The 212,949-nt window shown below is 34.6% G+C and overlaps 1 protein-coding gene, 1 long non-coding RNA gene, 1 other non-coding gene and 2 pseudogenes across 4 annotated transcripts; 2 read left to right on the forward strand and 3 right to left on the reverse strand.

Moving 5' to 3' along the window:
- The first annotated feature begins 22,860 nt into the window (after positions 1-22,860).
- LOC143237953 (CD109 antigen-like) lies at positions 22,861-169,421 on the forward strand (annotated as a pseudogene). Its single transcript, XR_013020349.1, has 35 exons — positions 22,861-22,985; positions 97,000-97,125; positions 104,279-104,459; positions 105,089-105,257; positions 119,158-119,280; positions 119,819-119,892; positions 120,618-120,657; positions 125,795-125,879; positions 126,464-126,593; positions 127,093-127,317; positions 128,856-129,086; positions 133,852-133,965; positions 134,755-134,817; positions 140,658-140,845; positions 141,070-141,216; positions 142,997-143,137; positions 144,981-145,029; positions 146,261-146,371; positions 148,711-148,816; positions 149,964-150,078; positions 150,881-150,994; positions 152,550-152,639; positions 153,469-153,597; positions 155,730-155,898; positions 156,253-156,441; positions 157,406-157,484; positions 158,474-158,654; positions 159,372-159,464; positions 160,068-160,254; positions 161,454-161,683; positions 162,886-163,047; positions 164,746-164,939; positions 167,563-167,737; positions 168,339-168,444; positions 169,249-169,421. The product of XR_013020349.1 is annotated as a CD109 antigen-like (transcript).
- On the reverse strand, positions 102,791-102,863 carry TRNAT-UGU (transfer RNA threonine (anticodon UGU)). The gene has a single exon. It is a non-coding gene; the product is annotated as a tRNA-Thr (tRNA).
- Positions 169,262-172,995, reverse strand: LOC143237954 (uncharacterized). The gene is made up of 3 exons (XR_013020350.1): positions 172,866-172,995; positions 171,225-171,342; positions 169,262-169,449 (listed from the first exon to the last, which is right to left on the reverse strand). It is a non-coding gene; the product is annotated as an uncharacterized LOC143237954 (long non-coding RNA).
- A 3,915-nt stretch (positions 172,996-176,910) lies between these two features.
- On the forward strand, positions 176,911-180,160 carry LOC143236451 (testis-specific serine/threonine-protein kinase 4 pseudogene; annotated as a pseudogene).
- Positions 180,161-185,846: 5,686 nt separating this feature from the next.
- LOC143237886 (metallophosphoesterase 1-like) lies at positions 185,847-204,121 on the reverse strand. The gene is made up of 10 exons (XM_076477600.1): positions 204,012-204,121; positions 200,495-200,739; positions 198,647-198,819; positions 197,050-197,120; positions 195,149-195,290; positions 193,021-193,207; positions 190,900-190,968; positions 190,209-190,331; positions 188,258-188,398; positions 185,847-187,459 (listed from the first exon to the last, which is right to left on the reverse strand). The coding sequence occupies exons 2-10, from the start codon at positions 200,606-200,608 to the stop codon at positions 187,286-187,288; spliced, it is 1,194 nt and encodes a 397-aa protein (XP_076333715.1). The 5' UTR covers positions 200,609-200,739; positions 204,012-204,121; the 3' UTR covers positions 185,847-187,285.
- Between the last annotated feature and the right edge of the window lie 8,828 nt (positions 204,122-212,949).

Genomic DNA, 212,949 nt, shown 5'->3' on the forward strand with positions numbered 1-212,949 from the left:
AATGTCAAAATGTGATTATGATCGTCAGCTGCTTCCTTGCCCAGGAAACAATTTTCGTATCAGTTAAAATCGGAATTCTACGGTAAAGTTAGAACTGTTGCTGCTTACAGATGAGTCACGGAAAGTTCGTGGGGGTCACAGTCATTATTTGAACAGGGCGGCAAAATATGTCGCGCCGGACATGGCCATAGATGTATAGCCGAAAAGTTCTTGTATGTCGTGTAATGATCTGGTGTTTCGAACAGCAGGTCTCATTGGTGAAACTTGTGCTGACATCTTTAATTTATTTTATCTAACAATAATCGTCCCCGATGTCTATATTTCAAAAGTTCGACAATTTTGTTTTCAAAATTAGGGATTTTTGACGGATTTAAAAAAAGAACGTTAAAAGCAAGAGTATACTTCTTCACTTACGCCCGGAAATACGTGGGCGATTTTCTGTAAAATCATATTTTTGTAGTTTCACAAAATTGTAATGTATATATATGTGTGTATTACCTTGGAGATCACGAGCTGGCGATTGGTAATCTATATAAATATAACAGTACTGCCTGTTGTATATCCATGTAACTATTTATCTATATGAATATAACAGTATTGTCTGTTGTATGTCTATATAATTACTTCGCAGAGGGTGGATGGATCTTCGCCAAAACTGTTATGGAGGTTCATTACGTCCATAAGGGGTACATACAAATTTTTAGCTTTGTGTTCAGCGATTTTTTTTGGCGTTTTTGTACTTTTTACCACCACTTGGCCCTCTATTGACAGATCTTCATCCAATTTGACATTATTGTTTGTTGGATCTACAAAGAGATACATGCTTATTTGCGATTTTTTAAAATAAAAGTAGCTCATGAGTTGGCTAGCGCAGATAGTCCTCATATAGTTTTGCACGAAATTCAAAACAAATAAAGCGATTTAACATGATGTGTTTTGCAGTCTTTATGGGCGTTTTTTACAATTACATGTCAGGGAAGCAACATTTAGTGTTATAAAATAGTCGTTTATTAATTATAAATTTAGATAACTTCGGTCCAATGGATAGTATGAAATAAAATAAGTGTGGAAGAGATATTGAGTGAACGACAACGGGGTGAGGAGGAAGCTGTTCCAATACTTTATTTATTGGTGAACAATGATAAGTTTACGATCTTACAACGCTAAAATCCGGTGTTCGATTCGCCGCGGTGGCTTTATTTTAAAACCAAACAGCAAACTCCTATAGTTCTATAGACTTAATATAAGATACAAAAATTATTATGTAACTTGGAGTTACGTTTTATCACTTAACAATGCCTAATCTTTAAAGTAGTGAGTCAGTTGGACCAGAAAAATTTGACGGCAAAGCCATTTCACACACCTAGACGCGAATGTTTCCGCTTGTGTATATAATCCCTGTAGCAGCTGGATCACCAAAAGTATTGTGTGACGTATAAATAAACTTTAATATCCTAAAACACAATATCACTTCAATGTAATATGTTGACAAAAACCTTAATTCATTTTATAGCCGAAAGAAAGTACGATATTTTGTACTTTCAATCTGAGCGTCAGTTATCCTTCATAAAAGGCGTCCTCTAGTACTACTGTATGGGACTCAGACGTCATCCACCTCCCTTTGTCGTCTTAAGCAGCTAATTGGCGTCTATGACGTTATGGGTCACGCGCTCCCTTTAGCTTGGAGCAGCGCATTCTTTGATCTTCATTCACGGACGAACCCCCCATCCCCCCTGAATTGAGCCCCATTGGACATAGAACGGGCTGGTTAGCTACCAACCAATTAGCAATACCAGACGCCGACACTGCTACTACGAATCCAATGGGGGATTGACTGTCACTTTTCTAACTCGCCCACAACTGTTAATGTGGAGCGTATTCGATTGCACATTGTGAGCTTGTACCTTTGGATCTTACGGTACGGAGCTTAACACGCTAACCAGTAGGCCAACGCAAGATCTACTGGCGTGTATATATGCATTGTGTTTGATCACGTTTGTGTGATTCAAATATTGATAAACCTTCGTACATGCAGAAAGTCGCAGGCCATTGTTCTTAGACAAAAACATGTACACATACTAAAAGAATCACAACTCACCTCTTATCGCACGTCTCCTAGGAAAGCCACACCTGAACAGCAGATGGAGGTAAATATAACGGCTTGCGATTGTATTTTTACAAAAACTATAAGAAGTTGTGGATTTTGCTGCCCCCCGTCAGCTCAGTTGTAACACAATAGTGCGATACAGCACACCTGGTGTACCAAACCCTCCAAGATATCGTATTGTTTAAGAAAAGGACTAATTCCAAGTACTCTTAATTCGCCCACCTGCAGTGGTTGGTATATGCGTCGCTTAAGAAGTGGTTAGTATTTGCGTCTTTTAAGGGTTGATACTTGTGTCATTTGCAGACAGGTTGATATTCGTGTCACTGAAATAATATTAAGGCTCGGGATGGCCAGGTGGTTAGGGCGCTCGACCCGTAATCTGAGCGTCACGGGTTCGAATCGCTGTCATGCCACACATGCACGCAATAAAGTGAAACATTTCATTTTCCAGTCGTGTCAGTTTACTTTCAATTTCTATTTTTAAAAGAACTTGGAAGTTCTTAACTTGGTTTTTGAGGCCTGGTTATCTGTCGTTGTCGATCGCCTGAGGGTAACTAATTAGAAGTCAGTTACTGCCTAATTGCTAATAGTTTTATATTCTACATTTCGACGCTGAGCGGCCCAGCATGGTCAGGTGGTTAAGATACTCGACTCGTAATCTGAGGGTCGCGGATTCGAATCCTCCTTGGATCAAACATGCTCGCCCTTTCAGTTATAATATGTAATGGTCAATCCCATTATTATTTGGTAAAAGTGTAGCTCAAGAGTTGGCAGTGGGTGGTGGTGACCAGCTGCTTTCCCCCTAGTCTTACACTAGCTAAATTATGAACGGCTGGCATAGATTGCTCTCGTATTACTTTGCACGAAATTCAAAAACAAAGATACAAACTGATGTAATATTTCAAGAATCCGAAAATTAAAATTAAGTATTTCTTTCATTCTTGTGTAATGTTTTTTCACCCTACTGTCCACGACAAATATATGGCATGCTCGAGTAACAAACCAATTAATTAGCAACAAATCTCAACTCTTAGCGTAGCTATTGCCTTTTTTTTTTTTTTTCACCCGAGTGGTGTTTCTTTCATATGAATTGCTGTAGGCGATTAGCCACCTACGAAGAAGTTAATGCATGTAATACGAAGACGGCTTCTATCAAAGGCAGGTGTACGTAAAACAATTATTGAAGAAAACGCAACTTTGAAGTAAGGTGATTCCCACGAGACTGAAAACAAAGAAAGTAACTGTGGGAAAAAGGTCGGGCTTTTCGGACCATCATTTCACATTTTCGACTCTAATCTCGGACTTCACTTGTAATATTCTGGTATAGCTGTTTAACATCCCTAGCTATTACTTCAAACATAACTGAATTTTGTGAAGATGGTTTACGTACATCTTAATATAAATGCTGAGGTTTGAGCATGTTTTATTAAAATGATTTTGAAGCCTCACCACGTCCGGTCATGCTCTAGATGAAGCTTGATCATCCTAACAGTAGCCCTGCAGCGTAGTTTCCATTGTAAAAGTCCGGAGCATAAGACTGTCATGTCCAAGACACACTAATCATCCGTGGAGCTTTCCATAATCAATCTAGTGTAAGACAGGTGATAGTCTCTAAGTGTCCAAATCAATCGTATGGTTGCACAGAAATCCACAGCAGTTGCTTTCGGTGACTGATCGGAATATCTTCTTCTGAATTACCACAGGTACCGGTTTCATATATCAGCTGCTTGAATTATGCAACGATTGATCGAGAGATATGACGGGAAACCTAATCTTCGTGAACCTTGTTTCCGTAGAAAGCTGATAATTATGTGTGGTATGAAGGATCTAGAATATTGTTATGATAGTAATAAACGTCCTGATCTTTGTATTTCATTTTCCGATCCCTAACTTGTGGCTGAATCGGTAAACAGCATTAATAATAATGAATCTTTTAGGAAAACATTTACGACATGATGTGTAGCAGTTTTTCATGAGAAAGGAATGAGACTTGTAACACTTATCAAGATATGCATATAGTGAGTGGTATCTCACCACACACGGCTGGTTACCATTAATATACACTTTGGCCTTTCTTTCTTGATTATATTGTATACTGTTGCCTGATATACGATTGTTGCAGATCTGTTTCCTGACGATGCTGGTGTCCCAAGCTGAACAATATATCGTATTACTCTGGTTTGTATATTTTCTTCTGGTAGTTTTCTGCAGGATCTTATTGTCAAGACAGTATATTAAAAATAACATTCTTATATCACTGAGATATTATACGTTATGTTTATGACTTGTCTTTGAACAGGGTTATTTGTTAATCAGACTTTAAAACATTTAGATATCTAAATGTATAATCTTTGTTTGTTCGACTTAGAATTCCGTAGAAAGTTGTAACAGGACTCCTACGTAGAACTTACTAGTTTTAGTTTATACTCTTGACGGAAGGGAGGCAGTTAATAACAATACCTATCGCCAGTTAGAAGAACAAAATTTTATCCAGGAATATTCATTACGTTACACGTAGCGCTTAAATATCAGTTTGAGTATCGCGGGTTCGAATCTCACTCCTATCAAACATATTCGCCTCTACAGTTATGGTCAATCTTACTATTCGTTGGTAAAAGAGATGCCCAAAGGTTGGTGGTGTGACTAGCTGCCTTTCCTCTAGTCTTTCACTGCTAAATTAGGGACGGCTAACTCTTGTATTGCTTCGCACGAAATTTAAACAAAGGTTATGCCTTTATTTCTTTGTTTTAGGGCAAAACCACATCAAGCTATCTGCTGTGTTCACCGCGGGAATTTCAAAACAGCGTTTTTATCGTGTTGTAAGTTTATGACTGTCCTGCCGGGGAACACCTTCTTCTCTGAGAACAAAATCTCCAGTTGAAGATTTTTTTAGTAAAAATAATATTTGAAATTTCATTAAAAGCGTTTTTCACTTCATCTTTCTGCTGTGTCCTCCTCTAGTACAGCGGTAAGTCTACGGATTTACAACGCTACAATAAGGAGTTCGATTCCTCTCGGTGGATTCAGCAGATAGCCCGATATGGCTTTACTATAAAACACATACACACTTTTTTTTTGCTATAGACAGTAAACGATATATAGCGTAAATATATACTAAATGGAAGAAAGAAAATAGTCATCGGCACCTACCGCCCTTGGGATTCTCTTACCAACAGAATAATGGGGTTTATTCGTCATATATCCCCCAATGGGACAGCGGTAAGTCTACAGATTTACAACACTTAAAACGGTACTCGATTCCCTGCGGTGGACACATGAGATTACCAATGTGGTTTTTGCTGTAAAACACATTAAGAAAGGGAAAGGGGCGTAACGTCACGTTTTATGAAAACGATCAGCCGTCATTCCTACAGCGTAACCAAGTGCGTAGCATGTTTCCATGGCAACTGGACGTACAACATAAGCTCTAGGCCCACAGTCTGGGCACGAGGAGCTACAGGTGACCGTTGTTATTTGTTTTGACTCTATACAGTGGGCTGCGTCCCCTGAGATACGGGAAGTGGGAACTAATATTCGTGTTATTGTAATACTGTTTTACAGTATCATTATTACATGTTATTGAACTACCATCGTCTTGATATATATAATAGAAAAGTTTAGTTACATCATTACTGTTTCATTTACTCACTGCAATCAATTACAAGCACCCAGTGGCACAGCTACATGTCTGCTCGGACTGCTAAAAAAACCGGGTTTCGATACCCGTTCTGAGCAGAGCACAGATAGCTCATCGTGCTTAACTGGATACAAAAAATAACAATTACAACTCTCCTATGCGGAAATTTTTTCTCGACAGTTTCTGTATTTTGTTTCTTCGTGCTTTTATACATCATTCCAACGGGTCAACGGTAAGTTTACGAACTTACAACATGGGAATCAAACCTTGAACTGAGTAGCTTCATATAAACTTTATGTTTGTTATTCTTTGTTTTTATTACTTTGTTTTCTTTTGAATTTCTCCCAAAGCTACACGAGGGCTATCTGCGTTACCTGTCCCTAATTTAGCAGTGTAAAACTCGAGGAAGGCAGCTAGTCATCACCACTCACCGGCACCTCTTAGACTACCTTTTACCAACGAAGAGTGGGTTTGACTATCACATTATAACGCCTTAACGGCTGAAAGAGTGAACATGTTTGGTAGAACGGGGATTCGAACATGCGACCCTTAGAATGAGAGTTAACCGTCCTAACAACCTGGCCATACTAGGTCATTTATTGATTGTTTTGTTGTTAAGCCCAAAGCTAAGCAATGGATTTTCCGTAATGTGACCACAACGGATATCTAAAGCCGGATTTAAGCTTGTTTTACCTCGCATTTAGTGTGCAAATATACTATTGTTGATGTTGGTGAAGGGGGGACAAAAAGATTACTGTTTAAACCGTACGATATAAAAATAAAGCCCCCATCGGTACAGTGGTATGTTTGTGGATTTACAACGCTAAAAACCGGGTTTCGATACCCGTGATGTGCATAGCACAAATAGCACTTTGTGTAGCTTTGTGCTTAATTACAAACAACAACAGTAAAAATGAAAATAACGTAAATTGAGTAGGATTCCCTTTGGAGCTATTTTATATATTCTAATCTCTACGAACTTCAACAATCTTGGATGAATAAAAATACGTTTCTTACACAGCAGGCTTCCATATCAACGTCACTATAAATGATATTTCATAGCAGTAAGTTCCGAGAGGGGGCGAGAAAGCTCCAGGACTTCTGATGTCATAGATTACAAGAATGAAACGCTCGTGACTGGGGTCTTAATTCTTGTACACTGGTTTCACGTTACTTCAAAGTGGTCTTTTCTTTAGACTTTACAATTTCGTATAATGAAGTGCTCGTGAAACACTAAAATTTGAAGTGTCTTCGTAATTCGTGTTTGTAAGTCCTAATAACTGAAGACCAAAGCTGTTATGAAGCTATAACATAATGTTGCGTTCATAAAATGAATACTCGAACTTATCAAATGTCTTGATAGCGATCGTAAAATCAAATGTAATTGATTTTATACCCACACGTTTTAATGGAATATGAGGATAGATTATTACAATGTGATATTGGGTTATAATGCACAAAGAATTAAAAATGGTTGATAATTTACTGAAACAATAAACAACGAAGTATTTGTATACGTACATATATTGTTGTTACAATAAACAGTGAAGTATTTTTATACGAACATATATTGTTGTTACAATAAACAGTGAAGTATTTCTATACGTACATATACTGTTGTTACAATAAACAGTGAAGTATTTTTATACGAACATATATTGTTGTTACAATAAACAGTGAAGTATTTCTATACGTACATATACTGTTGTTACAATAAACAGTGAAGTATCTGTATACGTACATATATCGTTGTTACAGTAAACAGTGACAAATTTCTATACGTACAAATATTGTTGTTACATGAAACATTGAAGTATTTGTATATGGACATATACACTGCTGACCAAAATCTTAAGGCCAATGAACATAAAGAAAAAATATGTATTTTGCGTTGTTTGGCTCAACCACTTATTTGAGTCGAGCTTCCAAACATGAAAATAAGAAAAGGGAAAATAAAAATAAAAAACTTTTTTAGCATTTAATAGGAAAAATGTGAACAATATAAAATTAGCCTAAATACTAGCTGGTCAAAAGTTTAAGACCATACCAAAGAGAAGTCCTAAACAGGGTAGGAAATGCCCAACAAGAGGTCCCAGTAGTGAGTTGCACGGCCGTCATTGCGAATAACTGCAAACATTTGCTTTGACATGGTCGATATAAGCGTTTGCAGAAGGCTGGCTGGAATGTTATTTTAAGTGGTGAAGATGGCTTCAAGAAGATCATGCACTGTTTGGAATTGACGTCCATTTCTATAGACTATCCTTGCCATCCATCCCCAAACATTTTCAATGGGGTTCAGTTCGGGCAAACACGCTGGATGGTCCAAAAGAATCACGTTATTCGCCATTAAAAAGTATTTTGTCCTGCGGGCAATGTGGATTACAACGTTGTCCTGCTGAAAGATCCAGTCATTTCCACACAAGCGAGGACCTTCAGTCAATAAGGATGCTCTTTCCAACATGCCAATGTAGCCAGCTGCTGTTTGACTTCCTGTATAACCTGAAGTTCCATTGTTCCATGGAAGGAGAAAGCACCCCAGATTATGATGGAACCTCCTCCACTGTGTCGTATAGAAAATGTCTCTGGTGGGATATCCTTATCGTGTCAGTAACGTTGGAAGCCATCTGGACCATCCAGGTTAATTTTTTTCTCATCAGAGAACAAAACCTTCTTCCACTTTTCTACGTCCCATATTTGGTGCTTCTCAGCAAAGTTTAATCGAACTGTTTCGTGGTGTGGAAGGAGGCGTGGCCTTTGAAGACATTTACGGTTTTTAAAGCCTTTCTCTTGTAGATGTCGTCTTATTGTTCGTGAGCTGAGCTGCATTCTGCGTCCGTAAGGGCCTCAATCTGGTTCGACGATTGGCTGGTGTCTTGCCGGGCAACCCGTCGAATCCTCCTGCTCAACGCCGGCAAAATTTTCTTGGGCCGACCACTTGAAATTCTCGTTCCGTATCCCTGAGGGTCTTTTAAGAAATGTGCAACAGTAATTTTACTACACCCTATCTCACCAGCGACGGCACGTTGAGAGAGACCTTTCTTTTGCAGCTCGACAATTTTGCCACGTTCAAACTCTGTCAACATTTTAGCCTTTGCCATGTTTTTACCCAATGTAACACAGGAAATGTCAGTGGGAGATGTTGACAACGCTAATGCTTAAACACAAATGACTAAATTTCGTTACGTGTTCACCGATTAACGCTTCGTTTCAGTGTGGTCTTAAACTTTTGACCAGCTAGTATTTAGACTAATTTCATAGTGTTCACATTTTCCCTATTAAATGCTAAAAAAGTTTTTATTTTTATTTTCCCTTTTCTTATTTTCATCTATCGAAGCTCTACTAAAATAAGTGGTTGAGTCTAACAATACAAAATGCATCTTTTTTTTCTTTATGTTCATTGGCCTTAAGAGTTTGGCCAGCAGTGTATATTGCTGTTACAATAAACAATGAAGTATTTGTATACGTACACATATTGTTGGTGCAATAAACAGTGAAGTATTTGTATGCGTATGTATACTGTTGTAACAATACATGTTTTGCAATAATCTCATCCTTTGATAACATTTTCTGAGTAACACTACAAAAACCGCAAAACTTTGATAATTTGTGTCCGCTCTGCTGAGACAGTGTTGTGTTACACTCACATTTTTGACTACCATGCATGTGTTACTACAGGGACCCGATTTATCATGTTTTATGACCGCGGAAAAGCTTAAATGATTATGACCGACGCCTGCAATAATGATTAAAGTCATTTATTTCTATGAAATAAGGTTGATATTGGGTCAATATTTCTCAGCTAGCTTCTGTTATCTTCATGTTAAAGGTGACATAAAGTTGATATTGGGTTAATATTCAACCAGCACATCAAGTCTGTACCTAATATCCCGAAAAACTACTTGAAGAGACGTCTGCTCTAAATAGCCTTCACGGACCTTTATAATGACCACAATACTGTACACACTGAAAAATATTTTCTTGAAATCCATAATCTTGCGTTGTTGTAAAACATAACCAAACAAGAAGTTTAAACACGAAAAGGAACCTTTTAGTCCATCTAGAGTGTCCCATTAATTAAACCAAACTACACTAAACTTAATAAAAAAGAAAAACAGAGTTTGTTTGTTTGTTTTGAATTTCGCGCAAAGCTACACGAGGGCTATCTGCGCTAGCCGTCCCTAATTTAGCAGTATAAGACTAGAGGGAAGGCAGCTAGTCATCATCACCCACCGCCAACTCTTGGGCTATTCTTTTACCAACGAATAGTGTGGTTGACTGTCACATTATAACGCCCCCACAGCTAAAAGGGCGAGCATGTTTGGTGCGACAGGGATTCGAACCCTCGACCCTCAGATTACGAGTCGCACACCTTAACCACCTGGCCATGTCAGACCGAAAACAGAGAGAGACCTGTGGTATTGGTAAGAGATTATAAAGCAAGCTCAAAGTACTTTGAATAAAACGATATGCGAGACGTGTGGTATAGGGAAGCGATTCTAAAGCAAGCTCAAAGTACTTTGAATAAAACGATATGCGAGACGTGTGGTATAGGGAAGCGATTCTAAAGCAAGCTCAAAGTACTTTGAATGAAACGATATGCGAGACGTGTGGTATAGGAAAGCGATTCTAAAGCAAACTCAAAGTACTTTGAATGAAACGATATGCGAGACGTGTGGTATAGGGAAGCGATTCTAAAGCAAGCTCAAAGTACTTTGAATAAAACGATATGCGAGACGTATGGTATAGGGAAGCGATTCTAAAACAAGGTCAAATTACTTTGAATAAAACTTACAACTCTAAACATTGTTAAATTCAGTTCCCCTAAAACTCATAGTTTTTATAATATAATCGTTTTCATCTTTTTTGGGGGGAGAGGAGAAAGACGGATGGAAGTCTGTGCACATAAGAGAATATGCTCCGTGCAGACAAGACGTTCAATACATTATTTATGTTTATATTTGTGTGCGTGTTCCATGTCATTACATAGAAAAACAGTTTAAAATGTGAATCTATCTCATGCTCCAGTATTTTAATTAGTTATAAGAAAAAGGTTTGGATGAATTACGTTTCGGATGAAATACAGTTTGTTTTAAATGCTTAGTTGAAACTGCTTGATCTATCCATTCCTCCTTTCAAATAATGGATTTATCAAAACATACTTGATGACGAGAAACCCACTTGAAATAATTACAAGTAACATAATCTAATAAGCCAATGCCCAAGGATGAATACTCGTCTTGTTTAAGTGCGATTAGATTCCGACATTTCCTTTTTGTCAGAGTGTGTAACAATTTTAGCTGATTGATGCATTGAGTTGTCACACAACGATCTACTTTTCGTGTCGTAATAACGTTATCACGACTATTGTTTATTGTAAATAGTCATCGTTGCTTAACAGATTTTACTTAGACGACAGCATTAATCGCAGTGAAAACTTTCATGTTAATAAAGTAGAAATTTCGAAACCTAGCTCTTATTTTGCGTATCAGCGTTCCTATGTAACAGATTCTTTTAACAGGTCTTTCCATGCCATTATTAGAGGTCGGATCAAAAGGTTCTAATCCTATTTGCTAGACTTCCGGCGCCGCTCGGGCGGTTCTTTACCATCTGATTGGCTTAGCAGTATCTCTGTCCTTTCGTAGGAAGCAAAGAGTCATGAATCGATCGCTCCTACCGACAGACAGACACTATCTTGCACTTTTAACTTGACTGTTAAAGGAATAAATTAAGGAAAAGCAAAAACTCAGTAGGATGGAAAACAATCATAGGAGTTAATTGGTCGCCAGTTTGTGTAATAAGGCTTCATTCACTTTTCGATTGCAGATTTATCTCCTGAGTATAGGTCAAAGAATTACAGGAGAGTATATTGCAATCGATATCTGTCTTTGTATGCGGGACATCGATTTTTATGAAAATATTTGCACTAATTATACCGACCCTTATATAGTAATTTTAACATACCTGTCTTGCTTGGTTTTAACTCTTATTCAGTAATGTTAACAAACTTGACGACTCTGCTCGTTTTAAAATAAACAAAAAAAAAAGGTTTAAAATGTAAAATGGTCGTCTTTGGATTTATATGAAAACTACGTTATAAAAAGTACAGAATATTTGTTTAGTTTGTTAGCTAAAAACCGCAATAGAGGTACAGTTGTGCTGGCGGGGAATTTGTGTAAGAAATCTTGACTTTTAAAAAATAAAATCAGATTTCGTAATAAATTGTTATATTAACTTCACTTAGTGACTCAGCAGTAAACTTCAGAAATATATTATAATGGAAAAATTAGGCCTCGATATCTAGTGTGGGCAGAGTACAGATTGTCCATTGTGAAGTTCTGCGCTTAACAGCAAACAAACAAGCGCCTTTAACAGAGAGCCAGAAACAAATTATTTTTACAGTATTACATTGTTAGTTGTTCTATTGCTTATTATTGTTTAAGATATAGTATTTATTAACTACGTATATTTTCCGTAACAAATTTTCATTGTTTAGTAATTTTTACGCTATTATAAAAGTTCGACGAAGATAAGTGTGAGCTCCTCAAATTAAGCCTATTTTATCCATTTATGCACAAGACATTTGGTCTGAAACTGAAATAATCAAAATGATACACTCCATTAAATCTTGAAAACCCTTGAGGAACACGATGATGAATATACTGTTTAAAAGTGTAGTGTAATCTGAGGGTCGCGGGTTCTCATTTCCGTAGCGCCAAACATGCTCGCCCTTTCAGCCGTGGGGACGTTATAATGTTACGGTCAATCCTACTATTCGTTGGTAAAAAAGTAGCCCACGAGTTGGCGGTGGGTGGTGATGACTAGCTGCCTTCCCTCTAGTCTTACACTGCTAAATTAGGGACGGCTAGCACAGATAGCCCTCGAGTAGCTTTGTGCGAAATTCAAAAACAAACAAACAAAAATGTAGTAGGCATAATGATAATGTTTTATAATAAGCTTGAATGTAATTATTCTTTGGAGACCCATAAGGCATTCGCACAAGAACAATTGCAGTTGTATCAAATGGTTTATATAAATAATATTCTTAACACTACTGTGTTTGTTGTATCCTAGCCTGCTTGAAGAGTTCTGAATTGAGCAAAACGCGTCGTCGTCGGCAATGAATACTATTATTACATTATCTTCCGTAAGGGACTTGATAAAGAATATTTCATAGAAAAATCTAATAGCCTAATATTAACATTTTATAACAAGTATAATTATAATTCGAATAAAATAATTCAGCTCTAGATCTCATAACAGCTTAAACAGGTTTTTTCTTCTCTGTTTGTTTGCTTTGAATTTCGCACCAAGCTACTCGAGGGCTATCTGCGCTAGCCGTTCCTAATTTAGCAGTGTAAGACTAGAGGGAAGGCAGCTAGTCATCATCACCCACCGCCAACTCTTTTACCAACGAATAGCGGGTTTGACCGTAACATTATAACGCCCCTACGACTGAAAGGGCGAGCATGTTTGGTGCGACGGGGATTCGAATCCGCGATCCTCCGATTACAAGTTAAACGTCTTAACCTACCTGGCCATGCCGGGGTCGACATGTCTTTAATTATTCTTTCTCAACAATAGCTTATTACACTTTCACAAACAAAATCGTAACCAAAGTTAACGTACTATTTTTACGAGTAAGAACAGAAAAAAAACAATGTTTGATAAGAGTTAGAAAATGTCAAAATAAATATTCATTTTGTCGAAGTGTGAGGATGTCATACTTTTATATACTTTCTCACATGCACACAAACATATTTATACCTAGTAACTGCACGTTTGAGTGAGAAATCTGTTGACTTGACATACAAATTAATAAGTTTGTTTTTGAATTTCGCGCAAAGCTACATGAGAGCTATCTGCGCTAACCGTCCCTAATTTAGCAGTGTAAGACTAGAGTGAAGACAGCTAGTCATTACCACTCACCGCCAACTCTTGGGCTACTTTTTTACTAACGGATAGTGCGATTGATCGTGACTTTATAATGGCCCCACGGTTGAAAGGACTAGCATGCTTGGTGCGACGGGGTGTAGAGCGCTCTAACCACTTGGCCATGAGAATAATAAGAGAATGTTTTCTTTACGAAAGTAGAAATAAGAAACACTTGTAAAAGTGTAATTTAAATACAAAATATGTTTGTTAAAATAGAAAACAAAGAGACATTTATGATAAAATATAAAAATGAAGGGAAAATATGAAATAAAAACAGTAAAATAAAAATTTACTGAAAAAATGATAACTTGTTTTATTGTTTGTGTTTTCTTCGTGTTAACTAACCAGAATTTGGATAATTAATATACACGTGGTTTTTATATCATGCTAGTTGTTTTTGTTGTCAGAAAGTCAATCGTTGGCATCAGTGATGTGGTAACACAATGCATAACAAAAGTAGTGTATTCATTCATCTTGAACTGGTCATCAGGTGACGTCACTGAACGAGATGTCAATAAAATAAAAAAGTCACAGCCAAGAATAGATTTCTGAGACCGAGAATAAAATGATTTATGGGAAAACATAGCTCCATATCAGTAACACTCAATCTTGGACGTCGAACAAAGTCGGGTTTTGTTGCTTTAAATGAAAAAAAAAAAAGTATTTCTTCAAGAGATCTTCGTATGAACAAACGAAAAAACAAAACAAAAATACTGAAGTGGTGAACGAAAAGAATTAATATTATATCCCCCTTCTCGGTCCCTCATTCCGATTTTTTTAAAACTTTAAAATTGTACAAAACTGGAGAAAATTCAGTAAATCGTCGAATATTAAGAGTCAAGCTCGACACAGCCTACAGACGACATTGTGGATGAATTGCGTATAAACCTAAATGTAAAATTTGGTGACAACTGTGAAACTTAGAACTGGAATCAAAGTTTTCATTCGGTTCGGTTTCCAGGTCGTCGTCTTTGTGGGATATGTTGTTTATTAGGCTTACTTACGATCAACCTAGAGCATTGCCAACGATCATGAGTAGTTGAGACGTTCGCAGTTATATGACATCACTTTTTCTCAAACTGAATGAAACCTTATGTGCACGGGGAATAAATTAAACAGCCAATCAGAGACCTCATAATGACAATTATGTGCACATGGAGTAGACTAAACAGTCGATCAGAGACCTCCTTATGACATCTTATGTACACATGGAGTAGACGAAACAGTCGACCTCCTTATGACATCTTATGTGCACAGGGAATAAACTAAACAGCCAATCAAAGACCTCTTACACAGTCCACGAATAAAAAGCCAGTCAGCATCACCCGCCGCTATGAAGGTTTTGTTTGTCTTTGTTACGAATAACGAAACTGACTGTTACTTTTGTAATGCATCCAGAGCTGGAGGTGCATAGGGAACTCAGTGGCATTGTAGCGTGAACTTTAGACCTTCTCATACGCTTCTAATTACGTCAATCATGTAGCCACGCCCAGTTTGAGCAGTTTATCAGGATCAATCCATTCTTTCACTTATGGTAAAAAAAGTAAAAGGTATTTATTTCCAAGGATATAATATAGTTAACAGTTAGTGATAATATTTTTGTCATATTTACATGATTTTTTGTATAATAATGGTCCAGAGTGATTTCAAGTACACCTTTCTCGATAATATTTTAAGTAAATTGAATTTCAAAATTAAAATTGGACGAAACACACAAGTGAGATCAGACTAAATATTTCTCATACTCTAAGTTGCATGATCTTATGCAGGTTTCAGTTTCTGTTATCTAAGTTATTCATTGAACAATTTGTTCTTCCTCCATGGATAATAATGGAAGTTATTCATTACCATCGTTCCTCCTCCATGGATAATAATGGAAGTTATTCATTACCATCGTTCTTCCTCCATGGATAATAATGGAAGTTATTAATTACCATCGTTCCTCCTCCATGGATAATAATGGAAGTTATTAATTACCATCGTTCCTCCTCCATGGATAATAATGGAAGTTATTCATTACCATCGTTCTTCCTCCATGGATAATAATGGAAGTTATTTATTACCATCGTTCCTCCTCCATGGATAATAATGGAAGTTATTAATTACCATCGTTCCTCCTCCATGGATAATAATGGAAGTTATTCATTACCATCGTTCTTCCTCCATGGATAATAATGGAAGTTATTTATTACCATCGTTCCTCCTCCATGGATAATAATGGAAGTTATTAATTACCATCGTTCCTCCTCCATGGATAATAATGGAAGTTATTCATTACCATCGTTCTTCCTCCATGGATAATAATGGAAGTTATTTATTACCATCGTTCTTCCTCCGTAGATAATGTGTGTGTGTGTGTGTTTTCTTATAGCAAAGCCACATTGGGCTATCTACTGAGCCCACCGAGAGGAATCGAACCCCTGATTTTAGCGTTGTAAATCCGGAGACATACCGGTGTACTAGCGGGGGGCTCCGTAGATAATAATGGAAGTTACTCATTACCATCGTTCTTCCTCCGTGGATAGTAATGGAAGTTATTCATTACCATCGTTCTTCCTCCATGGATAATAATGGAAGTACCATTAAATTACTTAATCGTCAACAGATTTTTGGAACTTCAAACCTGAATGACACTGCTTAGAATTCTAGTGTACCTATCACTAATCCTGAATTATTAATCAAAGAGAAGACAGACAGTTAACAGCAACAGAATGGCTTTGATCGACTCTTTACACCAAGTAGCAAGAGTGACTCATTTTTATAACGTACCCGCAGTTGAAAGAATGGAGGGTCTTCGGATTTATATTACGTTTTAGATCCTCGTAGCCCGAGATGTTAACCACTTGGCTACCCCTCATTCGCCTGTAAATTATACACCGATAAGTGCTCAATCCAGAACTGCAAGTCGTATGTTTAATGGTTAATTGCGCCTGTTAATGAAATTTGTTTGTTTAGCCTGACAATTTATAAGCCATTTTCATTGCTTGTTTGGGGCCGAAATCCTCAGAATCGTGAATATTCAGGCAGATTGAATTCAGTTTGAGTTATGTTGTACTAGCAAAACTTTCTAAAAGTGTTCTATGTTGGAGTTAAAAGTTTTGGGAAAATGAGAAATAAAGCTAATATGATTAACTTTTGTTCAGAGCATAGTTTAGTACTACAAATTAACCTAGTAATGAATACAGCTAATTTCATAAACCGATCATAGACATACTGATTAAAATTCAATGATTCATCAGTTGAATACGCTCGTTGTTATCGACATCTTCGGCCGTAATCCTAACAATATCTCCCAAGATTCGATCAGCTTAAGAGATTTGGGTTAGCTTTAAATGCACATACGCAGTTCATAACTTAATATATTCCTTATAATAAAATATTACAAGAAAAACAAATAGATAAAATGAACATATTATATATATATATATATACATATATATATCATACATATATATTAAACAATTCAACCACGTCAGTTTGTTTGTTTGTTTTTGAATTTTGCGCAAAGCTACTCAAGGGCTATCTGCTCTAATCCTCTAATTTAGCAGTGTAAGACTAGCGGCAAGGCAGTTAATCATTACCACCCACCGCCAACTCTTGGGCTGTTCTTTCACCGACGAATAGTGGGGTTGGCTATCACATTATAACCTCCCCACGGCTGAAAGGGCGAACGTGTTTGGTGTGACGAGGATTTGAATCCGCGACCCTCAGGTTACAAGTCGAACACCTTAACCCACCATGCTGGGCCCAACCACGCCAGAAAATTAAGTTAACATTAAATAAAACGTATAAAATAACTTTCTTACACATAACACAAATTAATTATTTAATTCACACACTGTCATCAATGTTATCTCTAATATAGCGGCTCAGTTATTTTCAATCCGCGGATCGATTCCTTTCGGTGGACAGCTAGGCCATTGTACTAAAACTAAACATCAACAAACAACAAAAGTTATTTTATTATATTAAATACGAGCCATTTCTGGTATAGATAAAAATCTCGAATGAGAAAATATTCCGTTACAAATATGAATTATGAAAAAGAATGAAAACGATACTTCATCAAAACAACAATAAAAAAAAAACAATCCCGGGACCTAATAATAATAAACAATGATCATTCTTCGAAATAATAAAGAACGATCCCTGAACCTAACAATAAACAATAGCTTTTCATCAAAATAATAAAAAGCGATCCTTCAGCTCAATAATAACCTTTCATCAAAACGATTCCTGAACCTAACAACAAACAATAGCTTTTCATCAAAACAATAAAAAGCGATCCTTCAGCTCAATAATAACCTTTCATCAAAACGATCCCTGAACCTAACAATAAACAGTGACTCTTCAATCCCAAATAATAAACGACAATCTTCCAATCTCAGACGATGAAAAAAAAATGCTTCTACCAGACAACAAATGACCTTCAACCGGTCTGTAAACAATAACCTCTCAACCCCTTCTACCTGGTTGGGCAGGTGGTAAAGATGCTCGACCCGCAAACTGCAGGTCGCGAGTTCGAATCCCCGTCACAGAACATGCTCGCCATTTCAGCCATGGAGACGTCATTATGTCACAATCAATCTCAATATTCGTTGGGAAAAGAGTAGCCTAAAAGATGTCGGTGGGTGATGTTGATTAGCTGACTTTCTTCTAGTCTGTCGTGGCTAAATTAGAAACTGTTAACACAGGCAAACCTGGCATAGCTTTGTGCGAAACTCAAATCAAATCCACTACTTGGAACAATAAACTTTATAATCTCTCATTCTTATGTATTTCTTATCATGTATTTTTCCATTAATGTCAAAAAATAGCTTATTGTAGTTATACATTAAATCCACAATCACGCAATGAGACGTTTCTTCAATCTTAGTATACAGTATATTAACAAAGGTATCTCGGTTTAAAAAAATAATGCTACAAGTGGGAGTGTGGGCCTGCCCATTTCATTATTCTGAGCCGTAGCACATAAAACGTTTGTCTGTTTCAAATATTACCTTTCTTTCCCGGCGTCGGCTTTACGAATTTTGCTACTGATATCCACGTTCTATTGAGCTCTCATTCATGACGATATAATTAAACTAGGGTAAAAATTGATGATTCAATTCATAATTTGTGACACCAGATGGACCATCAATTCTATTTAGAATATATTTACGTCACTATATTAACTCTTTTTCTCTGTATGTCTCATATTCATTCTCTATTTTTAAAGTTGATTCGTCTTTCAAAAAAAAAATACAAATAATGTCAGGTGCAAAGGTCATGTCTACGTGTCATCTTGGTATTGGAAAACAACACATTCATGGAACAACTATATTAATGACCATTTCTCCTGTCTGACGGGCCTGACATGGCCAGGTGGGTTAAGGCGTTCGACTCGTAATCTGAGGGTATCGGATTTGAATCTCTGTTCCACCAAACATACTCGCCCCTTCAGCTGTGGGGAACTTATAACGTGACAGTCAATCCCACTATTCGTTGGTAAAAGAGTAGCCCAAGAGTTGGCGGTGGGTGGTGATGACTAGTTGCCTTCCCCCTAGACTTACACTGCTAAATTAGGGACGGCTAGCACAGATAGCTCTCGAGTAGCTTTGTGCGAAATTCAAAAACAAAACAAACAGATCAATGACTGGGGTTTATTTATGTGCGTCATAAGTTGTAGCAATAAAAGACAGGACAAATCAATGGAAGTTTCTTTCTTTAGTGAAAGTAAACGAAAATCTATTGTTCTTTACTTTTTTACAAATTAAATATAGAAAATCGCTTGGTTATGTTTTTGACTCTGAATTTTTTTTTTTTTTTTACAATTGATAATAATAGTAATCATAAATGAAGCGTTTCATTATATTTTAAGACTTGAATTTTCAGTTACGTGTTACGAAAGCGACCTCTTATTTTGAACTGAGAAATAGTACGCCAAATATCTTTGTTTCTCGTTTTCATCAGATCGTCAAAGAATGATGTAATGTATTTTTAGAACTGTACGTGTCTGTAAAGTATTCTTTTAAAACAATAGGTAGAAAATAATAAAAGTACTTTAAACTCAAAATAAAATTATAGTTGTAAAGGTCACGTTAATATGAATAAAGTAAATGTTATAGATTCGTATATTTACGGGCCCGGCATGGCCAGGTGGTTAAGGAACTTGACTCGTAATTTTAGGATCGCAGGTCCGAATCCCTCTTGCACCAAACATGCTCGCCCTTTCAGTCGTGGGGGGAGTTATAATGTGACAGTCAATCCCACTATTCGTTGGTAAAAGAGTAGCCCAAGAGTTGGCGGTGGGTGGTAATGATTAACTGCCTTGCCGCTAGTCTTACACTGCTAAATTAGAGGACTAGAGCAGATAGCCCTCGTGTAGCTTTGCGCAAAATTAAAAAAAACAAACAAACATATAATCATAATGTTAGGGCTAATAACGAAAAAATCGTGTTTCGATATCCACGATGAGCAAAGGACAAATAGTTCGTTGTGTAGCTTTGCGCTTAACAACAACAAAACAAAGCATGTGAGTACACACGTTAAAACTTTGCTTTTGTTGTCACCGGATATAAAATCAAAAGAGAATCTGTGACATAGAGACGGCCTGGCATGGCCTAGCGCGTTAAGGCGTGCGCTTCGTAATCTGAGGGTCGCGGGTTCGCGCCCGAGTCGCGCCAAACATGCTCGCCCTCCCAGCCGTGGGGGCGTTATAATGTGACGGTCAATCCCACCATTCGTTGGTAAAAGAGTAGCCCAAGAGTTGGCGGTGGGTGGTGATGACTAGCTGCCTTCCCTCTAGTCTTACACTGCTAAATTAGGGACGGCTAGCACAGATAGCCCTCGAGTAGCTTTGTGCGAAATTCCAAAACAAACAGACATAGAGACCTAGTGGTTTCCTTTGAATGGGCGTGCCCTCTGCTGTGAACTACAGTTAAATTATTTTACTGTATTGGTGATTCAAACGGAGTTACAACATAATTAAAGCATGTAACTATTACCATTGCACACTCACACGTAAAACACAAGCAGCATTAATTAGTATGGTCACATGTTCTAATAGGAAACAATATTAAGCCTTTTAGTTCAGGCGTTTGTGTCATAATTAATTGACTCAACCACATGTGGAAAGAAAGGCGCTTCCAGCTTTATGTATTACTTCTCAAACCATTAGATGGCGCTTGATAAAGTTTAAATTACTGTTATATATATAAAGGAAGACAACCGTAGCTTTGTGTCTTACGTCTAACTTCAGCAGGTGGCGTAAGGTCACGCGAATTTGCTGTTGCATTAGTGGAAAGAAAGGCACCTATAAAATTATTAGCTCCGTCGTCGCTAGGTGGCGTAAAGTGTATTCTCAATTAACGGATCCTTTCCCACTGACAAGAACCATGTGTAGCATAGCTCTGAAACAATAATCACATTTTTCGCGAATCTTTTTACATTTTAGAAAATACTTTACTTTCCAAGTGCTTTCTTAGTGTAGATAAGAATAAGACGCGTGTGCGTATATAACTGTTTTTTATTTTACATTAATATATTTTTTTAGCATTATTACTACCAGTTCTGTCACTGCACCTGGCAATAACGACTGGCAAGCAGGGTGTAAGTTTGTTACTTTTGAAAACAAGTGGTATTATTGTCTAAAATAAAATAAAAGGTATTAATTAAGCGAGCCACAATGGTTACAAATAAGCACATGAACGAATAGAAATATTCTATGGATGTTAAAAAAAAACTTAATTTCTAAGTTATGAATTAAGCGAGACAAGATGATTAGAAATAAGCACATGAAAAAGCTTTTTGCTCCTATGAAGGATTTTTGTAACTATTTTAGAGTCATTTCGTTTACTTGTTCACATAGTGGGCTAAACGTTTATGTCAGAGACCTCTATACTTTAGATCTATCCTTCTCTGATATTTAACTGCAAACACAAGAACAACAACCAGTGGTGGTCACGCGCTAACTGAAACGGCCACTTTTAACCAAATACCCTGCATGGCCAGGTGGTTAAGGCACTCGACTCGAAATCTGAGGGTCGTGGGGTTCGAATTCCCGTCGCACCAAATATGCTCTCCCTTTCAGCTATGTGGGAGCATCATAATGTTACAGTCAATCCCATTATTCGTTGGCAAAAGAGTAGTCCAAGAGTTAACGGTGGGTGGTGATGACTAGCTACCTTCCATGTAGTCTTACACTGTTAAATTAGGGACAGCTAGTGCAGGTAGGCTTCATGAAGCTTTGCGCGAAATTCGAAATAACCAAACCAAATTGAGGGTTTGACTGTTACTCCTATAATGCATTCGTAGCTGCAAGTGCGAAGCGTATTTGGTAACACTAACTTCGATTCCCCGTCACCGAACATGCTCTTCCTTCCTGTCGTGACGCATTATATAGTGACGGTGCATCCTCGTATTCGTTGATAAAAAAGTAGCCCAACATTTGGCGGTGGGTGGTATTGACCAGCTGCCTTCCCTCTAGTCTATCTTTGCTAAACCAGTACAGATAGCCCTCGAGTAGTTTTGCGCGAGATTCAAAGTAAACGTTTTATTTAATCTCTGAGTGTTTATTTATTGGTTTTAAAAATGACTCATGTTTAACACAAACAAATGCTGATTTTGATAAACATAAAACAATGTTGACCATTATACTGTTATTTATTCACATGCTTTCTTCATGATTGTCCGTAAACTTAAAGTAAGAGCAGTTGAAAATGTCCTTATTACAAATTCAAGGTGAGATTTATTTACTTATTTATTAATACCTTTTTTTTTAAGTGGGTGGACAAATAAAAGAACACGAGGGAAATAATTGTGTTAGAAATCAGTTTTAGAAGAGAGCGTTAGGGTAAGAAAGTAACAAAGAAAGATTAAAAGCGTGACAAGCGTTAGGGAGTGCGCACACAGTTGTCAAAGCGATATCAAAAAATAATGTGAGGACACGTGCAGCGCGTGGCGGAAGTTTAAGAGTGAAACTGAAGAATACAACGGCCAGTTTGGGGTGTAGGCTGAACGCGGTGAGGACACCGTAACAGCGCTCGGAACACCCAGCCAGCCCGGGGTATACACGGCAACTCCCTGTGCATCTGTCAGTCAACGCCGAGCAATAAAACGCTACACATCAACCAGAACTTGCCTCTTTCGAACGTCCCGAAATCACCTTCTTCTTAGGTGATGTTTTTTCGTCTGTTTATTGTAGCATATGATAAATAAATAGCACTTGTTTACAGTGTTTAATATAAACATAACGACAAAATTAAAAACTAATTACAAGGATCATCTACTGAAGATTTCCGAGAAATAACTCAAACAGAGCTGGTGTTGGTAAGTGTTTTATTTTTAGTGTATAAAAACAGTACACATAGTGTGAGTTTAATTACACCTTTTCAGTCGGAAAGTCTCACGCATGGTTGGTACACACCAATCTCTTCAGATGTGGGACCTGAATTATGTCTTCAAGGTTTAATGTCACAAAGACCCTAACATTTCATTAAGATTTCGATTAATTCTCTTTAAACAATCTAGCTTACTTTGGGTCACACATTATTCAGACTCATTTATTTCAACTTCTATCAAGTGTTTTTCTCTTTTCTTTTTTTCTCGGGGTGACAAAGGTACAATAATATGACAGTAAGAGAAATGTTAAGTGGATACTGATTCACAGATCATAAGATTGGAGGTTAAGTTGCTTTCTTTACTGTTTTTGTGATAAGTAAGTTTAGTATAAGCTCACGCAGTTGGTCTTTGGACAATCTTGTAAATTAGAACTTTCTTAACGACGTCTGAACAAGAAACTATAACAGAAGATTACTTAATAGTCAAGGTAGAGTAGAGTGTAGTAGAGGGTTTTTAACGGCTTCTTAACAAAAAACTTTAATAGAAGATTACTTAATAGTCAAGGTAGAGTGGAGTGTAGTAGAGGGTTTTTAACGGCTTCTTAACAAAAAACTTTAATAGAAGATTACTTAATAGTCAAGGTAGAGTAGAGTGTAGTAGAGGGTTTTTAACGGCTTCTTAACAAAAAACTTTAATAGAAGATTACTTAATAGTCAAGGTAGAGTAGAGTGTAGTTGAGGGTTTTTAACGGCTTCTTAACAAAAAACTTTAATAGAAGATTACTTAATAGTCAAGGTAGAGTAGAGTGTAGTAGAGGGTTTTCAACGTCTGAACAAGAAACTTTAGTGGATTACTTAATAGTGAAGGTAGAGTAGAGTGTAGTAGAGTGTTTTTAACGGCGTCTGAGCAAAAAACTTTAGTAGAAGATTACTTAATAGTGAAGGTAGAGTAGAGTGTAGTAGAGGGTTTTTAACGTCTGAACAATAAACTTTCGTAGAAAATTACTTAATAGTTAAGATAGAGTGCAGTCGAGGCTTTTTAACGGCTTCTCAACAAAAAACTTTAATAGAAGATTACTTTATAGTCAAGATAGAGTAGAGTGTAGTAGAGGGTTTTTAACGTCTGAACAAGAAACGTTAGTAGATAATTACTTAATAGTCAAAGTAGAGTGTAGTCGAGGCTTTTTAACGGCATCTGAAGAAGAAACTTTAGTAGAAGATTACTTAATGGTCAAGGTAGAGTGTAGTCGAGGCTTTTTAACGGCGTCTGAACAAGAAACTTTAGTAGAAGATTACTTTATAGTCAAGGTAGAGTGTAGTCGAGGCTTTTTAACGGCGTCTGAGCAAAAAACTTTAGTAGAAGATTACTTAATAATCAAGGTAGAGTGTAGTCGAGGCTTTTTAACGGCGTCTGAACAAGAAACTTTAGTAGAAGATTACTTAATAGTCAAGGTAGAGTGTAGTCGAGGCTTTTTAACGGCGTCTGAACAAGAAACTTTAGTAGAAGATTACTTAATAATCAAGGTAGAGTGTAGTCGAGGCTTTTTAACGGCGTCTGAACAATAAACTTTAGTAGAAGATTACTTAATAGTCAAGGTAGAGTGTAGTCGAGGCTTTTTAACGGCATCTGAAGAAGAAACTTTAGTAGAAGATTACTTAATAATCAAGGTAGAGTGTAGTCGAGGCTTTTTAACGTCTGAACAATAAACTTTAGTAGAAGATTACTTAATAGTCAAGGTAGAGTGTAGTCGAGGCTTTTTAACGGCGTCTGAACAAGAAACTTTAGTAGAAGATTACTTAATAATCAAGGTAGAGTGTAGTCGAGGCTTTTTAACGGCGTCTGAACAAGAAACTTTAGTAGAAGATTACTTAATAGTCAAGGTAGAGTGTAGTCGAGGCTTTTTAACGGCGTCTGAGCAAAAAACTTTAGTAGAAGATTACTTAATAGTCAAGGTAGAGTAGAGTGTAGTAGAGGGTTTTTAACGTCTGAACAATAAACTTTCGTAGAAAATTACTTAATAGTCAAGGTAGAGTGTAGTCGAGGCTTTTTAACGGCATCTGAAGAAGAAACTTTCGTAAAAAATTACTAAATAGTTAAGATAGAGTGCAGTCGAGGCTTTTTAACGGCTTCTCAACAAAAAACATTAATAGAAGATTACTTTATAGTTAAGATAGAGTAGAGTGTAGTTGAGGGTTTTTAACGTCTGAACAAGAAACTTTAGTAGATTACTTAATAGTCAAGGTAGAGTAGAGTGTAGTAGAGGATTTTTAATGGCTTCTTAACAAAAAATTTTAATAGAAGATTACTTAATAGTCAAGGTAGAGTAGAGTGTAGTAGAGGGTTTTTAACGTCTGAATAAGAAACTTTAGTAGAAAATTACTCAATAGTCAAGGTAGAGGAGAATGTAGTAGATGTTTTTAAATGTTTGTAAACAAAAAACTTAGTGAAACTGACTTAATAATCATGAGTAACACAGAGTTTAGTAATACATTTTTAACGATTTTTTATCTGAAGTTAACTTATGGATCACTATATTCTCTTGCAGAAGAATAATTAGAGACTTATTTCAAAGCCGTATGATAGGACGCTTATTCGACTTGATAATGGCAGGATATCGAGGTTAAATAAGTATTATTTGAACAGATACTGAAGGAAGGACAAGTAATAATTAACAGCCATAGAATGAGAGGAATTATTAAAAGTAGACATAGCAGTGAAGTAGACTTAGCAGTGCTTAATTAGCATTTGTTGTAGGTGAGTACATTTAAGTAGAAATTGATTTGTGTGCCGAATTTTCCTTCTAAGTGTTTTTTGTTTGTTTGTTTAGGATTAAGTACAAGCTACATAATGGGCTATCTGCACTATGCCCACCAAATTTATCGAAACCCTATTTATAGCGGTGTGAGTCCGCAGACATACCGCTGTGCCACTGAGGGGCTCTTCCTAACTGAGAAAAAACGTGTATCTGTTTGTTTTTAGTCGCCCTATTCAAAATAAAACAAATATGTTAAATAGAAATAATTGTGGCCATTACGGTAAGTTTAACTAAGGGTTTCAGATGGGGTTATTCAAATGTCTGTGAAATATATTATCAACTTAACTCTCTGTTAAGAAAGTGCAGTTGATGTTAGTGAGTTAATGTAAATAATAGGTGGAGTGGGTCAGTGGGTTTGCGTGCCTGTTGTTTGCCACCTGTCTCCAGAGGCAGTGCCCCATTCTTTGGGGCCATTTTGTGCGCCATAATTATATTATCTGATCAAACAAACGTAGCCCAGAGAAGTGGATGTTGCGCTGTTGATTGGCTGGTTTCCTTCTAGTCTGTTAGATCAAACTTACGGGCACGCAGAATTCTGAACAAACAGGTGATGTTACTTTTTCTTACGGTTTCTGGTTAGGACTACCAGATAACCCTTTCGTCATAAGATGTATTAGGCTTAGCATGGCTTAGTAGTTACGAGGTTTGACTCACATTTGTAGGTTGCGGGCTCGAATCCCATCATCGAACATGTTTGCAATGAGAGCGTTATAATATGACAGAATAGCTCAAGAGTTGGCGGTGAGTGGTATCAACTAGCTGTATTCCTTCTAGTATATCAGTACTAATTTAGTGGCTGTGACTAATGAAGATAGTTTTGTGCGAAACTCAACAAAAGACTAAGACGTTTATGTTTTCTATCACTGTCACCAGGTTTTGTACTAAATCTACCTAGATCTTGTTTTGAAGCTAATCAGTTTATTCAATTTATTGATATTTGAAGAGACGTTGGTACAAATGTCTAAAATGAATGTAGTGTCAAAACTCACAAAATTACGTTATGTACAGAGGATATTAGCTTTTCAAAACCAAATGTCCAACTATTTTATAACCTCTTATCAAAATCTTTTACATAAGTAATTTATAGAAAGCTTTTATCTATGAATGGGTAAATTTGTCTGTGTTGTAAAACATACACCGTATTCTAGAACGAATAACAAAATATCATTGTCGGATGTAGATTTGACATTTTTGGTTTGTTTGTTTCTTTTGAATTTCGCGCAAAGCTACACAAGGGCTATCTGCGCTAGTCGTCCCTAATTTAGCAGTGTAAAACTAGAAGGAAGGCATATAGTCATCATCACCCACCGCTAACTCTTGGGTTACTCTTTTACCAACGAATAGTGGGAGTTGACCGTAAAATTATAACGCTCCCACGGCTGAAAGGGCGAGCATGTTTGGTGCAACGAGGATTCATAAAATAGTTAGGGAGGAGAGAGGGTCCAGAACCCTTTAAACTCCCAGGACCTCCTGCCGTGCTACAGGGGGTTTGATCCCTTTTTCTATAATGCGTTTTGTGTGTGAACAAGATATTAGTTCACAAAACATTCTGAAATTTCAATAGTTTATATAAAGCTACTGAAGTGTTCAAAATCGTAACTATTTTACGGGCCATGAGATTACTAAATTACAAATACATGATGTCTTTATAACAGGAAAACTAAGGTTAGGTGATTAGAGCATTTAACTCGCAATTCGTAGGTCATGGGTTCCAGTCTCGTCACCAAACACGCTCGCCCTTTCATTTATGGGGCGTTATATCTAATATGATGGTCAATCCCACTTCGTAGCTAAAGAGTTGGAGGTGAGTGATGTTGACTAGCAGTCTCTCCTTTAGTCTATCACCTCTGAACAGGGAAGGGTAATGCATACAGTTTTTGAGTAAAATTGGACAAAGAAACGTTATTCCACGAGCTAATAGTTTCATTGTGGACCATACTCAACCTCACGGCCCTGACTACGTCTTATTGACCGACAGAACAATTTCTATTGTAACGAGCTTCTTGGAAGGACAGTGAAGTCGGTCTTAGACCACGTCTCGATAGACTTTCTACAGACCCTAATATTTACAAGACCTGACTAAAGCTACTCGTGTCACCTTAACCACACTTCGTTAATAATAAGCCTCGATTTCAGTTATATATCGCCATTATACTAATAATAGTTACTGGATCGAGATGATAAAGATGATAAAGGTCATGAATTAACTGATGAGATAAGGTGTAGACAAAGGCCTTAAGAGTCAAAAGACGGGTAAATTTTTAAAGCGTATTAGTTATGGCAAAGGCTTGCGAAAAATATATCTGACTAAAAACAAACATCTGTTAATTAGGCCTCAATGCTCACTAATTAAGATATCTGAAGAACTTGAGAACCTTTCATTGATAAGGCTCTAGTTTTGTTGTAAAGGCACCATATATGAACTTGGTTCAGGTGCATAAACGTTGCCTCACATTTAAGATTTTGAAATGCAAATGACTAGAGCTAAAGGGGGAACACTGAATTGATTTAGACACACCTATGGGTTCTGTACTTTTTAACCCACGTACAGAGACACCAAATGCCCTAATTAGCTCATGTTCACAGTATCAAGCAATGGATTTGATTGATGTATCAAAATCCGTTATAGTTTTATGGTAGCCGTCGCTTTGATTTACACTAGTTAACCTTCTGTTACCAGAGCTGATAAATATTTCACGATGTCTTAATTAGTTCCATATGAATATCAGAACAGAACGTGGAGACAGAGGGAAGAGAGAAAGAAACGTTTCAAGGAAAATTGTTGTAACTTTTATCAGTGTTAAAAAATAAATTACAGAATGGAATTTCATTGACAAGTAATATATATATTGTTGCACAGCAACAATATTTTAAAACCATAATATTTGTTTGTCGTAACAATACTTAAACACCACAACAATATTAGAAAACCATATTTGTTTGTCGTAACAATACTTGAACACCACAAAAATATTAGAAAATCATATTTGTTTGTCATAACAATACTTAAACACCACGACAATATTAGAAAACCATATTTGTTTGTCGTACCAATACTTAAACATCACAACAATATTAGAAAACCATATTTGTTTGTCATAACAATACTTAAACACCACGACAATATTAAAAAACCATATCTGTTTGTTGTAACAATACTTAAACACCACAATAATATTAGAAAACCATATTTGTTTGTCATAACAATACTTAAACACCACGACAATATTAAAAAACCATATCTGTTTGTCGTAACAATACTTGAACACCACAATAATATTAGAAAACCATATTTGCTTGTCGTAACAATACTTGAAAACCATCACAATACTTGTCTGCTGTAACAATACTTGAAAACCATCACAATACTTGTCTGCTGTAACAATACTTGAAAACCATCACAATACTTGTCTGCTGTAACAATACTTGAAAATCATCACAATACTTGTCTGCTGTAACAATACTTGAAAATCATCACAATACTTGTCTGCTGTAACAATACTTGTAGACACTCTTCAATCTTTAATTTGATCGCGGATTTTATGTGGCTAATTAACTGCTATTATAACTTGAGTCTTACCTTCCTTTTTACGTGTCTATTTATATACTGAGTTATTGTTTGTTTTCATCATAAAGTATTTCTATTGACTACGCATGTCAACTGCAGTACAAGTTGCCACGTATGGTTACTTGTAGTTGTTTTATCATAGTTTAAAAGCTACCCACTGTGAAAGTTAAGCACGCTTTCATAACACTGCATGCATTCGTGGTCTGTTTAGTTTAATAGTAACAAGTCGTTTCGTATCGAGTGGACTGCATACCTTTCCCTAATTTATACTCTTTTGTTGGCTTACAAGCAAGGAGTTGCCTTAAAATGGTGCTATAAGAGATTTCAACAATCATGCATGATACATATAATTGTAGTATACACACACACACACACACACACTAAAGGGATTCTACACTGTATCGTAGTGTAACAAGTTGTTGGAATGAAAATTAATGTACCATACAATAAAACAACTTGTTCAAAATAACCAACTACAAAGTGCCGAAGTCTTCTTTGTAGTAAAACCTCTATGACGTATATCCCCACTCAGTATCACAGTATGTATTGCTCAAATAATTGATTCCCTGTAGAGAAGCCATGTGAAATTAAAACTTCTTAGTTGAGCGTTTACAATACGGTGAGCCTATGCAGGCGTAACCGGCTAGGCACGTTTACGTCTTCATCTATTCCTTATTAATTAAACGTTGAATAAAAACATACACGTTATACATAACGAAACCTACTGGTCCCCGAGGACACGAGCTGAATGTGTTGAATAGGGTTTGGCAGCTGTTCTAGATATCACACCCTGTTCTAGTGTATAGCCGATTTTGGGCAACTCTGACTAAAGATATCTACAGATTTCTGAAGAACAACCGCTTCTTGATGAAACCGATAACAAAGATAGATGGCAGTTTAACACCCAGCAGTCGCAATAACCTCCAAATATGTTAATTAAAGCACAACGCTAAAATCGGCAAGGCGTAAAAAATAAGATAGAGACAATTTTCTTGAGAGAATAAACGTTATTTTTTTAAAAACCGTAATTTTTTTAACAAAGACATGTTGATATTTTTACGTACACCTGGTTGAAATAATTAAACAGTGTTTAGTTTGACTGTAACAACGAACACGTCTTTATACGTTAATCGTTTATTTACAAAACACGAAATCTTTGGTTTGGTTTGTTTTGAATTTTGTGCAAAGCTACACGAGGGCTATTCTGCACTAGCCTCCCTAATTTAGCAGTGTAAGACTAGAAGGTAGCTAGTAATCACCACCCACCGCCAACTCTTAGGCTGCTCTTTTGCTAACGAATAGTGGGATTTATCACATCATTATGACGCCGCCACAGCTGAAAGGACGAGCATGTTTAGTGCGACGGGGAACTCAGATTACGAGTCGAGCGCCATAACCAACTGGTCATGCCGGGCCGAACAAAAGAGAACAAGTACATTTCTATTAAGAAGAAATGAATCTTCTAACGGTATTTTCTATCTGGATGCTACAATGTAAAAATAAACCTAAATAATTAAAATAACCACATGAAAAGACGGATTTCATCAAAGAATTACCGCTTAGGTTGATTCTACCGACGAATGGCTATAAGATATACTGAAATTGAAATAATTTGTTATATTCATGATACATCAGAATTATATTACTTTCAACCACTCTGTATATCTCATTTCTTCTGACGTTTAATAACAAAACACTGCTTTAACGATGAACAAATATCGTCTTTTATCATATTATCGATAACCTCACCCAGGTGTATTATATCAATCTTTTCACCTGTGACTAGTTTAATTTATAGCACGTACTTTGATACTAAGAACTATCTTGAATATCTTGTAGAACTATTCGATATTCGTTTTAGAATTATCTCATAGCATTACGTTTGTTTATTCCAACAGTTTTTTCTCATTTAGGTCATTGTCATAGGACAATACTTGAAAACCATCACAATACTTGTCTACTGTAAAAATATTTGAACATAACAACAGTAATTATCTACTGTATTAATATTTGAACATCACAACAGTATTTGTATACTGTAATAATATTTTAACATTACAATAATACTTGTCTTCTGTAATAATATTTGAACACCGCAACAATATTTAAAAATCATCACAATACTGGTCTAGTGTAATAATACTTAAACACCACAACAATACTTGAAAACCATCACAATACTTGTCTACTGTAATAATATTTGAACACCACAACAAAACTTAACTACTGTAATAGTATTCGAACACCACAACAGTACTTGTCTACTATAATAATATTAGAACACCACAATAATACTTGTCTACTGTAATGATATTTTAACATCACAACAATACTTGTCTACTTTAATAATACTTTAACATTACAACCGTACTTGCCTACTGTAACAATACTTGAACACCACAACAATATTTAAAAATCATAACAATACTTGTCTACTGTAATAATATTTGAATACCACAACACTACTTAACTACTGTAATAGTATTCGAACACCACAACAATACATGTCTACTATAATAATATTAGAACACCACAATAATACTTGCCTACTGTAATGATATTTGAACACCACAACAATACTTATGTACTGTAATAATATTTGAACATCACAGCAATACTTGTCTACTTTAACAATACTTTAACATTACAACCGTACTTGCCTACTGTAATAACACTTGAACACCACAACAATATTTGAAAATCATAACAGTACTTGTCTACTGTAATAATATATGAATACCACAACACTACTTAACTACTGTAATAGTATTCGAACACCACAACAATACTTGTCTACTATAATAATATTAGAACACCACAATAATACTTGCCTACTCTAATAATACTTGAACACCACAACAATATTTGAAAATCATCACGATAATTGTAGAGTTGTAACAATACTTGAACACCACAACATTATTTGAAAATCATCACAATACTTGTCTACTGTAATAATATTTGAATACCACAACACTACTTATCTACTGTAATAATATTAGAACACCACAACAATACTTGTCTACTGTAATAATATTTGAATACCACAACACTACTTATCTATTGTAATAATATTCGAACACCACAACAATACTTGACTACTGTAATAATATTCAAACACCACAATAATACTTGTCTACTGTAATAATATTCGAACACCACAACAATACTTCTCTACTGTAATAATACTTGAACACCACAACAATATTTAAAAATCATAACAATACTTGTCTACTGTAATAATATTTGAATACCACAACACTACTTATCTAGTGTAATAATATTCAAACACCACAACAATACTTGTCTACTGTATTAATATTCGAACACCTCAACAATACTTGTCTACTGTAATGATATTTGGACACCACAACAATACTTATGTACTGTAATAATATTTGAACATCACAACAATACTTGTCTACTGTAATAATACTTGAACACCACAACAATATTTAAAAATCATAACAATACTTGTTTACTGTAATAATATTTGAATACCACAACAGTTCGTATCTACTGTAATAATATTTGAACACCACAACAATACCTGTCTGAATATTTCAACACCACAACAATACTTGTCTATTGTAATAATATTTGAAAATCACAACAATATTTAAAAATCATAACAATACTTGTTTACTGTAATAATATTTGAATACCACAACAGTTCGTATCTACTGTAATAATATTTGAACACCACAACAATACCTGTCTACTATAATAATATTTCAACACCACAACAATACTTGTCTATTGTAATAATATTTGAAAATCACAACAATACTTGTCTACTTTAATAATAATTTAACGTTACAACCGTACTTGGCTACTGTAAAAATATTTAAAAATCACAACAATATTTGTTTACTATAGTAATGTTTGAACACCACAACAATACTTGTCTACTATAATAATATTAGAACACCACTACAATACTTGTCTACTGTAATAATATTTAAACATCACAACAATACTTGTCTATTGTAATAATATTCGAACACCACAACAATACTTGTTTACTGTAATAATAATCGAACACCACAACAATACTTGTCTACTGTAGTATTATTTGAGCACCACAACAATACTTGTCTACTGTAATAATATTTGAACACCACGTCAATACTTGTCTACTGTAATAATATTTGGAAATCACAACAATACTTGTTTACTGTAATAATATTCGAACAGCACAACAATGCCTTTCGACTGTAGTAATATTTGAGCACCACAACAATACTTGTCCACTGTAATAATATTTGAACACCACAACAATACTTGTCTTCTGTAATAATATTTGGAAATCACAACAATGCTTGTCTACCTTAATAATAATTTAACATTACAACCGTTCTTGTCTACTGTAATAATATTTGAACATCACAACAATACTTGTCTACTGTAATAATACTTGAACACCACAACAATATTTGAAAATCATTACGATACTTGTATAGTTGTAATAATACTTGAACACCACAACAATATTTAAAATCATCACAATACTTGTCTACTGTAATAATATTCGAACGCCACAACAATATTTAAAATCATCACAATACTTGTCTACTGTAATAATATTCGAACGCCACAACAATACTTGTCTACTGTAGTATTATTTGAGCACCACAACAATACTTGTCTACTGTAATAATACTTGAACACCACAACAATATTTAAAATCATCACAATACTTGTCTACTGTAATAATATTCGAACGCCACAACAATACTTGTCTACTGTAGTATTATTTGAGCACCACAACAATACTTGTCTACTGTAATAATATTTGAACACTACAACAATACTTGTCTACTGTAATAATATTTGGAAATCACAACAATACTTGTCTACTGTAATAATATTTGAACACCACAACAATACTTGTTTACTGTAATAATATTCGAACATCATAACAATACTTGTCTACTGCAGTGATATTTGAACACCACAACAACATTTAAAAATCATCACAATATTTCTCCAGTGTATTAATACTTGAAGAATATTTCTTCAAGTGTCTGTCATTGTTAGTATCCATTCATAAACGGAAAGTCAAAAGTTAAGATTCGTTTTTTTTTCCAAAAAGGTTTAACACGAAAATGGGGTTTTATCTAATAATGCGCAGCGCTAGAATACTGTGACAGTAGTGTTAATTATAAGGAGTTTTCTTTCTTCTCGTAATGTATAAATTAACAATCACTCTTTTACTGTTTTGAAGGAAACAGTTGAAGGGAGATGGTAAGACAGAAAAGTGTTTAATCAGTTCAAAATATATACAAATAGAGAGTTTGTAACAAACACATAGTAAGTTTAATAGTTTGATGGAACAGTTCAAATCAGGTTCGTATAAATTACTTAAGATCACAAAACGATAAAGTTTTTCATCTTAAATCATGTTAGTTCTAATATATCAGGTAACTTAACTTTGATTGAAGTTTAGCACAAATGTTTTTTTTTTTTTCTTGAAGCTAAACGGTCTTTGGGAAACTGATTAGCAAACTTTTTGTTTGGAGACAGTTTTGATTTAGACATAGTTACGTTTTAAGTTGAATATAAAGTATTTGCTTACATGAGTAAACAGGATAATTTCCGGGAATTTTAGATTCGTTTGTTTGTTTTTGAATTTCGCACAAAGCTACACGAGGGCTATCTGCGCTAGCAGTCCATAATTTAGCAGTGTAAGACTAGAGACAAGGCAGCTAGTTATCACAGTCCAATGCCAACTCTTGGACTACTCTTTTTCCAACGAATAGTGGGATTGACCGTAACATTATAACGCCCCCACGGCTGAAAGGGCGAGCATGTTTGGTGTGACAAGGATTGGAACCCGCGACCCTCAGGTTATGAGTCAAGTGCCTTAACTACTTGGCCATACAGGGCAATTTAAATTCCTCCACGATGGTCGAACAAATATTTAGTTTTCACTGTGTATCCACGTGAGTAAATGTCCTAAAAGACGGAAACCTTGATATAAAATTACGTCACGCTTAGGAATAACTCCACTGATGTGTCTAATTTATTCTTCTATAAAATTGTTTATAGTATAATGCAAATAGGTCAAGAGTCACTGATAAGTGAGAGTAGAGATAAATAAAATTATCAAAACTAAAGGTTTCTAGTTCATGCCCTACTCAAAATTTTGTTAATATTTTTGTTAAACTTTTCCAACTTTTTCAGGGTATTTTGGAGAAACAATTGACACGTACATAATCCTCTTGTTGTTTCATCATTTTAGTCGATCGGTGTACCATTAAATACGAAACTAGTTACAGAAAATTTATTCTGATGAAAAGGAAAACTTTATAGATGGAAGTTAAAAAGTAACAATATTAAGACTTATAATAACTAGAATGAATTAAATCGCTATTTTCACATGTATATGCCGTGAATGTTAAATGATGTGACAGTAAATAAATCAGTTCGTTTCATTCCTGAAAGGCCCGGCATGGCCAGGTGGTTAAGGCGTTCGAATAGTAATTTATGGGTCGCGGGTTCGAATCCCCTTCATACCAAACATGATCACCCTTTCAGCCCTGGAGGCGTTATAATGTGACGGTCAGTCCAACTATTCGGTGATAAAAGAGTAGCCCAAGAGTTGGCGGTGGGTGATGATGACTAGCTGCCTTCCCTCTTGTATTACACTGCTAAATGAGGGACGATTAGCGCAGATAGCCCTCGAGTAGCTTTGCGCGAAACTCAAAACAAACCAAACCTCTTGTGTTCTGAAAAACGAAATATTCACACACAAATAATTAATTACACGCGGCACTTTAACTAATTCATTCAGTAAACGCGACCACTATGAAGCTCGAAGAATAAGAGAAAATTGTATTCAAGACATTTTGTAAAGGAATAATTAATAAACGTGGCTCACAAACAAATATTATCTTTAAGTTTTCGAAACAGCTAATTTCTGAACAAAAATAATTCGGGTTAACTTTAGTGCTTACAGACATATATCAGTAAAATCAGAAAAATGTCTTTGAAAAACTGAATTTTGTGAACAAAATCACACTACGAAAAATATGTAATGCCATGTGATAAATAAAGGTTTTGTGCGTAGGTAGATCCTCACAATAGCAAAGATTTTATAATCAATTTTGATGTGCGTCATAATTTCATGCGTATTCGTTTGTTTGTTTTTCGAGCTACACGAGAGCTATCTGCGCTAGCTGTTACTAATTTATCAGTGTAAGACAAAAGGGAAAGCAACTAGTTATCACTATCCACCACCAATTATAGGGCTATTCTTTTACCAACGAATAGGAGGATTGACCGTCACAATCTAACGGACTCACGGCTGAAAGGGCGAGCATGTTTGATGTGGCGTGGATTCGAACCCGCGACTCTCAGATTACGTTTCGAGCGTTTACGAGCTGAGCGTCCTCCAACCACCTAGCCATGCAGGGCCGTCTTGCCCATGTCATTATCTCACTTTCACAATGCGCTTGTACTTGAAGAGGTGGGGGCCTGTAAACTAAATTTGAATTTCGAGATTGAAAATTGGTTTCGCACAGTATCAGAGATGTGTAGATGCTTATTGCGTCGCGAAACAATTAATATTCTAGCCTCACTTTGACGTGGCTCGGCATGGCCAGGTGGTTAAGGCGCTCTACTCGTAATCCGAGAGTTGCGGGTTCGAATCCTCATCTCACCAAACATGTTCACCCTTTCAGACGTGGGTACGTTATAATGTGACGGTCAAGCCCACTATTCGTTGGCAAAATAGTAGCGCAAGAGTTGATGGTGGGTGGTGATGACTAGCTGTCTTCTCTCTATTCTTACACTGTTAAATTAGGGACGGCTAGCGTAGTCAATAATTCATCGTTGTCTCATAACACTGCACGGGGAGCTAGATCTAAGTTAACTGTATGTTTTATTATTGTACTATACTATCTAGATACAGAGTACTTATTAACTGTTAAATTAGGTAACTAAATTAAACAATTCTGTACAACAAGAGTGTATTAGCTATTTCAATTATTGGCTGTAATATACTTACATGTATGCACAACTTAAATAACGTGGTAGCATATTCTGCTGTACTAGGGTGCTTTTCAGTAAACAACTTACACACACTATTCAACGTTTATAGTAGTATCATAATGATTATGTGTTAAACATAGAGCATTCAGTCTTTCTTTGGTTTGTGTACATTTCAGGTTATTACTCAACCGGCGCCATAACTATATAAGAATATTTTACATCACAAAAATAGGGGGTTCCGTAGAGCCCCCCTCAAATCCGGCCTACGTGTTAACAATTCTCAGTTCTCGACAATGTTGTTTAGTCTTGATTAATGGTAATTAAGGTTAGATAATTTGTCGTGTACGTCATAAATATTTACGTGTAACTGATCACACAAGATTAACAATGGAAAGAAATAAACAATGACAACGACTGCTATTGTTATTATTAGTTTTTCTTCCTTTTACCTGGAAATACTTTATTAAGTAAAGAATACAAAGCCGAGTATAATTTTCACTACTTTCAGAAATACGAGATAATAAAGAAATTTGGTTTGTTTGTTTGGAATTTCGCGCAAAGCTACTCAAGGGCTATCTGCGCTAGCCGTCCGTAATTGAGCATTGTAAGACCAGAGAGAAAGCAGTTAGTCATCACCACCCACCGCCAACTCTTGGGCTACTCTTTTACCAACAAATAGTAGGATTGACCGTCACAGTATAACACCCCTACGGCTGAAAGAGCGATCATGTTTGGTGTGACGGTAGAATCGAACCCGCGACCTTCGGATTACGAGTGCCTTAAACACCTGGTCACGTCGGGCCCAAGAACTTTGGTTACAAAGTCAGGGACTTTCTGCAGTGTAGACTATAAGACCCAAATTTGTCTAGTTTTGGTTTCAAATATAGCATGCAAAGTGAGAATAATCTATCTTGATCCTGAATTCGCCCCCCCCCCCCATTCAGAGTGAAACTGTGCCTGTGGACTCACACCGTGATGGGCAAAGCACAAATAGCCCACTGTGTAGCTTTGTGCTTAATTCTGAACAAGCAAGCAAGCAAGATCCCGATTTGTTAACACCAGGGGTCTGTATTGGTGATAAAGCTATAAATTATCAAAAAAAAAGAAATTTTAATCTGATGAGAAAGAGAAAGAAGAAGCTACGTCGTATCTGTCCCTTAAATAATGGGTGAACCTTAAGAACAAACACATTCTAAGTCGGAGGACATTGTAATAAACTCACACATACGATAATTTAAGTCGATTATTAACGAACACGTTTCTCTTAAACTACACTACAACATACTTCGATGACCACCTATTTGAAAGATTGTTGGCCCTTTGCCAAGTGCATCTCTTAGCAGCAGCAGCAACAACAACAACAGCACTGAGATATTGAGTTCTCCGTCTCCGAGCACAGGCGCGATGCTTTCTGTTCACTAAAACAGACGTGTAAATGAATTGCGTGGGAAAATTGTCTGTTTCTTTGGTTTAACGAACCAAGACATGATCTGATCTGTGAGAAAAAAATGTTCTTGTGTTTTTCTTTTGGCCAAACTGAACGTATCTTAAAGTACAAAGAACTAAGACATGAAAATATAAAAGTAAGGCACGAAATAGATGTTCATGAATGTTTCGAACAGCAACGAAAAAAGCACACTTACGAAACTAAACAAAACCAGCACTTTAAACAATAAAAGAGCGAAAAATATTACATCAGAATTAGTTAAAGACGTGTAAGACAGAGACGTGTTTTTTTAATTGAATATAAATTTTAATTTTAAGAATGGTAATGTGTTCTACTCAATGCATTCTTTTATCTTCTACACCCTTGTGCAAATTAATTGAAACAAGACGGAAAATTAAGATTTTCAATTTTTTTGCATTTTATTTCTGAGAATCCAAAAATTACTCACAAATTAATACATGATATGACCGCCTTTATTTTTCAGAAGATCATCAATTCGCTTTGGCATCGAGTCCACTAGTTGACTGCAATCTTTACTAATTTTTGGATCGCGGTACCAAACCTCAATTGTGGACTCAATTAGCTTATCTTTCGTAGTACAGTCTTTTCCCCGAAGTATTTCTTTACAAATTGCCCAAAGATTTTCAATAGAATTTAAGTCCAGAGAGTTTCCAGGCTAGTCCAGCACCTTTATTCGCGTTGTAGTCATAAAATTCTTCACAAGTTACGATGTGTGGCATGGAGCCAGATCTTGCTGAAAAATGCCAGATCCATCTGTAAATCTCTTTTTCAATTCTGAAACGACTCTTCGCTGCAAAACTTCAATGTACTGTGGTCCTCGCATCATATCTTCTACGATATGTAAGCCTCCGACGTCATAGTAGCTGAAAAAGCCCCCAAACATCTTCAAGGGATGTTTTACGAACTGATTGATGTGATATTCTCGAAGTTTTTCACTTGGAGATCTGCTAACGCCCCCCGCTAGTACAGCGGTATGTCTCCGGATTTACAACGCTAAAATCAGGGGTTCGATTCCCCTCGGTGGGCTGAGCAGATAGCTCGATGTGGCTTTGCTATAAGAAAAATACAAATACAAATACAGATCTGCTAACATGCAGACTTCTTTGACGCTGTACAAAGAAATGAGTATCGTCACTGAATAACACCTTCCTCCATTGTTCTTGTGTCCAGTTCTTGCATTTCAGACCCCATTGAAACCGTTTTTTCTTCATTGAGTTGGTAAGAAGTTATTTTTTGACTGGTCTCCTTGCCCTTCTAACGCAATTTTGAATGACGTAATATTCCTCAAACTTTGTGTGAAAAAATGACTATTAAAGGAAATCAGCGGGTCAAGCGAGCCTATACTGGCCGCCATGTTGAAAATATTGTAAAATGACCATTTGTTTCAATTAACTTGCACAAGGGTGTATCTTACTAAAATATGTTATACTGGATGCCGAATTATGCTATTAATTTATTATTTTGGAATTATTTATATGGATATTAAGTTTCAATAAATAAAACTGAGATAAAATTACACAGTCCATAAATTGAAGCTTTTTTTCAGTCGTGTCAGTTTACTTTCAGTTTCTATTTTTAAAAGAACTTGGAAGTTCTTAACTTGGCTTTTGAGGCCTGGTTATCTGTCGTTGTCGATCGCCTAACCGTAACTAATTAGAAGTCAGTTACTGCCTAATTGCTAATAGTTTTATATTCTACATTTCGACGCTGAGCGGCCCGGCATGGCCAGGTGGTTAAGACACTCGACTCGTAATCTGAGGGTCACGGATTCGAATCCCCGTTACACCAAACATGCTCGCCCTTTCAGCCATGGGGACGTTATAATGTTATGATCAATCCCACTATTCGTTGGTGAAAGAACAGCCCAAGAGTTAGCGGTGGGTGGTGATGACTAACTGCCTTCCCTCTACTCTTACACTACTAAATTAGGGGCGGTTAGTGCAGATAAGCGCGAAAAGGTACACGAGAGTTACCTGTACGCTGATTTAGCAGCGTAAGACTAAAAGGAAGGCAGCTAGCCATCACCACGGCTGAAAGGTCGAGCATATTTGGTGTGATGGGCCGCGCCGAGCCCCAAACAAGATCTAGAAATAGCCTTTGCGGTTTAGTGATTTATAAAAATTTGTTTTTCCGAGTACAACAGATCCAGCTTACAGATAATTAAGATATGTTCACAAAAAGGTGTCTCGAAATCTCCTTCAAGTATTCACCAAAAAATGTGAGACGAAGATTTGGAATTATTGAATTAGTTTCTTTGTTTATGACTAAGAGGAGTTTGGTTTTGGTGATATATTAAAACCGGTAAACAGTGTATAATAATAAGCTTTGTTGTGTTTCTCTATAAAACAAGATATATCTGTTTCTGTCAATTAACAGACATGCTAGCAGAGAAAACAAGATATATCTGTTTCTGTCAATTAACAGACATGCTAGCAGAGAAAACAAGATATATCTGTTTCTGTCAATTAACAGACATGCAAGATATATCTGTTTCTGTCAATTAACAGACATGCTAGCAGAGAAAACAAGATATATCTGTTTCTGTCAATTAACAGACATGCTAGCAGAGAAAACAAGATATATCTGTTTCTGTCAATTAACAGACATGCTAGCAGAGAAAACAAGATATATCTGTTTCTGTCAATTAACAGACAGGCTAGCAGAGACCAACAATAAATTTGTGGTCAAATCGATATCTTTACCAGAACAATATCTCTTTAAATACAGGATTTCTAGAACAACACAAAATAATTCTAATGACAGCCACCGAAACCTGTAAGTATACTTGTCTGAGGCCTAATATTAATTAAGCCTTTATTATATTCGATGAAGAGATAAATTAACAATGTAACTTGTGAACGATTTTTGCTTTAGTTTAGTGAGGGCTAAACTTTACTGTACTCAGTGTGTGTGTTTTCTTATAGCAAAGCCACATCGGGCTATCTGCTGAGCCCACCGAGGAGAATCGAACCTCTGATTTTGCGTTGTAAATCCGTAGACATACCGCTATACTAGCGGGGTGCTACTGTACTCGGAACTGTCAATAAATATATTTATTATCCTATTCTACGACCTAACGTTAGGCCTTTTTAAAACGTTGGTAAGGTTTTAAAATGTTATACAAATTGTCTAATAAAGTATATTTACATACGCATTTTCTTTACCTTTGTCAATATGATGTGCGCGCATGCGCATTTAGATTTTCATTCCCTTCGGTGGACTTAGCAGATAACTCGATATGGCTTTACTATAAGAAAACACACACACATACATTTAAATAATAAGGTGCACATGCATTTCCCAGAACAGAGAAAGCTGAGTATCATTATAATAGATAAAGAAGCGGGCTGTTTGCTTTTGTATATATTACTACAGCGTGTGGGTGCCCTAACTAATGAACTATTACTCACAGTTGATAACTTATTTAAATAAACAGAAATGCTTTTTCTCCATAAAAGTACAGAACCTCTTCTGTAGGTTATTTATGTTTTTTTCTGTCAATGTTTAAAAACATATTTTGTTTGTCTACACCTCTATTACCAACATGAAGTGTACAATTAACCTCAGTGAGCCAGGTTGATGTGTCAATTTCCAATTCCAATCAGTTTTCTAATTATTTTCGTACGCTGAATAAGATCCCTGGTATAAGTCGTTACTGTTGGCAACCGCGCTCAGCCCTCTCGGTTTGTTAGATTCTCTTGACGAATGTTCTATGTGTAGGCAACAAATGTGTCAAACAAACTGCGCACCTTTCATTGAGTTCTACTGATGTAATACAGAGAATAACCGCTAGAGGGTATACACCTCCACTGAAAACATTATTATCGTTTATTTCACGTTACTTATATTATCTCAACGTCTGTGAATTATGACTCCCACCCCACCCTCGCCCATCGGTCTGCTTTAGTTTATTAGAAGCATGGATTATTAGTGAAGAAAGAAGCGAATCTAGTACGTTCGTTATGAAATGTTGAAAGGGGAACACAAGTAACGACGTATCTTCGTAAACTGTGACCCTGACTTTCGTGATTTCTCACGGTACGATGATTGCTGGCAGGTGCGCGATCGGCACCTGCCATTGGAACGTGCACCCGGTGGAATACGGATCTTTCCTTAAGAATTCCTAGGAGAAGAGTTTTGGTCTGAAATAAGTACAAAAGTAGTTCTTACATTTCGGATTACAGTGGCTGTTGCAATAAGAAGAAACAATTCTTCGACAAAATTCTCTTAAAACGTTTATACGCTATTTCAGGCAAAAATAAATAAATGAACAGAATAGCATACATATATTACGTGATTATTTTATCTTTCTTCAGATAATATTTCATTAAAGCATATATTGGATCCCCAAGGCCTAGTTAGTCATCTGTTTTAAGCCTTTCGTCCTTCAGCTTTTATTGTCTTAGTAACTTAGTTTGACTTAGACTCTTATTATAAATGAGAAGATATACACATAACACACACACATATAGTAAAGAACACAGAAAGGGTACAACCAGATAATTAATAAGTTGACTGCCGTAGGTATGAAACACGTGAGAATTTTAACCTGATGTCTAAACGAGAAAGACCTCCTAAGAGAACAGGACAATAACAACGGGTATTGTCGTTTTTCTTAATGCAAAGCAACATAATCTAATAACTGCGTTCTATCTAACGGAGGGAACCGAACCTTGGATTTCAGCATTGTAATTCCTGAAACTTACTACTTATCCACCAGGGGATAGAGTAGCACGTGTTTGTTTTTCTATTAAATCTTGCGAGAAGTTCCAGAAGTACTATCCATCTGTTCATGAATGTCCTTAAAGTTTACCTAATAGACTAGAAGTTAGCATCATCCACCGCCAACTTTTGGGCTACCCTAACTGAATAGTGCGATTTCACCCTCATTCTTATAATGTATCCACAATCCTAAAGTTTTCAATCAATTTCAGATTTCAACAAACGAATTACTAACCACGCCCAGCAGAAGATGTAAAACTGTATTTACAAATAAAACTCGAAAGATGTAATGCAAACTTTCATAGACTGGCAATCGGGGTGCGTGGGTTCGAATCCCGCTGTTGAAAGTATTTGCCTTTTCAGACGTGGGGGTATTAAAAGTGGCAGTCAATCCCACTTTTTGCTGGTAAAGTCTAGTCAAAGGTTTAGCGGCAGGTAGTGTTGACCAGCTAGCTATCTTCCATTCAGTATATTACTTATAAAGTAGGGACGCCTAGCATTTTGAGAGAATTCCAGCAAAACTGAATTTCTTGCACTAACAAAAAAAAAAAAGCTAACCGTGAGTTATATAACAGTAATAAAAAAGTGTAATGTAATTATGGTACCATTTTTACGTATGTGTGTTACGTCATTATAAGACTGACGGGATTGGCCCTAATTATCAGTATTTTTTGGGAGGGGGAAGAGACTAATGGTTGGCACATAGTACTGAGGACCCGAAACGTGGTACTAAAAGAACGGTTTTGTTTTTTTTTTTTTTGCTACGGGTGCAGTATAAGAATGAGAGTTGATTCCGCTAGTCGGTTAAGATAATTTTATTTGGTTACAGACATTGTTGTTAGACAGTTCTTTCTCACAGTTCAAAATTAATAAAAGCTATGACTGGGCTACAGATGTCTCTGACATGGCCCTTTAGTCCACTCTCTCCATAAAGTGTTGTTCAGGTAAACCAAAGAACAGACAGACAGTCGTTAGATGCTTTTCTTATCTAGAATATCCATCTGTATCTCGGGACGGCCAGTAGGGGTATAAACACTTTTACTAAAATAAAGCAGAGAACAAAGTCATCAAGAATATCCATTTCTGTTGTATATGTGTTTATTTTAATAGGCCTTAAACTATACAGAGTTTGGACTAAAGGTAAAAACGTTTCATATCTGAATGGATCTAGACATACTGTTGGAAGTGGTGAGTTCAGAAATATTTATATCATAGACACACTGTTGGAAGTGGTGAGCGTGGAAATATCTGTACCATAGACACACTGTTGGAAGTAGTGAGCTTGGAAATATCTGTACCATAGACACACTGTTGGAAGTAGTGAGTTTGGAAATATCTGTACCATAGACACACTGTTGGAAGTGATGAGTTTGAAAATGTCTGTACCATAGACACACTGTTGGAAGTGATGAGTTTGGAAATATCTGTACCATAGACACACTGTTGGAAGTGGTGAGCGTGGAAATATCTGTACCATAGACACACTGTTGGAAGTAGTGAGTTTGGAAATATTTGTACCATAGACACACTGTTGGAAGTGATGAGTTTGAAAATGTCTGTACCATAAACACACTGTCGAAAATATAACAGTACAATCTGTAAGAGTGAACTCAACATAAACCTGCCTAGGCAACGGGTACTTCAGCCAGTATATATATATATATATAGATATGCGTGTGTGTTTGTATGTGTACAATTATTACTTGAAAAATTTGATTGTAATTTATATTTAGGTAACAAAAAAGTTTATCGCTTTTACAGTTGGCGCTGTGTTACAGCGCCTATTGAAAGTCTCTCAATGTTTTTTTTTATCTGACCATTTTCGTGTATGAACCCCGGAATAGAGATGTGTTCACATTTCAAAGCAAACAGAACGACAAAGATAAAACCATTTGGAGGAACTCGGTAAAACAAGTTTTTAAAGTGCTACTCCGACAGAAAAGAAGACGCCATTCCTGTTTGTCTTGTACTTTTTTTTCATACCATAATTTACTCCATTAGAAAGGAAAGGAAATTAGCAAATGTTTGTCTTCTAGTCTTTCTTTCTCTGCTTTTCTTTTTTTTCTTATCACATCGATTTATCTTCTTGAAGCCCACCTGGATGAGACGGGAACCATTGTCGTATTTCCGACTGGTCACCAAGGTGTGACCTTCTTTCCAACGAACATGTATGTTGTTCACTCACCAGAGTCAATAACAGGTCGTTCGTCGCTGGTGGTGTGTTGAATGTCTGATAATCACTTAACTAACACTCCACTGAGTTCAGAGGTTTGTATGAGATCACCACCAACATCAGATGTCTGATATTCGTTTACAACATGCAGTTCTTTCCCTTAAGGTTGGCTTTGTGGAATACTTTTGGATTTCGAAGCTGACGGGCTGGGTTCGAAGCCGTGGGACGTCATAAAATGTACCCCGCACTTTAGGCTATGAGTGCATTGTAAGAGTGACACTCCATCCCTTATCGTGGATGTTAAGGTGCTGCCGACTGTCTTGCTTCCCTCTGTCCAATAGTTCGAAATCAGGGACGAGGGAAGATAGCCTAAGTAGTATCTCAGAACAACTGGTATTGGTATTAACACTTTTGCTAATAAAGCAGAGAATAAAGTTAACCTGAAGATGGCCTAGGAAGGTCGAAATGGTGTTCTCTTCTTATCAATAAAAGTGTCAATACCCATACCAGCCGTTGTGAGATACATTTTTATTTCAAAGTGGGGTTCTCTTCAAGAGTAGCCTAAGTAACTTCGTCATAAAGACCCGTGCTTTGTTAACAAGATATTTGTTATTGATCACAACAATAGATTTCGCTTCTTCTTAAACACAAAATCACAGAATGGGCTGCTATCTGTGCTGCTTATACCATGGGCATCGAAACCCAGTTTTTCAACGTTATAAGTTATTCGGACTTTCCGCTGCGTTACTGGCGAACTTGATATTTATGGGATAGGTAGTTCATTTCTAATAACCAACAGGTACATACGAGCGGATTCAGAACGAACGTTCAGTACGTTCAAAAGAAAAGATAATTAAATGCAGGCCCAGCATGGTCGTAATCCGATGATTGTGAGTTCGAATCTCTCTCACATCAAACATGCTCGCCATTTCAGCCGTGGGCGATTGTAATGTGACGGTCAATCCCACTCTTCGTTGTTAAAAGAACAGTCCAAGAGTTGGCGGTGGATGGTGATGACTAGCTGCCTTCCTTCTAGTCTGACACTGCTAAATTATGGACGGCTAGCGCGGATAGCCCTCGTGTAGCTCTGCGCGAAATTCAAAAAACAAACATAAGAGAGAGATGTAGTGAAGTCCGTTATTATTGTTGTTGCAAAGACCGCAAATACAGCCCACAATTTTTGACGGCTAAACCTTAACGTCTCTAATTGGCCGTTTAGCTAATAAGTTGCCATTTATAACGAAAAGTGCACTTTATTTAATATTAATGTATATTTTTATCTTATTTTTATACCTTGAAACCCGTGCTGCTCAAATACCACATTAAAAAAAACTTGACTAGTTTCCTTAGATCAACACTTTAACCATAAACATTAAAAAAAACTTGACTAGTTTCCTTAGATCAACACTTTAACCATAAACATTAAAAAAACTTGACTAGTTTCCTTAGATCAACACTTTAACCATAAACATTAAAAAAAACTTGACTAGTTTCCTTAGATCAACACTTTAACCATAAACATTTAAAAAAACTTGACTAGTTTCCTTAGATCAACACTTTAACCATAAACATTAAAAAAAACTTGACTAGTTTCCTTAGATCAACACTTTAACCATAAACATTTTAAAAAACTTGACTAGTTTCCTTAGATCAACACTTTAACCATAAACATTTTAAAAAATTTGACTAGTTTCCTTAGATCAACACTTTAACCATAAACATTTTAAAAAACTTGACTAGTTTCCTTAGATCAACACTTTAACCATAAACATTTTAAAAAACTTGACTAGTTTTCTTAGATCAACACTTTAACCATAAACATTTTAAAAAATTTGACTAGTTTCCTTAGATCAACACTTTAACCATAAACATTTTAAAAAACTTGACCAGTTTTCTCAGATCAACACTTTAACCATAAACATTTTATAAAATTTGACTAGTTTCCTTAGATCAACACTTTAACCATAAACATTTTAAAAAACTTGACTAGTTTCCTTAGATCAACACTTTAACCATAAACATTTTAAAAAACTTGACTAGTTTCCTTAGATCAACACTTTAACCATAAACATTTTAAAAAACTTGACTAGTTTCCTTAGATCAACACTTTAACCATAAACATTTTAAAAAAACTTGACTAGTTTCCTTAGATCAACACTTTAACCATAAACATTTTAAAAAAATTTGACTAGTTTCCTTAGATCAACACTTTAACCATAAACATTAAAAAAAAACTTGACTAGTTTCCTTAGATCAACACTTTAACCATAAACATTGACTAGTTTCCTTAGATCAACACTTTAACCATAAACATTAAAAAAAACTTGACTAGTTTCCTTAGATCAACACTTTAACCATAAACATTAAAAAAAACTTGACTAGTTTCCTTAGATCAACACTTTAACCATAAACATTTTAAAAAAACTTGACTAGTTTCCTTAGATCAACACTTTAACCATAAACATTTTAAAAAATTTGACTAGTTTCCTTAGATCAACACTTTAACCATAAACATTTTAAAAAACTTGACTAGTTTTCTTAGATCAACACTTTAACCATAAACATTTTTAAAAACTTGACTAGTTTCCTTAGATCAACACTTTAACCATAAACATTTTAAAAAACTTGACTAGTTTCCTTAGATCAACACTTTAGCCATAAACATTTTAAAAAACTTGACTAGTTTCCTTAGATCAACACTTTAACCATAAACATTAAAAAAAACTTGACTAGTTTCCTTAGATCAACACTTTAACCATAAACATTAAAAAAAAACTTGACTAGTTTCCTTAGATCAACACTTTAACCATAAACATTAAAAAAAAACTTGACTAGTTTCCTTAGATCAACACTTTAACCATAAACATTTTAAAAAATTTGACTAGTTTCCTTAGATCAACACTTTAACCATAAACATTTTAAAAAACTTGACTAGTTTCCTTAGATCAACACTTTAGCCATAAATAACACAGGTCAACAAATTTTTTCGAAATCTCAGTTGCATAAGATTTTTTTACTCATTCTTACCCTTTGTGACCTGCTAAATTCAAATATGAAAACGGTTCAGCTCTACATGCTCTAGTTTTAATGCAATTTTAAGTTTTTCATTTTAGCCGTTTGTGGTCAAATTAACACGTTTCCTGCGATGCCTATATTGGCAAACCGGCAACTGCTGCGATGCTCTTGTACATCTGACAGCTTCAGTGCTGCATGAGCTATGATAACGTGAGGTTGTCGTTACACTTGTCTCTAGCCTGCAACTTAGTTAAAGGTAAGACAATAGTGGGACACCGGTGGGTCCCATCGCTGGAAACGTGTTAATTACTTACACGTTTATGTTATCAACAGAGATATTAAAATTGTTTAGATTTTGTTTCAGATCTGATCATGGCTACAAGGAGACGTCAATGTGAGAACAAGCCGGACGCTTTCTGTTATATTTCTGGATGCTTCATGCTTATTCGTCAAAGGCGTAATATAACATCGTTTGTGAGGTGTGCTTATAAAGCGTACTTTAGACTTGCTCTTGGTAACCAAGACAAGAAATGGGCCCCACATATTGTGTGTCATAACTGCGAGGAAATGCTGCGTGACTGGACAAAAGGGAAACGTAAGGGTTTACCTTTCGGAATTCCCATGACCTGGCGAGAACCGATGGACTACACAACTGACTGCTATTTTCTCTGGTCAATACAAAGGGCATTGGCAAGAAAAACAGACACAAAATCTCATATCCTAGTATCCCCTCAGCAATCCGACCTACTCTGCACTCTGATGAGCTCCCAATCCCAGTTTTTAAAGGATTTCTTCCATCTGAAGATGTGGGTAGTAACCAAGAGCAAGAAACTGCTGATGAAACTCAAGAAATACTTTCAGAATCTGGCGATCCTTCTTATGAGACCCCACAGTCATTAACTCAACAGTTTAGCCAGCCAGAGTTGAATGACCTTGTGCGTGATTTGGGTCTCTCCAAAAATGCAGCTGAAGTGTTAGCTTCCAGGATGCAAGAAAAGAATCAGCTGAGCCATACAACTAAAATGTCATACTTCCGAAATCGGGAGCAGCTTTTGTGCCATTTTTTACAGAGGAGAATATGTTTGTTTATTGTCATAATATCTCAGGTCTTCTCCAGGAATTAGGGATGCCAGAATACCATCCAAATGACTGGCGATTATTTCTAGATTGTTCTAAGCAAAGTTTGAAGTGCGTTCTACTTCATAATGGCAATGTCTATGCAGCTGTTCCAATTGGACACTGTGTATTTACGAGAGGAATATAATGACATTAAGACTGTGATTGACCTACTAAAATACCACGAGCACAACTGGACAACTTGTGTGGACCTCAAAATGGTTAATTTCCTTCTAGGTCAACAAAGAGGATTTACAAAGTACCCCTGCTATCTTTGCATGTGGGACAGCCGAGCTCGAGAAAAGCACTGGAACCAGAAGGAGTGGCCCATACGTGAGACTCTGAAGGCAGGTATGCCAAATATTGTCAACGATCCAATTGTCAGTCGAGAAAGATCATATTTCCTCCTCTCCATATCAAGCTGGGCTTGATGAAACAGTTTATGAAGGCGCTGAATACTGACGGTGAATGCTTCCAACACATATTTTCTGTGCTCCCTGGTTTGTCCTTCGAGAAGATCAAGGCAGGTGTTTTGATGGACCACAGATTCGTGCACTTGTGCGTGATCAAGAATTTGCCCCCGTAAGTAAATCATGTGATGATGACGTTGTTTTTATCATTTACTTATTTTTCACAGGCCTCGACTCTCCTTTAAGTCTTTGTATCTATTATTAAAAAAACTTTTTTTTGCTTTATAGTCCAAATATAGATTCAACTGTCTTGAACATCGAAGGTTCCTTCATATTAGTGTTCGATTAATAAATTTAAGTCATTTTTCATAATATGTTGATAAGTTGTTTTCTGATTTTCGTATGCACTGGTATTCGTTAATTGACAGAGATCGATCGTTTGATTAAACAGTAATCTTTTTCGATAAATCATATTGATCTGTCCATTGTTATTATTTAATCGATGGTGTGTGGTCGGTCAATGAAAGGATAAAGTCTAATGCTAACAATGAAAAATATTGAGCATCTATACATCTATGTAACGTTGGACACTGACGAAAATCTGATTTTATCCATATTTTTCATTTAGAAACGTTTTAAAGAACTACTTTGTGAACCAAAATGGCGACAACCTTGCTATATATATATGTGTGTGTGACGTTTTACATTTCGAAGTTTTTATTTATCGACACTTGTAAACCAAAAGAAAAGAACAGTAACTGGGAAATCACGAAGCCTTTATATAGGAAATGAAATTTGTTTCGGTGTTATATGTAACACCACAGTGGCACAGCAGCATACTTGCAGACTTATAGCGCTAGAATTTGAATTTCGATACCCATGGTGCGCAGAGCTCAGATAGCCCATCTTGTAGCTTTGTGCTTAATAACAAACAAGCAAAATGAGCACTTGTAATTGTATAGAACAACGAGTGTTGTTGATTATGTAACAATGATTTACCGAATTAAACAGATTCTTTTGTAATGTCTTTTGTAATGTAAATATAGTATTCGGATATAAAATTCCGTGATTCGCGTGCCGGTGCAGCAAAATTGAACTTTCCATTTTGATGCAGTGGGTACGTTAAGAGATTGAGGTTCAAGTCCAGCTTTGTGATTAGTGTCGTCCAAAAGTCGGTCATTATTTGCCTTATTTTATTTTGAATTTTAGCAAAACTACTCGAAGGCGTATCTGTGCTAATGATCCATAACTTAGCATTATATACATTAATCATTTTGGGGAGAAATCCTCTGAAGGGACACTCTGTACACAAATAGCACATTTGTAAGAAACCACCTTAGTCTGTATATGTAGCAAGTGGAACGTTTAGTGTGCATTAAACAAACATAACGTAAGTAACAGGCCCACTTAGTCTGTATATGTAGCAGGTGGAACGTTTAGTGTACATTAAACAAACATAACGTTAGTAAGAGGCCCACTTAGTCTGTATATGTAGCAAGTGGAACGTTTAGTGTACATTAAACAAACATAACGTAAGTAACAGGACCACTTAGTCTGTATATGTAGCAGGTGGAACGTTTAGTGTACATTAAACAAACATAACGTAAGTAACAGGCCCACTTAGTCTCTATATGTAGCAAGTGGAACGTTTAGTGTACATTAAACAAACATAACGTAAGTAAGAGGCCCACTTAGTCTGTATATGTAGCAAGTGTAACTTTCATTTTACGCCGTATAAATAAACGTCATTCCAGAGATTCAAGGAGATAAATCTGTCAAATGTTTTCCTACTTTAGATCTTAGAAAACGAGGTGGTTGACAGTACATTCTCTATTGTTAGCTTTTCTTATCACTCTCTGTTATCAGATTTTTTCAGAACATTATTTGTTGTTAACTTTTTACAACATTCTAGGGTATCAAATTTCCTTGAGTCTGACACGGCCGAGGGGTTAAGGCACTCGATTCGTAACATAAGAGGATTCGTTTAAATCCTCGTCATACCAAATATGCTCGCCCTTTCAGCCGTGGGGGTGTTATATGTGATGGTCAATATTTGTTGGTAAAAGAGTAGCCCAAAGGTTGGCGGTGGGTGGTGATGACTATTTGCCTTCTCTCTAGTCTTACACTACTAAATTAGGGACAGCTAGCAGAGATAGCCCTTGTGTAGCTTTGCACAAATTCAAATCAAACCTAATTTTCTAAGCACTTTCTCTGTCAGTTTTTCTTAGCACATTCTCTGTTGTTAGCACTTCTTAGAACATCTTTTGGTATTTGCTTTTACTAACACGCTTTCTGGTGTCATATTTTGTTAACACGTTCTTTGGTATTAACTTCTCTTATCACACTCAAAGGTGCCAGATTTAAAAAAAAAAAAAACATTTTTAAAGCGAATATTAAGGTAATAAGGTTTATTTATGGCTAAACTTGGTAAAAGATACGACAATTCTGAAACCTCTAGGACATAGGTATCCGTACTGAAAGCCAAACTAGGCAATTATGGTTAATTATTGGAGAAAATTACGCTTAAGATTAATTACAGTTCTTCAGCAGTACCATCCTACCAAGATCCATGTATCCACGAAAGATTTTTTCTTATGCACTACTCTAAAATTAATGAGCATTTGTTCTGGTAGTTTTAGACAAGTTTGATTTAAAACAAAAGAGAGGATAGAGGGCGTTAGAATCCCCCTCTTTCCAGAGTAAAAACATAGAAACAAATGACAAGTATAAAGAACATTGTTACTCGGCTTTGTTTGTTTGTTTTGAATTTCGCGCAAACCTACACGAGGGCTATCTGCGTTAGCCGTTTCAAATTTTGCAGTGTAAGACTAGAGGGAAGGCAGCTAGTCATCACCACCTACCGCCAACTCTTGGGCTACTCTTTTACCAGCGAATAGTGGGATTGACCGTCACATTATAACACCCCCACGGCTGAAAGGGCGAGCATGTTTGGTGCGACGGGTATTCGAGAACCTGCGATCTTCAGATTACGAGTCGAACGCTTTAACTCAGCTGGCAATGCCGGGCCCTAATAGCTTCTGACCACTTAGCCGATCTAAAACAAAAGTGTAATATCTTTCTGTTTTGTTTTTGTAAGAGTATAAACTTTAGAAGTGAAAATTGGAAAAACAAACAAAACACATCAGTTTAAATTATTTCGAAAGAATACTTCATACTTTTAGTGGATAGAACGTTAAAAATCACAAAAGCAAAAGCTACTTAGCCATGATATGAAACTAAAATCAAATATAATTTAATTTGTTATTATAATATAGAATCTTCTCGTCTTTTCCCGTATAACATTTATTGTTTTTTTCCCAACTTCGTTCATCGTACAAACCGCTCATATTCCAATTAGTCGGGTCTAATAACGTGTTAAAAGCGACACAAAAGTTTTTTCAAGACGAGACAATTTTTTTGTCTGTGTGTGCACGGAACTAGATCCAGATCAGAGCGGTGTTGGTGTTTCTTTAATACACTTAACATTATGACTTTTCGAGAAAACAAATTAAATTCGTGATAACAGCTGAATCTAAAGCTGTTTATCTTCGATTACTGATCTCGTCTTTCTAACGATTTCATTTCTAATTAATTTGAAACTCAGCTATCTTATATAACTTATCTTTTTTATCTATATATTCTCTCTGTGTTTTGTTTACTGCTCTATTTTCTAATTAATTTGAAGCTCAACTGTCTCTTATATAATACTTATTTTGTATCTTGTACTTGTCTTTATGTTTTTGTTCTGGATGATTAACGCCGATTAGATATTACTGAAGAAAAGGCGCGAAATATTACCACTTTTCCTTCGAAAAACATATACATCTTTTTATTGTTGTTTTTTCCACCCGGCATGGCCAAGAGGGTTAACGCGTTCGACTCTTAATCTGAAGATCACGGGTTCGAATCCCCGTCGCACCAAACATGCTTGCCCTTTCAGCCGTGGGGGCGTTTTAATGTTACAGTCAATCTCACTATTCATTGGTAAAAGAGTAGTCCAACAGTTAGCAGTGGATGGTGATGACTAGCTGCCTTCTCTCTGGTCTTTCACTACTAAATTAGGAACGGCTAGCGCAGATAGCCCTCGTCTAACTTTGCACGAAATTCAAAAAAAAAAAAAAAATTTTTGAGAATATTAATATTTATTAATTCTATACTTAAAATAGCCTCAACGCACATACGTATACACACGTGCGTTTATATAAGCACGTTTTCTTGCAGCAAAGCCACATTGAGCTATCTGTTGTGTCCACCGAGGGAAATCGGCTCCCCTGTTTTTTAGTATTGTAAATCCGAAACCGTACCACTGTCCCACCAAGCACATGTATATATATATATATATGTGTGTGTGTGTGTGTGTGTGTGTACACTACTTATCTTACAAAGGGGATACGTTTGTGGTTCAAGATCTGTTCACTCTAATGGCTCAGCAGTAAGCTTGAAGACTTAAAGTGCTAAAAATCGGGTTTCAGATATCAGTGGTGGGCACGGTGCTTAGACCCCATTGCACAGCTTTGTGCCTACAAACAGATAAAACAAGATCTTCTCTCAGAATGTATTAAAATCATCACACGTCTTTAAACAGGATGATAAATGGGGGATGTCCAGAATAAACTTTATAGAAATAATTGAGCCCTCAGTGACACAGTGACTTAGAAACTGTATTTCGATACCCGTGGTTGACAGAACACAGATAGCCATTTGTGTAGATTTGTGTGTAACTTCGAACAAACAAGGTCTAGCACGGCCAGGTAGTTAGGGCGCTCCACTCGTGATTGGCCAGGTAGTTAGGGCACTCGATTCGTAATTTTAGAGTCTCGGGTTCGAGTTTCCGCCCCACTACACATGATCACCCTCTCAACCGTGTGGACGTCATAAAAGTTACTGTCAATCCTACTATTTGTCAGCAAAAAAGTAATTTAAGAGTTGGCGGTGTGTGGTGATGACTAGCTGCCTTCCCACTGCTAAATTAAGGACGGCTAGCGCAGATAGTCCTCGTGTAGCTTTGCGCGAATTTCAAAAACAAGCAAAAGAAATAACTGCTGTACACGTTGAAATAGGCCTTTTTGACCATCCTGGTAAAACAATTTTCAACATACCCTAATACCCATAAAGAAGAACGGCCGTACATGTAGCGGTATTTCATCCAACTAAATGTTTGATAAGTTTGGTATGGCCAAAATAAGGCCAGACAGCAGGTTAAACTTAGGCTGGTGTGGTTCATTCATCTTGACCCCTCACGACGCCACTAACATTGAAGACTGGAAAATGTCCAACAGTAATAACCATGTTTCGAGACAAACTTGTTATATTGCCTGTCTTGCTACATATTTGCAACATATGGTTTACACGGTACTGGCAGTGTCTTGAGCTGCTTAACTTCTTGGCACTGCTTCAAGTCTTCTGCTCCATTGCATTATGGGATAAGAGTATTTCAGAATTTACGTTTTTGTGGAGTTTGGATTTTTATATTTCACGGATTTTTTATTTTATATATATGTATATATATATACATATATATACCTAACTTGACTTTTGGAGTTTCATATTATATATATATATATATATATTATATCTGACTTGTACTGGCTGTTTTGTCTCAAAAGAATAAAGGTTTGTTAGATTTATGTGTAGTAACGGACTCAGTAACGTATTTATGGAGAGCGGCAGTCAAGAGTTACGAGACCAGTGGGGCATGAACACACAGGCATATGAATTTAAACTTCATGAAAGTTGTTTTATGTTTTTAATAACGGATCTTTCATAATTCAGCTTTGTAGATTTCGAAAATAACATTTTTTTTCCCTATTACGTACAGATTTTTTTACAAAAGAAAATTCTTACCTCGATTAAATTATTATTTCGTTTACCACAACGAACATTTATTTATAATTATATTTGTTGATAAAAATACCAAACTGAAGAAAATGGAAGAAGACTGATGTCAAACGAGAAATGCATCCTCACTCATCCTGACTTTTTTTTGTCAAATCTACGTTTTTTAGTCTCAAAATTACGTATTGTTGTCTTTCTTTTATGTTATAATGTTTTGTGAAAACCTATACGTGATGGAGAAAAATGGATATCATTTTCGGATTCGGCGTACACATTTCAAGACAAAACTATCACTGGGTAATTTCTCTATTCGGCTTTACTGCATAAGAATTTGTGTTGCATGTTAACAGAACGTCATGTTATTTCACAACAACACAAAATATGTTCCTCAGTTACAAACTTCTGTGAACTGGAATCTAGTTGATTTTTGTAGCGATACGAACACAAGTTTTGTTTTCTAAAGACGACTGGTGTGGGTATTATAGCTTTAATTAACAGAACAACGTTTCGACTTTCTTAGATCGTCTTCAGGTAAACAAAGAACCTGACGAACAAAGAATTTTTGTTAACCTGAAGATGACCTAAGAGGGTTGAAATATTGTTCTGTACTTTATATTAATTGAAGTGGGTTTTTCGTCATCATAACAAATTTTGTTTCCTAACAATGGAAAACGTGCTGTTTTCATGCATAAATTATGTGTTCTAAACCTAAATTATGTTTATTTAGATCCATTGTTGTGTTGTGAAGTCAGTGTGTATTGTACAAAGTTCAACATACAGATTGTGCATCAGGTTAACACATTGTATACAAACAATGATTGTTTTTTAAAACTTGATCGTGCATTGTAGCCATTCAAAACTGTACGTATGCTCCACGCAACGTAATTTCACTTGTTTTATAATAGTTTTTACAACGTTTATCTAAAGTAGGCACCTGCATAGCTAGGAGGTTAAGTCGCTCGACTCGTAAGCTGAGGATGGTAGTTTCAATCGCAGTCTCACCAAACATGCTCACCTTTTCAGCCGTGGAGGCCTTCTAATGTTACGATCAATCCTACTATTCATCAGTAACAGGGTAGCCCAAGAGTTGACGATGGGTGATAGTGACTAGTTGCTTTCCCTCTAGTCTTACACTGCTAAATTAGGGACGGCTAGCACAGATAGCTCTCGTGAAGCTTCGTACGAAGTTAAAAAATAAACCAAAACTCAACGGTCGTTTTGTGCGGTAGTTGTTAAGCGTGAGACACAAAACGAGTGAGTTGTCTTATACGAACCGTGAAAAATAATGTCGAACTCATGGTATATAGTTTGTTCTTTTTTCAATATGAGCTCGAATTTGAGAGAAGGAGTGAGAGGACAGAAGGGGACATTATATTGGACAAGAGATCCAGATTTTTACCCTGTTTTCTTTCGGCTCATCAATGTGTAGTTTGGAGACAAATCTAGATACGAAACTCAACCAGTTTTTTGTTGTTGTTTATTTCGAACTAACACCAACATTGAAACATACACTGCAGAAGTTTGTTAGAGGACTCCAGAACGAAAATTCCTAGCTTATATAATAATATAAGCGGAATATTTAGACAGGCAAATAAACAGACGTACAGATAGATAAACAGACAGACACAGGATAGACACTTAGATAAGGTTTCTTCTTTCACATAATCACGAATATGGCTATTAATTTCTTTCACTGCTTGATTTGTAACTACGTAACGTGGAGAATTTCATAAACATATTGAAAGAGGTACTCAATATACTAATACATATAAATTTGCCACAGAAAGATCACGTCATTGGTCAGTCACTTTTTAAATCAGATTTGAGATATAATGACGGGTTTACAAAAACATAACAACATGATCAAGCTGCACCAACCCTATCAGTGATTGATGAAGATACTGCTAGGCATAGAGTGAATCACCATAACTTTAGATGGGGCCGTACGCACGTGTCCCCATTACACTAAATTAGTTAATGAAGTCTTACTTTTGAAACTTCCCCCCTCATCTTTTTCGATTGATGGTAAAATTTAAATTTTTGTTGACATTTAGAACAGTTTTTCGCCATCTGTTCCCTCTCAGTTCAGGAATACTTAATTGTTTTAATAACACAACAATTTACTACTTGAATTTAATATTTTTATTGCATCGAATTGCATAGATTTAAAAGAACTAATTCGTTTTCAACCGAGCTTCTGTCAGACTTTGTGTACGTCTTTTTTCTTTTTGAATTTCGCACAAAGCTACACGAGGGCTATCTGCGCTAGCCGTCCCTAATTTAGCAGTGTAAGACTGGAGGGAAAGGCAGCTAGTTATCACCACCCACTGCCAAGTTTTGGTGATACTTGGGATTGACTGTCACATTATAACGCCAGCACACTGCTGAAAAGGCAAGCATGTTTGGTGTGACGGGGATTCGAACCCGCAACCCTCAGATTGCAAGTCGAGCGCCCTAACCACCTGGCCATGTATCTAAGCCTACAAAACCCGTAAAAACGAGAAAGCCACTAATTTATAAAGCGTGCAAATGCCTCGAGCATCTTTATATAAGTGATTTAGGCCATTCCAACTTTACATCGAGCCGCAGACTAGCCACATCCTCATCGGTGGCTCCACTAGGTACTCTCGCGTGCTGGGAAGCGTAAAGCCAGGTGTGTTGCTTGCACGACTTGTGATCACGCACACATGGGTTTGAGGGTATTTCGCGAAAAAGAAAAAGCACACGAGGTTCTGAATATCCTCTTTCATGGATCCCTCAGGGATATCGTTTCACGTTATTTGTATTTTCTATTACAATATGAGCTCCTGCCCCTATCCCATTTAGGTTCTGACTCTTGGATAATCGGCAGTGATTTAAATGGCGCACATCAGTGTTGTTTAGGAAAGATGAGGGGTCGTCGGTACGTATCTCGTTTTGCCCATACGTAACTGACGCCTTCGTATGATGTTGTGTGGTTGACCGTTACTCTATTGTAGCAATATTGTTTCCTACAGACTTCGCGATCAAGTATAAGTAGGTATATATATATATATATATATATATATATGACACATATATATGTAATAACAAGAGATTTATAACTACTTTTCAAAGAAATAGACATTAACTACTTACCTTGTAAGAAACTTCACTAAAGAACAGCGTAATGGAATTGGCTAGTCACCATGCGCTTCTTAAGGATTTACCTCTCTTGTCGAGCACGTGGTACTATTCTTTGTCTGTTACAAGTTAAAAACAACAATTGGAACAAAAAGTGGCGAGGTAAGCATTAATCTTTTAAAACGTCCAAAACTTTTATTGTTTGGTAGTTTGTTTGTAGTTACTTCTCGAAAGAGTTCTGTTTTGTGGATTAACTGTACGTAATTTAATGACAGTACTATTTGTTATTTGGAAAGGAATTTTTATTATGTTTTACGTATCTATTTCTTCTAGTGATAAGGGAAAGTGGCTGAATTTAACTTTTTAATTTGATGAAGTGTTTTGTCTATATAACCGTTATTATTACAATTATTGTTATTCACTTTTTAAAAAAAAAATTAATCGCCCGAAATCTTGATACGAACTTGATTTTGTTTGCACCACTACTATATCGAATCTGGGGATCCATTGACAATACTTTGGGTCCCCCGCTGGTACAGCGGTAAATCTACGGATTTACAACACTAAAATCAGGAGTTTGATTCCCCTCAGTGGACTCAACAGATAGTCCGATGTGGCTTTGGTATAAGAAAATACACATACGCACACAATACTTTGGTGTTTTGGATACATTCTTGTTTTTCTGTCAGAAGCACCGATGATCAGAGGTACGTTTGTAGATTTTTAATGACATAATCCGGAGTTGGATTTCCGCGATGAGCAGAGAACGCATCTCATTGTGTAGTTTTCGTTCTTAACAACAAAACAAACAATTTTCCTTCTAGTAACGCAACAGTAAGTTTGTGGGCTTGTAACGCCAAAATCCCAGGTTCAATCCTCGTGATTGGCAAAGAATATATAACCTACTGTGTAGCTCTGAACTTAAATATAAAACAAATAGTTCATCTAACCCGATCTAATGCAAGCTAGGAAGTAATTTACGATATAAAAAAAACATTTTTGGTCACACATTACAAATGAAAACACGAACAGAAACCGTATATCCAGGATTCAAAATACACAAATTATATAAAACGATTTACTTAGACCTTAACCCTACACTAAAATACGTGTAAAATCTTACAGTAAAACTATTTGTATGTGATTTGTAAACAGAGTGTATTGGAAGATATTAAAAATTTTCTGTCAATAAATTGTAATAGTTAGATTTAATTTATTTGTTTGTTTTTGAATTTCTCGCAAAGCTACACGAGGGCTATCTGCGCTAGCCGTCCCTAATTTAGCAATGTAATACTGGAGGGAAGGCAGCTGATCATCACCACCACCGCCAACTCTTGGGCTGCTCTTTTACCAAAGAATAGTGGGATTGACTGTCACGTAATAACGCCCTCACGGCTGAAAGGGGCGAGTATGTTTGGTGTGACGGGAATTCGAACCCGCGACCCTTAGATTAAGAATCGATTGCTTTAACCACCTGGCCATGAGGTTTAATTTAGCGCCATTGCAATACAGGTACATAATGGGTCTATTTCTAGAAATGTAAGAGGAAAGTAGAAAGATAGACAGATGAGGAAATGGACAGATTTAAATTTAGAAATACAGAATATTGTTAAACGAAAATAGAAAATGTTAGGATGGTAATTTAGTTTCTTTTAATTTATTATTTTTACATAAACACATACCAGGGGAAATTCTACCAAGTAAACACTCAATATAGAAATCTAGGAATGGGCTACCAAGCCTTTAACTCATTGCAAGACGCGATTTTCCTCCGCGTTCATAAGTAAACCCTCTTCAAACACGTGAAATGATGCCATAAAGTTCTGACTAACACGAGACCCGTGTATAGATTTATATGTCAACTTCATGAGCACACTGACATTTGGAAATAATTAAAGTAGTAAGCAAAAACAAACCAAGCCAATTTAATCTTAACATTCACATATGTTGCATGTACGTGAGTCGCGTCATGTATTTCTAGGCGAATATTTACATTATGAAGAAAACACACACACATATATATATATGTTGGGTTCTATCACATAATTTAAATAAAATATTTTATATCAAGCACAAAGGTTCTGGAACGCCTACTTCGATGCATGCGCACGTTGACATACACCTTATTCTATAGGAGAATTTGTAACACACGTCACCTGTGTGACGTGTTACTGTTTCAATGAGCTGGCTTAAATTAAAGTATTCCAGTTTCACTCATTAAAGAAAGCGAGTAGTGTTATATTAAGGTAAGATAAAAGTATCTTGGGGTATCTATTGGAAGTTTTCAGTAGTTCTTCCCCACACCTGTACAAATCTTATCCCTGGGGTAAGTGAAATAAGTAAGAACTTAAGAAGTAAAGAAAGTTCTAGGCGTAAAATACACGATTGCTGTAAAAGTGTCTAGGGTTAGTGTTAAGAAGGACACAAATAATTTTAAAGTAGTTCAAGATTCGTTGAAAACGTGTGACGTAAAGTACTACGTCACTGTGATAGAACGTTTTTCTGCTTTAGACAGCTACAGGTAGAAATATGCACTTCATATATATATATATGTATGTATGCATATATAAGACATACTTGGACGAAGTGAATGGGTAACTCGTGAAACCTTATATAAATGGACTGTTTCAGCATCTTATGTCTTCTGAATTGTATATTCACTTAGGTGTGTGTGTGTGTTTATATTACGTTAAGATATATCATGTGGTTTATCAGCTAGCTCGTCGGAAGGTCTATGGTTCGAGCCCCCAAGTTCTACACTTTTATATGTCTGTTAAAAGAAACAGTAAGTATTCTCTTTGGTTAAAAGTGTCCCTCGTTAGTGGCGGTTGTTGTTAACTTCTTACCTTCCTTCTGTTCAGTTCTTGTTTAAGGACAGCTAAGTCTGAATCTTGAGATGTTTGAACAAAGCTACGATTCGAATAGGTAACACGTTAAGAACAGGGTCACGTGTGTTTGTGTTGAAATGACTAGTGTTAGTCACTTGTGACATCGTTACCCGAGCTTTGTGACTAACATTAATTTTCATTTCAGAGGCGAAAGGTCAGGGAAAGGTCACTTCTCCCAAGAATATTTCCTTGATTCTGGTGTGAAGCTTTAATAACAGTATGGACGTCATCGTATTTTTTCACAAAATATGTTTGCCTTATCCGTATTTAAACTGTTGCGATGAAGTATTAAAACATAAATAGAATGTTATGGTAAGTTTTTTGTTCTTCATTTTCTCAATTGCTTTAAGAAAACAGAAGAAGGCTGAGCGCTAAGTGATCAAAATCTTACTTATGAACCAACCGGAATGAGGGGCCGTTGGTTAATTCAATAATTCTATGTCAAGTGACACCAAAGAAACGAAAACGAGCACTAAAACAACGTGACTTTTTGACAACACTCCTTCATTTCCAGACGTCGTTGTGTGAGGTAATTGAATTACATAAATATGGACTTCCAATCTATTAAATAAATGTTTTTTTTGTTCTATAGGCCTCTCTCAGGTTGCCTGCTTTTTATATTAGACAAATTTCTCTGTCGCCCGTCATGAGTTATTTTAGAGTTTAGGCGAATTTATCAAAACGTTTTTCGATTTCAGTCTTTTTTTTGTTCTTTCTTCTTTTAGACAAATTTGCCTATTAAAAACTAAGACGCCGATTGGTCCACATAATTGAACATGAACATCAAGTAATGTAACATCCGATTTTCTTTCTTTCTCTTTTGTTATTTTCAGATCAACGCTAGCAAGTGACAAATAGTTCACGATAATTCGTTTTCTTTTCCTCATTGTTTGAGCTACGTTGGCAAGCGCGAAATTCAAGTCCTACGTTTTTTTATGAGGACTTTCTTAATTTGTGGAAATTTTTTCAAATTATTTATTGAAGTGTCTTTTTTCACCAAATGACAAGAGCCACGTGTTTAGCTGGTGTATAAGTTATGCATGATTTTAAATAACACGAGCCCTTCCATGATAGGCAACGTACAGCACCATACTCTCTTAATCAAATGTGCGTATTTTAATTTTTTAGTAACAGCCAGTGGACAGTATGTTTTCAAATATGCATTCAGACGTAAATGCACCTTAAGATTTAACCAACTCAGCAAGAACGCGTGCATGAATAATAAAACAATCAAATAAGGCAACATTCCCGTGTCAAATTACTTATTGATCGAGATATAGTCACTGTACCGTGACATCAGACAAGCTTGAAAACGATAAAATGAAGGCAAAATGCATAAATACTACCTTAAAATACAGCCTGATAAGCGTTATAACGTGACGATCAATCCCACTATTCCTTGGTAAAAAAGTAGCCTAAGAGTTAGCTAAACTATGGACGACTAACGCAGATAGCCCTGGTGTAGATTTGCGCGAAATTCAAAAAGAGACAAATAAAATAAATAAAAAATTAGACGAAACTTTTAAAATAACTTAGTTTTTAAGTAAACCATCGTTAAAACCAATTAAGTCTCAAAAAACAAAACATAATGTTACAACTGTGAAGTATGAAAACTTATAGGCCCATAAAAACTTACCCAAAAGCTACGTACTTTCATCAACACACTTACAAAACAAGGGTATTCACTCTCTTTACATTTCTGTGATTTTAACGTCTCTTCTTGCTGTGTTTTTGATTAACCGAAGACCCTCATACCCTCTAAGTTCATACGTGTTTTTAATGTCTTTTTAAATTATTTACCATGGAATTAATTACCTATAAGGATTCACATGGACCACATCAGATTTTAAAAATGTTTACCATAGAGTTACTTCCAAGTATCCACATGGACCACATCGACTTTTCAAAATATTTGCACTGGAATTATCCACATAAGGATTCACATGGATCGCATCGTCTTTTTAAAAATATTTACCATAGAGTTTACTCACAAGGATCCACATGGACCACATCAACTTTTAAAAGTATTTACACTGAAATTTCCTACAAGGATTCACATGGACCACATCGACTTTTTAAAATATTTGCACTGGAATTACCCACAAGGATTCACACAGATCTAATCATCTTTTAAAAATATTTACTATAGAGTTACTCATAACGATCCACATGGACCACAACGACTCTTTAAAATATTTACCCTGGAATTACCCACAATGATTCATATGGATCAGATCGGTTTTTATGAGATTTCTGAACTGTCTGTGCACCATAACTGCTTATGGGTCCATGAGGTGGTTGGTTATAGTGTCTCTGATAACACAGAAAATGTGAACAAAATTAGCGTCAACATTTATGTTAACGCCACCTGCTATTGCTCTGAAGTCCTATGCATATTGTCCACCCAGTGGAAAAGCTTTCTGTGAGTCAGGTCACAAGCTGTTTCCTACTGTGTATCCATTCTGTAAACCTTTTTCTCGAGTTACACATGGTTTATTTGTTTTAAGTAAACTTTCGTCATTCACATTCACTCGACCCAGCATGACTAAGTGGTTAGGGGCGTTTGGCTTACAATCTGAGGGTTGCGGGTTCGAATTCCCTTCATACCAAAATATGCTCACCTTTTCAGATGTGGGGGCGTTATAGTGTTACGGTCAATCCCATTAATAGTTGGTAAAAGAGTAGCTCAACCGTTGGCCCTCTATTACTTCTAAATTAGGGACGGCTAGGGCAGATAAGCCTTGATGTAGCTTTGTGCTAAATTCAAAACAAAAATAGAAACGCTTTTCCTTTAACACCCAACTTTCTCTTGTGCCTTGTCTAAGAGCAGACGTTGGTGAACATGGCCATCCATCTTTCTTTATCTCGCGTTAACTGGATGATATCTTTGTCTTTCAGTGTTGCATTGTTAATCCGATTCCTCAGGCCAGTTTGTACTTTGTTCTTTGCTTTTCTCTCTCTATTTAACCTCGATTTTTTTCCTGTCAGTGTTTGATATTCTAAGCCTCCTTCACGTATTATACGCCTTCGAAATTTTAATTGTCTTTTTCTTATAATAAATTTATTTGTTTGTGTTTTTCTTAGGACTTTTCTCATTTGTAACTGTTTCAGTACATCCCGAGCATTATTCTCCATAGCCACAGTCCAGTGCCTTGTAACTGTTTTAGTTACCGTCCGATACTCGCATCCATATACTAGAATAGATCACACGTAACATTTCAGAACTCGAGTTTTAATAATATTCATAGAAATATTTTTGTTCATCAGTAAAAAATTCCTGTTTTTCGGAAACCATCTTTCTTTAGATTATTTGTCTTTTGTTATGACAAAGCCTACGTATTTACATTTGTTGCCTTCTTTCATTGTATCTCGTTCGCTCTGCATATTACAGGGCGGTATGATTGTTTTATCTGATATGACTTTGCATTCAGTCTCTTTCACTCTGATCTTTGACCTAACTTTCAAGAACCACTATGTCCAAGGGATGTTGATTTTGACCAAGCTATTAAACGTGGATCATCTGCACATTGAAGGTTGCTTAAATTTTATCCGCCCATTTTTACTTCATTTGCAACCCCTACAAGTGGCACAGAGGTAAGCCTTCGAACATACAACGCTATAAACTGGGTTTCAATACCAGTGGCGGGTAGAGCATAGATAGCTAATTGTGTTGCTCTATCTTTAACTTGAAACAAAGAAACAAACACACCGTTTATGTATTCAATGTCTATTAAGATATCTTTGCTATAGGTATTAAACAAAATGGTAAGACGAATCCTTCTTTAATTGTTTTTTTATCTTTTTGAAGTCACTCAGTTTGTCACCTATTCTCAAAGTCACTCAGTTTGTCACCTTTTCAAATGCTGCTGTTTCGTTACAAGAAACGTTCCCGACCATACAGAGTTCTTTGTTGTCGGTATCTAAACGTCCAGCAGACGAAACAAATCATCGTTTCACTTTATCAAAAGCATTTGTATAGTGAGTAAAACAGGCGTACTGTTCTTTTAACATCAACTGCTCTTCCCATGGGCAGTTGTAGAATAAATTTAGTAATACAGCTGTTTAGGGTCTTGTCTTACTTCATTCTATCATCATGTGGATAACGCGTGTCTATTGGACATTTAGGACTTACAGTAATTTTGTTGAGTCTCTTTCGCTATGTGCGTGTGTATAGTATATACATATATATCTGCCTTATGTCATTCAGTTTTTTCCTTATTAACTAGGAGATATTTGGGATCGTTTCCTCAATGTGTATATACTACAATAGATTACTTACTTATGGTATCCCACTGGTACAACGGTACTGGTACAGTAAGTCTTCGGATTTACAACGCTAAAATCAAGGGTTTTGATTCCTCTCGGTGGACACAGCATATAGCCAGACGTGGCTTTGCTATAAGAAAACACACACAAAAACACACTTATGTTTATAATGCTTTTTCTGAGTCACATTTAGCCACGTAATATTGATTAATAAAAGATAATTAGTCATTATTTTAGGAAAGTTTATGTCTATAGAGTTGACAATTTACAAGACGCTGGTTTAATAATTTTAACCAACATTTAAAAATTCTTACTGTAGTTTTATTACACAACGTAAAGAGTATAGATTTTTATGTATTTTGTTGTTTTCTGTCATTAAAAACCTGGTTTCAATACCTGTGATTGGCAGAGTAGAGATAGCCCACTGTATAGTTTTTTGCTCAACAATAAACAAATTCTATGCTCTCTATACGTTGATAATTGAATATAATAATTAAATTATTAGCGTTATCTTATTCGATGAACCAATTTAAAGCAAAAGAAAAAAATTGTTAATTGCTTAGGTTTTGTTTGTACGTTATCCCTATTTAAGTTTAGGTTTTGTTACGATATTGAACCGTGTAAACTAAATCAGAGATCCGAAAATAGTGGCCCCGCATGGCCAGGTGGTTAAGACACTCAACTCATAATCCGAGGGTCGCGGGTTCGAATCCCCGTCACACCAAACATGCCCGCCCTTTCAGCCGAGGGTTGTTACAATGTTACGTTCAATCCCACTATTGACTAGTTGCCTTCCCTCTAATCTTACAATGCAAAATTAGGGACGGCTAGCGCAGATAGACCTCGTATAGCTTTGTGCGAAATTCAAACCAAACTGAAAAAAAGTTTTAATTAGTAACGAAATTTCACAGTTTGTAGGTAACGTAAGAAAGATGGGAACTTTAATATAAGATCTCCAGCTGTTTTAGCATCTGCATTACATCTCAGTACAGTTATACTATGTGGCCATTCTTGGCATTTTTTATACACCTAGTTTTATGTTTATATGCTTGTATGTAGATTTGGCTAAGGAATTAGGTATGTTTCTCTTTTTTTAGTTACCTATATGATATATCTCGGACGAGCCTCCAATTTATTATATTACGTATTACGATTTCAAAGATCCTAAATCTGTAATTTAAATTTAGAAATTAATTAAATATAGAGATGTATCAAGGTTATGATATTTACCAACAAGATTGATACACACAGTTTTCTTTCTTAACACAAATATATAAACAAAAATACAACTTATAATAATGGTTATTACAAATAATGATTTTGTATACAAAAGTTTTACAAACTTACAAACAATATTGAGTGTTCAGTCTGGTCCGAAACTTCCTTGATATCTTATCGAGTTAACACAGGTACAGTTCACCTAGCAAGGAGATAGCCAGCATTGTTTGTTAATCGGTCATTCCCTCGTAATGGCACAGTGGTATGTCTGCGGACTTATACTGCTAGAAACCGGGTTTCAATAATCGTGATGGGCAGAGTACAAATAGCCCTTCGTGTATAATATCAAACCAAACAAGTAATCGATCACAAGCTGAAGTTATAGAATGTCTTCGTAAAAATATTAATGTCCGATGTAAATCCACTGAAAGTGAATGGTTTATAATGCTTGAAATCTATAAAAGTTCATGGTCAAATATCTGTAGTCTCCCGATTAATAAGCGTTAACCACAGTTATAGCTTTCGAGGTTTATAGTATGGATTTTTAGTATGTTCAACTTCATGTTCAGTTTCTTTCTTTTCACAACTCAATAAATTAGACAGTTTAGTTTAACCCTTCCTGTCGAACCTCCTGTCACTCTGAGAATCCAACCCGAACACCTCGTAAGGGAAATAAATCAACGTACCTGAAAATACCTCAGCCACAAAGTTCTACTGCTGTCACTCCGACCAGAAATATTTCTAGGTGGGACAGCGGTAAGTTTACGGACTTACGACGTTAAAATTCACGATTCGCTTCCCTGCGGTGGACAAACAGATGGCCAGATGCGGCCTTTGTCTAAAACAAACAAGTCGTTCAAAATGTGACCCGAGCCCGTTTTGTGAATATCATCATGTAAGAGGTAGTTCCATTTTGTTAACAGTTAAGCACAAAGTGGGCTGGTTATCTGTGCTGTGTCTACCAGGAGTATCGAAACCTGATTTTTTTTTTTACCGTTATAAATCCACAGACTTTCCGCTGAGCCACTGGGGACCCTAACTGCTCACAGCTTCATCGACCTATGAAGGATCCAGTTTTTATGTTGTCATCTTTTGCTTTGATTTCAGAAAACACTTTCATTATATGCACTCAGTTGCTCTCAGTGGAGATGACCTCCCAAGTGGCACAGCGGAATGTCTGCGAGCTCACAATGCTAAAATCCGAGCTTCGATACCCGTGGTGGGCAGAGCACGGATAGCAGCCCATTGTGTGGCTTTTTGCTTTATTCTAAAAAAACAAATAATCATTGGAGATGTGTTTTCTCTGTATAAACGTTGAATATGATATCCATGTTTGAAAAAAACGTACTTTTTGGGAGGGGTAACAGTTTTTGACAATATGAAGAAAATTCGTATTTAAATTCTCGCTATGTTAAGTATTTATAAATAAGTTTTATAACAGCATAATTATCTCTGTAGTTTTTCAAACTGCTCGAAGTATCGAGTAATTCCGATTTTTTTCTGCTATAGAATATTCCATAATGAAGAGAATAGGTAGTTGTTTTGAACCTCTCTGGTAAAAAAAAAAAAATACAATGTTTGATAAGTTAGACCTAGCGTCTTTTGTTTATTTCTTTTGTGTCACTTTGTTTTCTGTTTTAACATCTCTTATGACAGAAGCAAGTTCTTACATCATAAAAGATCAGACGAGGCCTTGTGGTTGATGTGTCAGGCTGTGAGTCTGTAGGTCCAAGGTTTGAGCCACGACATGCCATTGGACTTGCTTCGCACTGTAACACTTAATCCTGATGTTCCGTTACTAACAGCAACATAAGAACAGATACTGCTGACCAGTTATAGCTCTCTGGTCAGCGTTTCTAAAGTATGGATGAATCTGCCTGACAAACCCGGGTGTTTATGACCTGGCCGCTTAGTCCGTGAGTCCTGTCACGCGACGTTCGAAATGAAAACATAAATATTGTTATAAAGGTAACAAGCATGGTTAGCTTGGCGAACTGTGGCTTTGGGACCATGAGTATGTTGTAAGAGTGACAGTCAAATCTACTTTTGAGCCTGACAAAAGTAGCTCAAGAGTTTCCAGTTGAACTCTTGACTAGAAAACTTAGTGTAGTCTATCATTTCAAAAATAAGGGTGGCTAGTGCAGATATCCCTCGAGTAGCACGTTCCTCAGAATAACTACATAATACTCTGTTAAAGTGTCAACCTGACCTTTGAATTTCCACCCCCTCTCTCTGTTTGAGCAAAAGTCAAAGAAAACCCGTTAAACAATCTTAAAATGTTCCGCTTTACTTTATAGACAGATATCCAACCTATGTCACTTTCTAGAAATAAAATAAAATAAAACTTTAACATTTGCAAGTAATATTTAGAAAGTGTTTTTTTTTAATTATGGCATGAAGAACATATACATTTATTAAATATCAATTGATGTCCTATTCTAGATGTTTTATCCTATTATTATTATTTGCCTATTATACAAGTGTGTGTTTGTTTTCTTATACAAAAGCCACATCGAGCTATTTGCTGAGCCCATCGATGGGAATAGAACCCCTTATTTTAGCGTTGTAACTCCGTAGACTTACCGCTGTACTAGTGGGAGGCTATTATACAAGTGGAAGCTGGAAAACGCTAAATTCAAGAAACGTCGTTGTCTGTATGTTTTGAATTTTGCGCAAAGCTACACGAGGGCTATCTGCGCTAGCCGTTTCTAATTTTGCAGTGTAAGACTAAAGGGAAGGCAACTGATAATTACCACCCACCACCAACTCTTGGACTATTCTTTTACTAACGAAAGTGGAAGTGACCGTAACATTATCACGTCCTCACGGCTGATAGGGCGAGCATGTTTGGTGTGACGGGGATTCGAACCCGTGACCCTCAGATTACGAGTCGAGTGCCTTAACCACCTGGCTATGCCGAGCCTGACTAAGTTTTAAAAATATGTGACCTGTGCAAATATTATTTTTTTCACACAAAAAATAAAACAGAAACAAATAATTTAAAATCAATTAGAATGAAACTGTGTAAGTTTTGTTTGTTTGCAGTTAAGCACAGAACTACACAATGGGCTATTTGTGCTCTCTCCACAATGGGTATAGAAACCCGGATTTTAACAGTGTGATTCCGCGGGCATACCGCTGTGCCACTGAGGTGCTTGTGTACGGTATACAAAAATAGCTCGAAGTTGGTAAACATAATATAATAATATTTTGGAAACACCTTTTCTATTCATTATTTTAAACATAGATATGTTTTAAGACCCACTAGGGATCACTCAGTCTTAGGCTTCAGAAGTTTAAAACAATTTTTTTTACTCATCACTTATTTGATTTTGTAATTGATTTAATATTGCGTCAGACCTCCAAGTAAAAATCAAGCTAAGTACGTTTCTATGGTAAATTTTAAAACTGATTTGATATAAAGACTAAATAAGCTCAAACAGACCGAAATACCAGTGCCACTTCAATAATATATACCGATTTTTAGCGTTTTAAGTGTGCAGATTTACCGATCCCCAGTGACACAGCGGTATGTCTTCGGACTTACAACGTTAGAATCCGGGTTTCAATACTCGTGGTGGGTGAAGTATGGAAAGTCCGTTGTGTTAATTTGTGCTTAATTACAAACAACAACTGTAGACTTACCGCTGAGTTACTGGTGGGGGATTTACTTGCATTACCTCGAAATACAATTTTTACATCTCGGATGATGTGCATGTTCATGTCCCCCACTAGTACAGGGTTAAGTCTACGGATTTACAACGCTAAAATCTGGGGTTCGATTCCTCTTGATGGGCTCTTAAAAGCCCCCCCACCCAGTGGCACAGTGGTATGTCTGCGGACTTACACAATAAAAACCGGGTTTCGATACACGTCGTGGGTAGAGCACAGATAGCCCATTGTGTAGCTTTGTGCTTAATTCTAAACAAACAAAAATCATGTTCATATTGAAATTAAAAAACCAAAAACTTCTTAAACATAAGGATGCCTCACTCTAACAATATTGAGCCAACAGAATTCCATGAACCACAAACTGTTTCATGTGTAAAAACGACAAATACTGAAAATGTTAGCGGTTTTTTGGGTTTTTCAAAAAAAGACAACTCAGGCAAATGGTTAGATTTTATTTTGTCGTTATGTAAAGAAAATTACAATATGAACATTTCATGAATTTCTTTTTTCACAGTGTACGTAATTCTGAGAATCGCTCAATACTGCGATCACTATATCAGTTTTCAAACATGATAACAAAAATAATCCTAAAACGCCGAAGAAGAATAGATTTCACGCTATTGTGCTATTATCTTGAAGAACCTATAAATTAGAATACTATAAAATAATAATTACTTTCTGGACGTGTTTTTCTCAAGTAAGTTTAAGTATTTGGTCTCTCCGATGGGCACAACGGTGAAGGTAATTTTTTAAAATGTATCTTGTTTTAAACAAAATACGTCATAATGATATCTTTTAGTTTAAAATAATAGTTTTACAGTATGAAACAAAATACGTCATAATGATATCTTTTAGTTTAAAATAATAGTTTTACAGTATGAAACAAAATACGTCATAATGATATCTTTTAGTTTAAAATAATAGTTTTACAGTATGAAACAAAATAAGTCATAATGATATCTTTCAATTTAAAATATTAGTTTTACAGTATGAAACAAGATACGTTACTATGATATCTTTCAGTTTAAAATATTAGTTTTACAGTATGAAACAAGATACGTTACTATGATATCTTTCAGTTTAAAATAATAGTTTTACAGTATGAAACAAAATACGTCATAATGGTATCTTTCAGTTTAAAATAATAGTTTTACAGTATGAAACAAAATACGTCATAATGATACCTTTCAGTTTAAAATAATAGTTTTACAGTATGAAACAAAATACGTCATAATGATATCTTTCAGTTTAAAATAATAGTTTTACAGTATGAAACAAAATACGTCATAATGATATCTTTCAGTTTAAAATAATAGTTTTACAGTATGAAACAAAATACGTCATAATGATACCTTTCAGTTTAAAATAATAGTTTTACAGTATGAAACAAAATACGTCATAATGATACCTTTCAGTTTAAAATATTAGTTTTACAGTATGAAACAAGATACGTTACTATGATATCTTTCAGTTTAAAACAATACTTTTTACAGTATGAAACAAGATACGTCATAATGATATCTTTTAGTTTAAAATAATAGTTTTACAGTATGAAACAAAATACGTCATAATGATATCTTTCAGTTTAAAATAATAGTTTTACAGTATGAAACAAAATACGTCATAATGATATCTTTCAGTTTAAAATATTAGTTTTACAGTATGAAACAAAATACGTCATAATGATATCTTTCAGTTTAAAATAATAGTTTTACAGTATGAAACAAAATACGTCATAATGATACCTTTCAGTTTAAAATAATAGTTTTACAGTATGAAACAAAATACGTTACTATGATATCTTTCAGTTTAAAATAATACTTTTTACAGTATGAAACAAGATACGTTACTATGATATCTTTCAGTTTAAAATAATACTTTTTACAGTATGAAACAAGATACGTTACTATGATATCTTTCAGTTTAAAATAATACTTTTTACAGTATGATAAAAAATAAAAATATATTCCAGAAATTATCATTATTATATTTGTAAAGTACTATTTAATTAGTTTTTAGTTACACTTACACCGTATTGCACTCATTTACATAATGATTTTCAGTGTAGTAATAAAAGGTAATTAAATTAAAATCACGAATATTTTTGTCTAGTTGTTTGGTTTAAAGAAAGGTACACAATGTTCTATTTGTGTTCTGCCAACCACAAGTGTCGTCAGCCTTCAGACTTAGCAATGGGGATGGAGGGGGGAAGGTATTTGGTTTGTTTGAATTCCGCGCAAAGCTACACGAGGGCTATCTGCCCTAGCCGTCCCTAATTTAGCAGTGTAAAGACTAGAGGTAAGGCAGCTAGTTATCACTACCCACTGCCAACTCTTGGGCTACTCTTTTAATAACAAATAGTGGGATTGACCGTCACATTAAAATGCCCCTACGGCTGAAAAGGCAAGCGTGTTTGGTGTGACAGGGATTCGAACCCTCGACCCTCAGATTACGAGTCGAGTGCCTTAACTACCTGGTCATGCTGGGCCAGGGTGGGGGAGCTTACGTGCAACAGCTCGAAATACAATGCGATACAAACACAGGGTAGGAATTAGCATAATCTGTTCAACTTTGGAAGACATAGCATAATCGTATATGACGTGATAGAAGATTTCTTTACAACGAGTAAAGGATGTACGGTAAAGAGAATGTTCCATACGGTAAAACGGCCCCTTAGAATTATTCTGTCACGACGTCACTGATTGAAGCATTAATTTCTCTGGAAAAATTAACGCCTTGTTATAAAAATGGGTTAATGTAGAAATATGTTATTGTTTTGTTGTTGTTTCTCCTGAAATACACCAGCTTTCAATAATTAAAGTAAATTTATATAATTCGTTAAAACGGTCGCACTACAACGCTTTCGAATACAATAATTAACACAAAAGGTATATCTGTAACGCGTTGGAACGAGCAATAACATAGAAAACTTACATTCTAAGAAACGGTTTCCGTGCATTGCTTTTCAATACAATAACTGACACAAAACTAATGGCTTGAAATAAATAGATTCACAGAAGAATTATTAGTTTCTAAGAAACGATTTCTGTGCAACGCTTTTGAATACGATACTTAATACAACAGATGTATATGTAACGCCTTGAAATGAACAGTATCCCAGAAATATAATTACATTCTGAGAAACGGTTTCCGTGTAACGTTTTTGAATAAAAACAATCAACTGGTTCATCTGCACCATCTCGGAATGAGAATAATGCAGCAAAATTATGTAATTTAAAACAAGGTATTTTAGGCAGTTTTACGTTAACAAAAATAAATATTTGTATTTCTATATACATTCAATGCATACTATGTTATAATATAGCTGTCGAAACTTACAGTCTTGGCAACTGAACTTTATATATATAATATATATATTTTTAGCGAAAATTAATACATCTTGATAAAGTTAGTGCTCTGTTTTCTTATTTTTATTTCAATTAATTTATTCTTTGTTGCTTAGGAGAGCAGTCACCTTTTTACAACTGTCTGTAGGCATTGAAGGGCTTGAGCACCCACATCTCGCTCTCCTAATTTATATTTCTATATCTTTTGCTACACTCTTACTTCTTGTGCAAGACTGACGAATGGAGGTTAAGAATAATAGACAGTGTATCCCCATCGCAATGTAAGTCCTACTTCATCAGTCACCTCCAAAATCTAAGCTACATTTTATAATCTCACATAATAGCTTGTATCCTGGGATCTTTTCAATTAGTGCGGCGTTTTTTGTTTAATTTATTTTTATTTCAGTTTACTTTTCAAGTTATAACAAACTAATATATATATATATAAAGAGAGAGAGAGAAGAGGAACATACAGTTACGTTCCACTTATATTTGAAATATTTTTAGAATATGTGTGTTTTCTTATAACTATCTGCTAAGTACACCGAGGGGAATCGAGCCCCTTATTTTAACATTTTAAATCCGTAGCTTACCGCTGTACCAGCGGAGTACTATGTTTAGAAACCACTAGAGTACATAATAGACTTGATATATAATTTCCACCATTTAAGTATGCCATCGCCACCTAAACCATTAACTTTACTTTTCTTCAATAAATTTTTCTCTGGTGGGACAACAGTAAATTTAAAGACTTACAAGGCTAAAACGGGTGACTGGATCCTCGTGGCGGACATAGCAATGTGACTTTACCCTAAAACAAAGAAACAATTTTCAACAAATTAGAAAGTAACCTAACGAAAGAAAACAACAACAAAAGAAAACAGAAGGTATAACAAGCTGTGCTCGCTAAAAACCTTAAATATTTCAACAGAATGTTGTTAGTTTGCTCATTTTAGTTCTTTCTCCGTGTCTTAAAAAGAACAGAATTTATAACCTAAGTGTGTGTTCGATAAACGCAACGCTCCTTAAGAGTTGTTTTTGCTACAGAAAACTTTGTTTACAGTCTTATTATTAGTTTAAAACGGTTAATCTGTTGGATTATAATATATATATATTTTTTCAGCTTTACGTTCAGCTCGTCAATAAGAAAATAAAAGTGTCTTGAAAAGGCTAGTTTTGAACTTTCTAAGGGACTATCTTATAATTTTTTCACCTAGAATTCCCTCGTTTGTTAATACTAGAAAAAAAACGACCTTATAAGACCTAAATGTTGTTTATATTTAATTAAACACTCAACGCTTTGCTTTACGCCTTCTTCAGGAGCGTTCACTAAAACACAAACCGAAACGCTGACGAAGCTGTAAAGCGAAACGATGAATGTCTAATTAAGCATAACCAACATTTTACTACTAGATCGTTGATTTCTAGTATTAATACGACTTCTATATGCCCACGTGCTCCACATAATTTTTTTTTTCGTTTTTGGTTACAAGAAAGTTGTGTTTCTTAACTACGTGGTACAGTATGTAACTATTCTTGTGCGTAAAATTTTGCAAACGATCCCTTCTCGATAAACAATTTTTTTATATTGAACTGCTTTAAAAGCTAAGTTTAAAGCTCTATAAAAAACATTAATTTCTTTTCCTTTTTATTTTTTAAACAGAACTGCTGAGATTTTCAATATTTGTCGTTTTTCATTTAGGACTAAAGATCTCTCGAGCAGAGAGCGTGTTTAGAAGCTCGTGGAGATACCCTCCAAGCTAGGACTATCATGCTGTTCACGCAGGAACTCGAATATAAGATGTAATGGGAGTCATCACGTAGCAGTTACTTGTTATCATTTCCATGTCAGCATTAACGGTTGGCATTCCCTCGCTGTTCGTGTCTTAGATAAGATACTCGAGTTCGGATTCATGTCACTCTTTACAAGCAAAACTCTTTCTGAATAGATTTTAACATGTTTAGATATATGTCTATATACATTCATTCACAAACGTTAAGAACGTTTTAATTTCGAGATCTCTAATAGCACTTCATTCATCTATGTTTTTCTGTTATTCTAGAATTGAAGCATTTATATAACTTTTATTATGCCCTTCTGATTACTTCAGTTATGCTTAATATTTTTCGACTTCATAATATCAAAGTCACAGTATTGTCAGATAGTTAGGGCGCTCGACTTGTAATCTGAGGGTCACGGGGTTTTATAATATGACTCATTTTTGTTTTTTTACAGCTAAGTCGAAGCTATACAATGGACAATTTGTGCTGTGCCAACCACGGGTATTGGAACCCGGTTTTTTTAGCATTATAAGTCCGCAGACCTTCCGCTGTGCCACTGTGGAGCAATATGACGCTCAATCTCACTATTTGTTTGGTTAAAGAGAGGTTCGAGAGTTGGCGGTGGGTAGTGTTAACTAGCTGCCTTCCCTTTAGTCGACCATTTCAAAATTAAGGACACCAACTGCAAATACATTCGAATAGGTTTTAGTTAAATCAATAAAAACCGACCAAACAAGCAAATACAATTACTTCAGATTAAGGTTAAATTTAGTGCTAAGGATATCCCTACAACTATGTAATCGTCCTCAATAGATAACTCTTCCACCATCTGATGTCATTTCCTGTTCTCACAGTGTTTACACGGCGATTTAATTTGTCAGTCTTGTCGTTCTCGATCCGTGTCAATTTGTCTGATTCCTAAAATGCGTAAAGTACAGATTTCTGAATGAAATAGCATTATATTCGTTGAACACGACTCCAACCTCACTTATTACGATGTTCTATTGAGATGTACTTTATTCTCCCGAGTTTCCCGAAGCGTGACTCCACTCGAATTAATGTAAATAACGAGTTGAAACGGAAGAAAGGGCCTATGTTGGGAACCACGGAAGAAACTACAACCAGTCGAATGAGATTTTCTGGCGGTCGTTTAGGGTACTTCTGTTCACCATCTGTTGTTAATTGGAGCTTATGAATAACTCTTCTTATCCAACAAGCTGACACAAGTGGAGCTCGAACCTCTGAGAGTTCTTTACAAATCTAGTTCCGTCTGTGATATATTGCGAGGCTTTATATAGTAAACATATATTTCATTTTATTCTACATTTTTGCCATATCGAGTGGTCACCAGTGGGTCAGTGGTAAGCGTATGGACTTACAACGCTAAACTCTGGGGTTCTATTCCCTGCAATGTACTGAGATCACATTGTCGATTGTGTAGCTTTAAGCTTAAAGAAAGAAGTTCTATCGAATGTGCGCAGCGGTGCTGTCACCTAGCGAGTGTAATATAGCGGTGTTATTAATACCCAATTAAACTACGGTGCTTAACAGATAGTAGCATATTCTTAGATTAAATTAAGACAAAGTGATGTGGTACAGAAACGGATACTTTTTAATTTTCTTCGAATTTTTTTATATATAATGGTTTCGTTTGGTTTGAATTCTGTTCGTTTACATCATGTTTTACGTGTGTACACAGTAAATACAGTGTACTGAAGCTAAACATCACATTTGTTTGTTGCACAATATATATATATATAAGCCTACGGTACACAGTATGAGAATGCTAACAGACGCTAAAACCTTTGTACAGTCAGTACAAATAACAAAATCCTTACAACACTGAGTATAAATAACTCCATAATGGTGTAAAATCACACATTTTTTCTGTACTTCAGCTATAATTAGTGGGGTTAACCCACAGCACTTGTGGCATTTTAACCCACACTTTTTGTGTGACTTGCGTGTGTGTGTGTGTATGTGTTGGAGATATTATAATTAACAACACGATGGAGTCACAATCGACTTGGTAAGTAAACAGTTTAGAAAAAAAATGTTTAAAACCGATGGGACAGAACCTACATCAATAAATTTATGGTTTATAAAAGAAATATGAAACTTTTATTTATTACACATTTTACAGACTAAAGTGGGTTCGCGTTCTAATTGTATGCATTATCTTATGTCTGTGGAAGTCTTTAAGTTTTCAGGATGGTTTGTTTTCGTTTGTTTTAAATTTCGCGCAAAGCTACTCGAGGGCTATCTGCACTAGCCGTCCCTAATTTAGCAGTGTAAGACTAGAGGGAAGGCAGCTAGTCATCACCACCCACCGCCAACTCTTGGACTACTCTTTTACCAACGAAGAGTAGGATTGACCGTTACTTGTAACGCCCCCACACCTGAAAGGGCGAGCATGTTTGGTACGGCCGGGATTCGAAGCCGCGACCCTCAGACTACGAGTCGAACGCCTTAACCCACCTGACTATGCCGGGCCTTTCAGGATGGAAGTTTTCTATTCATCTAGTTGTGAACATCCTGTTAATCTAGGAAAGTCCTTTAAGTTTTCATGATGGTGGTGTTCGTTCTTCTAGTTGTGTGCATTCGTTTTGGTCAATAGAAGTCATTTAAGTTTTCAGGATGGAGGTTTTCTATTCATCTAGTGGTGAACATTCTCTGTTATTCGATCGAGATCTTTCAAGTTTTAAGGATGGCGGTGTTCTTTTTTTAGCTGTTTGCATCTCGAATGTTCCTTTTGTTGAATACGATGTTTCTCATTGAAGTTTTCATGTACCTCACACATACAGACGTGTAGATCAGGTGGAAAGCCAACTTATATTGCTAGGATATTAACACTGCTGAAGGTATGCATATACATATTAAAGAAAAAACAGTCTTGGCAATCTGCCCATCGTGACGTTGTAGGACAGTCCAGCGTTACCAGTGTTAGAAGATGAATAGTTAGCCTGAGATGTGCTCTAGTTCTGACAGAAAGTACAGTACAGCTGGGGCTAGGAAGAAATCAAAACGTGTGATGCCAAATGGTGAGTCGCGTTGAAAGAATAATTGCGCCATTTTGTTTTGTTTTTCTTGCATTTACATCGCGTATACTTATTGCTTTGTCAGAGTTTCCCAAACGTTGTACGTTTTTGCACGCGACGTTCCCGAGTTTTGTTTTGTTTTCTTTTTATTTGTTTGTTTGTTAAGAAGAGTAGACAAGTGTGGGGAAAAGAGTGAATGGGATTGCATATACAGAGATTCTGCTTTCTGATAAATACATAGGCAAGAAAAACAGACGTTTAAAGTCACTTTGCATTAGGTTTAACGATTATACTAATAACTGTATAGTTGCTCTCCAAGTCGTACCGGCGGGTAGTCTCGTGCAACAATAGCAGAAAAATGCCGCGCGCACACACGTTTGAGCATGTTATTATTATGTCGACGACGGTAATGAATCGTTATAGCCAACTAGCCATCTCGTCTGTTGTACGACCATCTGCCTTTCTTGATGTGTTGTTAACGTCTTTTACTTCCGGAGGAAATTAAAAGGCGGGATTTCTGATTATTACAGTTAGCTAGACAGATGATTGTTATGCATATTATCATAAACGTATTATATAATCATTCAGAATGTTCTCGAACTCATTAAGGTTCTGTTAACTGGTTCGTCATTGTCTGTCTATCTATCTATCTGTGCTACATACCAGAAATTTCACGTCAAAATTAAATATTTTCTCTATCCATCACAGCTTTGTTGTTCTTAACCCCCCCCCCCCTTCCCCGTGGCAGAGCGGCATGTCTGTGGATTTACACTGCTAAAAACGGGCTTTCAATACCACTGGTGGGCAGAGCACAGATAGCCCTTTATGTAGCTTTGTGCTTAATAACAAACAATAACAACTTTTTACATGACAGTTATTAACTCTACAAATCGCGCTTTTACCCTTCGCAAATCACAGTTTTAACTCTAGAAATCGCAATTTTCCTCTCCAGAAATGGAAAGTTTTAATCGCACAAAACACACATTTAACTTCTTTAATAAAAGTATCCGTAAACACATCGATACTAGAAATCTCTCAAGTGTTTCATCGATTTCCTAAAAATCCATTGATTAAGATAAAGAGAGATAGAAAGGAAACTTATGAATGATTTCTCTGCTATGGGACGGATATTTCTCTTTCATTCTTTTAAAGAAAAAAACAAGAACAAGACATTTTTTATCAATAACATTTATCTTAAACATTAACTATGTGTGTCGAGATAGATATCTTAGTTCGAGGATAGTTGAGGATGAATCACTTTTTTACAAGATTTATTTCAAGCTTTAAATTGTGACACAGGGAAACAGTCATTTTTTATTGCAAATATATGTTTAGTTATCAATGCTTTAAATTTGAAAGACTATATTTGTTTCTGAGTTCAGTTATTGTTTGTTTGTTTTTGAATTTCGCGCGAAGCTACTCGAGGGCTATCTGCGCTAGCCGTCCATAATTTAACAGTGTTTGTCTTTGAACTTCGCTCAAAGCTACACGAGGGCTATCTGCGCTAGCCGTCCATAATTTAGTAGTGTAAGACTAGAGGAAAGGCAGCAAGTCATCACCACCCACCTCCAACTTTTGGGCGACTCTTTTAAACGAATAGTAAGAATTAACCGTCACATTATAACACCCCCACGGCTGAAAGGGGGAGCATATTTGGTGTGACGGGGATTCGAACCCGCGACCCTCGGATTACGAGTCAGTGCCTTAATCACCTGGCCATGCCGGGCCTAGTTCGGTTATACGTGCGATTTATATAAAATAAAACAAACTTGTAAATAAGTACATTTTCATTCAAACTGTTCTACTTTCCAGCTAGGTAGACAATGTCGGCTGATAAATAGATAAACGCTGTCTCTACTCTGAGAGATTTATGATTAATGTTGTTCGAAAATTAAGCTAACAATATTTTATGGTTGTGTTTATTCACGTGATAGTTTTGTAGCTTTAGTCTTTTGTTTTAATGTGGTCTATTTCACCTACAGTAAACCGAAACGTCTTCAGTTGTCACTTTGCCATCGTACACCCTTGTGCAAATTAATTGAAACAAATGGTCATTTTACAATATTTTCAGCATGGCAGCCGGTGTAGGCTCGCTGGACCAACTGATTTCCTTTATTAGTCATTTTTTCACACAGACGGCGTCATTAGTTGTGTTTTGCAGTACGATCGATAATTTTTTGGGATATATGACGAAATTTTGAGGAATATAACATCATTCGAAATTACATTAGAAGGGCAAGGAGACCAGTCAAAAAACAACTTCTTACCAACTCAATGAAGAAAAACGGTATCAATGAGGTCTGAAATACAAGAACTGGACGCAAGAACAATGGAGGAAGGTGTTATTCAGTGACGAGACTCATTTCTTCATACATGTTCGCAGATCTCCAGGTGAGAAACTTCGAGAATCTCACATCAATCAGTTCGTAAAACATTCCTTGAAGAAGATGTTTTGGGGCTTTTTCAGCTACTATGACGTTGGAGGCTTACATATCGTAAACGGTATGATGCGTGGACCACAGTACATCGAAGTTTTTCAAAGAAGAGTCATTCCAGAATTGAAAAAGAGATTTCCAAATGGATCTGGCATTTTTCAGCAAGATCTGGCTCCGTGCCACATGCCGAAACATGTGAAGAATTTTATGACTACAACGCGCATAAAGGTGCTGGACTAGCCTGGAAGCTCTCTGGACTTAAATCCTTTTGGGCGATATGTAAAGGAAGCTTCGGGGAAAAGACTATACTACGAAAGATAAGGTAATTGAGGCCATAATTAAGGTGTGGTACCGCGATCCAAAAATTAGTAAAGATTGCAGTCAACTCGTGGACTCGATGCCAAAGCGAATTGATGATCTTCTGAAAAATAAAGACGGTCATATCATGTATTAATTTGTGAGTAATTTTTGGATTCTCAGAAATAAAACGCAAAAAATTGAAAAAATTGTAATTTTCCGTCTTGTTTCAATTAACTTGCATAACGGTGTACAACGAGATGGACACCAAGCGCATCGCAGGTCCGAAACCATGTTTTCCGACCTTCTTGCGTTATGTTTTGCGTTGTTCTTTGCCAGTTTTCCTCAGTTTGACAAACTAAACACTCGCATTGTGCGGAATAATGACGTAGGGTTACGTCTTTAGACGTAATTGTGTAGAGCGAACCAATTGGACCTTCGTATCCAGTCTTAACATGTTAAAATTAAGAAGTATTCCATGAGAAAAGTTTCAGCTCCGTTGCCTTACCTACATATTTAACCCCAAACTAAATGATATAGAACACCTAAAATGTATGTATTTTACTTATGTAAACTTATTTAAGCAAAAAGGATAATGGTAAGTTCATTTTTTCGCTTTATAACTCTCCCCGAGAAAACAACACCCAAAATAAATAAACAAACATTTTTTAAATATGTTGACAATAATAATAACGAGACAGTATAAATATAAGTCACATGGCACATAATTACTAGGATACGAGTGCTGTAAATATTTAGTTTTTGTGTTATTTTGTTATACAAATTACGTACAGAATCCGAGTTGTATCACACTGCAACCAACCTATTTAATTACGACTAAGTCGTGCATATAAAATAGTAAACATAGGATTGGTTAGTTATATTTGCTGACACTCGCTTTCACTAGTAATTTTTAGATAGTGCTAAATACAAGACTGCATGGTTTCCATCGGTGTGTATGAGGAGTTACAATTTGAAGGGTTAACTCAGAAGTTCTCTATTACATCCGCGATAAATTATCTGATAAGTTCGACTGTGAAACTGATTAATAGGATATTCGACAATATAAGATTATTGTAGAACAATACTGCATTAATATCTTCTAAGGCACGTGGTTTTTGTTAAACTTTCACGTGCTCGGAACTGAATAATAAATTTATAAGTAATATTAATATTACAGAAAGAAAGAAAGAAACAACATCTGGTGTATTCCTATAACAAATATCTATAACTTATGTCAGAAGGTTACTTATGGCCTACAATCTGAACCGTATTTCAGAATGTTAACCAGAGGAGATGAATTAATTAGCATTACCACCACCCGAATAGCTGGATTGATTGTTAAGAGCTATATCGCCTTTATAGCTGAAAGTGTAGCGCACGTTTAGCGGCATATCACTGTTCGAACCTTAGACCTTCGGTACGTAGCCCGATACATTATTCACTATATCATTCCCAGATCTTTCACTAAGTTAGCATTGAAGTGACGTATCAAATATTAAGTACATTCCAATTGTAATATAATGATGGCGTTAAGTACTCTCATTTAATAATATTTTTGCCTATAAGCAGCGAATGGTCAGTTTTTAAGCAGCAGCGACAACTTGATTAGTGGTTGGTGGTGGAAGCAAAGAAAATTTTTATCGTTGGAAAAATTAACTCACAAGAGAACATAAAACACATCTCTACTCGCAATGCTTTTCCCTAGTGATATTTAAATAAGTAATAAAAAACATGGCGGAAAATCGCGACTAAAGAGCTTGCAATGTTAACACGTTTAATGGATATTCATATATGAACAAAATACGTTCTTTCGATTTGTTCGCAGGTCATTATGGAACGCGCACACTTCGAGATATTTCTCAGTCGATACACGCTTATTAACTTCTTAGTGTCTTGATATCTTGCTATTAATTCGTGATGAGTCTGAGTAGTGACCAGACTATAGAATAGAAAAATGTTGATTGATGAACAAAAAAGAGCGTTACGTTAAAAGCTTTGGTCCACTTATGTTTCCAATACGCATAATGTGTATTATACGTGATTTTTTTTAGAGAAAAGGGTTTTAAGTGCATGATTTAAAAACAACATATGAATATGTTTGTCTTCTAGCAAAGATTCTGAAAACAAAACTGCTTAAAAAAATTGGAAAGATGGAGAGAAAACACCAGTGACGAAAGTACACCAATGACGGTGGGTTTTATCCATTAATGTTAAAAACGTATTTCAAAGAGAGAAATACGAAGTTCCCATCACTTTGTTCATGTTCAAACTTTCTCTCTCTCCTTGTAGGTGTACATATACTTTTTTTTAGTGTTACTTTGGATTAGAAACTTATTTGCATTCCCCCCCCCCATTTCAGTGTGAATTTGATGCGTGAAGTTTGTTTTCAGACAAACCACCACGAGAATTTAGGAGTTTTTCTTTAATTTTTGATATTTTATGCGATGTGTCTGAGAGATGTTATTCCATAACCAATGTTTCGTTTAGTGTTCTGTCTACGACAATATACATGCATTAAACTTACTGGAAAAGAGCCTACGGTGATTTGCAATAGTACTAAAACTGCATACGTTCGTAGACTGAAATAATATTTCTACTTTTAGTCAACTTATTTTGACCACCAGTAGAAAAAAAATATGTTATGTGATTCATTTTTAAACCTGTCAAGAAATGGCGTCGTTTAGCGACACCAAGATCTTGTCTGCATTCCTAAGCTCTTAATGGTTTTTAGCCTAATTTTAGAACATCCGGATCACCAAGTCTTTATGACTCACCATAAAACATTCGGCTTGGTTTGTAATAATTTGAAGTAATTTTTCGTAAAACTATATTTACCATCCACCCCCCAAGATAGGCTGTTTCTTTACGGTTTACACCCACGTACACCCATTTACACCACATACCCACCCTTAGGTGTACATACCAATTAAACACAGGTGCAAGCTTGTAACTATGAACCTAAAAGTTAGTGTACTGCTATTTCTGAAAGAATTAATACTGTTCAGAAAAAAACAAACAACAAAAAACCTCGACGTGCATTGTCCAGAAAAACCACCACAAACAACAACAACAAAAGCTAATTGTCTGTTCAGTGTTCTTTTATTTTGTTTCAGTTTTTAAAATATTTTTCAATCGATCTTAAAACACCAGAAACAGATACCCGAATGGTATCTTAGAATGTTATCCAGAGGAAGTGAACCATTTAACACTACCCTCCGTCTATTGTGTGCCTACTCTTAACCAAATAGCGGAATTGACTGTTAGAGCTATATCGCCTCCATTGCTGAGAGTGTGGTGCATGTTCAGCAACATATCATGTTTCGAATCTTTAACCCTCCGGTACGTAGTCCAGCACGTGAATCACTTTTCTGATAAAATTGTACACTCATGTGTGTAATTCGCTATCCTTTCCTTGCGTTATGTTCCATTCACAGGTTAACATTATCTCTGCTCGACTGGAATGTCCCTGAATGTTTAATTATTTTAATAATAAAAAAATTAGAAGTACGGCTTACATACCTAAACGTATACTTAAACATTTGTGTGGAATATTGTGAACTTCTAACACAGAACAGATATAAGAATTTAACACAGTAATTAATGCAGGTTATTTAACATACCGGTCTAACTAGGAATATACAATGTCATAAAAAATATTGATTGGAATATATTGATTCAGCAGTTCAGTATCCGCGCTGTCAGCAGTATTTTCGGCCGTCATCCCATCAACGCTTCACAAGATATTTTGCTGTGTGTGCTACCTGTCATGATGTTTTTGCTGCTTTAAAACGACAAACTCTTTTATTTGCAAGCTTCACATAACAATGGTTGTTCACACCTTGTAATTATGTTTCTGTATGGTGACAGGTTTTGTGGAGTGTTTTTAGTTTGTATCATTCATAAGACAGGCGGTCAGCAGCACCCTCTATTACAAAGGTTTTGTCTGGCATTTTGAATCGGGATTGACTGTATCTTTTATGCCAATCGTATTCAACGGTCTCAAACATCGGACCAATCGATCAGTGACCCGGTACATTAACGAAATATCGACCTATGACCTGGGACATGTTTTTGATTTTTCAGGACAGCCTCTATATATATGTATATAGAAAGAAATGTTATTATAGAGGTTAATAAATGCTTGATACTTAGGTTTATTGCCTGAAGTACTGTTTTACGAGTAATAAGCTATAATCTAAGTAATAAAGATTAGTTTAATGTTTTTAGTCACTGTAGTTACTTTAAGAACGTCCGGATATAAAGTACTTTGAATTTGTGTGGCTGACAATAGCAGCGCTTCCTTGCTTATGTATTTCGAGAAGTATAAACTTATTACATTGCTCTGCTAGTTTTACGGAAGAAAGTGTCCCTTGTATACCGGATTTAAATGGGAGAGAAAAAAAAAAAGAATATTTGTGTTAAAAACCTATTCTCGGAGCAAAATAGATTCTCCATGTTAGATTATTGCTTTTCTTCCGACACTCTCACACTCGAGTGCAGAGATCTACTGTCATGGCGTTTTCTTCAACACTAGAATCTGGGAGCGAGAGTCTTGCCTTTGAGAGTCCCTCTTCATTCTCGAGGCTGTGAAAGAATCCAAAATATTGCCTGTCACACAAAATTGCTGTCGATAGATGGCACTGCTGAAAACGTTTATTAGAATACGTTCGTTTCTAATGCGTAGAATTTAAAAGTCTCGTTCTGACTTTAAAAAAGGAGAAGAAAAGTTTCTCTTTTCTCTCGAATCCTTACAGTTCACAAAACAACAACAACAACAAACGACTCAGTAGTTCCAGGTTAAATACGAGCTGTCTTGTCCATTTGCTTCTGTAATTAGACGCTTACTTTCTCTTTAGTGTTGTTGTTGCGAAGTTAAAAACAAAGCTCTGTAATGGGCCATCTGTGGTTTGCCCTTCAAGGGTATCGAAACCCGTATTCTAGCGTTATAAGTCCACAGACAAACCCCTGTGCTACAGGGGGGATTATCTTTAGTGATGGGGCTACTAGGCTTACTACACCCTTGTGCAAATTAATTGAAACAAATGGTCATTTTACAATATTTTCAGCATGGCGACCGGTGTAGGCTCGCTTGACCCGCTGATTTTCTTTAGTAGTCATTTTTTCACACAGACGGCGTCATTAGATGTGTTTTGCAGTACGATCGATAATTTTTTGGGATATATGACGAAATTTTGAGGAACACTACGTCATTCGAAATTGCGTTAGAAGGGCAAGGAGACAAGTAAAAAAACAACTTCTTACCAACTCAATGAAGAAAAAAGGGTTTCAATGGGGTCTGAAATACAAGAACTGGACGCAAAAACAATGGAGGAAGATGTTATTCAGTGACGAGACTCATCTCTTTGTACAGGGTCAAAGAAGTCTGCATGTTAGCAGATCTCCAGGTGAAAAACTTCGAGAATCTCACATCAATCAGTTCGTAAAACATCCCTTGAAGAAGATGTTTTGGGGCTTTTTCAGCTATTATAACGTCGGAGGCTTACATATCGTAGAAGGTATGATGCGAGGACCACAGTACCTCGAAGTTTTGCAGAGAAGAGTGTCGTTCCAAAATTGAAAAAGAGATTTCCAGATGGATCTGGCATTTTTCAGCAAGATCTGGCTCCGTGCCGCACATCGAAACTTGTGAAGAATTTTATGATTACAACGCGAATAAAGGTGCTGGACTGGCCTGGAAACTCTCTGGACTTAAATCCTATTGAAAACCTTTGGGCGATTTGTAAAGAAAGACTTCTGGGAAAAGACTCTACTACGAAAGATAAGCTAATTGAGTCCACAATTGAGGTGTGGTACCGTGATCCAAAAATTAGTAAAGATTGCAGTCAACTCGTGGACTCGATGCCAAAGCGGATTAATGATCTTCTGAAAAATAAAGGCGGTCATATCATGTATTAATTTGTGAGTAATTTTTGGATTCTCAGAAATAAAATGCAAAAAAATTGAAAATCTTAATTTTTCGTCTTGTTTCAATTAATTTGCACAAGGGTGTATTGTTTGTTTGTTTCTTTTTGAATTTCGCACAAAGCTACTCGAGGGCTATCTGTACTAACCGTCCATAATTTAGCAGTGTAAGACTAGAGGGAAGGCAGCCAATCATTACTACCCATCGCCAACTCTTGGACTACTCTTTTACCAACGTAAAGTGGGATTGATCGTAATATTATAACGCCTTCAAGGCTGAAAGGGCGAGCATGTTTGGCGCGACAGGGATGCGAACCCACGACCCTCAGATTACGAGTTGCGCGCCTTAACACGGTTGGCCATGCCGGCCTCACAAGGGTGTAAGTTTATTAAACTGGTCAACACATTTGTTAATATATTTTATTCAAGAATTGTTCAGAGTGTGCGACCTGTCAAGGGTATCATAGTTTAAATTTAGTTTAACTTACGAAAATAGTAAATAACCAGTCTATTTCCGAAGGGAAGAAGGTTCAAGGGATATAATCGGTGCCTGATCAGTAGGATTCCCAAGACAAAACAAACCTCCGACAGAACGCCTACGAAGTTTCTCTTCTCTCACCCTAAAAATACTGATAATAATTTGAGGACATTAATAATTTACAAGTTACGAATTTCATAAACGGTCCCTCATAATAGAGTGAATATCAGCCTTAAAAGTATCAAGCTATGATTTCAAGCAAGTATTTTTAAAAACGTAAATTTGTTGATATTCTAATTTACTCCACTCAAGGTGTTTAAACCCGATTATTGATTTTAATTAAACATAGATTAAAATACAAGCAAAACTACTATATTTAAAAACTTGTTTAAGGGTCCTATATCTTTCTACTTACACCAGAGCCTTGAAAAATGTAAAAACGAGGCTGTAAGCAGCTAATATTACATTTTTTTCTTTACAAAATTGTTGAAGAATATGGCCAATTATCGGTTTGATTTAAATTATCTGTGCTAGTCGCTCCTAATTTAGCAGCGGTAAACTAGCAAGAAGGCACCTAGACATCACCGCCTCTGTCAGCTCTTGGGTTACTCTTTTACCAGCAAATAGTGGAATTGATAGTAATTATAATGCTCCACAGATGAAAGGGCGAACATATTTGGTGGGACAGCGATTCGAATCCGTGATCCGCAGATTGTGATTCGAGCGCCCACTAACCACCTGCCCATTCTGGGCCACGTGGAATTGAAACTTTGTTATATTGCAGTGCTTACATCTTTTGTTTTTTTCTGCTAGAATCATAATATTTTTGTATATTTTTAAGTAACGAGCTTTCTGCCACACAAGAAGGTTAGCGTTTGATTTTTGTTTTTAGTCCAGAGCTACTGTTTATAGCGAAAATATTTGAACTTTTATGAGGCATAGGAAGAAATATGTGTTAAAATTACCCTTAGTTGCGTATTTTACCGATAAGCGTCGTACTTCGAAAATAAAAACAGCAAACGAAAGATATTTGCATTATCTTAATTTATTTTAACAACAGAAGAGATAACAGATTACAATAATCAGTTTTTTAAAAATGTATAAGCTTTGAAAGAAAACTTTCTCAAAAATGCATCAAATTCTTTTCGCGAAATGAGGGACTGGTTAAAAAAAAGCGCATCTTTTGAGTACTTGTTACTCGTATCACATCTCGCTCTGTTCTTTTCAACAATACATAGACGTGTGTAAATGAACAAAAGTCAAACCAGAAATATCAGACAACTGTTAGTGTGAGTATATATTTTCTTATACAAAGCCACATCGGGCTATTTGCTGTGTCCACTAAAGAGAATCGAGCCTTTGATTTCAGCGTTGTGAATTCGAAACTTACTGCTGTATTAGGGGGGGGGGACAAGTAAGTGTTATAAACACCTTTAAACAAAAATTTCGTGTTCTGTGTGTTCGTCTGTGACAATAACTACACACGTTTGAAAACAATACACAACATTTTTCACGCAAATTAAAGGGGTTTAAAAGCACAAGAAATGAAAAAGCTGTATGGAAATATAACAGTGTGTTTTTAAATGATTTCTGTAATAATGGAGTTCAGGTTTATATCTATCTAGAATAAGTTTTGTTCATTTGTTTGTTGTTAAGCGTGGAGCTACATAATTGGCTATCTGCGCTGTGATAAACCACAGGTATTGAAACCTGGTATTTAGTGTTATAAGCCCATAAATTAGGGAGCATTGTAAGTTTGTTTGTTTGTTGTTGACTAAGGCCATATTGAGCTATCTGGTGTGTCCGCCGCGAAGAATCGAACCCTAAAATTTTTGCGTTGTAATTTCTTAGACTAATCGCTGTTCCACCATGGAACAGCATCTTAAGAGAATAACTACCATGGTAATAACAACTGATTTAAAATAAAGATAACTGAGAGAAAGTAAGGTTGTTGTTTAAGTTTAGTTGTTTACTCAGCACCTAGAAATTTTTCGTTGAGTATTTCATAGATGGAGGAAACTGAAATTATACTTTTAAAAGAATCACGAAAACTAAAGTGGCTGGTGTTTTCACTGTGTATACGAATAGTTTTTTTTTTAAACTTTCTGACACCTATGTGTCAGCAGGCATATATATAAACTAAATAATTCTATACAATAAAAATGGAGTGGTTATGTCACATTTGATCTTGTTTCATGGCTGTAGGAAGAAAGTTTCTCATATCTTACGTTTTAATTCACTTTTATGGCCTAACGTTTAAATTGACGTTAGTGACTATTCCTTTATTTCTACTTTGGCTCATACGACCATGAATTTCCACGGTAGAGGAAAGTTATACAAATTTTATTACTTTCTGGTAGATGTTTATGTACTCTCTCTATAAGAAATTTATCACCGTGAAGAAGAAACACTTTGAACATCTGGTACGTTTGTTTCAGAATTTCGCGTAAATTTTTCAGACTTAACCAGCCCTAACTTTAAACTGATAGACGAAAGCAAAGACAATTACTCAGTAACACCCACTACCAACTGCTATTTTTTCATATAATAGTAAAATTAGACTGCCATTCTTATAGCCCACTCACGAGTCCAAAGCGTGGAACGTGTTTCTGCAACAAAAGGTCTTGAACCATAAGTCCCTAGATGGATTTTCAGTCGGGTCACATAAGCCATTGGGCCATGCCTGATACGTTTGGTGCAATGTGTTAACTTGTTTTATGTCCCCAGAGTGACAACGAGCCTATAACATAGAGATAAATCGAGACTCTTACAGAGACAGTGTTTTTTGAGGGTCTTTCTGTAATGGTTATTTTTAGTGTTTTCAAAGTATGCGGTATCTAAATAACCAGATTCATAAACCTAAAACTGTGTATTATATGTTTCTAAAACTTGCAAAACTTAAAAATATGTCTTGTGCATGAACGAAAACATGAAAATTTGTGGAACCAAAGTCTGAACCTTATCATCCGAACTATACAATGCTATTGTATTAATTCTTACTACCATTGAGTTGAATAGAATTGTTAATAATTACAAAAATGTATATATGTAGCGCCTAAACCACTACAATGTTTGATGAATTCTAGTATTAGGCGTAAAGCTTCGTCGTCACTGGAGATGGCAGATGTAGTGTGGCTTACGTATAAAGTATTACCATTCATTTGCTTTAGTTTGTGTGTTCCTAGAATTGACAAATCGAGAAACTACATGGGCGTAATTGGGTTGAATAAATAAAGTATGCGTGTCTGTGTATTTGTGCAAAATATTCCAGGTGTTGGGTCTGACGTCATACAGTACACTTGAATGCATTGACAGATAGAGTTTCCTTGCACTGCCGTGCGTGTAAAGTAGGGAGATTTTGACAATAGACACAAGGCCTGTCGTACACACTGTTTGGAAGGAGTTTAACACCAGGCCGGCTGCTCTGATAATATTCCGCTGTTGTTGGCCATGTCCTTTTCTCTTATTACCAGGTGCCTGGTTATCTAATTATACATAATGCTTCTTCAATATCGATTTGGATCCCATGTAGCTCAATCAGACGGATGTTGTTGGAATTCCATGTAGGTTTAAACATTTTTCATCAACAAAACATCTTTGTCACTATTGTTGCCGTTTAGATTTTCTCGAATACATTAAAATAACAAATGCACTCGCGTTTCATAAACTATGGCGCACTACTTGAATGAACTACACTTGGTAGTATTTACAAGCATACATTTTTATTAACGTTTCGATTTTTCGTCTTCGTCGAAGTAGATTTTTCGAATATCGGCAAAAAAAAAAAAAATTTGTATTCAACTTGTTTGTTAAGCGCAAAGCTACGTAATTGGCTATTTATGTTATGTTGTGCTCACCATGGGTATCAAAACCAGGTTTTATCATTATATTTCTGAAGACTTACCGATGAACCACAAAGTCACTTCATTTATCAGTTGTTTGGTTCAGAATTGCCGCGAAAAGCCACACAAGAGACTGTCTACATAACTGTCCTTAAGTTTGAGATAACAGATTACAGGAAGGACAGCTAGTAACAGCAATCACCGCCAACTGTCTAACCGGACAGTGGAGATTGATCGTTACTGTTATAGGGCACCTATGACATTTTTGTGGCAATAGGTCGTGAATCATGACTTCTCTGGTTCACATTTCGGGTAGGTCAACTGTTACAAACTGTAGAATTGTTTTAAGTAATCTAAACTTCATATATTAAATCATCACATTGTGTTTAATGTTACTTTAATAATACGGGAAAGCATATTTCACCATCGCACAAAGAAACACTGCTCGATTATAAAAAAGACTCCCTTAACGATATTGTTTTAATTACTCACCAGAGCTAGGACGTTTGTTTGATTGTGGTTCAGCGCGAAGAAGCACAAATGAGCAATTCTGCGGTTATCGAAGTCTCGATTCTTAACGTTATAAGCTTTCTTAGTGACAGTTGAATGATGGAGGCAGTATAAATAGAAACAAAACAAGTGAATATGTATCAGTAGTATGAACAGGCAACATAAGTAATACGAGAACATATGATATAATAAAGGTACTAATCCCCTCCCACAAGTTTCGTATCTTCAGCATGAATAAGAATAATCTATCGATAGCCGCGTTACGGAATTGACTGTCTCGCTTCTAACGCATCTACGGTTTAGGTTTAAACTGGGTGGGGGAGATATTTTATGGCTATCCAGTTCCGACGTTCAAAACTTTATCACAGGGACAACCTCCATATTTAAAGAAATAATAAAAAAAATGTATTAGTCTATTTACTTTAATATTTTCCTTATGTCGCTTTTGACGTCCATCGTTTGCATGTGGTAATTTTGAAGCAAAATGCTATTCAATGGTTCTTATAATCTTTAAATTTTCTGTTTTTATTTTCAAATAGGACATTTGTGCGTGTGTATGGTAAAAGATGTAGATAGGTCACTATAGAAAAAATATGCCCATATCATTCGTAAAGTCTCTGAAAAATTATGTTTTATTTTTACTTGTGTCTTATGTAATACGATGAAACACACTTCAATAATTAGTCCATCAAAAGAAGAGATGCTATCCCCAGCGTAGCCTTTCTTATTATTACTGATAGTCTCAAGTTCAATTTTTAATCAATTTTGGTCTTCAGTGATAGCAAACAAAGTACTTACTCACTGAGATTATTATAATTTCATGTGTCTGTAACATGGTTATTATCCGGAGTACTTGTTACGATAAAAAATAGTTCGCTGAATTGTTGTGTACGTAGTGCTTGTTATTGTTAAAAGGTATAAAACTGTATAGGAAATTACGCATAGTGGTTGTTAAAGGAGATAAAAAATAATGTTGTTATAGGTCAAACCACCAAGAAGTTAACCACATATATATTATATATATATATACTACTGCCAATACAACTTTTTGGACGATATATCACTAATTGAACACTAAATTCGTAAACGAAAATTTAGTCGTCGTCATATGACTACAGAGTATAAACTATTTCGTAGATAAAGACGGTTCAATCATTTTAGAGCTAGGAACCGTTTCAATGGTTTGACAATTTCAATATTTCTTGGCTTTCTTTAAGAGTTTTCCATTGAACACAACGAAACACTAAACTGAGCATATTTCTCCGCTGTTGCTACGATTTTCTGCAGTAACAACACTATATGGAGAAGTTAGTGATCTATGGCTGTCTCTTGAATCTTTAAATATGTATTCTGTTCCAGAAAAAGCTGAGTTCTTTTCTAGCTACGCCTCATTTCACTCGGGAGAGGAGACTGGGGGTTTAGAAATGTTTCTGAGGGATATTCTTATTTCACTTGGTCATTGGAAATGCATTTCTATTTTTCAAAGATGTGTGCTGTTGCTCTGAGATAGCTGGAAGACTCGTAATCTGAGGGTCGCGGGTTCAAATCCCAGTAACACCAAACATGCTCGCTGTTTCATCCGTCGGGGCGTTATAATGCTGCGATCAATCCTCCTATTTGTTGATAAAAGAATAGCCCCAGAGTTGGCGATGGGTGGTGATGACTAGCTGTCTTCCTTCTTGTCTTACACTGCTAAATTATGGACGTATAGCGCAGATAGCCCTCGAGTAGCTTTGCGCGAACTTCAAAATCAAACAAGCAAACTGAGATAGCTGAACTCTGACAGAGGTTATTCCTCAGCTAATATCCTGACCTAATCATCACAACTCATATATAGCGGTCTGGAGAAGGAAGGTGGCTTTTATGGATCAGTGTAACCTTGTTTGGCCGCTGTCCAGAAACTAGAACTCAAAGTTTTCTGTCGAGAAATCGTACGGTTGAAAGATAAACGTAAATATTTCCGCTTGTTTATTTTTACTTTTCTGATTATCATAATACACATCATATTCTTGGTCGATTTCCTGTGCCTACAAAGCCCAAATTATTTTATTAATTTATTTATCGATATCAGACTTCAGTCGACAACTTTCTAGCACCCTTCAGTTTTTATTACAACAGCATAGACCGTTTGTTTTAACAAAGACGAAGAAATATTAATTTGTCGTTGCACTTTTCGACAGAGCATCACGAAACGACAAATGAATTGGAGATTAGCAAACAAAGGTCACGGTTTATGGATGAATAATTACGATTAAAATTGCCCAGGCTTTAATAAATTGTTTTAAGTAACGCCTGATAAACGTATATAAGCGTAATGTTTGTCGTATGGTGACGTTTATTAGGTTTAACCACTTATTTGGCGAACGTAGGCTAACAATCAAGATACTTAATTAACATGTGACAAGTGTCGATGGAGTTAGGTTGGCCAGTTAAGTATCAGCGAATATAGTACGATGTACAAGGATTTGGTTAGGGATTTGAAATATGTTAGCTAGTATTTAGTAAATATTATTGAATGATCAAAATTTCCTAGTTCAGAACGGCCTCGTTCGCGGAATGTTTGAAACGGGGATTCTAATTTGTGAAATCAAAGTTAATACAATCAACATACAAAGTACGCTAATGTTACAGTAACTACTGTCAGTAACAACGTTATGACTATATAATAGTTAGTGTTTAGTGGATATTGTTAATTTTCAGAATACGGCAGTTCGTGATTAGTGGGCTCGGCATGGCCAGATGGGTTAAGGCGTTGAACTCGTAATCTGAGGGTCGCGGGTTCGAATCCTCGTCGCACCAAACATGTTCGCCCTTTCAGCCGTGGGGGCGTTATAATAATAGCCCAAGAGTTGGCGGTGGGTGGCAATGACTAGCTGCCTTCCTTCTAGTCTTATACTACTAAATTAGGGACGGCTAGCTCAGATAGCCTTCGTGTAGCTTTGCGAGAAATTCCAAAACAAACAAACAAACATCGTGATTAGTGGGTGTTGTTAATGATCAAACTTGGCAGCTAGTATTTAGAGGATATTGTTAACTTTCGAAACGTGGCAGTTAGTGATTAGTGAGTATTGTTAATTATCGAAACTTGGCATTTAATGTTTAGTGAGTATTGTTAATGATTAAAACTTGACAGTTAATGTTTAGTGAGCATTGTTAATGATTAAAACTTGATAGTTAATGTTTAGTGAGTATTGTTAATGATTAAAACTTGACAGTTAATGTTTAGTGAGTATTGTTAATGATTAAAACTTGGCATTTAATACTTAGTGGGTATTGTTAATGATTAAAACTTGACAGTTGATGTTTAGTGGGTATGGTTAGTGATTAAAACTTGACAGTTAATGCTTAGTGGGTATTGTTAATGATCAAAACTCGACAGTTAATGATAAGTGGGTATTGTTAATGATCAAAACTCGACAGTTAATGTTAAGTGGGTATTGTTAATGATTAAAATTTGACAGTGTTTAGTAGATATCAGTGGCGTAGCTAGAGGGGGCAAGGGGGTACATCTGTCCCCGGGCGTAGCATCGGGAGTGGGAGCGCCAAATTGATGTTACATAATTAGGAATTATGGTTTACATTTTGTCACGAGGGGGCGCGAAAACTGACTTTGTACCCCGGGCGCTGAAAGCCCTAGCTACGCCTCTGGTAGATATTGTTAATGGTAAACAATTGGAAATTAGTGATTAGTGAATATTGTTAAAGGTCAAAAGTTATTGGTTGGTTCTTACTTTACTTCAAGGTTGGCATTCTACCCAATTATAACTATTACGACATAAATGTTACTTTAAAATATTACATATCACTCTAACAATTGAAATATTTTGTAGATTAAGGTCTCTACGAAAAAAGAAATATATATGTATATTGTAAATATGTTATGACTTTATACGAAATAAACCACGTGTGAATAGAACAAAATAAACAAAGTTTATAATTGCCATTATAATGTACTACATTATATATACGTATGTATGAAATAATTTCAAAACTTCATCTAAATCTATCACACTTTCTGCACTATCAATTTATTGAAAATAAAAATAAGGTGTTGTGTTATTCTATACACTGTTTTATTCTTACAGGAAGTAACGAATGATATATTAAAAAATGGTCCCCGTCATCTTTATCCTGTTACTTACAGCGGCATCTTCTGACTCTCGCAATTTTAGAGAAAATGAAATCAGAAGAGAACGTATTCAACAAGAACCGTACGTAAACTTTCAGATATTTATTATATTCACAACGATTACGAATTTTAAATCGTAAGGCCTTTAAACTATGGATACAGCTACACTGTCGTTGTTTTTTATTTTCATTTCTCATTCCATGTCGTTAACCTTCTACCAGTAGACTAATACCGGTAATAGTGTTATTCTAAAGTGTTACGTAAATCACAAACAGGATTCCTCGCTTAGGCTTAACAAGCGTTTTTTTTATTCTTTTTCAATAAACGCGTTACTTGCTTTAATAGTATTACTAAGAAGGTGTGTGTGTGTTTTCTTTTAGCAAAGCCACATCTGGCTATCTGCTGAGCCCACCGAGGGGAATCGAACACTTTATTTTAGCGTTGTAAGTCCTTAAACTTACCACTGTATTAGCGTGGAGCATTACTAAGAATAAAATATACAAAACCCATATTAAAACTGATTGTGTGTTACTATAGTTATGCAGAAATGAGGATCTTTCTGTGTCAATATATTTATGGTCAGATAATATACGTCTTTTTGTGAAGTGTGAAAACATAAATCGCAAAGAATAATACGAAAATAACTTTAAGTTTGTTTCATGCTGACAACAGTGTAGTTAGGACTACGCTAGTGAAAACTTCCATTAAATAAACTTTAACAAGTCAGTTTTACTTATATAATCTTAAAGTTAAGTTAAATCCTCGCCGTGCATTTATGGCCTGGTGTTTAAAGTTTTCGAATCGTAATATGAGGGTCGCAGGTTCGATTTCCCGTGCTTTCATAAATTTTGATAGATTGATGCCCTGAATTTCACAAAATGTCTTTGTAAAGAGTCTAAAATAAGTGTGAAAGCTGTATATATTGAAGAATAGTAAAAGCAAATATACATCTGCATATTTAGGTAAAAATACAGGATGTTCGGAAAGTCACTGTGCAGTTTTGTAATCATATACATATATAAGTGCACAATGACTTTCCGAACACCCTGTAGGTTTGTTTGTTTGGTTTTTGAATTTTGCGCAAAGCTACTCCAGGGCTATCTGCGTTAGCCGTCCCCAATTTAGCAGTGTAAGACTAGAGGGAAGGCAGCTAGTCATCACCACCCACCGCCAACTCTTGGGCTACTCTTTTACCAACGTATAGTGGGATTGACCGTCACATTATAACGCCCCCGCGGCTGAAACGGCGAGCATGTTTTGTGAGACGGGATTTCGAACCCGTGACCCTCAGATTAAGAGTCGAACGCCTTAACCCACCTGGCCCTGCCGGGTCAGGTAAAAATAGGAGATAATCTAAGATGATCATTAAACTTCAAATTTAAGTTGTTGTTTTTCCTTATATTTTAGTACCCCCCCCCCTCAGTACGAGAATATGTTAAAATTATCACTCAAAATATGGAAAATTTTCAGGGAAATATCTATCGAAATTCTCCTAACTTCCTTCTGAAGAATGCAGGCACACTTCTGGCAAGATTGATTCGCTTCGAACTTTCCTTCACACACACACATACACAATATATTCTTCCAGATTCCTGTGCAACGAGAAATACGGTAAAATCTATACTGTGTACACGTTCTTTCAGCTTTAATGTATTATAATTAATATAACCTACAAACTTGCTGTGATTACATCCGTTTTTAATTTTTAACTTTATCTTCTCAGTAGTCAGTATTGTACACTCAGTCCCAGTGCCGTTTGTTTAAGTGATTTGAATATGGATTTTAGGCTGTGTAAGTTTATTATTAATTAGCCTTGGAGATACTGAAAAGACAAGATTTATGGTCGTCTGTTTCAGGCCCCCTTAGAGAGGGCGACATGAGGTGTGAGGGGAGGAGAAACAATTGCGTAAAAACGTGCCCTTACGGTGTCCTATTGTGTTAGTTGAATTTCAGCGTGGTTGTACCGATAATTGCTAATTCAGCACACACACACACTGGTGCATGCTCAGGTTGCCCTGTGGAAGATAAACTAGAAGTTAAGTGTATGACTTTCTGATTGTTGGAGTGAAACAAGATGAAGAAGTACCTGTAGACATTACTTTTTATACATCTATAAGTCAGGTCCTTTTGTTATACAGCAGGCTATCTTGTACCAGGTCCTTTTGTTATACTTGGTACATATAAAGATTGGAAAAATGTGTGTAGAAAGTTGATGGGGTCTGTATGGACTTTATCGGTTGTTCTAGGGTAATTCAGAAAAGTATAAGTGTCCAAAACCAAGGTCAAACCCATAGACGTAATTTACACCAGGGGATATGTCTCCCTCACTTTTCATCAACACTTTTCATTTGGTCTTCTCACATTGTTGTACCAGGAAAACTTATTTCTCATTCAGTTATTCATTTATATAAGCCCTGGTCACAATAGCAGTCGTATCATATTTTTGTTTTGGGTATAATAACTCTTATGCCAAAACCACAGAAATTGTCCCCCACTTCTCACTTTTCATACCAAAGTTACGCGTCTTTATACACGGTGTTCGGAAAGTCACTGTGCACTTATATATTTATTAACAGGCATGTTTCAATATAGAATACAGGAGGTAAATATGAATGACAATTATAAAAAATGTTGAAAGTGACCCCCGTTGGCATCAATACAGGCCTGGATCTTTCTTATTTTGTTTCTAAACACCGCTATCAGTTGCTGGCTTAAAATAGACTGAATGAATTCTGATTACAAAACTGCACAGTGACTTCCCGAACACCCTGTATATATTAGTCATAATTAGTGTAATGAGGATTTTACAAGAATCGAACATTCCTATTGATTCGGAAGAAATGATCGAGTCCAACTGATTTGGTCTCCCCTTCCCCTTTGTGTCTGAGGTAACTGCGTGGACATATTCGTGTTAAAATTCGGGATTTCATTTCACGTGTTGGACAAAATACATATAGTCCACTCTAAAGCTTTGCACTGAAACAACGACAACATACCGATTTTGAGGAAATCATATCAGGATAGGTTGGTATTTTTCTATTCGGTCTGCATAAATTAACAGATAATTCGAGGTCTTATTTTTTAGTTTTCCGTGTAGAAGAAAGATGTATAGATACTTAGATTTGACCAGCACATTAGAAATACTGACTGAGGTATAAAAAGATCAAACTGGTATCTTTGGTTGCACCAATGAAATGTTATTCCATTATAGTGCGTGCGAAGTAGACGGTAAGAAGTAGAGATAACTATAGATAAATACCTTTAGCTCGGAGTAAATTATCAAGAATAATATATGTACTTGTTTGTTTAACATAATGTGAAGATAGACTCTGGAGCAAAACCACGAGCAAAATTACAGGGGACTAGAAAGGTAAAGTACAATAAGGTAGTAAGGTATTGACAAAGTGAAGTGCAGTGAGGTAGTGGGCTATTGACAAGGTGAAGTACAGTGAGGTAGTAAGGTATTGACAAGAAGTACAGTGAGGTAGTGAGCTATTGACAAGGTGAAGGACAGTGAGGTAGTAAGCTATTGACAAGGTGAAGGACAGTGAGGTAGTAAGGTATTGACAAGACTATTGACAAGGGTGAAGTACAGTGAGGACAGTAGTGAAACTATTGACAAAGGTGAAGTACAGTGAGGTAGTAAGCTATTGACAAGGTGAAGGACAGTGAGGTAGTAAGCTATTGACAAGGTGAAGGACAGTGAGGTAGTAAGCTATTGACAAGGTGAAGGACAGTGAGGTAGTAAGCTATTGACAAGGTGAAGGACAGTGAGGTAGTGAGCTATTGACAAGGTGAAGGACAGTGAGGTAGTGAGCTATTGATAAGGTGAAGGACAGTCAGGTAGTGAGCTATTGTCAAGGTGAAAGACAGTGAGGTAGCGAGGTTTTTGTAAAGTGAGGCACTATAAGTCGGTGATATTTTGGTAAAGCTGAAGATATGGACCGGCATGGCCTAGCGTGTTAAGGTGTGCGACGCGTAATCTGAGGGTCGCGGGTTCGCATCCCCATCGCGCCAAAGATGCTCGCCCTTTCAGCCGTGAGGGCATTATAATTTTACGGTCAATCACACTATTCGTTGGTAAAAAAGTTGCACAAGAGTTGGCGGTGGGTGGTGATGACTAGCTGCCTTCCCTCTAGTATTACACTGCTAAATTAGGGACGGCTAGCACAGATAGCCCTCGAGTAGCTTTTTGCGAAATTCAAAAACAAACAAACAAAGCTGAAGATATTTTACTATTTACTTACGAGTTCTTTATAAAATATATTATTTGTTGTGTATATATGATGTGAGCGGTAAATTAACGCTACGTTCAATAGATAGTAACCTGTGTCTGTGAGACATTCATTACTACTGACTTTGTACAAGTATTGCGAGATCTGTGTTCCACGTTTTCTTTTATATAAATATTTTATACGTATTATTTCTTCTCTATAAACCGTTGCCTTATATACCACATCTAATAAACTGTAATAGTTTCGACATTAAAATTCGCATATGTTGATAAAGGAAAGATATTACAAGGTGTGTAAGCAAGGTGGACACTGAAACAAGTTTGGAAGAAGTTCTTAAACAAATAATTGACGCGTTTGAAAGAAAAGTCAAACAAAGAAACAAACAAAAACTTAAATTACGGATTAGAGACAGGACATTATTATATAACAGATAAGAAACATATATGTTTGTGATTTTTATGTCTGAAATAAACTTGGTAACAATAAATCATAGGTTTAGAAACAAGTCGTGTGTGAGTTGTGGCTTGCACACAATTTTCGCAAAGTGTAGTCGTTTAATTTCAAGTTTAGAAATAGGTTTTTAAATTCAGAGATATTTATTGTTAGCCCTGTTTGTTATGTTTAAATTTGTTATATTAGTGTAATAAAAATTAATCAATCCAAACCAAGTTTTTTTTTTAAATTCTCATTTATTCATAAATCAATGAAAATTATGTTTCTAAATTTATCTTCATGAAATATATATTTAAAACTTAAGTATATTTTATTTGAATGTCTTGTCCACCAACTCCTCCAACAATTTATATTCGATTTCGATGAAATTACCCACGATTTTTCAACATCATTGAGTCTCTTATAACATTACCCCTGTTAGTACAGCGGTAAGTCTACGGATTTACAACGCTAAAAACCAGCGGTTCGATTTCTCTCGGTGGACCCAACAGATAGCCTCATGTGACTTTGCTATAAGAAAACACTCACACACCCTTATAAAAAAAATTATTTAATGTCCACTTTTTTTAAAGAAATAAGTCAATGACTGCTTTATATCGTACCTAAATGGAATGTATTATAAAATGGATACTTTCTAAATTTAAAAAACAACAACAGTACCTTGTACTATAACTTGCTCTCCCCTTAATACAGAAATGATACTTATTTTCTTTTTAATAATGTAATTTAATTTTCTACTCGAGCCACACGTGGCCAAGTGGTTAGAGCGCTCGACTCGTAATCTGAGGGGCGTGGTTCGAAACCCCCATCCCTCTAAATACCCTCGCCTTTTAGCTGTGAGGGTGTTATAATGTAACGCTCAATCCCACTATTCGTTGGTAGACGAGTAGGCCAAGAGTTGGTGGTGATGACTAGCTGCCTTCCCTCTAGTCTTACACTGCGAAATTAGGGACAGGTAATACAAATTACTCTCATGTAGCTATGCGCAAAATTTAAAACAAATAAACAATTTTGTATATTTATACATTTATTGTTTTCCGAGTTAAAAGTTTATTTTTGAGCCACCAGTGAGGATCGAACTCACGACCCCTGGTTTACAAGACCAGTACTCTAACCACTGAGCTATGGTGGCTTGAGGTCTAATTCACATGACCCTCATGGATATTTAACATCACTACCCAAATACCAACACAGGAAGCGAACATTTATTTTTATCAACAAAACTACTTTTTCTAATTAAACTTCTAAAATTGTGTAAAGTGTGTTTAATGCAGAATTTCAAAGTGAGTCTTCCTGGTGGAGAATCACTGTGATAGTTCAAATGTAAGTGACTTTATGTGTTGGAGAATCCAGTACTCTATGAATTAAATTGTTCTGTGACCGAAGAAATCGTAAGTCCTACGTACAAAGTTTGATTCACACAAATTTGCAGGAATCTTGTTGTAACTCGATCTTCGTAAGTTGAACGATTATTTTTTACTTCAGTACGAATGTAAAGTGATAAAAAACATCGAAAACCACAGTACTAAATATTGCCAAACGGAAAAGCGACTTACCACGGAGAAAGACTGAAACTTTGAGAAAGAAAATAAAACATCAGGATAGAAGTAATACAAAGAAATAGGTAGACTTGGTAATCACGTTATGAGACAAGATCCCGTGAGAACAAACCTGAAATATAGAAGCACAGCAAACTGGTCTCCAAGATACAGTTGGAAGTCAGGAGAAATTTATTGACAGAGAAGCATACCGTTCAGTTCTTCATGGTCTTGAACGAACAGCTACCCCTATCAATAAATAAAAGAATTTAACATTCACGACAGCGTTCCCTGTTGTTGTATAGTCAGTACCCTAAAGTCACTAATAAGAAATGAAAAAAAAACCCACAACAAAACTGGTTAACTGAAAGCAGAAATTAATTAATAATATTCCAGTTATAAACTCTTCAAACTGTCGGAAACTGTGCAGTTAAATAGCTGGCTTGCTAGGTGCTATCAAACAACCGCCAGAAGAAGAATTTCAAATTTCATTATTCTTTTAGAGGTTAACAGTGGGCCGTCTTAGCGGCATAAAGCCCTTAGCAATGCACGGACACTATTAAGGTTATTTGTTTTGGATTTCACGCAAAGCTACACGAGGGCTATCTGCGCTAGCTGTCCCTAATTTAGCAGTGTAAGACTAGAGGGAAGGCAGCTAGTCATCACCACCCACCGCCAACTTTTGGGCTACTCTTTTACCAACGAATAGTGAGATTGGCCGTTACATTATAACACCCCCACGGCTGAAAGGAAGAGCATGTTTGGTGTGACGGGGATTCAAACCCGCGACCCTCAGATTACGAGTCGAGTGCCTTACCTACCTGTATTAGTTTTTGCAGTGTAGGATCTCGTGTATATAATTTCGTCAAAATAAAACCTACGAGTAATGTTATTTATTACATTAACAGATATACACACATATAGAAGTATAAATAGGGCACGAGATTAATGTTACCATTATGGGGAGCTTTGATTAAATAAAAATGACTAATTTCACTTTTACTTTCAGGACTTATTTTATTTTGGCTTCTAAAGTTGTGCGACCGGGTCAGCCATACGAGGTGTTTGTAACTATATACAGGGCAATGGTTCCGATAAGTGTTCAGGCTTCCATTCAGAGAGATGGTGTTGTATTGACGTCAGCGACTAAAGTGTATAAACCCAAAGTGCCAGAAACATTACTGTTAAAGGTATGTACCTTGAATCTGTCAAGTCCTCACTCTTAAATGTATGTACCTTGAATCTGTCAAGCCCTCTCTCTTTAAGATACGTACCTTGAATCTGTCATGTCGTAACTCTTAAATGTATATAACTTGAATCTATCAATTGCTAACTCTTAAAGACACGCACTTTGTATCTGTCAAGTCCTTAGTCTTCAAGACGCGCACTTTGAATTTATCAAGTCCTGACTCTTTTAAGACACGCACTTTCTATATGCCAACCCATTTTCTTAATAGTTGGAACCTATTAACTTTTAAAAATTTTTCTAAAGATGTGTGAAATTTTTATCAAATACTTAAATTTTATCTCTGTTTGAAAATGTCTAAGTTAACTGTATAACCTAGAAAAGATTGGACAACTGATAACTTTCGAATACGTTGATGGAAAATTACAAGATGAACAGTTTACAAACACATAATGTCTTAATGATACTGAAATCAAGAATTTTTGACAGCAAGTATGACTTCAAGACACTGTAGATCTGAATAACAGTAAATCAGATTCCCAGATTGTTATGAGCATGATTTTCGTTAACATTACGTACACTACTTACGTGTGCAGCTGGTTCTAACTAAACACGTGACTGTCTGATTTATAGGTACCACCAACCAGCTTACCTGGGGTATATACTCTGCGCGTGGAAGGGACGATGAACGGAGTTCTCGGAGGAACGGCATTTGTGAACCAAACCTTGTTGGAGTTTTCACAGCGGTCCATGACCATCTTTGTCCAGACAGATAGCCCCATCTACCGACAAAGCCAAACAGGTAGGTTTCATATATAAACCACAGTGATTAATGATCCAGCTTAAACCGTAAACATTAGACAAAGAATACTGTAATAGTTGGTGATTTGAAAAACTTCCAGTGAGAACACTGACACGTGTTCGTTTCAGAATTTCGTGGAAAGAAACAGCAGGGTAGTCTATTTATAGCCGCCTCTAGTTTTGAACAGATGAGAAAGCACCTGCCGCCAACTTTTGGACTATTTTCTGATCGAATAATACAATTCAACAGTCCGGGCGTGCTAACTGTTAAGCCAGGTCCAGTCCGAATATCAGTGAAGTGTTAAAACTATCCCCGTTGTTACACAATAAAAAACCTAATAAGAAATATTTGCTAATATTATATTTATATCATGCATACAAAATGAAGTCCACATTGGATTTCACCGGTCATAACTCTTCAACGAACATTGTATGTTTGTAAAGTTATGTATATTGAAACATTTACACTGGTTACTTAAAACATTAAAATGTAACTATATGTACATATAAAACACATAGTACAATAGGTAGACAAATAGTTAAATGTATACATACAATGTACACATGTTGAGTAGAAATGGCATCGTTTGAAAAGGCGTGATTTATGCAAATAATGTAAATTCTCAGTTACCAACATATCTTGTGATAAATATTACTATGCCCAGTAGTAGTAGTCTCTAAAGTGTTCATAGTTCACAGAATTGAAACACTGCATGACAGTTTTATAGAAGTGAAAGTTATGGCTGGTTAGGGTTATTTCACACGAGATAAAAAAACGTTGTAACAAGACATCCTGCTTTACCAGAAACTGTTAACAAGACTCTGAAGAAGATACGTAAATCTGCTGCTGTTAATAATGGAAGTCGTTTTTGCAGATTGAGAATCTCAGAGTATGTCCTGTAAGTGCTAAATGATGTTCGAGTACAAATATAGATAACCACCTTGTCAATACAGGTGTAAATTTTATATCGAGAACGGTAAGATAAAAATCAGTACCAAGTAGTCTCCATAGAAATGTAGATGGTTTAAAAGTAGTACCGAACCAAAAGGTAGAAATAGCTTTTTGGTAAAAAAACCAGTGTAACACCATTAACATGGCCTATTGGTAAAGAGACCAGTGTAACATCACTAACATGGCTTGTTGGTAAAGAGACCAGTGTAACACCACTAACATGGTTTGGTGGTAAAGAGACCAGTGTAACACCACTAACATGGTTTGGTGGTAAAGAGACAAGTGTAACACCACTAACATGGCTTGTTGGAAAAGAGACCAGTATAACACCACTAACATGGTTTGGTGGTAAAGAGACCAGTGTAACACCACTAACATGGCTTGTTGGTAAAGAGACCAGTGTAACACCACGAACATGGCTTGGTTGTAAAGAGACCAGTGTAACACCACTAACATGGCTTGTTGGTAAAGAGACTAGTGTAACAACACTAACATGGCTTGTTGGTAAAGAGACCAGTGTAACACCACTAACATGGGTTGGTGGTAAAAAGAGACCAGTGTAACACCACTAACATGGCTTGTTGGTAAAGAGACCAGTGTAACACCACTAACATGGTTTGGTGGTAAAGAGACAAGTGTAACACCACTAACATGGCTTGGTGGTAAAGAGACCAGTGTAACACCACTAATATGGCTTGTTGGTAAAGAGACCAGTATAACACCACTAACATGGTTTGGTGGTAAAGAGACCAGTGTAACACCACTAACATGGCTTGTTGGTAAAGAGACCAGTGTAACACCACTAACATGGCTTGTTGGTAAAGAGACCAGTGTAACACCACTAACATGGTTTGGTGGTAAAGAGACAAGTGTAACACCACTAAGATGGCTTGGTGGTAAAGAGACCAGTGTAACACCACTAAAATGGCTTGTTGGTAAAGAGACCAGTGTAACACCACTAACATGGCTTGTTGGTAAAGAGACCAGTGTAACACCACTAACATGGCATGTTGGTAAAGAGACCAGTGTAACACCACTAACATGGCTTGGTGGTAAAAAGAGACCAGTGTAACACCACTAACATGGCTTGTTGGTAAAGAGACCAGTGTAACACCACTAACATGGTTTGGTGGTAAAGAGACAAGTGTAACACCACTAACATGGCTTGGTGGTAAAGAGACCAGTGTAACACCACTAATATGGCTTGTTGGTAAAGAGACCAGTATAACACCACTAACATGGTTTGGTGGTAAAGAGACCAGTGTAACACCACTAACATGGCTTGTTGGTAAAGAGACCAGTGTAACACCACTAACATGGTTTGGTGGTAAAGAGACAAGTGTAACACCACTAAGATGGCTTGGTGGTAAAGAGACCAGTGTAACACCACTAAAATGGCTTGTTGGTAAAGAGACCAGTGTAACACCACTAACATGGTTTGGTGGTAAAGAGACAAGTGTAACACCACTAACATGGCTTGTTGGAAAAGAGACCAGTATAACACCACTAACATGGTTTGGTGGTAAAGAGACCAGTGTAACACCACTAACATGGCTTGTTGGTAAAGAGACCAGTGTAACACCACGAACATGGCTTGGTTGTAAAGAGACCAGTGTAACACCACTAACATGGCTTGTTGGTAAAGAGACTAGTGTAACACCACTAACATGGCATGTTGGTAAAGAGACCAGTGTAACACCACTAACATGGCTTGGTGGTAAAAAGAGACCAGTGTAACACCACTAAGATGGCTTGGTGGTAAAAGAGACCAGTGTAACACCACTAACATGGCTTGTTGGTAAAGAGACCAGTGTAACACCACTAACATGGTTTGGTGGTAAAGAGACCAGTGTAACATCACAGTCATGTCTTGGTGGTAAAGAGACCAGTGTAACACCACTAACATGGCTTGTTGGTAAAGAGACCAGTGTAACACCACTAACATGGTTTGGTGGTAAAGAGACAAGTGTAACCCCACAAACATGGCTTGTTGGTAAAGTGAACAGTGTAACACCACAACCATGGCCTGGTGTTAAAGAGACCAGTGTAACACCACTAACATGCTTTTTGGTAAAGAGAGACCAGTGTAACACCACAAACATGGCTTGTTGGTAAAGTGACCAGTGTAACACCACAAACATGGCATGTTGGTAAAGAGACCAGTGTAACACCACAAACATGGCTTGGTAGTAAAGAGACCAGTGTAACATCACAGTCATGTCTTGGTGGTAAAGAGACCAGTGTAACACCACTAACATGGTTTGGTGGTAAAGAGACAAGTGTAACACCACTAACATGGCTTGGTGGTAAAGAGACCAGTGTAACACCACTAATATGGCTTGTTGGTAAAGAGACCAGTATAACACCACTAACATGGTTTGGTGGTAAAGAGACCAGTGTAACACCACTAACATGGCTTGTTGGTAAAGAGACCAGTGTAACACCACTAACATGGTTTGGTGGTAAAGAGACAAGTGTAACACCACTAAGATGGCTTGGTGGTAAAGAGACCAGTGTAACACCACTAAAATGGCTTGTTGGTAAAGAGACCAGTGTAACACCACTAACATGGTTTGGTGGTAAAGAGACAAGTGTAACACCACTAACATGGCTTGTTGGAAAAGAGACCAGTATAACACCACTAACATGGTTTGGTGGTAAAGAGACCAGTGTAACACCACTAACATGGCTTGTTGGTAAAGAGACCAGTGTAACACCACGAACATGGCTTGGTTGTAAAGAGACCAGTGTAACACCACTAACATGGCTTGTTGGTAAAGAGACTAGTGTAACACCACTAACATGGCATGTTGGTAAAGAGACCAGTGTAACACCACTAACATGGCTTGGTGGTAAAAAGAGACCAGTGTAACACCACTAAGATGGCTTGGTGGTAAAAAGAGACCAGTGTAACACCACTAACATGGCTTGTTGGTAAAGAGACCAGTGTAACACCACTAACATGGTTTGGTGGTAAAGAGACCAGTGTAACATCACAGTCATGTCTTGGTGGTAAAGAGACCAGTGTAACACCACTAACATGGCTTGTTGGTAAAGAGACCAGTGTAACACCACTAACATGGTTTGGTGGTAAAGAGACAAGTGTAACCCCACAAACATGGCTTGTTGGTAAAGTGAACAGTGTAACACCACAACCATGGCCTGGTGTTAAAGAGACCAGTGTAACACCACTAACATGCTTTTGGTAAAGAGAGACCAGTGTAACACCACAAACATGGCTTGTTGGTAAAGTGACCAGTGTAACACCACAAACATGGCATGTTGGTAAAGAGACCAGTGTAACACCACAAACATGGCTTGGTAGTAAAGAGACCAGTGTAACATCACAGTCATGTCTTGGTGGTAAAGAGACCAGTGTAGCACCACTAAAATGGCTTGTTGGTAAAGAGACAAGTGTAACACCACTAACATGGCTTGGTGGTAAAGAGACCAGTGTAACACCACTAACATGGCTTGTTGGTAAAGAGTCCAGTGTAACACCACTAATATGGCTTGTTGGTAAAGAGACCAGTGTAACACCACTAACATGGCATGTTGGTAAAGAGACCAGTGTAACACACTAACATGGCTTGGTGGTAAAGAGACCAGTGTAACACCTCTAACATGGCTTGTTGGTAAAGAGACCAGTGTAACACCACTAACATGGCTTGGTGGTAAAGAGACTAGTGTAACACCACTAACATGGCTTGTTGGTAAAGAGACCAGTGTAACACCACTAACATGCTTTTTGGTAAAGAGAGACCAGTGTAACACCACAAACATGGCTTGTTGGTAAAGTGACCAGTGTAACACCACAAACATGGCTTGTTGGTAAAGAGACCAGTGTAACACCACAAACATGGCTTGGTGGTAAAGAGACCAGTGTAACATCACAGTCATGGCTTGGCGATAAAGAGACCAGAGTAACACACCAAACATGGATTGGTGGTAAAGACACCAGTGTAACACCACAACCATTGCTTGGTGGTAAAGGGACCAGTGTAACACCACTAACATGCTTTGTGGTAAAGTGACCAGTGTGACACCACAAACATGGCGTGGTGGTAAAGAGACTAGTGTAACACCACAACCATGGCTTGGTGGTAAAGAGACCAGTGTAACACCATTAACATGCTTTGTGGTAAAGAGACCAGTGTGACCCCACAAACAAGGCTTGGTGGTAAAGAGACCAGTTTAGCATCACAGTCATGGCTTGGCGATAAAGAGACCAGTGTAACAACACAATCATGGATTGGTGGTAAAGAGACCATTGTAACACCACTAACATGGCTTGGTGGTAAAGAGACAAGTGTAACACCACTAACATGCTTTGTGGTAAAGAGAGACCAGTGTAACACCACAAACATGGGTTGGTGGTAAAGAGACCACTGTAACATCACTAACATGGCTTGATGTTAAAGAGACCAGTGTAACATCACAGTCATGTCTTGGTGGTAAAGAGACAGGTGTAACACCACAAACATGGCTTGGTGGTAAAAAGACCAATGTAACACCACAACCATAGTTTGGTGGTAAAGAGACCAGTGTAACACCACTAACATTGCTTGTTGGTAAAGAGACCAGTATAACAGCACTAACATGGTTTGGTGGTAAAGAGACCAGTGTAACACCACTCACATGGCTTGGTTGTAAAGAGACCAGTGTAACACCACTAACATGGCTTGGTGGTAAAGAAAAACCAGTGTAACACCACAAACATGGCTTGGTGGTAAAGAGACCAGTGTAACACCACAACCATGGTTTAGTGGTAAAGAGACCAGTGTAACATCACAAACATGGCTTGGTGATAAAGAGACCAGTGTAACACCACAAACATGGATTTGTGGTAAAGAGACCAGTGTAACACCACAACCATGGCTTGGTGGTAAAGAGACCAGTGTAACACCTCAACCATGGCTTGGTGGTAAAGAGATTAGTGAAACACCACTAACATGCTTTGTGGTAAAGAGACCAGTGTGACACCACAAACATGGCTTGGTGGTAAAGAGACCAGTGTAACAACACAAACATTGATTGGTGGTAAAGAGACCAGTGTAAAGCACAACCATGGCTTGGCGGTAAAGAGACCATTGTAACACCACTAACATGGCTTGGTGGTAAAGAGAGACCAGTGTAACACCACAAACATTGATTGGTGGTAAAGAGACCAGTGTAACACCACTAACATGGCTTGGTGGTAAAGAGACTAATGTAACATTACAGTCATGTCTTGGTGCTAAAGAGACAGGTGTAACACCACAAACATGGCTTGGTGGTAAAAAGACCAATGTAACACCAGAAACATGGCTTGGTGGTAAAGAGACCAGTGTAACATCACAGTCATGGCTTGGTGGTAAAGAGACTAGTGTAACATCACAGCCATGGCTTGGTGGTAAAGGGACCAGTGTAACGCTTCAACCATGACTTGGCAGTAAAAAGACCACTGTAACATCACAATCATCCTGAGGGGATCAAACAACAATTAAAGAATTTGGCTAAATGTCAGGGAATCACCTTGGACATTTGTAACAGTATTCCACTTACGTATGTTGATAAACTATTTTTCCAGTAAATGAAGTAAAACAAGATGATATCGAAGATTCTAATTGTACAATTTATTAGCCTTTAAATTATATCATATATTGTCCCATTAATAACCTTCTTATCAAATTGTCATTACTCGTTGTTTATCGCTTGTCTATTTTGATAATTACCTCCGTTACTGTATACATATATATATATATATACTTACACACGTACATGATAAAACTTGTATCTGCTCATAACGCTGTTTAATAGGACATCTTTGGGTGAAATGTTACCGTTGAGGTTTTTACATAGTATAATTTCTAAAAGCTACCAGTTAATGATTTTAAGGGTTGTGGGGTATATCTCTTTCTTGGCGGCGTTCTCTGCTGGTACAGCGAGAATTCTATGGATTTACAACGTTAAAATCAAGGGTTTGATCCCCGTCGGTGGACTCAGCAGATAGCCTGATGTGGCTTTACTCTAAGGAAACACAAACACACTTTCTTTGCGTGTTTTTAAAAAGCGTGTCTTTGAATTAAATTTTAAATTTTGTGCTTTTAACATATTTAGAATGTGTAGACTGTTTTTGTAGTTTATAATGACTATTAGTCAGGCTTACCTGTCACTAAACCATACTAATACCAACCAGATGTCACATACATTGATATAAAAGCTCTTACCGTATAATTAACGCTAACAGAAAACATCTGATGTTTAGTATTTACATCATGAGTGATAACTTGTGCGACACCTATCCACTTGTCCCTCGCTGGTCTGTGGATTTACAACGATAAATCAAGGGCTTAATTTCTCTCGGTAGATTCAGCAAATAGTCCACTGTGGCTTTGTTATAAGAAAACACACCTATCTGCCTAGTAACCAGTACAGATTCCCTTAAGTTTCAAACGTAAAAAACACAACAAACTTTTGCTTTTCTGGTAATAATAATACAACTTTTTTTTATATGTATATTTCAAATATTGTTTCGCCATTTCGGCGGCTAGTAATTGTTTTTGTTTGTTTTGAAATTCGCGCAAAGCTGTACGAGGGCTATCTGTGCTAGCCGACTCTAATTTAGCAGTGTAAGACTAGAGGGAAGGCAGCTAGTCATCGCCACCCACCGCCAACTATTGGGCTACCATTTTACCAACGAATAGGGCGATTGACCGTCATATTACAACGTCCCCCTCGGGTGAAAGGGCGAACATGTTTGGTGTGATGGGGTTTAAACCCGTGACCCTCGGATTACGAGTCAGTCGAGTACTTTGACCACCTGGTCATGACGGGCCGGCTAGTAATACAACTTCTTGATATGAAAATATACGTATATTTTTACATCGAACGGTTTTTGTACAACTAATCCCGATAAACATGCAACGGTGAAATTTTAGCCTAATTTTTTATATGTTTTTATATAACTTTATTTCAAAATACTTGAGACTGATTAAAAGAGAAACAAAGTTTAATTTTTCCTTTCAGTTAACTAACTTAGCAAGGTCGTATTATTACCTTCATAACAGAAGGATGTATGTGAGAAGTATTATTTTACTGTATTTTCTTACAAACTTAAATTGTTGTTTAATTATAAAAAAATCATAACAAACATAAACATTGTGTTGTTTTACATAGGTGGGTCCAGCAATTGGGCTCTTGACCCGCTTTCTGGGGTCGTGGATTCCAATCCTCGTCCAATCAAACATGTTCGTTCTTTCAGCCGTGGGAGCATCATAATAACCTTATGGTCAATCTTACTATTCGTTTCTAAAAGAGTAGCCCAAGAGTTGGCGGAAGTTGTAACGACTAGCTGCCTTCCGTCTAGTCTTACATTGCTAAATTAGGGATAGCTAGCGCACATTAGCGTGAAATTCAAAACAAATGGGAAGTTGCCAATAATGAATCATCCATTGTTAGGTTTTACGCTTACCCAAATTTCGTGAAAATTAGAGCACTCGACTCGTAATTTGAGGGTCGCGAGTTCGAATCCCCGTCAAACCAAACATGCTCATCCGTTCAGCCATGGGGGCGTTATGATACGACAGTCAGTCTCACTATTTGTTGGTGAAAGAGTAGCCCAAGAGTTGGCGGTAAGTGGTGATGACTAGCAGTCTTCCCTCTAGCCTTTTGTTTGTTTATTTTTTAATTTCGCGCAAAGCTGCACGAGGGCTATCTGCGCTGGCCGTTCCTAATTTAGCAGTGTAAGACAAGAGGGAAGGCAGCTATTCATTACCACTCACTACCAACTCTTGGGCTACTTTTTTTACCAGCGAATAGTGGGATTGACCGTCATATTATAATGTCCCCACGGCTGAAAGGGCGAACATGTTTGGTGTGATGGGGATTCGAACCTGCGACCCTCAGATTACGAGTCGGATGCCTTAACCACCTGGACATGCCGGACCGCCTCTAGTTTTTTCATCGCTAAATTAGGGACGGCTACCACAGATAACCCTCGTCGTGTAGCTTAGCGTGAAGTTCAAAACAAACAAATAAGCAAATTAAACCAATGTTTATAAATAGAAATTGTGAACATTTGTCACCTTCGATGAATGTCAATAAACTCTGTCTGTATTAAATTCTGTATTCTATTTAAAGTGGTACTACGCTGGTACACGATAAGTCTACGGATTTACAATGCTAAAATCAGGGGTCGATTCCCCTCAGTGGACTCTGCAGACAGCCCATTGTGGTTTTTCTATGAGATCCCCCCCACACACACACACTATCTGATGGGTCTCGACTGTCGTTAATTTATTTTAGTTATTTCGTGTACGGATGCCTGCGTTTGAAAAAAATGATGATTGGATACAGTTACTATTAGTAAATAATCGGCAGTATCCGTGTTTACGTTTCTCAGACCAATTCTAAAATGAATAAAATTACAGTTAAAAATATCAAAATGCCAAATAGTGAAGAAACAGTTTTATATCTACAGCATCTGATTATTAATGAATACCAAAAAAGATATAATGCTTTCACCACAATCTTATTGTTGAAAAAAAATATATAAACAGTTATAAAATATCAGTCTTTATCTTTGGTGCTAAAATACTTCAACATTTTAGTCATACAGTAAATAAATCACCCAGTTGCAAGAAAAGCACTCTAGTTTTCCATTTGGAAAGGAACAATTCCCAATCGGACAGATCAGATTTACCGATCATTGAAGGTAGGCATATTTACTTTTAGACAACATAGCGACATCTTCTGGAGTGATCTTTTAGCATTATAGATGTATTGTGGAGAAAAAGGCTTAAGTAGAGGAACTACATATATACGAAGTGAAAGATGGATAATACAATATTGTAATAATAAGTATACCAACTGTGAGGCCTAGGTGAAGAAAAGCTGCTTTTCTTTAATCTATCACTTAAACACTGGCCGCAACATAGTAAAAAAAACACTTGCCGTAGTTGTCATGGTCTTGTCCTGAATTTCCTTATTCTATCATTTTCACTCACTCCATTTAAGCTACGCTTTTATGTAGGCATTATGTGTTAGGTCAATAAATCCTGGTCCATTTGGAAATATAATATGCGGTCAGACAAATAAACTCACATATACATACATATATGTAAAAGGGCTGGTATAGATAGAGAAGCACTATGTAGAGGAGCGAACAACGTTTTGACCTTTTCGGTCATCGTCAGGTTCACAAAGAAGAAGAAGGTCGAAACGTTGTTCGCTCCTCTACATAGTGCTTTCTATACCCATACCAGCCGTTTTTATATATATTTTTCTCTACAATTGGTTTTCTCGTTATCACGGATCACATAGACATAACTTTATTTAATAAAACTACACTTAAAGTAAACCATAAAATAAAGCAATGATATTTATAGCAGTATGAAAAATATCATGAATTTCCATTGTATGACACGTTTTTACGAATTGAAACAAAGATACAAAAACTAAGAATAAAACCCATAGTAAAGAAAAAGTAGCGAAAAGTGTTTTAGCAATCTATGGGAAAAACGAAGGCAAACTTAGCTTACCATGCAGAAACGTCTGAATGCATGTTCACAAAGTGATAAGCATTTAGTTTGAAAAAACTGCGCATGCATATTTTAGAACTAAATAAGACGAAAAAGCCCTTAGAAACTATTTAGTGTAATATTAATTTTTTCAGTGAAATTACACTCTGATTAAGTGGAATACTTTGCAAGTATAAAAACTAAAGTTGAAATCGAAGCGAGTCGTCGTGTGATGATAATGACAATGTAACATTGTGTAGCATACTCGTTGCATTAAAAATATCGATTAAGTTGACTCTAAATGAAGAAAACCAACATGCAATCCGGACTCTTCGGACAAAGGCTCTTCTAACTTAGCGTTTGATCGAGACTCTGGAGAGGAAAGCTTCGGACAGACAAACGCAAGCGTGTTAATTATATAGATTAGGGACGACGAGCGGAGATACTCTCATGTAACTTAGCCCCATATCCAACAAACAATAACCCATTTTCTTTGTCACCCCCGTCAGTGGGCCGGAAGTAAATTTACAGGTTTAAATCACTAAAATCCGGGGCTCAGCCCCATACGGAGAACACTGAGGATAACTTGTTATATGTCTTTAACTAAAGCACACAGAGAAACCAACTCTCCCCTTATATTTTTGTTTAAATTCCATTCTTGCAGCAGTGAATAAAAACAACTTGTAGGATTTGAAATAATTGAAAATTGTTTAAATATTAAAATATTATTTGAAATAATGTGAAATTGTGTCAGGTTATATCATAAATAAAAATATTATTATTTTATTGTTTTCAAAAGATATGCCACATAAAATGTCAAAGTTTGGCAAAGTGTTAAAATTATATAAAAAGGGAAGTCAAAGTATGGGTATACTTGTTAGTGTATCTGTATAAATAAAATAGTACTGTCTGTTGTATGTCAATATATCTGGTTATCTATATATATATATACTAGTATCTGTTGTATGCCCATGTAACTACGTTTCTATATAAATAGTAGTGTCTGTTGTATGTTCATGCATCTAGTTATCTATATAAATAGTACCGTCTGTTGTATGTCTGTGTGTCTAGTTATCTATATAAATAATACTGTCTTGTATGCCCATGTAAATAGTTATCTATATAAATAGTAGTATATGTTGTATGTTCATGTATCTAGTTATCTATATAAATAGTACTGTCTTGTATGCCCATGTAAATAGTTATCTATATAAATAGTAGTATATGTTGTATGTTCATGTATCTAGTTATCTATATAAATAGTACTGTCTGTTGTATGTCTGTGTATCTAGTTATCTATATAAATAGTACTGTCTGTTGTATGTCTGTGTATCTAGTTATCTATATAAATAGTACTGTCTGTTGTATGTCTGTGTATCTAGTTATCTATATAAATATTACTGTCTTGTATGCCCATGTAAATAGTTATCTACATGCGTGCCATTTTTCCGCTGAAACGCGGATTTCCGCGGTTTTCAAACGGCCAACGATCACCCACGAGATTCGTGTAAATTCGAGGAGAAAATATGAGCGATTTGGGGGTCGGGTAGGTGGTTTTTGAGGAGAAATCGTATTTTTTCAATGTTTATTGCAGAAAAAAAAATCTGACCGCCATCTTGGAGGCAGTCTCGTTTCGTCTCGTTGCAGGTCTCGTGGTCTGGTATCGTGTGCATACCAGACGATAAAATATTCTCTACGCTCCAAAGAAACAACAGCGATTGAAATGTTTAAAAGGAAAGATGTTCATTTTGATCCTGTAGACAAGAGAATGTGTAAGGACATTAGATCAGCAGCTTCAAAGTATACCTCAAAGCTGAGGGAGAATCAGAAGAAAAGGGCAGAAAGGCTTGAGGCCTATGGTTCTGTGAAATCTGGCCCAGCCACCTTGGCTAAAGAAAAAGTCCAGAAAGCCACAGAGGCACAGAGAGCTGCCCATTCAGAGAAGGAGAGAAAAAAAGCTTGGAAGAGAGCACTGGAAACCCTTGTCTCGAAAAAGAGGAAAGTAGCCAAGATTGATTAAAGGAAATTAAGTGATTTGAAATTTGACTGTAATTTATGCAGCAGAGCAGAAGTTGATATCAGTGACTGAAAAACATTTTATTATTATCTGCAGCATACAGTGCCAGTGGTTTATTTTAAAGCATATCATTAATTTTATTTTGAAGCAATGTCAAAGCTTTCCTTGATTTGCTGTTTCAGTTTGTATTGTGAAAGAATGAAAAATATACTGATATTGAGGTACCAGTAATTTACTGACAAGATTGTATAGATGAACAAGTTTTACTGTAGGTAGTCATGTAGAGTAATTTTAAGTAATTTGAAATTTTAATGGAATACATGCAGCAGAGCAGTAGTTGTTGATGTCAGTGACTGTACAAAATTTAATTTCTGAGGCATATCACTGATATCAGTAGTTTAATATTGAACCATATCAGTAGTTGAATTTTTAAGCAATGTCATAGCTTTCCTTCATATGCTGTTTTAGTTTGTATTGTCAATTTGTGAAAGAATGGAAAATTCACTGACATTAAGGTACCAGTAGTATAATGACAAGATTGCATAGATGAACAATTTGAACTGTAGGTAGTCATGATTAGTCAAAAGAGTAATTTTATGTGATTTGAAAATTGTATGGAATATATGCAGCAGAGAAGTAGTTATTGGCAATGACTGTAAAACATTTAATTGGCAGCATACCAATAGTTGATGATGATGATGTTATTGATGACAAAAAGGATAATAATGAAATGATTTGTATTTGAAATATTTACTGAGTTATTTTGGCTTTATTAACTCATATTAGTAATATATTTTGATTTAGAAAAAAATTAAACTGAATAAATAGTAAATAAACAATCTTAAATTTCATTTATTTACTTTTTATTTTATTTGTTAATTTTAGATATTTTGATATATCTTCTAAAAAATGAATGCAAATTAAAAGAATAAATCAATCTGCTAAAAACTGTAAATGAAAGTTTAGTTTTTATTAGTTTGATTTAGTCTTTTAATTTCCTTTTGTTATTTTATATGATATATATTGTGTACTTTTCCAACATTGCAATGTCAAAAAACATAAAGAAATTATGTCCCAGATTGCACCAAATCACACCAAATAGCATCCATTTTTTTTAAATTTCCCGGGGGACATGCCCCCGGACCCCCCTAGTCAGGCGCGGCTAAGCCGCGCTGTGGCGCCTCTGGCGCCAGGCTATATACCTTTTCCTCTTTTTTTCATAAATGTCATCGGCATGCCTGTATCTATATAAATAGTCGTATATGTTGTATGTTCATGTATCTAGTTATCTATATAAATAGTACTGTCTGTTGTATGTCAATGTATCTAGTTATCTATATAAATAGATATATTGACATAAAAGAGACAGTACTATTTATTGAATGTACTCCAGCTAGTATAATTATATGTTTTTATTTCTTTTATTTGTCAGTACATTTTCGAACTATACCCATTACGACCGATCTTAAAGCCTTTTCGGACGCTATGGATGTTTACATGATAGACCCCAGAGGAACAATTATGAAAAAATGGCTTTCTCGTCAAACTAACATAGGTAAGTTGAAATTGAAGATGAGTTGTTTATCGAGATTTATTTTTACCAATTTATTGTGTTAAGATGTCCCCTTCTGTTGATAATTTAAATAGTAAGTTACATATATTAATTTTCTCATTAACTTATTTCATGGTAAAGACTGTTATCATAGTTTAAAGAGTATTTTTGAAACGCTACATACTCACCTGTGGGTTCTCCCGTGGGTCAGTGGTAAATTTATGGACAGAGACCAACTAGTCCATTGTGTGGCTTTTAGCAGAACCAAGTCACACAGTCGCCTGTGGTAATCCGGAAAAGTGCACAGATAGAGGTTGGTGTTGCATTCAACAGGTGGCAGCACCAATGTGTACACACGAAATAGTTCTTTTCCAGAAAAAGTGAAATGAATGGTATTGCATACAAAGTGACCATTAAAAAGATACTGTTTTAAAATTAACTTAGAGTGTCTTGAACAATCCCTGTAAGCTAATTATATTAACACGCGCAACTGTATTTTTTTTGTAGAAAATGAATAGCTTGTAAGTTGTTATAATTTCAGGCGCTGTGAGTTTGGAGTATGAACTATCCCAACAGCCCGTTTTTGGAACCTGGGCCATTCGCGTGGTAGCACAGGTAAGTTGCATCGTGATACTTAGTAGAATAGACATAAAACGAAACAGAACATAACGTTATTGTAATGACAAAATAGGCACAGAATAGGGTTTACAAGTTTGTCGAAAATAAACTCTGACCTCAATTCTAAATCTTTTCAAATCATATTCGCACATTAAATATTATCATTTATCAGGACACAGTTAAATAGACAAGAAACATTGTTATTAGTACGTCAGCTACCTCAAACTTACAACGTTTAATAAACGATGAAATATTTAATACAATATATTAAAGTTTTTTTGTTGTTTCTTTTTTTTGTTAATTTTACTTAAGCCTAAAGTTGTTAAGATAAAATTGAAGATGTCTTTAACATAACTTGGGTTTGGTTTTATGTTACATATTTTATGTAGTATTGTAAAAATAAATATTTCATACACTATGCTTAACAAAGTTAACCTAATTTAGAACTGAAAACACACTACTATAATGCTAGAGCGAAGTAACCTTAAATGAAGTAATATATTATTAGCACAATAATATACAATGATAATTATATTATATGCAAAACTTGATAAAATTGAATTATCCTAACAAAATGTTGACCCTCACTTAACAATTGACAGTTATTCAGTATTCTTATAGATGACTTAATATTCATGATGATGGCGCCCTCTTTCAGAAAATGCTAATGTTATCTTTGAGGTTTATGGCCCCACTAAAGTAATCATTTCTCTTCGTTTTAGGGACAAATAGAAGAAAAAACATTTTTGGTAGAAGAATACTGTAAGTGGATTCTTTCTATAGATAAACACAGTTTTTTGTTATAAACATCAATTAAAATATTGTTGATATAAACGATAAGTAATGTCATTATTTGATTGGTCTATTTTCTTGTCAACAGTTACGTAAGTTGATAGTTCTCCTGCACGTGATATTTATTAACATCATACAGGCGACCTTACCTTGGTAAATATTTATTTTGTCACAATTACATACTTCGGACATAACAAATATTTTTTGTTAAAATTTAGAAATGGATTACATCACTGTTGAAATAATGTTAAATAATGTTTTATTAAGCACCGTATTAATGGCATATTAATGGACTATCTGATGTTACACGTGAAACGTTTTATTGCAATTATATTAGTGTTAATAGTATAGAATAAAATAACGTCTCACCTTCTACCAAATAACCACAACCACAGACGAAGGTCCAGCATGGCCAGGTGGTTAAGGCACTCAACTCGTAATCCAAGCGTCGCGGGTTCGGATCCCCGTCACACCAAACATGCTCGCCCTTTCAGCTGTGGGTACGTTATATGTACGGTCAATCCCATTATTCGTTGGTAAAAGAGTAGGCTAAGAGTGAGCGGTGGGTGGTGATGACTAGCTGCCTTCCTTCTAGTCTTACATTGCTAAATTTGGGACGGCTAGCGCGGATAGCCCTCGTGTAACTTTGCGTGAAAGTTTTAATTTTTAATATATGCGACTAGTTGCACGTTCATAGATAAAACATTTTATTTAGAAACGAATGTTAATTAATCAGCATTGAGTCACCACCTGTTTAACGAGAAAAGCTAGAATTATTATTATTTATACGAATTATTCCAAATGTCATTCTTTTAACCAATCGCTTGCGTTTAAGTTGCTAACAACAGTCACACTGTTACGGATATAAACAATTTTCTGCAAAGAAAAAAGTGTATTTCAAGGTATAGGAAAAAAATGCTTTGTTTCTGGTTACCTCACTTACTCTACATAAAAATCCACTATCCTAAAGTTTTTCAACGCCCCCTATAAAAAGTCATACCCTGAACGACCTGTGATAACCCTATGTCTGAATAATACTGGTAGAACTTAGCATCTAGTACAATATTATATACTATAATAGTAGTTAGCATATAGTACAATATTATATAATATAATAGTAGTTAGCATATGGTACAGTATTATATACTATAATAGTAGTTAGCATCTAGTACAATATTATATACTATAATAGTAGTTAGCTTATGGTACAATATTATATAATATAATAGTAGTTAGCATGTAGTACAGTATTATATACTATAATAGTAGTTAGCTTATAGTACGATATTATATACTGCAATAGTACCTAGCACATAGTACAATATTATATACTGCAATAGTGCTTAATATATAGTACGATATTATATACTACAATAGTACTTAATATATAGTACGATATCATATACTACAATAGTACTTAGCATATAGTACAATATTATATACTAAACTAGCATTTATATAATAAAATGTCTTTGTGTTAATATATATATCCCACTTAATACCATATTTTAGAGGGTGTAAAAAGAACGCTTATCTACAGTATTGTTTTCAAGCACGTAATTGGAAACAAAGTGTTTGTGTGTTTTTGTAGGCACAATTGACTGTCATTCACACGTGCTATTGTAACGCATACATGTGCACGTTCTGACTTCTGTTGAGTGTCTGAATTTAGCGTCGTGTAGTAAGATGTTTTCTGATCGTACACACTTGTGTTAAGGAAAACGTGCAGTGTGAGCGATGTGTTGATTATTGTAGTGCATGTATATAGTATCAGGAGTTATGTGTGACAGAATTGATTGTTGTTATGGATTTGTTTGGCCATTTTGCAAGCTGGGGAAGTATTATTATAATTAACTTACTTGCCATTAGATATTAGTATTAGGCCTATTAATTTTTAATAGTGTATTGTGCATGTAGTCCATTAGCTCGGACCACTACTATGGTTGTTATTTGAAACGCGCCGTCCGTGATGGATATCGTGAGCGTAATGTAGTTGTAATACTATTATCACATTATTTTATTTCTTGAAAATCCCTAACGGGTTCAGATGTATACTGCAGTATTTAAAAAAACATAAATACGCCTAGCACTAAAGTTTAATTACGAATAAGGTAATTAAAAACTGTAAATTAGTCCTGTTTGGTAAGCATGAGGCAGATAGGTGGCACCTTGATAAAGTGGTCACATGATAGCTGGTATCTTAAAGCCGTGCACGTAAACCTAAGGTTGTGAATGAACAAATAAACTCTTGCAACGCCCTCTTTCTCATTCTTCAGTGTATGATGGTTATCTGTGTAACAGTCAGTGTATCCAGAAGGACTTGTGAACTGGTAAGAGAACATTTCATGTTACCCTCAGATGAACAACACAGAATTACACGTGACACCTCAAATTAACAACACACGTTACACGTGACGCCTTAGATGGACAACACAGATATTACTCGTGACACCTCAGATGGACAACAGAGACATTACACGTGACACCTCAGATGGACAACAACGACATTACACATGACACCTCAGATGAACAACACTGATATTACACGTAACACCTCAGATAAACAACACACTCTTCCCTCTGTCCCTGATTGATATTTCTTTCGTTTTTGTGAAGAAATGCAACATCCAGTTAACAGATGGTGACAGTGGAAGTGTATATGTTAAAATGTTGCACTACACCAGTGTTTCCATTCACAAAGGATAACAAGAAACTGTACACTTTTAATATTTTTAAAATATTAAGGAATTGTTCTTTCCCGACTTAATGTGTGTGTATGTATGTATATATATATATATTGTTTGTTCTTTTTAAATTTCCTATAAAATGTATTACGATTTAATGGTCCGAATTATACGTCTCTGCACCAGAGAAACAGACAACTGATCCCGGGCCTCTTTTAAATAAATATTTTGATGCATTGAACTTAAGTTTAACTTATTTTAGCATTTAGCATGAAATATTATTAAAAATTGAAACAGATACGAAAGGCATAAAAATTTTGCCTCTATTTTAGGGTCACATTTTAACAAAAGCTAGGACTATGTTAGTATATGCTTTCAATTTCAAATTTCATTAAAAACTATAATCTAATATGGAACCATTTGTGCACAACCCAAGTTTCTTTAGATTGAATAAAATCGAATTCAATGTCAGTGACAGAATATTAAACCTGGAGATTTTTGTTCTCTATAAGTGGTTTTCAAGCCTGTAACTGGAGTTAAAACTCGGCGAATAGCATGTGTCGTCTGCAAATAACGTAAATCTCGTTAAGGCGGGAAAAGGAAAAAAAATTAATCCTGCCTCTTCAACTGCGCAATCCCGTGCAGCTGTTTGTTTCTTCCAATGAGGTTTCACTAGAGATTTATAGCTGAAGTCTGGAGCTATTTATTGAAATAGTTCGTTTATGTATTTTCCTTGGCTGTACTCTGTAGTCATTAAAAATCAGGAGTAACAATTAAATCTTTGTGTCCATCTTTACATCACAACAACGTTCGTATTTCGGTTGTTCGTAGTTCACAAACGTTTAGTCATAATGACGTCTCTACAATATATGCACGAACGTGGTTGTCTCGTGAATATTAAAAGAAAATATATTTTCAGTGAAATTAGATCTAAAAAAATATGAAATTTACAATAAAACAAGGATTTGAGACACTTTTGAGCCCGTAAAAATTATACTTTCCCTTAGCTTTTTGATAGTAGATGATACGTAATTATACCGACAACCTCAAGGGGAGTAAATATTTTGTACACTTAGTAATGCCATATTGATATTGTTTTTCATTATTAGATTTGGTATTTTTGTACAAATTTTAAGTCATGCAGCATTTAATTATTTTCAAATGCAAATGTCCGCTAGGAGCGCTACAGTTGTACTCATGTTGTTTTGAATTAAGCACAAAGCTACACAATGGGCTATCTGTGCTCTGCCCACGACGGATATCGAAACCCGGTTATTAGGGTTGTAAGTCCGCAGACATACCGCTGAGCCACTGGGGGGGGGCGGTTATACTTATATAAATAGTGTATATTTATCCAATTAAAAAGTCAGTTAAGTTATAAATGGAGCCCGGCATGGCCAGGTTGTTAAGGCACTCTACTTGTAATTTGAAGGTCGTGGGTTCGAATTCCCGTCACTTCAAACATTCTCCCCCTTTCAGCCGTGGGGACGGTATAATGTTACGGTCACTTCCACTCTTCGTTAATAAAATAGTCCAAGAGTTGGTGGTGGGTGGTAATGACCAGTTGCCTTCCCTCTAGTCTTAAACTGCAAAATTAGGGACGGCTAGTGCAGATAGCCCTCGTGTAGCTTTACGCGAAATTCAAAAACAAACAAGCTCTAAACTGGGTGAGAAACTTGTAAATAACTTATTGATGCCAACTAAAGAGCATTTGTAAACTACCACCAGATGGCGCAAAAATTGAAATCGTAGCTGCATTGCCTGTTACATCCACACACCCGTTTAGACTGCATTTAAGAGATATATTTGTTTAAACAGAAAAAAAAAAATTAGTTAATTAACAACGCATAGTACATACATTAATGGAAATAATTATGGAAACACAAGCGAAACGCATAAAAGAGTCACTGAAGCGTTTGGTTTCGAATTTCACGCAAAGCTATTTGAGTACTATCTGCACTATTTGTCTCTAATTTAGCAGTGATATACTAGAAGGAAAGTTATTGACCTTTTCTTTTACCAACGAGTAGTGGGATTGACCATCGCGTTATGAATAACCCGTGGCTGTAAGAGCGAGCATGTTCGGTGTATCGGAGGATTCGAACCTGCGACCATCAGTTTGAGAGTTAAACGCCACTATTCGTTGGTAAAAAGAGTAGCCCTAGAGTTGGCTGTGGGTGTTAATGATTAGCTTCCTTCTCTCTAACCTTACACTGCTAAATTAGGGACGGCTAGCGCAGGTAGCCCTCGTGAAGCTTTGCGCGAAATTCAAAACAAACAAACAAAACATAACACTTATTATTCGTTACGTAGTAGAATATGAGGCAAGTAAGAAAATATAAATATAAGTACTGAGGGTCCAACTGCTAATTCCACACGTGAGAGAAATGTGATAGTAATGTTGTATTCTGATACTGTTGCAGATGAGACCCAGTTTGAAGTCAACGTAACCATGCCGGCGTTCTTCATGGACACGAATGATTATATACATGGTTACGTCACGTCCAAGTGAGTAGTATATACATATTTTCCGGGGGACGGGGCTTAAAGTTACCCTAATCAGTATGGGTGTTTCAGGAACCCGTACAGTGTATAGGGCAAGATGTTTAAATAACTATTTCAAGCAATAACATTTTAATTCGCTTTTGTAATTTTCACTGACCCCGCGCGTTTCCTCGAGTCGTTTGTAAAGCAATAAACAATTTAATTTTAAACATTCTTATTGACTTATTAAATTTTCTGAGCCTAATTTAACTGACGCCCCCTGGCTTGTTTGAAGTTTGATGTTTGGATTGTTTGCTGTCGATGTTTACTTACAAAAAAATGATAATAATAAATTGTTTCTAGACGTGTTCTTCTTAGTTTAAATGATTCTTTCTGGTTTTTTGTCTTACTCGGTTTTTGTTGTTTTTTGCCTGTTTGTTTTCAGTTACCTTCGTTATAAAAAGAGGTATAAGATACCCCTTCCCCAATCTATGCAAACATAGAAAATCCCATGACAGACACTCTCACTACTTTCGTTTAATGTTTAAGTTACACGAGAGTACTTACTGGTAGGTATTCAGTTTAAGCCTTAATTTTTTATTATATAGTTATATCGGAGGATCTCCAGTGTCTGGAAACCTGACTTTAACAACGGTAGTGGAATCTTTAACCAGGGGAGGTGCCAGCAATGTCAGGAGTTTTTCTCAGTACCCACAGCTGCAACAAAGTATCAACACTGTATGTTTCATTTTTTTTTATTTTTTGTCACTTGTAATAATAGCATTCATATATATATACATACAGAGAGAGAAAAATAAATGTATCTGATGTGGAATTCTCTATACAGATATATTTTAGAAGTGGTTTCTTGGTACATACTTAGAAGAAATGTTGCTATTTCAGTTAGTTTGGGTAAAGACCCTTTTGTTTTAGTCCTAACTTTCAAAATCATGATATATTACTTCAGTTGAATGGTAATATTGGGTACTGAAGGCTTAAGTAAGTTGCTGTTAGAAGAAAGATTGAGTGAAGTCTGTTTTGGTACCAAAAAATAAATTAAATATTTCTTTGTTTTCTCTATAACTACGTCTATACTTTGCACTATTGAAAATTAAGATGGAAATTCATCTTGAACGTTATATCACTGAAAAAAAACAAAACTCCGAAAGATATTTCTAGCAATAAATTTGCTTTACGAGTTAAATACAACGGTTACAATTGGTATCCTCTCTTTCAGTTTGTAGGCTTAACAACATACCGTTTCAGTATTCGGGAACTGGCTCGGCTCGTTTCCAAGTTGCAGAACTCCATTGTTCGAGTGACAGCTTGTGTAGGAGAAACTATGCTGGATCGAGTAATATGTGGATTTGCGGAAACTATTATTTTTAACTCCAGCATCAAACTCCAGTTCCTTGGATCCTCTCCACAAGTTTTCAAACCAGCAATGCCTTTCAAGGCTTATGTAAGTTGGTGAATATTTTTACATTTTTAACAGAGTTATGGAGAAATATTAACTCTGACTTAACGAAACAACTTTCAGTTTTCTCACTCGTTCATAACTTGTTACTCAGTGGAGATAGAGTAATTTTAAGAACATTGTAAAGTTAGAGTACTGCGTTCTCATGACCACTGTAGTACGTGTCAGACTGTGAATCTAAGGTTCCATAGTTTGCGCCCCCACAAAATTGTGCTATTAATGCATTATAAGAGTGACAGTCGACTTCCACAACAAACAGAGTAGCCCTAGAGCTGGCGATGGGCACTGTTAACAAGCTGCTAACTCTATCTCTTGTCTTTTATGGAATTTAGCACGAATACATTTACAAACAGCTTTAGCTCATCTGACAAATACTTATTTCACCTGATGTTTTGCTTTATTTTCCGTGTTAGAAATTTGAGCAGCGTTCCCTGACGTATAGCTAAAGATGTGTTTCGATCAAAACACCATAAAAATAAAACGAATTTTATAGCCCCGAATTCTCCATGAAGTTTCTTCCACACTGATAGTTCTGTCGTTAAGCCTATTTGCATCTGTTGCAACTTATGAATGAATGCTACTTGGGTACCACATCTTGTGCATTGCATTAATTACTACAGTTTTATTTCTCAATATATGTTTTAACAGTTTATTATAACCATGGAACTAATTAAACACGATATTTTAGTTGACATGAGATCATAAATATGAGAAGTCTTCCACCATATTGTACTTCGATGATCATGTACCTAAAATAATCTTTGAAATTCCAATAGGTTTATTGATTCCTAAACCTTGGTTAACGAGTTGCTCCAGGGAGAACTTGTAATCTCTAATGTTTTGGGTTGTTCTAGAACAAAGACATATTAGGCTATCTGCTATGTCTACTGTGGGGAATCGAACCCCGGATTTTGGCATTGTAAGTCTGTAAACTTACTGTTGATCCACTGGAGGGGTCAAAATTATCTGCTAGCATAAAACATTAATCAATAGTTTCTTTTAATAAATGCCAACTGCTTGGTTGTTACTTGCGAATTGGATGCACTTTCAAAAATATCTCACCATTTTTGTTTATGCCACAATAAAGGGCTTTCTTTTACTAAATTTCACGAAGATAGGTGACAGCTCAAAGCAGTATTACCTACACTTATAAAAACTGGATTATTGTCTTGAGAATCACCAAAACACCTGAAATACTTGAAACTTACTGTACGTTTCGCTCCCAATTAATGTAATTTATTCTGACATAATTTTAATACTTTATACTGTGTTTGTCACAAGAATGGTTGTTGCACGTCACATGACTTCTTTCTAGTAGTGATCTCTATACCCATCAATTTGTCTAGTAGTGACCTCTGTACCCATCAACTTGTCTATTAGTGACCTCTATACCTATCACCTTGCCCAGTAGTAACCTCTGTACTCATCATCTTATCTAGTAGTGACCTCTATACCCATCATCTCGTCTAGTAATGACTTCTATACCCATCAGCTCATATTGTAATAATCTCTATACCCCTCAGCTTGTAGCGTCTTACTACGATGGATCGGCACTTCCTCCATGGCGTTTGTCCAGCCAGAAACTGGACATCACGCCAACTTTGACTATGGTTAACGGGGTCTCACAGGAGCTAGATATCAAACACGAACTCGTATCGCCTGTACGTCCAGGACTATGGGAGCTGGAGTTGGACCTAAGGACCGAGCTAGGAGGAGGTACCTTATTGAACGCTGTTAAGACACTAAAGCTAGAGGTAAGAAGGTCAGGAGATTAAATACTTCCTCATTCTGATCGACAGTTAAGAAGTAAGGTTTTTATCTTATCATAGTTTTAATTAAGATGAAGTTTAAGATAAAAACTTGACCGTTTACATGGCATGTATGTACGTGAATAATGTTTGTTTTAATTATCTTTTAAAATCAGTCATTATTTAATAAAATCCATGTGCGTGTCCACTTTTAACTGGAACCTGCTGGTCCGCTTGTGACCAAACTTGACAAATACCAGTACTGTTTCCTGGAGAGTAACATAAGGGTTAGGTGTTCGGATCTCTCCTACCTGTACCACTTTCCATATACCCTACGCCTTCCAGTAATGGTTATAATGTTTATGTATTGTGAGAAATGAATTGTTTAATTTGCTTTGGTCATGCTTCCTGGTGCGTCAGCAATACGTCTGAGGAATTATATCGCAACAAAATTTGGTTTCGATACCGTGGTGGGCATATCACAGATAGCACATTGTGTATCTCTGTAATTAACAAAAACAATACTTTGGTCTTTATCCATTATGTGATTTTTTTTTAATCTGGTAAGCTTGTTAGTTGAAAACTCTTTTTAAAGTATATATGTTAAGAAGATGAATTGACTTCGTACAGAGATTTAAAAGTGCAAAACAGCTTCCAAACACACACACACACACAAAAACCTTTATTAAAGTAAAACTGGTAAAACTGACTAGTTCCAGGTGTGCCTGGTAACCATCAACAGTGCAATATTCTTATTAACCACCTTAACGTTTATAATGCTAAGTTTGTTGTTGTTTTGAATTAAGCACAAAGCTACACAATATGCTATCTGTGCTCTGCTCACCATGGGTTCAAAAACCTGGTTTTAAACGTTGTAAGTGCAGGGACATACCACTGTGCCACTGGAGGGGGGAGTAATGCTAAGATTTACACCATACAATTAAAATCCTGGGTTCGACGATCTTAGTGGTGTACAGAACGCAGGTTTGCGCTAACAACAAAACGACGTTTAGTTTGACTGATACGGAAGTTATTACAAGGTATTTTATAAACATCAGTTTTTATTGTGTACTCTGATTGTGCTAATTGTACGTAATTATTTTCATTTTTTTTGTTCGTTATTTTTCCGATTGTAAGTTAATGTAGAATATTTCAGTTACTTAATGTTAATTTTTTTTTTTACAAAGCCAGGTGGTTAGAGCACTCGACTCGTAATCTGATGGTCACGGGTTCGAATCCTCATTACAAGAAACATGCCCTTTCAGCCGTGGGGGCGTTATAATATGACGGTTGAAAAAGAGTAGCCCAAGAGTTGGCGGTGGGTGGTGATGACTAGCTGCCTTCCCTCTAGTCTTACACTGCTCAGTTAGGAACGGCTAGCCCAAATAGCCCTTGTGTAATTGTGCGCGAAATTCAAAAGAAACAAACAAATAAACCTATCAATTTACCTGACACAGCAGAAAATGTTTGAGGAATGGTTTTTATTTCTGCATGTTTCTAGATTTTACAGTGACGAATAGTAGACAAAGAAATGTTTAAAAACAGAAAGGTGAATTACATTTGCTTGGTTTGATTAATGGTTTATATATATATATATAAAGATACAATTAGAGTTCTTACTTGGAGATATTTCAAATTTTACATTTAAATCTTATCTTGGCCTGGCAGTTATGGAGCTCGATTCTCTTTCTCTTGTTTGCGGGTTCGAATCCCCGTCACAGAAACCGAACATGCTCGACCTTTCAGCCATGGGGTCGTTATAATGTCACGATGAATCCTACTATTCGTTTTCGGTGGGTGGTGTTAACCAGCTGTCGTCCTTCTAGTCTTTCACTGCCACATTATGGATGGCTAGCTCTCATGTAGAGAGTGTAATTGTAATTAGAACCAAAGTGGTTCTAATTTAATACAATACGAAAATATTGCATTTAAAGAACTGAGAGATGAGATACAACTGAGACAAATAAAGATGGTAAAATGTTGTTTTCTGTTACATCGCGATCAATATATTAAAGAATTACTGATATGCTTCTTAATAAAATCAAAAGTCGTTACTAAAGGTCGTACAAACGAAGACCATTTGGTTTGAATTTCGTGCAAAGCTACACGAGGGTTATCTGCGCTAGCCGTCCCTAATTTAGCAGTGTAAGACTAGAGGGAAGGCAGCTAGTCATCACCACCCACTGTCAACTCTTGGACTGCTCTTTTACCGACGAATAGTAGGGACTGACCGTCACATTATAACGCCCCCACGGATGAAAGGGCGAGGATGTTTGGTGTGATAGGGATTTGAACCCGCGACCCTCGGATTACGACTCCAGACCATAACCACCTTGCCATGCCGGACCTAAACGAAGACTATCGTACATTAAAATAAAGACTGTATTAAATGAAACATAACACTTAACAACATGAAATTATCGAATTAGTTAATTTCTGCGTTATAAACCTGTATTTTTAACTTGGAATGTTTCACAGACAAACTTATGAATTATGGGTAGTCTGAACTCTTCTTTACTTTGTGAAATTTTATGCATTACTTTGAAGACGAGGTTTGATTTGTTTCTACAAAACCTTATTCCAAACTTTGGTTGAATGTGCGTTGAATACCTGTTTCTTCATCTGGTGACGTGGCCTTCATTAAAACGTTCAGTGATAAGTTAACTAACGTTGAACCATTCAGTGTACTCTCGAAGCTGAAAAACTCAATAAACTGCTTATCTTGATGTTTTTATTCATTTGGTGTCTGAAGATACTATTTGATGTGTACTTAAAACTACAACAACTCGGAAGATGTCAGCCTGTTCAGTAGATCCAGTCACCCCTTTTCACAGAAAACTCGGATTTATAAAACTCTATGACTCTCTTAAGGTATCCAAATGACTCGTCATCTAAACAGTGACGAACATGAATGGATTAACGAGATTCCCACTGACCATCTACTATCAAGAGAAATCACAGCCAAGGGGACGGGCTTGGAGAAATCACACAATAGTCATTGATGTGTGTGTGTTAAATGTGTTCTGGTGAAAAGTTTAGATGATAAATTCAATTATTTAAACATCCGACGCCTGGGTTGTTTGCTTGGTTTTTGAATTTCGCACAAAGCTACTCGAGGGCTATCTGTGCTAGCCGTCCCTAATTTAGCAGTGTAAGACTAGAGGGAAGGCAGGTAGTCATCACCACCCACCGCCAACTCTTGGGCTACTCTCTTACCAACGAATAGTGGGATTGACTGTAACATTATAACGCCCTCATGGCTGAAAGGTCGATCATTTTTTATGTGACAGGGATTCGAACCCATGACCCTCAGATTACGAATCGAATGCTTTAACCACCTGGCCAAGCTGGGCCTGGTAGTTGTTGGAAGAAACTCGAGGCATTTTATACATTGTGTAATTATTGTGTACTGTAACTCTCAGTTTGCTTTGTAATGTAACTCTTAGAGCTGAAACGCTCTTCCTGCAATGGCACAGTGGAATGAATGCGGACTTACAATGCTAGAAACCGGGTTTCGACACCCGTGGTGGGCAGAGCACAGATAGCCCATGGTGTAGCTTTGTGCTTAACTGTAAACAAATAAACAAACATTGAGCTTAAAATATTAAGGCAATTCACATTAAGATTGTAGTTCTGATGATGATCGCCAGGGGTGACCGAAACTCTTCAGGTTTTACTTTGCTTTCTTCTCGAGACCCTTCTTCAGGTCAGTTTATTTCACAAAATTCTGTTCATACCGTAACAGTATATATTATATATATATATATATATATATATATATATATATATATTTAAGTAACAGTATGACACAGTTTTAAGAAACCACAATATAATTCCTAAACACACAGAAGCACGTGTGATTTATTTGTTTGTAGTTGAGCACAAAGCTATATATGCTGTACCAACCACGGGTATCGAAAGCCGGTTTCTAGACTAAGTCTGCTGACTTTCCGCTGCGCTACTTAGGGATAGTACGTCTGATACTGTCTCTATTTACTACCATATTTCTCTATTTGAAACAGCTGTTGTGACTTGGAACATGGCGTCAAGGACATCCTAAACTATGGGACGAAACTTATTTGTTTGTTTTATACCAAAGACACTATGAGGTATCTGCTTATGTCATATGAGGAAATTATAAAACACTAATAGATATGCAGTAACATTTGTGCTTTTCCTCTAGTCTGTGGGTTCAAAATGAAGGACAGTCATGCGTAAATAACACATCGACAGAAGGTACCATTTGATCCTTCAAAATTGTTCCTGTATATCCACCAATGAGAAAAATGAAAACTTAAATTTGCCCTTTATTTTTCAGAAAACTTTAGATTCTCTTTCGTAAGCATTTATAATATGCCAGTCTTTACTACTGTCAATTCCTTCCATCAACCAATCATCCAGTTAGACAAATAAGACTCAGAATGTAGCGCAAAAAAGTTAGTGATGTCTATCTTCTATGTAGGTCTTTGCGAAATTTTTGTTTGTTGTACAGCATGGCCACGTAGGTCTAACTGCTGTATCTGCCACGAGGAATCGAACCCCAGATTTTAGCGTTGTAAGTCTTTAAAATTATTGCTGTCTCTCGGCGGACAATTCTGAAAAAATGGCAGTGTTTGGAAGTTTTTTTTTACAGTTATGTGGATTTTGTTATTTTTTAATCACTTTCGTATCTCAGACTTGTATGTTATTTTCGTATGGATCTGCGTCATAGGAAAGAAGGCAGCTCTGTATATCATGATAACTGTTAACTCCTATTTGTTCCTGTATGCAGGCCGAATATAAAGACGAAACCGGAGAACGAGCAAAAGCTAACCTCCTTGTTTATGCTTCATACTCTCCTACGGAGTGCCATCTTCAGGTGACTACTAGCACTAAAAATGCAAAGGTAAGAAACGAAGCAAAACATAAAATATTATAAAAATAATTACTGACTCCTATACATGTTACTAAACGTTGAAGATTTATATTATTGACGCATGCCACTTTAACGCTGAAACAGTCAAGGTGTAACTTGACCATAAATGGTCATGCAGTAATAAATCTATTAACCGTTTATCGTTTTACAGTTTCAAACGAATGTTTAAATAATATTGAACACCATATAATATATTTATAGTTATTACTTATATGAAATCAGGATCTACATGTTTACAATATTTTATGTCTCGAGGAATTTAAACTTATTATTATCTTTTATTATAACTCGCATTTTCGCACGAGACTTAAGAATATCAAGCGTAAATTATGTTTAAGTAATGTTGTTTAGAAACAGTTGTTTATTTGAAATTACCAATGAAAATAAAACTATCGAGTAGTGTATCATTACACTTGGTTAATATTACACTCTTAATAACCAGGTGGTTAGGGCGTTTGACTCCCTCTCCCACTAAATATGCTCGCCCTTTGAACCATGGGGGGGGGGGGGGGGGGGGGGTAACAATGTCATGGTCAATCCCACTATTCAATGTTAAAAGAGTACTGAACAGTTGGCAGTGGAAGGTAATGACTACCTGCCTTCTCTTTAGGCTTTGACTGCTAAATTAAGGACAGCTAGCGCAGTTAGGCTTCGTGTAGTTTTTCGCAAAATTCAAAACCAAGCCAACAATGTTAACGGTAACTTTCATCAACTGCAAATGAACCACTTTTAAACGTTTGTTTTATTTTGTTTCACCAGGTGGGTGAGTTCATTATTTTCCACGTCAGAGCTGACTATTCTGTGGAGGATTTTTCATACGTGGTAAGATATTCAAACTTCCAAAGTTTTGTGGGTAAAATAATTAATTTTTTATATTTATTACCGTCAAAACATTTACTTTTGCTTAGTTAGCATGATAACTCCTCACATTCCCTTGTTTTTCTAGTCATAAGTTTCACATTCGTTTGAAGATTTAGATAGATAATTCATCTGACAGGGCCATATTTAGCTGGGGCACTTAACTTGTGAGAAGCCCCCTGTTGAATATTATGTTGAGTTAAAATTTCGTAATGTATCTCTCTATATATGTGTATATATAATGAAGTAAAGAAATGAAAAGCTTCAGAACTATTATTTACATTAATTACATTGATTGTTAACAGGCAATTAAAGTCAGGGATATAAAATAATAATAAATTTAATATAAAATAAACAGTAAGAAGTTTTTGCAAAATCCATCGTAAATTCCAGTCCTCACCTTAAAGTCATAACGGATATTGTCTGTGGTGATAGTTTCCAAATGCATTGGGTATATCCCATCTACTAGACAAGTTTAGCTTCTGTGTTTGGATTTTGCCTATTCCTGACTTTGCCATGCCTTCTTATGTCCTGTCTAAAGAGCAAGTTAGGCCTAATAAGAACCTTTTGGATTTTGTTTCTTAGTATGTGATGTTTTATCCCTTTCCCCTATTTCCTATGAACTGTGACATTCTTTAATACAGATCAGTTTTTCTAACCCTCATCTGTCCCTTTTTCTTGGAATGTCTTGTCTTTTTCTTTGATGATACACACTGGGTTCTGGTCTGGTGGGATTTTGGCTTGCTGATTTTATTCGTTGCTGACGTCCTTTTGTTAAGGATCATGGAGCTCTTCAAGTTTTATTGGAAGGATTCATGACCCCATTTTTCTCTCCACTTCCCGTACATATCTCTTATATCCATTTCTTCCCTTTGCATTGGGATTACAAAATCAGCCAGCATCTGTCGAAAGTTGTTCAGGAACTACTATCTCATTAAACCATTGAATCTGTTCTACATACTTCACAAGGTTTTTATGCCAGACTCTTTGTTGTTCCTGAGAAAACTGGGGACTGGAGGCCTGTAATCAGTTTGTCCCATCTCAATTGCTCTTCATTCAACTGCCCTGTGTTATCATTGAGTCATTTCTCACTCTATTGTGGACATTTTCTCCAGGTTTATGGGTGACCAAGATGGACGTCACCAATGCTTATTTCCTCATCCATATATCATCGCAGTCTCATCCATATCTTTAGTTCGTCCATCACGGGATGGTTTATCAGTTTCATGTTCTACCCTTCTGGCTTGCATCTTATGTTTTCTTTTGGGTGATCATAACTCTTACTCATCATATTCATGCTCTGGGGTTGTGATTCCACTATTATATGAATAACTGGCTTTTTCTTACTCAATCTAAAGTCAGCAACCATATTCATCAGTTTCTTCTAGTGACTTCTTGGGTGGTCTGGTTAATAAAATTAGAGATTCTTTCATCTAACATAACCAATATCTCTTCCATTTTGGTGTCCTTTTTGATATTCATCTCAGTCAGGCCCAACTTTCTCCTCTACAACTTTTTTCCATGAAACTGTTAGTTTGCTACACCTTTTTAGCTCCTTCACTCTTTGCTTGCAAGGTTTTACCACTTATGGGTATGTGGTATTCATTGGCATCACTGGTCCCTCTTGGTCATGCCTATATGTGATCCCTTTAGTGGTCTCTTAATGATCAATGGTACTTTGCTTGATATTCCTTGTTCGCTCCTGTTATCCTTTCTCCTACCCTAATGGATGATCTGCAGTGGTGGTTGGGCGAAGCCCATACATTGACATGCACTCTTTTTCCTCCTCCTCATCTAGATTTGTATCTTTCCACAGATGTATCTCTTAAGGGCTAGGGTATGTGGATTAATCACCAAAAGGTTTGTGTCGTTGGATCTTTGAATGTCATCATCCTTAAGTTTTTTTGGAATCCATCAAGCTTTAAATCACTCCTCTCCTCTCACCAGACATTGTCTGGTGATCATCCATTCTGGCAATTTTTTGGTGGTAGCACATATAAAACATTAAGGAAGCACCCAGTCAAGATCTCCCTGTTTTTGAATATTGGATCTGCTGTATTGAGCTCACACACACACACTCATTCATCTCACTGTGTTTCACATTCCAAGTGCTTTCAGTTTCATTGCAAATCATTTTTCTCACCCAGACCAAATATATCTAATGGGGTGGTCTTTAGCTCCTTTCATTTTCTGATGACTTTACAATCAGTGGGATTTTTTCCCACGTAAATGCATTTGCCATATACCTCAATCCCAGGTTATCCCTTTTGGTTCCTTGTACCTCATCCTTGGGTTCTGGCTGTTGATACTTTCAGCTAGAATTGATGCCACAAATCCTTTTATGTTTATCCTCCTATTTAGTGGCTTCACTGGGGATCTCTCTCAGACATACTGCTTCATATTGAGTTCTTCTGATCACTCTTTGTTGATCAGTTCAACCGTGGTTTCCACGATTACAACAACTGCAGCTTTTCCCTCCAGTACCTCTTCCTTTGTATCCCTCTTTTCTTTGTCAACCTCAGTCACCAGTTGTACATCCAAGAATTCATGATCTTTGTCTTTATGCCTGGTTTTTATCCAGTCCTTGGCAAGATTAGGTTTCTACTATTGTGTATTTTCTCTTCAGCTCATTCCATATGTCCTTCTTTTGTGGAGGTGTATAAGTGCATAAGAAAGTGCTTCACAGTTGGTCTTTGACTCAGGGACTTCTTACAAATCAACCTATTGTGACTTGAATAGTGGAGTTTGTCACATGGCTTTTGACTGGGAGTTTTTAGTGTTTTTTCTCTTGTACTATTGGGTTGCCTTATCCCATACCTTTCATTTTTGCCAATATCATCAAGTTTATTCTTACCATGATAATGCATTTCTTCCAGATTTGTTATCACCTCCAATTGGCCTACTCTTCTAAACTGGGATATTAATGTGGCCCTACATTCCCACACTTACCTTCAATTAAACCACTTTCTTTATGCACCCTGTTTCACCTTTTCCATAAATTGTGTTTCTTTCCCTTCTTAGCCTGTGAATCTCAAGGTCTAATTTGTACATGTTAGTAAAGTTATAGTACCATGATACAAGGCTTGGATTTAGGTGATCATAGCTTTGAGCTATGTGAGAAACAGTATATTTTGAAGAATGAGACAATAGGCAAACAGTTAATTTCAGTCAATATTTCCAATACTGGAACATAATCTTAGTTATTTTATCTTGTGTGTTATTTAACTGAAAGTCCTTCCTAACTTGATTTAGAAAAAATTACTGCAGTCAAACCACCTTATTTAATTAATGCTAAAACTCCATAACAGTAAGGATACAGAGATTTCATACCTCAGTGTCTATTACTAAGTATGGATACAGATATTCCATATCTTATTATCCATTCCTTACATATGGATACAGAGATCCCATGCCACATTGTCTATTCTTGAGTATTTATACAAAGATTCCATATCTTGCTATAAATTTCTGAGTATGGACACAGACATTCCATACCTTACTATCCATTCTTGAGTATGGATACAGACATTCCATACATTACTATCCATTCCTGAGTACAAATATGAAGATTCCATACCTTACTGTCCATTCCTGAGTACAGATATGGAGATTCCATACCTTGTTATCCATTCCTAAATATAGATGCAGAAATACCATACCATGGATCAATTAATTTCGAGTTCAAGTTGAAATTGAAGACTATGATATAATGGGAATTACTGTATGAGTTGTTTGTTTGTAATTAAACACAAAGCTACACAAATGGTTATCTGTGCTCTGCCCACCACAAGTATCGAAACCCAGCTTCTAGTGTTGAATTACTGTATGAAACATGGGTTTGGTAAATAGTTATTAAAGGAAATAACTTAAACTTTCACGTTATAGGTTATTTAATAGTTATGGACTTTTGAAAAGAAGGAGTAAGATGGCTTTATACAATAAGTGTTTATATAACAGTTGAACTGTTTCCTTTTGGGAACGAAGAATAAAACATAGGAATGAAGAGGTTCAATCTATGTTGGTTACAATCAGGGATTTCAAGTGGAGGAAGTAAATAGTTGACAGTTGTTATATAACATTTATGACATCCTTATCTAAGAAAGGATATTGATTTATTGGAGAGGATCTGAAGAAGGATTACGAGAATGATTCCAGGGATGGTAGGGTTATCTTATAGGAACAGGATAAGATTTGTTATCTTCTATTGAGATGAGAATTGTAAGAGGTAATTTTATTGAATTTTACAAAATTATCCAGGGGGTTTGTAAGATAAAGACTTGTGATGTCTTTGGAAGTAGTATATTATGAAGACAATAGGGTGAGAAGACACATGGATAAGATTTGGAAAAGACCGTTTTCAAATAGGGTGATAAATTGGTTTATGGAATAACTTGCTACTGCTTTACAAGAGCTTAAGAAGGGAATTGACAATTTTATGAAAAATGAAGGATGGGCTTTAATTTTTATTTTTCTTAAAGGTAGGGCACAACGAACAACCTTGAAGGACCTAAATAGCCCCTTGTTGGCCATATGTTTGCTCTAATTTATGCACCAAAAGCACACATCTTTTATTTTAAAATGTTTCACAGACATTAATTTTACACTAAATCAAATTAATTTCCCTTAAAAGTAAAATGTTTGCATAAGAGCAAACCATCAAGATTACTTCTTCAGGAAGTGTGATTAGCAACAAAATTTTGTTAACAAGATTGTTATTAATGTTATTAAATTACAATAAATTCTCACCAGATGGTGCTATAATCATTGGATTATAATTGTAATTTGTTATAAAACAACTCCTGCTCCAAACAGTTAAATGTTTTAAATAAAGTTCTTGGTAGAGTAAATATTTTTACATTATTAAGAAGCACATATTTAATTTAGAAGATGAAAATGTGCGATGTGAAGGGTGTATTTCATTTTAATTTAATAAAATTATAATAAAGCTTTGCCTTAGCTTATCTGCAGAAAGTAATGAACTTAGGCAAAATATAACATTACTTTGCTTCAGGTTTATGATACTGAACTAAATCCATGTTTGTGTTAACAATAATTACTGAGTTACTAATGGTTGATACCAATGTTCCCTCTAATTCTTTTCAATCCGTGTGTGGAATGAATCATTTCATGTGCACCAGTATTAAGTCAATGTGCAGATATGCATTACGTTTTGGTTTTTGTAGGGGGGGAGCAGTGGTATATTTAGACCACTGATCGTATTCCCTCATTAGGCTTCTTTACCAGTTGGTTATTTTGACTTAAGGCCTATTGACTGCCAGGGTCATTAAGGCCATCAATGTATTGAGAATCCTCACCATTATTGAGGATGAACGTGGCACTTGATTGTTTGTTGTATGGCTGTGCAGCTTAGAGGGAACACTAGTTGTCACCTGTCAGTTGTCACAAAGTTTTAGATCTTCATTCTACCGTAATCTTGTCTTGTAAAAATTGAAAGGATTTTATTGTGACAAGTAGTTGGCAGAATTTTGGTTTATGAAAAGTATTTCAGAAAAATATTTGAATTCTAACAGAACCATCAGAACATTGTTTACCTGTTGTAAACCACCAATGTTGTAGGCAGAAGAAGTATATATATATATATTTACCAATCCAGTATGTGCAGTTTTGAATGGCTGTGGGTTATAAGAAACCATCTCAGTATGACTGATAATAGTAATTATTTTTGTATGTAATTACAGAATGAATTCAGGTTTTTAAAGCTGATATCGTGAATTGTTCAGCATGCTGTGGATGATAATTGTAGAGTTTAAATATATGACCATGATTGATGGTTTTGTATACAGGTTATTTCCAAAGGAATTATTTTATTGACTGGGCAGGAAAAAATGGTATCAAGTATCAGAACTTTGCTGTGGCTGTCTCGCCTCAAATGACACCCACCGCTACAATGGTAATTTACAATATTGCCCGGGAAGGTGTAGTCATTGCTGATAGTCTAACATTTCCAGTTGATGGATTTTCCAGAAATAACGTAAGATTTGTCATTTTGTGCTTATTTCTTGGTAAATGAAGTATTTTATTTCTAATCAAATTGAGAAATGTTGTGATTAGGAAAATTCTAATTAAAACAATATTTAAATTATTATTGAGTTTGTTTTGTTGCCTATTAAACTTAATCTTGATGTATTTAGATATCACGAACATTAAGTGAGGAAATACAAATAATCTGTTTTATTTTTTTGTAAATTATCTTAGTTCACAGTAAACATGAAGAAGACAGGTAAGAATGGTGACCTGGTTGAAGTAAGTGTTAGTGGTCGACCTGGCATGTATGTTGGGATTTCAGCAGTGGAAAAAACTCTGTACACTATGCATATGGGCAGTTCACTTAATGACGGAGATGTAAGTTGAGCAGCCATTGAAACATGCAGATATTTTAAGTTTTTTTATATGTAAAATTATTCATGTCTTGTGTTGAAAGTTAATGCCTTTGACTGGACATTACAACTGTACACTTGTGGTTCTAAGCCTAACAGCCCATACACAAGATGCAATTTTTATTACAATTACTTTTGCACTTAAAAACTAATCAAATGGTGTTGGTTACAAAGCTTCAAGTGGAATACATCACATGAATGCTATTTTAATATAAGGTAACAACACAACAAGAAGACATTTTGTCCTATAAGACTGCTGTTGCACACTTCTGTTCTGAGGAAAGGAAACATTAAAAGAGAAGATTTAGACTAATCTTTTCTCTTCAGTAATTCACTTATTAACTGCCCATAAATTGTTGGTTTCATTTACTACCAATGGAACTTCAATCCATAAACTAATCATCTTCTTAGAAAAATAAAACTGCTTTAGCTGAAGCATGGCCTCTTCCTCCTAAACCTTAAACTTGTATTTACAAAATAATATAATACAGACAAATTGAAGATCTATTTCACATCGATTTTATTAGAAAATTCATTAAGGTTACTTCTTATTTTTCTCTTGATAAAAGCTTTCTACTTATTTGGATAAGATAGCCTTTTCATTTCCCTAATCATCCAACTGGTTTTCCTATATGAACCCACTAATAAATCAATATTCTTAGGTTGGGAGACCAAATCAATCCATGTTATTTCAGTTCAGACCCTAAAAATGATTTGTACAGAAAGATTATTATTTCTTTTGACTTCCAACCAATGTTACTCAAAAACTAAATATACTAAAAAAATCTGTTAGTTTTACTATTAATAACAGAGCACTGTTTTGATTACTTATTTACCTTTGTGCCAAGATCGTATCTATATTAAATATGTGAAATTATAGTACCTTTCATTTAATAGAAATAAATGGCAATTACTGGTTTTTTTTTCCATATTACAACTTGAGTCAAGTATATTTTTTTTTATTGTAACAACTTCCATACAGCTAAAATCTTCCAAGAGTTTACTAATTTACTAATTACACTCCTATCAGTATCATTCACACAGAATGAAAACAACAATTTAAAAACCCATGTGCTTAAATCAGGGGAACTTTACTAGTAACAGAATATAGGATGTTGCTTGTTATTTAGTTAGATGATGGTTTGGATTTGTTGTGCTTTAATTTTCAGAGGACTTTTGATAAGCTAAGAAAATCATATCAATAGGGATTTGGAAAAGACTAGTTGGTTGGATATCATGACAATTGGGTCAGAAAAATTATTGGAACAAATGCTGTAGTAAGGAAACTAAAGAAGAAATTGTTTCTTTATGTATATATTTAAAACATTTTGTAGAAAGAGAAGTGACATTTTAGGTACTTATATTGACCATATTCTTTGGTGGTCAACAAATGACTGAATTAATAAATTGCTTTCACAAAGTCAAGTTAATGTCGAACTAACAATAACAATTGAAGTGAGATTCACACTTAGTCAATAATTTATGGTTTACATAGTTAGTTAAAATATGAAATGATGCAAATGTTCATACTGCATTCAAATAATCAATGTTGACACTACAGTTTCACTATCTTACTTGAGGTTTCATTTTACTACTACAACTATGAAGTAAAAAAAGACATGCAAGCTCCATAGCTTCAAATTATTTTCACCATGCAGTTTAAGGTGAAGGTAATAGCAATTGTTCTTATAATGGTGGTTTAATTTTACATAAAAAAACTTAAAATATAAATATGTATTGTTTAGGTATTGTACAAAATGACCACTTTTGATGATGATGTAAATGGAACCTTAATGCACGTGTGTCACTCAAGAGAGGGAGAACCAGATGAAATACTACGTTTTCCATCTTCAACATATGGAATTGACACCAACAGGACTTTTGAGGTGATGTACCTGTTTACTTCATCTCTGAAATTCTTTCTGAACTAAGTTGCTTACAGAGTATGCTGTATATTGTCTAAATAACCATGTAATTGATATGTTGCTTAAATAACTTGATGGATTACATTTGTAAGTTTCATTTCATATTTGTGTTTCACTATTTATTTATGGAGTTTTGTACAAATTTTTCTTTAATCATGCATTATTAATTAAAAATCTGTCCATTGTGTCTTAATTGCTATATCTAACACATTAATTGGCATCATTATTTTAAACATGATTATTTTAACATTGCATTAAGTGTGGTTTGTGTTCGTAATATATTAAATGTGTTTACTATAAAGAATGAACTTACATTAGCTTTTCTACTTCCATATTATACTTTTTGTTAACCGTAAAACTTTACAATTTTGAAACATTGGGGTTTGCTTTTCATTTATATGAATATTAACACACCATTAGAGATTATTGTATTATGGTGACATCTGTGTGGAAATTTTTCTTTAGCATGGAAACAGTGTTTTATCCAGTGTGCATGAAAATGTAATACGTTAAAAACCTGAGAAATTAAACTTGGTTAAATTAAAAAGTTTAGTATCAGATAGTGGTCAATGTGTTAAGTTTTATTCAAGTGTTTAAGTTGTCATTGGAGGTAGGGGGGTGTAGGGAATTTAGTTAATGTTTGATTTTTGCAACTCAACCTTCACCTCTTCTAGTATAAATATAGTTCTATCTTGAAGTCTGTGTTGTTTGGTTATTGTGTGTTCTTGTTACTTGGATATAGAGATCTTGGTGTTTGATCATCAACTCTTCTAATATATATAGTTCTGTCTTGATATCTTGAAGTTTGTGTTGTTTTCTTATTGTTTGTTCCTTGGTTCTTGAGATATATTGATGCATATAAAATAATTTATAATGAATAATTACCTTAATGTAGTTCTACAAATTTAGAAATGTATGTATATTTATGATAGTAGTAACCATGTGAACTAAAAATGAAGACCACTTGATTAAGATTTGAATGTTTAAAACTGTCTTATTTTAAATTGTAACCACTTATATCATTATAATATACTTCTTGCATGAATTGTAACCACTTATATCATTATAATATACTTCTTGAATGAATTGTAACCACTTATATCATTATAATATACTTGTATGAATTGTAACCACTTATATCATTATAATATACTTCTTGAATGAATTGTAACCACTTATATCATTATAATATACTTGTATGAATTGTAACCACATAAATCATTATAATATACATCTTGTATGAATTGTAACCACTTATATCATTATAATATACTTCTTGAATGAATTGTAACCACTTATATCATTATAATATACTTGTATGAATTGTAACCACTTATATCATTATAATATACTTCTTGAATGAATTGTAACCACTTATATCATTATAATATACTTGTATGAATTGTAACCACAAAAATCATTATAATATACATCTTGTATGAATTGTAACCACTTATATCATTATAATATGCTTCTTGAATGAATTGTAACCACTTATATCATTAAAATATACTTGTATAAATTGTAACCACTTATATCATTATAATATACTTATTGTATAAATTGTAACCACTTATATCATTATAATATACTTCTTGTATAAAGTGTAACCACTTATATCATTATAATATACTTCTTGTATAAACTGTAACCACTTATATCATTATAATATACTTGTATAAAGTGTAACACCACTTACAGCTTTATAATATCCTTTTTTGTATTTCTGTAATTCATAAGTTAACAATATTAGTGTGTTTTGTTGAGAAGCAAATTTCATCTTAAAAGGTTTTTTTTTTTCTAGTTTGCTAACTTGATTGTGTTTACGGATGCTAATGTAACAAAACAACCAGGTAGGTTAAGCTTGATTATTTTAACATCATTGAAAAGAAACATAATACTTAAAAAAATATAAGAAATTCTAAAAAAAATAAATCAACATTTTGCTGGGTGTGACTTAGAAGTTCTTATTTTTATACTTGTGTATGCATTGTCTAATATTAAGGAGACATGAATGGTTCTTAGAAAGTTTAGAAGGTTATGAATGAAATATTTGTGTAATTTATAGCAGCACAATTTTCTACAGGATTGCTACTTTTAAAAAAAGAATGTGATTTACTGTTTTATACTTTTCTGTATTTACAGTAGAAAAGAGATATGTTTTTAATTCTCTGATAATGTTTGATCCAGAATAACATGTAAAGAGCATTAGAAATAACTGTCCTCAGTTCTAGCATCTTATGATCAGCTACAGACGCTGTGTAATAAGACGTCATTGCTATAAACTTATTATCCCTTGTACATCTGCAAAATACATCAAAAATAGGTTATAATAGTTACTTAAAAATGAAAATGTCAGCATATATTTGCCATGAAGGGTTTTGTAAATAGGTGTAATTTGTAATAAAGTTTACTAAAATGTAATTAAATGCATATAACCATTGTACTGATGGTTTTAAAGAAACAAATGTATATTAAACAGGCAAAAATATTTAAAAACTTCATAATAATAAACTTACCTAAGATTGTTTTTTTGCTGTCCATTCCACTGAATGGCAAAAATATATCATTTGTGCTAATATCAGAGGGTAGCTACTGGTTCCAGCTCATCAGCCAATAAAATGTGCCATTTACATATGTTTATCATTACTGACCAATCATACAACTCATACGTCCAGATGAGACTACCTGATTGGTTGAATAATGATTGCAGTTGAAGCTGCTAAATAAATTCTCATGATCTTGTTCATTCAAAGAATGTTTAATAACTGTTTATATTCTATGTGTCTGCTCTCTATCAGTATGATGCAAGGCATATGGGTTGGATGAAAATTAAATCAAATAAGTTCAGGTATTGAACACAATTAAAATAAATTTTGGTTCTTTGTATGAGCAGAAGTTTACTCCTGATTTTTAGGATAAAACTTATAATTTCAAAAAAAGTTTTTTTATTACCATCACCCTTGTATGTGAATTTAAAATCAGTTATATGATTGCATAATTTCTGTTCTATAATCAATGTCTTTTTTTACAACTCTTGAATGAATGTGTGGTATTATGGTCAAAATATTTTCTTTGTTACAGACCATTGTGACAGAAGTGGTTATGCGACTTGTTTGGATGGAATGTGTTATCCAGTCAGGAAGCAGTGTGATGGGCAATATGATTGTACAGATGGTTCAGATGAAAGTGGATGTAAGTGTTTTTAATGAGTTAAATGTTTTTGATTTTATGCTGGTAAATCTCTTGTGATTTTAGCACATGGCTAGAACATTTGTCTTGCAATAGAATTCTCCAATGTTTTTCATTGCCATCTTAAAAAAAAATCAGAATCTTTCATTTTCTTGTGTGCTGCATACAATATAAGATATTTGAAAAATCAAGATAAAACATACTTTATGCTTTGTGTAAAATTTATGATTTTTGTCTTTTACTAACATTTGATACCCAGACATAAAAATTACTTTTGCTAAAATGGGTCCTTTATTTTTTATGTAAAGATCAATGCATAATGATTTGTTAAAATTTTGTGGTCAGTATGATACATTGTAAGACATGTATTTGAAGTTAGTATTTACTACCTGTTTTTGTTGTATAAATAACTATTTTGTAATTGTGAAGTGACATTGTAAAAAGATAATGTAACATAATCTAATTAGTTCTATATATCTTTCTTTATATTTCTTGCTGACTGCGTGGAAATAAAACACCCACAGTTTTTTGTGGGCGTAAGTAGACAGTTTTGACTCTCTTTTTTTCTCTTTGGTTTTTTATTAGATGAATTTTATTAGCCAAAGTAAAATATTTCGTTATATGACAGCTTGTTAACTACTGCAATGCTTAACGTCATTAACGTGTCCTCAGCAGTGAACATATTAAAACAAGACTAGCTGTTGATGTATGGTGATATTGTACATTATTTGTGAAATTACTATACACTAAATAAATATGTATTTAATTTTTAATATTAATCCTTTTAATATTTTTATTTCCACCTATCTAATTCCTCCTCAGTTTTAATATTTTTTATTTCCACCTATCTAACTCCTCCTCAGTTTTAATATTTTTTATTTCCACCTATCTAACTCCTCCTCAGTTTTAATATTTTTTATTTCCACTTATCTAACACTTCTTCAGTTTTAATATTTTTTATTTCCACCTATATAACCCCTCCCCAGTTTTAATATTTTTTATTTCCATCTATCTAAACCCTCCTCAGTTTTAATATTTTTAACTGTCTATTCTGTATGTTTATATCCATTCTATTTTCAGACTGTATTCAACTATTCATCGTCTCTCTTAGCACATTACCTACTTACTTGTGCTCAAACCTTTTGTAATAATTTGTTTCTTTTAATTCAGGCCCTTTCTGTTTTCACATTATTCTACACAACAGTTATTCTTTATCTATGACTTTTATGACCAACTCAGCAACCCTAAAATATATATTTTTTGATATCAGTTATAGTTATGGTCTAACGATTTTACAACCTTCAAGAAATAACCTTTTCATGGAAATCTCTGGTGAATATTATATGGAATTTATTGGCCTGGCATGGCCAGGTGGTTAGGGCACTGGGCTTGTATTTTGTAATTTATCTCTTACTTTCTGCAGAATTTGGATTACAAACATCATTTCACAAAATACAATGGGTGCAAAGAAAGCTGACTTTGCATAGGCCCCCAATTTAGCTGCTGGTTCTATGCTATGACTTAATTTACAGTTAAAGTCTGTTAACTTACAATGCTAAAAATCAGGTTTCAAAACCTAGGGTGGGTACAGCACAAATAATCCATTGTGTAACTTTGTGGTTAACTACAAACTTGACTTGGAATGTTTCACAGAAAATGCCATTTGCCCTCACTCTCATATCCAAATGATGCTCCTGATTTGGATGTTATTATGGGAATATTATTCATCTTCTGTTTTGACCCAAGTGCATGTATGCTACATAAAATGTTTTATATTCCTGCATACACCATTTTATCTCTGTACCTCTCTTTATAGCATGTGTTATTTTGTTTACATATGTTTTGTTAACTACTGAACGTCTTTGTTTCATGCTATATAAACTTTGTAATTAGTACTGTTATCATATTTTAATATTTTTCCTAACTGGTTTGGTACACAATATATAAAGTTTCTTATCTAGTTCTAATACTAGAAATTATTTAATAAAACTGAATTTTATTCCTATGGTAAAATATTTCTTGAAGCCTACTTTCTTATATATAAAATATAATATGCAAGTTAAGAACTATGTGTTTTAAAACATTAACAGTCTATTGTAGTGTTATCCATAACTAGTTTATTTTAAAATATGTTTTAAGATAAGGCTTATATAAAGATAAATCATATTTGAAAGCTTCTTATTTATGTATGTCATTTGTACAATAGTTAATACTCTGTAGTTTATAATAAAAAAAATTCTAAATAGTCATAGGCATAGTTGCTGGCAGAAATATTTATTATACAACTTTGAGTTTCCAGTATATTGGGTGAACTAAAGTGGAAATATTGTGTAATTTTTTAGGTCCTCCTAGAGATGAATTAAACCTGGCACTTTACAGGTTGCACCGAGTGAATCGTTTGGAGAGACTTTATGAGAACTCGTGGTTGTGGAGAGACATTATCATTGGGTGAATTAAATTTTTAGTATCCTGTATGAAGAAAAAATAATTTAATAAATTTTTTCTCAATCAAAATAAATTCAAGATGTCGACCTTGACAAAGGAAACAAGATTGCAACTGCAGTAATTGTTTGTTATTTGATGGATAAGTAAAATGACTAAATTACTGTTTGGAATGTGTGAATGTTAAAGATTCTGATGCACATGAATGAAGAAGTTATTGGTATTAAATATATAGTTGATAGTGATATTAATAACAAGTTTGAACAGTATAACGTGCCACTTCTAGGAAGGAACTTGTCCAGTTTAATTTTTTTACATATGCTAGGGAGCTTAGTCATGTTATCAAACCCAGATTACTCTCTTTATATTCTGGATCAGATTCATTACTCTCCTTATTTTCTGGAAAATCTAATTATTGTTTTTATTTTCTGGATTAATCCAATCACCCTGTTTATTTTCTGGATTAATGTGATTACTCTATTCATGTTCTGGATTAATCTAATTAATTTCTCTATTTATTTTTTGTATAACTCTGATTACTCTATTTATTTTCTGGATTACTCTGATTACTTCTATTCATTTTCTGTATTACTCTGATTACTCTATTCATTTTCTGGATTACTCTGATTACTCTATTTATTTTCTGAATTAACTGTATTACTCCTTTTATTTTTGTCCCCTGCTGGTACAGCGGTCAGTCTATGAACTTACAACGCTAAAATCAGAGTTTGATTCCCTTTGGTGGACTCAGCAGATAGCCTAGTGTGGCTTTGCTATAAGAAAACAAACACCCTTTATTTTCTGGATTAATCTACTCTTATTAAAAGTCTAACTGTCTAATTATTGTCAGAAAATCAATTTCTACCTGAAAATACCACAAGTATATAGCTTTTGTACATGTAGCTTTGTGTACAAATTCTAAAAACAAACAAGCTGTTAGGTATATAAATATATATATAAACTGTTTGAGCAGCAAGTGATTAACAATCTAATAACATAAAAAATGAGATTAGTTTAAACTAAGATTTATGAAGTAACTAATTTTAGGCTTAACAAAGACTTTTTTTAAGAATCCTATTAAGTTCTTTATAAATGAATGTTAATTTCCATGTTTCAACTTGTAACATGAATTATTTTATCCTTTATTTGACAGCTCTCAGGGTTACCATACATTCCATGTTTCGTTGTCCAATGACCTCACAAACTGGGTGGTGACAGCATTTGGAATGAACAGTGACACAGGTTTTGGAATTCATCCTGCACTACAGGTGAGTACAGAGGACTTAGCATTAAATGTTGAGTGTGGTAAAAACAATTTCAAATTTGTTTCCTGTGTTTCAGGTCTCCTGGTGGGACATCTGTAAGTTTACAGACTTATGATGCTATAAACGAAATCAAGGGTTTGACTTTTTACAGTAAACATGGCAGATAGTCTAATGAGACTTATCTAAAAAAATAACCAATTATCTCTTGGTAGGACAGCAGTAAGTCTACAGACTTACAACATTAAAATCATGAGTGGACACAACAGACAGTCCAATGTGACTTTGCTCTAAAACAAACAAACAAAATGTTTTTATGATCTTTAAATCTATTCTGTATCTGTTGCCATATAATATTGTAAAAGTAAACCAATCTATTTCACTACACTAACACATGTTCTGTTAAGTACATTTACAACTACGTTGTTAAAATTTATGGGTGGATCTGCTAAACACTTTAATTAATCTACAACTGAATGTGATATTTATTTTTTAAGTTGTGTTGTTCAAGTTGATGGGTGAATTTACTAAATACTTTCATTAACCTACAACTGAATGTGATATTAATTTTTTAAGTTGTGTTGTTCAAGTTGATGGGTGAATCTACTAAAAACTTTCACTAATCAACAACTGAATGTGATATTTATTTTTTAAGTTGTGTTGTTCAAGTTGATGGGTGGATCTACTAAACACTTTCATTATTCTACAGCTGAATGTGATATTTATTTTTTGGGTTGTTCAAGTTGACAGGTTGGTCTAATAAAGACTTTCATTAAATCTACAACTGAATGTGATGTTTATTCTTTAGTTTTCCAGTATAAAGTCACTCCTCATGAATGTTGAAATGCCAGAAGTATGTAAACAAGGGGAACAGATTGGGATCAGAGTGACTGTTTTTAACTACAGGTCAAAGGAGACTGAGGTAAGCTGGATCCAGACACTGATCCTTTCACAGTAGAATTTTCCAGAATATAAGCAAACTTACATTTTCTTAAGTATTTCCCAAACAGTCAATATTTCACTTTTATATTTCATGGACAGTTTTAACACATAATTTTTACTGGGTACCTAGTTTTACTGGGTACCCTATGAAACATTGTTAAGTGAATAACCTCATACTTCTCCCTATTAAACATCTGATGGGTAAATTAGGATTTTATGCATTTATAAAAAAAACAGTTTACTGATTATAAATCACATTATGGGTGTAAGTATTCATAACTTAAATTTCACTGATCATTTTTTTTTAAATTAGATCAATAAAATATGTACTTTTTTCGTGCACTGTGTTTGGTTATAGACATACTTTTTAAGAATTATTAAAACTTTAATTTTATAGCTTAACTTGCTTGTATTGATATTTGAAAATGTTTCTGCATTAATGTTTTTCAATGCACACTTGGATAATTAATTCACAAGTTAGTGTCACGGGTTCGAATCCCCATTGCATCAAACACGCTGGCCCTTTCAACTGTGAGGGCATTATAATGTGATAGTCAATCCCACTATTTGTTTGCAAAAGAGTAGCCCAAGTGTTGGCAGTGGGTGGTGATGACTAGCTGCCTTTCCTCTAGTCTTACACTGCAAAATTAGGGATGGCTAGTGCAGATAGCCCTCATGTAGCTTTGCACTAAATTCAAAAACAAACAAACAAATAATTCACAAGTTATTAAATTTGAGGCTGGGTATTGCTTGGCAGTTGATGTGACCAACTATCAATCTGAGAATACATGGATCCCAACCCATTGCTACTATGATAAGCTCATGTCTTTGGGGCCTTGGCTGCCCTACAAGAGTGGTGGTCAAATCTCTCTATTTGGTACTTCAAGACCAGACAATAGGTGCTGTTTACTAGGTAGCTGCCTTACTTCTAATATTTTGGTTGAAAATTATGGACTAGAATGTGCAGGAATAATTTGTAGCTTAGCATGAAAGAAGCTTCACTGAAACAAGTGAAGTTATTATAATTGTTTATTTTCTAAGATTGAACATTATTTTTTTTATTCACTGAGAAACGTGAATTTTTTATATTGAAATTTCCCTTTTTAATTTACTTACTGAAAAAATTAGAAGCTTGGATGTTATAATTTCTTTGTATAATGAGTAATGAAATGTTTGAATATCACTTAATTTTTTTATGTATTGAGGAAAAAGGCTTAACAACTTTTATTTATAAAAATATAAAGTTTTAATATTCATAACTTACTCTTAAGTGTGGGCCAAATGTTTTCTGAATCAGCACAATTAATAAGGAACATTATCAAATTCTGAATCCAAAACTTCCATTATTATTGCATTTAGAGGTTCATTTAAAAGGGGTAAAGTAGCCAAACCATAATATATTTTGGTAATTTTAATAAATCTAGAATTAATCAGCTCAGTTTGAGCTGTACCTGATTTCAAAACATCCAAGTGTCATATAGATTAATACAGTTCACTTGCGTGAAGAAGATACATAATACACGGTTTTTCCACAGGTGTCTTTAAGTGTAGTAAGGTCACAAGACTACAACTTTGTTACCCTGGAAACGTATAACTCGCTGGTTGAACTGGAACACATAGTAACGGTTAGTATTTGCCACCCATCTTAGTTTCAAAAGGTTTTAATTTCTGATGTAACCCACAGCTATATCTAAGCTTAATATTTAAATTTATAAGACTACTTCTGACTAAATTATTTTGTTTTAGACTTCTAACAGGTGAATTCTATGTTTTAATAAAAATGAAAAGTGTTGGCACATTATATTAGAGGGAACTTAATTTTGATAGTGTCCAATTATTATAGTAGCAAATAAAATCTTGAAAACTTTATGTATATATTTCCTTTGTACTGTGCAGTGATGTGTTTTAGTGAATGTTCTAAGTTCAACTTCTGTATAACTGCCAGCATTTCTTTTAGAGACTCAAAATACAGGTATAGAGAGTAAGGTAAAAAGTTGGTTGTGTAGAGGGTATACTGATATATAATATCATACACAATGGCAAACATTTACATAAAAATATGTTACATAAATGTAAACAGCAGTTTGTTTTAAGATTATTAAAAAAGCTTGCACCTGTCACACTTGTTGATTGCATAAACAAATATTATTAAAATTATAATTTTCACATTTTATCTTTTGAAGCAATACTTAAAAAAAAGAAAATACTATAAATGGAATGTTAGAGTTAAAATCATGTTTCTCATATCCATTAGGAAAACATGCTATCAGAATTCTGTTTCTTTTGGAGATTAGAAGGGAAAACTCAAAACTCTGAAGTCAGTGTTACTTGAGATAAAATAACATTGTTAAAGATAGATCTTCAACCATTAATGACTTAAGTTGTATTCTTCCAAAAAAATATATATTAAAAGGTTGCTGTTTTTACTGCATTTTTGGGGGCAATTTTTTTCAGATTGGTCCAGGAAAATCTGAAGTAGTGTACCTACCAATAGTGCCAGTTCGACTTGGAGAAATAAATGTTACAGTTATGGCCAAGACACAAAATTTGAAGGACTTAGTCACTCGTACACTTTGTGTAGAGGTCAGTTTGTTTTTTGCTATACTCTTTCTTTAATAAATGGGCTTAGACCACATTTGGGGTATTGTGTTCAGTCTTGGGTTTACTACTTCAGAAAGGTCATTGAATTATTGGAAATCGTTCAGAGTAGGGCTACTACGATGATAACTGGGATGGAAAGGTTGTTATACAAGGATATCTTAAACTCTCTGAATTTGTTTTCTCCTTAGAGAAGAAGAGTTAGAGGGGATCAGATTCGGGTGTTCGAAATTGTTAATGGAACTAATATAATGTTTTTTTAGATATTTAATGACAAAACAAAGGGACACAAATAGATATCTGGGTATAGAAAATATAGTCATTTTCAACTTAGTCATCTTTATTTTTCTAGCTGGGTAATTGGCTCCTGAATTGGGTTACCTTCACATGTCATGGATTCAGTTAACCCTACTGCTACAGGTCAAAGGCCATGTCATAGTGCATTTGTTGACTAATGTTAAACTTTTTTATTGTACTACTGTTTTATGAATGTATGCCAGTAAGTTTAGATTCACTACTTAATTTCTTAACTTAAAAGTAGATATTAAAAAAGAAATCTTAAAAATCGATTTTTTTGTGTTGAATTTAACATTCATTCAAATTATATGTTTGTGATGTCCAGGTACAAAATTTATAGTTGCTTATAAATTAGGAACTCAAATTATTGATATTCAAAGCTAGATTATGAAATAAAAACCTTCTATCTTTTATATTTGCTAAGATATCCTTTATGTACTGAATCAAACACACTGCCTCCATTCACCTTTTTCAATTTTTGGAAATGCTGTTTAATATAGATATACTTCTGTTTATGGCATGTGAATAACCAACTGAAAGTTTAGAATGCCATTCTAGTGGCTTTCTTGGCCATTTCAAGTGTTATGACATCATATTATTCTTTTGATACAAATTTTCAAACCGGTAAGTTCAGTATTTAGTTTGCTCAAAATTTCATATTTTTTTGACACACAAATACAGATTAGTTACTAAGTTTGCTAAATTATAGTGTAATTATTTGGTACTGATACAGTGATTTATTATGTTTTGGTTTAAAAATTATTTTGTTTCATACTTCTACGTGTGAAAGTTTATAAGGCTTAGCAACCTATGACAAGCAGTAAATGATTACAAAGGTTGTAACTAGAAGATATGGTTATTTGCTTTATTTCTTTATTTATTGTTCTATGTTTTAAGAAAAATAAGTCTTAAGAACTTATTTGCAAATAATAATAATGAATATGCATTTATAATGTGTTGTACCTGAAATGTGGCTGTACTTTACAAATACTAATCTACTAAAACACAGCCAAGACAGGTCACTTTGTAGTGACCAGTTTTATATTCTTGGATGTAATAAAATAACGTAATTGCATGTGTGATGCATGATTGAAACTTCTATAATGTTAGCCAGGCACTGCTGAAAGGTTAATATAATAAAAATATGAGATGTATAATGTTATAAAGTTTAAGCTATTTAGATTTGACATTTTTGTTTTTATGTTATAATCTGTAGTCATTCTAGAAAAAAAAAAGTGTACCTTATATTTATTTACTAATTTTTTATGGAGGTTATGAAATCAGTCAGGTTGAACCAACCCCTACAGAAATGCAGTCGTGAAAATAGCAGATAAAATATATAAAGTTTTTCTAAAAAAACATTTTCCAATTATTTGGAGATTATAATGATTTTGCATGTGGAAATGTTCTGAAGCATGAAAGTATTTTTAACTTTATAATCAAAATTACTTTGCATTTGGATAGTCAATGCCCTGAAATAAAAATAATATGATAAAACCTTTAATTAATAAAAAACTGATAATTTGTGTTGAAAGGCCTTGTAATCTTTCCTAATAACCTGCAAAACTTTGTATTATCCAAAATCGTAATTACTTTGAGGGTTATTGTTTTGCTCTGCCCATATTTTTGAGTCAAGCATTTTGTAAACAAGTGTCAATTTAGGGTTGAAATATCACCTTAAGATCCAGAACCTACAGTAATAAGGATGAAAATTGAATCCTTATGAGTCATACCACACCACATTATCCTCATGTTTGATATTTCCACAGTTAACACTATGTTTAATAATTTGTTTAAATTGTTAAAATACTATTATTTAGGCTGATGGAATTCTTCAGTATCATCACACGTCATTGCTTTTGGACCTGACTCAAGGGGCCTACCTTATCAAGTACTTAGACACAAACATTAGTGAACCACACTTTACCCCCAGCCAGGAAGAAAAACCTTACGTCCCAGGTTCTAATAAAGTTAAATTAACGATTTCAGGTAATCAAACTTTTCTAGCTTATAGTACCCATACTGGTAAAATATTTTCAATAAAATAACCATATGTATTCCTGGTGCAAGCACATATGTAGATAATTAGATGGACTTATAACAAGTTAAATATGTAGATAATTAGATGGACTTATAACAAGTTAAATATGTAGATAATTATATGGACTTGTAACAAGTTAAATACGATATTTATTATTTAAAATATGGTTTTCAAAAGTTACTCAAAATAATATAAATGCTTTTAAATTGTTACTGAATAAGTCCCAAAAATAGCACCAGCATTTGATAATTTGATACACACATATATATATAAAGTTTTTGATAAACGTTTTTTGTGTATAGGTGATGTGTTTGGCCCTACTTTCCCGACTGTACCTGTAAACACTACAACACTGCTCTGGAAACCTTGTGATGGTGGGGAACATAACATGTTTAATTTTGCTGCTAATTTATATAGCCTTCTTTACCTTCACCAGACTGGACAGAAAAAACCAGAAGTGGAGAGGAGAGTCATTCATTACTTAAATATTGGTCTGTGCTAATCTTTCGTTATATAACAAAATTACAAATAACACATTAAAGTTTTACAAGTAAAAATACTAGGTAAGAAAGTTTAAAAAACAAAAACTACTAACCTTTGCTTGGTTATTAGAATTAGTAATGTTGGTTCAACATTGATTTTGTTAAGAAAATATTTTCACTATATAATGATGAAAAGTTAATCAGAAAATATTTCTTATGTAGTCTGACCTTATGAGCCCCCAGGAACTTGAATTCTATGTAAGTGAATTTGGTGAAATACACACACATTTTTGTTGTTTCTACATTACTCAAAGTTAAAACCATCCAAGCCTATGATAAATTCCAGATTACCAGATCTGAATTATTTGCATCTCTTGGGTGATTAAATTCTATAATGAATATATATAATTATTGATGAATGAATAAGAAAATATGAATTAAATAGAGTGTAATGTGATGTAATATTCTTCTAAATATTTCACAAGACAAATCATGTAAATATGTGTAAATGGATTCCACAGTGGCCAATATCATGATTTAACAGTTTTTTCTTGTGAGTCAAATTATGTGGCAATAAGAAATGAAGTTTTTAGGTAAGTCAATAACACTTGATATCAAATAGCTAATTCTTACTCTAATAGAAGTGGAACAGTTTCATACTGCATAAGATAATTCTTACGAGTTTTGTTTTGTAGGTATGTTATACATTTGTGGAGCTGAAATTTGTTTTGGTTTTATCCTACCATGTATCTTGAGCAAGAAAATGTTTTATACTATATGCTAAAGAAAACCACATCAAAGAGGTCAAAATATTGTTCCACTCAAGGCACAAGATTGGAGCAATTCAGCACAAATCCCCATCTTACATTTTACCAAGTTATATATTTACTTGTATTACAAAGGATGTATTTCTTCTGTCATATAACTTATGAAATAGTAGCTACATTCTGACACAGTTCTAATTTAACACCAGGTTACCAGCTTCAGCTTAGCTACCAAAATGAAGATGGATCATTCAAAATGTTCCGGTGGAATGATAAACCCAGTGTTTGGTAAGTTATATATGTGTCCTATTGCCATAGATACCTGCACTGAGAGACAACAGAATACATCCTGTTGTCAGCACAATGCTTCAGGTAATATGAGTTGTTTGAATTTGCCTTATTATCAAAATACATTTAAGTATATGTGACAATCTCTTGCAGACTGAACAACTTTGAGTTTTCCAGTAAAGGTGACTGTCCACAATGCCGTGTATGTTAAAACGAAGATGGTTATTCACTGTGTTTTACATTTATGTCCATAGTCTCCTTCTTTCTCAAGTTGGAGAATTCAGAATTATTTTGTAATATACATCCTGCTAGAATCTCCTGTTGTTCTGTGTACTTGTCTTATTCACTCTTTTGGGAAATTGGTTTACCTGAAAATACCACAAAGTAGATAGGAAAAAGCAAAAAAGAAGTAATAAAATCATGAATCCTTACATTTTACATTGGTTTCTGAAAGTTTACTTCAAATGTGCACCATGTGTTTGGTTAATTAAAACAAACGTGCACAAAAAACAACAGTATTTACAGATGTTGCTAAATTATTTATATACAGTAGAAATTAGAAAGTTACATGAAAAGTAGATTTTTTATGTTTTACTTTTTCATACTTTGTCATTTTTTCTTGTATTTTAAAATAAATATTAAAAGCTACCTTCCAACTCATTATATTTATTTATTAGTTATCATATGAAATTTTAAAGATCTGAAAAACTGTTGAATCAATACACTGAAATTCTTATATAGTTTAGTTTATAATTTTGTTTCTTGTGTTCAGCCCTAAAGTTTCAATTAAATAGGCTTAAAGAGTTTATCTTGTTTTGGGTACAAAATGGAGAAAAATATCACGTTAGCTAGAAACAAAAGACAAAATTGATTAATATTGAACAGACCAATGTTCTTTTCTGTTTACCATATATAATTTTGAGACTTGTATAAAAAGACTTGTCTTTTTTTTTTCATTGTTAATATTAGTTACTTATTCTAATTTTTAGGTTAACTGCCTTTTGTGTTCAAGTTTTTCACAAAGCAGTTTTGGAAGAATGGAAAAATTTCCTTTTCATTGATCCAACAGTAATTTCCAAAGCTGTCAAATGGTTATTGAATTATCAGTCACCAGATGGTGGGTTCTTTGAGACTGACCTTTTTCCTTATGACAGGAAAATGAATCTGACAGTAAGCAAACATTAAATACGAATTATAAAAGTCAAATATAACAAAACAGATTTTGTAAAAAAAATGTTAATAGCACAAGTATATCAATGTTATATTTGCCATAAAAGTACAGAATTTATCCATTTGAACATGCTATTTTTACATTTTATATTTATTATTTAAAAAAATAAAAAATAAAACTTAAAAAAGTTTTATTTGGTGAATACTATATTTAATTTATTTATATTCCTGATGAAACTGTTTTATTTTAGATAAGGTAAAAATCAACGAATAGAACACTAGTTGCAAGGCCTTTAATGTAAATAAACTTACTGGTATTGCTGTTATTACAGTAATTTAAAAAAATCTTTACCAGATTTCTAAGAACACGTTTTGATATTGTTTTGTTTTTTTCATTTTCGTTCTTAAACATAATGCTGGTTTGTTATACATACTATGTAATTTACACTTTGTGTTGAAGTAAAGGGTTATGAGATTTAGTCTAAATTATTTCAGTGCCTTGTGGCATGCCCATCAGTAGCTTGGAAACATTTCAGTTAGTTTATAATGCTGAAATTTTGGTTTCAATACTCATTGTGAGCAGAGCACAAATAGCCCGTTGTGTGTTTTTTGGTGCTTTACAGCAAACAAACAAAGCCTTGTGATACATCTTTGATATAAAAGAAATATGATGTTCTGTATTATAAATAACTTAAGTGACAATTCTTCTTCTTACAGACAGAAAGACTTGGTGACATTGTACGTCACAGAAACATTTCTCTTACAGCTCATGTGCTTATCACATTGTTGGAAGTGAAAGATTTGGGTGGGGTAAGTACTAGTATTAAAAACTACAGACATTTAGAACATTAAATATTTCATGTTATTTTCTGATAACTGTGATCAGAAACGTTTTATAACTTTAAATAGTGCTAGCATTTAGTTACAGTTAACCTATGGTTCAATTTACTGCCTCAGATTTAACATCTTATAAGCCAGTTAAGTCTATAAAGTGGAATTATCTTCTTAACCAATTAGAGACATTTATTTTGTGATGAAACAGTTTTAATGTTTCTGAAAGTTTAAAATTTTTTAATCACTTCTTCTGACAATTATTTGTCTGAAATATTATCAGTGACTTGTCTATTTAAATTACACTTACTGAACCTCCTTTAGTAACAATTATTAGTCTGTTTAAATTACACTTACTGAACCTCCTTTAGTAACAATTATTAGTCTGTTTAAATTAAACTTAGTGAACCTCCTTTAGTAACAATTATTAGTCTGTTTAAATTACACTTACTGAACCTTTTTTAGTAACAATTATCAACTACATTGCAGTAGTATTTTGCTAATATTCACTGTGAACTATAAAGAATAAGGCATTTTGTAAACTGTGTACTTTGATTTTCTTTTGTAATTCATCTCATACAGGCTCTTGGAGCAAGAGCCTCTACCAGTAGAACAGCAGCACAGAGGTACTTAGAGAGAACACTCCATGTTGTTAGGAACTACGAAGATCCGTTTGAGTTAGCTATTGTAGCCTATGCATTGACTCTCTCTCATAGCAACAGTAGTGATGAGGTATTTAATCTTCTGGACTGGAAGATGAGAGAATCGAGTAAGAAAACAAAATATATATTTTTTCTTTTTGTTTTTTTTCACACAACATGCAACAGAAAAAAATAATTTTATTTTGAATTTCTGCAGTTATACACTTATACAAACTATTAAAAGTTTTGAGATGGTTTTACTAAGTAATGAAAAACCATATTATAAACGTACTAAATTTCAACAAAATTTTGTTATTGAAACTTTGTACATTTATAAAAAAAAAAGTTTTTTTTGTTACCCAGTCAAGTTGTCTCAGAACCTTTGTTTGTTTAAAAGTTGGTTCCTCATTATCAAGAAAAACTGTTAACTGAACTCAGAAATACTAGTGCCCCATGCACTTAAATACAAAAAGATCTGTGTATGTTCCTGAAAATACACACAGAAGAGCCAACAAACACTGAAAAATAGAATCCACCTTGTACAACTTGCTAATGTGTTTAGAGCAACTGTATCTTTACTTTCCATATACAGGCTTAGTCATTTTGATTAATCTTTTGACAGCCTTTCCACCACAAAACTACAAATGCTATAACTTTTAACTTGTGTATTTCATGAAACTTGGTTAACCATAAGTAAACATTACAAAACTTTTGTATTTCAAAAACTTTGTTAAAATGATAATATGTTTTTATCGTTGTTATCCTATCTATTATTATTATTATTACTTACAGATAGTCAAGAAAATAAAAGATAAATTATTTTGTATGTAGCTTACAATAACTAGTAATGTTAGTCTGCAAAACTGCTTTTTGTTATATTAAAAATACTGAGTATTTAGGCCTACTGTGTAATAAATTATTTTAAATTCTTTATAAATATACATGAAATTATTTTGGTTGGTACTATTTCAGCAGCTACATGCATGTATGTTGTACATGCATGCACAATCTAGTAACTAAGTATTCATGTGAAGAGTATGTGTAAGTTGTAATTTCCAATTACTAATAATAATATTTCAATTTCATCTTAAATTTTTTTGTTTGTAATGAATCCTATAATATTACTGGCTTATAATTCATGTAGATTGTTAACTCAACTCTGAAAGACTTGATATAATACCTTTTAAATAGAGATTAATATTTGTAAACCAAAATGGGGCACAGCTGAAATGAATGTAGCCCAGTAGTAAGTATTCAAGAATTACAGAATATGAAAGAGAAGTATTCCTGAACAAATTGCATGTTATATTTAGTTTATTGGTTGCAGATGGAATGAGGTATTGGGCAGTAGAGCCCATTCCCTCTCTTCGGACCATGGTAAAAAACAATCGACCATATCTTTTACCCAAGTTACTGCACAGATATGAAGCTTCCAGTGTGGAGACAACAGCTTATGGTCTTTTGGTACACGTGGCAAGGCAAGCAGTCATACAGAAGGACATTGTAAGATGGCTCGTTGCTCAGAGGACACATGATGGAGGATGGGCCTCCACTCAAGTAAGTAAAATTTTCAAATATTGTTGTTTTTCCAGTTTATCAGGATTGAAGAGCATATTAACTATAATGTATCACTGAGTGTATGGATTGTAGATAGCTACCAAAGGAAGGTTGGTCTGTATGAACTAAGGATAAAAGGCAAAATTTACTTATTTAAACTCACCATCAAAAACTGTAAATGTTGAGAGTTTTTTAGAATGTTAATAGAAATTGAATTAAAAAATGATCTATTATAAACAGTTTGGTAGTATTACATTTTTTTCCTAAAAAAAGGATTAAATGAATAGTCAGATTTGATTAATATTTCATATTGTTTTATTGGCAAAGAAATTCCTTGGAGTTTTCTCGGAGGATTCTTTTACGACTATAACTCCCTGTTTCATCAGCAGGTGAAAATATCTTTAATTAATCTAACTATAAATAACATATCTCATCATAATACCAAGTAAATAAGCTGCAATGTTTACTACTTCGACAGAAGCTTCACAACCTAGAGTTCACATGTTACTATTGGTTGTTTTTGTTTTCAAGTGTAGGGTTCAAATATGGCTCAGTAGTTAATGTTCTGGACCATGGAAGTGAGGGTCATGTCACCCACAAAAAAATAGCACATTACCCTTTGGAGTCATGGGTGTGCTCTAATAAATTCTGGTTAAATTCCACTTTTTGATCTGATGAGAGTAACCTATGAGTTTACAGTAGATGTTGTCAGTTAGTTTGTTCCCTCAATAGTATATCACTTGAAAATTAGGGACAGCTAACACAAAATCTAACAAACAAACAAAGAAACTGCCAAGAGTAATGTTTCTCTTAAACAAAGTTTAAATTAATAATTATATTAGGGTTTTTTTTAGGATGTGTCCAGTTCACATAATGAGTACAATATGTAAACAGTTTGATACTGATTGCCTTCACAGTCAGTACAATGTTGAAATCTTGGTTTGGATTCCTTGTGGTGAACAGAGCTAGTTCAGATAGCCTATTGTGTTGATTTTCACTAAGGAAATGACAACATTGTTTATAATAAGTGAAGACTTCATTGAAAAATGCTAAATGGTTGATCAATCACAAAAGAATATTGAAACAATCACACAGTAATATTGTTTTAACGCTGGTTCCAAGGTGAATTAATTATTACATAATGTATGCAACAATTGTTTTGAAAGTTGCAACTAAGTTCTGCTGAAATATCCTATATGCAGGACACACTTATCTCTATCCAAGCACTGACCGAATACACAGTCCATTCAAGACAGAGAGAGGGTACAGACATCACTGTTATGGTTGAAGCATCATCAACTCCGGGCTTCATCAAACAGCTTCACATTAATGACAACAACCTTTCTGACCTACAAAGTATTGAGGTGAGTGTACAATACTTTGGTGTTTAAAGATGGACTTTTTTTAATCTTAGTTGTTTAAAAACAAGTTTGATATGCTACAAATATACAGTTAAACAGAGTTAGCATTCTCTCATCAGTAGAAACAAATGTCTTTCATGGGATAAAAAAATTATTCACTTCTTTAACCCATAATTTTCTGACCAATTGTTGTTCAGTCCACTCTTAATGGATACTCACAAATAAACATTCAAATTTAATTAAAGATATAATTTGGATTGAACAATAATTTTTTTGTCAAACATACTGCAGTGGGATGGTAATAAACCTGAAGGCTTATAAAGCTAAAGTTTGGATTTTGGACTTCATGCAAAGTTACATGAGGGCTATCTGTGCTAGCCATCTCTAATTTAGCAGTGTAGAACTAGATGGTAGGCAGCTAATCATTATCACCCACTGCTAACTCTTGGGCTACTCTTTTACCAATGAACAGTGGGATTGACTGTTACATTATAATGCTCCTACAGCTGAAAGGGCGAGCATGTATGATGTGACAGGGAATTGAACCCACGACCCTTGGATTAGGAGTCAAATGCCTTAACCCACCTTGCCATGCTGGGCCTGTAAACCTGAAGTCCAGGTTTCAATACCTATAGTATGCACAACACAGATAGTTTGTTGCAGGACTTTATGTTGAACAATAAACAAACAAATATACCATGCTTATATAATTTATAGTATGAAATCAATTGTTTGAATATGGCAAAATATCTACAGAAATGTTGTTAATGAATAGAAAATGCACTAATCAGTTTTAAGTTATTTTGTTATATTTTTATTATTGATAAAAAAATATAGAAAGTCTAAGAAGAAGAATATTTATTTATTAATTATACTCATCATAAAACATTGTTCTTAGCCTAACAGTAATGCATTATGACAAGTACAGTTAATTATAATCATAATTCACCAGGTGTGAAGGAAATGGTGTTTATACCATAATAATTCTTGGTGTGTCTTTATTGTTTTCTCCAAGCAGTGTTTCAAAACAAAAATTTGAATATTTCACACCCTAAAAATTATACAAGTACTAATTCAAATTGTATTAATATTTTCAATTCATAAAATGTTGCCAAGTTTTGTGCAATTTAGTTAAGTACTTTTACAGTGAGAATGGAAAGAATTATTATCATTATCCCTCTGGTTAACCAATGTGAAGACGTAACTTTCAATTAAAAGTCTTGGTTTATATAGACTCTTTTCTAGTGATGTTTCTCATCCAAAAATACAGAAGTTATATTTTTAAGTATGTCATTTTACTGTCAAAACATTAAAAAATATAAGTTGTTTATTTACTAGCATTAAAATGAGTTAAAATTGTAAAAATAATTTGTTGAAAGTTGCTAACATTTTTTTTTTGTAATTTATTAGTGGTTTTATCATAGTAGCCAGTGATAATGAAATGAAGACAATAACATGTATTTGCCACTGACTAAAATCATAACACTTTATTATAGCCAGAATTTGAGTGTGTTTCATTGGCCACGTAGTTCAAAACTTTGTAAATTGTAAACACTATTATATTTTTTTTGTTTAACTGTTTTAAAGTCATTTTCAGCAAATTAAATAAAGAGATGTGAACTCATCTTCAGCTGAAACAAGTAGAAACTTTGGAATTTTATTTTGGTTCAAAATTTCCAATACTTGTTTCACTTTGTTCAGATACCTAATGCATGGGGAGCTGTGACAGTGAAAGTGCAGGGATCTGGATTGGCCACACTCCAGTCATCTGGTCAGTATCATGTGAACTCACCCAAATTTCTGGCTTCACCACCAGTGAGAGCATTCTCTCTTTGGGTGCACTGTCATTTCTTCGGCCAAAATAGTTCAGTTATAACATTCCAGACTTGTCAGAGGTAGGTTAATATATGTCATAATTATTTCATTTTTACTATCACATTGTAAAGCACAGGAATATAGTATGATATCATGGGTTTCCAGAGGTCTTGGATAACAAAAACAAAAATCTTCAGAGAGTTTTAGGTTAAGTCATGCAGAGAAATTTAATACAGGGGGTCCCATCATATGTTGTGACATGTTCCCGGAAAGTGGGATCACGTTAAGCAACACAACCTGCAGATGTGTTATGGATGATGCATTCCTGAAAAAATTCATTCCATTCTTGAATAACTATTTTAAAGGGTTTAACATGACTTTTTTAACTACAGTGTACTGTATAAAATATGCATGTAAGAATGGTAAAGGGATAACAAGTTTAGTGCCATAGTTAATTCTTTTGTAGGCTTCTTGACAGGGGACACTTTACAATTACCAGGTGACTACTTTGGAGATGTGTTGGAAGGGTGGAAACGGGGTTTTTCTGCAGTTGAGAAAAACGATATGCCTAGACAATGGGACTCAAACATAAAGAGTTTACGTTATTTGTCATCCTGGCCAGGGGACACTTTACAATTACAAGGTGACTACTTTGGAGAAGTGTTGGAAGGGTGGAAACGGGGTTTTTCTGCAGTTGAGAAAAACGATATGCCTAGACAATGGGACTCAAACATAAAGAGTTTACGTTATTTGTCATCCTGGCCAGGGGACACTTTACAATTACAAGGTGACTACTTTGGAGAAGTGTTGGAAGGGTGGAAACGGGGTTTTTCTGCAGTTGAGAAAAACGATATGCCTAGACAATGGGACTCAAACATAAATAGTTTACGTTATTTGTCATCCTGCCCAGTGGACAATGTATCACGTGCTGCTCAGTAAAGTAGTCCGTCACTGACATGCTCTAGTAATGGAATGCCACGATGTTGCTTCACAAAAGTATTGGTAGTACAATGATTAATGAACGTTATGATCTGTAAAGTAGTCCAACAATATTTTAACACTCTAATAATGAAACAAGGTGACATTGTTTCAAAAATCTTAATAGTAATTGGTAAATGTTGCACCTGGAAAAGTAGAGTCAGTGGACTTGGTTCGCTGTAGTAATGAAACAAACTGACTTTGTTTGTTGGCAGTAATTGTGAATGTTCTAATAATGAAACGACATAGCACAATGCAATGTGTAATGGGAACCCACTGTATTTTAGTATTGATCAGGGAATATGACAAAACATTTGACTTTCTATCTTTTTTGTTTCACTAATGGCAGTTGTTGAACATAAAGTCTATCATATACACTATGGATAATCTCTGTATGCTTATGCAAGCATATAATCATAAAATACATTATCATCATCAAGGTATATGTAAATATTTTAAATAAGTGTAGCTAAACAAATGGAAGGAAAGGATGACTTTAAAGGATAATATGGTAGACCATAAACATTTTTTTTGTTTTCGTATTTCAGTCTGAGTGAAAACTAAGATCATTTTGTTGCCTTACAATGGCAGTAAAAATACATCAAAATTAAGAAAATTAAAGTAGAAAATTTAATTTGGGGCTTTAAAGTGAGCCTTGAACCCTGGCTTTAATGGGTATGCATTCTCTCAGTTAGCTTGTTCAAATATATCTTGAAACCCTTCCACACTTTCAAGTTACCTTGACCTTACAACTTAAACCCTGGCCACTAGAAAATTGTTATAAAACCAGAACATGATGTACTTATACCAGTGACTGAGAGTACTGCATCATATTGATTTGGAGTTTCAAGATAATACAGATAATCTGAAAGCTGAGTTCAGGACTAGATGACAGTCTTAGGGTTTGTAGGAACAGTTACTAACTCATGGATAAAAAAAGAGAATTCCTTTACTAATATTACAAACAACCTTCTGGCTCTGTACTGTCTTACTTTTTCTCTATCTGTGGTTGTATGTGAACAGAAAATGTTGAAAAAAAATCTCAAGTATTTCCATTCAACAAATTCCCGTTCATGAGGTATATGATTAAAATGGTTCACTGTACAACTAAAAAGGAACAATACTTAACATTAAAATGGTTCACCGTACAACTAAAAAGGAACAATACTTAACATTAAAATGGTTCACCGTTGATATTAAAATGGTTCACAACTAAAAGGAACAATACTTAACATTAAAATGGTTCACCGTACAACTAAAAAGGAACAATACTTAACATTAAAATGGTTCACTGTACAACTGAGAAGGAACAATACTTAACATTAAAATGGTTCACCGTACAACTAAGAAGGAACAATACTTAACATTAAAATGGTTCACTGTACAACTAAGAAGGAACAATATTTAACATTAAAATGGTTCACTGTACAATTAAGAAGGAAAAATATTTAACATTAAAGTGGTTCACTGTACAACTAAGAAAGAAAAATATTTAACATTAAAATGGTTCACTGTACAACTAAGAAGGAACAATACTTAACATTAACATGGTTCACCATATAACTGAGAAGAAATAATATTTAAGATGAATTTTGCTCCATTTTCATTGTTTTACTGTTGGTAGAAATAATGAAAAACTTCTTTACTGTTACCCCTAGCCAATATTTTTTCATTAATTTTATTATATATGCACTTTTACTTGAACATAATTATTATTTTCCACAGTTGGACGAACCTTGCTGAAAGTCATGCGAGTGGTTTAGCAGTACTAGAAATGGATATCCCCACGGGATATGTAATTCCCCAACTAGACCTTGATAACTATGTTAGATCTGGTCAAGTTAAGAATTTGCGCCAAGCAAAGTACAGAAATAGAAGGATTTATTTCTACTTTGATTACGTAAGTGACCATTATTCTACAAAAACAATGATAAAGTAAATAACGTCTGAATATGCAGTGCCATGTGTAGTGTAATTTTCATATTCTAAAGTAGACATGCTTGTGTTTATTTTTGATATGAAAGTTTAGTAAAGTTAAAATATCCAGCAACTTTTGTTAATTTTTTTTGTAAAATGAAACAATGCATACGTAGCCATGAAAGTAAAGAGAAAGGATTAACGATTATTTAAGAAACTTTGCAAATATTTAAAATACAAATCTAAAGACTTGAAGCTGTAAGGAAAGAAAATTATCCAGTAAAAAGATATTTTATCAGTTTATTAAAAACTAACGCTGACTATTTATCAATCTCAATATGTTTTGATAACTATACCAGAAGATTTAGTGTAATGCCTGCTAAATGAATGGGACAGTGTGAAAAATAATGTATAATAAATTATAACTTCAGAAAGAATTAGTTAGATTGTGCATTTTCAGCACCTGAATGTAGTTTTATTAATTCATTTATGTTTTTAAATAATCTTGGTTATAAAAAGAATTGTCACTGTGGTGGATGTTATAGCTATAAGGAGACATGTACATTATTTCTTTTTTCTTTTAGTTGAATGCTTATGAAACTTGTGTTTCATTCACTGCACGTCGGTGGCACCCAGTAGCAAACTTATCTCGATACTTGGAAGTCAAGGTTTATGATTATTATGCACCAGGTATTCATTTATGTATGCAGTTTTTACATTGTGTTTATTATGAATATTTTCATCTATTTTTGTATCACATATTATATAAACATTTTATACTCTTTAAAAATGATTCTTAGTTTAACCATTCAGTAATATCTATCATCCTGATTGGAAGAGTTCGCTCCCTCATAGATCTGGCTTGAAAATCACAAATTATAGAGAAATATTTATAATATACAAATAGAAGTAAGTAAATATCACATACTCATCTCTGAAGTATATATTTGGAGGGGTTATTTTGTAAAATACTTATGAATGGATTGACAGGTAGAGAGAGACTGATATAATTTAACACCATCTTCAGGTTTCCAGAAACAAAATGGTGGACATATAAATCTTGTCTGGAAAGAGTTTGGTTACAAAAGAGTCAAATACATGAGTGTAAGAAGTTGTTTTAGCATATTTTACCACTGAGAGAATTCCATGCACATTATAAGTCTATTTGAATATTTTACAAAAAAAAAAAAAAGGAATCTTTTGTTGAAAATCCACAGTTGCCTGTTTGAACTGTAGATTAATTAAATAGTCATTCAGAATGACCTCTGACTCTCAGACAAAATGCATTTTATTCATAATATTGAATAATACATTAGGCTTAATGACAATATCTTACTTACACACTTAATTTATGTTAGTAAATGGTAGGTGAAAAGGGGACTCAGAACCCCATAAATAAATTTTTATCTGATTTTTTTTGCCGTAACAGGATGGTTACATGTATACAACAGTGAATATTTCTGTAATTCCGTCTTTGGTGCCTTATCATTCCAGAACTATACAACCAGACGATCTATGATGCATCCAACCTGAACTCGTTGAATATCTGTGATGTTTGTGGCTCGTACCAGTGTCCGTGCATTCTGTTGTCTAGCTCATCCACAGATATTCTTCTCAGTCATGTGGTTTTAGCTGCTGTTTTAGTGTCTATTGTCTGGACACTCTAACAGATGTCTTAGGAAAGGTGTGAACAACCTTGAAAAAAAAAAACAAGTTGAAAAAGTACCATTTCAAACAGACCAATGAAAACATAGAATAGGTGCAGTGGTTTTAATGAAGTAATAAAACCTTTCTGTGCAGTGCCTTCTCAGGTTTATAGAGGGGAGGTTATAATACACCCTGTTGATCAGATGTATTAACCAGGCAAGAAGCTCACATACTGAACGAACACCATGCCGACACAACTGGTCTGTGGAAAAGTAGTTCAGCATTAGAAACGTTTGATGTTTATGCTAAGTAGACTTAGTGCCATAAGAAAAAAATTAAACTTTGAAAAAGTGGTTCACGATTGATCTTGAGTTTCTAATTAAGAGAAGCCATTGACACAAGAATGTTTTAACAACATCCAAATGAAGAAAAATATATGTTATGTACCTTGTTTTTGGAGTGCTGTAAAGGTAAGTGCAGATACAAAATCAAAACTTGTTGTATATTAATTAATAAAGATTGTAGATTACTATATACAATTATAGAGTATATCATTTCTTAGGAAAATTGCTTAATTAGAATAAAAATAATCAAAATGGCACTCATTATGTAAATATAACCTAGAACATCATATTAGGTCTCCAACCAAAAACAAGCTTTCGTTTCTCTTTTGGTACTAAAACTTGGGTGTTCATTGGACTGTGATTGTATTATCTTATCACTATCTTATTTATTTGTTTCTCTGTAATTTACATGAAATAACTAAGATATTAACTTCTACTATAGTGGGTAGAGTACCTTTAAAATGTATAGCTTTATTTGACATGTAGAATATATGTGTAGTTAAGGTCTGTATACGGTAGTTTCAGACAAAATAGGTCTTCCTGAATTGTCAAAATAATACAGGTAAAAGTATTTCTGTATTGGAAACCACAAAGAAATATCTTTTATAATAGTTGTTTTCAGCTAATAAAAAAACCAACAGTTGTGCAGTAAATAAGAGTGTGCCTGGGTACTTGTTATGAAAGGTTAAGTTTATTTCACCTGGTAAATTTAAGGTCACATCAGTCCGTCTTGAAGATTGGTAGGAGGAACCAAGACAATATATATATATGTATGTAAAGAAATTAACTCTAGAAACCAACTACAGAAAACTTAACCAATTATAGTAAGGTGTTTAGAATTTATGTAATTTAAACAAACATGTTCTGTAATTGTTATATCATTCATTTTATTTGTTCTATACACATCAAGATATGAGTATAGTGGGTGATTAGTGTGTTTATTTGCCAAGATGCTCACATGTAAATAAACCAAACTCGGTTAAAAGTTGACCTCGAAAAACATTCGGGGTTTAGGTAACGATAGCTTTCTGTCTATCTATGTTGTAATTATTTGTACCACATCGATGTTATTGTAATTTGAAGCCCTGATTATTAACATATAGCATTTGAAAAATTAGTAATATAGAAATAAAGACTTTTAATGATATTCGAATGTTAAATTTTCTTAGGCTTTCACCCTGGAATTGTAAGATTATAATTATTAAATAAACAAATATTTTGTTAATAAAAAATGTTTCTTTTGTCTCCTTTATTGTCCCTTTCAGCCTTGCGGGCGTTATGGAGAACTAGATTTAAAGAACACAAAAAACACCTTCACATGTTTTTGAACACTGCAAATCAAATAAGCACAGAATAACCATAGAAAACACCCAGATATTAAGTAGGGATACAAATATAAACAAACGCAAAATCAAAGAAGCCCTACTTATACAGCAACAAAAACCAAAATTAAACCAATATAAAGAAACACCTTTATACCTTTTCAAATTAATAACATGACATCCAACTGCAACACCTTCTACAATCCCGTACCAGTTTATACTCTTGTCCTTAAGACATGTATTCGGCAACGGTCTCTTGCAAACTCTTTCTTAACCTGAAGATGGTCGAATCGTTGTTCTCTCTTTATCAATAAAAGTGTTAATACCCATACTAGCTGTTCTGGGATACATTTTTGTTACTACACTGTTATATAAGTGAGCTACGAGCTACAGCACATAATTATTTTCTGACTTCCATTAACGTGAAAAAACACACCAAGATTTTTATATTATCTATTCACTGTATTTGTAGGGAAATTGAAGCTATTGTTAAGGTGAATGATATATGTCTTTTTTTTTTACCAAGATGAAAGGATGGAAGCTAGGCACGAGTATTTATTCGATTGGTTGTTATGTCATCGAAACCGTTATTAAGCCCAAAGATACACAATGAAATACCTGTGCTCTGCCCACAAGGAATACAGTATGGAAAATGAGGCACATACTACGTTTTAATTTAACTTAGTGGACTGTTTCTTCAGAGTGAGAAGTTTAAAACCGAAGATTTTGTTTTAAGATATAGCTTAACGTTTGAACTGTAATTTAAACATTGGTTTTAGTTGAGTTTCACCCTCTCCACACAAGCAAGTCAAAGTACGCTCTATAATAATAATTTTGTAGCTTTATTTTAATTTTCCTTAGGGGCTAATATTCACTTCAGGTTTAGGGTTTAAATTATAGTGAAGGGGGGGGGGAGATTACCTAGTTGATAAGAATCTTTATATAAAACCCCCACCTTGTTCAATTTGAAGCATATTGTTAGACAACGTGCCCTTGCTTTGTTTATGTATTCTACACTGACTGCTTTTATTGGAATAAATATTATTTCTGTACTTGCCAAATTATCGGTGCCGAACCTTTTCCCTTGACGACACCATTTATAAATGGAGAGGACCCTATACTTCGTAACCCACTGCTCTCCAAGCCTCCAGTTGGGGTTTAAGTGCCTGCTTTTACTTGGAACACCATACTTTATTTGGTGTGCTTGTTGTACAACGCCATTAGGGCAAATCGTCTCGCTTCTGTATTTTTATACGTTTCTCACTGGGCGACGTTAGTAGAGATTTATTTCAAACTTTTTAGTAAAAATCGCCGAGTTTAAGTTTAAAAAACAGGTTCATGGTTTTCTACTTTAACATTGACAACCATGACTTGGGTAACGCCTGCAGGAGATAGTTTGTCATTAAAATTTCTCTAGAGAAACGATGTCCGATATTTAATGCATTTGTTCATTATTTTGGGCTTGATGTTAAAATGATTAAATATGTATTAGATTGTAGAAAAATTTTGCTTACATTCTGCATGATTTGTCCACTTAAGAATAATGTAATATATCTGTACTTTAAATTGGTTTTTATCAAAAATATTTATCTTGTTATATTTATAATACTTCGTAACTTTCGATGTTAAAACATCATTGTTGACGTTACCTCATCAACAGTGAGAGGTATGTTGTTAAGGCAACTTTCATTTATAAATCAGTTAACTACATAACAGCTGTGTTAAAATCTAAAGGTAAATATTATAAATAAAATTCCTAAATGCCTAACACCAAAGTAAAAGAAGAAAGGAGGCAAACCGTTCTGAAAGCTCTAGGTTATGAACTTCGAGGTACAATAGAACACGGCTCTTACTCAGTAGTGAAAAGGGCACACTCGAAAAGATATTTGCAAGTAGCTGTGAAAATTATTTCAAAACGGAAGGTCCCCAAAGATTATCTGATGAAGTTTCTGCCTAGAGAAATATATGTCATTAGATTTATTCGGCACGAAAACATAGTTACGTTTTTCGAAACGATTAAAACTATTAACAGGTAAGTTTTAAAGGAATAAGTTGTTTTACAAAATCGTAGACGATTAGTCAATTACGTTTAAAAAACAAAGCATGGATCTAGAGGTGACTGAAATAAATGTTTAAATGTAACATGTAATTAAATACTACAGTATGAAAACGTGGTGTGGTAGGAAGGAGTGAAAGCGATATACGAAAGATGAACTTATTTTTTAAAATACCATATTTATTAGAAATGTCATAAATGTAACGTGCCTAACAATATTACTTAGGTCTACCACCCCATATTTTTGTATAGATTTTACGTATTTCGAATGAGCTTCAAATAAGAGGTTGATTTTGATTCTACAGAATATTTTAACCCATTTTCAGACATCTTCGAAAGACAGAAACGTATCAAATAAATTACACCCTAACAGTTCATAAAATATTCTGAAACGTACGAACTTCGTAAAATACACACACAGAGATGTTAGCTTAAATTCCTTTCGTTTATGTTAACACGAGGGTTACTAAAATGTACTATCTCCGAGTTTAGTTGTGTAGCGCTATGAACACTTAGAAAATTTACGATATTTCACATTAATAGGTCCTTTCACTTAAACATTTTATTTTATTACCAGAACAAATTAACACAACTTTTTACAGGTGTGAAAAGTTCTTTGTGATGTATCAAAATTAGGGAAGTTTATGTCTCTCTCTCAGTATCATACATTTTTAATCCTTTCTACCGTACCGCTTATTTGAATTTTTATCTTTGATTGTCGAATACGAACTTTGTTTCTTATTTTATAATTTTTAGTTTGTGATATATTTTAATCAATTTTATAGTTAATTTAAATTTAAAATCACAATTTCTTAAAATATGTAATAACGTTTTTTTTTTCAATTTGCTCTAAAAATCGATTAAATATTGTGTAAAGTATGGCCCGTCTTAGAATAGTTTTATAATAACACATATTAACCTAATTACGCTGGTATGAAATATTAACCTACGTTAGCAATACATTCAAATTATATTATGGTATAATAAATGTATTTTCTTAAATATGCCATAAAAAGTACAAAATGTTTAGTGAATCAAGTTCACCCTGACAATGATTTTACATCGATAAACTTAGGATTTAAAAACAAAATAAAAATCTAAATGGGCACACCTGCGCCACTTGGTGTCGATCATAGTTGGTTCTCAAAATAAATGTGAGAGTGTGCCCGAATGTTGGTCGTTATCAATGGATGAACCATTTGAGTTACAAAGCAAATATAGTGAAAAATCCATTCCTATGATAACAGATAATATTAGATATATATATATATATTACTGACATTGATCTTCCCAAAACTAATAAATTTTGAGTCATAATCGAAATACATACCAACTTTCACCCAAAACCATTAGGCGCTCGCGTCGTAATCTGAGGGCCGTGGGTTTGAATCCTTGTCGCGCCAAATATGCTCGTTCTCTCAGCGGTCGTTATAATGTTACGCTCAACTCTTGGGCTACTCTTTTGCCAACGAATAGTGGAATTGACCGTCACATTATAACGCCCCCACGGCTGAAAGAGCGAGCATGTTTGGTAATGACAAGCTGCTTTCCCTCTTGTCTTACACTGCTAAATTAGAGACGGCTAGAGCAGATAGCCCTTGAGTAGCTTTGCGCGAAATTAAAAAATAAACAAATTCATTCAGCTGTTTGCGAGAAATCTTGCTGACAAACACGTATACAGGAGTGGAAACATAACCTTGGTGGCAAAGATTAAAAGTGTTCTTTTGTTTGGTTTTGAACTTCGTACAAAGCTACTCAAGGGTTATCTGAACTATCCATACCTAATCGATCCCCAGTGGCACAGTTGTATGTCTGCGTACTTATACTACTGGAAACCGGTTTTCGATACCCGTGGTGAGCAGAACACAGATGACTCTTTGTATAGCTTTGTAAATAATAACAAAACAAACCGTATTTAACTTAGCAAACAGAGATTAGTGGGAAGGCAGCCAGTAAATACTACCTACCGCCATCATTTTTACCAACGAATGGTGGAATTTACTGTAAAATTATAAAGTCTCCACAGCTGAAAGGGGCGGGCATATTCAGCAAGTCTTGTACAAAGTTTTACTAAAGAAGTATTTTAAAGGAATCAGATTTGAAATTTTAATTTACACACCAAAATACGTCAGCTTTGACTTTTTCCTTCCATTGCAAATATGATGAGAATTTTCCTATGTATACTTTAATGGTAAAAGTTCCGACTTTAGGGCTAGATTTCGTTTTGAAAACACCATAGAGGTAAAAATGATTATTAGGGTTAGGGTTTACAAATGAACCAGTACAATATTATTCCGGGCATTTTCGGGTATGAAAGTTGCCGAAATATTAGTAGAAGTTGAATCATTTTTTATATGCAATTTAATCAAATAAAATTGCAAAAAATTATATAAATACATTAAATTTTTGAAAATATTCACAAGTTTCTCCTTTCGGCTCACTTCACTTGTGTGAAGTGACAGTTTTGCCGTTGTACATTTATTATAATACCTACGCTTGTTTCTGTACAGTTTTTTGTGTGCCTATGACGTATATTGTTGACTGTGTATTGCGCAAGTCGCGTTGTTTTCGGATTTGTAGATGTTTGTTTGTTTTGGAATTTCGCACAAAGCTACTCGAGGGCTATCTGTGCTAGCCGACCCTAATTTAGCAGTGTAAGACTAGAGGGAAGGCAGCTAGTCATCACCACCCACCGCCAACTCTTGGGCTACTCTTTTACCAACGAATAGTGGGATTGACCGTCACATTATAACGCCCCCACGGCCGGGAGGGCGAGCATGTTTGGCTCGATGCGGGCGCGAACCCGCGACCCTCGGATTACGAGTCGCACGCCTTACGCGTGCCAAGCCCTCGGATTTGTAGAAGGTTCTTGAAAGTAAAAATCTACATTGTACTTATTAGATGTGAATGTAATACTAGTTATTGACAGTAATATTACCAAGTGAACCTTCGAGAAATTCGCGTGATTTCTATTAAAGCAATGTGCCAAGAGAGATTATTATTGTTGTTGGTCAGCTACAATAAATGTGCCATAGGCCTAGAAAATTATAATTGTAATTAACGCCTATTAATCGGAAAACTACAGAATTTGACAAGGAGAGTTTATAAATTTCGAACATTACAAACCGTTCAAATTCAGTAAATTACTTCGGACACTAGAATTTCTTCGAAAACATAAAATATCATAATAGGAAAAAGTCAACCGTTTGAGGCCAATCAAGCAAGCTAGCAAGATGTGAAAATGTCAACTCAGAATTAATTTGCTTGTCATGGAACAGAACATCGATAAAATATTCATTTCTACACCGGATATAAAAATCAGTATCGTCTTAATGTTTGTAAAACTTGTACATAAACCATTATTTGTAATAACTATTAATAATAACCGTTATTAGAGATCGTATTGTTTTTTTTTATGTTTGTACATTAAAATTTGTGTTAAACAAAAAGAAAGCTGTATGTATCAATCTTGTTGGCGAATATCATAAGTTTGATAATATGTAACAGTTAATTAACATCTAAATTCAAATTTCCGGTTATTTGAAATAGTAATGCGTAACGTACGTAATATAATAAATCGGAGACTCGGCCGCAATAAATTACAATACGTAACAATGAAAAGAAAGAGGTTTCAAAATTATTAGTAAAGATTTAAACAAATAAAAGATTATCTGAAAAACAAAACAATTTAAATATTTTATCATCATAAATTGTTTTTTTAACATGGTTTTATTTATAGTTAGTGTAATGAATATTTAATCATTGTGTGAATAGGATTTATATTGTTATGGAATTAGCCGTTGAAGATCTGCTGGAAAGAATAAACAAAGAACGTTTCATTAGTGAAAATCAAGCACGTAAATGGTTCCATAATTTGGTAGACGGCGTTGCGCATTGCCACGAAAGAGTAAGTATTGAATAATATTTTTACTAGGCTTGTGAAAAGCAGGTGTAGTTTTACTATTTAAAAAGCTCCTGAGAGTATACTAACGAAGATTTGTGAACTTAAAAACAAACTTCCGTATATATTTACTTAATTTTGTCCATTGATTTATCGATTAATAAAGTAAGGTAGATTTTGTTTCCTTAGGCACTTTACGGGCCTAGCAATTCATTTGTAAATTTTGCTAGTTAGTTCAAAATTTAAAAAACAAATCTAACCTTGTTTTGTGAATGAAAATATAAAAAAAGTGTTTCGTGTTTTGTTCACAGGGAAAATTTGGATTATTATTTTCGCAACCCGATTAATAAAATAAAAGTGTAACCATTTTTTTTTTGCATAGAAGGTGTTTCTGACCTACTAGCTGCATCATTCAAACAAAACAAGCAGCTTCATATAAAGGTATGAATAGAGATCAGAACAGAGAAACAAATGTTTAGCTTATGCCAGTCCAAAAAGAAAGAAAGGATTGAGGACCAATGGAGATTTCACGATTCTGAAGCCGAGGTGGCAAATTAGTTACTCACATCTTGAACTTAAATAATGTGTTAAAATTAACGTATAACGTCACTACACAGTTGATACACGGATGCATAAATCAAGAAAATACACTAAGTTATAAATGTTTCCTTTACTACATGTATTACAGACACCTTTAGCGAATATCGCACTTCACAGCTCGTTTTTCTCGCAAGTTTCGGGCACTCACATTTCAAACTGACTGAATTGTTGCGATTTTTTAAAAAATCCTTACTGTGATTGGCTAACTCGAACCTCTTTCCTTGGCACCGCTACCGTGGGGAATCTATGCAATAGAGGTCTATATGCTTTCTACGCCGTATTGGGGTACACAATATTTACATTATTAACTATTAGGGCGATAGCTGAACATTGGCCTTGACCATTTTAAACTAATATTATAGACCAATAGGGGCCCGGCATGGCCAGGTGGGTTAAGACCTTGACTGGTAATTGAAGGTCACGGTTTCGGATCCCCATGCTCGCCCTTTCGCCTGTGGGGGGCGGTATAATGTAATGGTCAATCCTATTATTCGTTAGTAAGATAGTAGCCCAAATGTTGGCGGTGGGTGGTGATGACTAGCTGCCTTTCCTCTAGTCTTACACTGCTAAATTAGGGGCGGCTAGCGCAAATAGACCTCGTGTGGCTTTGTGCGAAATTAAAAAACAAGACAGAAACAGACCACTAGACATTGGCGCTCACACAAATTTTCAAAGGGGGCAAAACGTGTGTTAGGGATCAGCTTTTACAGTGTGTGTGTAAACACATTGAAAGAATATGTCATGTGTATTTAAACATAATTTTACAGTTTTCGTAAAAGTCACTAAAATATTTAGTTTAACGTCGTACAATTATTTTGTGAAATATAAAGGATGCAAATGCCCCCTTTTGCTCCTTAAGCTGGCGTATATGCCAATAAACATAAAACTGGCCATTTTATGAAATATTAGGGGGCGTTACTTGTACAGTTTAAATTTTAATAAGGCAAGTTCCTGGCCAATAATTTCAAATGTGAGTATTTTAAAGACAGACATTAAATATATTTACTTGCGTTCATTCGTGAACATCTGGTTAGTCTTCGTATCCCCAAAACATTTTTTATTGCAATTCTAAAGTAAATTTGGCTACTAAAGAGACATAATAATATAACTGTCGACAAGGATGCATTACACGAGGTACCTTTGTAACGAAGGTGTTTCCTTAGGCGCTAGGGTTCCTTTGGTTGTGGTTTGAGAAAACAAAAGTGTCTCGTATAAGGGATTTCTTTCTGCTAAACTTATTCTTCGTCCGCAATTGTGATGAATTAAGATTTCTACTTCTGTAATCAGTTTAACTACAAGTGTGTACTATCTTCACAAATTTGTTTGGGAATTTCGCACAAAGCTACTCGAGGGCTATCTGTGCTAGCCGTCCCTAATTTAGCAGTGTAAGACTAGAGGGAAGGCAACTAGTCATCACCACCCACCGCCAACTCTTGGGCTACTCTTTTACCAACGAATAGTGGAATTGACCGTTACATTATACACCCCCACGGCTGGGAGGGCGAGCATGTTTAGCGCGACGCGGGCGCGAACCCGCGAACCTCGGATTACGAGTCGCACGCCTTACGCGCTAGGCCATGCCGGGCCATCTTCACAAATATTAGAGAACAATACGTTTTCACACACTGTGTCAAGATTACACCCTAACACTGCTACCACAACATGTCGGTCCTTCTGTTTTGTATTTACAGTTTACATTTCCCTTCGTATTTGTTTTGAATTTCGCGCAAAGCTACAACGCGAGGGCTTTCTTCGTCAGCCGCCTCATTTAGGAGTGACAGACTAGAGGGGAAGGTGGCTAGTCTTATAACAACCCACAGCCAATTCTTTTACCAACGAATAGTAAGTTTAGTCCTCAAAGGACGAGCATGTTCAGTGAGAGGGATTCAAACCAGCGATCGTCAAATTGCTAGTCTAGCGCTTCTAACCACTATGCCATGTCGAACATGTAATAGAAAAAAATTTAAAGCTCTTATAAGAGTATGATATCTCACCTTTTATTCCATATACATATTTCTGTCATTAGGGGATAGTTCATCGCGATTTGAAGTGTGAAAATCTTCTTCTGGACAGCAAAGATGTGCTGAAAATTACAGATTTTGGTTTTGCTAAGTTTGTGAATAAAGTTAGGTTTAATAACGAAAGCATCAGTTCAAACTCTCTGAGCCACACTTTCTGTGGAAGTTACGCATATTCTCCTCTGGAAATACTAACAGGAATTCCTTATTTGCCTCATCTATCGGACATCTGGAACATGGGGGTAATTCTTTTTGCAATGATCTTTGGTAAACTCCCTTTCAATGATTCGAATTACCAAGTGTTACTTCAACAGGTACAAAGCCCCGTGATATTTCCTTCAAACAGTGATGTATCCACGGGAGTGAAAAATATCATAAACAAAATTTTAGTTCCGGCTAGTAAGCGAATCTACATACAGGATATTCGAAGTGATTTTTGGTATAACCGTATTCCGGATACTGAACAGCCGATTCAAACCAACAATGATACAGAAAGAAAGAGACAGCAGGCATACTGAAGTATCTCATGTAAGACCAAACCAACAATCTACATGTAAACTACTCTACTAAAAGACAAAACTTTATATTCTGCAGTATTTATAAAAGTTAATCTCAATAACAAAACTACTTTTCTGTTATTAAAATTCAATATACACTGTACTTATTATTTGCATAGATTTGATTTTTAAATTCCTTACCAATAAAGTATTTCTGTACAAGATATTAGTATTATACTGCGTTATTGACTGTATATTTCTACGTTAACCCTAAATTAATATGTACTGACTAATCACAGTATTAGGAACTGACATAATATTAGGTTAGTTTTTACCTTAAGTTGTCTGAATTTGTACCACAGACTTCTCAAAATGCGGAAAACCTTTTTTTTTGTAGATAAGTCGTCGAGTGTTGTTTACATATATTTCAAAGTGTTAGAACGGTAAAAGTAACACTAGCCAATTACAAAAATGGTCAATAGGAATATTTTTTATTGCACTGACCAAGGAAAATGACTGGAGTCACTTTATGGTCTTCAAATCAGTTCTTGGTAATATAAACACAGTCATCTTTTCCCTAACGTTTTGGAAAAACCCTTTATGCCACTGTGAAAAGTGCAGTATTGAAGCGTGTATACAGCTTGTTCCAATACACTTTGAATTTCATATAAATAAATCATAAAGGACCCAAATCTATCATTATTGATCATTTCGCACCACACACTGACATATGTTACTGTTAACAACACAATCAAGCCAAGTATAATAAGGGAAAAGAAATGAGTGTAACGTAACTCCCCAGATTTTTTCTCTTTCTTCAACAGAAGCTCAATTTTCCTTTTTGGACAGACTGTCAGTTATCAAGTGAGTTCTCGTAATGATATTCACATTACAATTTCTAGTAGTAACTGAATCCTCACCACTTGATATGAAAATTAGTTACGTGCAAAACTGATATTTTTGCAACTTAAAAGTCTCTCCCATTGTCTTAACTTGGTCAGTAACCAGCAATGGATAACCAGTTTTTCTCATAGCATACACTTTATTTTACAAATGCATGTATTTATATTCTTTAATAAGATATGATTTTGTAAAGTTCAAGAAATAGTATCTTTATAAGCACGTTCCTGCTACACGTGCACCAACTTTCACGATCCGTTAAAAGTTATGAAAATTGTTGCTCTTACTTCCTTGTCTTGCAAATTAATCATAAAATAATTGCTTATAAGACTAAAAAAATCGTTCAATGTCTATTTTAGATGCACAAATAAATGATGATTGCTAGAAATGTTTATAAGGCTTTTGCTTAAATAGCTAATCAACGTATATTTTTAGCATTTCAACATTAAACTTTCAATAATTTCTTCAAACCATTTCAGGTCCTCATAACATAAAACATACCAGATTTTTTAAAACGATACTGAAGACCTAGAATATTGGCTGTTCTATTTCAAGTACAAAATTTATTGCTATTCCTTTAAATTTTTCAGTAAATGACCTTCTAAATAATAAATTAGTAAACAACTATAAGCATAAGTGGGACATACTACGTGCTTCGACAGAAGTTAACATTTTATATAAATTGAAAATGTTTTTTCTTTCGCACAATAGTTCTGACACACCCAACAAAACAAATGACTACTCTGTCAAGAGAATTTTGTTGGGCCAAAATAATTGATTCACGACCAAGTTAAGGACAAACGGAACATGATGAGTGAACAATATGATGTGATGATTGTGAGTCCAGTGAAGGAGATTCAGTGTTCGAATGATAAAAGACTACCATTGAATTGTCAGAATGAACCATCAGCAAACATCCGACAAAATATAAAAAGAACTCGGTGAACTACCATAAACTCAAAGATGCTGATATGTAGGAACGATTTTGCCAATATCTAATGACTCGAAATCTCTTGAGCATTGAAATTTGAACCTAAACACGAATTGGAAGCAACTATAAAAAATGACAAGCCAGTCAAGGGATCCTAATAGTCGATGTATGGATGAGAAAGCAAACTAATAGGAACCACTAAGAAATCCTGAATGGAGCTGAATTGGTCAAGTAACATCCACCAATGGCAATGCACATAGGCGCGACTACGGGGAATGAGGGGAAATGAAGGGCCAGACCCTCTTAAATAATCCATTGTAAATGGTGTCCACAAATGACGAAAATGGATAAATTCATCAACGCTGTAATCCTCTGAAATGCCTTCAAGTAATAACTCGATTGTGCATCGATAAAGAACGAGAAGCTGGTACAAACAAAATGTTAGATTGTTAGGGTCGAGACACAGAATCGGAAGAAGGTTGGGATAAATGGTAATATAACAAACATAATGAATTATGCAGATGAGCAGACTCAACAAAGGACTCCAATGAGTCGAGAAAATCCCCCAAAACCTCCTCATATAAAAATATGTCACATATGAAAGAAATAGGTATATGTACTCGAGAAAGAATGGCATCCCAACAAAGAAGTTCCAAAAGCGTATCAGCTGAAGATGAAAGACGTGTCATTGTAGTGAACTGAGGACTGAAAACACCACCTGAAAATACTTGAGGAGACAAGTGGGATGCCTGGACCATCTGTGTGCAACTTCAAACTTATACCAAGAGATTAAGGCTGTGAGAAATTCACCAACTTATTAGGATTCGAGTCCCCACAAAGTATTGCAAAACTCCAAACACTGGAAATTAAGATAAGATGAAAATCTATGAATTGCATAAAAAAATCTTCATATGCATAAGATAGACGAAACATACTAAACTCTGGCATAAGTTGAGGGAGGGAACACTAGATATATTGACCCACAGATTCTCCAGGGAGGGCAGGTTGAGAATGATAGGAAATAAGAGATAGAAATTACACTGTAGAAACTTTGTCAATTAAGTCCACAAAGGATAAAGGACGTCTTCGCAAATATTCCAGTATCAACAATGGCTGGGGAGCAAATTCAAGGTGTGGGGTATAGGTTATTATAATACTTGTCTTCCCCAAGGAGTAGACATGACAAAATATTTTTTTGCGTGGTCGTGAAGGTTGCATGAACATGGACATTTCTCGTCAATCAGAAAACCCTTAGTACTAATAACAGTTATGGGAGATGCAAGTACCCAAAACTGCGAGCGCAGAGTGACAAGTCCAAACTCGAAGTAAAAATAAAAGTTGGAAAAAACAACCCATCAAAGTTCAAAAAACGCGGAAAGAAATATTAAAGAAACACATCGACAAATTTATGAGTAAAAACAAGTATATATATATATATAGTACTACTGCCAATCGAGAAGTGCAAATGTGGAGATGACGCTGCTTACGATAGCGCTTTCCTATTGGTTGAGAGCTGCCGCATGATTATTTACATGTGGGTATGCAGAAGCAGATGGTGGAAGGCTTGTGGCAAGCGTTGAAAATTTGCATCAATAGAGAGCTGCATTGATCGAGAAAAGCTGTTGTGTGAGACAACTAAGATGTCATATTAAAACATTTTCTTCTACAGATATAACCAAAGGAGACAGATCAATGTTTTGTTTAAACATGTAGTATGTTCACCTTAAAGTAAATCTTTTTTTACAAATCGTTGTTTTCCAACTTATTATTATACTACCATAATATAATTCCTTACTCAACAATAACTTTCTTCTGGTATTAACACTCAAAACTTCACAATAGATCTAGTTACTGAAATCCGAGAGATAAAAATACAAGAACTTCACATCTGATCTGGCGAATCCAAATTTTAGGTCTCAACTCTTCCTCATTACACAGCTTGTTACAGCCACTGTAAATTTGTTTGTTTTTGAATATCATGCAAAGCTACCCGAGGGCTATCTGCGCTAGTCGTCCCTAATTTAGCGGTGTAAGACTAGAGGGAAGGCAGCTAGTCATCACCACCCACTGCCAACTCTCGGGCTACTCTTTTACCAACGAACAGTGGAATTAACCGTCACATTTAAAACGCCCCCACGGCTGAAAGGGCGAACATGTTTACCAGTCGAACACCTTAACTCACCTGGCCATGCCGCGCCGCACTGTAAATTTACTAATGATCTACTTTACAGCTTATGCCACAACACACACACAGGCACTGTAAATCTGACATTGATCTGCTGTTTGGCTTACGCCACAAACCTTAAGATTAGCAATATTTTGCTGAAAAGCTTTGTTAGTAGCAGTAATAAATTTAAAATAAAATGTGTTAACAGTCCAAATAATTAACATATTAACAGTTGTATTTTTTGTTTCGTCAAGCATCACTTGGTACACTTTACTGTCGATGAGATTAGAATGTTTCATAGATTTTTGACATGTTACAATAACCTAGACATAAAATTAAGGTTACTCTGACATTCATAACCCTGCTGATTTGGTGTTTGTTTTTTAAGAATATCTGCCAAAAAAAAGTAATTAGATTTAAACAGATATTTGGGTGTCAAGGGGTATTATCAATCTATATTTCATGTCATACTACTAACAATTGGTAAAACCATTTTATTCTTTCTATTAATAGATTATTTCATATTTACACCAAATACTGACTAGATAAGATTATGTTTTTCAAAAACTAGTTGCATCCAAAAGGAAATGCTACACAAACAAAAACATGTGTATCATCGGTGCTAAATGGTAATGTTTATATTTTAAATATTATACTCAGAAATGTTGCCTTCTCAATTATAATTTTAATTATCATCACAGTCACTCTTTGAATACACAAAACAAAAGTATTTGGTAATTTATTTTTTCAAGCATAGCATACAGAGCCCTCTACCTGATACTTTAGAGATCCTTTTAAAATATGTGAAGAAATTAGGCTTGCAATTAATAAACGGAACTTAAAATTTATGAGAGAGAACTGAACTAGATTAGTACTAGAAAATGGTGTTAATACTTCTGTACAACAAATCCTATATTAACTACAAACAGATCTATATTGTATACGATTCACGTTAAAATAACATTAATATTATCTTCATTCTCCACTTCAACCTTGTTCATCAGACTGAACGTGCTTGGTGTAACTAAAGTACTTACAAATTCTGGATGTGGACAACCTGCTCAGTGTGCAAGTTTGGATGTATCTTTGTGAAATTTCCATCGTCACACAATGAAGTTAAATGTAACGTAGTCTAAAGAGAAGTTCACACGGCTGAATTTCTACATCAGTAATAGCTAACGATTCTCTGTCTTATAATATGGTTATCAACCAACTGGTGTACTTTTTTATTAAACATACATTGGAAATGAACTTAGAATAATTGGTTTATTGGAAATAAAGTGGCTCCCATCTGAGCTCATTACTACTGATATAATCTTGGTTCTGTGAATATTCTATGAATTACAAAACTATTATTTTTTGTAATTGAAAGTTAGTAGTTTCCAATAAATTACAATGACTTAATATTTACTGATCTACTGTAGCACCCACGATGTTACACTTTTACTATTATTTATTTTACACCACCAGAACTTGTACCATTCTTTCTAATGAATCATTGAAGCTTACTTATAATGGCTTTTTATCACAAGAAATTTGTTTTTAATCATTATGAAAATAACTGAGGCAACCAGTGAAAGTAAAATAATCTTATATCCAACAAATCATACCAGTCATAAGTTAAAACACCATCTTTTATGTTCAGCTAATTACCAGGGAGATCATTATTTATTAGGATATATATATGAAGATTTGCAAATGTTACCTAAATCATATATACATACAAGTATGCATATTAGTTTCATTAACACTAGCTTTTTTTTTTACAGAACTGATTATAATTAGTCCTGTAAAAATCTATTAAAAGATAAAAAAAAATAATTACAACTTTTAATTTTCTATAAGAATAATGTTACATTTAGGTGGACTACTGCCACAAGTCTGAAGGCAATACATTATACAGAACATAATAATTAGAAACCAGTAACTTATTTTTTTGCTCTTGGTCAAAATAAAACTAATTCCTTTATTAAAATGGTATGTTTACTTCCTTTTTTCAAACACAGTACAATCAATCTTCTAACAAAAGGATTCTTTTGTCTCATTTATCTTCTTCCATAAAACATGGTGAAATATTTGATATAAACAGCAACAGTATCTTCTGCAGAAACACTATAATAACACTTCAACGGAGAACAATCAATGAATGAAATACGTTTTAAGTTCAAACAATGAAAAAATACAATTTGTGTATCATGAAATACTTTAAACCAACTGTTTTATTAGCTTATGAAGGCAAAAAATAGCAAAGTTGTGTTTGACTTCAACATTTTTACTTTCATACATCACAAGGCCTTCAAAAAAATTGTGGTTTTATTTTCTGACACAGAAGAATGCAAGAGAGATGGGTAAGTATGAGTTTTCCTTTTTCCTAGATGGGTAAGTATGAGTTTTCCTTTTTCCTAGATGGGTGTTTTTAAACTAAGGAGTAAAACGACTGTTTTGCCACATAGGGAAACAAAAAATCTTGAAACAAATCTTGTTTTTAAGTTAAATTTTATGTAAAATGATTCAAGGGTTATCTTGGCTAGTGGGAAGGAAGCTAGGTGACACAACCCACCACCAACTTGTGGGCTATTCTGATGAAAGAGAGAGATTTGACCATCACTTTTATAATATTGCCATGGCCTTAAATAGCACAGCATATTTTGTTACACTTGATCAAACAAATTTAAAACTGAAGAAACATAAATGAGATGGTTGAGAACTTTGAACTAGTTTTCTTTTTTAGGCCTAAGATTTTCTACTAGTTACGATGATTAGATTAACACATGCTCACAAAAAACAACAAATCTAACAACCAATTATGTTCTGCTGTGAAAGGATAAAACTACAAAATGACTGAATGAACTATAATGTTGAACAAATATTCCTAAAATAGTTTTAATTAAAAACAAATACTTCCAATAAAGTAAAACAAATTCTACCATAATTCCTAGCTTTTTTAAACCTGTACTATAAGCTTTAAAAAGACTAACAAACAATCATCATACTACAGTTGAAAAGTGAACTTTATATTCCTGCATGAAACACATTTGAAGACCAAACCATGTGAAAATAGACCCTTTCTCTACTGCTAATTTTTCACATCTATAAATACAAAAATGTTTTAAATTGTGTATACAGCTCATTACTTAATATGCTTGAATTATCTTTTTTCCTTCAGAGTTCTTCCAGGTACTAAACAAAACCACCTCTTTCTTCCTTTCATTATAAACCACAATATAATTAAACTACCCCCAACAAAATATAACATAAATACAGTGTTCTCGACTGGCATGTAGCATTTCCTGAGACTATAGTTGTTTGGGGTAAATATTCCCTGTGAAAGAAAAACAAAAACTATCAAGGTATAATAAATATTTTAAAATATTTACTGAAATTATACAAGTTTAAGTATATTTAAAAATTATCACTTTCTTGTTACAAAGTCCCATCCCCTCCTTAAAGATGAAATAATAAAGGAATATTAAACTAGGTAATCTTGAGAATCACACAACGTTCATAAAACTAGAGGTATCACTTCTAATGACACATTTTTACTATGTCACACACTCAATTTTGAATATGTTCTCTATCTCCATGACAGCCAAAATAATAAAAATATTGATTTCTTGTATCAAATCAACTTTCAGTTTGCTGAGGTTAAAAGTTAATCAACAGGTGTTTAAACTGACAGCCATATCCACAAAAGTTATTATTTAATTAGTTGGTGTCTGAACTTTCAGCCATATCCACAAAACAGTTTTTATTTAATCAGTTGGTTTCTAAACTTTCAGCCATATCCACAAAACAGTTTTTATTTAATCAGTTGGTGTCTAACCTTTCAGTCATATCCACAAAACAGTTTTTATTTAATCAGTTGGTGTCTAAACTTTCAGCCATATCCACAAAACAGTTTTTATTTAATCAGTTGGTGTCTAAACTTTCAACCATATCCACAAAACAGTTTTTATTTAATCAGTTGGTGTCTAAACTTTCAGCCATATCTACAAAACAGTCTTTATTTAATTAACTTAACTTTCAGCCTTATCCCTAGAGGTTTTTTTCTAATTAATTAACTGGACATGCCATGTAGGTTTCACACACTCAGGACCTTGGTCAAGTTCATTATACTAACCAGCATGAAACTAGGATTTTTTTTATTTCGCCAACTAAACGATGGAAGTGTCCACTCTGGAATCCCTTCCCAATGCTGAGAAAAGCAGCCGTGATGAGTATGACCACTGAACATAACTCTTGGGTTGAGGAGTTTTATAATCTGGGTAAAACAATGGAAGAAAATACTTCACACATCAATTCCAACAGAGGAAGCATTTGTTCTATGGAACAAAGTAAAATTATTAGGCTTTAAATATTATTAAATAATTGAACAATGACAACATAATTGTTATTAGAAAAGTTAAGTAAATGAAAATACAAGGTGATTCAAAACAAAGATACCAAAAAAAAATGTGAATAACTTTTTATTATTTTAAATAACACCAAAATACAAAACAGGATTTTTTGAAAGGCTTACAAGTTTTATTTTAGGTAATTATTACTTCTATTAATTACATTAATTACCATTATTATTTATGAATGCATTTTATTGTAGATTTCAGAATTGACCATGTTTTATTTTGAGTGAAATGACAAGTCCCAAATAATGTCCCTGATTTCACCTCTTTGAAATCCTCTGGGTTTTTTTAAAAACAAACATTGGAATATTGATGAACTGAAACTTTGTACCCATCCTTACAATTGTGTTGGAAAAAACATCCTCAGAATTTGAATGCAGAATTAGATTGATTGTAGCTATTGATGGAAGATATAAGGTTTCAATTTTCATTTTTACCTAAAATAATACAAATGTTATTCAACTTTCAGGTATATGCATTCTGAGACTGTACAAAAAGCAGTGTATATGATCGTTTTTCATGCTCACTATCAACCAAAATATAACCAACATACACACAAAATTATAATATGTGTTATGCATGACTATTTGTAAAGAGAATATTAATACTGAAGAGCTAAGTAAGACAAACCTAGATCGAAAGTAAGGACTGAAGAACTAAGTAAGACAAACCTAGATCAAAAGTAAGGACAGAAGAGCTCAGTAAGACAAACCTAGATCGAAAGTAAGGGCTGAAGAGCTCAGTAAGACAAACCTAGATCGAAAGTAAGGACTGAAGAGCTCAGTAAGACAAACCTAGATCGAAAGTAAGGGCTGAAGAGCTCAGTAAGACAAACCTAGATCGAAAGTAAGGGCTGAAGAGCTCAGTAAGACAAACCTAGATCGAAAGTAAGGACTGAAGAGCTCAGTAAGACAAACCTAGATCGAAAGTAAGGGCTGAAGAGCTCAGTAAGACAAAACTAGATCAAAAGTAAGGACTGAAGAGCTCAGTAAGACAAACCTAGATCGAAAGTAAGGACTGAAGAGCTCAGTAAGACAAACCTAGATCGAAAGTAAGGACTGAAGAGCTCAGTAAGACAAACCTAGATTGAAAGTAAGGACTGAAGAGCTCAGTAAGACAAAACTAGATCAAAAGTAAGGACAGAAGAGCTCAGTAAGACAAACCTAGATCAAAAGTAAGGACTGTGTAATGGCAAATCCAAACCTCTGTACATGACAAAACAAAAATTAAAAACACTGTATCAATTGGAAGGATTCACAGTCACCTCCAAAACCAAGGGTACATTTTATATTCTACATTACAGCCTGTACCCTGGGATCCTTTTAATTGATACAGTTTTTTATTTTTGTATTGGCTCGTTTTTGGTTATAACAAATTATACATGACTTTATATATGTATTTGTGTGTGTGTGTGTGTGTGTGTGTGTATACATGTAAAACATTTGACTTGTTAGCTGGATATTTGAAAAGTAACATCACATAAGTAATAAATTAGAGTTAAAATCTCTAAAATGATTTTTTTTGCTTTGTTTATTTGCGTATACATTAATGTACAATTCTAAACTTGGGATCAAAGAAAAATATCTAAGTAGCATACATAAGCTCAAGAATACTGCTTTGTAAGATAGACAGTATTTGGAAGTTAAAAATCAAGCCTTATTTTATTCGTACCCTATCTGATGCTTGTTTCGAGAGGCACTCCCAATGTTCTCTGAACTTCAGGTTTTTTTCTAAAGGAGGAGCAGAATCTGGTTCTGAACATATGGCATCAGATTCTCGGTACATTGGAAAATGCTGGAATAATAGCTATAACTATTACAACTATTACACTATCAGTCATAAAAACTTTTGAAACATAAATATTTCCATCAACAGATGACAGCATTAAAAACATGAATTTTTAAACATTTGATATTTCTATAAAAAGAATTCAATACATAGTTTATCATCAAAATACTATAGTATATCTATGGAAATATTGTGTACTTCCTAACTTCTATAGTATATCTATAGAAATATTGTGTACTTCCTAACTTCTGTAGTACATCTATGGAAATATTGTGTACTTCCTAACTTCTATAGTACATTTATGGAAATATTGTGCACTTCCTAACTTCTATAGTACATCTATGGAAATATTGTGTACTTCCTAACTTCTATAGTATTTCTATGGAAATATTGTGTACTTCCTAACTTCTATAGTATTTCTATGGAAATATTGTGTACTTCCTAACTTCTGTAGTATATCTATGGAAATACTGTGTACTTACTTACTTACTGACAAATAACGCCAGTTCTTAAGTGTTGTTTAACAACTGCACTTCGAAATAATATTAATTACATGAATTTCAGGAAAACAAACCTGTAAAAAGACTGGTCGGCTGTAAGATGGGAGAGAACCATATCTGTGGCATCCAAAGTGAGCTTCACCCTATAATAAATAGTATTAGTAATAAAAAGCTGAAAAAAACTTTTAAAAACTACTTAAAAAGAAGCAATAACAAGTTCACAAAACCCAAATATTAGTTCAGCTATAAACATAAAGTATTACATAATTAGGTGTTGAAACACAGCAAGATGATTTAAAACCAGAAGATCAATAAGAGAAGTAACAAATATATCAACTGTACAAATATGGTGTAGTAGTATTCTGTAAATAAGGGACATAATGCTGGTTTAATCTGGACACTTCTGGCTTCAAGTAACCAGATAAACATAAAGATGTAAATGAGAGGCATAATGCTGGTTTAATCTGGACATCCTTGGCTCCAAGTAACCAGATTAACATAAAAATGTAAATGAGAGGCATAATGCTGGTTTAATCTGGACATCCTTGGCTCCAAGTAACCAGATAAACATAAAGATGTAAATGAGAGGCATAATGCTGGTTTAATCTGGACATCCTTGGCTCCAAGTAACCAGATAAACATAAAGATGTAAATGAGAGACATGATGCTGGTTTGATCTGGACACCCCTGACTCCAAGTAACCAGATAAATTTATTTATGTAGTTTTACACTTATGGCTAAAGAAAGTGTTATTAACTGTGCTGCACTCAACTTTTTGTAACTTTTGTTTTGAACAGTAAGCTGCACTTTTAACATTATGTTTTCTTAATTGTTTGTTTTGAATTTTCCACAAAGGGTCACAAGGGCTATCTGCACTAGCTGTCCCTAACTTAAAAGTGAAAGACTAGAGGGAAAGGAAGCTAGTCATCACCACCCACCATCAACTCTTATGTAACTCTTTCACCAATGAATAGTGGAATTGGCCATCACATTACAATGACCTTACAACTTAAAAGTTGAGAATATTTGGCAGGATGGGGATTTGAACTTGAGACTTCAGGTTGCAAAAAAGAGCATCCTAAACTTTGGGCTATGGTGAGCCTACGATTTCTTAATACTTTAAACTAGTCACACTCCAGACATTTTCACTTCATTTTTTTTAATGGCATGAAGGAAAACATGCGTGTTTGAAAGTTAAAGAAGAACGACTAATTTACAGCAACAACAAACATAAGGAGTAAAATAATATTTATAGTTTTGAGTGAATCAAGATTCTTTAAATGGTAAATTAACTTAGCAAATGCATCCTATGATGTTAAGAGGTCGTAAAACTGGAGGCAATTTTTCTTTGATAACTATAGTAATGTTTATATTTTTAAATAATTATTAAAACTGATTACTTATATTGGTATGCTTGCACTCAATTGATACAAATGATTTAATATTTACTAAGCATTTCTTTAATGTAATATTACACAAAATGTAGTGACAAATGTAAATAACGGTTCAGTAGTAACATTCATTTTAACATGCCATTCACAAGCCAATGAGAGACATTTTTGTTGAAAACACAAAAACTACCCAATTTGGTTTTTCGTAATTTGAACTGATTGATCAACTAACTAATAACTACACTCAGTTGACTGAACATGTTAGCAGCTGTGACAGTGACTGATACCTAATCACCATAGCCCTACTGGAAGTCCTTACACATTTTTATTCAATAAACTCAAAAAAGAAAAGAGGACAACAAAAGCTGTCCATTTAAATAGATAGGTTTGTGTATCAACTTTATAGTGTACCACTGAAATTAAACTTCAAATTCTTGTTTACAAATTAATTACATACACTGCAATTATTTTTTTGTTTGTTTGATGTTGAGCTGTACAGGACAGGGGTCATTGCAAACAGTAATTATTTTAATGACACCTATAGTGACCAATAACAAAAAAACTAAAACTGAATTTCTTTCATGGAGAGATACTGACAAAGTATTCCACACACAGAGGTATATCAACAGTTTAATAAACACACACAATTATGCAGTTATGACACTAAAGCAAGAACGAGATTTGAAAATTTGTTTTGCCTTTTACAAATCACTAAACCTTCCTCCTATGTTTCATTGTAATAACATGTTAATAATTTATGTATGTGAACATTCATTATATCTTGAGTTAAAATAAAAGGCAAACCTTTGTACAGCTAAGAAAGTGTGCTACTTCACGCAACTGGTCCTCAGCTTCCTGGCAAAGACTACAACCATCACCCACCATGGCCATGCTGTTCAGCATGATAAAAATGTTCCCTTGGATAACAACAAACTGAACGGAAGAAACATTGAATGCCCGTTCAAATCTTTCCTTGTGGTGTTTTGAAACACTGTCCAATAAACCAAGAATAAATATTAAAATAACACATACTACAAAAGGGCAAAGAAAGAGGACTTGTTTGTTTCACTGAAAGTTACACAAAGGATTATTGGTATATAACCATCCTTAATTTGGAATTGACAGACACAATAGAAGAAAGCTACTCATAAAGGCCAGCCTCCATTAAATGAGGTGAGCTTTGAATCTATATATAAAACAGTTCTAACCAGGGACAAGCCTCCATCAAACTGAAGAGGTAGTGTGAATATTATACATTAAAAGAAAATGGAGAAAGAATAGCTGTGTTAACATAGCAGCAGGAAAGAAACCAAAAACTGGAAGTTCTTTTGTTCATCAGGGGTAAATTGGATGTGTTATCCACCTCCTGATAAAACAAAAAGTTCACTCTTTTAAAGAACTGGAATCTTTCATCTGATGCAAAGTTTTCCTTTTCGTCCCACATCCGTATAACATGTGTGTCCACAACCTCTTTATGGGCTACATATGTACTTTAACAAAAATACGAATGCTGTGTGGTGTTCTCCATGGTATACCTCAATAAACCAACTGACAAAAATGTACAAGCAATCATTCCATTAGTTAAATAATTAATGCTAACTTCAGATCAGAACAAGCCACCTGCTTTGAAGAAAACTAACATCTAACTTGGTATGAGTAATTACAAAAGCTAATTAAGTCCACTCTTCTAACACCCTTATTTATACAGATTAGAATGATGACTTCATCAGTTGGATATCCACACTGTACATCTTATTTTTAATAGATTTCTAGCTAGCCCAATAATCAAAACTTACTCTGATTTTTCTCTTTTATACCTTGCATGCCCAAAAACAACCTGCCACAAAGTACACTGTATGTGTATGTGATGAATTATTTAATGTCAAATAAACCATGAGTTATCAGTAATATTTCAGACTTGTTTATTCATAAAACAGAGAGAAGACATTGCCAACTAGAAGTCAAGAACCTAACAATACATGAGAGAAGACATGGCTAACAAGAAGTCAATATCTTAAAATGATGTATAAGAGAAGACATTGCCAACTGGAAGTAAAGAACCTAACAATACACGAGAGAAGACATGGCTAACGAGAAGTCAAGATCTTAAAATAATGTATAAGAGAAGACATGGCCAACTAGAAGTCAAGAACTTAAAATCATATATGAACCTCGATTCCTAATTCTTTCAATTTTTGGAGCGTCATCCTTGACAGGTCTCATAACACTGATTTTTGTTGATCTTCAGTCAGCTCATGCAGAACCAACTTATCTAACTTTTCATCTTTCCAAACACACTTAGGTGGTTGGTAATGCTTGATTTGCTGGTGTCTAGCTTTTCTACAAGCTCATGTACTGTTGTGTGAGGGTCTGTCTGTTTTCATTTGCTTCCTTCCACAAACTTCGTGGTCTTCAAGACTTTCATCTCCATGTCGAAACCTGTACATTCAATAACAGATTCATGGCTAAATCCTGGTTGATATTCCATGTAATTTTGGTGGTTTTTCGTCCAAGTTTGAAATCATAGAGAAAAATCAGATGGAAGTCCTTGTCCATGCTGCCTTGGGTGTTGTGAAACTTACTATGAGTAGAAATGAAACAGCAGATGATTGAGACACCTTGTAAGTGACAAATGTTGGATTAAACCAACCAACCAATGTAAAGTTACTCAATATTCAGCTCCTAAATGTCATCATGAAAATTCCTATATTTATTTCTGGACAACCAAATATTTAATTTGCACTAAACTATATGGAGAAAAAATATTTTAAGCATTAAACAATAGAATATCCTAGAAGAAAAATAAGTAAAATTAAACAAATCTGAGTAAATAATACAATTCCATATATGTAACTGTTGATACAAGGACAACAAATATGATACGTACCCTAAAGAAGCCAACCGAAAGAAACTTAAAAAGATTCACCCATACCTGTAGTGAAACCCAATATCATGATTTCCAACAACAACATATCTGTTGGTTTTCTCAGGTGCATAAAATAAACTGTTGTATCTATTGACATAGTAAGAAAACTCCTTGTCACTGCACCAAAGACCTTCATCAAACACGTCACCTAGAAAAGTCACAACAAAAAGTGTTCAAAACTGTTTGTAAGAAAAATTGACTTTAACACAAAATCATATGGCATTTGAAGCAATAGAAATTCCATAAAAGTCAAAACCTAATGAATGACAGAAGGAAATAAACCATTAAAAGTTGTTAGAAACATGTAGAAGGAGGAATGGGAGAATGGAAGTGGGAGGAAGAGGGGGAGAAAATAAACAAGAAAATTTCCAACAGATAACAGAAGGGCTTTTCAAATATTAATTGGGACTACAGACACCAAGTTAAATGATTTCAACCAATACAGATCTAAGTTTACCCTTACAAAGTTTAAGCTAAGTACTTAAAGATTAAAAAGTTATTGCAATACAATATTGTTGGCCCTGGCAGGGCCAGGTGGTTAAGGTGTTCGACTTGTAATCTGAGGGTCACGGGTTCGAATCCCCATCGCACCAAACATGCTTGTCCTTTCAGCTGTGGGGGTGTTATAATGTTACGGTCAATCCCATTATTCGTTGGTAAAAGAGAAGTCCAAGAGTTGGCAGTGGGTGGTGATGACTAGCTGCCTTCCCTCTAATCTTACACTGCTAAATTAGGGACAGCTAGTGTAGATAGTCTTCAAGTACCTTATTTTGTGGGGAATAGAGTTGTTCTGTTTATATGAAATATGTGCATTTATATTTATGTACAAAAGAGTTCAATGGACTATCTGTGCTATGCCAGCCATCAGTGTCAAAATCTAGTTTTTAGAATTAGATATCCTCAGGTGTACTGTTGAGCAAGTAGAATACAACTCTGTATTTAATTATTAGCATTTACAAAAGAACAACCAATGAAATTCTTTGTAAGAATGGTAACCCGCTTATTCACAACAGGTTGACCAATCATAAGCATGGCATACAAAGGCAACTTAATTACCAACTTGAAATTAGACAACTTAATTATTTAGAATCATATTTATAACACTTTCTAATCCTTGTGATTATTTTTCAATGGGATTAGAAAAGTTATTTTTTAAACTACAAAAGTTTACTGATGCAAGATGGAATATCTATGTTTAGGCAAGATGATTTGAACTGTCCACTCAGAACTCCATGGTCTATTTCGTAGACACAATAGAAAAGGAAAGGATATTCCAAATGTCAGTGCTGTGTGGTTTTGTCATATGTCCAGATCAGGAAAATCAGTCTATTACATACATAGCTTTGTTAATCTGCGTACAAGATTTTATGTGATAAATTATATATATATATATATATATATGTATGTATGTTTTTGCAATGTGTAATAATTTAGCCATTATATTGACAACAAAAACAAATTTTGGGTCATAACATTTGAGGCCACACTATTACATTTCTCGTTTACAGATAGCATATCAAAAATCATTTTTATACCACTGTACATATATATCTCAACTACTTTATACTTTACCATATACATTAAATGTTCCAAAACTTACAAACACCAATACAGACCCTGTTGATTTCAGAAGTTACCATAATAAGAGTTGATTCCAACACATGTGGTATAGGAAACTACAAACATCTCAAGTTTAATTTACTTCTACTTTTGTATTAAACTCGTGCTGAGGATTAGAATGTTTCTGAGAAAGTGGAGTCTCATTCCATGCAAAGATTGTTCATAAAGCTATTACAAGTGTCAAAGAAACATTTTTAGTCACAAGTGTTTTGTTAGTTTTTAAATGAGTGGTAAATAAAGTGAGCAAAGCTTAACTAATATATTTAATAACAGAGAAATGAACTTACCTAGTATAAAAATAACATCTGGACTAAATATTGTTAATGCTGTTTGAAAAGCACGATGCATTTGCCACTCCCTGAAATACAATGTGTACAATGTGGTTCAAGTGTTAACAACAAAACATCAACTGCAGTAACAGTCTTATGAAACAAATAATAAATATTCACATACATATGGTACACCTTTCAATTTGTTTGCAACTACAAAGTTACAAGAAAATGAGAGTGTTGTATAATTAACACTTAATTACATTTAGATTGTCAAGAAATATTTGACAAGCTGCCACAAAAAAGGCTTGCTAAAAAGTTGGAGAGACAAAAACGATTACATAAAAAATATTCGGAAGGTTGTTATAAGTGGAGTCGTGTCACATTATGTATCATGAGTGAGGTCCATCAGGGATCAGTATTAGAACCTTTGATCTTATTGGTTTATATCAATGACACAGATGAAGGGATGGTCAATATATTAGTTATATTTATTACTTCTTTACAAAAGGAATATATATGTATGGTAAGTTGGGCAAATAAATGGCAGATGATGTTTAATTATAGTAAATGCAAGGTAATGCATATGGGACATCACAGTTTGAATTATGACTTATTTTAACTGGATTATTCTTAACAGTGCTATGAAAGGAAGAGATCATGGTGTTCTGGTTCATCAGTCTTTCAAGCCATCTAAACAATATACTGATGCTAGTGGTAAGGCAAATTAGAGTTTTACATTGTGTGTACAGAAACAATGAATATAAGTTTAGAGAGGTTATAATTGCATTTTACAGGTCATTAGTTAGGCCATATACAAAGTACTGTGTTTAATCTTGGGCTCTTCACCTTAGAAAAGTCACTGAATTGTTGAAAAACGTTCAGAGGAGGGCTACTACGATGATATAAAGAACTGACCCACAAGAGGTGATCTGATTGTAGTATTTAAGATTGTTAAGGGAATTGGCAGCATTAATACATAATCGTTTTTAATATTTAATGGCAAAAATGGTAAAATTAGAGGATACAAACAAATTTGGCAGGGTAGAAGTCTGCAGGTAAAACAGTCTTATTTTTCTGATAGGGTGGTTATCCTTTGGAATGGGTTGCCTTCAAATATGGAAAATGCTGTTAATGTAAAGGCATTTATGGGAAAGCTAGATAAATATTTTAATGATAAGGGTTAACTTTGAATGTTTAGTTTAGTCGACAGGACAGCCTATATGGACCAAAGTGGTCCTTGTTGCTCTTTAATGTTATGCCATGTTGTAGAACATTTATTTTATTTATTTAGGTTTATATCTTTCCTTGGATCAAATGTTGACAGTTTCATAATACATAAATTGGAAGCCACTTTTACACACATTATGCACAATGTTGTTTCTAGGTGATAAAAGTTCTTAGGATGGACTACATTTGCTAAATAACACATCAAATATGCTGATTATTAGAATTTGCATTATAGTTTAATGACAATAGCTCTTAGATTCTGTTTGAGATGTGAAACAGAACATATATTAAAGACTGGATCAGTTGAGCATCTTGTATCTTAATTTTGGAATCTTGTTTAATACATAATAAACAATAAAATTCAAGAACTAAAATTTTCTCCTACCTTCGAAGTTTATCAAACCAGTGTCCATTTCTGGAACCAAGTAAATGAGTGTCAGCTAAAAGCATGACTCGGAGAGGTGTGTGACTCTGGCCGGGTAGGATTCCACTTTCTGCAGAAAGTGGATCTAAGGTTGGCCACGAGCACTGTAGTAGCACAATATAATATATCAAGACCTAGTTAAAAAAATGAAAAGAGAAATAACTAAGCAACCAAAATAATATTCACAAAAAATTAAACAAATTAACATATCTTCTTTCTACAAATAATGGTATGGTGGAAGAATTCTAACATTGAGAATTCAGTGAAATGTTTTTTTTTATATAAAAGCAATGCATCAAAGCAAAACAAGCCACAGTTATCACATGGTTGAATTTTTCTTTTATATATGAAACATTCCTGTTTTAAAGTGATTTTTGATCCATGTAGGAACAGATAAAATAACTATGAGGAACAGTCCAAAGTTCTCCTCTCCAGTGAGGAGATTATAAGAACTGTTTCTGAAAAAAAAGTAGGTTTGTGATACAAGGTGATATCTTAAACAGTTTCTATATTACAAATTGTTCAACTGTACTGTCAGCTCTATCATTTGAAAATTCACTTACGACTGGAATAACAAATTATTCTCTGATTTCCTTATCCCCTATTTATTTGTTTTTTCCATTAAAAGTTCCTATACTCAATAATTATTTTATTGGTTAAGTTCAGTACTGGCAAAAGATGCTTGTGAAGACAAACACACAATAAATTTTTCAATCAAGAAAGTTTATACAAACACGTATTTGGGTTTAAAATAATATTGATTCTAAAGACAAATACAAAAATTAGACTTGAGAACATACTTTGGGATATGTTGGCAGAAGAAGGAAATGGAAATCTGTCTTAAACATTAAGCAGTATTTAGCCTAAACCTGTACAAACTGTAAGCTCAACCCTTTTTAAAATTGTACTGCTTACATTATATCTAATTAAAGTAGTAGAATATGTTATCTCAGACAAATGTAGGAAAATTAAACTTTAAAGATATTAATGAAGCAGATGATGAAACATTTATCAGTTATTTCCTAAACCTGCTGTTTGTGGGTTCAGTCACAAGTTTGGATGTCCAAAATGAAAGTTATGAGCACTCTTTAAATATTAAATATGCATTTACAAACACAAAAAATATGTTGATCACTAGAACAAAATGTCTTCAAACTACTATAATTTACTCAACTTTCTCAGAAAGCTTTAAATGGATTAAAATTCCTTACAAGCTTGAAACAGCCAAGCATAAAAACCACTAATCAAACAATTTTGTTCACTTGCATTTAACAGCAAGAAATTTAAACAACAGCTCCTAATGGAGAAAATGTAAATACAAATCTTGAAAACCAGAGAGAGAGGTAATGGGTTTGTCTGGACAGTTTGACAAATTTATTGATGTCTCAGAAAAAGAAGGAAAGAAGTTCTGACTTGAAGTTATTGTTTGTCATTATGCATGATATGCTTCTAATTGTTAGAAGCTGTTAAAGCCTATTACTGGAAGTTAAAACTTCTGACGGAGATTTGGAGATGTCATATGAGTTTTTAAACACTACCTTTCAAAATTAGGAATTAAAAACTTGGGTATTATAAATATATATCAATACAGCTGGCATACAAACATAGTCTATTATTCAAATAGATTAAGCTTCTGGAAAACACAGTTTCTTAAATTTGGATGAAAACTAACAGAATATAAATAAACAATTATTGGTAAGGCATGTTTTTTCTCTCATTTACTTACACGTTATCTCCTTTATATGTAGCATCCAAATGGTTTCAGAAACAAGCAAAAGACATGAACTTAATAGCTATAAATTAGCTTACCTCACAAATAAAGAGCAGACATAATACAAGAAGCCAGAACTTGCCGACTTCATTCCACCTACTGAACCAGCCAACAGGACCTCTATTTTCTGTCATAGTCCACAAAACTTTCATTGCTTTCAAACTTCAAGTCATTTGTTAATGATAATTAAGATCCACAGAGATTATATTTATATATAATCTGTGTAGTTCTGTTACAGGTCTACTCACATGTTACATTTTTTCCAACTGGATGAATAGAAGTTCTGAAAAAAAAATTATATGGATCAGCCCTTAATTTATACTGCAAATTCACCTCGGAAAATAATACAGAAAGACTTGGTCATGTTTATGTGTATTTCATGTGAAAGTATGACTTCTTACAATGTAAGAAAACATTTTAAAAATAATTTGTTTTGAAAACCACTGCTTGTCATTGATATGCATGTCAACTTTATCAGCAACAAGTTTGTCTTTAAAAAAAGGAAAATATCTTTTCTTCCAGCCACATAAATTCATGTCCTGGAGTTAAAGAGCTAATCAAATGACTTAGATGAATTGAATAAATGATTTTCTATTTTGGAAGAGCAGAATGGTGACTGCAATTCATATTTTGACAGCTCCTTATCAGCAATTATTTGCAGTTGAAATGGAAAACTTAGGTACTGTGGTTAACTTTTAAAATATTTTCAACCTACCACTCCTTTATGCAAAGCTCTGCAAGATTCTAGATACTGCTTAGTTTAACATTCTTTGAAAATATGTAGACACAATGGAATCACATCAAATAGTCCTAGTTTAAGCACCTTAGGCTATAGATGCATGCACAGAACAAGAGCCTAAGATACTTTCTGGAGAAAAACTACAATGACCTATGTAATTTTTATATTATACAAAATTATCTCTTTATTCTCTATCAGTAAAATCATTTAAAATGACCTATATTGACATATGCAAATATGAATTTTAACGTTTATTTCCTCTAAAGTAAAATAAAAATATAGGTCTTTTGAACAGGTGGTGGTAATAAGGAACAAGATTCATTTAGTGTTCTCAAACCGTAGATTACACTTCGAGATGATTACATGAAACTACAAAGAGTATTACAACAGAGTTAAAAGTATATAATCTCAGATTCTTTCTGAACACCAGTATATGCAAATATAGGCTTCATCACTTCAATCTCTTCACTATTTGGTTGGGCTAGAGGAAAACACTCCTCTTTTTATTTTTTTAAGTTTAGTTGTAGTTTTCTTCAGATTTTCCAACAAAGCTATAAGTTGCCAATCTCAAAGTGATTGACTACAAGGAAAACTGCTAGTTAACATCACCAACAACTCTTTTCTTCTTTTTTGACTAAATTGTGATTTAACAGCCACTTCTATAGTGCATCCATGGCCTTAAAGTACGCAGTATGTTTTTGAAGCAACAGGACATGAACCATGAATCCTTGGATTTATTTTTCTGACACAGTAATTACAAGGCCATGCAGATGTTTGTAATTATTTTTAAAGTCCTAAAATAATTTTAAAAAAACTTTATGTGAAGAGGTCTGTTATTACACAAACATTATTTTTCTGGTGGTGGTAGTTAAACTATTTTAGTTACCCAATACATGAGGGATCTTGAAATTTCTCCCTCAGGTCCTAGTGTGAAAGATTCTGAGATATGATTTTAATATTCATAATTTATAGAAATTAAAACATCGAGTCTTTTAAACTACCACAATAAATTTCATAAAATTTCAAAGCAACAAAACAGAGTGTATTAGCCCATCAAGAATGTCCCTTCCAACTCCCAACTATAACCACCCCTTACAACTCATGTATTCATCCAATCTTTTCTTGAACTCAGTTAAATTGTCTGCTTCCACCATCCTTGAAGGCAGCTCCTCCCAATATCCAACCACTCTGTTTGAAAAGTAATTCAGTCTAAACTGTCTTTACTATTTCCAGTAAGTTAAAAGTTCTCGAATTTACCATCTTTATCACAAATATGACCTCTGAAACATTTACTAAACCATACTGGATTGTTCCACTCCACTGACACCTTTTTGTATCTGTAGTAAATATGTATGATCTGTATACATATCAGTTTTTCTCTGAATGCTTTTCACATCACAGATTAATCAACATCTCTTTAATAAAAGATTTCAAGATACAAAAAAGTGGCATGTTACTACATATCAGTACACAAATATTTATTTAGAAATTACATGAATGTTTTTCAAAGAAACAAAGTACATACAGATCTCAAGACAATAAGAGTATAGTCCAGCAGTTAAGCTTGTACCTTAACAAGGAACAACTAAACACACACAATTTGACATTCAACATTTTTGTTGCCTTTATGAAAAATGCATTTCACATCTTCTCACTGCATTATTAAATCACCAACTCGCCTCTCAAAACTAGTACTATTAATAGTAACTCATTCTATGAGACAATTACTGTGTTAGATACATAAAACTCTCTCAACTAAAACTTAGCCTGTCTACTTTTTCTTACTTAAGCTTGTGTCCTCACATTCTATCATCTTCAGAATACAGCAGAGACAAATCAAAGGCCTTTAGTCTAACAACCTCCAAAATAATCTTGTAAATTTTAATGAGATCACCTCTTACCTTTCTCATAAAAAGACAAAAGTAAGCAGTCACAATCTATAATAAGTAAACTTAATATTCCAAAAAGTGTTTAATCTCAAAATTTAAGTTGAAAGGAGGTCCAGTTTAATCTACACTTTGATCAATGTGTGTTATTGGGTAATACTAGTTTTGGGGGAATTACGCTTCTCATAAGTAACCCTGAACACAAGTTAACCAATGAGTGAAATGTATAAAACAGATATATAGTAATTATTCTACAAAACAAGTACAACCCAAGAATTTTGGAATAATACACTTGTTTATTATACTTGGTACTGCACAGTTATAAACTGTGAAGAACTGAATAGTGGCCAAAGACTATTAGTAATGCATTACCCCCATCATTTTAAAAATAGTTCAAAATCCACTTGTTATATTTAATTTTAAATTACTTAACAAATTAGGCTCTTCTTATAGTTGTACTACAAGTACAAAAAATTGTACCTGCTTTATACAGTAACACTAATATCAGCGTTACAACTTATTACTTCACACTTTATTTCATTCAAATTTTGTACAAAAGTACAAAGCTTGTAGCTGTACAAATTCGAGTAAGAAACTATTTATTTTACTGTATTATATACTATAACCATCAAGAAAGTTATGCCTAACTGTAATAATTATCATAAACTACAGGGTAAGATTAACACACATCATTATAGATTTGTGTTACTTACTACCAGTATCATCGTATCTAAAAGCATTACATATAAGGTATTAGTGCTTTTAATTCCATGTATCTAGCTGACATCCGCATACGAACAATAAAAAACAAAACACAGTATTGCTTGAGGATTTTACATATATGTGGCTTTAATTAAACTAAAATACTTAGCTAAAACTACTTGAATAATGAAAAATTATATTTTTGAAATAAATTAAAAATTTGCTTACGTGTAATCACAACATATGTTCAGCATAGATAACACAGCAAGTTGAAAAACATTAGAAACAAATTTAAAATATTGTATCTAAGATAACAAGATAGATGGCGCTATACACAAGTAAGACAATAATATAATAGTGTAAAAGCAAAAATCAAAAAGATGAGCCAATAAAAACAATTACAATAATAATTTAAATTGATTAGGCCATTACTTTCAAGTTATATTTATATAAATATTTTTTCTACTTCATTTAAGTTTTGTACAGCAAAGTCGTGTTGAAGACGTAAAGAGACTTTTTACTCAAATTTGCTTCATACTCTTAATCTTACTGTAATCATACTATAAAAACCCTACAATTGTGATTAAATAATGCTCTCGGGATTTTTTGAAACAAATATTATTTGCTCTCCAATACTTGCTCTCCAATGAAGTGTTCAAATTACTTCTCATGATTCACATAATCTTAAATTTAACGGTAGAGGCGCTTAAGTCTTTTTTAATCACATATAACGAAGTTTTCTAAATTGTCATTTATTTTTACTTATTTTTTCTTAATATAATCTATTGATCTGTTCATCACTCTTCCTTTTGAGTAAGGTTAAGTTTTTTGGAAAATAAAGTTACTTGTATTATTTATGTCAAATAGCCCCCAGTTTAGGGTTTTTTGTTACCTAGTTGTTTGATGAAAGTTAACTATTATAATAATGAAAAAAGCGTGTTTTTAGTACCCAATAACGTTCAATAGAAAGGGTGAGCACTAGATATATTTAATTTTGTAATTTATAGCAAAGCTACTGAAGCTAACTGTCGTTATTCCTAATTTTGAACTACTGACCAGATGAAAGGCAGCCAGGATTTGACTGGCACTCTTATTTCGAACTCATAGCTTAAAATACGGGTAATAGTATTTGGTATCATGAGTATTTTAATCCAGCTTATCAGTTCTGAAGTCTAGAGCTCTGAATATAGGGCCAACCTCTGCCCTTGGTTGAGCACCTGAACAACAAGAATATACATCTGTGAACTGATGACGTATACAGAGTAGAAACTGTAGTTAGTTTATTTAAAAGTAACATTTACAAACTCTTTACGTATCATACACACGTATTTGTTTTAGCCACTGCTTTGGTATAGATAACGGCTGCGTTGACAAGTTCATTTATAAAAGATTTAGATATAAATCTCTGTTTTAGGTTTAACATATTATTACATTCTTCATTATTTAGTACATAATTATGTATAAGTACTGCTAGTGTGGTAATACAGTGATACAATACTTGTATCGTATCGTGAAATTTTTATATGGTTTATATATCTTCACGAAATTTGGCAAGCTTTCAGCAAATATTATAAATCTTTTGCACAGAAAAAAATCAGAAGTTCTAACAAACTATTGTTGCTAAAATTTATTGCTTAGTACATGGAATCAAGGTAGTTACTGCTCCGAGTGTAAAGTTATTTTTATATTAAGATTAAAAATACTTTTCTCCTTTAAAAAATGAACAAATTTCTTTAATGTAATCTTTAAAGCTGCTGAAATGAATGTTCAGCTTTTTTTTCGACAAATCCTTATATTTTATCTACTACCCTTATTCACTACCCTAATTTTATGTGAAGTCGGGCAGTTTGACCAGCATCGTAATCACCATAAAAATACGAAATAAATCAAAATTATCTTCTTTCTTTCTAGAATTACTCCAAATTTTAGTGGGAAACTACATTTACTTACATGAAATAATTTAAAGTTCTTTATATTATACATCCGTTTCTTATTAAATTTTATTGTAAGTATTGTAACAAACTGTTGGTGAAACTTTTGTATCTAGGTACCTACCGTTTGACAGCATCAATATTTAAATACGTATCATATTGACTACTATCGTATCATATCAGCGCTAATAATTATTAATCTATATTCTATTTCCGTCGATGCAACGATTACTTGAATCGGTATGGAACAAAAAATAAGAAAAAAAGACTAGCGTAATGATTCAGTAGTTCTTCTGAATGGTGTGTGATGTTAATTCAAGTAAAGAAAAATATTATTAATATAAATAGCTTGATAATAAACTAAAATAAATAAGTTGATATTAATAAAAAATCACAAATTTACCTCCAACAGAAAATAGTTTAAATATCATTCATAAAGAATTACACTTTACAAATTTAATTCAGTTCTAGCACTTAATATTAAAAATATTGTTTTGATCAGTGTTTTTTATAGGAACTGTGTTTCTAACTATAACGGCTTTAGTACTGTTGATATTACATTCTAATTTAATTATAGTAATAAATTCTTATAATTAAGAATCGGCGCAGTGTGGTATTGACTAGCTGCTTACTGCAGTCTATCATTGATAACTCAGAAACAATTGATGAAGATACCCCTCGAGAAGATTAGCACGGAAATTAAAACAAACAACTTCGTTTATAGAAGAAGAGAAAACAATGGGCGCGTGTTGTTTCCAAAGATATGTAGATAAGACATTAGAAGTACATTTTATTTTATTTATAAAAAATAACCATAAAACTAAATTATTAGGACAAGATAAATATACTCCCACCAAGGAAAGTGCATAATGACTCTCGTCGTAAGAAAATTGTGAAATTCAACCACATAGCAAGAGATTATAGACTAAAAAATGTCACATATATATCTCGTTTACACGGAAACTATGAAACAGCAGTTACTTAACATCGGCCCGTCATGTTCAGGTGATTAGCACACTCGACTCTTAATCTGATGATCGCAGGTTTGAATCCACGTCACACCAAACATGCTCATCTTTTCAGCCGTGGTGGCGTTATAATATTTCAATCAATCCCACTATTCTTTGGTAAAAGAGTAGCCCAAGAGTTGACAGTGAGTTATGATAATCAGCTGCCTTTCCTTTAGTCTTAGAGTGCTAAATTAGGGACGACTAGCGCAGATAGCCCTCGTGTAGCTTTGCGCGAAATTCAAAAACAAACAAACACGATTGAATATCTGCTGTTTGTCATTTGTGTAGAATCGAACCCTAAATTTTAGTGTTGTACGTCCATAAACTTACTATTGACCCACTAGGGTGATTTCTAGCAATAGATCAATATTGAGGTGGTTACTTAGTTAATGCTCTAATCGTTTTTATTATTTTAATAAAATTTTAAATGTTGAAATTATGGAAAAATATTCAAAAGAAAGACAAATTATAAATATCGGCAATTTTTTTGACAGAAACTTATTATTAATTTTCATATTTAATTATATCTTTTACACAGTTGGGTAAATGTTGAAAAGTTTGTATGTAATTCTGTCTGTCTTTCATATGGGATATTTTCATGTAAAATCGATTTAATAGCGAATCTAAGACAGAAACAACATCAGATTCTATCAAGATATTTTATGGAAATATTGACAATTTGACCGAATTTTGAGTTGCCTGAGAAATAAACAGATTAAACTCATTTAAAGAACAATGAAAACAATTTTTATTCAGACGTAACAATAATACAAAAAAAATCGTGCACTGGTAAAGATCAATGGATGATCTCCAAGTGAAGATCATCATCTTTACATCTTTCAAGAAGGAACTATAATGAACTAGTCACGATGAAATGGACAAATAAAATACACTAGAATATAAAATGTAAACTCGCTTTCTTTGTCCAGTGAAAGGCGTCAGCTGTCACTTTCAAACGATGCATAATCGATCAGTCAGGGGTAATTCAGTGATAACATGTTCAACTCATAGTCTGCTTACAACACTTACTCATGGGCAGAGGAAATGTCACGTACCAGAGAACAAAGAAATGAAACAATCAGCACAAAGCAAATATAACAACATTTTGAACCACATGTGACTGTCATGATAGTGCAAGAACTAAATAACAGAAAAAAAGTGTATATCATTATGTAAGGTAGCTTAAAGAGCTAAGATTCCGGTTTTGATGCTTCTGGGATACAAACAGAGAAAAGCCATTGCGTGACTTTGTGCTTAACAACAAAACTAATTATTATTTGTAAATTGTGATTGTATTTTTATGTTAAGATCCATCTGTAAGTATTTAGAATCACGTACATTTTTTTAAAATCAGGTATTCATAATATCGCCAAAGAAAGAAAGCTGAAACGACAGTTTGTAACTTCTAATATATTTATTTAAATAAAAACATAGTAATGGCACAAGTTTTCATGTAAACAGCTAAAATCTATTTGTTTATTTCAGTAAAAACTACATTGTGTGGCTGCTGAGGTCACCGCGTGGAACTAAACTTTAGATTTTAGCGTTGTAAGTTCGTAAACTTATCGCTGTCCTATTTGGGGGGTAGTAAATTGGAGTTATATTTGCGTGGGTGAAAAGAAATGGTTCTCAGTTTTAAGTTGTCCAAACTTCCCTGTTTTCACACATCTTTATACGTATCCCCCCACTAAAAAAAGGTTTCTCCTTTTGGCTACCGGATTTTAAAACTGTCAATACTCAAATAGTAAAGTTTATTTGAAATGTCTGCACAAGGTGTAATGGAAATTTATGTTTAGAAATCTCTGTGCGAGGTCGCTGCCTAGGTTATTTCAAGTTTAAAAATTATGTGCGATGTTACAAAAAATTCAATAGGGGAAAATTATTGTAATACATTAACAAAAGAAAAGTCAATGGATAAAGTTTAACAGTGGAAATATTATATCAAGAACCATCACACATGGACTCTTTTCTCTAATTCTGATATCTTTTTGTGGTACCATTTAAAGTTGTTGTTTTTCATACATTTTTAAAATATTTCATGTTAATAATCTATCTTTCTAGCCCCCCGCTAGTACAGCGGTATATCTCCGGATTTACAACGCTAAAATCAGGAGTTCGATTCCCCTCGGTGGGTTCAGCAGTAGCCCGAAGTGGCTTTACTATAAAAAAACAATTAACATTGTAATTAAACCGTTATCAAGGTTGTTTGTCCGGCCCGGCATGACCAGGCGGGTTAAGGCATACGACTCCTCATCTGAGGGGCGCGGATTCGCGTCCTCGTCGTACCAAACATGCTCATCTTTTCCCCCGTGGGGGTGCTATAATGCGACGGTCAGTCCCACTATTCGTTGGTAAAAGAGTAGCTCAAGAGTTGGCGGTGGGTGGTGATGACTAGCTGCCTTACCTCTAGTCTTACCTCTGCTAAATTAGGGACGGCTAGCGCAGATAACCTTCGCAGTAGCTTTGCGCGAAATCCAAAAACAATCAAATAATATCTTTCTAGAAATTTCAGCTTTCACAAAAACTGGTAAAAACATTGAATGGTTTGTTTTTTCGAATATTTCATCAGTTGGAGAGTGATACGACATTAACTTACGAAAGGTATGTAACAATTTTTATAACCTGAAGAGGGCGTAAACTACATGTCGTAATATAATAATTAAATATTAATTTGTTACTCATAATAATATTTAGTAATATTTATTGTTATAACTGGATTAGAACAAAATACGAAAAATCTACCAACCGAACTGATCATAGTTATAGCTATAAGAACTATTTTTATAGCTTGTGAAATGTATCACAAATACCTTTAGAATATTCAACAAATTCTTGTCACATAAATCCCAAAACAATACATTGTTTTATTAGATTACTGTAGAAACACATGAAAGTAGTCAGCAACACATACATACACGGTTTCAGGAAACTATGACATCAAGTACCACCACATGAAAGATTAACTTACTTTAAAAAACAAAACACACACCAAAAAAACACTGGTTATTAGGGTAAAACTATGATGGGATAAAACGTTTTGTAGTTCTATATAATGATGAAAAGATAATAATAAAACAACTATTAACTAGTTTTGAAAAAATCAGACCCACTGCTAGCAATTACATTAATCTTTCATTATGGATTCTGTGTGAGGGTAGTGTTTGGTTTATTTGAAATTTTTAAATTAAAATTATGTTTGTTTGTTTGTTTTGAATTTTCGCGCAAAGTTACACGAGGGCTATCTGCGCTAGCCATCCTTAATTTAGCAGTGTAAGACTAGAGGGAAGGCAGGTAGTCATCACCATCCACCGCCAACTCTTGGGCTACTCTTTTACCAACGAATAGAGGAATTGATCGTAATATTATAACGCTCCCACGGCTGAAAGGGCGAGCATGTTTGGTGTGACGTGGATTCGAACCCGCGACCCTCTTAAAATTATATACAATATCGCAAAAACAAATCAGAAAGAAGATAAATTATACAGTGGATACATATACTATCGTCGTACATTTGCAAAAACAACAATAAAAAAATAAAAAATAAAGCATTAGAGTGAAGATAGTATATTAGGAATGTTTAAAAATGAAAATGCGATTATAAGACGAGTTTAAGTTTTTGTCTGATTGATTGAGGATATAAAATAGATCAGACAGTTCTTCTGTTGTGATTATTTCAGAATTATGCTAACAATTAAAAATAATAATTAAATAGAAGTTCTTTGGACGAAGTGGTCAATTTAGGAAAATGCTATTTTATTTATTAATTTTTACATTAATGATCCATTTTCTTTATTTTCAGGATTCGTGAAGTTCTCTCTATTTATAGACACATCTCAGTTCCAAGGAACTTATTATTACGCCTCTGTGGTCGCCGAAGACGACAGATTTATCACTTCTGGACCAATCAATGGTAATGTTCTAACCACCTCGTCATAACTTGGTGGCTTTTCTTCACTATAGGTGGCGCTAGAATGGCTGATAGAAGGTAACTCCTGGTGCGACGGAGGTGTTGTTGAAACTGTTGATATGTTGACCGTTTCAGGGTGGGATGACCTTGATAAGATCTTCTGGCGTTCCGATTTCGACGGTAAGGGACGATGATGAAGAGAACAATGACGAAAAAAGCCAAAACCGAAATTATAATTCCAATGTAGGTCCACAGATTGACTGAGGTCCACCGACGTGTCATATAATAAGAGATAGTAAAAGTGATCATATTCAGCGCATATTTTGATAAATTGACAGAAGAAAGAATAGACGGATAACTAATAAATTAACGGGTAACTTCCAGAGTAACAATGAGTATATACAGAAGTATGCAAGTGGGAGAATAGTGGGATGATGTACGATAATCACTTTATTTATTCACCAAGTAGATGAATCTTATGAGCAGGTTTAAGATAAAAACGAAGGAAATTTGTATTTATTTATGCGCTGTGACGTTTTCCGGTTTAAGAATGAGAGACTAACATTTAATTAAAATGTTTCTGAGGCCTAAAAGGTTATTTAACAGTAGTTATTTTTTTTGTTTTTAAATAAAAATGAGTTAACCACTATTCCGAAATTTGGTGGAATACTGGATATTCTAATGTTATTTTAGGCCTAATATAACACATTGTTTAAGGAACACAAATTTCTTAGAGATTATTACACAAATAAGGTTTTATGTGAAAGATGGGAATATTTATTTTTAATTTTAGGCTAGAGGAGCTTCTTGGAATAAAAACAATAAATTAGATAACTTAATATGTAGAATTATAGACGAACCTTTCTCTATGTTCAAATACTTTTATTTTAGAGTTTTCGGCCCCCTTACGGAAACTTTCATCGGGCAACAATGTTCGTGTATAATTCTACATATAAATTTCAAGCAATGATCAACAATATAACTTCACCTGAAACAATATTATCTATTATGCAATAATTGTACACCTGAATAAACAGTAAATTTTACTGTTCTGTTGTTTAAATTTCACTTATATGTGAAGACAATTTAATTGCATTCGTTAGAAATTAAACCATGATCTGAAAGAAACAGCTGTGCAATCACTTATGGTCTACTCCGTATATTCAGTTAATTAGTGATTCATTTTTACAGTTTTACCTTTCCAAGTTGATATTACATCAAAGTTCCGATTCATCCTTTTTTTTTTTTTTGGTAACTATGTACAAGGTAAAGTAATATTTTCTCGTAGCTTTCTGTCTACTACAGTAACGTCAGTCTACAGATAACAACTTAGTGTCTGATCTTCAATGAGCCTTACATAATCATTCTGATAGTTATGATAGCGTAAGGTTATAGATATTATAAACATCTATTTCGATAACGTATCTTTAGTTTATATTTTACATTTATATCTTGGTCAGTCGTTGTTATATAACTTCTCTTACGCCTTCATCAAGTATACACCACATTTCTCCTTATTGTATATATGTGTGACACGTATTTCTCGAGGTATGGAGATTTTTTCCCAATACGTAGAACATTTGAAAAGTGATGAAATGTCTAAAATGCCACGAATGCTTCAATAATTGTAACAGTTAACCCTGCTAATTGATTATGAATAGTCGTAGAGGCGGATAGCGATACGGGCTAGCGTCCCTATGGGTCAGCATTCCTAAATTAGAACTCCATGATTTTATTATACCCTTGGGGTATAATGTAGCCATTTATTCCATGACTTCATTTGGTTTTTGAATTTCATGCAAAGCTACACGAGGGCAATCTACGCTAGCTGTTTCTAATTTAGCAGTGTAAGACTAGAGGGTGTGTGTGTGTTTTTTTACAGCAAAGCCGCATCGGGCCATCTGCTGAGCCCACCGAGGGGAATCGAACCCCTGATTTTGAAGACTAGAGTGAAGGAAAATAGTTATCGCCACCCACCGCTAACTCTTGGGCCACTCTTTTACCAACGAATAACGAGATTGATAGTCACATTATAATGTTTCCACACAGCTGAAAGAGCGACATATTTGGTATGACGGGTATTCGAACCCGCGACCCTCGGATTATGAGTCGAATACCTTAACAACCTGGCCATGCCGGGCCCATTTATAGCAATATTTACCATTTGGATATAGTTTAGACTTTACGAGCTGCCTGCCCTAGTCTTCCCTAATTTATAAGTGATAGACAAGAGAGAAAGCAAGACAAATAATGAATATCACTCCCCTCCATTAGGTTACTCCTTACCAGCGAAAAGTGGTATTGAATAGACATTATTG

This window comes from Tachypleus tridentatus, chromosome 13, assembly GCF_004210375.1.
Source record: "Tachypleus tridentatus isolate NWPU-2018 chromosome 13, ASM421037v1, whole genome shotgun sequence".
Classification (NCBI taxonomy): domain Eukaryota; kingdom Metazoa; phylum Arthropoda; class Merostomata; order Xiphosura; family Limulidae; genus Tachypleus; species Tachypleus tridentatus.

Excerpts from the sequence above, each read along its gene's own strand:
- LOC143237886 (XM_076477600.1), bottom strand. The coding sequence starts at position 200,608 with ATGAAAGTTTTGTGGACTATGACAGAAAATAGAGGTCCTGTTGGCTGG. Across the intron at positions 190,969-193,020 it reads ACTTTCTTAGCTGTACAAAG|GGTGAAGCTCACTTTGGATG; the intron begins GTTTGCCTTTTA and ends TATTTATTATAG. Across the intron at positions 188,399-190,208 it reads CGAAACAAGCATCAGATAGG|ATTATAAAACTCCTCAACCC; the intron begins GTACGAATAAAA and ends TGTTTTACCCAG.